The sequence below is a fragment of the Rhinopithecus roxellana genome, chromosome 10 (assembly GCF_007565055.1).
Source record: "Rhinopithecus roxellana isolate Shanxi Qingling chromosome 10, ASM756505v1, whole genome shotgun sequence".
In the NCBI taxonomy this organism is placed as follows: Eukaryota; Metazoa; Chordata; class Mammalia; order Primates; family Cercopithecidae; genus Rhinopithecus; species Rhinopithecus roxellana.
The window spans coordinates 53,232,090-53,475,882 of NC_044558.1; the positions used below are offsets into that span (position 1 = coordinate 53,232,090).

Genomic DNA, 243,793 nt, shown 5'->3' on the forward strand with positions numbered 1-243,793 from the left:
ACCAGGCATGGTGGTGCATGACTGTAATCCCAGCTGCTCAGGAGGCTGAGGCAGGAGAATGGCTTGAACCCTGGAGGCAGAGGTTGCAGTGAGCTCAGATCACACCACTGCACTCCAGCCTGGGCAACAGAGTAAGACTCCATCTCAAAAAGGAACAATAAAAAAAGAAGATGACTGGATCAAATGGTAAACTTACATGTAGTTTTCATAGATGTTGCCAAACTATGGGGATTATGTCATTCTGCATTCAATACCAGCAATCTATGAGAATGCCTGTTTTTCCACAGCCTACCTGACAAAGGTCACAGTGTTGTGTTTTTGATTTGTTTGTTTGTTTGTTTGTTTTGAGACAGGGTCTTACTCTGTTGCCTAAGCTGGAGTGCAGTGGTGCAATTATAGCTTGCTGCAATGTCAACCTCCATGTCTCAAGTGATCCTCCCATCTCAGCACCCCCAAGTAGGTGGGACTACAGGTATAAGCTACCACACCTGAATGATTTTTAAAAAAAGAAATTTGTAGATACAGTGTCTTACTATGTTGCTGGCTGGTCTCAAACTCCTGGGCTCAAGCAATCCGTGTGCCTCAGCCTTCCAAAGCGTGAGACACTGCACCCGGCCCACAGTGAGTTTTTTTGTTGTTTCTTTGTTTGTTTGTTTCTTTTTTGACACAGAGTCTCGCTCTGTCACCCAGGCTGGAGTGCAGTGGCGCGATCTCAGCTCACTGCAACCTCTGCCTCCCTGGTTCAAGCGATTCTCCTGCTTCAGCCTCCAGAGTAGCTGGGATTACAGGCACCCGCCACCACACCCAGCTAATTTTTGTATTTTTACTAGAGACGGGGTTTCACCATATTAGCCAGGCTGGTCTCAAACTCCCGACCTCTTGTGATCTGCCTGCGTCGGCTTCCCAAATTGCTGGGATTACAGGCATAAGCCACTGTGCCTGGCCACAGTGTTTTTTAAACTACTAGTAATACTCATTTAAAAAAAAAAATACAACTGGAATCATGATGTCTATCTATGTATCCTAAAATTGATAAATTTTCCAAAAGAATTTTAGGTAAAAGTCTGTGGAATCATGAGCAGCTTGCATCCATGAGTTTACATTACATGGGATTTAGAACCATGTTGATTCTCTATTTGGATTTTTTCCTTCTTTTTTTTTTTTTTTCCAGCTATACTTTGGAATAGTATGGGACCTAGAAGAACGCAAGCACCCAGCCCTTATCATGTAGTCAGTCTGGCTGCCACCCCAGCAGCAGGATATAGTGAAAATATTATGCCCTGGGGATAACCACCCAAATAGATACCCACAAACCCCTTATGCTTGTGTCTTGAGACTGGTATTGCATTGTGTTTGTCTTTCTTGCAAAATGTGTCTGTTTTATTCACATATTTTCATCATGTAAAAAAAAAATTTTCACTGTTTTGAAACTCTGGCACCAAGGAACAGGGAAAAATGGATGTGAAACTAAACATTATGGATGTGAAACTAAACATTATCAAGAACTATGTGCCAGGAGAAGACAGCTAACATCAAAGGTTGCTTGGATCTGACTGAATGCACATTGCAAATCTCAAGAAGCTCAAAGCTCTTGAGTGGCTGGAGTGGGCACATGCCTTTAACCCTCATTTTGTTCTTACCATCCTCAGTCAGAATCCCACACAGGAAAAGGCCCATCTGTCAATGTGCAATATTGTAGAATCAGCCAGGAGCCCCAACTCCTCTTTAAGGGAGTCAAGCACCTCACTCATGTCTTCTTCCTCAAAGTCCACCTGCCTAGCTGGCCTTCAAGCCATCAACCTGTGGAGGGTGGAGGAAACCACCCCCACTAACTACAGCCCTACATCCAACAGCTTTCCCTGCTTATGCCTCACCTCGACTTCCTTTCCTTGCTCTCTCTTTCTTACCCTGCACTTCTCCTACTCTTGGTCACTTCACCAATTACCCATTGGTACTTCAATAAGCCCATCTGGGTCCTCTCCTTCCCCAGCCTGATGGAGGCTGCATAGTATACCGGAAATAGCACAGGCTTTGGATAAAAACAGTAAGTTTGACTTTTGGCTCTGCTTTGATGAGTTTTCTTTGATGAGTTTTATGAGCTTGGTCATGTTATATAGCCCCTCTAAGTCTGTGTCTTCATCTGTTAAATAGGGGTAATAAGATTTACCTTGCAAGAATGAAATAATGTATTTCGCACAACTTGAATGGAGCTAGAGGTCATTATTCTAAGTGAAGTAACTCAGGAATGGAAACCCTAATATCATAGGTTCTCATAAGCGGGAGCTAGGCTGTGAAGATGCAAAGGCATAAGAAAATTCGTGGGTGACTGGGTGTGGTAGCGCACGCTTGTAATCCCAGCACTTTGGGAGGCTGAGGCAGGCAGATCACAAGGTCAGGAGATCGAGACCATCTTGGCTAACACAGTGAAACCCCGTCTCTACTAAAAATACAAAAAAATTAGCTGGGCAAGGTGGCGGGTGCCTGTAGTCCCAGCTACTCAGGAGGTTGAGGCAGGAGAATGGCATGAACCTGGGAGGCAGAGCTTGCAGTGAGCTGAGATCACGCCACTGCATTCCAGCCTGGGTGACACAGAGAGACTCTGTCTCAAAAAAAAAAAAAAAAGAAAATTCCTGGGAAGACTTTGGGGACTTATGGGAGATTGGGAGGGGTGAGAGATAAAAGACTCTACGTTGGGTATGGTGTACACTGCTCAAGTGATGGGTACACTAAATCTCAGATATCACCACTAAAGAACTTACCCATATAACCAAAAACCATCTATACCCCAAAAACAATTGAAATAAAAATAAAAAAATGTATAAGATCTTCCTTGCAGAGTTGTTGCAGGATTAATAAAGATGGTTTTAGTGTCTGACATATTAGTAGTGAAATAGGACAGTCCCCTGACCCACCTTGCAGGACATGTGACAGGGGTGTGGCTCATCTGTTTGGACACTGCCACTGCTCAAACCCGTTACAGGATGGGAAACACATAGATGGACAGGTGAAGGAGCCGGGGTGCTGGGCTCAGGCCCCATGGCAGCATCCAGGGTTGGGAGCCTGTGACTCTTGGAGCCCAACAGGCATGTGTTTCAGTGTGCACTTTTAGCCTTGCTAGTGTTAACCAGCTCAGTGGACTCTCTGCCTTTTTGCAAGGGCAGAGGGCCAGTGTGGCTGGTTTCTGTATCCTGAGCTCTTATCCAGTATCCCGGAAGTATCAGGTCACATATGGACTTGAAGGATGAATGCAGCGGTTTTATTGAATGGTGGAGATGGCACTCAGAGACATGGATGGGGAACTGAAAGGGGGATGGAGTGGGAAGATGATCTTCCCCTGGAGTTTGACCATCCAGCAGTCAGTCTCCCCTCCATTCATCCCCAGCCAAACTCCTCTTGGCGTTCAGATGCTCCTTCTCTTCTCTCCTTCTCCATCATTCATCCGCTTATCTCCTTGTCAGCTTCTGGAGCCTGGGGTTTGGGGCTCCAGGTCTACCCCAGGATAGGAGGATGGCAGGCCAAAAGGCAAATTTTCGGGTGCAAAAACAGGAATGCCTGTTCTCCTTTAGGGTGATGGGTATCTGTGCTTGAGGGTGGGACCTTTGCCAGGGAACTGCCCTCTTCTACCCAGTATTTCCCTGTCTCCTGTCGATATCATTAGCTCAGTAAGCAGTAACTGGTAGTGGTGATGGAAGGAGAGAAGGAACTTCAGGTTCCTATGCAAAAAAACACCACACGAGGAAGGCTGAAAGGTAACTTTATACTTTCTTTTTTTTCCATCTTCTAATCTGTACTTCCTCACTTAAAAAATAAATGATTTGTAAAGCCTTTCTGATACTAGAATTCTGTTTTTAATGTCAAAAAATGAACATCCATATTAAAGGCCTATTATGTACAGAGAAGTTCAAATAAATTGCTTTAGGTCAACCTGCTTAAGTTAAAATCTGCTAAAAAATAATCTTTAGATTTTTGTTTTTTTCTTTCTTCACACACTATTGCCACTAGTCTCACTACAATCTCAGAAATCATCACTAAGTTACCACTCTGAGGCCATTTTCATATATATGTATATATTATATACACATACATATGTGTATATAATACACACTCACATATATACATATATATATATGAAAATAGCCTCAGGGGCCAAAGTACTTATGTAGAGGAATGCTTGTCATTTGCTGCTCCCTTTGATCATATACACAGTGACATTAGTGGCAATAGTGTGTGAAGAAAGAAAAAAAAATCTACTAAGCTCATAAAATATGGATAATCATAACTGAGATGTGCTGTAAGTGCAGATTACACACTAGATACCAAATATTTACTTTGAAAAAATTGAATCTACTTCACTGACCAGCCTGGCCAACATGATAAAACCCCATCTCTACTAAAATACAAAAATTAGCTGGGCATGGTGGCACACGCCTGTAATCCTAGCTACTGGGGAGGCTGAGGCACAAGAATCACTTGAACCCAGGAGGCGGAGGTTGCAGTGAGCCAAGATCGCACCACTGCACTCCAGCCTGGGCAACAAGAGTGAGACTCCATTTCAAAAAAATAAATAAATTTCTCTTGCTTATTTTTACTTTTCTTAACGTGGCTACTAGAATTACCTAAGGGGTTCACATTATATTTCTATTGGACAGCACTGCTCTAAACAAATAGGAAATCTATATAACATCAATAATCCCCAAAACAGTTCTTGTCACAAACTTATAGTAAATGTAATTTACTAAAGAATACTATGTATGATTTCTTTTTCTCTGCATACTCTTCAGGGGAATAAAATCAATACCCTTCTTAGTAATTTTTACATTTTAATTTTTCAGAGTGATTCTTAAATCAGTAGACATCAGTAGCTATCTCATAAAGACTGGCTGTTCTACTCAATAGTGTGGTCTCATTCCAAGGAGTCCATCAGGAAAAGATCAGGCTGAGATGGTTGCCTTTCAGCTTCAGTGTCTAGAAATTCATTTTATTAAAATTGAATATGTTCATTGCAACCCAGCTAAGTGTTCTCCTGGGTACTATGAGAGTCTTTGGTGGGAGAGAATAATGCTATCCCTAGGAAGCCTGATTTTACCCGCTTGTCTCTTCTGAACATACCTTTTGCCTTTTTTTCATCTGCAAACATTTTTACCCTGGGTCCATGAGGTGTGCTCTGGTGAATTCATGAATCTCTCAAAGCTGTATTCAAAGTTTTGTGTGCATGTGAATTTTTCTAGATAGAAGATCCCCAGCTTTCACCAGGTTCTCAAAGGGGCCTATGACACTCAAAGAGTGAAGGACCATGGATGTAAGGAATTAAGTAGTGCTCTACTTTTTGTATTAGTTTTCTATTGCTGCACAAAGTACCACAAATTTAGCAACTTGAAACAAATTATCTTACGGTTCTATAGGTCAGAAGTCTGACGTGGTCTCATGGTCTCATCAGGCTAAATTTAAGGTATCAGCAGGGCGGCTTTTCCTTCCTGAGGTTCTAAGGGAGAACCCGTTTCCCTGCTCCTTCTGGTTTCGGGCAGAATTCACCTCCTCGTGGTTGTAAGACTGAAGTCCCATGTACTTGCTCACTGTAGTTGGCTGTCCCTAGCTTCTCGAGGCTGCCACGTTCCTGGACCCTGGCCCCTTCCTCCATCTTCAAAGCCAGACTGTAAGTACTTCTCACACTTCGAGTCTCTCCTGCCTCTTCTTCTGTCTCACCTCCCTAACTCATTCTTCTGCCTTTCTCTCCACTTTTAAAGGCTCTTATGATTCACATTACGACCATCTGGATAATCTAGGATAATCTCCCTATTTTCAGTTCATGATCTTAAATCCCTCTGCAAAGTCTCTTTTTTTTTTTTTTTTTTGAGACAGAGTCTCCCTCTGTCACCCAAGCTGGAATGCAGTGACGTGATCTCAGTTCACTGCAACCTCTGCCTCCCGGGTCCAAGCAATTCTCCTGCTTCAATTTCCTGAGTAGCTGGGATTAGAGATGTGCACCATCACGCCCGGCTAATTTTTGTATTTTTTGTAGAGACAGGGTTTCACCATGTTGGCCAGGCTTATCTCAAACACTTGACCTCAAGTGATCTACCTGTCTCAGCCTTCCAAAGTGCTGGGATTACAGGCGTGAGCCACTATGCCCGGCCCGCAAAGTCTCTTTTACCATGTGATTTAACATATTCACAGATTCCAGGGATTAGGGCGTGGACATCTTTGGAAGGGGCCACTCTTCTGCCTATCACATCTTTCTACCCATGTTTGTGCCATTTGCTCTCTTCCAAGCACAGGGTGGGTGAGGCCGATCACTAGCCCCCATGCAGGGAATCCCTCAGCAAACATCGTGAGGCAATGTTTGTCCTCAAAAGCTTCCTAAGTCTTCTTTTAATTACTCATTATTGAACTATCATCCAAGCCTCTCACCTAAAGATTCAATGCACTTGGGCCCCAGTCACACCCACTCCTTCTGCCCCTCAGGCCAGGCTGTGACCACCATATCTCCACCTTTCCTCCTAATTAAAAATAAAGTTCCTCAGTGACTGCCTGGTAGGGATCTAAAGAACAATTTACTCTAAATTGCTTGTAACTGTTTAGCAGTAACTCTTCCATAATAATCTTAGTGTAAAAAAGAAAATTGCAAAATGTATTAAACTGCAAAAGAAATGTGTTACTAAATTTCTGTGAATTGCAATTAAACTGTGTCCAGTGCTAATTAAATACTTCTACTTACCTCCATCCTCCTCTATTTTCTTCTTAGCAGCAGCAATTGACCCCACTTACTTCATTTTATCCTGGGGACTATCATTCATCCCTTTTGCTCCTAGGAGACTCACCTTCTGTGCTAGACCCACAGCCCCTGGTTCCACACACAGGTCTCCAGGAGAGCATTGCAGGGCTGCCTGTGATGAAGCTCACAGACAACCAAGGAAGGAGGCTGCATTACAGGAAGACGGCCCAGGCTTCTTGGCCTAGACATTCTTTAACTGTCTTCTTTATAAAGGAAATTTTTATAGACTTCCTAGCTAATTCCTTAAAGTATCCTAATTTTTTACAAAAATAGTCAAATGTAAAAAGATATTGGGAATACTTATATTCACCAGTAGAGATGATCTCTCTCTCTCTCACACACACACACACACGCACACACATGCAACTATTTCTGCTATGCGTAGTCGCAACAAATAAAAAAATTTTTGCTGATAGACTGTTTCATTTTTAAAACTCAAAGTTTCAGGTGTGCCTAACATTAAACCAATGCTTCCTTGACACCACAGACAAATGGCAGGCCTCTTCAGCACAATACTTGCTCACCTACTGGTGCTTGCCACAGTGGAAAGGGGAACATCACATTGTCATGAGGCTGTTTTGATGTGGGGCCATTTTTTCATAAGGTCTGAAAACCGACATCACTTCTTTTCTCCCTCTCTCTCCACAGCCCTTTCATTGTTCATCATCAGGTGGTGTGTGCAATGCACGTCCTCCTCTCAACCCTTCTCTCCCATCTCTGATCTCTGCCCCATTCCTCAGTCACCTCCAAGGGTGGACTCACAGTGAAGCTAATGAAACTTCAGCTTCAGGGCCCCTCACTTTCAAGGCCCCTACAAGTGTTGAGAGTTGCTGGGAGTTGTGAAGGGGTCTAGGTGGAGAGGGGAAGCCATGCTGCAATCACAAAGCATTTCTGCATGAGCAATTTTGGTAAATTGCCTGAAAGGCTATTAGGAAAAGGATTCTGGTTCCCCAAAGCATCAATAATTTTTCTGCGATTTATTGTCTCATCCTAAATAGGTACTTTTGTACCAAATTTAGCATGTTTTTTATTAAAGCACCCTCCCGCCAAATTGTAAAAGCTTCAGCCCCACGAAGCCTGGATCAGCCCCTGCTCACCTCATCACAGTTCCCCACAGCATCCGCAGGTGTCAACCCACTCATACTTCATTCCTAGCCCCATCCCCATCCAGCCTGCCTCAGCTGCAGGAGCCACAAGGGGGAGAAGTCAGTTGAAATACTATATCACTTATTAGCTCTGTGGCCCTGGGTGAGTTATCAAAGCTCACTGAACTTCATATTCCCACCTGTAGAAACTGGATAATAACAGTACCCATCCTGAAAGATTAAGGTTCAGAAAGAATGGATGAGAAGTACCCATCATCGCGCTTGACATGTAGGTGTTAAATTTATATAACCTAAGGCTTTCAATTAGTAGGGTGGATGGAGATGGGGAACACAGACTACACTCAAACCAGGTAAATTCCATGAATAGTTAAGTACTTAACATTTGCTTACCACAACTTGTATATCATCATGCTCTTAACAGAGGGTTGCTTTAGGTTTGACCCACATATTAACCATCTTCAGACCCAATCCTGGGTGTCTCGCCCTCTGGTAGCTGCAGAATCTACCTCTAGTCCTTTTCTGCAGTTCTGCAGGTACCCAAATTCTGCCTCAGACTCTGCCTCCTACTTCCCAATTCCTCCCAGTGCCTCTTCATATTATGTTTCTGCTTCAACCCTTTATTTCTAGTTTAGAAAAACATTAATTGCTGCTTCTCCCATTTATATTATTTCCTAAGGATTTCTCAGTAATCAAAATTTTTTTTATTTTTTGAGAGAGGGTCTTGCTCTGTTACCCAGGCTACAGTCCAGTGAAATAATTATAGTTCCCAGCAATGTCAACCTCCTGGGCTCAAGTAATCCTCCCACCTCAGCCTCCAGAGTAGCTGGGACTACAGGTACATGCCATCATACCTGGCTAATTTTTTTAACTTTTTGTGGAGACCAGGTCTCCCTATATTGTCCAGGCTGGTCTCAAACTCCTGGCCTCAAGGATCCTCCCACTTGGCCTCCCAAACTGCTGAGATTACAGGCATGAGCTACTGCACCTGACCCAATTGTTTTTCAATATTCATTGACTACCTGTATATGTGCTGGACATTTCGTTAGGCTCTTGAGAGAAAACAAGGAACATAATACAAGACCCTTTTACCTGAAGAGGGTTAGAGGAAATAAAATGGATTCTAAATTACTACAAAAGTATAGGGAATATGTTAAGTGTGGTAGAAGTTCAGAAAAGTGATTTTTTTTTTAATGGTTTGGGCTAAAAGAATCAGGGAAGGTTGAAAGGACTATTCGATCTTGACCTTAAAGGATGGAAGGAATTTGGGTGATGACACAGAGGTAGGGGAAGTGAGTTCCAGTATGCCTGAGGTTCTGGCTGGGTGGAAGTAAGTGGAGGAATTCTGAGCTAAAGCTGGAAGGAGAAGTTGGGATCAGATTTTAGGGGCTGAATGCCAGGCTTGAGAGCTTCTCTGTAGGCAGTGGGGATCCCTGGGAGAAGAAGACTAAGAAAGGGAGAATGAACGATTGTGATGGGGAAAAGTGATCAGAACTGCTCCTGAGCCAAGCTGGTGAGATCACAGCGGGAGAGAGGTTGCAAAGGAGAGGCCCAGGGGAAGGGAGCCCACTCCAACTCTAACTGTGGCCAGCTCCTGTCTATGCAACAGAAACTTAGGGCAGAGAGGGGTGCTTTTACAAGAAAAACCTTTTACTAAATGTGAAGACAAGCATTGAACAAATAAATAAGCAAACACATGGTGCAGAAAACACAAGAGCAATTCTGTCTGGACCAGGCTTCTGATCCTGTTAGGCAGACTCTAGCCCAGAGTTGGCTAGCCCTTTAAGGACATCTGCCTCGGCCAGTTTCCCCTTTGGTTCTCCTCCTCTCCTAGCTCCTCTTCTGCCCCTCCCCACCCATTCTTTGGTCACCAGAGTTCATCCTCTGCTCTCCCCACTGGTCACACACTCCACACACTCTCCGGGTTTCTTTCATTCAGTTTTGTGATCCTAAACCCAGACCCATGTATTCAGATGCCCTCTTGACATCGACCTGGAGGTGCCACAAACACCACCACTATGTTCTTTACTTCCCGTTCAAAATCTGCTCCAGGCAGGCCCCACGCCAAAACTCTGGGTGACATCCATCCTAGACCCTTCTCTCTCTTACATTGCCTCTACTGATTTCTGTATTCCCAACAGTACTCAAATCCATTCTTTCCTCAATGTTTCCATTTCACTGACTTAGGACTTCATCATCACTCACTGGGTTATTTCAGTAGGCTACTAATTAGTTCTCTGCCTCCTTCTCACTGATGCCAAAATTGTTTTTAAAACATAAATATGATCATTGTCACTCCTCTGCTTAAACCCTTCAAAGGCACTCCACCCACACCCTCTCTCACCTCTTCTAGCATGACGTTCAAATTCCTTAGTGTTATGACCTGCACCCCGCCCCCCATAACCTCTTCATCCTCCTCTCTCACCATTCCCACCGTCATCATTCATAGATGCAATCATTCAGCAAGGATTTATGCAGCATCTGCTACCTACCTCACACCATATGCTACAGCCCAATGCAATGTCCCACCTGTCTGCATGTGCTTCCCAACTGCCTGGGCCTCCCTCTCCGATCCCCACCCTCACCCACCTATCTGGAAAACTTATTCTCTGAGACACCAGTCAGGTGCTAACTCCTCTCTTTTAAGCCTTCACTGACCTCAGGTAGAGGGGCCCATTCTGACTTCTGTCCTCACAGTATGGTATGCTCTTCCATTGTTACTGCACCTATCACATTACATGGCATTTACTTGCTTTATTGTCTGACTTTTCTGCTACACTTTTAACTCTTTGAGGACAAGGCTTATTCATATCTAATTCAGCCTTAAGTCCCTAACAGCACGTAGTACAGAGGCACACAGTAAAAACTCAATAAAATTGTATTGACTCATTTCTAAGATCCTTTCCAGCTCTAAAATTCTATGATTCAAAAACAGGATAAAGATTTTTTTAATTGAGAATATGTCATAAAACTCCACCACCCCACTCCACCCAAAATTATGAATTGGGATTGTCATATTTGGGGTTTTTGTAAATCTCCTGTGGGCAGCAGGCAGCAACTGCAGATACCACACCAGCGTCGGTGCTGTCCTGGCTCCTCCCGGAGCCCCATCTGCTTTAGGGCATTAAGTAAACGTTAACTGTTAACTGCCTTCCTTCCTGATCTGTATCTTTTCTGTAATCCTGAACAAGGCAGGGCAAAGGATTCCTACCTAGGGCGTCATACCACCTCTTGCCACGAGAGGACAGCAGGGAGCCCTGGCCTGTGTTAAAATCTTTCTGGCCACCAGATGGTTCCCAACACCACTTTAATGGAGGCCAGGACTTAATTTAAATCAGGTGCACTCGACAATCGTTTTCCTTTATTCCCGCTCCCGGAAAAGTGAAATCTCTCCCACCGGTGAACACACAAATACCTGCCAATTGTCTAGAGTTTTTATGTTACTTTGCTTAGGAAGAGGAAATGTAGGAAGAAAGAGGAGCAACACTGACAGCTTTTTAAACATTGGCTAGAAAGAGAGGCTCTCTTTTTTTTTTTTTTTTTTTTTTTTTTTTTTTTTGTGACAGGGTCTCTGTCACCCAGGCGTTACCCACTGCACCTGGCCGCTAGTGGTGTTTTTATTAAGAAAATAAAAATATACATACCTAAAAGCAAAACAAACAAAAGCCATTCAAAAAGTCCTGGACAGGCCGGGCGCAGTGGCTCATGCCTGTATCCCAACCCTGGAAGTCCAAGGCGGGTAGATCACTTGAGGTCAGGAGTTCGAAACCAGCCTGGTCAACATGGTGAAACCCCCATCTTTACTAAAAATACAAAAAAAAATTAGCTGGGCATGGTGGGCGCCTGTAATCCCAGCTACTCAGGAGGCTGAGGCAGGAGAATCACTTGAACCAGGGAGGCGGACTTTGCAGTGAGCCAAAATCATGCCACTGCACTCCAGCCTGAGCAACAAAGCAAGACTTCAACTCAAAAAAAAAAAAAAAAGTCCTGGGCAGAGGGTGAATCCCTTGATCATCACATTATATTCCTGTAAGCCCAGCATTCTCACCATGGCTCAAACAACCAAAATGAGAAGAGAGGTGTTTGTGAACAAAATAAAAACCATGTAGGGGACAGTTTTGCTGTGCCTAGAAAAGTTTGTAGGCCAAGTACTGTCACCCAAGCCCTTGGGGACTGGCAGGTGCAGAGAGGAGGCGAGATGAGGAAGCAAATCCTTCAAACCTGCTTCAAGGAAGATGTTTTGCCTTGAAGGGCAGTGAATTCAAGAGAGGGGCTTTTCATGTTAGTTCTGGATAGACCTCTGGAATGTAGATTCTCTTTCAATGCTTTTGGGTCCTCCCATTAAATATGGGTGGTCATCTTTTACCTCAAGGAAGAAACTTCCGTGAAAAACCAAGACGCACATCCAGATTGAATGAAAAGACTGCACTTGGGTATCTGGTGTTTGCATTCAGCAAGAAAAAGCTATCCAGGGAGCCTCATGGCTATTTTCATTTTGTAGACCCCAGAAGAAAAAAGTGCATACCCTGCTTTTCTTCTTTGTATACTGGTGCTGTTTCTCCTCAGTTAAAAGAAAACTGTTTATATCAAAACTGATTATAGGAGGGTTTTGGGTTCTTTTTGCCATGTCATGAGGTGTTTTTTATTTTCAGTAATCGTACAAATAATGTTCTTTAATGAAAATTATTTGTATGATTAATACAAAATTATTTGTATTAATGTTATTACAGAAAATTATTTGTATTATTTTCATTATAGAAAATTATTTGTATGATTTTTCATTATAGAAAATTATTTGTATGATTTTTGAAAATAAAACACACCTCATGGCATGGCAAAAAAAAAAAAAGAAAGAAAAACCCTCGTATAATCAGCTTCCTCCACATGGCAGATGAAGTCCGGAAGATGATGGGGTAGGGAATCCTCCAGGCTCTTAGGAAGTCTCTCACCAGCTTCTCCTGCTCAGTAGTCTCTTGGGTTAGTTGGCAGGGTGTTCTGCATCCCCATTTTCCTCAGCTTGACCTTATGAAAGCTGGCGATTTCCTCCATGCCCAGTTCATCTGCCATTTTCTTAAAACAATCCGAGGCGTCCTGCTCTGAGCCCAGGCTCCTGATGCTCCTGCTGGTATGGTTGCAGCAAAAGACCTGTAGGAGGTATTTTTAATTCCAAAATAAATGTTAGTACCCAAACACCCACAGAATGTGTGTGACCTTCCCTGACCCGCCCACTAAAGTCAATCCCATAATATTCTCTGTCACAGCACGTGTGTATGTACCTCACAGCACTTACGACAGCTGTTAAGTATTTTATTTGTTTACTTGTTTATTGATTATCCCTCTCACTAGACTGTAGGCTCTGTGAGGGCAGGTCCTAGGTCTGTTCACCACTCTTTCAGCTCTTAACAAAGTGGCACAGAATGTGAATGTGGTAAGCAGTTGATGGATGAGTAAATGAGTGAAGAGAAAGCTTAATGTCATCCAAACTGTACTGAATGCAAGACAGGGAAAAATGGAATCTTGGCTGGTTTCTCCGTTGAACATTCTTTCAGGCATGAACAGGACTATTAAGTCTATTGCTGTTTTTCAATAGAGCCCAATTATAATTACTGTTAATTTACCTGTGTTCTCCAAGAGGGACTACTTAAGTCAATTATTGACATTAAAACATAGAAATATGAAATTTCACTGTTGAGATGGCAATCTATTTAAAATATGTTCTAATTTGACTCTTTTGTTATGAGGCTCTCCTGATCTCCTTACAGAAGCCAAGTCTTCCCCTAATTGAGACTAATCATGGTAGAACCATTAGTATGCTGCAAAGAACGGGGCTGAAGACTGAGCTAGTCCCAGAGTTGAATCCAAGCTTAGCCACTGACAGCCCTGTGACCTGGAGCAAATCAGCTTTCTTGAGCCTCCATCAGGGCTGCATGCCTGGTACAGGCCAGACCCTCAGAACTATTCCATTCCACCACTTTTACCACCAGCCAAGGGCAGCCAAGCTACACAAGGCACTTCAGAATTCCTCACCAGGGCATTAGTAACGTTTCACTTAAGAAATGAGAATTGGCCGGGCGCGGTGGCTCAAGCCTGTAATCCCAGCACTTTGGGAGGCCGAGACGGGCGGATCACGAGGTCAGGAGATCGAGACCATCCTGGCTAACACGGTGAAACCCCGTCTCTACTAAAAAAATACAAAAAACTAGCCTGGTGAGGTGGTGGGTGCCTGTAGTCCCAGCTACTCGGAAGGCTGAGGCAGGAGAATGGCGTAAACCCGGGAGGCGGAGCTTGCAGTGAGCTGAGATCCGGCCACCGCACTCCAGCCTGGGCGACAGAGCGAGACTCCGTCTCGGAAAAAAAAAAAAAAAAGAAATGAGAATCAAGGCCACATTCCTATTGCTCCAACTCAAACTTTCTCTCCCATCTCTGTTTGTTTTACCCTTTAATAGAAGATGGGCATCCACAGCGTGCACACTCCCTACCCTAGCTGCTCCTAGTTACACAGAACTACATTGCTCCTCCTGCGGCCTCCACAAAGACTCCAATTGCAGCTTTTTACATTCTTGTGCAACACAGGCTAGTGTTCAAGGGCCAAAGAGGGCAAATGTGGTACAGAGGCTCAGGTTTTCCTAGTTTCATCCTCAATGGCCTGCAGTGAGGAGGTACACATGCAGCATGTAGCCACACACACGGCAGAAACAGGGTATATTTCTTTAGTATTCAGAAAGCCTTCACAAATCAATTAGGAAAAAGCAAACTACTCAATAGAAAAATGAAGAAAACAGAAAAAGAAATGTAAAAGGCCAGTAGCCTGTGAAAATATGCTCAAGCTTACCCATAATTAAGACAGATCAAAACAGTGAGACACCATTTTCACCTATCAGATTTAAAAAATTAAAATCATTCAGGCCCAGTGTTGGCAGGAGTGTGGAAAACCAGGCACTTATACACTATTGGCAGAAGTACAAGCTGAGAAATTAACAATATCAAAAATTTAAATACAAAACTCAACTATATTACATCAACTTCTGTTCATCAAAAGTCCACTCATTTTAAAAGTGAAAAAATAGCCAAGCATGATGGTGCATGCCTGTATTCCCAGCTCAAGGCAGGAGGATCACCTGAGCCCAAGAGTTCGAGGCTACACTGAGCTGTGATCGCACCATTGCGCTACAGCCTGGGCAGCAGACTGAGACCCTGTCTCAGGGAAAAAAAAGTGAAAAGATAATCAACAGATGGGAAATATATTTGCAAAACATTTAACTGATAACAGACTAGTAAGCATAATATTTAATGGAATTCTATAATCAGTATGGAAAGGACAAGCACTCCAAAAGAAGAAAATGGGCAAAGGTAATTATCATAAGAGGAGATACGTATAGCAAAAAAAAAAAATGTGAAGAGATGCCTAACTTCACTAGTAATCAGAGAAATGTAAACCACAACAAGAAAGCATTTCACACCAATCAAATTCACAAAACTTGAAAGTTTGACAACAGTAAGTGATGGTAAGGAGGTGGAGTAACTGGCTGTGGATAAGACTGTAAATTACAATAACCACTTTGGAAAAGACTTCTTTTTTTTTTTTTTTTTTTTTTTTTGAGACAGAATCTCACTCTGTCACCCAGGCTGGAGTGCTGTGGTACAGTGTCGGCTCACTGCACCTCTGTCTCCTGGGTTCAAGCAATTCTCCTGCTTCAGCCTCCAAGTAGCTGGGATTACAGGCTCGTGCCACCACAGCCAGCTAATTTTTGGGTTTTTTTTTTTTTTTTTTTTTTTGAGACGGACTCTCGATCTGTCGCCCACGCTGGAGTGCAGTGGCGTGATCTCGGCTCGCTGCGAGCTCCGCCTCCCAGGTTCACGCCATTTTCCTGCCTTAGCCTCCTGAGTAGCTGGGACTACAGGCGCCCGCCACCACGCCCGGCTAATTTTTTTGTATTTTTAGTAGAGACAGGGTTTCACTGTGTTAGCCAGGATGGTCTTGATCTCCTGACCTCGTGAGCCACCCGCCTCGGCCTCCCAAAGTGCTGGGATTACAGGCGCAAGCCACTGCGCCCTGCCAAGTTTTATATTTTTTTAGTAGAGACAGGGTTTCACCATGTTGGGCAGGCTGGTCTCGAACTTCTGACCTCATGTGATCCGCCCACCTCAGCCTCCCAAAGTGCTGGAATTACAGATGTGAGCCACCGTGCCCGGCCTGGAGAATACTTCCAATATCATTGAAGATTCCCATAATCTATGAACCAGTCAGTAATTCCACTCCTAAGCAAATATACTAGAGAAACCCCCACACATATACAAGCAAGAGATGATGTATACAAGAATGTTCATAGAAGCACTGTTTGTAACAGAAAAAAAAAAAAAAAAAAAAAACTGGTACAACTTTAATGTTCAGTAACCAGAAAATGGATACATAATTGTAGTATATTCATACAATTTGAAGTTATACAGTGAAAATAAATTTGCTTTAAAAAGGTAGCAACATGGAAGAATCTCAGAAATATAATACTAAGGAAAAGGCAATGCAAGTTTCAGCCAGGAACAGTGGTGCATGCCTATGTAATCCCAGCTACCCGGGAGGATTGCTTGAGGCCCAGAGTTCAAGAAGAGCCTGCGCCACATAATGAGACTCAGTCGCCACAAAAAATTTGTTTTCGCCAGGCACAGTGGCTCACGCCTGTAATCCCAGCACTTTGGGAGGCCAAGGTGGGTGGATCACGAGGTCAGGAGTTCAAGACCAGCTTGGCCAAGATGATGAAACTCTACTAAAAACTACCAAAAAATTAGCCAGGTGCGGTGGCAGGCGCCTGTAATCCCAGCTACTCAGGAGGCTGAGGCAGGAGAATCACTTGAACCTGGGCAGCAAAGGTTGTAGTGAGCCGAGATCATGCCAGTGCACTCCAGCCTGGGCAACAGAACGAGACTCTGTATCCAAAAAAAAAAAAAAATTTTTGTTTTCATCAGCCAGGCATGGTGGCGCAAGCCTGTAGTCCTATCTACTCGGGAGGCTGTTGTAGCAGTTTGAGCCCAGGAGTTAGAGGTTATAATGAGCCATGTTCACACCACTACTCAGCATGGGCAACAGAACAACACCCTGAATCACAACAATGAAAGATGCAAGTTTCAGAAGAATACATACAGTAAAATATAATTTACGTAAAATGTGAAAACATTCAAAACATTGTACAGGAATGATAAACGCCAAATTCTAGATCCTGGTGTCCTCCAGGTAGAAGGGAAGCGATGGCAAGATCAGCGTTGTATAAAGCAGCATTCTGCTTGTGTTGACAGTGTCATTTTTTAAGCTGCTTTTTTTATGTCTATTCATATGCCTTAAATAGTGTATATTTTAAAATTTAATGTATATATACTTTCATCCAATTCCATTGCCAGGAGTTTATCTTATGTAAGCATTACTGTATGCGATAACTATCCGCAGAGCATTTTACCAATACTTGCCTTACTCAAATCACCATTCTAAAAACCACAAACTGTCTTTTCATCTAACAAGTTTTTTTTTTTTAAGAAACTCATTCAAAAAGGAAATTAGGACCCAAAGCATATTAGCAGGGTGGGTTAGCATGCCCCAGCCAGGGTGGTTCCCCGGCCGCCATGACTTCAGGTGCTGCTGTTCATCCTGCCTGACCAGAGACAGTGCACCTGGCCTTCTGCCTTGCCCCAAGCTCAGCTGGTTCACGCTCGTGCAGCTGAAAGCTGGGCAGAGCTGGGCTGTTGGCATCATCGCCAGAATCAACACTTGGCTCACACAGAGGGCACACCTAGGGGTCTGTGAAGCCTTCTTGGGCTGGGGCCTGGCTTTCACAGTCAGGAAGTTTGTGGCTAAAAAGAAAAAGAATGAAGCTTAGTGTAGAGGGAGAGGCTCTGGGTGCTGGGTTACCCCACAAGGAAAGCCCCACTTCTCAGCCTGGCCTGGGGCTGGGAGTGGGAGCACAGCCAAGCAGTCGTGACTCAGAACCTCCCCACTGCACTGAAACCAGAACTGGGTTGCCTATATCTATTTTATTTGACTACTGAGTAAAATTATTTCCAAAAATAAAGGGCTACAAATAGAAGTTTAGAAAGCTTTGAACTAGAGAGTACTGATTAGACATGTGGTTCTCAATAGAATAATAAAACTGTTTACAACCATTCTTCCATTTCTTCAGCTGTAGGGGGAGAAAAGGCCTGATAATACCTGCCTTCCCAAACCCTGCAGGGCTGCTGGAAGGATCCAGTGAGGTAATAGCCAGCTTCAGCTAAGAGGCCCTTAGGAAAAAAATTTATTATTTCCTTCCTTCGTAATGGAGGGTATTTCCAGTTCAAATAATTAGTCATGCAAACAAGACTGTGTGTCTACTAGAAAAAGAAGAAGGAGATGAAGCAGAGGAGGAGTAAGAAGAGAAACAACAATTTGAAAGGAGAGAAACTGTGTTCAGGTGCCTGCCATGAAAGGACATAGAGGGTGTGGCAGGAAGGGAAGTGCGGAAAGGAAGAACAGCTGGTGCTTGCCCTGCGCCAGACACTGTGCAGTGTGTGAGATGCTTCAGACATTTCACGTCATCATCACAGAAAGTAAGGCAAGTGCTGTTAGTGCCATTTTATAGATGAGAAAACTGAGGTGCAGACAGAATAAACAACTTGGCCAAGGTCAGGCAGAGACACTTCGCGCCCAGGTTGGTCTGTCCCTGGGGTATGAACATTCCTTCCACAGCCTTGCCAGCGGCACCTTCTCCTAAACATGGGTGTCCCCTAGCCCTACTTCTCTTTCTCCCTTTCTGTGATCTCCCTGTAATATCTGCAAGATCTCCTTTCATCCCTTGAGTTATTTCCTCTGACTTCCAGCCCACTGGACATTTCCCAGTTAAGAGCCCACTGTCTTCACAAACGCCATCTCCAAAAGGAGCTCCTCCCCTGGCCACTCGCAGCCCCACCACAAGGGCTGCCCTCTTCTCCATGTCACCCATGCTCAAAATCAACATCACTTCTGGTGATTTCTCCCCTTTTCTGTATACACAATCACTCAATTATCTCCATTCTTTCTTCAAAATCTCTTAGTTCTCACTGTTCATTTTCACCTTTTCTCTTAACACTCCAGCACTGTGACCTTATGTCAGTCTGGTTCCTTGCAGAAGCCTCCAACGGGTCTCCGTCAATGCTTCGAGTTTATCCTGCACACTGCTGCCAGACTTGTGGTCCTTGAAAACACCCCCTTCATCATACCATTCTCCTGCCCTCCCATCTCTGCAGGCTCACCCACTGCCTTCACCAGACCAAGTCCACACTCAGCCCTGCACTAAGGCCAACTGCACCTGGCCCCCCCACAGCTTCCCACCCTCATCCCCCACTCCCCCTCTCTCCAGTTCCTCAGTTTAGCAAAGGGATTACTCCAACATCATGCTCCTTTCTCCGCTCCTGACACATGCCGTCCCTCCTCCCCCAGCTGCCTGTCCCCCTCCTGCCTCTGGCCCACCTCTCAGTCAGGGCCTCCAGAGCCCTTCTCCCAAGGCCTGCAGGACTCATTATCTGTACTGTTGATCAAGCAAGTAATTATGCACGGCCTTGTAAGGCTCTTCTGTTTAGCCTGGAACAGGTATTGAAACTGACTAGTGCTATTTAATCTCTGTATCTCAGGTCTGCCTCTATGTCTGTATCTACATATCTCATCACCTAAATCCTATAAACCACTTGAAGGTGACGACTGTCTTAAAGGTCTTGGTTTCTCCCTACAGTGCCTAATAGGTAGATGATAGGTGCTGGATATATATGTTGAGCTCGTCTTTCTGCCCACATAACTTGGTCTCAAACAAATAACCAGGGCTGGTCAGAACAGTAAGCATCACCATTAGAAGTCTGCTCTTGGCCACCGCAAATCTGCCACAGACCAATTTCACTGTAACCCCTCAGCTCAGGGTCCCCCACAGGCATCGCTGGTCTCCAGAGTGATCGCTGACCAAGGCGAGGCGCTGGAGGCCGCCCCAGCTCGGCTCTGCCTGCTGATTTGGCGATCGGATTTCCATGCCCCTCCCTGGTCCCCAGCTAAAAGGAAACATCCCGGGGATGGGGGATGGGTGGGGGGATTCCTGAACCCTGAACCCTGACCCCTCCTTGGTGAAACCACTCCAGCCCAGCTCAGGGGTCGTCAAAAGCACTCTGGGGAACCTCTGCCCTTGGGAGAGAAAGAAGACACTGCACCTTTAAGTCTGCAGCCGGTTGAGAAAAACAAGCTGTGATTTATATAAGCGGGAAAATCATGTGATTTGCAGGAACGCTCCCTCCTCCCCCGACCCCCTCCTCGCGTCGCCTCCAAGCCCTTCCCAGAGGGGCCCGGGCGGCGGGCTGGGCCCGGCTGCCCATGAGGGCCGCGGGCGGGGGGCGCGCCGAGCCTCGGTTCACAAAGCCTCCTCCCCGAGCCTGCACTCCCGCAGCTCTTCCTTGTGGACCTCCGTCCGACTCGGAGACAGGCGGCGGCGGGCTCCGGGGCGCGGCAGTTTGGTCCCCACGTTGCCTCGCGGCGGGATGCAGTTCAGAGGGTCCTCGATGGGGCCCCGCGGACCTGGGCCTCCGAGGGCGCACGAGGCCCACTCCCCCGACTGGGTGGGCTGTTGCCCTCAAGCCAGGGTGTGCGGTGGAGAAACTGAGGCTCTCCTCCAGCTGCTCAGGGAGAAAAGAAAGCCGGGGACCCCACACACTGGCGTCTGTGTCCCAGAACACCCAGAAGCGGGGAGAGCAATTTAAGAAATAATCTGGTTGGCAAAGGGCATAATGAAAATCAGCCATTTCTAGAGCTGAGGGGCGGTCGTGTTTAGGCCAGAGGACCTAGCCAGCTTTCAGGAAAAAAACGGATGTGGCCTTTCAGGCAGAGCCCAGAAAAAAAGAGCTGTGATTAGGAGACCCTAAGAACCAGGAAAGATCTTTTAAATATTGGAGGGGAGGTGGTGTAGCTGCCAGGAGCCCACACCCACGCTTAGTTAGCTCTGACAGCTTCTAAAGGAAAGGGAGATGCTTACATCATCCTGAGAAACTGGAGGATCTCCTGAGTGACCTGAAAAGGTCATCTCATCCATCCCCCTGCTGCTGGAGGAATATACAGAGCCCATCCCAGAAGGACTCCCAATGGGAGAGGATGAACAATCACTTCTGAAACCGAGCTCAGGAGAAGTTGAGGAGCTTTCTCAAGGGAGAAGAGCTGCCAGGAGAAGCAAGGGTCTCTCTCAGTGGCACTTCCTTTCCATAAACCATATTGATGGGTTCTGAAATTGTCCAAGGAAGGAAACCTGCGGCTTCTCAGAGCAACCAGTACCAGGGGTTCAAGCTCATCAGAGAGCATGTTGAAGTTCTGTTTTATTTTCCTCCATTGGTCACCTGCTAGGGATGAGGCATAGGCCTAGGGTTGTCACCTGGAGGAAAGACATGATGCAATTAACAAAGCTGCTAATGCCTCCTCTCACCCTGAACTCTGCCCTCAGCCTCTGTCCCAGCCCACCCTCTGCATCCTGCACAGCCAGCTGGGCCCTGGGGGGTCCTCCTGGCCCTCCTCCCACCCGCCCTTTCCCTGTCAGATGGAGCGTCTTTATGCTGAGATCACTGAAGGAACAGAGCCTCAGTGTGCGCTGTCACACCAGCAATGAGAAAACCTTTCTAAAGGTGAAAGCTCATGGAAAGCAGATTCCTGGTTATTCCATAAATCCTGGAGAAGAAAAATATAGGTTAACATAAGGATTCAAGAGGATGGCACTCTGTGTGTTCAGGCATATGCTAACTTCACTCATTCCGTTATTTAGTGATTTTGTTATTTAGGGTGTGCCTGGCACTGAGTTAGGCACCAGGGCTACCACATGAATAAGACAGAGATGGTCCCTCCCCGAACCCTGCTGCGCACTCCTCCACTCTGCCTCCCAGGACAGGAGGCTATGATAGACTTTTCTCTCCTGCACCAGCATATGTCTGTCTCCTTCCCAGCCCACCCCTAGCAGGTGTTGCCCCCAGCCCCAGCTGCTTATGTCTCGTGTGTTCTGCCAAGAGCTGCTTCTGTCAGAAGGCACTAACTCTCTGGTGACTGGGTGGTGGATAGAAGAGGTAACCTAAAGGCCTGTCCAGAAAATGAGATCAAAGTTGGCAGCCTCCTGGGCCCCTCCCAAAAAAGGATATAACCACCACCATTTATAATTATTTCAGGCCCCGCTTCACTCTTTCGCACCCAGTTTCTGTCTCTCTCTCTCTTTTATTATTATTATTATGTTTTTAGTTCTTTTTCTGATATGCCTGGGTGCCCCAGTGCAAGTCTCCTCTTTCTGAAGCTTCCTGTGCCAGGGACCTGTCCACCTCAGAGCCCTCCCAGGTGCAGCTCAGCTGCATCCACAGGGGGTCCTGAGTCCCTAGGCCCTGCACAGATGTCTACCCAGGGTCTCTTGGTCTCTCCCCATTGAGGGTGCCCAAACACCATCCTTAATCACAAGTCTGCCAGCCTCCACCTTCTAACTCTCCTAGACCACATCAGCCCCTGCCTTATTCCAGTATTTTCCTGATTTCGCCTATTTCCAGCTTCCCTCAGCCATTCACAAGCACAGCCTGATGCTGTGCATAGGAAGAACTGGCAATAAGCCTGTGGTGAACAAATATTTCTAATGAAAAAACAGAAATTATGGCCCCAAACTGAAAACACACTGGAAGCCACAAACTCTGTTACCTTCAAAAGAAGTCATATCTGGACCACTGAGGTTTTAAAAAAAATGCAAAGAGTGAATTAGTGAAATCAGCTCATCACGGACACTGTCTCTTCCAGGAAATGAAGCCTAAGAAGAAAAAAGGCATCCCAGCCCCTGCCAAATTCCATTCTGTTTCACATTAGCCTTCCAGTAAAATGAGGGGCTGTCCTAACTGGTCTTTAAGGTCCTCCTAGTACCAGCGCTCTGAGGCCCTATATTTCCCCTGAACAACCTCTTGGAACTCTCCACATTCTCTTAACTGAGAAGAAAATGCATTTGTGCTCTGGGCTGAAGCTCAGAAGTGGGCTTTCACGACAGTCATTTCAGGCCTGTTTCCCTTTTTCTCCCTTCCCTGAAAGGGCCTCTGGTCTTTCCCAAGCTGCCTAAGTAGAAGGGAACACAGCTCCCCCAGAGCAGAGGGGCCCGCGAGAGGGAAAGCTGGCCCAGGCCCAGGGCAGGCTCGCCTCTGACTCTGCAGGGACATTCTTCCCTCCCAGCAGCAGGGAACTTCTGGAACTTCTAAACAGCACATCCTCGGGCCAGCCCAGGCCCCCACGGCATCCTGCACCCCAGGTTTACAAGCTTTTTAGTGGTAACTAACACATTTGGCAAACCTCCTCACGTGTGAGCCAAGCCAGGCCTTTTTCCCCAGGTCCCAAGTAACAAAGGGATACTGGGCTGGGCCAAAACAGGATCCATCTAGCCAGATGCGCCTAGAGCCTTGGTGCTCGGGGCCAAGGCTGGAGAGGACAAGAGGGAAATGTCCTCAGCCAGCCTCACTGTGGTCTCCATCACCATGCAGGCTGGTCCAGAGATTTCAGGATGCATCACTGATTCCAGGCAGGGCTCCATCCCCGGCCCACATTCAGCCCAGGACCTGGCCAAAGAATCACCAAGAATTCCCAGCAACACGACGCACGGCCCATTTTCCATGTCAGGCTCCTCCAGGGTCTCTGGGTAGGAGCAGCCCAGCCTTCTCACTGGGTTCCTATGTCTGGGGGGTACAAAAAGCATATGTTGGCCAGGCACAGTGGCTCATGTCTGTAATGCCAGCACTTTGGGAAGCCGAGGCAGGCAGATTGATTGAGGACAGGAGTTCAAGGCCAGCCTGGCCAACCCGGTGAAACCCTGTCTCTACTAAAAACACAAAAATTAGCCAGGTGTGGTGGCACATCCTATAGTCCCAGCTACTCGGGAGGCTGAGGCAGGAGAATCACTTGAACCAGGGAGGCGGAGGTTGCAGTGAGCTGAGATCACGCCACTGCACTCTAGCCTGGGCAACAGAGCAAGACCCTGTCTTAAAAATAAAAATAATGGCTCAAGCCTGTAATCCCAGCACTTTGGGAGGCCAAGACGGGCAGATCACGAGGTCAGGAGATCGAGACCATTCTGGCTAACACGGTGAAACCCCGTCTCTACTAAAAAATACAAAAAAAAACCTAGCCGGGCGAGGTGGCGGGCGCCTGTAGTCCCAGGTACTCGTGAGGCTGAGGCAGGAGAATGGTGTGAACCCGGGAGGCGGAGCTTGCAGCGAGCTGAGATCCGGCCACTGCACTCCAGCCTGGGCTACAGAGCGAGACTCCGTCTCAAAAAAATAAATAAATAAAAATAAAAATAATAAAAATAAATAAAAATAAATAAATAAATAAGGCATATGTCTCCATCAGAGATAGTCAACTGCTATATATCTCTGCTTTCAGATTATTTTAAAGAGAATGTTGTTTTGAAAGTTTGAGACATGTTCAGGGTTTGGCTTTGGTTCTACCTCCATCTCTGTTTTGAGAAACACAGTCCTCTTCTCTGTGTATCTGGAAATCTTGGAGGCAGTGAGCTGTGTTGCAGAGACTTCCTCATTACCCAGGCTGTGCCTTGTCCAAATGTTGCCGAAGGTCTCCAAGAAGAGAAATCCATCCACTCCTTCCTTCAGGCTGTCTAACTGGCGTGCCTGGCCTGTAATATCCAAGCAGTGACTCCAGCCCCATTCCCCTAAGTGTAGGGACTCCATCATTGTGTCCCCCCAACCTTGCAGTGCCTCTCAAATCTTGCCACAACCCCCCACCTTCTGAGTGCCAAGATTCTCAGGTTTGTGCTTCCTCTGGTGACCTCTGGCTGGGCTTCCCTGCTTCCCACCTCTCACCCTCTAACTGCACCTCTCCTCCCGCAGCTGCTCTCCTGTCCCACCCCCTGTTTATCACCCTCTGCTTAGCCCCATCCCTGCATTCCCCCAGCCACCCACAACTCACACAGCAGCAAACTTTTACTCAAGGTTAGGGGTCATAGAGAGGAAATGGCAGCAAGCAAATGAGAATCTACGAATAGATATTACCCTGAAAGTTCACCAACCATCTCCCACCTCAGAAAACTCACTGTCCCCTAAGTCCCAACTGTTTTAAACCATCTTCTCTCCAGCCTTCCTCTTCTCCTCTACACCCTTCTACCCAAACTCCAAGTTCCTGGGGATTCATCTTGCAAAACAATTTGTCTTGCCTTCTGCATGCACAGAAAGTCTCATTGTTCTCACCAGAACACTTCCCTATCGGGGTTCATCATAGCTTAATCCTCAAAACAGAGGCATGCTACCTCCAGGACAGATGCCAGCCCGCCCCTGGAATGATAAAGCACAGCATTTTGTTTTCTATGTAACACTTTCTTCCTATCCACCCCCCACCACCGCCCCCTTACATCTGGCACCCCTGACAGTCAAGAAATCCACCCCAAAATGTTCCTGTTTTCTTTTTCGTTTTTGCTCTTTCTTTTTTTCTTTCTTTACTCCTCTATAGGCACATCACTGATCTGCATTCCTGCTGCAGCTGAAATGGTGATCTAATGAAAAATAAGTCAGCATGAAACAGATACAAAAGCACAAAATATTGTATGATTCCCCTTACATAAGGTACCTAGAGTAGCCAAATTCCCAGAGACAGAAAGTAGATAGTGGTTACCAGGAGCTGGGGAGAGGGGAGAAGAGGGAGTTATTGTTTAGTGGGTGTGGAGTTTCAGTTTGGGAAGATAAAAAAGATGGAAAATGATAATGGTTGCACATAGTGTGAATGTACTTCGTGTCACTAAACTGTACACTTAAAAATTGTTAAAATGGTATATTTTATTTTATTTTGTTTATTTATTGAGACGGAGTCTCACTCTGTCATCCAGCCTGGAGTGCAGTGGCGCCATCTCGGCTCACTGCAACCTCTGCCTCCTGGGTTCCAGTGATTCGCCTGCCTCGGTCTCCTGAGTAGCTGGGACGACAGGCGCCCACCACCACGCCCTGGCTAATTTTTGTATTTTTGGCAGAGATGAGGTTTCACCATGTTGGCAGGCTGTTCTCAAACTCCTGACCTCAGGTGATGCGCCCACCTCAGTCTCCCAAAGTGCTGGGATTACAGGCGTGAGCCACCGTGCCCAGCCAAAATGGTACATTTTCCATTATGTATACCTTACCACAATACAAACAATAATGTCAATAACATTCATTCTGACCTCAAGAGAGACCTGCAGTTAATTCCACAAATAGGGGCTTTTCCCTCAGCAACTTTGGATCATATCACTTCTGTGAACTCCTATGCAGAGAGCCTGTGCTCAGGAGATCAGCCTCACCTGCCTCAGGCTTGGTGTTCAATCATCTTTCTGCTGACCCCACCCACGTGGCTGTAGACTTTAGGCTCCCCTTCCAAACTGATGGAAAACAGAAGAAGCACGCAGCAGCTGACACTGGAATAGGAGCCTTCAGAGTTGGTTTTAAGCCTAGCTCAGTCGTTAACTAGCTATGCGGCCTTGGGCAAGTTATTTAATCTCTTTCAATATCCTTATAAAGAAAATGGAGAAGATAATAGCCGGTCCCCAGTGAAATAATGGATGTGAACACACTTTGAGAAGTATGTGCAAGCTTCATCATCTCTTAAACACCTCAGACATTAGAAGGAAGTTGCTACCTGGAAATAAGGAGGTAGCCGGCAAATAGCTCAGTAAATACAACCTAAAAATACTACTTTGATCTTGGGCCAGTGTCCCTAAATCATCATCCTCCTCAAAGATGGAATGAAGCAAGGTCCTTCACAGTCTGGTCTCTACTAAGAAAACTCCATTTTACTGAGACACTGATTTTCCCCATGATTTGCTTTTATTCAGAACCAATATCCAGCTTTGTCCACAGGGTGCCCACTGCATTGCTTCACTGAGGTGAGGAGTGGGTTCTGAGCAGGAGCATCATCAGGGAGGAGTGGGAACGGGACAGAGGGAAGGGCTGATTGCCAGGAGCATGTGTTCCCAACAGCGCCCTCTCATAACGTTCACAGCACTCGGGAATGTTGACTGTCAAAAGACAAATGAAAAGGTGACAGCACGAGTAGGGTGGATACAAGACTAAAGTCTCATAAAAGATGGTGGCCTGATAGTGGCTTCAGACAGTGGCATTGGCTGCCCCTCAGTCTGGCTGCCAGCTGGTCCTGCTGCCCTGGCTCTGGTCCCTTAGGATGTAAGACGCAGCACTTCTTGTCAGGAAGTCTCTTTTTCCCTCAGGCCTTAGGAAGAAGTTCAGGTCCCCACAGCCCAGGTAAGTCCACACTCTTCCTCCCTCTGCCCTCCCCTGCCTCACCAAGACCCTCTCCGTCCTTCTCTTAGCTGTCCCCTCCCACCTCCAGGGAACGCCCAGAGGCAGAGGTCCCTGTACTCCATGTCTCTGGCCCCAGCCACACTCAGGCCCGTCTCACACACCTCACAGTGACCCGGCTTAGCCCAGATGGAAGTCATCTGGTTAGGGCTTCAGACTGATTTCACCAACAATGACGTTATGCTTGTCCACACCCATTCCCACATCACCTCCTTCCGAGTCCCCTTCCCACTCACTCAGGCAGTGCCAAGAAGTGAAAATGGAAGCAGACTCAAAGGAACCCAGGCTGGGGTTGTGTCTGGGGACACGACCAGGGCCCAGGGCTTGGACCACGGACAACTTCAGGCTCCAACCTTATCCAGCCCAACCTCCCAAGCCGCTGCCACACCACAGCTGCAGAATCTGCAACCTACAGGAGCTCGCTTTTCACTTAAAGCCAAGGGAGGGGAACGGAGAGATTTCCCGCAAAGCCGTTCTCTCATAGGGTAGCCTGTTTCCCCGCTTGCCTCTGGGCCTTGGGACACTCAGAGTGGACTGTCCTTGCTGCGGCCCCACAGCCTTCAATCCAAGCCAGTCAGGGGCATCTGCGTATCACCACACCCCAGGTCCGAGGACCCAGAGGGGCACAGGGTTGTTGTGGGCTCTGAGAATGTCACCGTGAGTTGCAAAATTTATGGGATTTTAACTTTACTTAGTACCCAGCCAGGACAGACCCAGAGGACCTTGATCCCACGGACGACCAATGGAATAAACTGTTCCTACAAATAGGACCTCATCCCAACCTCCTCTCCACCCCTCCTCTCAAAGGTGGCCTGTTTAAGAGCAAGCTGCTCTAACCTTACCACACCTTCCTGAGAGCTGGGTGGAGGGGAGGGGTAGGGGTGCTGAGCAATCACTGTGGCTGAGAGCTCCCTGGAAAGGGGGAGAGAATTCAAGAACTCCCCATTCTTGAAAGAGCCAGAGTGGCTCCTCACAAGAAACCATGGAGTGTCACTGGCCAGACCACTAGCACAGCCTGGAATGTATGAGCCACCAGCTTCTCCACCAGCGGCCCTCTCAGCTCCTCCATGGAGGCTGGGGGTGGAAAGGAATAATGTTTCTTCTGAGGCCCTCCGGGGCGTAGCCCACCCCAGCCTTCTCACAGGGTGCTTTGAGGGAGAAGCTGCAGCCCAGCCTCTCCAGCCTCTGCCCTCACAAAGGCACCCTCTGTCACAGCCTCCCACACGCTCCCCACTCCCCGCACTCCGCACCACACACATGCACTTCCTACAGGAGCAGATTCCAAGCCCAGTTAATGTCGGATGCTGTCTCCCGACAACATGCTGGAACAAAGGCTGCTCATGACTAAATGTGCCGGGGTGCTTGTCAGGGCTTAGGCAAACGTAATTACAGGGAGAGGCAAAGCCGCTCTTGCAGCCACACCTGGCCATACAGTAAACAGCACTTTTTCCTGTCGAGCTGGGGGGAGCTGAGAGACAGGGAGGCGACAAACCACAATTTGAATCATTTGGAGAGAAGCTATAAATATAATAATGAGTCATTTGTAAAATATAATTTCATCCAAAAGCCTGGAAAAAAATAGGAAAGAAGTTCTTATGCTATTTCAGGCTAAATTGTTCAAGGGTGTTCTGCCAGAACCTGGGGAGGGGACCCAGCTGCCCACCAAGAGCCAGGCTGGGATTCACATACGGGCCTTCCCGAGCTCCCCGCCTCCCACCGAGAGTGCTGCCTGGGACAGCGCCTTCCCCGGCCCTCGGAATATGCCGAGATGGGAATGCCCAAGACTCTAGTGCTCACTCTGTGGAGAGCTGATAAGAATCATGGACAAGCCAACCTGACGTCCAGGCTGTGCAGCCTCAGAACAGTTTAGGGCAGGCCCGCTGTTGTTTTTGGCAAATTCTGGCCCAGCCTTGAGGCTCTACCAGCCTTTCATGCTCAGGGTGGCTTTTCTAGTGGTGTTCCAAGGTCTCTTCTAGAACACTGGGAAGACAATTCCAGCCCTGGGCCCCAACTGCTCTGGGGGAAGAAGGTGGAGCCTTTCCAAAGCTCCTTCTGGGGGAGGGGGCTGAGGTCACACCAGGGTTGGCCCAGGTCACCGCCACCATTCTGGGTAGTTGTGAAGAGCACGCGCTGTGGAACTAGACTTTTCTTAGGTTCAATTACATCTGAGCCACTTAATATCTTTGTGACCTTAAGAAAGTTACTTAATCTCTCTGGGCGCAGTTACCTCACTTATTAGATGGGTTTAATAATAACTGTACCTTCCTCAAAGGATTCTTGACAAGATGAAATGAGTTAATATGGAAACACTTGGAATAGGGCTTGGCATAGTCAGTACTTAATAATGTTGACTAATAAGTATTATTATTTCTCACTGGGCATCTCTGTACAACAGAAAACTACAGGACAAAGGTACCATGGCATACATCGTTCACCATGGGTGGCTGTGGATACACGGGGTCAGGTCCTCTGGCTTGTCCTGTCAACACTGAGCAAACTCTTCAATCTGCAGCCAGAGGATCCCCTTTATCCCTCCTTACACCCCTACTTTGCCTCTGAACTGAACTGCAAGTAGGGAGAGGAGACAGGGTAGCATTCTACCTACTGGGGTTTGGTTTTAGTTTTGTCTTTTAGAGACAGGGTCTCACTCTATCACCTAGGCTGGAGTACAGTGGTGTGATCACAGCTTACAGCAGCCTCTAACTCTTGGGCTCAAGTAGCTGAGACTACAGGCCGCACCACCACACCCAGCGAATTTTAAAATTTTTTTGGAGATAGGGTCTTACTATGCTGCCCAGGCTGGTCTCAAACTCCTGGCCTCAAGCGATCCTCCTACCTCAGCCTCCTGAATCATGGGGATTACAAGTGCAACAAGCCACTATGCCCGTCTTCTACCTACTGTTTAGGGGCCCTAAGTCAGTTGCTACTTTAAAACAACTGAACACATCCTGAGCTCTAACTTCAGCCCCTCCTTCTCTTCCCTCTTCTCCTCCTCCTTTCTTCTCTTCACTTCCCTCCATACTTTCCTGTTCTTCATGCTATACCTCTCCTCCTTCCTTGTCTTCTAATCCCAGGGCAGAGCTGGGAGAGTGGGATGAGATCAATGTACTCAAAGCCTCTGTTCCACCCAAACCACCAGGTCCTTTTCTCTTGTTGCTAAGAGTGGCCTTGAAAACCCTCAATAACACTTCTCCCCTGCCCTTAGGTGCCTGCTACACCCAGGGAAGCCAGAAGTGGTGGACAGAAACAGTCTCCATGTCAATATGCTGCATTTTCCTTTCTCAGAAACCGGAGCACCACAGTCAGCTCTAGCCCAGAGAGAAAGTAAGAGGATGTTTTTGCAGCAGCTGTCCTTTCTCCTGTAACTACTAAACTGTCACCCCTCACTAAAGAGGATGTCTTTGCCCATGCTGTCCCCACCCCTGAGGTGAGCTTCCTCCTCTATTGGCATAGGTAACCATTTTCTCTTCAATAATTCTTTAATGTTATAAAATACTGCCAGTGTTCACATTTCCCTGAATGATTTTGAATTATTTTTCCTTTTTTAGTATGTTTGTTTGAAGTAGGAATCTAAACAAGATCTATATATTGTGATTAATTGATATGTCTCCAGAGTCTCTTGTTTATAATTCTCTTTGTAAATCTCTCTCCCCTTGCACTTTTTTTAATGAAAAAAAATTTTTGATTGTTTATCTTACAGAATTTCCCAAATCTGGATTTTTTTTAAAAAATCAAAACACAGTGATATCATTTAACATGTTTCTCTGTCTCTTATAAAGACAGTAAATTGATAGTTAGATCCAGTGGCCAGGGTCAGGTTTGATTATTATTATCTCTTTTTGTTCTTATTTTTTGACAATATTACTTCACATGGGTGGTATATAATACCTGATTGCCTCTCTTTTTGTCACATTGTCAGTCATTGTTGATCATTGCCTACATTCATTAATTCATTAGAGCATACAAAGTTTTGTTACTCTATTCTGTTATTACTTATTCATTTATTAAATAGAATTCCCCATTTCCAGGGCTCTTAAATTGCTTTCTATAGATTCAGATTTCTATCTAGTGTAATTTTCCTTCTGTTTGAAGGACTTCTGTCACTGTTTTTTTATAGTGCAAGTCTTCTGGTGATCCTTGACATTTTAAATGTCAAAAAAGTTTTTATTTCCCCTTCATTTTTGAAAACTACTCTTGTTGGGTACAGAATTCTAGGATGATAATTTTTTTCCTTCAGTATTCAAAAGATGTTACTCCACTGTCTTCTGGCTTTCATTGTTTTCAAAAAGAAGTCTGTGGCCAGGTGCAGTGGCTCACGCCTGTAATCCCAGCACTTTAGAAGGCCAAGAAGGGCAGATAACCTGAGGTCAGAAGTTCAAAACCAGCCTGGCCAACATGCCGAAACCCCATCTCTACTACAAATACAAAAAGTAGCTGGGTGTGGTGGCCCACGCCTATAATCCCAGCTACTCAGGAGGCTGAGGCAAGAGAATTGCCTGAACCCAGGAGGCAGAGAATGCAGTGAGCCAAGATCATGCCACTGCACTCCAGTCTAGGCCACAGAGTGAGACTCCATCTCAAAAAAAAAAAAAAAAAAGACAGCAGATTTCTTTTCGTTTTTCTTTTTCTTATTTTTCTTTTCTTTCCTTTTTTTTTTTTTTTTTTTGAGACAGAGTTTCATTCTGTCGCCCATGCTGGAGTGCAGTGGTGTGATCTCGGCTCACTGCAAGCTCCGCCTCCCAGGTTCACACCATTCTCCTGCCTCAGCCTCCAGAGTAGCTCAGACTACAGGCCCCTGCCACCACGCCTGGCTAACTTTTTGTATTTTTAGTAGAGACAGGGTCTCACTGTGTTAACCAGGATGATCTCAATCTCCTGACCTCATGATCCGCCCGCCTCGGCCTCCCAAAGTGCTGGGATTACAGGCATGAGCCACCGTGCCTGGCCTGCTGTCATTTTTAATGTTGTACCCTTGTACATAGTGTATCCTGTTTTCCTCTAGCTGCTTGTAAGACATTCTGCTTCACAATGGTTTTAAACAGTTTGGTTATGATGTGTCTTTGTGTAGTTCTCCAGTTTTTTGTGCTAAGGATTCATTGAGCTTCTTGGATTTGTAGACTTACAGTTTTCATCAAATTTGAAATATATTTGGCCATTATTTCTTCAAATTTTTTTTACCATCTCCCTTTTCTTGGGACCTCAGTTACATAAATATTAGGCCACTTGAAGTTTTCTTACAGATCACTGGTGCTCTGCTCTTTTTTGTTTTCCTCAATCTTTCTTCTCTGTGTTTCTTTTGGATAGTCTCTGACTATAGCTTCAGGTTCATTTGTCTTTGCCTCTGCAGTGTTTACTCTGCTATTGATTTCATCCAGTATGTTTTTTATTTCAGTATATTTTTCATTTCACATTATATTTTTCATTGCTAGAGGTTTAATTTGGATCTTTTTAATATCTTCTATGCCTTTATTTAACATACTTAATCTTTCTTTTATTTTTTTAAACATGTAATAACTGTTTTAATGTCCTTGTCTACTAATGTTCTTTTTCTAACATCTATGTCATTTCTGGGCCTGTTTCTATTAATTGGTTTATTTCCCTTGTTATTGGTCATATTTTCCTCATTATTTGTACACCTGTATCCAGTAATTTTTGACTGGATAGAATACATTGTGAATTTTACCTTGTTGGGTGTTGCATGTTTTTATATTTATGTAAATACTCTTGAACTTTGTTCTGAGACACAGTTATTTGGAAACAGATCTTTTCAAGTTTGATTGTGTTTAAACTTTGTTAGTTAGGACCATAATATCCACTAGTTTAGTGCTAACTTTGCCCCACTACTGAGATAATACCCTTCTGAGTACTCTGTCTGATGTCTTGTGATTTATGAGGTTTTTAAACTGGCTGATGAGAACAGACACTCCAGGGATTATTTCCTCTGCTCCTTTTGTGCAGTTGTTTCCCTAGACTCAGATACTTTCCTCACATACATGCTCTGATCAGTACTCAGCTGACGACTCAGTGGGACCTCTGCAGATTTCTGCCTCTCTCTCACGCTCTCTCTCTCCCCGCATCTCCTGCCCCCTACCCTTATTCTCCCCCTTCATCTCTCTGTAGCTCTCTCGTGTCTGGTACACTGCCCTTAAAACTATAGCTGCCTTGGCCTCCCTGAATTCCCTGTTCCATCTCCTCAGCTCAGAGAGACTATTGGACTCTGCCTGGGTTGCTCCTCTTTGCAGAGCAGCCTGGAAACTCTCTCAAGGCAATAGGATGGAGCAAATGTACAGCTCAGCTCACTTGTTTTCCCTCTCTCAGGGATCACTGTCCTGTGCTGTCTGATATCCAAAACGATTGCTTCATATATTTTATACAACATTTTAATTGCTCCAGGAAGGAGGGTAAAGTCCATCCCTGTTATTGCATCTTGACCAGAAACAAAAGTTGTTCTGGATAACTTCTGCTTAAATCTGTATATTCAGCTCAGGACCTTGCTTTCAGATTTCCCTATGCCCCACCATTATCTCCACCAGTGCAGGTTGGAAGCTCTTTTTCAGTGAGCTTATAATACCTTACCTGTGACTATGACTATTGCTCATGAGTCTCCCTGCAGGGGCACCAAGTTGCTTTCTAGTCTGTGAGTTAATCTGGGGTACAGTTATGTCTACACATCTTTGTATTATCTCTGGCGTCTTGCATATGGTAGGTGCTGAATTAAATGTTTAGGATATCTCAGTAAACATAAGATTCAGTTAAAAAAAAGAAATAGAAAGAAAAGAAAAAGCAAACAAGAAAGAAAAATAGAAAAGAAATAAATGTTTAGGAGAATGAGGCCAGGTGCAGTGGCTCATGCCTGTGATCCCAACACTTTGGAAGGCCAAGGCAGGAGGATCACTTGAGGCCAGGAGTTTGAGGTCAGCCTAGGCAACGAGAAAGACCTTGTCTCTACAAAAAAAAAAAATGAAAAAATTAACTGAGCATGGTGGCATGTGCCAGCAGTCCCAGCTACTCAGGAGGCTGAAGCAGGAGGATCACTTGAGCCAGGAGTTCAAGGCTGCAGTGAGCTGTTACCATGCCACTGTACTCCAGCCTCGGCAACAGAGCAAGACACTTTCTTTAAAAAACAAAAAAAGTTTAGGAGAATGAATGAAGAGAAACCCATAGTCACTTGGCCATCACCAGCTATAACTAAACAGTGATAAGACCATACCTATAACTGGCATTTACTATTAGACTCACCATAAACTATGGGCACTGACACTGACAGCTGTCTCTGGGCACCTCCCTCATCCTGAGCTGACCTTGCAATGTCCAGAGCACTCCCAAGAATGTGGCTTTAAATATCCTGACCTTGACAATCCCAAGGCCTTCAATGGAGGGTGTGTGTGGCACTGAGACATATGAGTCATTCAAGGTGCCAGAAAAGTGTAACTGCTTCACTAAGGCTTTCAGAATACTCCCTGTCCTAAGATGAGGTGGAGGAAAGAAAATAAACATGGAAAAGCCTAGTAAACACTCTCCCCAGGGTTTGTCACATTCTCTACCTCCCACAGATGTGTCCAGAACTCTCTGACTATACAAGGGACACTGACAGAGGATCCCAGGCACACTCACTGCCAGGTCAGTGTCTGGACAAAGCAATCCTAATAGAGCCAAGGTAGAATCAAACATAATCAAGGAGTAAGGGAGCAGGGACTCAGGGCAAATCAGTTCCTGAAATCATAGTCTGCAAACTTCCCAGACCCACCTTGGCTCTAGAAACCCATGCTTTTCAGGTCTAATAGACAAGGCTGTGCTGAGCTCTCACTCTGGACACTACACAGTGCACAGATACTATCAGGACAAAATGAGTCCTGCTGATCATCCCTAAAGAATTTAATACTAGGCCAGGCGCCGTGACTCACACCTATAATCTCAGCACTTTGGGAGGCCTAGGCTGGCAGATCACGAGGTCAGGAGTTCGAGACCAGCCTGACCAACATGGTGAAACCCCGTCTCTACTAAAACTAGAAAAATTTTAAAAAAGAAAAAAAAAATAAATATATATATAAACCAGGTGTGGTGGCACAGACCTGTAATCCCAGCTACTGGGGAGGCTGAGGCAGGAAAATCGCTTGAACCCAGGAGGCAGAGGTTGCAGTGAGCCAAGATCATGCCACTGCACTCCAGCCTGGGCAACAGAGAGAGACTCCGTCTCAAAAAAAAAAAAAAAGAAGGCTGGGTGCCGTGGCTCATGCCTGTAATCCCAGCATTTTGGGAGGCGGAGGCAGGCGGATCACGAGGTCAGGAGATCGAGACCATCCTGGCTAACACGGTGAAACCCCGTCTCTACTAAAAATACAAAAAATGAGCCGGGCGTGGTGGTGGGCGCCTGTAGTCCCAGCTACTCAGGAGGCTGAGGCAGGAGAATGGCGTGAACTTGGGAGGCAGAGCTTGCAGTGAGCCGAGATTGCACCTCTGCACTCCAGCCTGGGTGACAGAGCAAGACTCCGTCTCAAAAAAAAAAAAAGGTAATAATTTCCTTAAATGCAATGTTTCCCAAAGCAGGGCTCCCTAGCCACCCACATGTGATTCATCAAGGATATTTGTTAATAATGTAGATCCCTAAGCCCAGTCCCAGGTGGAAGGAATCAGATTCTTTGGGGATGAAGCCCAATAATTTATATTTTTAATAAACATCTTATGTACACAAAAGTGTGAGAACCACTGTTTTAATGTTCACAGAAGACATTAAAGCAGTGGTTCTGTGAAGACAGATTCGTTGTGCTTTGGGACCTGAGAATTATGTTAGGAGTTGAAAAGTCTCCAGCCATTGTCATCTGGGCTTGGAGCTTCTTTGTGGGCTTCATGTTTATTTGCTTCTGGTTGATTCTATCAGCTAGTATATGAAACAAGAGCTCTTTTTTTTTTTTTCCCTTGCGGCGGAGTTTCATTCTTGTTGCCCAGGCTGGAATGCAATGGCGTGATCTCGGCTCCCTGCAACTTCCACCTCCCAGGTTAAAGCAATTCTCCTGCCTCAGCCTCTCGAGTAGCTGGGATTACAGGCAGGTGGCACCAAGCTCAGCTAATTTTTGTATTTTTAGTAGAGATGGGCTTTCTCCATGTTGGTCAGGCTGGTCTCGAACTCTCAACCTCAGGCGATCTGCCCACCTTAGCCTCCCAAAGTGCTGAGACTGCAGATGTGAGCCACCGTGCCCAGCTGAAGCCAGAGCTCTTTGTGAAACTAGTCTTTGAGTCTGCAGTCTGGCCTGGATATTTCTTCACTCTAAATCTGGTCATTGCCTATAGGCTGTGTCCCACTTACATCTGTCATGGAAGTTATAGCCACCTTTGTTTTAGAAGGAGTAAAAACCAGGAGGTGCTTGGGAAGGGGCTAGGGATAAGCTTTCAACCATATCCCATATCCTATATTCCATATTCCATATCGCATATCCCACATCCATAGCCCATAGCCCATATCCCCTATCCCACATCCATATCCCACATCTCATATCCCACGGCCCATATCCCATGTCCCATATCCCACATCCATATCCCACTTCCATATCCCATAGCCCATAGCCCATATCCATATCCCACATCCATGTCCCATAGCCCATAGCCCATATCCATATCCCATATTCATATCCCACAGCCATATCCTATAGCCCTTAGCCCATATCCATATCCATACCCCATATCCCACAGCCATATCCCATATCCCACATCCATATCCCATAGCCCATATCCATATCCCACATCCATATCCCATAGCCCATATCTATATCCCATAGCCCATATCCTATATCCATATCCCATAGCCCATATCCATATCCCATAGACCATATCCATATCCCATGTCTCATGTCCCATGTTCCATATCCCATATCCCATACAATGCACTCCCCATCCCTGCTTCTGTTCATATTAGGTTAGTGCAAAAGTAATTACAGTTTTGCAATTCTTTTCAATGGCAAAAAACGCAATTACTTTTGCACTAACCTAATACTAACATACCTTGAGACAAAGTTTTTGGAGTTTTCCAGTACTTCTCAGTCATTTTTTTTTTTTTTTTTTTTTTTACCATAGGCACAAAGGGCTTCTCTTTTCAAAGCTGTATTTTCTTCCTTCTTTGTTTTGCGGTAGGCTAGTTTGAGTATAAGCTTAACTTTTTTTTTTTTTTGTGACGGAGTCTCGCTCTGTCACCCAGTCTAGAGGGTAGTGGCGCGATCTCAGCTCACTGCAGCCTCCGCCTCCTGGGTTCAAGAGGTTCTCCTGCCTCAGCCTCCTGAGTAGCTGGGATTACAGGCGTATGCCACCACGACCAGCTAATTTTTGTATTCTTAATGGAGACAGCGTTTCACCATGTTAGCCAGGCTGACCTCGAACTCCTGACCTCATGATCCATCCACCTTGGCCTTCCAACGTGCTGGATTACAGGCGTTGAGCCACTGCACCCGGCCAGCAGCTTACCTTTTTTTTTTTTTTTTTTTTTTTTTTTTTTTTTTTTTTTTTTTTTGAGACGGAGTCTCGCTCTGTCTCCCGGGCTGAGTGCAGTGGCCGGATCTCAGCTCACTGCAAGCTCCGCCTCCCGGGTTTACGCCATTCTCCTGCCTCAGCCTCCCGAGTAGCTGGGACTACAGGCGCCCGCCACCTCGCCCGGCTAGTTTTTTGTATTTTTTAGTAGAGACGGGGTTTCACCGGGTTAGCCAGGATGGTCTTGATCTCCTGACCTCGTGATCCGCCCGTCTCGGCCTCCCAAAGTGCTGGGATTACAGGCTTGAGCCACCGCGCCCGGCCAGCTTACCTTTTTATAGTACTTTACTAATAGTAACAAGAAAGAGCCAACGCAATCCAACACTCTACATTTTTCTACTAAGTAGTGTACCACTACAGCCGCATTAGGCACGTGATCTGCACATCAGGATCGTCACAACAGAAAACTGTAGAGCTAATTAGATGACCAGTTTCTCAGCCGAAAATGTAGGGGTTCTTTATCCTTCATCTTACCTCTTTGGTTGGACAATCCCATTTTTAGGGCCTGTCTCTTGAAACACCTTATGGAACTCATTTCTGTATCAGTTAGGAATCTTTAGGTTACAGTAAACCAATCTCCAATTCAACTGGTTTAAACAATACAGAGAATGTATTGGCTCACTTTACTGTAAAGTCTAGAGGAAGAGGTGGCTTTAAATAAGGCTTGAGGCCAGGCGTGGTGGTCATGCCAATAATCCCAGCAATTTGGGAGGCCAAGGTAGGTGGATTGCTTGAGCCCAGGAGTTTGAGACCAATCTGAGCAACATAAAGAGACCCCGTCTCTACAAAAAAAAAAAAATTTAATTAGCTGGGCACAGTGACATGCATCTGTGGCCCCAGCTACTCAGGAGGCTGAGGTGGGAGGATCACTTGAGCCTATGAGGTCAAGGCTGCAGTGACTGTAATCACACCACTGCGGTCCAGCCTGGGCAACAGAGCAAGACCCTATCTCAAAAAAAAAAAAAAAAAAAAAAAACCACTAAAAAGTAAATAAGGCTTGATCCAAAAGTTGATACAATGTTACCATGAAATCAGTTCCCCCCTTCTCTCTCCGCCTTTCACGGCATCATCATGTTTCATACAGTGGTCTTCCAACAGCTCCAGATTCTCCCAGCTGCAGCAATTCACACCTCACATCTTCATACTAGTAACTGCTATACAAGTCCTGAGACTCATATTCTCTCACTCACTTAAAATGGATCAAGTGCCCATCCCTGAACAAGCCACTGTGGTCAGTGCGCTAATTAACTTAGCAATGGTTGGGAAGAAGAGCTCATCACACTCCAATCAAATGGTTGAAGATGTGAAATCCTCTAAAGGAAAACCATGACTATGGCAGCAGGTGGGGAACAGACACTGGCCAGGCACCCAACAAGGGGTTTGTAGCCAAATAGCCCAAAATGAGTGTGATCTACTAATTTTTTCCCATACTTTGGTCAAAGTGATCTTACTAAAACTCAGATTCAATCCCATCACCCTCCTGTCTTAAATCTTCAGGCTTCCCATTGCCTTTTGAATAAAGTCAATATTTGTTCATAAGGTTAGCAGAATCCTGTATGATTTGGCCAATCTCTCTTCTCTTCCTCCATCACACTTCAGATAAACTGACAAGGGTCAGTTTAGTGTCTTAAATTTGCCATGCCCTTTTTGAGCTTTCACACATGGTCTTCCCTATAACTGAACTTTCATCATACTTCTTTTTCTTATTCCTACTCAGTCCTCAGATTTCAGTTTAGAAGTCACTTCTTCCTGGAAGCTTTCTCCGCGTCCCTAGTACTGAGTCATGTACCCCTCCATGGACTCCACATCACCTCTAACTTTTTTTTTTTTTTTTGACAGAGTCTCACTCCATCGCCCAGGCCGGAGAGCAATGATGTGATTTCGGCTCACTGCAACCTCTGCATCCCGGGTTCAAGCAATTCTCCTGCCTCAGCCTCCCAAGTAGCTGGGATTATAGACGTGTGCCACCACACTCAAATAATTTTTTTTTTTTTTTTTTTGTATTTTTAGTACAGACAGGATTTGCCATGTTGGCCAGCCTGGTCTCGAACTCCTGACCTCAGGTGATCCACCTGCCTCGGCCTCCCAAAGTGTTGGGATTACAGGCGTGAACTACTGTGCCCGGCCTCCAAAATCATTTTTTAGTGTCATTGGCATTTAATAAAAGATAAGGAGATCATTACCATGGTACTCAAGAAATGACCACCTGAACTAAAAGCATGGCTGCAGAGACAAACAAGGGAGAGAGGGTAATGAGGGAAGCATTTAGAATAACTCCCATGTTTCTGGCCTGGTTAATAGGAGAACACTGGTGTCATGAGAAGGAGGTTAGATCCTATCAAGCCGGTGATGGAGCTGCAGCAGACAACTTTAGGTGTCCTGTACTCTATACCCTCTCTCCCTGCTCAGATTCGGGTGCAGCTGTGGCAGACAGTCCCTCCAGGCACTCACAGCTTCCCTCCTTAATGGCCACCACATGGCTGGCTTTCTGCCTTGGACAGCCCAGAAATGCAAGGAGGCTAATATCCCCAGTACAGCGCTCAAGAAACAGGGCACGAGAGACCATTGAGGTGCCCTGGCCTCCTATGCTGCTGAGGGCCAAACTGAGATGCATTCTACCCAGTTCCTCACGAGCCCAGCCAGATAGGGCTTCATTCGCTCACAGTGGTAACCAGCTCAAAAACACACTCTTTGTGGCTTTTCCTTCTTCCCTGCCTTACTCTTTTTGCTCTCGCACCCTGCTTCCCCGGATCATCTCCCAAATAAACTCCCTGAGCTCAAGTCCAAGTCTCAGTCCCTGCCTTCATCCCAAACAGAAACTCTCGAAGACTCTTTGACAGAGAAAATAAGAGGAGAAGCAGGTTGAGGGGCAGCTGGCACCTTAACAGTCACATGTACTGTGTGAGAAGCCCATGGGACAACACAGGACCATGATGTCAGTAGGGATTTGACCTCTGCTCAACCTACAGAACATCTACCCTTTATTTGTCACTGTTGATCTCTCTCTTTGACGTGCTTCACTGACACAATCCTTACCTGGTCTTCCTCCTACATTCCTGGCTACTACTTTCAGTTTCCTTTGTAAAATAAAGTTGCTAGTGTTGAGGCTGGGTACATAGGAGGTTGTGACAGAATGTTACACTTTTGTGTGTCTTACTCTTTCCAAAATACTTTTTGTTTTATGTGTTTTTTTTTTGTTGGTGTTTTTTGTTTTTTGTTTTTTTTGAGACAGAGTCTCACTCTTGTTGCCCAGGCTGGAGTGTAGTGGCGCAATCTCCCTCACTGCAACCTCTGCCTCCTGGGTTCAAGCGATTCTCCTGCCTCAGCCTCCTGAGTAGCTGGGATTTACAGGCACTCACCACCATGCCTGGCTAATTTTTTTGTATTTTTAGTAGAGACGGGGTTTCACCATGTTGGCCAGGCTGTTCTCAAACTCCTGACCTCAGGTGATCCACCCGCCTTGGCTTCCCAAAGTGCTGAGATTACAGGTGTGAGCCACCACACCCAGCCTCCAACATGCTTTTAAGGAATAACTTTTAGGCCAGGAGTGGTGGCTCACGCCTGTAATCCCAGCACATTGGGAAGCCGAGGCGGGTGGATCACCTGAGGTCAGGAGTTCCAGACCAGCCTGGCCAACATGGTGAAACCCCATCTCTACTAAAAATACAAAAATTACCCAGGCGTGGTGGTGCATGCCTGTAACCCCAGCTACTTGGGAGGCTGAGGCAGGAGAATCACTTGAACCCGGGAGACAGAAGTTTCAGCGAGCCAAGATTATGCCACTGCACTCCAGCCTGGGCAACACAGTGAGACTCTTGTCTCAAAAAAAAAAAAAAGAGTAACTTTTAAATGGGGTTTCTCTTCTCATCTCTTCTTCATCTACCCTAATGGTTTTCAAATGTGTGCAGAAGCTTACATAAGTGTCACCTGGGGATCTTGTTCAATGCAGGCTCACCTTGCCCTACTTGAATGCTTGAATGGGCCCCTGCTATTTTTCTGACTTTATCTCCCACCACTCCCTTGTGCGTACATTGCTCCAGCCACACTGGCCTTCCTCCTTTTCCCCAAACACACTGATAAGTCCTCCATGCCTCTATGACCTTTGCACTTGCATAACCACAAACGACAGATACCACTACATGATCTCTGCTCAAATGTTACCTCCTCAAAGCAGTCATTCTAAAATAGTGTGCATGCACACACATGCATACACCCTCTATCACACTGACCTGTTTTATTGTCTGCATAAAACCTGTCACTATCTAAAAATATCTGGCTTACTTACTTGTTTACTTGGATTTTGGCCATTAGCTCCATATTGGCTAGCACTCCTAGAAGGTGAGTTCCTATTTACTGCCCTATCGCAACTCTGGGCATATTCAAACAGCTTCATAAATATGTGCTGTGTGGATAAGAGCTATATGCCTACAGGACTCGGGAGGGAGAGCTGGGGGCATAGACATAGGAGCTGGCGTCATCACAACAGTAACAGTGGAAACCATTTCGCAAAACGGTTTGCCCAGTAAGAGTGGGTAGAAGTGAGGAAGACCAGAATAGAATCCAGGAGATCAGCCACAGAGTGGAAAAAGGAAAAGGAGCCTGGGAAGGAAACCAAGAAGCAGCCAGAGAAGCCGGACAAGGCTGGAGGGAGAACTGCCATAGAAACCAGGATAGAGAGAGTTCAAAAAGAGGAAGTGGTGGACAGAGCAGGCCAAGATGAAACGCACCTAGTGGATTCTTGTCACTAGGAAGTCACAGGAAACATCCAGTTTTAGTAAAATGAGGGGCAACTGGCAGCCAATGAAAGTCTCTGGATAAATGCCCCAGCCTTCTGCCATTTGGAGGGACAGTTATAATAATAAGCTCAAAAGTACGCCCTTTGTTGGCTTCTGTTCCTTTCCTGTTTCATTCTCCCCACTCCCTTCTCCCTCCTCCCTTTTCCCTGCTCCCTAGAATCCCTTACCACGTAAACAATTAGCATTTTAATCCTGTCTCAGGCTTTGCAATCCAGGAAATCCAAACTAGAACAGACTAGCTACATTTCTCACCTGTTTCTGTTTTCCTAGGAGGGAACGAGACTTTCCCTTTACATTTCATCATCCAAAACTGGTTTGTGTACCCATGTCTAAACTAATTACAGCCACCAGGGAAAGGGATTATTAGGATTCACCTAGACCAACCATGCTTCATTCCCTGGAGCTGGGCATGCTGGGCATCGATATCAAGCCTAGTCCTGGTTCCATCTCCAAACCATCAAGATTCCCAAGACTGGCCGGGTGCGGTGGCTCATGTCTGTAATCCCAGCACTTTGGGAGGCCAAGGCAGGCGGATCACAAGGCCAGGAGATCAAGACCATCCTGGCTACGGTGAAACCCCATCTCTACTAAAAATGCAAAAAATCAGCTGGGTGTGGTGGTGGGCACCTGTAGTCCCAGCTACTCGGGAGGCTGAGGCAGAATGGCGTGAACCCAGGAGGCGAAGCTGAGATGGCGCCACTGCACTCCAGCCTGGGCAACAGAGCGAGATTCTGTCTAAAAAAAAAGAAAAAAAAAATCCCAAAGACTAATGAGTACCGGGGCCCCGGGAAAGGATGACACCTCCCAACCTCTGCATATACGCCCAACTGCATCCACCACAGTGAAGAACTGCTGCACATTCATCCCTCCCCTCTGCAGGGCACTATGCTGAGTGCTGCGGGCCAGAATGCTAAGATCGTAACATAGGATTTCTGACCTGCCGGGGTTGTCATCTGGACACATTACATACACACGATATAATGTGAAAACACAGAGGACAGCACAGCGGATTGCAACGCAGAGAAGGAAGACTTAGGGTAGACTCAGTTGTGCTGAAGAAACAAAAGGCCCCCTCAGATATACGTGTCTCCCACTACATAGCACCCACAGGTGGACAGGAGATTCTACTCCACGGCACCACACACACTCCAGAACCTCCAGCCTGAGAGAACAGCTTTTTTTTTTTTTTTTTTTTTTCAGAGTTTCACTCTTACGCCCAGGCTGGAATGAAGTGGCATGATCTTGGCTCACTGCAACTTCTGCCCCACCGGAGTTCAAGAAATTGTCCTGTCTCAGTCTCCTGAGTAGCTGGGATTACAGGCATGGGCCACCACACCTGGCTAATTTTTGTATTTTTAGTAGAGATGGGGTTTCACCATGTTGGCCAGGCTGGTCTCGAACTCCTGACCTCAGGTGATCCACCCGCCAAAGCCTCCCAAAGTGCTAGGATTACAAGTGTGAGCCACCACACCCAGCTTGAGAACAGCTTTTATCTGGATGTCACCCATCACTGAGCCAGAGGGAAAGACAGCTCAGAGGGTTTTGAATTAGCAATTGAATTCTGGAATTCTTGGCCCAGAAGCGAAATGTATGACTTCCACTCACAACCCATTGGCTAAAACTGGTCACATGGCCCCATCGAACTACAGGGAGCCAGGAAGAGAGATCCTACCATATGCCAGAAGGCAGAGAGGCACAGATATTTAGTGAGCATTGGAAAGACATCCAGAAACCACCAAGGAAGAATGACATTTGAACCGAGCTTTGAAAAATATTTTAGTCTTCAATAGATGAAGTTAAGGGCCAGGGAGAAGGACCTGCCAGGTAATTACATAAGAGAAGTCACGGAGGCATGAAATGGCCTGGCAGATACGACCAAAAGCCAGGTTGAATAAAGGGATAGGGATTGGCCTGGGATCCCCATCCCAGGGGATAGGGAAGGAAGGAAGGAGGAAGGCTGATCCTAACTGTGAAGAGCTTTGAATCACATAATAAGGATTTTGTACTCTACTAAATTATTGGCAATAGAGAGCTACCAAAGAATTTTTAAGCGGGAAAGCACCATGATATGATTTGTGTTTTAGGAAGATAACTTTGGCAGCAGAATGGGAAGAAGATTGGATGGGAGAGAGATCAAAAGCTGGGAGACTCTAAGAGGCTGTTGCAGTACAGTCCAGGTAGGTAGTAAGAAGAAACTGAAGTGAGGAAGGGGCTGGGAGAATATGGAGGAGGAGGTAGATGAGAGAGACAATTCTAATCTAAAAGGACCATTGCTTCTTTTTTTTTTACTTGTATGGAAATATTCAAACATGTACAAGAGTAGAGAGAATAGTTTAATGAACCCCCACATACCATCACCCAGCTTTGTTACCCACACATGGCTGATTTTGCTTCACTTCCACCCCTCACTTCACCCCACTAAATTACTGTCAAGCAAATCCCCATATCATATCATTTAATCTTTAATTTCTTCATTATGTGTTCCAAAAGATAAAAACTTCTTTGGAACATGACTACCATACCATTATCACCCTAAAAATTAACAATGACTACTTAATGTTATCAAATAACTAGTCAATATAAAAATGCCCCTCATGGCCTCTTTTATTTTTTTCCAGGTGGTTTGTTTGGATTGGGATCCGAACAAGGTCCTCACTCTTTTCTGTTCTGTTCTGTTCTGTTCTGTTCTGTTCTGTTCTGTTCTGTTCTGTTCTGTTCCGTTCCGTTCCGTTCCGTTCCGTTTCGTTCTGTTCTGTCTGTCTCTCTCTCTCTCTCTCTCACAGAGTCTCACTCTGTTACCCAGACCAGAGGGCGGTGGTGCAATCGACCTCCTGAGCACAAGCAATCCTCCTGCCTCAGCCTCTCAACAAGCTGGGACCACAGGTGCAAGCCATCACACTCAGCTAATTTTTAACCTTTTTGTAGAGACTGGGGTCTCGCCATGTTGCCCAGGCTGGTCCTGAACTCCTGGTCTCAAGCAATCCTCCCACCTCGGCCTTCCAAAATGCTGGGATTACAGGTGTTAGCCTCCGTGCCCGACTGGCCTTCACATTTCACTTGGCCCTCCCTCTTTTTCTCTTTTTCTCTCTCTTGTCATTTGTTCATGAGGATTCTAGGTCATTTGTCCTATAGAATTTCCCAAATTCTGGATTTTGCTGATGAAATCCCCCCGCCACCACCACCATTTACCATGCTTATCTTCCTCCTGCATTTCCTGTAAACTGGTGGCTGATTATAAAACTCTTCTCCTTTTTAACAGAAGCAGAGGGAAAAGGAAAGGGGGAAGGGAACCATTATTTATCAACACCTACTGTGTGCCAAGCACTATGTGGGTTCTTGTATAAACATGATCTCATTTAATCCTCACTGATACCTTTGAGGTGAATATTTATTATCACTATTCTTACGGATGAGGAAACTGGGACTCAGAAAATCTGAGTCTCACAAATTGATCTGACAAAACTGGAAAATGACAGAACCAGGGTTGGAACCTGGCTGTGTATGACTCCAGAGCCCCTTCTCACTGCACTACACAGCCCTGGAGTGAAAAGGGGCTTGGCACATGAGTGATGGTGCAGGAAGGTGATCCAGCTAGCCGAGTCCTGGGACTATTATTCATACTATTCAGTGTTAATAATACACATTGTGACTTCATATGTGCCAAGTACCTTACATGCATCATGAGGATCTGGACAATGATGGATGCTTTATTATCCCCATTTTACAGGTGGGGAAACTGAGACAGTGAGGTCCAGAAAGGGCAATTAGTTTGCCCTGGGCAATGCACCTGGTCTCACCAGGTTTTGCTCCCAGGTTTGTCTGCCAGTGGAGCCCATGTTTCCACCACTGTCCTACATGGCCTCTCCTCACGAATGGCTCCAACCTCCTGGATGCAATGGATGGAGCCGGGTGCAGAGATGGAAAGAGCAGCCCAACTTTCCTAACTGGAGGACTGGAGCAAGAGCTCTCACTGTCGGCCTAGTGTAGATCTACTCCTTTCCATCACATTCCCCAGCCAAGGACAGTCTAAACCAAGCTCACAGCACTGAGGCACTGGGGGAGGGCCAGCCCACACCTAGCCCCGTCAATCTTGATGGCATGGACTCCCTCCTAGGGTTTTCTCAGGAGACCCCATTTCCTACTGCAGCAGGGCAAGAATTCAGGAGGAGCCCACTCAAAGGGGAGACAGAGGCAGTGCTCCCTGTGAGCAGCTCTTCCTCCCCAGAGCTGTCATGGACAATTGGAGAGAAAAACCGGGACATTCTCCCCCACCAGGATATTTTGTATGCTTTGCACTTACTGCTGCGTTCCCTTCATCTGAAAGCTCTAAAATTTCAAATAAAAAGGTACAATGAAAGCAGCAGCAGGATAAATAGCCACAGTGATCTGAGCTGAAACCCTGGAAGCTTTATTCACATCTTTAGAAAAACTCTGAAGGCTCCTAGTAGCAGCTGCAGTACAAAGCCTCACACTTTAATTCTAAGGCTGCCAGAAATAGGTCTGTCAGGCCTGAAATATCACTGCATTTCATTACTCTTAAATGTGCATTACCATCTCCGCTTCATTACCAGCTGGGGGGTATTCTCCGGATCAACTCCGGAGAGCACCAGGGATCTGGGACATATGGGGAAGGGCAGAGGACAGAGTTGGGTCTAGAACACCCAGATGGGCGGGAAGACCTAGTGGACTTAAAAGATCACACTGAAGCCCCCAGGAGAGGAGGATCCATGTCCCCAGCAGAGGAAGGCGAGCTGCACTCTCCAAGTCTGATGTCACCCACTTGGGCAGTGAAGCCAGTAGGAGATGGGAGAGGCAGCCGCAGGACTGCTGGGGCGGTGGAGAGGACAGTTTTTAAGCACGGAATAGGGCTTGTGGAAGCAATGGGTAGAGGGCTGAGGCTTTCAAGTCCAGCAGCAGGTAGGAACTGGTCAAAGGGAAATTAGGCCATCAAGGCCTGGGGAAATCACAGGCACAAAGCAGTCACTGCAAAATCCTGGAGGGAGACGGTTGCTGGAGGTTTGGAAGTTTGGAGCCTGGAGCAATCTGCATGTTTATAATAAAACTGACACTCAGGGCAGCTCTGAATAATTCAGTAGGCACTGTGATCTCGTTACAGTGCATGTCCCTGGGGTACAAAGGGAGAGGGGCTGGCTCGGCCCAGGCTGGCTGCCGCCACCAGGCTCCCTGAAAGGGCGTGACAGATGGGCCGACACCAGCCACCACCCAGTCACGCTTCGCATGGTGATTGGTTTTCAAAGGAGGACAGGGTTTGTGAATGGAGCCAGCTTGTTGCTTGCAGCCTTCAAATGGATGCTGCTGGGTCGCGTGGCCGACCAGGCCCCCTTGTGAATGGAGCATCACCAGTGGGTGGTGAACAAGCCAGAGATGACTCCTGCTCCCCTCCCCTGTCGTTGCTGAAGCTGAAATGGAGGGAAAGGGGAGCAGAGCCCCTGACCCTTCTCTCTGCTGATGGGCTTAATCTTCCATTGGTCCTCCTCTGCTCTAACCCTGCATCAGTGAGAATAAAGTTCAGGCGCATATACCAAAAAACAACAACAAAAAGTTAAAACTAGATGGGAGTGTCTTTTTCTCTCATATAAACAAATCCAAAGATAACTAGTACAGACCTAGTTTGTGAGCTCCACCACCATCAGAGACCTAGGCCCCTTTCCCCTCACTGCCTGCCATCCATCCTCAGTCCTCAACATGCTAGTCCTGGTCCCACATGACTGCTCAAGCTCCAACATCATGTCCACATTCCAGCCATCAGGAAAAGAAGACGAGAAGAAGCTGCCCAGGGTGCATGCTAGTCATTGAAATTTCCCAGAAGCTGCCACACACGCAACACATAACAATTTAGTTACATGGCTACACTTAGCTGCAGGAGAGGTTGGGAAATGTATGCTTGTCTTATAGGGCCATTTGTTCATTGGGAGACAATGCTCCATGGTTCTATTCCATTTCTACACATCTTGCAAGTGAGGCACTGACTGTCCCTTGTTTCAGATTATCATTTTCAGGATATAGTGGACAGCCTTGGAAGATCTACAATGTCTCCCTCCCAAAGGGGCAGGCATGCTGCCCCTTACAAAATATTCATGGAACATTCTAAAAGATCTGGGTTCCCTAAGTTCAGGGTTCCTGTCTTGAAATGCAATCCACTGGGTGTGCAGGCATCACCAGGCCCTTTCTGCAAAATCCTGTGGGAATTAGGGCTGATACTCTTGTTACTGCTATTGCTGTGAATAATAAACTGTCCTTCATCTCTGACCCAGGAGTCTGGGCTTTTATCACAAGCTATGACACTGGTGGGCTAATTTGTTAGCTTGTAAGTAGGACAAAATCTCAGACCCTTTACAGTTCCTGGCAGTGTTCAGCTAAGAATCAGGGTTTCTGCAGGGGTGGTTACTAGAAATCTGCCATAGGCTTTTTCTAGCTACTTGAGTTGGCCATACAGGTGTTTCCAGGTATCTGGACCCCTCCCACAACCAAACAGAGGAGAGTGCCTTCAGGTCAAACTCCAGTCACCTCCAAAATTATAGCAGGTCTCAAAATGCCTAAAGACAGTAGGAGTCGGCCAGGCATGCTGGCTCACACCTATAATCCCAGCACTTTGGGAGGCCAAGATGGGAGGATCACTTGGGCCCAGGAGTTCAAGACCAGCCTGGGCAAAACAGGGAGACCCTGTCCCTACCAAACAAAAATAAAAGAAAAGAAAATTAGCCAGGCTTGGTGGCAGATGCCTATAGTCCTAGCTTCTCAGGAGGCTGAGGTAGGAGGATCACTTGAGCTCAGGAGGTTGAGGCTGCAGTGAGCCATGGTTATACCACTGCACTCCAGCCTGGGTGACAGGGTGAGATCCTATCTCAATTTAAAAATAAAAAGTAAAAAAAAGACAGGGAGCTCATGCACCTGCTTACCTCCTTAGCTCTGAGTGTTCTCTAAAGAACCCCATGGACTTCCTTGTCGCTATCCAGTAGGACCAGGTGCAGGCCTTGGGATCCGGATTTATACCAGGTGCTACCAGAACCAGCAGGCAGACCTAGCAGGAATCCCTTAATAGCATTCTCAGGATATCCAGGGCTCGAGGTGTTTCCTGGGCCATCAGGACAAGGACAGGGAGGTCAATCCAGTGCCAGGGACTCCGCTTCCTGCCTCATTGTCAAGGGGAGAGACTCTACACAATGAAATCTGGATTACATACTAAAAGGCTTCAAACCCCTAAATGCAAGGTGATGTCCCAGACTGAATTCTGAAAGAGAAGAAGGACATGAGTGGAAACACGTGAAATCCAAATAAAGTCTGTAGTTTTGTTAATAGCATTGTTCCAATGTTAATTCTTCATTTTGACAAACGTACCATAGTTATGTAAGATATTAATTTTGGGGGAAGCGGGGTGAAGAGTACATGGGAATCTCTACACTGTTGTTGTAACTTTTATGTACATCTAAAAATTTTCCAAAACAAAAAGTATACTAAAATAAAATAAAGCTAAAAAAATTCAAGACCTAACCTCAAGATTTAAGACGCAGGAAAAGAAAAAGACGAAGGGTGGGGCATGGTGGTGCATGCCTGTAATTCCAGCACTTTGGGAGGCCGAGGCAGGCAGATCACTTGAGTCCAGGGGTTCAGTACCAGCCTGGCCAACATGGTGAAACCCTGTCTCTACTAAAAATACAAAAATTAACCTGGCATGGCACGCATCTGTAGTCCTATCTACTCAAAGACTAAGGTGGGAGAATCGCTTGAACCCAGGAGGCAGATGTTGCAGTGAGCTGAGATTGTGCCACTGCACTCCAGGCTGGGGGACAGAGCAAGACTCTGTCTCAAATATGTATGTATATATGTGTGTGTGTATGTATATGTGTGTGTGTGTGTATATATACACACACATAGATGATTAAGTATTTAAATTCAAAGAACTGAGTTACGACCCCTCTTCTGGAGTTAACTATAAACTGTCCTCTTTTCATCGACAAAGAATCTCCAGGATTGGAGTAAAAATGGAAGCAAAGGCGCTCTCACTCAGTACAAGGCGTCAGAGTGGGCGGTCAATCCGGACCAACGCCAAAATCAAGGTCGGGTGAGGCCCGGCACCCGCTTGCTCTTTGGGCAATCCGGCCGGCGCTGCAGGAAAAGGGTAGGCTGGGACCCGGGCTCTGCGGCCCCGGTCTCCGGGCTCGGCTCCCCGGGGACGGCCTGGCAGCCGCGCTCCACTTACACCCGGGGCGCTGCCAGAGGCCCCGGACACTAGGGCCGCGCCCCGCGAGGGCCCCAGCGCTCGCGGCCCCGCCTTGCCTGGCCCGCCGCCCTCGGAGGAAAAGCTGTTGCTCAACCCGGAGGAATGCAGGGCCGGCGCTCCAGCGGGGGAAGCGCGGGAGACAGCACGGCCGGCGGCGGCCACAAACTTCGCCCCTCTGGACACTGCGGCTCCGGGCGGGAAGAGAGGGGCGGCCCCAGGCCCGGCCCGCAGCCCAAGGGTGGCCCAGCCAGAGCTCCCAACTTCGGGGCCGTTTAAAAACGGCGGCAGACGCAGGCCCGAGGGCCGAGGCAAGACCCTCCCACGGAAAGCTTCAAGGAGGAGGGGATTTCTGCCTCACTGTTGTGTTCGTGATTCATCTGCGGCGCCTGAAGAGTGCCTTGACCATAGTAGGCGCTCAGTAAACATTTTTGAAAGAATAACATAATCCCTCCCGGCCTCAGTTTCCTCCTGTGTACAGGAAGGGTTTGATCTCGGAGAGCCTTATCAACTCTGAAATTCTAGGATGTTGAGATTAAATCCCATGTGTACTGCTGTGGTTTTGCTTTTAGTTTTTCGGGGACATTTTTAGTGCTACCCTTTATGATGTGCCAGGAGTGAATTTGACACCAGATGGCTTTTTTTTTTTTTCTTAATAAGAAAGAAGACAAAGGGAGGGAGAAAAATATTTTCCAACTGGCAGTACTGACAGCATTTTGGAAAAGAATCCAGGGAGGAAAAGAGGAGCTGTTGCAGCCTATTCTGCCTCCTCCTGCACACTCTGCCACCCTGGCCTCCACCATAAACGAGGTAGATCTGAGTGGAGCTTTTTATGGATGAGGCAAAGGGAGCATCATTACAGGAGGCTCCACCCCGAGTTAGCACTTGCTTTGTCCTCTGTGGCAGTCACAGCGAACTGGCCCCTGAGCCGCAAGGTGATGGATTCCAGCTATAGGCAGGGCTCTGGCTATAGGCTGAGTCTGGTGTTAATTAGAAGAACAGAGAGACACCTGGCCCAATCAAAAGCTGGCACTCCCTGCCTGGGGAACATTCAGGAAAAATAGCCAAAGTGGCAGTGCCTCTTCTGGAATTCCTCTTCTCTGGGATCCCAACTCCCTCTCACGGAAAGGCGGAGTGGAGAAGGGTTCCTTGCTCAAAATGACCTCTAGCTGAGATTTTAATGTGTCATGGCGCAGGGAAGGGAAATTCCTGGAATAAGACAATTTGGCAGTGTGCACAGGGGTGCCAACCAGGGATGCTGCAGGCAGTCTGCTTGGGTTCAAATCGTGGCTCCACTACTTACTAGTTGTTTGATAAGGGTAAGTGACTTTATCTTTCTGTACCTTAGTTTCCCCAACTGTAAAATGGAATAATTAAAATTCCCACCAAAGGCAACTGTTGTGTGGATTGAATGAGATAATACAAGAAAAGTGTCATTGGTCTGCCTCTTTAAACGGACACTGGTACAAAGCAAGCACTCAATATTTTCTCATTTAAGCGTCAAGACCCCCAAAACTAGAACCTTGTGCTGGATAGGTCTCAAAATGACTGCCTGTGAAGAGCCCCACTGTAGTACTATCACCTTTGGGCAAAGAAGTCTCCATCTAGCTGACTGGTCTCTCCCTCCTCCTTCACATCCCCAGGAAACTGGAGGAAGGCCACACACGATGAGCAGAAATGGTATGTCAGGCTCCAACTTGATGGATCACCTCCAAAGGGATCTTGGAGGGAAGAAGGGAGTAGTGGACAAGAAGAAGAGGACTGTTGGTGCCAGTTTGGGAGGCTGGGACTAATGCAGTAGATGGTATATAAACCAATGCACTGTATACCATAGGTGGCTTGTGATGGCCACACATGGTCTACACCTCTGTTGGATGTCCTTTATTTTCTACTGATAAATTATTTTCTAATTATTTCAGATGCAGTGTTCTCGAATTTGACCAGCAAACTCCTTGAGGCCAAGTCTTGTCTTTCTGTCATAGTATCCACCCGACACAAACATGTCAAAGACACTACTCACAAAGTAAAGACTTCAGAGGCACGTATTGATTGGATGAGATGTGAAACAGGGGAGCAGATTGGAATGCCAGACTGCATAGGCAAGGGGAGACAGAGGCAGCTGGGCATGTAGGGATCAGAGGTGTGAGTCATCTGCTGGCCCCAAGTATCTTCCCTCCAACCCACAGTAGAAAATCAAGTAGCAAATCTATTTATCAGTAGAAAATCAAGGACATCCAACAGAGTTATAGACCATGGGTGGCCAGCACAAGCCACCTATGGTATATAATGCACTCCAAATATTCCACTCAGACCTCTCCAGCTTCCAGAAAGTCAGCAACACCAGGGTTCCCAGTCTGTCCTGCCATAGGGGAGGTGATATCCATGCCAGCCCTGGGAAAATATATCTCTCCAGCTGCTCGGTCACTCTTGGCCTGCAGGAACCTCCAAGGCAAACTTTGCTGCCATTTCTTTCCCTTTTCTGAATGGACATTGGACCTCCATTGCTGTAGTCAGGACAGAGCCCACTGTTGCCCTGAGATGTCTTCTGGAGTCCTCCTAAGTTTCTGCATGTGACTGGCCCATCCCTGTACCCCCAGGCTATGTAAACTGGGGCAGGTGCATTACATGAATGTTCAGTAAATATTAAAGTGAACTGAAGTCCCCCTCAGTGGCTCACGCCTGTAATCCCAGCACTTTGGGAGGCCGAGGTGGGCAGATCTCCTCTTCTTCAGAGGAGACTTTCTTGACTATCCTCTATCAAAATTAACTGCCCCCCGCCAAATTACTTCACATTATCTTTTCCTGTTTATTTTGTTACTTACAAGTTCATCGTCTCTCTGCCCCACCCAGACTGAAAGTTTCCCTGAGAGCAGGGACCTCATATTTCTGTCCATCACTGTATTCCACCCCCTTTCACAGTGCCTGGCATATGGCAAGTGTCTGCTTGATGAGTGATGGCCTCCTTCTCCCTAAGTTAGTCCCCTTCTCTCTAGCATTTTCAGTCAGTTCTTTTCTATTAGGTAATTCTTCTGCCTTCAAAAAATATATCAGCTCCTTTATTTTGCAAATTCTTTTCATTTCACCCTTTAGCCATCAGCTTATTTTCCCATCTTTTGCCCCACCTACTACCTAGGAAAAATAGCTAGCCTTCATGTGTCAGAAACTTTCAACTGAAAGCACAGAAGACCAACTAAAAGCACCTTAAACAATGGGCAAGTATATTATTTTTCAGAGGCAGAGAGCATTAATTCCACCTTTAATAAAGTCAGCTTCTCTGTGATTCTTTCCAAAAGCCCTGGCCTAGTGGGCTTCCCCTTGTGTGTCCTTGGCCAGGGCTGCATCACATGCCTAAACCTAAACCAATCACTGACACAGAGGCAGGAAGTGCCCTGGTTGGCTGAGACTCATCAACATTCATCCCGTGTGGCTGAGGAGGGGGTCTCCTTTCTTGGGTACAGGCAGGTAAATTTCAGGACAAAATCAAGCCTTTACCAGCACAGAAAAAGGGTAGAGAGTAGCTGTTGAATCTATGAGCTGCCCAATAACCTTCCAATAAATAGTTTTTCTGCTTAAGATAGCCAGAGTTGGTTTCTGTGGCCTGTAACCACAGAAGCCTGGCTGAGCTACACTCAGGGGCTGCCTGATGAGATGACAGGAGCAGCCTTCTCGGCCAGGAGGAGTGCTATCAGCACACATCTGTGAGGCAGCATAGAATGACCATATAGAAGCACGTGGAAAATAGTCCAAGGACGTCAGGAAAAGACTGTGGAGTCATGCATGAGAGCTGAGTTGTTACAGCTTAGAGTCAGAGGCTATGTATTTTAGGGGTCTCGTTGTGACTGTACCTCAAGCTATGTAACCTGGGGCAGGTGCATTACACAAATGTTCAGTAAGTATTAAAGTGAACTGAAGGCCCCTTTCGGTGGCTCATGCCTGTAATCCCAGCACTTTGGGAGGCTGAGGTGGGCAGATCAGTTGAGCTCAGGAGTTTGAGACTAGCCTGGGCAACAAGGGGAAAAACCCTGCCTCTACCAAAAATACAAAAATTAGCCGAGCTTGGTGGTGTGCACCTGTGCTCCCAGCTACTCAGGAGGCTGAGATGGGAGGATCCCTGAAGCCCAGGAAGTCAAGGCTGCAGTGAGCCGTGATCGTGCCACTGCACTCCAACCTGGGTGACACAGCAAGACCCAGTCTCAAAATATAAATAAATAAAATAAAGTGAACTGAAGTGATCACCCTTCCTTTTTAAAATTTTAAGCCAGGCGTGGTAGTCGGAACCTCTTGTTCCCACTACTCGGGAGGCTGAGGCAGAAGGATCATTTGAAGGCCGAGTGCAGTGGCTCACACCTGTAATCCGAACCCTTTGGGAGGCCATGGTGGGTGAAGTGAGTCCAGGAGTTTGAGACCAGTCTGGGCAACATAGCAAGACCCCATCTATACTAAAAATACAAAAAACTTAGCTGGGTATGATGGCATGTGCCTGTAGTCCCAGCTATTCAGGAGGCTGAGGTGGGAGGATGGCTTGAATCCAGGAGGCAGAGGCTACAGTGAGATTGCACCACTACACTCCAGCCTGGGCAATAGGGCCAGACCCTGTCTCAAAAAAAAAAAAAGAAGGATCACTTGAGCCCTGAAGTTCAAGGCTGCAGTGCCCTATGATTGTGCCTGTGAATAGCCACTGCACTCTAGCCTAGGCAACATAGTGAGACCTCATCTCTAAAAACTAAATAAAATAAAATAGTATCTTTCCTTGGTTCCTGAGAGGCCACCCATCTAAACAACTGGCCTCTCCCACCTGCTGCCATTCTTTCTGAAGACTTAACCATTATACCACTGCTTCTTCCTACCTCACCTCTTGCCCTCCTCAGGGACACCCTGCTTCATGGGTCTGCACGTGAGCAGTCTCTCACCTCTGGAGCAGGAGACTCCGTCATCACTCAGACCTGCCCCACTCCCACCTCCGGGACTCAGCCCTTCCTTCACTGACCTACACCGCCTTTCCTTTCTCCTCCTGGCTGCCCACTCCCACTGAGCCTGGTTTGAAGAACCTGGCCCAGTCCCTGGTACATCACCAACATCTAATCAGTGGTTGTCAATACTGTCTTGTCCTCTTCCGCTCCCTGGCCAACGGCCTGCCCCCAAGCCACTTCACTGCCCTCCTTCTGGCTCTAGAATGCCCCATCCCCTCACATCCTCCTCTGAGCTAGAAGCTGTTGCTCACTGCTCTCTGTCTCCATCCCTGTTCCCTGCTGAACTCACCATCGATTCTCATGGTCTCACCTCAACCAGGCCTCACTGGGGCCCAGTAACCTTTTTCCTCTTGGGCCCTCTTAGGAGGACGGGGGTCAGGGGTTCCAAATCAAGTTCCCACAGCAGCTTGTCTAAGCTCCGGAAGCTTCTCTCCTCTCCTCCTCACCTTCCTCCTAACAGATGGCCCACTTTCAGCCACTTTGTCAGCAAGAGTGTCTGGCACAAGCACCACCACTTCCACCTCAAGAAGACATCTCTGGCCGGGCGCGGTGGCTCACACCTGTAATCCCAGCACTTTGAGAGGCCAAGGCAGGCGGACCATGAGGTCAGGAGATTGAGACCATCCTGACCAACACGGTGAAACCCCGTCTCTACTAAAAATACAAAAAATGAGCCGGGCATGGTGGTGGGCGCCTGTAGTCCCAGCTACTCAGGAGGCTGAGGCAGGAGAATGGTGTGAACCCGGGAGGCGGAGCTTGCAGTGAGCCAAGATCATGCCACTGCACTCCAGCCTGGAAGACAGCGAGACTCCGTCTCAAAAAATATATATATATATAAGACATCTCTGCCTTCAGGTCACAAGATAGTGGAGTAAAGCCCCCTTCTCCTCTCAAAAATCACCCCCAAGATGATAAGGAAAATAAGAAACAGGAACCCAAAGTCCATCTTCAACAAAACAAGGATTTAGAATCCTGGCCCCCCATCACATGAAAACAGAAAATGGATAGAAGAATGGCAAACGACCCCACAGAGTCCAAGAAGGGCAGACCGAAAACATTTGGAGGCACAGACCCACAAGAAGCAAGCTGATTCTTCCCTCGGAAACCCAGGAAAGCTCGGGAATTGGAAGTAGCAAGTAAGTCAGAAGGATGGGCAGGGGTCTAAAACTGAAGCAAGGTCTAAAACTCCAGAGATTGCTTGAAGATCTCTTTAAAGAGCAGTTAGACTGTAAGGAACCCCAGCCATCCCCAGCACAATCAGGTAGCTTAATGTGTCCCCTCCTGATTCCTGCAGGAGACAGGAAGATGGATTCTAGAGATATTGAAGCAGAAAGATTCTGGACTTAGGGGCTGGGGAGATGCAGGAAAAGGAGTGGGATCAAAGACTGAGGGAAAGTCGGTGATATGGTTTGGCTGTATCCCCACCCAAATCTCATCTTCAGTTGTAGCTCCCATAATTCCCATGTGTTGTGGGAAGGACCCAGTGGGAGATAAATGAATCATGGGGGCAGTTTCCCCCATACTGTTCTCATGGTAGTGAATAAGTCTCACGAGATGGGATGGTTGGATAAGGGGTTTCCCCTTTTGCTTGATTCTCATTCTCTCTCTTGCCGACCACCATGTAAGAAGTCCCTTTTGCTATTCCTTCCTCTTCTGCCATGATTGTGAGGTCTTCCCAGCCATGTGGAACTATGAGTCCATTAAACCTCTTCCCTTTATAAATTGTCCAGACTTGGGTATGTCTTTATTAGTAGCATGAGAACAGACTAATACAGTCGGCATCTGAATGATAACACCCGGTCGCCCTGCCACACACTTCTCCCTAACTCCCACACTATAGCTGGCTCTAGAACTCTGGATAAGGGGCTTGTAACCTTCAAGCAGGAGATGAAACTAGATCATTCTTTTCTGGAAAAAACAAAATGTGCCAGAGAAAAAGCCTATTGACACTGACAGTTGATACCCTCCAATGAAGGAGTCCAGCCAGCCACTTGATTGCCCTATTGGGAGCCCACAGGGAGAGCTTCCAACTGGATCTCTAGAGCCTCCCTCTCAACAGGAGTGGACAGCCAAGGAATACCAAACCTCTGAGGAAAGCCTCCAGCATGATGCAAATCAAAAACACAGGGGGAAGAAAAATTCAAGTTAATATCCTCAGAGAGATAAGATACTTCATGTGTCCAAAGGACATGAAACTATTTCTTTAAAAAAAGGAAGAAAGAAAGAGGCCGGGCACAGTGGTTCACACCTGTAATCCCAGCACTTTGGGAGGCCCAGGCAGGAGGATCCCTTGAGGTCAGGAGTTCAAGACCAGCCTGGTCATCATGGTGAAACCCCATCTCTACTAAAAATACAAAAAAAAAAAAAAAAAGCCAGGCATGGTGCGGGTACCTGTAACCCCAGCTACTCGGGAGGCTGAAGCAGAAGAATCGCTTGAACCTGGGAGGTGGAGGTTGCAGTGAGCCGAGATCACACCACTGCACTCCAGCCTGGGTGACACAGCAAGCCTCCGTCTCAAAAAAAAAAAAAAAAAAAAAAAGAAAGAAAGAAAAGAAAAGAAGCCAGGCACCGTGGCTCACACTTACAATTCCAGCATTTTGGGAGGCTAAGGCGGGCAGATCACCTGAAGTCCCCACCCAAATCTCATCTTCAATTGTAGTTCCCATAATTCCCACATGTTGTGGGAAGGACCCAGTGGGAGATAAATGAATCATGGGGGCAGGCAGCTCAAGACCAGCCTGGCCAACATGGTGAAACCCTGTCTCTACTAAAAATAGAAAAATTAGCTGGGCACAGTGGCAGGCACCTGTAATCCCAGCTACTCAGGAGGCTGAAGAAAAGAAAAAGAAATGCTGGGCATAGTGGTACAGCAACTTCAGAGGCTGATGTGAAAACATCACTTGAGCCCAGTTCTGGGCTGTAATGTGCTATGCTAAGATCAGGGAATCACCAGCTTGCCTAAGAGGGAAGACGGAACCGGTTCAGGTCAAAAACAGAGCAGGTCAAAACTCCCATGCTGGCTGGGTGCGGTGGCTCATGCCTATAATCCCAGCACTTTGGGAGGCCAAGGTGGGCAAATCGCTTGAGGTCAGGAGTTCGAGACCAGCCTGGGCAACACAGTGAAACCTTGTCTCTACTAAAAATACAAAAATTAGCCAGGCGTGGTGGCACACATCTGTAGTCTCCTGCCTCAGCAGGAGAATTGCTTGAACCCAGGATTGCAGTGAGCCGAGATCACGCCACTGCACTCCAGCCTGGGCAACAGAGCAAGACTGTCTCAGGAAAAGAAAGAAAAACAAACCTCCCATGCTGACCAACAGTGTGATCATACCTGTGAATAGCCACTGCACTCTAGCCTGCACAATGCAGTGAGACCCTTTCTCTTTAAAAAAAAAAATTTATCTTAAAAGAAAGAAAAAATAGAGAACATGAAAGCACTCTTGAAAATTATATAAAGAAAAAAGAAAAAGAGTAATAACAATATACTTAGCAAATAGATTAGGATATAACATAGCAAATACCTACCAGAAAATAGAACAAAGATTTGGTTAATAAGAGAGAAATAATAAAAAAATTAGAGGATCAATCCAAGGAGCCTAGCATGCAAGTAATTAGAAATACAGAAGGAAAGAACAGGGAAAATGGAGGAAGAAATTTCAAAGAAATTATAAAGCAATTCCCAGAACTAAAGTACATAAATTATTTTGGGACAGAGGTTCTTAAGCTTTAGCATGCATCAGAACACCTGGTAGGCTTGTTAAAGGACAGACCGCTGGGCCCTATCACCAGAGTTACTGATTCAGTAGGTGTGAGGTGGGGCCCCAAGTTTGCATTGCTGACATGTTCCCACAGGTGATACTGATGCTGCTGGACTGGGGACTATACTTTAAGAACCGCTGTATTAGATTTAAAGAACCTGACAAGTACACAGAAAAATGAATAAAAAGCAACCCACAGCAATATACCGTGACATTTCAAAACAGCCGAGATAAAAGAAAACAATCCTAAAACTGGGGGTTGGGGGAAAGGGCAGAGGTGAATTCAAAGTCTCAGAAATCAAAATGGTAAGAACTTCTGAACCGCAAAATTAGAAGCTGAAAAATAAAGGAAAAATGTCTTCAAAATTATGAAGGAAAATGATTTTCAACTTAAAATTCCATACCCAGCCAAAACTATCAATCAAGTGTGAGGATGGAATAAAGCCATTTTAAGTAATGCAAATGTCTAAAATGTTACCTCCCAGGCACTCTTTCTCAGGAAGCTACTGGAGGATGTGCTTCATCAAAACAAGGGAGTAAACCAAGAAAGAAGAAAACACAGAGTCCAGGAAAGAGGAAAAGGGCAAAGGTGATGAGAAACCCAGGATGACAGGTATACCACGGCCCAGAGGACAACACGTCCAGAGGAATGTGCAAGGATGGAGCACCCCAGGACAAAAATCTCCAAGGGAAAAAGAGAACCAGTAAGATTATATGACAGGTTTGGCCATATGCAAAATTGTACTGAGAGGGCGTTTTACAGAACTGTTGAAGGGTGTGGGAAGACAGAGCCAGAGATTCAAAGAAAAAAACCAAGCAAATTAAAAATGAGGCAATTAACTCCAGAAAAAACAAAAAGGTTGTACAAGAAAGGAAATATAAACAGAGTATATGACAAAGTTATTTAGAAAAGGAAATGTAACCAGAATACTTGCCTTGAGAATAAACAATATTTACAAATTCAATAATGAAACCACTGAATATGGATTTAACTATAGATTATGATATAAACATAATGTGAGCGGGGGAGGGGAAGAAGCGAGTAGAGAATCAAAATCCTCCACTACCAAGACAAGAAGTCAACAAATTAGATGAATCCAGAATGGCAGTACATATACTATTTAGAAACAAGGGGCCAAGCATGGTGGTTTATGCCTGTAATCCTAGCACATTTGGAGGCTGAGGCGGGTGGATCACCAGAGGTCTTGAGTTTGAGACCAGCCTGGCCAACATGGCGAAACCCCGTTTCTACTAAAATTACAAAAATTAGCCGGGCATGGTGGTGTGCGCCTGTAATCCCAACTGTTTGGGAGGCTGAGGTAGGGAGAATTACTTGAACCTGGGAGGCAGAGGTTGCAGTGAGCTGAGATCGTGCCACTGCACTCCAGCCTGGGTGACAGAGCAAGGCTCTGTCTCAAAAAAAAAAAATTAAAAAAGCAGAAATAAGGAAGGAAGTACCAGGAAAAAAACAGCTGAGAATTGAAAGCAGTTGACCCTGGGGACTAGAATAAGGGCTGGGAGAAAAGCCAGGGGGACTTCTGTTTGCGTTACAAGCCTTTTAGCATGATTTGATTTTTCAGCTAGGTGTATATATTATCTTGATAAAATAAATAATGATTTTCTAAAGCAACTATAACTCTGGTGCCACAATCTCCACTACAGCACACCTGCAGGACTGTGTGGACCCAAAGGAGCAGGGATTTCTCCACGCTCGCCCCATCTGGACAGGTGTTATCCATCAGCTTAACCCTCTTCCACTCACTAAGGCAATTTCTCCATCTCCTCCTGTTCCTGTGGCAGCCATCAACTGAGTGGCTGTACTGAACTATAAGTTTCTAGAGATCAGGCACAGTGGCTCACACCTGTAATCCCAGCACTTTGGGAGGCCAAGGTGGGAGGATTGCTTGAGCTCAGGAGTTCGAGATCAGCCTGGGCAACGCAGAGAAACCCTGTCTCTACAAAAACATTTAAAAATTAGCCAGGTGTGTTGGTGTTCACCTGTGGTCCCAGCTACTTAGGAGAGTGAGGTAGGAGAATTGATTGAGCCCAGGAGGTTGAGGCAGCAGAGAGCTGTGATCACACCACTGCACTCCAGCCTAGGCAATGGAGCAAGATCCTATCTCAAAAATTAATTAATTAATTAAAAGTAAATGTCTATAACATGCTTTCAAGGCTTTACAGGTACTCACTGTGCCCCTCACTGGAAGACTAGTCTTCCCTCCTCTGCTCCCATCCAAATGCTGAACTCTAGTTTATACTTCAGATAACATTTCCTCCATAGCCGTTGCTCTCTCCACTTATCTGAGCTATCCCCACTTAGCCCTCCCCCCTCCCTCCTCGCACTCCTCCCCTTCTTCCTCCTTCCTCCCTTTCTGCTCCTTCCCTCTCCTCCTCCCCGCCCACTCCTCCTCTGCTTTCCCTGCTGAAGCCTTTAGCACATTGTACTGTAACCGCCCCTCACTGTTAGACTGTAAGCTCCATGAGGCCAGAAACTGTCTTGTTCACTGTAGCCTCAGAAGGGGGCCTGGTGCACTGTTAAGGAGTCAGTAATTATGCAAATAGATGAATGCATGACTCACTTTTAGTAAGAGCTCAAAAAGGATTTGAGCGAATTAATGAGTCACAAAAAATGCAGGCTCCCCTCAATATTTAAAGTCTGCCTCTCTCTGCCATCTCCGTTCTACCATCTACTCTCCCTCTTTCCTACAAGGTCACACCCTCTCAAACAAGTTGGCTGTCGCCAGTGCTCCACGTCCAATTCATTTACTCCTGCCTCAACCCCATAAAGAAGCCAGGGCCCATTCATGTGACCAGGGTCAGCTCCAGTACAGGGCTTATTTTTTTTAGAGATGGGTCTTGCTCTGTCCCATGGGCTGGAGTGCAGTTGCCCGATCATAGCTCACGGCAGCCTCGAATTCCTGGGTTCCAGCAATCCTCCTGCCTCAGCTATGGCGGCTGGCTTTCCCAGGGCTTTGCTAGCAATCTGAGTTTGTACTATACTGGAATGAGCTGCTTAGGGGATATCTGTCTACCCAGCTCTGATGGAAATCAATCCTCTCTCAGTTTCCCTTTCCCTAGGCCCAAAGTACAGCTCTCAGAGGTCTAGACCCAAGCTTGACACGGGTTACCCAGGTAGCTCTGGACTTTGGCCTGCCTGACAAGGATAGATCTTGGCCTAAACTAAGTGGCTGGCCCTTCCCAATCTTCTCACTTTCCCATCCATTTTGCAGGCCAAGAGTTGAGATTCTAGTCCTTTAAGTTCACCTGCCCCGGTGACTCCCGGCCAGTATCTCCGAGTAGGATAGCTATGCAGCCTGGGCTAGGGGTACAGAGAGGACTGGAGGACCGCTTAGCACGGCAGACGCTGGAGAGTGAAAACCTGCCTTGCGCAATTCCCCACTGAGTTCTTGAGGCCAGAACGAAGCTGGCCCCTGGGAGGTCTCGGGAGAAGGGCCCCCAATCTGTTGATAACTGAAAGACCTCAAGTACGCCCGCCCGGGTCAGGGCGGCCCCCTCCCCACCCCCACCACGCCACTTGACCTCAAAGAGCCACCCGGGCTTTAGAATACAGCGACCTAAACTGTGCCCCCAGAGGGGCCAGCAGGCGGCGGGGAAGGGAGGGAGGGAAGGGCGGAGAGCACCCGGGCTTGGAAGATTGGAGAGGTGGGGGTGGGGCGCAGGAGAGGCCCCTTCTTTCCTTTGCCCACCGCCGGAGTAGGGAGGAGCGTCGGAAGAGGGAGGTTTGGTCTGTAAATAGGGAACATGTAAATACCGGCCGAGAAACTCGATCGGGTCTCGTCGCTTCCCAATTTAGGAGAAGGGCTAGAGCCAGGCTTTCAGTGGCTGCTTGGGGCGCAGGTCACGTGGCCGCCCAGGACCGGAGGGTTGGGGGGAGACTAGAGGGGTGCTCCCGATGTGGGTAGAGGGGAGGCAGGAATCCTGGGAAACCTCGCCAGCTCTGGCCCCCAGTAATTATTTTTGTCCTTACGGCACACTCCCCCAACACTGACTGTGGGACTGGGAAGGTCGGGGAGCTACGCCGCTCCGGATTCATCCGCCCCAGGCGGTTTCTGAATGCTAAGGAAAGGTGTGTCTGTGGGTTTCTCCAAGCCTCAGTTGGCCTCGGTCTTGTTTCAGAAGACAGGTGTAGATCTGACTCCTGGGCGGCTGGCTGCTGCCTGGGGTGATGGGCAGGGTGCTGGCAGGCTCTGCCCTGAGTTGAAACTCCATCACTGACTGGCTTGTGGAGAAAGTGCCTAGGAGGCCGGCATCCCGCCTCCCAGCCTCGCTGGCTCAGTGCCCCAGGGAGCTCAGCAGTGCCCAGAAAGGAAGGTGCCCGCTGGGACTGGTTTCCAACAGAGCACTGTGTGCCAGGCTCTGTGAGAGGCATTAGGGGTGTGCAGAAAAAGAGACAGCGCCTGCCCTGAAGGAGCTTACACTGCAGTGGGGGAACAGGCAAGTAAACCAGAATGAAAATACAGGAGCTCCGAGAAGCTTCTAAGTCAAACGGGGACCTGGGAGGATTTGAGGAAGAGGTGGCACTTGAATTGTATCTTCAAGGATGAGGTTTAGCACACAAAGGAGGGGGAAAGGGCATTCAGGCAGAGAAAACTGCCTGTGCAAAGGTAGGGAGGCATAGGAGATGAGTAACAGGATCCCAGACACTTAGTTCCTCCTGACAGGAGCACAGGGGGCTGTGGGGGAAAGTGCTGGAGATGGGGTGGGCAGGCTGACAGGAGCCAGATCTTGGGGACCATGGGTGCCCAGCTAGGCATCTGAGCTTCCTTCTGGAAGTCTCAGGGAACTGCTGAATCATTCCATACAGACAGGATCAGGACAAGACAGAGTCAGATTTGCATTTTCTAGGAGTGCTGGGAATGGATTTGAATTTGGGATGTAGAGAATGAAAAAGGTTGATGAGAAGCCTGTTGCCAACCTCCCCTGAGACAGCAGCCAGCCATGCATTCGAATGGAAAGAAGGAAAAGGCCTGACAAATCTTTGGGAGTGGAGGAGCCATTGGTTTTCAGGACTGATTAGAGGTAGGCATGAGTTAGGTGGAAGAGAATTGGATGACCTCAGGTTTCTGGCTTGGGGAACTGGGCAGATGATGGATGCAGAAGGAACAGCTTTGGAGGAAAGGAGAATGATGATGATGAACTTAGTATCTATTAAGCACTCAGTTTCAGGCATAAATACTTCATATATCATCTCATTTAATCCTCACAATAACTTACAAAGTAGGTACTATTGTTGTCTCCATCTTAAGGGGAAACTGAGTCAAGAGGTTAAGTAACTAAGTGGTGGTGTTGGAGTGATGAGCATGCCTGCACCTTGCAGGCAGTGAGGTTTCCCAGGCTGTTGCACAGAAGAGCTATCCGCGCTACCACTAGCTCCTCCCTCTCCAGCCCTCAGCATCTGGCACCCCCACAGCAGTTCAGTCATTAGTCGCTGGGTCTCTCTCCCTCACCCCACCCCACCTCAGCCTCGAGACTGTGCCCTGGGAAGCCAGGACAGGACCATACCACACAAGCCTTGTGACAGGAGGGCACCAAGCTCTGGAATCTTGGCACTGACATCCACCTACCCATGAACAATACAAAGCAGAACTGAGACTGCAGGGACAATCAGAAAAACCAAGAAAATAAATGTGTTCCTTTCCTTTTTTTTTTTTTTTTTACGGTTTTAAGAAAAAAAGTGACATCTCAGTGACATCAGAGATAATCATGAAAGGTCAGTAGCCCAACCTTGTACTTATTTTCTGTGGGGAAAAGGGCAATTAGGTATCTCCCATGGAGGAAGCTCTTCCAGCTGTTTCCCTTTTGCCGGCCTTGGCTCAGGACACCCAGTCCGACTTCAGTAGCCATAGCAGGAGACAGACAAGGACAGCCACTCCATGTTTGCCCCACCTAGTCCCCCGTTCCAGCATTTGGGGGTAATGGGGACACCGCTGTTGTTTCCAAATTGCCTCTTTCCAACCATGCAGTCAGAGAGGACAGAGGAAAGGGGATAGAGCAGGTAGGGAACCAAGTGAGGGTCAGTGGACGTTCTCCTGGGAGAGTTGTTAGACCTGGCTTCAGCTATCTCCCTTGAACCACCTAAAATGAACCACCTAAAGTTACACAACCAGCAACTGGCCCAGGCCCTGTAGGCAGGATGTTATTTTTAAGGCTGTTTTAGGCAGAAGTTAGAAGGTCCACTTGCCTCCCACCACCCTCACCACTTTACAGGAAAGAGGCCCACCATGACCCTAGAGCTTTCCAGAATGCAGACCTTTTCTTAGTCATCTGTGGGCAGAGCAGTGAGAAACCTGTGGCATCAAGAGAGCAAGCCTCGCCTGTGTTTGGGGTTCCAGGCTCCTGTAGAGCCTCCACTGCTTTTGTAGTCTCTGGAAACATGGGGTCCTCACCAGGCCTCTTGGGAACTGTCCCTCCTCCCTCATTTACCTCTCCTTGCTGGGTTCTATTTGCATCCCTGTGCCTCTGGCCTTGGAAGGGGTTCTATCTGTTATACACAAACTTTTCTTTGACCTCAGAGCAAGAAAAGCTTGAGGACCATCTCCTCTGCATTTTTCAGGGACAGCCAGAGCCCTACACATGAAGGCATCCACTGTATCCAGGAGTGAAAGTAGCATTGTCTTAACACTGGGTCACAATCCAGTGGTGGTTTGTGAATTCGATTTAGAAGGTCATGGCTGGCGCCTTAAAACCATCAAATAGAATACAATATGTGCAATAGAAAATATGAGTGTGCACACATAGCCAGGGTAAGTATTGTCCATGAAATTTTTGTATCATTTATCCCACAACATAAAATGTATTTCTTGCTGTAGGTCACTGAACGAATCCCTGGACAAAAGAACACTGGTTAAGACATAAAGTCAAGGCCAGGCATGATGGCTCACACCAGTAATCCCAGCACTTTGGGAGGCCAAGGCAGGTGGATCACCTGAGGTCAGGAGTTTGAGACCAGCCTGGCCAACATGGTGAAACCCTGTCTCTACTAAAAATACAAAAATTAGCTGGGCGTGGTGGTGGGTGCCTATAATCCCAGCTACTCAAGAGGCTGAAGCAGAAGAATCGCTTGAAGCCAGGGGGCAGAGGTTGCAGTGAGCCAAGATCACACCACTTCACTCCAGCCTAGGCAACAGAGTGAGACTTCATCTCAACATGTACAGGTCACCTGTTCTATGCTAGGCACTCTGCTAGGCACAAGAAACCCAGTAAAGACATCCCCTAGTCTCAATCCACCTTCTGGTTGGGAAGCCAATAAGCACACAGTTGCAAGATATGATGCCAAGTGGTCTGAGAGAGTATGTATGAGGCTATGAAATCCTGATATGAGGGCGGGCATCTGGGAGGGCTTCCAGGAGAGGTGATGCAGTTGGAGCTCTCAGCAGGAAAAGAGAGCGATAGGTTCTAGTGTCTCCTCCATCCTATGGATAAGAAGGGAACTATGTTAAAGTGTCAAGGGTTCTAGTCTTAAAGTCCAAAGACATCCTGTCTCCTTAACAAGCCGTGAGGTCTCAGGTGAGTCAATTAACCTTCCCAGACCCTGATTCCTCATTTACAAAACAGGCATCTATAAAAATGGGCATAGTATCTGCTCTATCAACCTCAAAGAAGTGAGAGATCAAATGAGATAGATAATGTATGTGAAAGCACTTTGTAAATTACAAAAGGGGAGGTATGGTCTCTATGGATGAGGAAATGGAAGCATAATGAAGTGCCCTGCCCTACAGTGCTATGCGTAACAGGCCCCCCTCAATCCTCAGTCCTCAGCTCCTGCCTGCATTCCTCACACTGTAACTATTCTACCTTAAAAGAAGGCAGGGGCAGGGTCTAAAAGGCCCCCCTAGCAACCTGACTGTTGAAGATTTACCTTAAAGATCCTATTGTTTTAATGATGGGAGGTGGGTATGTCAGAACTCCTCCGTTTCCCTTTCTGTTAATGAATTAAGATCTACCCAAATTCAGTGTTTAAAGTTACATAAGCATCATTCAGATCTGTAACAGCCACTTTCATTTCGGAAAAACAGCATTTCCATTAAAATGGTGTTATATAAAAAGGTTTTGTATACGTGCGTAGGAACAGCAGAAAGAAACAGGCACACATGATCACTGTATGGCACACAGGCATATGCAGATCATGACCTCACCTGTCCTCATGAGGAAGGGATCATAGGGAGCAGGTGTCTGATAGTACCTGGCAAGTTTAGCTGTGACCTAGTTGTCTTCTAACCATCAATAAGACCTGATGCATGTTGGGCAGTGGGAACTGCAGCAGGAAGGAAGCCCCTTCCTTGGCAGGGTAAGTGCCATTGAATCACAGAATATTAAGGTTGGATTTAGCTCAGAAGTCACCCAGTGCAATCTCACTCTAAACCACTCTTGCTGGATTTGACTTGAACAGCTACCATTGTCCCAAGGCAGCCCGTGTCACCTGTGGACAGATGTAGATCACTGGAAAAGACCTGATTTTGACCTGAAACCAACCTTTCTGGAGCTACTGCCTCTGGGGAGCAAAAGCACCTACAACCTTGAGCAGAGACTCCAGGAGCCACAGCCAGCGGAGCATGCCCTGAGGCCTAAAGAGCAAGTGGGGAGGGCAGTCTGAGTCCACAAAGCTGAAGCTCCTCCCTGAGAGACCTCCATCCATCTAAAGGAAGCTGGGACGGTGGGGACAGAGAGAGGGGTAGGATGAGGAAAGTAGGGTGGAGGGGAGGAGTCGGGGCTGCCTAAATTGGAGTAAGTCGTTGGCTGTGAGGAAAGCCCAGCACCTCAGGTCTCATTTTCAGTGTTGGGGGTGACATAGTCCCGAGGTCAGTTGCAGCTCTTATACTCTGGACTCCTAGGTCCGCCCACACGCACACACCCCTTTCGAGATTGGAAGGTTGTACTTTTTTTTTTTTGAGACGGAGGCTCGCTCTGTCGTCCAGGCTGGAGTGCACTGGCACGATCTCGGCTAACTGCAATCTCCGCCTCCCGGGTTCAAGCAATTCTCTGCCTCAGCCTCCCAAGTAGCTGGGATTACAGGTGATCGCCACCACGCCCGGCTTTTTTTTTTTTTTTTTTTTTTTTTTTAAGTATTTTTAGTAGAGACGGGGTTTCACCATCTTGACCAGACTGGTCTTGAACTGCTGACCTCGTGATCCACCCACCTCGGCCTTCCAAAATGCTGGGATTACAGGCGTGAGCCACCGCGCCCGGCCTCGACGGTTGTACTTTTATGTGACTTGGTATGTCCTTGTTTCGAGGGCTAAGCAAGGGGTAAGGTAACTTCCGATCCGCCCCATCCCCTGCCGGAGTCCGGTTAGACTCAGCGGCTTGTCCTGGTCACCCCTGAAGGGCGGAACCATTCCGCCTTCCCGGAGTGCAGCCACCGAAACAACACCACCCCAGCACTGAGGGCAGAAACGTGAGCTTTGGAGTGGCCTTTTAAATAGTTGGGAAGGGGGTGTGGCCGAGGAGACTGGGAGGCCGCAGTCTGGCGATGGGGGAGTGGCCCGGGGGCGTGGCCGTGGCGCCTGGAATGTTGTTAGGTCCTCTCACCGCATAGTAAGGAGGGGCCACGCCCCTTTTCTCCAAGAGAGCCAATCGGAGCACCGGAGCGGTTTCAAGTCTCCCCCGCCAGCCCGCCCGCCCGCCACCCCACCCCCCTTGAGGATTCGCTTTTTCCGTAACAAAATAGCAAAGCTCGGGACTGTCCGAAGCCCCGGTCGCTCACTGGTGGAGGGTCCCGGGGCCTAGGACGCATCCTCGGAGCGGGAAGCTCCAGTGGGCCGTGAAGAGGCCGAGTCGAGATCCGGGAGGCGCGCGGGGGTGGGCGCTGCAGCCGCGGGTTGTTTATCTGGAGTACGGAGGGGAGGGGGGAGCCTGGAAACCGCCCCGTGTCCCATTTCCTCCTCTTGTTTTCGCTCCGGATTCTCCATGTTGGACCCAAACTGAGGAGCCCGGAGCTGCCGCCGGGGGATCGGGGCCGGGGGCACCCGGGGGAGCCGTTGCCCGGGCCGCCCGCCCTCTGTACAGGCCGCCTACCTTCCCGGCCCGGGGAGGAAACGAGAGGGGGGATGTGAACAGCTGTGGAAGTCGGAATCTCGGGAGCTGGAGCGGGCCCCCGCCCAGGCCCCCCAGCCCAGCCCAGCCCGCGCGCCCGCCCGTCCTCCCGCCCAGCCAGCCCGGGCCCGCGGGATTGTTAGATGGAACACGGCTCCATCATCACCCAGGCGCGGAGGGAAGACGCCCTGGTGCTCACCAAGCAAGGTAGGGGCAGCAACTTCCCAAAACTTTGCGTCGCCCCCGGGCGAGGAGGGGGCTAGCATAGCCCCGAACCCCAGGTCTCGGCCCTTGACCTCCTGGGCTCAGAGCCAGTGATCCCGACTGGACCCCTCGGGTCCATCCGCCCCCGCATCCCGGCTGGCACTCAGACCTCCGTGGGGGCTGCACGGGACCCGGGATCGCGGCGCCCGAGGGGAAGGGGCGTCTTCGGCGCAGCTGTCACCCTTTCCCGCAACCCCTCCCCTCGGGATTGAGAGACGGAGGGGTCGCTCTCGAAGCACTGGGCCACTCCGCGTCCGTCCCCTCCAGAGTTGGGGGGTAGGTTCGTCACTTTCCCTCACAGCCGCGCGCGGCTGCCCTGGGATCGCGGGGAGGGGTTAGGAAGGTGACGGAGGGACCCCCAGATGGAACGCAGCCGGGACTGGAGTCCAGTAGTTCCAGGCCCCCCAAGCCCGAGGTCGCTCCGGCAGCTAGCTGGCGGTGACGGCGTCCGGCGGGACTTGGGAGCAAGTTCACCTCTGGGAGGCGGGGGCGGTCGCGGTGGGGGAGGGGCCCGGGCCGTGGCAGACCAGACGTGGCGGGTCCCCGGCTCAGCGCGGGCCCCGGGACATTGGCGGCGCCGGGCTCCCTCCCGGCTGCCTCTGGCCAGTTTCGCTGAGCAAACAAGCCCGACTCCGAGGCCCGGCCAGAGCCCCTCCCTGCCCGGTGCGCTCCCCCGGGGCCGCCGCTGCACACACAGAGCCGCGTTTGTTTAGCTCGGGAGCGGTGTCCCTGGTTACATAATTCGCCGGATGGCATCAGACCCGGCGTGGTTCTGAATCGCGCAGCGAAAAAGTGCGAGTTCTCTGTGGGCAGGGGCTGGCGGCCCCCGCCTTCCAGAGTGTCTGGTGGAGGCGCGAGGGGGCCCGGAGGCCCTCGCCGGGATGAGGCTGCGGCCGAGGCCTCTCCCGGGGCGGGAGAAAGCTGGGGAGCGAGGGTGGAACCTCTTAGTTTGGTCACAGTGGGGGACTCGAAACTCTTTCCCCCTCCGCCACGTTCTTCTGGCCTTGAGGAATGTGTCCAAAATAGCGGCAGAATTTCCGCGGGGTGTAAGGACTAGTGTGGCATTTCTCTGGAGAGCCCCCGGACCCGGGCCACCTGGCCCCGGAGGCTGGGGCGGGAGCTGGCTCCTGGGGCGGAATCCGGAGCGCTCCCGCCCCTCCTCCAGAGAGCGCGAGGGGCCGGTGCTGCAGTTGAACACACTGAGGCCTAGAGCCTGGTGGGCGGCCAGCTTCGGGGCCTTGTGTGCCCCACGTCTACCCGTTTGGCAACATTAGTCAGCAGGTCACTAATTCCTGGGGTTCACGTTCCAAGGAGCTCTCCCAACTTCCCTAGGAGCAAAGACGCTGAGTTGGTGGTGTCAGCCTCTCCCAAATTTCCCAGTGGAAGGAGAGGAGCTGGGAGGGGGTTAGGGGTGGGGGGAGGGGGGCAGTGTGTTCCTCTTGCATCACTGGCCGGACTTTAAATAAGCCTGCCCTGAGGAGGAATGAGCCTGGCCTACACAGATCCCAACCCCCCAGAAGGCTCCGGCCTCCCTGACCTCGGTGTTGCCATGATTTCTGCTCTCCCGGCTGCATCACTAACCAGACTGTGACCCAGGCGGCAACTTCACCGCCTCTGCTGGCTGCTCAACTGTGCTGACGGCTGAAAAAGGGAGGGAGGCTGTGTGTGTTCATAGCTCACTCCTGACTCTTCCCACTCCCTTCCCAAACTCATCCCAGGAAAAGACCCTAAGAGCTAGCCAGAGGGGAAGAAATCCAGATGTGGGGAGATTCAAGAGGGGGCAGTGGTGATGAGTAGGGGGAGGAGCCCTGTGCTCTGGAGTGTGCCTTGGGCATCGTGAGACCACGCGAGCAGTTAAGGGATAGGTGGACTGCGCCGGGGCGTCGTAGAAATCAGAGCTGGAAGTTTCATCCACCAGGGTGAATGGCAGGCCACAGAATAGATAACAGCAGAAAGCAAAGCAACTGGCTTGGCAGTGTTAAGTTGCTGGTGTTGGATTTTCTTGGAGTTAATGTTTCTCTTTTTTTGTGTGTGTGGTTTAAGCCAGCAGCCACTGAGTCTCTCCCTCCCCGTGTAATTTTTTATTTTTATTTTTTAATTAAGACGGAGTCTCACTCTGTTGCCCAAGCTAGAGTGCAGTGGCGTGATCTCAGCTCACTGCAGCCTCCGCCTCCCAGATTCAAGCAGTTCTCCTGCCTCAGCCTCCCGAGTAGCTGGGATTACAGGCGCGCGCCATCACGCGTGGCTAATTTTTTTGTATTTTTAGTACAGACGGGTTTCGCCAATTGCCCGGGCTGGTCTCCACTCCTGAGGTGATCAGCCCGCTTCAGCCTCCCAAAGTGCTGGGATTGCAGGCCTGAGCCACTGCGCTGGGCCTCTCCCCAGCCCCTCCCCATGTAATTTGATTGCATTCCAGAGAAGGCATACTTTCTTCCTGGGCTGCTTAGGCACCCATCAACCACTAAACCAACTTTCTGAGTCCCACATCATTTACAAACAACCTACATCTTCAAAACAAAACAAAAAACAAAAGCTGGGGGACTGGAGAAGCACATGTTTTAATTAGCTCCTTTTGGAGTTCCTCCTTGTCCCCACTCCCTCCTGTCCATAACATCCCATCTCCATGCCTTGCCTTGCCTTTGGAAAAAGGGGAAGAAGGAGTGTGAGGTACTTATTATTAATAAGTAAATTTCTGGAAAGAAACAAATTGCTCCTAGCTTGGGTGGCTATTTAGTGAAGTTACTTGCCATTGCAGATTTTTTTTTCTTTTTTCGCATTCTGTTCTCTGAGGTTTAAGGCTGTCTGGGTGTGTTGATGATTCAAAAGTAATTACAGTAGGGGAAGTAGAACAAAGTTGCTGAAAGCATTGATGATAAAAGCACCAAAATTGGATCATCTTCCCAGACAGATGGGTGAAATGGCTTTCTGGTACAGCAAGGACAGGATTGTGTGTAACATCAAAAAGAAAAAAGAAATGTTAATATCAGCTTGGCAAGAATGGCTGTTTACTGCAGCTCTATATGAGATTGTCACCCCATTGCTTAGAGGTTGTGACCTTGGCTTTTGGATTAGATGGGGAAAAGCCAAGAAAACAAGACCCACCCTGTAACCTCCCAACATGAAATGAGAACTGGTGGAGGCAGCCTCTTCGGGAGCTCTCTGACCCACACGCCTTTTGGAGGAATCAGAGATTTTTTTGTTGTCCATGAATCCTGATGCCCCTTCTTCTCAATGATGCCTTGGATTACCTTCTCACATGCGGAACTGGACAGGTTCTGATAGCTAATCGCAAGGATTCTTCTGAGAGACTGACCATCTCTGAAAATTGGGATGTGGCAAGTTTTCAGGGTGGCTAGCTCTTTTGTTATCCACTTAAGGGGGAAATTCTGCCTTATTCCCTCAAGAAGTTGTTCAGGCACCCTTCATTGTAGATGTAGCCAAGACTAACTTGAAAAGCTTAGACATGAATCTTGCTGGAAGCTTCCTTCCATAGCTTGCTATGTGGGGGGCGGGAAGACTCCATGTTTATAGCTGACTCCTCTTCCTGCCCTGCTGGTGCCTGTCACCTTCCTTTGCCTACCCTGGGTCTTGGCCTCTTTGTGCTCTCACAGTGACTGCTGAGGCTCCCTCCTGCATCTCCTTTGGAGTTTTTCCCCCATCTTGGGGTAAGAGTTGGAGCCTGTGTGGTGACTTAAGCTTGTGTTTGCTCCTGCCCCCAAAATCGCAGAGGAGTGCTGATAAATCAGCAACAAAGTTTGTAAATGTCTAACCTCTAGGGCTGGGGGTTTGCAGTTGGCTTGCAGAACTTTCCACTGAGCAGCACTGGAATTGCTGTGAAAAATCCCTCAGAGGATGGCAGAGGTGGGGGTGTTTCTTTGTCCTCTCTTCTCAACCATAGAGGTCTTAAAGAAACTGGGTAACACAAAGGTGTCATTTCGTCCTCTCCGTGGGACCTTCCAAATCACTTATCATGGATTTTGTTAAAATGGTAAATACTAAAGAAGTCACATTTCTAGCCAACGTGAATTGATGCTCCCAACCTGTGGAGAATTAAAGTGTTTATAAATAAGTATGGGAGAGAAAAGCAATATGTAAATATATATGAGATTGTGTGTGTATGTGTGTACATATCAATACATAGCTTCCCTTCCTCTTCCTCCTCCATTTTTTTTTTCCTGCTAGTTTTTGGGTAATTTGGGGTATTGTCTTTTATTCCCATCATGGTCAGTTTGGTTCTTAGATTGGGTGTAGTGGGACCAGGGTCGGGGTTAAAGTTTTCATTGTTACTTCAAAGCATTGTTTCTGAAGCAAAATTGCTTCAGACCTGGGTTCAAATCCCTTCTTTTCCTATTCACAGTGAGACTTGATAAATCACTTGATAAATCACTTTAGTAACTTATCTATAAAATAGTAATAATGATATCTACCCTTCTATTATACCTAGTAGGTGCTTGACAAATATGAATGTCCTCCTTTTTTACATAGTGAGACTACTCTGTTTGCCTTCCTCCATTCCCCCAAGGACACAGTGTAAACAGCACGTAGTCTTGTGGGTTTTAGTTTTCAAGACAGGTGGCCAGGGGTCAGAGGGGACACTGACTGTGGGGGCTTGGGCCTTCTGGAAGGATCAACCTCTGAGGCTTACAAAGAGCCTTGCTGCACAGACCCCTTCTTTGTGTCATGTGACTTGGGATGTGATTTTATCTGCCTGGGCTTTGGGACTTTTGCCATTGTGTCTGGTGCCTGGGCATCTGGGGGTGGGAGAAGGCCAGGCATGTGCCCCCTCTGAGTCTCTAAATTCTAAACCTCCTTAGAGGTTCTCAAATATGGATATAACGAATATTCAAGACAACTGTATGCTACATTCTCTCACTGTTTGCTTTGAGAGTTAATGAATTCAGAGAAATTGAGGTTTCTTTTAGGTAATTTTAGTAAAAGGGGAAAAAGAAAATGGGGTTTGAAAAGAAATAGATGTTCTTAAGCTATTTGTTTGCTGCTGTGGTTTTGGGGTTCAACATTGAGAAAGTACAAAAGCAGCACTGATCTGCTTTTCATCTTGTCTTAGTCTAGCCAGCTCTGGGAAGCATGGAATTAACTTGCTTGTCTTGGGGACGTGGGATTGGGTGTGGCCCTGACATATTTCCCTCCCTCTTCTGAAATGGAGGAGTAGTTCTGAACTGGGATGCAGATGAGCACATTAACATGCAAATCTTACGAAGAAACTACTAGAAATTAAAGTGGATAAGTTGACTTCTTAAAACTGGAAGCATCTCTGGACCGGAGACCAAATAGAATGGAGTTTCTTTGTTTGGCAAAATGCCCAGCCCTTCAGGTCTGAGTATGCCTGCACCAGGATCTGTTATCACAGGGTACTCCAGTGAGTGCCACAGCCTCCCTCTAGGCAAAAGTGTGTATGCCCTGTTTTATGTTAGCTATTCTAGGAGTTAGCCTTGAACCTGATCTCTGAGTGGATCTGACCTTTCCATTTCCCTCCTAGGTGCTCTAGTCCTTCCCCAACCTCCATCCCCCCAAATCAGACTTTGCTCTTACTCTGTTTTTCTTCTGTACCTTCTTTTATTTCTTGCCATAGCTTTTTCCATCCTGTTGAATTTGCACTTTTTCCAGGGAAGAAGTATGGCCCCAGTCCCAGTGAGAGCCAAGCAGACTCATGGAAAGGCTCAAATTGCCTGTGGAAGGCTTCCTGGATAGTAGATCCCAGCTCTTCTGTTCCCACAGCAGAATAGAGCTAGGACCCCTCTTTCACAGGAACAGGGGCCTGCAGGTAGAGACAGCAGACCCAGGTTTTCTGTCTCACATCACATAGAACTATCCCTAGAGAAGAAAACCGGATCCTGGGCATGAGTTCTCCAAGGCTTACAGAAACACTGAGCCAGTCAGGTATGGTGGGGAGAGGGGCCAAGGGGACTTTGGCTGAATTGCCTTCTAGCCCTGGGTTAGTCAGAGACCCTGGCAACCTTTAGTTGTTGGCTCTCAGCCAGGGACACACATCAGAGTCTCCTGTGACACTTGCTAAAAATACAGACCCCCCACCTGGGATCTACTGAATCAGCTCACGGGCAGGTGGGTCAGGCATGCATGTGTTCCAAATGCTCCTTGTGGCTCTGACAGGTGCCCCTGGAGAAGAGCCAGGTAGGCACAGCAGTGGCCCCAGCTGCCTGTTTTGCCCCGAGCAGGAAAATTCCTCTTGGTGGTCCAGTTTTACTGTTTGTTAAAGATCTGTGGCTCTTCAAGAGGAGTCCTAAAGTTTTCAGAGTAAATGGACAGAGGAATGATCCATCCTTGTTTACCCAGTAAAGGTTATAGCCAGTATTTATAGAGTACTTGCCATAGGCAAGGTATTATTCCTAGCATTTTATATCTAGTATCTCACTTAGTTCTCCTGACAACTTTTCCTTTCCAATAAGAGGAATTAACCTCACTTAACAAATAAAGAAAACTTTCTCTTTTTTTGACAAGGAGTCTCGCTCTGTCGCCCAGGTTAGGGTGCAGTGGCGCAATCGGCTCACTGCAAACTCCACCTCCCGGGTTCATGCCATTCTCCTGCCTCAACCTCCGGAGTAGCTGGGACTACAGGCGCCCGCCACCACGTTTGGCTAATTTTTTTTATTTTTAGTAGAGATGGGGTTTCACTGTGTTAGCCAGGATGGTCTCGATCTCCTGACCTCGTGATCTGCCCGCCTTGGCCTCCCAAAGTGCGGGGATTACAGGCGTGAGCCACCTCACCCACCCGGCAGATAAGGAAAACTTTCACAGAGAGTGGGGAAGGACTTTGCCCAAGGGTACATGGCTAGTGTCAGCCAGACATTTGCATTGTCTGGCATTTCACTTTTTTGAGTGCCTTTGAGTTCATGCTTCAGGTGCATGCTTCAGGTAAAGCCACCTTTTAAGGGACCATGCAGGGGAAACATTTCCAGATTGACTTATGAGGAAACTGAACCCCAGAGAATTGTGCCCTAGCAAGGCCACAGAACTGTTGAGAAGCTGAACTGGAGCAAGAACTGGGTTTCCTGATGTCTAGATCAGTGCTTTCTCAAGTGAACTCACTATAAGACTTGGCTGGTCCTAGGTGAAGCTGAGGGGTGTGGGGGGAGAAGGCGAATGTCCCTGGAGATGGGTGCCTCCCTGGCAGACTCCTTCCAGTCCTGCAGAGGCCAGCCACATGAAGGAGGAACTGGTTGGCCAGCCTCAATGAGTGTGTATGTGTGTGTGCAAGTGATTGGTTTTCATGGAGTCCCGGAAAACATCATTTCCGGTTTGGCGCTGTTACTACCTCTGAAATGAGTTAGAAGAAATCTCTATGGTCCCTTTAATGTGAACATTTTGAAACAGGGACTGAGGTAGGAGTATGAAAGTGCTCTGTGCTTAATGAGTAGCAGTTGACGCTTACCAAGCTTTTGTTAGGACCAGGACTCTCACTGAGCTCCCCGTAATTCTGACACTGAGAAATAGGTAGTCTTCCCATTTTGCAGATGAAGAAACTGAGGCCTATGGCTGCATACCTTACACATGGCAGAGCCTAGATTCGAACTCAAGTCTGGGTGCCTTGTGTATTGTTCCCTGGTCAGAACAGATACCCTTGCTTTGTCCTGTGTCCTCACTACTTTCTCCAGCTCACGTTTGTATCAACCTAAAGCAGGCCTACATACCTGGAAGGGAAAGAAGCACTGGATTCTTCCTAGGCTTCATCTGTATCCAAGCATTCCAGGAGTCAAGGGCACAGCACCAAGGCAGGAACTTGAAATACTCACTGAGAGGGTGTCTGTGTGTAGCCCCTCCCACAGGGGCTTGTTCTACACCTCCTTAAGGGGAAGGAGGGGTTGAACTCCAGGTGGGCAAGTGTGGTTTCCAGTCCCTTACAATCTTTGCTCTGGCTGGTGCTACATAGGGCAGGGTCTTCTGCTGAGGCAGGGGCAGGATCCAGCCCTTTGAGTTTTCTTGGATGGCATCTCAGGCTTGTCCCTGCTCCCCTGTGGGCTTCTGTATCACTTCCTGACATCCCCCAAGAGCCCTCTGGAGTGGGGCTTGCAGGGCTGAGCCTGCAGCTGACTTGTCTATGAGGAAATGCCTCCTCTGTCTCTGGTCCAGGACCTACTACTTCTGGAGGCCCACCCCAACCCAGCATGTTTTTAAAGTATGTTAGAGCTGCCCAGGAGGGTGTTTTGGGAATAACTCCTTTAGAGGCTGATTCTGAAATCAGCATCCTTTAGAAGTTGCCAGAAGTCCCCTGCTCCCAAAACTGAGTCTTCTGACCTCTCTAGCTGAGGTCAGAGAACAGACTGCTGAAGGGGCAGAGACAAGAAAGTGTGTGACCTGTGACCCTCGCCCCACAGGTGGCATTAAGGACTCAGGTCTGAAAGAAGAGACAGCCATGTAGGGAGCTCTCCTGCCCAGGGAAAGGGAACTAATGGAGACACTGGCTTAGGTAGGAGTGCCCCAGTTGCTGGTGCCCTCCCTGCACCAGCGTACAACATGCTGGTATGAACCAAACAGCATGGCTAAAACTGCTTTTTAATTTCTTTTTAATTTAATTTTATTTTTTTTTGAGACAGTTTCACTCTGTCTCCCAGGCTGGAGTGCAATGGTTTGATCTCAGCTCACTGCAACCTCCACCTCTTGGGTTCAAGTGATTCTTGTGCGTCAGCCTCTAGAGTAGCCGGGATTACAGCAGCTTGCTACCACACCCGGCTAGTTGTTGCATTTTTAGTAGAGATGGGGTTTCTCGAACTCCTGATCTCAAGTGATCCCCACTGCCTTTGCTTCCCAAAGTGTAAAACTGCTTTTTTCAAAAAATGTCCATGCGGTTAGATTCACAGTTACTTTTTGGAACTTTGGGAGCCGGTGCTAAGCTGGGTCTGGCCCTGCCTTACTTGTTAGCGGTAGAGAACAGTGTCAGTGGCCGGGTGTGAAAGCAGTACACCCTCCCCATTGTTTGCAGTCTTTTGGGGGCTGTCTAGGCATCCCACCCTCTTTTGTTTCCTGCCGACTCACCTGCTGGTCCCAGGAGCTCTTCCGTCCACCTGGCACTTTAGGGTATGTCCATAGCCAAGGCACAGATGCCCCTTGCAGAGGACCTGGGAGGACTTCTGTCCATGGGGGAGTCCCAGTCAAATGTGTCTTGGCTGCAGGGTTCAGGCAGCCGGCCAAGAAGGGCCGGAAATGCTCCAAATACTCTCCTTCCTCCAATAGCTGAGAGGAAGGAGGCCCCTCAGAGGGGCCATTTTATAGTGATAGCCAGGCTAAGGCTAAGTCCTTTGCTGTGGGGGATGGGAGGTGGTGGGGAAGGAAGTATTTCTGGGGATGAACCAAAAAAGAAAGCAACTTTCTACGTGAATGGGCTTGTTGAAATCTGATTGCCTCAGAGGTTACCTTGTGCCAAATGCCAGGCAGATGTGTGAGGAGTTCCTTTGCTGGGACACAAAGCTGTGTTGTTGACAAAAGTGGTATCTGGACCTGACCTTCAGGAGAAGATTAAAAATACTGTTGCCCTGGTCACTCTGGTCTTCATTTGTGTGTATGTGTGCATGTGTTCACATGTTAGTACATGCACACGCCCTTTTTTTTTTTTTTTTTTTTTTTTTTTTTTTTTGAGACAAGGTCTCACTCTGTCACCCAGGCTGGAGTGCAGTGGTGCAATCACAGCTCACTACAGCCTCGCACTCCTGGGCTCAGGTGATTCTCCCACTTCAGCCTGCCAAACTGGGACTACAGGTGCACCTGGCTAATTTTTTTTTGTAGAACAGGATTTTGCCATGTTGCTCAGGTTGGTCTTGAACTCCTGGGCTCTAGTGATCCACCAGGCTCGGCCTCCCAAAGTGCTGAGATTACAGGCTTGAGCCACCTCCCCCGGCTCATACATATGCTTCTTAAGAGGCAGAGGCAAATAGTGTCCTCACCTGGTACTTCTTGAGGGTGGTGGGGGTGAATACCAGGGGTGATTTTTGTCTCAAGTGAAACAGTCTTACTTGCTTTTGTTTTTCACAGAATACCTAGTCAGGGAGTTTGTGAGCTGGAAAACAAATTTTGTTGTGGATTGGGGAGAAGGTATAGGGGCTGTTTTGACTTTCTGAAACCTGCTCATGATAGTTGTCAGGCACCTTTCCCTAGTCTTCTTGGGCTTCATCCACGTGATGATAGTGGGAGGGCTCCTGAGCTGTTGCCGGCCTCCTGGAGTGAGCCCCATGATGTTGTCAGTTAGTGGTCCTCTCCCCTTGGATAATTAATTAAAACAAGCACAGCATTTAGCTCTAGAGTTCGCACAGTGCCTTACTCTAACTTCGTTTATCCTTTCAGTCCTGAGTGAGGGCTTGCTGTTATCCCAGTTTATGGATGAGGAAACTAAGGCTCCAGAAGGCTGTGTGGCTGAGTCAGTAACTGGCAGAGACCGGACCCCAGCGGGGTCCCATCATCCCTGATGATCCCCAGTGGGGGCATACTCCTCACATCCCCTTTTCTCCTCACACCCCGCCTCAGTAGGAAGCCTCGCAACAGTGAGCTGGAGGGCTGGCCTGGCTTCCCTGTCTTCAGCCACCAGCTCACTTTCTTCTTAAGCCAGAGCTGCTTCCCTCATTGGGTCTGTGCTGGTCCTCTCAGACATCTAGCCCCAAACCAAATGTTTGGGGCAGGGAAGACAGAAGCACGTCTGCATCTGGGCAGGAGAGGAGGGCTGGATGTCCACAGAGGGTAGCAGGGAATGAAAGAGGGAAAGCAGCTTGTCCTGGGGCTACATGGCATCCGCTGGAGTCCTGCCCTCCCTGGTTGGGGAAACCATGTGCAATGAATTTCCTGTGCGGGCCAGGCATAATGGCTCACACCTGTAATCCTAGCACTTTGGGAGGATGAGGCAGGAGGATCGCTTGAGCCCAGGAGTTCAAGGCCCCATCCCTTTTTTTTTTTTTTTTTTGTAGATGGAGTTTTGCTCTTGTTGCCCAGGCTGGAGTGCAATGGCATGATCTTGGCTCACCACAACCTCCACCTCCTGGGTTCAAGCAATTCTCCTGCCTCAGCCTCCCTAGTAGCTAGGATTACAGGCATGCACCACCACGCCTGGCTAATTTTGTATTTTTAGTAGAAACAGGGTTTCTTTCTTGCTCTTTTTTTCTTTTTCTTTCTTTTTTTTTCTGTTTTTTTGTTTTGAGACGGAGTTTTGCTCTTGTTGCCCAGGCTGGAGTGCAGTGGTGCGATCTCTGACTCACTGCAACCTCCACCTCCCGGGTTCAAGCAATTCTCCTGCCTCAGCCTCCCGAGTAGCTGGGATTACAGGCATGCGCCACCACACCCAGCTAATTTTGTATTTTTAGTAGAGACCGGGTGTCTCCATGTTGGTCAGGGTGGTCTCGAACTCCCAATCCCAGGTGATCCGCCTGCCTTGGCCTCCCAAGGTGCTGGGATTACAGGCGTGAGCCACCACTCCAGGCTAAGACAGGGTTTCTCCATGTTGGTCAGGCTGGTATCGAACTCCCAACCTCAGGGATCTGCCTGCCTCGGCCTCCCAAAGTGCTGGGATTACAGGCGTGAGCCACCACACCCGGACTCTGTTTTTGTTTTTTTTTTTAAAGAAGGAAATCCCTGTGGGCCTGTAAATCCTCTTGTGCCCAGTGTTCCTCTCCTGGAAAGGCAGGCTGTGCCCCTTCCCATCACACACAGATGGGTAGGGGCTGGCCTGCACCTGGCTGTCAAGGACACAATGCTGAGTGCTGGCTGAAAGGAGCCATGTGAAAGGCTCTTTGACACAAGTTTCAGATCCCTCTCTGAACTCTCTGGTTCCCTCACCCTTAAACCCAAGAAACAATGCAGGTCTTGGACCAAAGCTCCTGGCTCCAGCCCCTCCTTCTTCCTCTTCCCCCATTGTTATCTTGATCTCCCAGAGGTATCTGCTGGTCATAGCAGGTGCAGGCAGGGGTGGGGGTGGATTCCCTGGAGTGGAATCCCAGAACCTTGCGCTGTTTTACCCCTTCCAACTTTGACAACCTGCCCAAGAAAACCTGGGGCAAGGGGCAGGGGCTAGACCCTAGACTGGTCCTTTACCAGCTCATCCTAGAGAGGCAGAGAGCAAAAGTTCCCAAGAAGACTGTAGTCCTAGCTACTTGAGAGGCTGAGGTAGGAGGATTGCTTGAGCCTGGGACATCGAGGCTGCAGTGAGCCATGATTCTACCACTGTACTTCAGCCTGGGCAACAGAATGAGACTTGTCTCAGAAAGAAAAAAAAAAAGTTATCCAGAAGAGACCTTGAGAGTGCCCCTACACCTCCCATTTGTTGCATGAGTAAATGTGTGTGAGACCCTATACAGGGTAATGGTTGAGAGCCTGGGCTCTGGGTTCAGGCAGATCTGGGTTCGAATCCTGGCTCTGCTGTCATACTACCTGCATGACCATCAGCCAGGTTACTTAACCTCTCTGTGCTTTAGTTTCCCTTCTGTAAAGTGGAGAACTAGTGCCTACCAAAGTGTTAATAGTAAGGATTAAATGAGGCTAATGATGTCAAGTGTCTAACGCAGGCCTGGCACATCCGTGATGCTCAGTAAACATGGTGGTGGCCTAGAAAGACTCAGTGGCTTGCCTCAGGGCCCCAGCTCCCTCAGCGTTCATCTTCCTCTCCTCACATAAAGGAGGCTTCTCTATCTACCTCTTCTGGGCTGTTGCAAACTAGTGGGGGCTTCCCCAGGTCCTGGCTCTGTAGACGTGACAGGCCCTGGAGGACCCTGGAGTCATTTACTCAGCCAAAGTTCCTAAGTGCCTGGTACGCAGAGGGTCACAGAGGCTGATGAATGCACTAAGTTGCGGCCATTGTGGGCCTTTCAGGGAGGCAGCCATGCTGGGAGAGGCTGATGCATTCTGATGAATTCTCTGGAGTAATATTTAGAAAGGTAGGGAGGACAGCCAGCCTGGAAAAGGATTGGAGGGAAGCAGGACCCTATCAGGGGAGTGGGGAATGACGGATACCTGAGGTGTTGACCTTGCTGTTGTGGGTCTGAGGTACTCTGCTTCAAGCTCCTGCCCCCAAGTTCAAGGCATTTGTGGGCTCAGAGGCCCAGGGGCAGCCGGCCACATTGTGTTTTTGAGAAGACCCTCATCTCCTGCAGAGTCCAAGCTCCCTCCCTGTTTAGGACTGAGGCATTTCTGCCTGTTGGGCTCCCTGCAGCGGGCACAAGCCAGGCCTTTCCATGCCCCCAGCCAGCTGCCCCTTTCACCGCCCCCCCAACCTCTCAGGATTACTCAGCCTTCACAGCGTCTGTCACTGAGATGCTGAGTGCATTCCTGACAGCCTCTCTTCAGGAAAAGCCCAGGCTGTGTGGCCTTTTAAAAAAGGCTCTGTGCCCGGGTTAAGCCTCTGATTGTGGTTCTGCATGAAGAAACCATAAACCAAAGGGAAAGCAATGGTTCAGCTTTGGTCTTGGAGCTTTGTGTCAGCGTCTGCTCTGAGTCCCTGGGCTTAGAATTTAATGTGAGCCATACAGGCAGGTGGGGAAGCTGTCCTTTCCCTCCAATTTCAGCATAGAAATAGGGAAAGTCCAAGGAACCTCTGTCTTGATGACTTTTCTTTTTCCTTTTTTTTTTTTTTTTTTTTTTTGAGCTGGAGTCTCACTCTGTTGCCCAGGCTAGAGTGCAGTGGCCCGATCTCAGCTCACTGCAACCTCTGCCTCCTGGGTTCACGCGATTCTTCTGCCTCAGCATCCCAAGTAGCTGGGACTACAGGTGTGCGCCACTACTCCCAGCTAATTTTTGTATTTTTAGTAGAGACGGGGTTTCACGATGTTGGCCAGGCTGGTCTCAAACCCCTGACCTCAGGCAATCTGCCCACTTCGGTCTCCCAAAGTGCTGGGATTACAGGTGTGAGCCACCATGCGCGACCTGTCTTTTTAAATTTGAGATGAGGTCTTACTATGTTGCCCAGGTTGGTCTTGAACTTGAGCCTGACCAGTCCTCCTATATGAGCCACCGTGCCCAGCTTATCCTGGTCTCTTTGAGCGCTGGGCTCTGCTCTGAATTTTTTCTCCTTGATAAAGGGCTCTGGGGGATGTCCCCAGCACAACTTCATGACAAAATCCCTGTCCCTGGAAATCTTGCTTCCTCTTCCAGAGCCAGGAGCTTGAAAGTGATGTCTAGGCTTTTAGGCTAATTGCTGGAAAGGCCCAGTCATTTTCTAAAAGGTTTCCAATGGCCATACCAATGTTAAGGAATCTGGCCTAACGCAGGGAGGAGAGAGCACGCGTGCGCAAGCTCTGGACCGGCCAGCAGGGGAGGCTGAGCCTGCACCTGCAGGAAGTCTTCTGCCTTTCTATTAAGGCAGAGCTGAGTCCCTTATCCTAAGGGGTGATGCTGACTGTACTTGTCCAACTGCTGTGTAAAGGCCATTTTCCCACCCTTGGTCCTGGGGAATAATTTGATCTTCCCCTGCTCCTCTCCAAGGGGCACTGGCAGCCCAGTAACTGGATGTTATATGGCCCTCCCATCATCCACTTCTGCAAGGGTCACCTTGGTGCATTTTCTGGGTGTGTTGCTCCTGGGTAGCCCCTACCACATTGTCTTCGTCTTCCCTTCATCTCTGTCCCAAGTAATAACACAGGGCAGTTTGTCCTTCGTGGTACATTCTGCTTTCGTTTTTTCCCCACAAAGACAGAGGCATTTCCGGCATCCATTTTTCTGCACAGTAGTTTGCCCTGTGCTTTAAACTGGAATGGCTTGGGTTTAATCATTAGGCCCATCTGCTCAGGCTCTGGGAAACTCAAGACCCTCTGGAGAAGAGACCTGGGACCAAGGACCATTCTATGAGTGGTTGTGCAGCGCCACCTCCTGGCCACAGTGCCCATTGTACTTTTCCACTCTTGCTCAACAGTCGTCAGAAAAGTTCATCTATAGCAGAAGGAACTTGCAAAATATCTTTTTTTTTTTTTTTTTTTTTTGAGACAGAGTCTTGCTGTGTCAGCCAGGCTGGAGTGCAGTGGCATTATCTCGGCTCACTGCAACCTCCACCTCCTGGGTTCAAACAGTTCTCCTGCTCAGCCTCCCAAGTAGCTGAGATTACAAGCACGTGCCACCACGCACAGCTGTTTTGTATTTTTAGTAGAGACGGGGGTTTCACCATGTGGGCCAGGCTGGTTTCGAACTCCTGACCTCTAGTGATCCGCCCACCTCGGCCTCCCAAAGTGCTGGGATTACAGGCGTGAGCCACCACACCCAGCGCAAAAGCTATTCTTAAGTCCATTTCTAGTTGATCCTGTAATGCTCATAGTTTTTTTCCGTATCTGCTTGGCCTTTCTGGGTACGTCTTGCCAAGTCTCCTATTAAAATGACTTTTGTTTCCACCGCCCAAATTATCAAGGTAGGACTAAGCAGCTGCAGTCCAGAAGCAAGGCTATCAGCCTAGAACCTGAGGCCGCAAATGTGTGTTCCAAGGGGCTAATCCATGGTATCTGTGTTTTACCAGTTAGGCTCCCCAACCTGGGGCGGGGGTGGGGGGGCCTTAAATAGAGCTGCTGGAGTGGAGGAGGAAGACAAGACTGTGAACAAAAAGTGTAGCTTCTTCCTTGGGGCTGGGGCTGCTCTGGAGTTCCTAGTCTCTTGTTTCTAGCCTTAAGGTTTTTTGTTGTTTTTTTTTTTTTTTGAGAGGGAGTCTCACTCTGTCACCCAGGCTGGAGTGCAGTGGCGCGATATGGGCTGACTGCAAGCTCCGCCTCCCGGGTTCCCACCATTCTCCTGCCTCAGCCTCCCGAGTAGCTGGGACTACAGGCACCTGCCACCTCGCCTGGCTAATTTTTTTGTATTTTTAGTAGAGATGGGGTTTCACTGTGTTAGCCAGCATGGTCTCGATCTCCTGACCTCGTGATCCGCCTGCCTCGGCCTCCCAAAGTGCTGGGATTACAGGTGTGAGCCACCGCGCCCGGCCTCTGGCCTGAAGTTTTTAGGCAAATTGGGCTCAGTTCTGCCCCCACTGACCCAGTATCTAGGGAAGCTGATGCTGAACAGAACTACAGCTCCACTAACTCGAAGGGGACCAGGTTACTCCATTGTCTGGAACCGATGGCCTTCCTGGGAATTGATGTTAGGGAAGATTTTTGTCTTCATGAATTAATTTTGAGTGTGCTGCAGCTGGAGCAGCAGAACACCTTGATTCTGTGCCTGGCCCCATCTTCCCCCATGGAATGAAGAACAAATGCTCTGTAGCTCAGGTCTCCCAAGCCAGAGAATGGAGATTCCTGACATTCCTGCTTTAAAGAGAAAAGGCTGGAATAAACATGTATGTTTTACTGTTAACTGTATGTGGTTGTTCACCAGCCGTATACTGTGTGCCCTAGTAGAGCTTACAAACTGGAAGAGCTATGGGCATGGTAGTATCTGTGGACAGAAACTGATGTCCCTAGAGCTAAGGCCTGTCATTCTCTCCACCCTAGGCCTGGTCTCCAAGTCCTCTCCTAAGAAGCCTCGTGGACGTAACATCTTCAAGGCCCTTTTCTGCTGTTTTCGCGCCCAGCATGTTGGCCAGTCAAGTTCCTCCACTGAGCTCGCCGCGTATAAGGAGGAAGCAAACACCATTGCTAAGGTAGGTGGGTTGGGGTGGTAAGATGCCAGCAAGGAAGGGACTGTTAGTGGGAGATCCCTGCCAACGATGGCAACCCGACAAGGAAGCCTTGCCTGAGGTTGCAAAGATTTCTGGCTGAGAGGGGCCCTTCCTCTATCCTTCCATAAGTAGTTCATTTCCTTTCTGTTCCTTCCCCTTGGCGGTATGGGCCATTCAGATGTCCCTGTGGTTTCTGACGGCCCCTGTGATCCTGATCCTTCTAGGTTCCAGGAACTAGGCAAGGTGCTTTGCATATATTGTCTCATGTGATCTAGCCAGCAGCCCTGTAAGGAGATCACAGGATTTACACTTTGCAGATATGGGTTTATGGAGAGGGTTTATGTGGCCCCTGAAGAGTTCATGGTTAATAAATAGTAGTGTCAGGATTTGAACTTAGATCTCTCTGGCTCTAAAGCCTGTGTTGTTGTTCTCAACTATGCAAAGCTAACTTCCAAGTTACCTGACTTACAGGGAACCAAGGAATTGAAACTACCATGCTATTAATAACTCCTGTCAGTAATTCTCTCCTGTACTCATGCAATGCATTTGGGATTTTGTGGGTATTTTTTATATGTCTAGTACTTCACAGGTGGGGCCAGCCCCAACCAACAAAAATTATTCTGCCCCAAAAGCCAGTGGTACTTCTCTGAAACACTGAGGTCTGGTTGTCCTTCCTTTTTCTCAAGACCAGGCTGAAGACATACATCAGTGAAAAATCACTGCATTTTGCAGTAGGGGAAATGGTTAAATAAAATACAACACGACAGTATTACTGAGTGATTAGCTTTTACAGAGTTCTCAATAACACGGAGAAGTATTGACTTGCAACATTAAGTAAAAAGGCAGAGTGTGTAATTATATAGCATTCTGAAAAAAGTCTGCTGACACAGATTTGAAGGCAGTACACTGAATGCCACATTGTTTATCTAAGTGCTAGGATTTTAATTTTTCTTCAAAGTTTTCATTAGGAACACTTAAAACCATAACCTTTCTTTTTTTTTGGAGACAGAGTTTCGCTCTCGTTGCCCAGGCTGGAGTGCAATGGCGTGATCTTGGCTCGCTGCAACCTCCACCTCCTGGGTTCAAGCGATTCTCCTGCCTCAGCCTCCTGAGTAGCTGGGATTACAGGCATGTGCCACCACGCCTGGCTAATTTTGTATTTTTAGTAGAGATGGAAAAGGTTTCTCCATGTTGATCAGGCTGGTCTCAAACTCTTGACCTCAGGTGATCCGCCCGCCTTGGCCTCCCAAAGTGCTAGGATTATAGGCATGAGCCACTGCGCCCAGCGGTCATAATATTTATATTAGCAAAAATTGGGGTGGGGGGGCTTGCTGATCTCTCTGCACTCCCTTCCCTCACATTTTGGATACCCACAGTGTGGCTTACTTGATGTTTTGTAGGGCTTGTTCCCCCATATAACCCCTAGGAGTGCATAGAAAATAACATGTTCTCAAAGAGAAGCTGAGTTTAAGGACTTAGCGAGAGTTTGCCACTGTGAGGAATTCAGACTTTGGTTCTGCCTCGACTCTGTGTCCCTGAATCAGTTACTTGAGTTCCCTGTTCCTCACTTTGTCCAATTGAGAGGCAGTGTCAACTGAGAACAGGGACACTTGTCTTCTCCATCCTTCACCAGGCCTAATGTGGAAAGGAAGCTCTAGCCTTTCCCTTTTCCTTCCCCACTCCTAGGAAAAATCACTTTTCACATGGTAGGAGCTTCCAGGTGGCTGGGTCGGGGGGAGAAAGTTGCCCTTCAGGCTTAAGACAGACGTAGTGGGTTTGAATGGGGTGGGAAGGGCGGTGAGATGGCGCTGACCGCCTCTTTCTCTTCCTCAGTCGGATCTGCTCCAGTGTCTCCAGTACCAATTCTACCAGGTACGTGACTCTGGCCTGGTAAGTACTCAGAAGCCAGGACCCTGTGATCCCTGCCAGCTCCATGGGCAGGGTGACGTGCATAGTCCTTGGTGCCTGGCCAGCCACCTCCCTGACCTGTGAAGCCATTTATTCCCCATATTTGTTGAGGGCCTGCTATGTGCAAGGCATTAGATTTTAGGGGACAGCTGGTGCTCCATGCCTTCTTCCCACAGCTGCTGTCCATCCCACACCAGCCCTGGGCACCATATCCAGTGTCCAGATCACTTAATAGTCCCATTGGGAGACTGAAAGCAATGAAACAACTCCACCTCCTCTCTTCCCGGCCTTTTAAGTGGTGCCTATCCTGGGTTGGTGATTGTCTCCACAAACAGCCCAGCTCTTCCCATAGTTACGCCAAGGGGTACAACTGGGCTTTCTTGGTGGGCAGATCTCAGCAACTTGGCTTGGTTTTAGATCCCAGGGACCTGCCTGCTCCCAGAGGTGACAGAGGAAGATCAAGGAAGGATCTGTGTGGTCATTGACCTCGATGAAACCCTTGTGCATAGCTCATTTAAGGTAACTCAACGTCTGGGGAACCCTTCCTACCTTTATCTTGGGCCCTCTTGTGAATCTGACAACAGATGTGTAAGGAAGCCTAAAGGTGAGGAAAGAAGAGTGATTAGAAGGGAAAAGGCCAGGCCTCTGGCATTTTGGCCACCCTGGTGTCACAGGTATCTAGAGGCCCCACTAAAGAATGTTGAGTAGGAACCCTGTGTGTTCCACCAGGGCTGCTATCTCCAATCACTCCCAACAGGCTGCATCTGCCCCTGAGCCACATAGCACAGCCAGCCACCAGGGCTCTGTACAGGGCAGGCCTAAAAGAGTGGTTGAATCACCTTTGGGCCTTGCCCCTGCTTGTCTCATCAGGAAACTCAGGCCCCAAAACTCTCAGCTCAGGTAGAATTTGTCAGAGTGGAGGTGCTAAGGAGTAGGGAAAACGAGAATGGGATATCATATCTTGAACTAGGGTGAGAACCCCTTAATGGGGCGGCCAGAGGCACTTCCAGGAGTCTCTAAGACCTGTTTCTCCCCACCCACCTAGGGTTATGGTGGGGGCCTCATGTTTCTTTGCCACCATGCTGACAGCATTAACTTTTCTGCCTTCCAGCCAATCAACAATGCTGACTTCATAGTGCCTATAGAGATTGAGGGGACCACTCACCAGGTGAGCTGCCAGCCCGACCACACCCAGCCCAGAGGGTGGGGGGTCTGCCTTCTGCCCCATGTGTACTGGGGTCCTCCACCCGTCTCAGGGCTTGGGTTCTGTCAGCTGATCCCTTTTCTATAACTCCAGCCTCCCCTTTTTATTGGTATCTTTCACACTCAAGGCTTTCTCATCTTAAAAAAAGAGTTTCAGCCCATATCCCCCCCAGCTGTCACCCTTGTTTTCTCTTTGCAACCAAGCTGTTTAAAAGAATAGTTTACATTTTATTTAATAATAGCTATCATTTGTTAACCACCATCCTCTCACGTGGCCAGCACTGTTAACATGATTTATTACAATTCTCTGTTCCTTAAGAAAGGTATCTATACCTGTTAAGATACCTTAACCAGGTATCTCTTTTCCTGTAACAGGCAAGGAAACCAGTAGTAACCATTTTCTCTGCCTGGAATGCCCTCTTGCCCATGCTCCTCCCTCCCCACACCCCCACTGTGAATAGCTAGTGACTTTCTTCCTCCCCAGCCCAGACATCTCCTCCTCTGTGAAGCCTTCTCTGACTGCCTTCCCTGGGGCCCTCCATTGGATTCTGCCTGAGGAAGTACTCAATGTATGTCTGTCAATGTAAAGAGCACTCAAATCTAAACGGACCAGGCTCCAGCCTGCAGCCCAGGCAGTCCCGGCTTAAGGATCATGTGACACTGCTAGTGAAAGACCATTTACTCAGCTTGCCTGCCCAGAAGACCTGCCAGGCCCCGCGCCAGGCCCAGACTTGGTCCAGCAGCCCTTTTACAGTCTAGCTGAGGGTATAGGGATGTGCTAAACCCTTGTAGAACAGAGGAAGGCATATTTTCAAACAGATACACACTGTGAACTCCTGGCTAACAAGGAAGGGTATCAATAATTTTTAAAAGGATGAGATTAAAATAAGGGAGCACTACCTGCCCAAGGTGGGTGAAAGGATGCCAGACTTGATGAATAGCTGGGATGAGGAAGAGGTTTGTTGGAGGTCAAAGGAATGGCAGGCTAACAGAAGCTAAGTTGTGGCTAGAACTTAGCTAGAAGAACCTAGAAGAGAGGTTTCCTGCAGAGCTCTTGAGGGGTCTGGTGAGTTGGTGGCCAGTTCAGGCCCACTCTAGGAGGGAGAGTCACGGCAGGCTGACTCTCATTGAGCTCGGGAATAATGTGGGTAAAGGAGCTTTGGGAGTCAGGCGCTGTGCCTTACACCTGTCATCCCAACACTCTGGGAGGCTGAGGCAGGAGGAATGCTTGAGCCCACAAGTTACAACCAGCCTGGCCTCACACAGCAAGACCCCATCTCTAAAACATAAGAAAAAGGACCTTTGTGGAAATGGTTCTGGTAGCACCTGTGTAGACTAGAGTCATGGAAGCAATAGAATGCAGACTGATGGGGGGTCAGGTAGCCAAAGGACTTGCCAAAATGTGCAAGATCGTAAAGGTGGACGCAGGTGTTAGGGGTGGCTGGCAGAAGCAAGCACAAAATCTGGTGCAGAGCAAGACTCGGCAGGGTGTCTGTCTAGAATGTGGTCATTGAGGGGAAAAAGTCACTGCTTCCTGGTGCAATTCATTACCTGATCGTGACCTGGACAGACTGTCCTGTTGGAGCCAAGGACAGAAAGCTCCCATAGAGGCTGTGGCTAGATTCAAGTAATCCAGGATAGGCTGTTTCCATCTGTGAGGCCTATTCTTGATTACTTGTTTCTGGAGGCAGCTGATGGTCCGCCGCCGGAAACAGAGATGGCTCCTGGGACAAGGTGTATGCACTTCCTCCTGCGCCAGGTTGAGGTTGGGACCATTGATCCATTGGAAGCCTGGTGAGGGGGTACAGCCAGTTCTCGGGGTCTGTGGAGACTCAGGGGGCCGCAGGCTTCCAGCCAGGTAGTCCAGGAGGCTGGGCTGCAGGGGTTGAGAGCTCCTTGCTGCTCTCTGTAACTGGTGAAGGTACCCGGTACTGCAAAGCTTCATCACAGGGAGGCTTCCAACAGGCTGCTCTGCTCTTCCTCAGGTGTATGTGCTCAAGAGGCCTTATGTGGATGAGTTCCTGAGACGTATGGGGGAACTCTTTGAATGTGTTCTCTTCACTGCCAGCCTGGCCAAGGTACCTAGGGGTGAGAGGGAAGAACCAGAAGTGGGTGTGGTGGCCACAGGGGTGGTCCAGCAGCTCCCTTTTGGTCCCTAGGGTGCCACAGGAGGACCAGGACTGCATCCATACTAAGGCATCTTCTCTCCTTCTAGTATGCCGACCCTGTGACAGACCTGCTGGACCGGTGTGGGGTGTTCCGGGCCCGCCTATTCCGTGAGTCCTGCGTGTTCCACCAGGGCTGCTACGTCAAGGACCTCAGCCGCCTGGGTAGGGACCTGAGGAAGACCCTCATCCTGGACAACTCGCCTGCTTCTTACATCTTCCACCCCGAGAATGCAGTGAGTGCTCCTGACACGTCTCCACGGTAGGGATTGGGAGAGGAAACAGATTGGAACTGTGGGCTCCACCAGAGAAGTACACCTCTCCAGGAAGACCCAGCCACCCTCTAGGGCTCTGGGGTGAGGGAGGAGGAAGTGGCAGTTGGGAGATTGACACCACATCTTCCCCCCACCAGGTGCCTGTGCAGTCCTGGTTTGATGACATGGCAGACACTGAGTTGCTGAACCTGATCCCAATCTTTGAGGAGCTGAGCGGAGCAGAGGATGTCTACACCAGCCTTGGGCAGCTGCGGGCCCCTTAGCCTGCCCTGCTTCCAAGCGACGGCCATCCCAGTAGGGGACTTTCCCACACTGTGCCTTTATGATCAGCGTGACAGAGTAGAAGCTGGAGTGCCTCACCACACGGCCCGTAAAGAGTGAGAAGTCATTGGAAAGAGCTTTAGGACAGCTTAGATGCCGAGTGGGCAAATGCCAGAGCAACGATACCCAGAGCTACCTGCTGCCACCTTGTTGAGATGTGTGTTTGAGAGAGAGTGTGTTTGTGTGTGTGTTTTGCCATGAATTGTGGCCCCAGCATATAGTGTTTCAGTGGGGGAGAAGCTGAAAGACCAAGACTCTTCCCAAGTTAGCTTGTCTCCTTTGTCACCCTAAGAGCCACTGAGTTCTATAGGGATGAAGACTATTGAAGGCTCCATTGCCAAACCATGGCCTTTCCTCAGTGTTGTAAGGCCTATGCCAAGGATAAAGGAAGGGTATGCCTTTGGGTTCTCCAGGCACACACCTTTCTGAAATCCTTCTCCAGCCAGCTGCTGCAGACAAAAGATCATATTTCTGGGAAGATGAGGACTTATTTCCAGACTAGCACCCAGTGGCCATCAAGTCTTGTGGCCCAAAGGCTGTGCTTGCCTCCAGCTGAGTGCCTGGGACGGGCCCTTTCTATGTTTCCCCAAGGCTGGGGTGCTGAGCCTGCCTTCCTCACCACCTAGCCATAGTCTCAAACATGTGGGGAAGGAGGTTTTCTCCCTGCCCGGGAAGAGGACAGATAACTGATTTCCGTTCTTTTGACTCTGTTTTAAAATTCTCTTTCTAAACATGGAGTGTCGGGCCTGGTTTGTTTCTGACAAAGTTACAATCCTGGGCCTGTGATGAATGTCGGCAGCGCTGGGGTTGCAGGGAAAAGATAAATCCTCAAAGCGTGGACATGTGTGTCCCCGTGACTTGTGGATCAGCTGAGCTCGGGATCATTTCCATAAGTCTGCTCTTCAGGGATTCTCTGCTGGTGCTGGTGCAAGGACTTTTGTTCCAAGGGCTGGGAAGAACTAAGCTGCCCCAGCCCCTCCCATTTCTTGGGCAGGGCTCTTTCCTGTTGTGTCTTCCCCCAGGGCCTATCCTCTACAGAGCTCTGTCTGTTCCAGCCTTCATCCTTCCTGGCTGTTGCTTTTCCTCCTGAGGGCCTCAGAACTTCTGCTGTTCCTGGGCTGAGGAGGAATGAGTGTTCTTGCCATTTGCCAGCCTAATGCACATGCTTTCTGCCTCTGGTAACAGGAGTGAGCGAGCCCCTCAGAACTGCACTCCGGGTGTCTCCTGCTTTCAAAGGTTCTTAATACTGAATGCTTTAAAATTAAAGTCATCACGAAATGGAAGTTTTCCCAGGGCGGAAAACGAGGAAGTGCTGCTGTAATTGGGCGCACAAGGGGCCTTCCAGAAAGGAGCCCCACCTCAGCATCACTGCCTTAATTGTGGCCTCCCTGGGTGGGTGGGGTTCTCTCCTCCCTCCCTCCCACCCTCCTGGGGTGGGAGGGAGCTCCTATTCCCATCTCTGTGTTCCCTGGAGGCAGGTATCACAAAGCATTTGTGAATTGCTTCAGGTGCAGGGACACCACCCACTCAGGACTGTTCCCCATCATCCCTTCCATTGCCACACCCTAGGTCCAGCTTCAGGAACTAATAAGTTCCGAGAAAAGCAGAGGGTAGAGCAGCAGCTTGGTGCTCTCAGCAGTAGCTGGCTGGCTGGCTGGCATCTTTCTCTAGTGTTGTGGTGCCACCTTCCCTCCTGTTACAAGGTTATAGGGCCTTGTCTTTCTCTTCGGAAGCATTAAGTGGAACAGAGTCCCCAGAACTCGTGGTCATTTCCGCCAGCATCATTCCTCTGGTGCCTGTAGGGTCCCAGTGTACCTAAAGGGAAAAGGGCCCCACATGCTAGCCAGGAATACCATCTCTTGAAGGAAAGCTGGAGCTCAGACTCTTAGAGCCAACTGTGGCTTTGGCCCCAAGGCCTGGCCTAGGCTGCTATCCTAATATTGCAGGAGGGGCCTCTCTTCCAAGCCCCACCCTAAGGGTTAGCCCTTGGCCAAATCTTTTTCTGTATGGGCCCAGCCAGGCTCTTCTGACTAAATAAGCAATAAGAGGCTCTAAGCTGACTTGAATTTCTAGGACCCTTTCCGCCCTCCCATGTTTTTCCAAATGAAAGAAGAGCGTGTGCCACCCCCTTTCCTAACAGACTTGTCCAAGTGCTTGGTGTGGGGCCCATGACCAAAGCCCAGGATGGCTTGATGGGAGTGTCCCTGCTGCATCTGCATGAAGCCCCTGCTTTCTAGGCCTCACTCCCATCAGAACCCTGCCTGCCCACCTGCAACTCCCCCACAGCAATGCCATTCCCACTTGCCCCAGAGAAGCTACTCAGCCAAACCTAGCCAGGGTCCATTCATGTGAACCAGAGCCAGCCTAGTCGTTATTCCTGTCGGGTTTCCAGTTTCACCGTGTGTTAGGGTGAGGGATGATTGTAAAATTTGCTCCTCAGAGGAATCAGGCCAGACTCAATTTTGGAGGGCAAGACAGGGAGGAAGCTGCTTCATCCCGGACTCTGCTCTAGGGCTTCCCACCATCAGCCCCTCCCATTTGAGACTGGTCTTTGGGAGGCAATAGGCCACCATGCCTGGTTCAGCACCAATTCAAGCCATGCCAGGAATCTGCCTACCTGCCAGGTTCAGTTCTTTTAAGGTGCCTCTTCAGGGACACAGTGTGTCTCTCTGATTGGGCTTCTAAATCAAAGCCTGATGTTCGTGTCCCTCTCATAGGGGGAGCTTTGGACACAGGACCAGTTTGGAAAAGGGTCAGGTAAGGGTTTCCACTCTGCACATTGTAGAGGGGACACTCTGTAGGCCCATGGGTCCCTTACTAGAGAGGTTGAGTGAATTTGCCTTCAGTTAACCTGGGACCTTCTGTTTAGCTTCCTTCTGCCTCCCAAAGATTTTAAGCATTTTGTAAATGTATAAACTCACCTCTGGTAACAGTGGCCCAGACGCTGCTTTGTGCTAAAAGCATGGGAAGTGTAAAGGCAGTCTTTCCCTGGGAAATGGATGTTACTCTATTCTGCTGCCCCTACCTGTTCCTGAGGCCTCATTTAGAAAGAAAGTCCCCTCAGAAGGCTGTCTGGCACCTAGTGTCCTAGCCAGGTCAAGTATATGAGAAAGGTAAGTCCATTTTCCCCTTCAGGTCCTCAGTGGATTACTTAACCACTGCTGTCCCTCGGTCCCTTTTTCCTAAACAGGGGTTTAGTTCTGTCTTTTTCTCCTTTTTTCTAAATGCCGGTAAATATCTACATTCAGCCAGGAAAGAGGAGGCCAGAGGTCGGGCCAGCTGCCCCCATTCTTTTAACGTTGTAGGGCCTGCCCCTGGAGCGGACCCTCCTCTTTGGGCCTCATGAGCTTTTTTGCTTATCATGTTCCATCTCGTGCCGCTTTCCCCCTTCAAGACACCACTTGGAGGGTAGGGGATCTGCTTCCCACTGTAACTGGGCTATGGGATGCTGACTACCTTGCTTACAGATTCATGGTTTGATAAATTTGTTGTATTCAAAAACTTGAAATGCAGGACGCCATTAAGTGTCTGTTTATATTTTTGGAATATTTGTATTACTTACAATTAATTAATAAAAGTGGGTTTAAAAAACCTATCCAGGAATGTGAGCTGCCACTGACCTTCATTGGCCCTTAAGTGTTCACTGAGCCCTTAGCAATCACCACCTTTCTTCTCGCAGCCCCTTCCATCGTGAAGCAGCTGCACCCCAGGCTGAGTGGGGTGTTGCACCCACCGGGAGGCCAGCTGCAGATGCCACATAGGGCTTCCACTCAAGGTTACACACGTTCTGCTGTGATCAACCCCATTGCAGTCAGGTGGTTAGCAAGCATATATGCTTGATGTCCTGTTGACTTCTGGGCATCAACCAGAAGCCCTAAGGGAATGGAGTCTTTTTTTTTTTTTTTTTTTTTTTTTTTGGAGATAGAGTCTTGCCCTGTTGCCCAGGCTAGAGTGCAGTGGCATGATCTCGGCTCACTGCAACCTCCACTTCCCGGGTTCAAGAGATTCCCCTGCCTCAGCCTCCTGAGTAGCTGGGATTATAGGCGCCCACCACCATGCGCGGTTAATTTTTGTATTTTTAGTAGAAATGGGGTTTCACCATCTTGGCCAGGCTGTTCTTGAACTCCTGACCTCGTGATCCACCCACCTCAGCCTCCTAAAGTGCTGGGATTACAGGCGTGAGCCACCACCGCACCCGGCCCTGGGAATGGAGTGGTTTTTTTTTTTTTTTTTTTTGGTTTTTTTTGAGACAGAGTCTCGCTCTGTCCCCAGGCTGGAGTGCAGTGGCACAATCTCCACCTCCCGGGCTCACACCATTCTCCTGCCTCAGCCTCCCAAGTAGCTGGGACTACACGCAGCCGCCACCACACCCAGCTAATTTTTTGTACTTTTAGTAGAGACGGGGTTTCACCATGTGAGCCAGGATGGTCTCGATCTCCTGACCTCGTGATCCGCCTACCTCGGCCCCGGAAAGTACTGGGATTACAGGCGTGAGCCACCGTGCCCAGCCTGGGAATGGAGTCTTGATTCTTCTCTGCCCGATTCTTCTAAACTGGGAACTCTGAAGCTGAGAGCCCAGCATGGTTCCTGGCAAACAGTAGGCACTCAAATATTGATTGGTTTACTGTATGACTAATAGAGACCCCAACAAGCAAAACTAATAAAATTCTCCTGGCTCCTCTCCCAGACTTCCCCTCCCTTTGAGAAATGCCAGAAGCTTCTTCAGAAGGCTCTTGCCAGCCTAGACATCACAGGCACACATGGGGCAGCTCCAGCCTCTGCCTCCTGTCATCACCATAATGCATCCATATCTACAATATGGCAAATTTCATATCCTTCCAACCTCTTTCCTGCATTATTGATGGGCTGTGTGCACTTTTTAAAAAATCAATTAGATCAGGGCGTGGAGCTGGAGTTAAAAGAAGCCTTTAAAAGTCTGCTCTTCTTGTTTTGCTGTTTTGAATAGGCACAGATAAAGCTTTCCCTCTGGTTTGAATAAGTCAAGCTCAGTGCTAGGTTGGCTCTGATTGGCCAGGACTAGGAAAACGCAGTTAAGATGCAAACACAAGCAAATATAACCCAGTGTCTCTGCGGCCATTACTAAGCTAAGGCAGCAGACCCAGAGCCTCCTGCTTTGGAGTAGTTCTTCAATACTGCTGCTGCTTACTCGCCGGGAAACTGGGAAAGCTGGTGAGCGAGAAGGCAAGGTAAGGTCTCTGATTTACGGGGGCATGCCAGTTAATCCTCCTGAATGAGGAATAAATGAAAGGAACAGGAGCTTGAGATTCCCTTGGCTTTGTCCTCTGAGATGAGACTTTTAAAATGAATCAAGAGTCTGGCCAGTTTTGCAAACTTCTTGTTGAGAAGCAGAAGCCCTTAGAGGCAGCTGAACATATAGGGCACATTTTCAAAAGCTGGGAAAGGCAGACCCCTTTCACCTATCTTGAGAGAAAAATGGTATGGAGCAAGGCAGGAGAAGTTAAAACCAGCTTCCTGGCCCAGAGAAGTGGCTCACACCTGTAATCCCAACACTCTGGGAAGCCAGGGCATGAGGATTGTTTAAGCCCAGGAATTTGTAACTTGTGACCATCCTAGGCAACATAGTGAGACCCCGTCTCAAAATAAATAAAAATAATAAAATAGCCAGGCATGGTGGTGCACACCTTGTGGTCTCAGCTTCTCAGGAGGCTGAGGCAGAAGGATCACTTAAGCCCAGGAGGTGGAGGTTGCAGTGAGATGCGATCGTACCACTGCACTCCAGCCTGGGTGACAGAGCAAGACCCTGTCTCAAAAACAACAACAAAAAACAGCTTCCTCTGCTCAGGGTCCATCCATAAGGGCATCTCTGAGAATTAAAGGCTTTTAACCTCAAAACTGTGCCCCCCACCCAAGGGGTTTCTGTAGTCCCCTCAAAGAACACTGAATTAGGATTTAGGGAGGAGAGAAGGAGAGACCCAGCTTTGGGAGACTTTGATGTTAGAACTGTGTTTTCTGTGTGTTCCAGTGTGGCAGGAAGTGCCTTCCTGGAGTTTATCCTCTTGCATTCCGGGTGCCTGGCCCAGTGAGCTTCTTGAATCCTAAATTCCTGCTGGGAAATGGGACAGGTTTCAGCCTCTGAGGCTCACAGTCCTAACTGCTGCTGGCTGGTTTGGCTTTTACCAGGGTGACAGTTCTGTCTCCAAGGAATAAATTCACTGGCCTTTGTCCCCTTCCCCCAATTGGCTCATGGCTTTTGTCTTTAATGACTGCTACGTAGGGTCTGAAGAAAACCCAAACACCATTATTTCCTGGCAATTCTGAGCAGCACAGGGTGGGGCAGCACAAGTTATCAAATTAAATTCTCAAACACTGGCTGCTCCGCACCATTGCCTTGCTTTAGTCCTGTTACAGCAGTAGACAAAGGGAGTTTGCTTTGTGCTTTATGGTTTTTTGCCAAAGTCCATACTAGATGGCGCATGTTCTCCAACTTGGCTTTGTCCATCAAGGTTCAAGAAAACAATGGTCAGACATGTTCCTCTTAACAAGCACAGTATGTCCCCAAATAGCAAAAATCCATACAGTCCTTTCTGGGTGAATTTTTAAATCTTATGTAAATCCATCAACCCCATCCTTTTTCCTTTGCCTGTCAGGAGAAATTAATCTAGATTTACATTAATTATGCATGTTATCAGATTTCAAGCTCCTTGAGAGCAGGTATTTTAATTCTATAAAGCCTCTACGTGACCTTGGACATGAGTAGGTGCTTAATTACTCAAGATGCTCCTTGAATACAGACGGTACACGACCCACACAGACTTAGATCTTTACCACTTCCTCCCTCTCCCCACCCTGACTTGCCCAATCCTGAAAGAACTGGAGACGTCCAAGTGTCTGAGGTTCATACTTCCACAGAGAAGCTTGGGTCTGTGTGGGAGGGAGAAAGGAAGCCATCTGTCCACAGGCCAGACCAGGCCACACCCTGCTGGCACCCAGAACCCTTTGTCCCAGGCCCAGCCCTGCCATTTTACTTTCCTTTGTATCTGGAAAGCACAGGAAATATAGTAGTCATATGACAAAAGAAGGAAGGGTTGTTTGAGTTTTAGAATAGTTTACTCAAAAAAAAAGATAAAAGCCAAAGAGAAGGTCAAAGTTGACTGTGGAGAAGGCCTTGCAAGCAGGGAACTTGGGAAGAATTAGAGGGAATGAGTGAGAGAAGGCAACTGAGTTTGGAAATATTTTTTCTGACTAGCTTTTCTTTCCAAATGCCACTGAACTTAGATTGGTTTAGAAAGGGTTGTAGTACATCAAAGTGGCTAGAAGCATAGGTTTGGGGATCAAATAAGGATTTCATTCTAGAGTGTGATCTTGTACAAGTTATTCAGCCTTTCTAAACCTCAAATTCACACAACGTAAGATGAAGAAAATCACCTTCTGAAAATTAGAGATAACATATGCAAAGTGAATCAATACAGGGCTTAACATATTTATCACCCCTTTGGTAAATAACCATGACGATTACCAGAGCTGTTAAGGGCAGTGGCAGGTGAGAAGCAGAACTCATAGGTGGTAATCCCTGGGCCAGCCAGGCTCACCATGTGCACTTGGACGGACAAGTCCTTGACCCCATCATTGTGAAATGGTGCAGGGATGCACCACAAGGGTGTGGCAAGATGGCTGACAACAGACTGGGAAGCCACTCGGCAGAAAAACTGGATTGATGCCCATTATGGCGAGAGGCATCATCTCCCCTGTGTTCTTTTCAGTCTTGGAAAGACAAGCACCATGTCTCTGACCAGTGCCTTCAGGGCTGTGGACAATGACCCTGGGATCATCGTCTGGAGAATAGAGGTGAGCTGGGCTGGAGGCACCTTACCTGTGACTACTGGAGTCTGGAAGCAGAGTCTGGCTGCCTGGGGCTGCTAGGCAACAGTCCGCCAGCACCCCTTAGCCTATGGTTTGAGGAGAATGAGAGGCAGCATCAAAGTACCTATTTCCCATCCTTTACCTCTCCTGGGTGCTCAAAGCAGGTGGCTGGCAGGTGGAGGAAATGTTCAGACCCGAAGAGCAGGGCTTCAGGCAAAAACAAGCTTGTCCTTTAGCCAGCCACCTGCTCAGTGAGTCTGCACTTGCAGGAAACACCCTGGAAAGACAGGTGGGACCTACTCAGCAGATTCCTGGCAGCTTCCATCAGAAAAATGGAACATGTCTTCCACAGGGCACCCTGGCTCCTACACAATATGGGGAGAGGTGAGGGGTCACTGCAGAGATGAGGCGCTGTTCAGCCCATCTCCTCTTGGGCTTGGGCCACTCTGTGTGGCTGTGAGCTCCAGCAATCCATAGCTAGGAACCACCCTGGTCTGGGCAGCTCCACCTGCCAGATACGAAGATTCCCCCTAACCCCCGCCCCGAGCCCAGTCAGTTGCTGCTGCATAAAACCCAGAGGTAATGCCTCACTTCACTATTCTCAACCAGGAGGGGGAGTCAGCTCTCCAGCAAGCCTCGCAGAGATTGTGAGGCCCAGGTCACTTCCATTGTTTTAAGGCTTCCAGTTTCCTTAAAAACTAACAGGTACTGGCCGGGTGCAGTGGTTTACGCCTGTAATCCCAGCACTTTGGGAGGCCGAGGCGGGCAGATCACGAGGTCAGGAGATGGAAACCATTCTGGCTAACATGGTGAAACCCCGCCTCTATTACAAATACAAAAACTTAGCTGGGCGTGGTGGCGGGCACCTGTAGTCCCAGCTACTTGGGAGGCTGAGGCAGGAGAATGGCATGAACCCGGGAAGTGGAGCTTGCAGTGAGCCGAGATAGTGCCACTGCACTCCAACCTGTGCGACAGAGAGAGACTCCGTCTCAAAACAAACAAACAAGCAAACAAAAATAACTAACAGGTACTAAAACACGGTTACCAGAATTGCAGTATATTTAACATTTAACACATTTTACACAGAACACACACAAGTATGGCTGCAAGTTTCCCTCACTTGGAGAGTGTGATGAAAAATCTACATGAAGGCTGTATGAACAGTCCTCCAGGGCCAAGCCATACATGCAGTGACAAATCAGGGCCCCGACCCAGACTCCAAATATAAGACACTTGGCACAGAGCCCTGCTGACCGCTGGCACTCTCCAAATGTTATCCTCCACCTCCCAAGGCCCCGCAGAATCCAAGTGTTCTTTCCTACATGGGTCTGGTCCAGCACCCTGTGGTCAGCATTGGGAAGAGCGTTGGAGGTTCTGGCACAACAGCTCAGAGAAGGGTTTGTACTTGGTTGTTTATATCCAGCAAAGGGCTGAAGGTGGCTCACAGGCTTCCCACAACAGTGCAAGATAAGACAGGGTGGGAAGTGGAGAGAATAGGGCAAGGGAAAGCAGGATAGGGACCAGATTCAGATCCGGGGTGACGCAAGCAGAGCTCACAGAAGCCAGAGAAGTGGCTACATTAACCCTGTGGCTGGCTGCCTCACGTCCTATAAGGTCACTGGGAACATCTCCCTTCCTTCTCCCCACCACCTGCGCCAAACAACAGAGAGGAGAGGGAGGCTCGTGGGGAAGGGAGGTGGGAGGGAATGTAGCCTATACCCTTGTCCTTCCAGAAAATGGAGCTGGCACTGGTGCCTGTGAGCACCCATGGCAACTTCTATGAGGGGGACTGCTACGTCATCCTCTCGGTGAGCACCCTCCTCCTCCTCCCCACTCCTGTGAGCTTCTCCCCTGGGGCCAGTTCTTGGACTCTACTGGGAGATGTGCTGGTGAGTGAAGATAGTCCCTGGTATCAGTCTCAGTGGTTCCTCAGTGCTATGCAGCAGACCTCCAGTCTATCAAAGGCCATCATTAGGCCTGGGTTTTTAATTCTGCATCAGAGGATGGGGGTATGACCCTCAGTCTGAACCTCAGTGAGCCACCCACAAGCAGCACTTCTCCCAGGCCTAGGTCCCACATTAAAGTGGTGTGAAAGAAGGCCAGATAAATGCAAGGCCTGTCTCTAGCCTCAAAGTGCTTATTCTCATGGAGGAGACTCACATGAACGGTGCTGACAGGGCTGTGTAGGTGTACAGATCAGCACTGTGCCAGCTGTGTGAGTGTAAGGGACCAAGGGGACCTGTGAGGTAAGCCTGCAACCTGGCTGGGAAAAGATCCCCATTGGTCTCTATTTATTTGGGGAACAACAAGCTGTCAACTTTACCCAGATGTGGGGAGGAATTTGGGCTGCCAAAGCTTATGCCATGATCGCAGGTCTGCTTGGGTGCCAGGGCAGCTCCTGCATCCACCGCAGGAGAGAGGGCCCTCAGTCTGCCAAGGGCAGACACATGTGCTGCATTCTCCCCATGACAGAGGGGCTACCAGCAAAGGGGGAGTGAGCTGCCCCCTGACCAGATCTCTCTGACTACATCCCAGACCCGGAGAGTGGCCAGTCTCCTATCCCAGGACATCCACTTCTGGATCGGGAAGGACTCCTCCCAGGATGAGCAGAGCTGTGCAGCCATCTACACCACACAGCTGGACGACTACCTGGGAGGCAGCCCTGTGCAGCACCGAGAGGTCCAGTACCATGAGTCAGACACCTTCCGTGGCTACTTCAAGCAGGGCATCATGTGAGTAGGGGTGCACAGAGTAAGGACAGAAACAGCAGTTTACAGAGGAGGAAACCCAAAAGGCCAACATGCATATCAAGAAAGTAATCAGAGAAATGCAAATCAAAACAAAGCTGTCACTTCCACCCACTAGAGTAGCAAATTAAACAGCTGGGAGGTGACAAGTGTTGGCAAGGCTATGGGGAAATAGGAGCCCTCGTGTCCTACTGATGGAAGTATGGACTAGTGCAGCATCCTGGAGAGTAGTCAGTGCCACTTGCAAATCGCACTTCTGCGTGTGTAACTCCCAGAAATCCTCATGTATCCATGTCCATAAGGACACATGGACCACACTGTTCATAGCAGCCTCATTAATGATGTTAGGAAGCTGCAGGCAACATAGATGTCCATAACTGGGAGACAGGACATGCACACCATGGAGTATTATGCAGTAACCAGAAGCAACAGATTAGATACACACCTAACACAAGGACAGAGCTCACAAACATGGTGCTTAGCACACAAAGTAAGAAACAGACTAAGACATATAACAGAATGCCAATTTCTGTTTTAAAAAGCACATGCATGGACGGGCGTGGTGGTTCATGCCTGTAATCCCAGCACTTTGGGAGGCCAAGGCAGGCAGATCACAAGGTCAGGAATTCAAGACCAGCCTGGTCAACATGGTGAAACTCCGTCTCTACTAAAAATACAAAAATTAGCCGGGTGTGGTGGCGCGTACCTGTAATGCCAGATACTCGAGAGGCTGAGGCAGGAGAATCACTTGAACCCAGGAGGCGGAGGTTGCAATGAGCTGAGATCGCGCCACTGCCCTCCAGTTCCATGACAGAGCAAGACATCATCTCAAACAAAACAAAACCATGCACACAAAACAACATGACAGGTTGGGCATGGTGGCTCACGCCTGTAATCCCAGCACTTTGGGAGGCTGAGGCAGGAGGATCGCTTAAGCCCAAGAGTTCAAGACCAGCCTAGGCAACATAGTGAGATCCCCATCTCTACAAAATAATACTTTGTAAAAAAGCTAGCCAGGCATGGTGGTGCACTCCTATAGTCCTAGCTACTCCATGGGCTGAGGGTATCGAGCCCTCAGTTATCGAGCCTGCAGTCCCTGATGAGCATCACTTAAGCCCAGGAGGTCAAGGCTGCAATGAGCCATGATTGCACTACTGAACTCTAGCCTGGGTGACAGAGTGAGACCCTGTCTTTAAAAAAAAAAAAGGAGGGGCGGGGCACAGTTTACTAGAATGAAAATGAAAAGGTCAACAGTTAGAATGGAAGCGTATGGGGAAAGGAATGGGAGTAGGGCAAGCAGGTAAAGGGAATGCACAGACACCTAACACAAGACAGGGAGTGAAGGCCGATGATAATGTTCCATCAACTGACAAGTTTAACTCAAAACTTTGCCCCTGATATTAAAACAAAAAGAGGAATTCCAATGAGCTTGAGAATTGTGAGGCCGGGCCAAGATCAGCTTCTTGCAGGTCAGCAGTCTGCACTGACTGAGGCCCTTCAGGGCACAGAGGACCACACTGAGCCAGTGGGGAACCCAAGGACAAAGCCCCTCTGCTCCAGGGCTACCTTCTGCATTCCTTTAAAGTGCAGGACGCCTGGCTTGGAGGTTGGGCTGGACTGAGTGCCAGGGCGGGCGAGCTGATTCCTAGAGTAGGTGGTCTTAAGGCTGTGGAGTCATTAATGCTTCTGCTGCGGCCCAACTTGTACCCCTCTGCTAGTGACACACTGGCATTCAGACAGTTCCTGGAACAAAACATGCCCTCTGTGCAGGGGGTCTTCATCACTGATGTCTCCTCTGCCTGGAGCACTATTCCTCTGGGTATCGGTTCATTTTCCTTGTAGTATCTCAGCTCAAATGTCACTTCTTCAGAGAAGACTGCCCCGACTCGCTACCAGAAAGTCATTCACCCAGTCTATTTGTGGGGCAGCAGCTGCCACCGTCTGTATTTACCTTGCTGATGTACTGTCAGCATCACACGAGTGAGGCTGCATCTGTGTAATTTACCACTGTCTCCCCAGAACCTAGCACATAGCAGGCACTCAAATAACTGAATGGATGTTCCCTTAGCTACAAGAAGGGGGGTGTCGCCTCTGGGATGAAGCATGTGGAGACCAACACCTACAATGTGAAGCGGCTGCTACATGTGAAGGGGAAAAGAAACATCAGGGCCACTGAGGTTAGTCCTGCACACTGTCTGCCCCGGGCCCAGGATTTCTCTACCTAAGAATTCTAAGAATTCCTCCTGAACAATGTTTACCTCTCATCGACAGGTGGAAATGAGCTGGGACAGTTTCAACCGAGGTGATGTCTTCTTGCTGGACCTTGGGAAAGTCATCATCCAATGGAATGGCCCAGAGAGCAACAGTGGGGAGCGCATGAAGGTATGGCTTCCTAGCCTTAGCACTCTCTCAAGTTCCTTTCTTCTTCCCTCCATGCTGGCTCTTCCCCAAGAATCAAGGTGGAGCCCTGCCTTTGAGTAGAATCTGTCTTGGAGACAGGCCAAGTGTGTGAGTTTGTGACTCACCCTGGACTCCTCAGCATCCGAGTAACTCCTGTGTCTGGGATCTAGGCTGTTCTCCCCAAAGACATCAGGCAGAAAGGGGTCCCAGAGGAGCTGAGGACTCCCTTGGGTTTCTCTGACAGGCTATGCTTCTGGCAAAGGATATTCGAGACAGGGAGAGAGGAGGCCGTGCTGAAATAGGAGTGATCGAGGGAGACAAGGAGGCAGCCAGCCCAGAGCTGATGAAGGTCCTTCAGGACACCCTTGGCCGACGCTCCATTATCAAGCCTGCAGTCCCTGATGAGATCATAGATCAGCAGCAGAAATCAAATATCATGTTGTATCAGTGAGTAACTAAACGTGGCTTTAGCTGGAAGCTGGGGTCAGGGGGAAGGTGTCCCCTAGAATATCAGCCACCTCTGCTTGGCTTCTTGTTTTGGGTGTAGTCATCTGGTTTTCTTCTTAGTCCTTTTCAAATGCAGCTCCTAGAAAGCCTAGAGATCCCCTGCTCAAGGAGGCAGTTGTTCTTGTTAGCAACTCTCCTGATCTCTTGAGGAGACCTTTCCTTTACTCTGGCCTACACACGCCCAGGGATGTGGAAGGGATAATGTTTGGGACAGAGATGAACAAAAGTCTCCACCAAAGAAAAGAGTCTGCACATTCCTGTCCTCACTCAAGTCATGGCTATCTTATTAGGAAGTCACACTCTACCCAGAAACTCCAAACTAAAACCAAACCAGAACAATATCTAGTTGACTACAAGATGCTTTACAGAGGAAAAGGCACAGGCTAATCTCTCCCCTTCTCCAGTGTCTCAGATTCACCTGGGCAGCTGGCAGTCACAGAGGTAGCAACGAGGCCTCTGGTCCAGGACTTACTGAACCATGATGTAAGTAGAGTTTGGGGAGCCTTAGCTTGGGGTAGCCAGACCTGCTTCAGAAGCAGACCCTGAGCAAAATCTTCCTTCTGGTCTTGAGCAACCATACCTATCTCTGGCTGCTTTAGGACTGCTACATCCTGGACCAAAGTGGAACCAAAATCTACGTGTGGAAAGGAAAAGGAGCCACAAAGGCTGAAAAACAGGCAGCCATGTCTAAAGCGCTGGTAGGAGCTACAGATGTGCAATACTGTTCAAATAATTCTGCTAAGAGCACTTCAGGTGTGTCACTTCACAAAGTCATGCTAGGTATGTGAGCATATAACACTGTGCTTACATACATGGACTGCAAAGTCAGGCAGACAAACTGGGATTCAAATCCAGGTTTTGCCTTTTCCAGCTGAGTGCTCTGGGAAAGACTACTTAACACCTCCGGGCCTCAGTTTCCCCATATCTAACATGGGATCATACCATCTCCTAGGGTTATTGTGAGGATTAAATATCATTTGTAAAGCACTCAGGGCTGGGCGCGATGGCTCATGCCTGTAATCCCAGCACTTTGGGAGGCCGAGGCAGGTGGATCCCCTGAGGTAAGGAGTTCGAGACCAGCCTGGCCAACATGGTGAAACCCTGTCTCTACTAAAGGTACAAAACAAAATTATCCAGGCATGGTGGCACATGCCAGTAGTCAGGGCTACCTGGCGGGGCTGAGACAGGAGAATCACTTGAACCCGGGAGGCAGAGGTTGCAGTGAGCCAAGATCATGCCACTGCATTCCAGCCTAGGTGAAAGTGAGACTCTGTCTCAAAAAAAAAAAAAAAAAAAAAAAAAGCACTCAGAACAGTTCTTGGCACACAGCACCTGCTGAATAAAAGGTGGCTGTTATTATTGAAGGAGACATCACATATCAAGGTTAACGGCCCTGTCCTCAAGGAGCTTATATTTGTGCAGATCCATGCAGATGAACCAAGCAAGATGCACTTACAAAGCAATAAATGAGCAAACGGATGTGATGCAAAGTCAGTAAGTACAAAAGTACTGAAAGAACACAGCATAATCTTCCAAAAAATTAACAATCATAATCACCACAAGTCAATACAGAGATCCAAAAATGTTCCACTCATTTTTTTTAGGCAGGTACCTTGGTCCTTAGATAGAAGTGAGTTAGAATTTGACTGACTCCCAGAGGGGAGACTCTTATCATGTGGCTTCAAAGAGGTGAATTACCAGACAAGCAAAGAACTCAGTGTAATCCACAACTGACCTGCCTTTGGGAATGGGTGGCTCTGCAGGGCTTCATCAAGATGAAGGGCTACCCCAGCAGCACCAATGTGGAGACTGTCAACGATGGTGCTGAGTCGGCCATGTTCAAGCAGCTGTTCCAGAAGTGGTCAGTCAAGGACCAGACCATGGGCCTGGGGAAAACATTCAGCATTGGTAAAATTGGTGAGATTGCCCCCAGATCATCCTCTCACTGCTGGGACCCTAGAAAGGCAGGCACAGATGCTTCTTACTCACTCGGCTTTTCCCAACCCTTTCTCCACAGCTAAAGTTTTTCAGGATAAATTTGACGTGACTCTGCTACACACCAAGCCAGAGGTAGCTGCCCAGGAAAGAATGGTTGATGATGGCAGCGGAAAAGTTGAGGTAAGCCCAATGATTCAAATATCAGGGCAGGCAGCACTGGCCTTCCTGGCTGTTGTGCTGGGGGCAGGGGTGCAGGTGATTCAGAGTCTGCTTTGTTTTCCCTTTACCCTCCGGCACCTCAGGAGTCTTCTCTAAGAGTCTTGCGGGTCTGTAGAGTTTTCAGGGGAAAGAGACACACATCCTCAAATGTGCTATCAATATCTCACTTGGAAGATCTATTCAAATCATCACTCAGCCTTACAAAGACTGAGCCATGATGGGATGCTCCTGACTAGGATGGCCCAGTTCATCTCAGGATTCAAATCATGCAAATGTGATGAGTCCTCAGCACTGGGACAGAACCAGAGGGAGAAAGAGAACATGGAGTAAATGTCAGCACCTTCCCCACTTGGATTCTCCCTTTAGCGTAGCCTAGCCCTTCCCAGCCCCCTATCTCTGGAAAACGGTGTCTCCCTCCATGCCCAGGTCTGGAGAATTGAGAACCTGGAGCTGGTCCCTGTGGAATATCAATGGTATGGCTTCTTTTATGGGGGAGACTGTTATCTGGTCCTCTACACATACGAGGTGAACTGGAAGCCACATCACATCTTATACATCTGGCAGGTAGGCCTGGCACAGGCTTCAGCTTTGGATCCTGATGCGTCCTCTGGCCACTGGGCTGGGGCGGGGAGCATGGGTCTTTCATGGCCTCTCACCACTGCAGGGCCGCCATGCCTCACAGGACGAGCTGGCAGCCTCAGCATACCAGGCAGTGGAGGTGGATCGGCAGTTTGACGGGGCCGCTGTGCAGGTTCGAGTCAGGATGGGGACGGAGCCACGCCACTTCATGGCCATCTTCAAAGGGAAGCTAGTTATCTTTGAGGTGAGGATGCTCTGATAAAATTACACCATGAGCTGGAACGTTCCAAATTAACAAACCAGCATGGGACTATTGGCAAGCAGAGGAGGGGTCGGGTAGGGAGTCAGGCTTGGATTAGACAGAGGAAGAAGGGGGTTAATCCCTCTAAGACAGTCAAGTGAATCCCAACTGCCTAGGGCTTCAAGTCTGAACCACTATCTAAATTATGTTCAAGGTATTTCATAACCTAACCCATATTACCTATGCAGGTGCACCACCCTCAGCTCCCTAACCTGCACCCTCCACTCCAGTCAGGTGGGTCTCCTCATTAGACCTCACGTGTGCCACACCATGCCCCTCCTGCTGCAGATGTGCCCTTTCAAATTCAAGTCCCACTTCTTCCATGAAGCCCTGGCTGAAGCACCACCAAGCAATGCATAATGTCACATGCTTGATATCACACAAGTTTGGGGTCAAGTCTTAACCTTGTATTTACTAGTCAAGTTTCCAAGTCTCAGTTTCCTCATCTATACTGTGGAATAATAACATCTACTTCATAGAGTTATGAGGATCAATGAAATGATGTAGGTAAGGCACCTGTCACAGAGCCTGGCATATGATAAAGTTCTCAGAATGAAAGCTGTTGTTATTGGTACCGTAACTCCAGCTCACCCTGACCCTTTCCAGTGAGCCTAGAAGCTCCTCAAGGGCAAACCTAGTATTACAACATTCACATTTCCCACAACAGCTCCTCTAGTGCTCTGCTCACATGCTGCTCCTTAGATCTGGACTCTGCTTTTCTTCTCTCTAGGGTGGGACTTCCAGGAAGGGAAATGCTGAGCCCGACCCTCCAGTAAGACTCTTCCAAATTCATGGAAATGACAAATCTAACACCAAAGCAGTGGAGGTTCCAGCCTTTGCTTCCTCCCTAAACTCCAACGATGTCTTTCTGCTGCGAACTCAGGCAGAGCACTACCTGTGGTATGGCAAGGTAGGATGGCTGGGCCCAGGGGTCAGACCAGCCCCTGGGAGCCCAGACCTGCAGTCCCCTCCTCCTGTCAGCAAGGTCAAAGGACCTAGAGTAGGTTAGAGTGCTAGCTTCGGCAGCACATAACTGAAATTGGAACGCTACAGAGAAGATTAGCATGGTCCCTGTGCAAGGATGGCATGCAAATTCGTGAAGCGTTCCATATTTAAAAAAAAAAAAAAAGCCGGGTGCAGTGGCTCATTCCTGTAATCCTAGCACTTTGGGAGGCTGAGGCAGACGGACCATGAGGTCAGGAGTTCAAGACCAGCCTGGCCAACATGGTGAAACCCCGTCTCTACTAAAAATACAAAAATTAGCCGGGTGCGGTGGCGCGCACCTATAGTCCCAGCTGCCCGGGAGGCTGAGGCAGAAGAATCTTGAACCGGTTGGGGGGCGGAGGTTGCAGTGAGCCGAGATTGTACCACTATACTCCAGCCTGGGCGACAGAATGAGACTCCACCTCAAAAAAAAAAAAAAAAAAAGAGTAGGCTGGAGCAGTCCTCAAAAAGAGAAGCCTTTTTCCTAAGGAATCTTCAAAGGGAACACCAACATTCTCCACAATCAGACTCCAATTAGAAACTCACTGAAGGCTGGGCACGGTGGCTCACGCCTATAAACCCAGCACTTTGGCAGGCCGACGTGGGCTGATCACCTCAGGTCGGGAGTTCAAGACTAGCCTGACCAACATGGAAAAACCCGTCTCTACTAAAAATACAAAATTAGCCGGGGTGGTGGCTCATGCCTATAATCCCAGCTACTCGGGAGGCTGAGGCAGGACGATCACTTGAACCCAGGCTGCGGTGAGCCGACATTGCGTCACTGCACCCCAGTCTGGGCAACAAGAATGAAACTCCATCTCGAAAAAAAAAAAAGAAAAAGAAAAAAAAAAGAAACTCACTGAAAACCCTGCTTACACGTAGCAAAAATCTCATAAATTTCTATGCAGATGGAGGCTGGATAAGTCAATCTTCCCATATGAGTTTGGTGGACTCTAACAGACAGGCACTAATACAGAACAAAAATACAAAATATTATGTCAATTCATATTGCAACAGTGGATTAAAATGCACTAAGGCCGGGCACGGTGGCTCACGCCTGTAATCCCAGCACTTTGGGAGGCTGAGGCAGGCAGATCACCTGAGGTCAGGAGTTTGAGACCAGCCTGGCCTGCATGGTGAAACCCCGCCTTTATTAAAAATACAAAACATTAGCTGGGCGTGGTGGTGTGTGCCTGTAGTCCCAGCTACTCCGGAGGCTGAAGCAGGAGAATTGCTCAAACCCAGCAGGTGGAGGTTGCAGTGAGCCAAGATCGCACCACTGTACTCCAGCCTGGCCAACAGAGCAAGACTCCCTCTCAAAATAAAATAAAATGCACTAAAATTATTTTACAAAAAAGAATTGAATAGGAAAAGATGCTTAACATCATTAGTCGCTAGGGAGATGCAAATCAAAATCACAATGAGATAACCACTACACATCTATTAGAATGGCTAAAAAAAACTGACAATATAAAATGTGAGCAAGGATGCAGAGCAACAGGAATTTTCATGCATCACTGGCAGGACTGCAAAATGGTACAGCTTTTGGAAAACATTTCGATAGTTTCAATTTTTTTTTTTTTAAGAGTCTCGTTCTGTCAGCCAGGCTGGAGTGCAGTGATGCAATCTCAGCTCACTGCAACCTCTGCCTCTTGGGTTCAAGTGATTCTCCTACCTCAGCCTCCCAAGTAGCTGGAATTACAGGCATGTGCCACCACACTCAGCTAATTGTTGTATTTTCAGTAGAGACAAGGTTTCGCCATGTTGCCCAGGCTGGTCTCGAACTCCTGACCTCAGGTGATCCACCTGCCTCAGCCTCCCAAAGTGCTGGAATTACAGTGGGGAGTCACCACGCCCAGCTGACAGTTTCTTACAAAGTTAAACATACATTTACCATATGATCCAGCAATCCTATTCCTGGGTATTTACTCAAGTAAAATAAAAAACTATCTTCACACAGAAACCTATGCACAAATGTTTATAGCACCTTTATTCATTATCAGAAAAAACCCAACTGGAAAATGGATAAACGAACAGTAGTACATCCACATGATGGAAAACTACTCAGCAATAAAAAGGGATGAGCCGCTGGTAAACACAACAGAGATCTCAAATGCATTCTGCTAAGAGAAAGAAGCCAGACTCAAAGGCTAAATATTGTATGACTCCACATATAGCATTCTGGAAAAGGCAAAACTATAGTGATGGAGAATAGATTCGTGGTTACCAGAGGTTAAGGATTCACAGAGGCTTTGACTCCAAAGGGGTCACGGCCCCAGATAATTTTGGGAGAGACTGAGGAAGAAACTGTTCTGTGCCTTTATTGTGGTGACAGTAACATGATTCTGTTTGTCAAAATTCTTAGAATTGTATGTCAAAAGAGTATATTTTACTGTATGTACTTTTAAAAATAAATTTAAATTTTTTCTCTAAAACAAAAAAAATCAAAAGTAGGTGCTTAAATTCCAACTGAAGCTGAAACGAAGGTAGCTTTTGCCAACACCCACTGTGGGTTTCAAAGCCTAGTCCTGCTTTTTGCCCCACACTGTTTTCCTCCCCACTCCCCAGCACTAGAACAAACTTGTCTGTCTTCCCAGGCTGAGGGACTGTGGCTTGGTAGCTGATCCTGGCACACAGAGTTATTAGTCTCAGATGCTTTCCTTTCCACGTCAAAGTGTCCCTGTGCAACTAACACTTGTGCTCTCCTCGCCCCACTCTCAGGGGTCTAGTGGGGATGAGCGGGCAATGGCTAAGGAGCTGGCCAGCCTTCTCTGTGATGGCAGCGAGAACACTGTGGCCGAGGGCCAGGAGTCCGCCGAGTTCTGGTACCTACTGGGAGGGAAAACTCCCTACGCCAGTGATAAAAGGTATGGGAACACAGCCTCCTCCTCTTCTGGGCTCCCCCTGCCTGCCAGGCTTATGAATTGCACAAAGGCCAAAACCTCAGTTTTAAAAACATTTCTAAGCAGCTTGGTGCGCTTAAATGGACTGTATTGCAGACTTCAGCAGGAAATTCTAGATGTCCAATCCCGTCTCTTTGAATGTTCCAATAAGACTGGCCAATTCATTGTCACTGAGATCACAGACTTTACCCAGGATGACCTGAACCCCGGTGACGTGATGCTCCTAGATACCTGGGACCAGGTAAGACACAGCTGCAGAACTCAGAACATGACAAAGACTCCCACAGTAAGGGTTGTTTTTGTGTAGTACCCCCACCCAGGGTAGCCCTGGACCATCCCCAGCTCAATCAAACCTCTGTCAGCAGTGACCAAAAGAAAGCCTCCGTTTTTTTGCAAGGGGTGATGTTTGAGAATGATGTTTGAAACTCACCATCCTGGGCATTTTCCCACCTTGCTTTGGAAAAATCAAGTCATCCTATCATCATGCACTTTTTAATCTTAGGATCAACAGCAACGGACTCCACATGCAGAGGATATATGGGCCTTTGGGGGAACAACAGCAGTCAGTAGCCTATTGTCATAGTCAAGTAAGAGCTACTGTGGGTCCACATAAGGGCAGTGGAGTAGGGATGGAGGGATGTTGACAGATTTGACAGATGCTTAGGAGGTAAAGTTGGTCAGCCTGGTGACTCATTGGATATGGGGGGTTTCTAGGAAACTCCCAGGTTTCTGCCTTAGGTGACTAGATGGATACCACCTATCAGAAGTGGAGACTCAGATACAAGTTTAGTAAAGAAGAGCTACATCTTGAGGGTGTTATTTTTAAGGTGCTTAGAGCAGTCAAGAGGAGGTGTTCTGCAAGAAGTTGGATTCAGGAAGCTGAAGTTCAGAGACAGCTCCGATTTGGAAAGGCAGATCTGGAAGATACACATAGCAATTAAAATGATAAACATCAAGCTGATTCTGGGAAATCCTTTCTCTGCTGAACAAATTAGGCTGAAAAAGTTTTCTGAGGCTGTGAATTGCTCACGAAAGAAAGGGGGAAGATAGGGTAGTGTGTATGATCTAGTACTTAGTATGAACACAGCAACATATATTACATCTCCACCATAACAGGTGTTCTTGTGGATTGGGGCTGAGGCCAATGCAACGGAGAAGAAGAGTGCCCTTGCCACAGCGCAGCAGTACCTGCACACTCACCCCAGTGGCCGAGATCCCGACACACCAATCCTGATCATTAAGCAGGGGTTTGAGCCTCCCATCTTCACAGGCTGGTTCCTAGCCTGGGACCCTAACATTTGGAGTGTAAGAAAAGAGAGTGGGGAAGCTCTTACTTCCTGCCAGGAACAGCTCACTGAGCTCAGAACAGCTCAGTGGGCAGGAAGGTGGGGTACTGATTCACGGCTCAATGAAACCAGGACTTCATTTCCCTACTCCTGTCCTGCTCCCTGCCTTTTTCTTTTCTCCTCTTTTTCACCTGCCACAGCAGGAAGTCCAGGTAGACAATTCACAGCAGGTCTCAGCAATAAGCAGTGTGAAGTATAAACAGTTTATAAAGAGTATCCATACACATCATCTTTTTGATCTGTACAATGATCCTGATAGCCAGTAGAAGTACTGTTCCCTATTTTATTGATAAGGAAGCTAAGAGAATGAGCTATTTGTCCAAAGTCACAGTTAATCAACAGAAAGCCAGGTTTCCTGACTCCTAATCAACACTTTTTTTTTTTTTTCCCCAAGACAGAATTTTGCTCTTGTCGCCCAGGCTAGAGTGTAATGGCACAATCTGGCTGGCTGCAACCTCCACCTCCTGGGGTCAAGCGATTCTCCTGCCTCAGCCTCCCAAGTAGCTGGGATTATAGGCATGCACCACCACGCCCAGCTAATTTTTGTATTTTTAGTAGAGATGGGGTTTCACCGTGTTAGTCAGGCTGGTCTTGAAGCCCTGACCTCAGGTGATCCACCTGCCTCGGCCTCCCAAAGTGCTGGGATTACAGGCATGAGCCACCGCGCCTGGCCTTCAACTGCTCTTTTTTTTTTTTTTTTTGAGACGGAGTCTCGCTCTGTCGCCCAGGCTGGAGTGCAGTGGCCGGATCTCAGCTCACTGCAAGCTCCGCCTCCCGGGTTTACGCCATTCTCCTGCCTCAGCCTCCCGAGTAGCTGGGACTACAGGCGCCCGCCACCTCGCCTGGCTAGTTTTTTGTATTTTTTAGTAGAGACGGGGTTTCACCATGTTAGCCAGGATGGTCTCGATCTCCTGACCTTGTGATCCGCCCGTCTCGGCCTCCCAAAGTGCTGGGATTACAGGCTTGAGCCACCGCGCCCGGCCTTGCTCTTTCTTAAATCTTATAGGGAGGACTGAGGGGTTACCATCAAAGAATGTGCATTATGTTTAAGCACCTTTCAAGCCTTCATGGACCCAAAAGGGGGGATTTTCGTTTTTACTTATACTTGAAATGTCTTCTGACTCCCTGGTTCTTTTGCTTTTCCTGAAGACACAGACCAGACCTAAGATGTCCCTCCCCTATAAGAAAGCCCTCATCTTGTGTTTTCTCTCCTTCTCAGGCAGGAAAATCATACGAACAATTAAAAGAAGAGCTGGGAGATGCTGCTGCTATCATGCGAATCACTGCTGTGAGTCAGGTTCGCTCTTGGGAGAAGCCAGCCACACAGGCAACCAGAGCCAAAGAGAACCCACAAACGCTACAGATGCTCATGGGCAAAACTCATGTCCTCCTTAGTATTACTAAGGAGTATTACTATAGTTGTCTGTTTTCATGTAAAAATTTTTTGTAATCAATAGACAAGCAGGTCTGACAGCCAAGTTCCTTATTTTCCTGACTTCCAGATTTTCAAACAGACTTGCTGTTTAAAAACAAAAATGGGGCTGGGCGTGGTGGTTCATGCCTGTAATCCCAGCATTTTGGGAGGCCAAGGCGGGTGGATCACCTAAGGTCAAGAGTTTGAGACCAGCCTAATATGGTGAAACCCCATCTCTACTAAAAATATGAAAATTAGCCGGGTGTGGTGGTGGGCGCCTGTAGTCCCAGCTACTCGGGAGGCTGAGACAGGAGAATTGCTTGAACCCAGGAGGCAGAGGTTGCTGTGAGCTGAGATGACGCCACTGCACTCCAGCCTGGACAACAGAGGGAGACTCCATCTCAAAAAAACAACAACAAAAAAAATGAAAACTTGTTTTATTATTCAACTCTGCCATTTAGGAGAGATTAAAGTCATTGGCAGTATTTTTCAGAAATAAGCTTCTAACCCAAATGACATTTTTATTCGTTTCTGACAGTGAAATCCACAGAAACTTAGACCATTTACACCTATTTTAATGGTTAAAAGACGTAGAGCCTCTGGCCAGGAATCCAGCAGTTCTTTAACCTCAGGAGGAGTGCATGGCACCAGGAATTCAAACCTGCAATTCTGTCCTTTGTGCTCTACAAACTCAGATTCTTTTTTTTTTTTTTTTTTTTTTTTTTTTTTTGAGACGGAGTCTCGCTCTGTCACCCAGGCTGGAGTGCAGTGGCCGGATCTCAGCTCACTGCAAGCTCCGCCTCCCGGGTTTGCGCCATTCTCCTGCCTCAGCCTCCCCAGTAGCTGGGACTACAGGCGCCCGCCACCTCGCCCGGCTAGTTTTTTGTGTATTTTAGTAGAGACGGGGTTTCACCGTGTTAGCCAGGATGGTCTCGATCTCCTGACCTCGTGATCCGCCCGTCTCGGCCTCCCAAAGTGCTGGGATTACAGGCTTGAGCCACCGCACCCGGCCTACAAACTCAGATTCTAAAGCTAATGTTGATATAGTATCTTTAAATTGTATTTAAGTAGAACTACAACCTGAAGTCATTTAAAGGCTGGAAATGCAAGGCTAAATAAAAGTACTAAGAGAAGGTATGTGATCCCAATATTCAAATGAGATTCCGGCACAACATGTATGCCAAACTGGCTATACAGGACTTGCTTTGGACTTACTGAATCACCTTTCCCAAGAATAACCCCAAAATCTGAATATTTTCTATTCCCAGATGATTCTGACATGCAGCCAGGTTTGGGGACCATTGCTCTGAAAGATGATTATAGAGGGTGAAGTGTCACAAGTCAAAATGTTAAATATTACACACATTTAGAACTGTAACCATACAGACACTGAGGAGTCTTCCCTGTGCCTACATTCTTATCTTATCTTACCTAGGACATGAAGAATGCAACCTTCTCTGTGAATTCTAATGACAGTGAGTCAAAATATTACCCTATAGCAGTTCTGCTGAAAAACCAGAATCAGGAGCTACCTGAGGATGTAAACCCTGCCAAAAAGGAGGTGAGTGGCTGAAGGAACTGTGTCTGTTGGAAGTGGAGCTCTCCATGAGTAAATGGCCTAGGACAGTTCTGGCACAGCATGCTATAGCCACTCAATGGACATCTGAGCTACCCAGGAGCTCAAACCAAAAAAAAACAGGGTTCTTTCTTGATTCTTTTCTCTCCACCTACATCAGTCTATCAGCTAGCTTCTGTCCACTGCTCTCCATCTCTCTGCTACTAGTCTAGTGCAGCCATCTTGGACTACATACTACAATCCAACTGGTTTCCACCTGTTCCTACAATCCGTTCCCCACGCAACAGCCAAAGGGATCTTTAAAACATATGGCACTGCCCTGTTTAAAACACCTCGAATAGCTTCCCACTACATTTTTAAAAAGAATGTGAAGGCCTATACAATCTGGACCCTGCCTAGCTCTCTGATTTCATCTCATATACCAATACCCTCATCACTCACCACCCTACAGCCAGTACAGCCGCTGCTTTGCTGTTCCTTAAACATGCTTATTCCAGCCTTTGAGCCTTTACACTTGCTAGTGCTCGTGTCTGAGAAAACATCCCTCTCCCAAATCACCACAGCGCCAGCACCTTCTCATGGTGTAGGTCTCAGCCCCAGTGTCACCCCCCGGGAGGAGGCAATTCCTGACCACCCTAATACTGCTTCCCGTATCTGCTCCAGTCCCTTTATACTTGTTCACTGCCTATTTCCCCCTCTAGTAATATCCTTAAAAGGAAGGACCTTTGTCTTGTTCACCATCATATTCTCAGCTTCTCAGCACCTACAACAGTGCCCAGCAGATAGCAAGCATTCTTAAGTTTCGCTTGAATGAATTAACATATCTGAGTTAAAAGAATAAATTTCTTGGCCGGGCGTGGTGGCTCACACCTGTAATCCCAGCACTTTGGGAGGCTGAGGCAGGAGGATCACAAGGTCAGGAGTTCAAGACCAGCCTGGCCAATATGGTGAAACCCCGTCTCTACTAAAAATACAAAAATTAGAGGGTGGCGGGTGCCTGTAGTCCCAGCTACTTGGAGGCTGAGGCAGGAGAACTGCTTGAACCCAGGAGGCAGAGGTTGCAGTGAGCCGAGATCGTTCCACTGCGCTGCAGCCTGGGCGACAAAGCAAGACTCTGTCTCAAAAAAAAAAAAAAAGAAAAAAAAGCCGGGCGCAGTGGCTCAAGCCTGTAATCCCAGCACTTTGGGAGGCCGAGACGGGCGGATCACGAGGTCAGGAGATCGAGACCATCCTGGCTAACACGGTGAAACCCCGTCTCTACTAAAAAATACAAAAAAAAAACTAGCCGGGCGAGGTGGCGGGCGCCTGTAGTCCCAGCTACTCGGGAGGCTGAGGCAGGAGAATGGCGTAAACCCGGGAGGCGGAAAAAAAAAAAAAAAAAAGAATAAATTTATTTTCCCCTTGAAGAAGTTGATTTGGGAATGGACTCTGGACTCTGGATTTCCCACAATACCTTATCTAACCAACTCAAGTATCTGGACTACAATTTTCTTGAAAGCAGAGCCCATATATTAATTATCTTTACTTAATTAATAATCTTTACTTGTATATAAATATTCAATAAATCATTAAGTAAATGTTTAGAAGAATTTTATGCTCAATAGGATCATGCATTTGAAAATTTCTGGGTAAAAATGGTAGTTACAGGCAGAAAACAAGGAAAACCATGGCTCAATTTAGTTCTTCATTCTGCCAAAATTTGATGTCTATAATTCATCCTTAATACATAACCCATTTATTGCCTTCTGGCAAGAAACTGGTGCTTGCTGGCACTGCGAGAGCAGTGAATCCAGTAAGCTTCTGTCACAGGCCAAAATGGGACTCCCTGAACTGAAGAACACCTCTCCAATGAATAATTTAAATCTCTAACAGCCTTTCTGAGAAAGTCATCCTACTTCCCTCTTCAAGGATCCACCTAGAACTCCCTCTTGCTCTGACTTTCCCAACTTCTGTTGGCACTGATGTCATGTCTTCCTTCTAACTAGAAACTTTGTTTTCTCTCTTAGAATTACCTCTCTGAACAGGACTTTGTGTCTGTGTTTGGCATCACAAGAGGGCAATTTGCAGCTCTGCCTGGCTGGAAACAGCTGCAAATGAAGAAAGAAAAGGGGCTTTTCTAAAGCAAGAAGGCCTATATCTATTGCAAAGCCACAGAAGAGAGCAGATAGTGCCAGTATCAGGAAATAATTTATCCACCAATTTCTGCCTGACATTCAGCTACTTAATTTAGATATAATAGAGTCTGAAAATCACTGTTCTCCATTTTTTCTCATCCTTGCATTCCTTCCTTGTTATATACCTAAAATGCTAACCACATAGTTTTTGGGTTTTGTGGCCCTCTAGCTAAAGCCTCAGCAGAAAGCACTAAAACTGCATAAATCTGGAGAAATCGAAAGAAAGAGAACCAAAAAACAATGCTCAAAATGTTTAATAACTTTGTTTAGTATTATACCAGGACCTACCTTTGTTTTCAATTTTAAGATCATTATTTCTAAAATCTATTTAACCTGTAAATCATTTCAAAGCATTTTTAACTTTTCAAATAAAGATACCTCTAATGAACAAATGCGGTTATTTTCAGTATTCTGGGTTTGCTTGTTATGGTAATTTTATGTTATGTTGGAAGAAATGTTTCAGTACTGGGGAAATAAAGAGGCAATGTTAAGTGACCTCTCTGGATAACCGGACTACTCTAATTTCTGTTTCTGGCACAAGAATGTCAAAATCTGCCTTACAGCTGGCCAGGAAACCTCAGTACTCACCCACCCACATATTATCCAAAAGAGAAACAGAGGCATGTGTTATTAATTTAATTAAATGAAGCCAGAACCAGCGTGCCTACCACTGCAGAGCACCTTCAAAGCACGCTACAGACAATCACAAAGAAGAGAACCCACAGTTTCCAGACAACTCTAGGTTTGAATCAGTAATCCCAAAGAATTTCATGTGGCAGAAGTAATATAACTAGGGAGGTTCCGAGGCAGAAGCATGGTCCACAGTATCGCAAAGCAAAAACAGAAAAGAATTCTATGTCATAAAAGGTGGAAGACAGAACATGTAAGTTAGAAATTTCAGAAACACCATAATAAATCTATGTTGAAGGGAGCAGCAGTATTGTTGATACCTGTTCTCCAAGACACTGTCAATCACGTCAATAAGGCCCGCCCGTTATTTTTGAAAGGCACAGAAAAGCTAAACCCAGTATTATGCAAACAAGGAAAAAATTATTTTTATTATATAACTATTTAATAATTTTACCCATGAAGTCTATAATCTCGTTGTAACTCAAATGAAAAATACATTCTCGGTCTGAAGAGGCTTGGGAAATACTTTTTGTAATGACGTCCAGAGCTAAAAATAAATATTCCTCCTGGGCCGAAAGTCTCTAGAACCTATTCAGTTTCTGCTGCCTCTTCACCTTCTCCACATTCAAACCGCACAAAGTCTACTACCGACACCCCCTGAGGCTGCACATACTGCCCCAAGGTAATGGAGGGATCCAGCAAGTATGGCTGGGACAACATCTTAGTCTCTGCCTCTCCCCCAGGCTCATCATCCAGGGAGCCAACAGAGAGGGGGGCCATGCCCACCACATGCTGCCCAAGGCGGCGGCCAATGTCTTCAAGGTTTGTTTTCTGTTCAGACGTCTCACAGATGACCAGGGCCCCATACTTCCCCAGCACCAGGTTGTGAAGTGAGGGACTCTGCATTGCTCCGTGGACATAAGAGCCAACGTAGAACCCAGATGGCACCTTCACCCATGCAGCTCGTTTAAGAGTCATGTTTTCTCCCAGTTTTCCTATTAAAAAAAGCAAAAACAAAAAACCAAACACACCAACAAATTGTGATGTCTGTGATGGTACCAAAACAAGAACAGAAGAGGCCCAGTTTGGAAGACAGTCCCTTTGCATTTACACAGGATATGCAGTAAGATGAAGAGACATCATTTTCAGTTTTTGTATAAAGAGGAAAAGGGGCATGGGGTGGGGCAGTGGGAGTGGGGGAAGTGAAGAATACCTTTATGAAGCATCAACTATGTACCAGGCACTCTGGTACTTAAAAACAGGTTGTGAGGCCGGGCGTGGTGGCTCACGTCTGTAATCCCAGCACTTTGGGAGGCTGAGGTGGGTGGATCACCTAAGGTCAGGAGTTCAAAACCAGCCTGGCCAATGTGGATGAAACCCCGTCTCTACTAAAAATACAAAAATCAGCTGGCCATGGTGGCATGCACTTGTAATCCCAGCTAATCAGGAGGCTGAGGCAGGAGAATCACTTGAACCCATGAGGCAGAGGTTGCAGTGAGCTGAGATCGTACCACTGCACTCCAGCCTGGGCAAAAGAACAAGACTCTCTCTCCAAAAAACAAACAAACAAACATAGGTTGTGGTGACACAAGTATGTGTGACTCAGGTCTCAGTTCTGCCTCTTTACTGACTATATGACCTCGGGCAAGTGACTCAATGACATAATCTCATTTACTAAATTTATCAAGCCTTTGTCTCCTCACCTTTAAAACAGAGATGAGACCACCTACCTTTCAGGGTTTTGGGGAGAAATAAATTACATATGTAAAAGCAGCCGGGCACAGTGGCTCACACCTGTAATCCCAGCACTTTGGGAGGCCAAGGCGAGCAGATCACCTGAGGTTGCGAGTTCGAGACCAGCCTGACCAACATGGAGAAACCCCATCTCTACTAAAAATACAAAAATTAGCCAGGCATGGTGGCACATGCCTGTAATCCCAGCTACTTGGGAGGCTGAGGCAGGGGAATCTCTTGAACCTTGGCGGCAGAGGTTGCACTGAGCGAGAGCATGCCATTGCACTCCAGCCTAGGCAACAAGAGCGAAACTCCGTCTCAGAAAAAAAAAAAAAAATATATATATATATATATATATAGAGAGAGAGAGAGAGAGAGAGCATTAACTATAGTATCTGGCACAGAGTGAGCACTCAAAAGCTAGCTATTGTTACAATAAGCTTAGGCTTAGAGAACTTAGGTAACCCACCCAGTAAGGCAGAGTTAGAATTAAAACTCAGATCTGACTCCAAAGCAATTAAGTACTTTTTCCCACCATCCTGAATGCTCCATAACTGACACAGATAAGTCCTGATCATCCCCTGTATCAGGAAAAAGTCCACAGCTCAAAGCCCTCATCAAAAATAGAAAAAATAATATTGTCAGTTATTTATGAGAACCATAAACAGAAAGTATGCCTGGATGAGCCACAGTAATATCTAAAAGTCATGGAAAAGGAGAATACAGAAACCAAAACGAATTTTAAAATAGCTCAAAGCATATACCCAATAGTTAATTCCCAGAAACCGACAAGGTTGAAAAACCCAGCTCTTCCAGAATTTCTTAATAAGTCCCATACACAGCTGTCTGCCTGGTTTCTCACCCATGACTCATTGAAACATCATAGATAATACAAGATGACCTGATAAAACGGAATTGATGCTTTGACTGGAAACTTCAGATCAGCAGTAAATTCCCAGCAAGCTCCAACCCTTCCCTATCACCCTCCCTATGTCAAGGACTTAGGCAGAAAGCAAGATCCCCGCTAGTCCCATCACAATGATCCAGATGTGGTTCCTATAGCCAACAGGCTCTAAAAGAATGTATCTTTACAAATTCACAACCAGATTTTTTGAAAAGATCAAATTCCTAAAAACAATGCTCCTCAATTGTCCTGCAACCTTTTATAAAGAAGAGGAAATAATCTTTAATGTACTATTTTCCCTATAGTGTATACTAAAGTACTTAGCTGGAAGTCAAAAGGCCATCTCTGCCTGAAGACACGCTTCGTTTTGTTGGCACAGTGATGAAAATAATTTTAATTAGTTGCAAACAGCCAAAACCCGTGAGATTTTGGACATAAATGTAAATCCTTTTAAGGAATTTAGAAATTCTGATAACCCCGGGACTCCGTTTCCCTAGATATAACAATTGGTTAGAGCTTGGTAATGACACTTCCTCCAGCAGCATATGAGCTCTTTAAGATGCCTAATGTTCCCTAACATCTAACACACAAACCACTTCTCATCGTATCATCTGACCCTTGTAGGTACATGATTCTTGACCTAGATTCGGAGGAATAAGATAACAAGAGATCCAGTCCCTAATTTCCAGTTTCCAGAACAGTATTTGTAAAAATACTCACCAATTGCTAAAGCCAACTGATCCTTGAGTGAGCCTTCTCTGTCAGGCCCAGCTGGAAGTCCAGAAAGCTCAGAGGAATTTAAGAAGCCCTAAGTACACAAAGAAAACAAACATGAACTGATTCTGTACTATTCAAATTATCAAAAGAATAGGCAAAAATAGTCTATTTCTAAGAAAATTATTGGCCAGGTATGGTGGCTCACACCTGTAATCACAACACTTTGGGAGGCCGAGGCGGGTAGATCACCTGAGTTCAGCAGTTTGAGACCAGCCTAGCAAAAATGGTGAAACCCTGTCTCTACTAAAATACAAAAATTAGCTGGGCATGGTGGCACACGCCTGTAATCCCAGCTACTGGGGAGCCTGAGACACGAGAATCGTTTGAACCTGGGAGGCGGAGGTTGCAGTGAGCTGAGATTGTGCCAATGCACTCCAGCCTGGGAAACAGAGTTGAAACTCCGTCTCAAAAAAAAATAATAAAAATTATTTTTATTTTTATTTTTTTTTTGAGATGGAGTCTCGCTCTGTCGCCCAGGCTGGAGTGCAGTGGCCGGATCTCAGCTCACTGCAAGCTCCACCCCCCAGGTTTACGCCATTCTCTGGCCTCAGCCTCCGGAGTAGCTGGGACTACAGGCGCCCGCCACCTCGCCTGGCTCGTTTTTTGTATTTTTTAGTAGAGACGGGGTTTCACCGTGTTAGCCAGGATGGTCTCAATCTCCTGACCTCGTGATCCGCCCGTCTCAGCCTCCCAAAGTGCTGGGATTACAGGCTTGAACCACCGTGCCCGGTCAATAAAAATTATTTAAGACAACTAAGTGTAGATAATATTTTCATTAAGCCAAGGATGTTAAAAATTGGTAACAGTTCCATCTTTATAAATATTTTATTCTATCACCGCACCACCCCCAATAACATTCCACTCTCATCCTCCAGTCTAACTTCTTAGAATGTAATTTCCTAGATATCAAGAACAATTATTTTCTTTTTATTTTAAATATAGAGATGGGGGTCTCCCTATGTTGCTCAGACTGGTCCTGAACTCCTAGCTTAAGAGATCCTCCTGCTTCAGCCTCCCAAAGTGCTGGGATTACAGGCGTAAGCCACTACACCTGGCCAAGAACAGTATTTCCTTTTTTTTGAGATGGAGTCTCGCTCTGCCGCCCAGGCTGGAGTGCAGTGGCATGATTTCAGCTCACTGCAACCTCCACCTCCCAGATTCAAGCCATCCTCCTGCCTCAGCCTCCCAAGTAGATGGGACTACAGGCATGCGCCACTATGCCTGGCAAATTTTTATACATATTTTTTAGTGGAGACAGGGTTTCACCATGTTGGCCAGGCTGGTCTTGAACTCCTGACCTCAAGTGATCCCCCTGCTTCAGCCTTCCAAAGTGCTAGGATTACAGACGTGAGCCACCGCACCTGGCCAAGAACAATATTTTCATAAAATCATAAAATGTTAGAGCTAGACTTGCACATTGTTGACGGGAATGCAAAATGGTACAAATCCAATGATGTGAAATTGTAGTATCTAATAAAACTACGTATGCATTTATCCTTTGACCCTGAAATCCTATTTCTAGGAATTCACCTTGATGATATACTTACAATAATACCACACAAGTTTATTCATTGAACAATTATTTCTAATCATAAAATTGTAAAAACAGCCTAAATGCCCAAACATAGGAGATTAAACAGAATTAATGCACATCCATACAACAGAATACTATGTAGTTGGAAAAAATAAAAAGGATGACCTTCATGAACTGCTATGGAGTATTTCCAGGATATATTATTAAGTGAAAAAAGCAAATTATAAGTGTATATGCATATTATACTACTATCTGTGCAACAAAGAACTATTTGTATAAATATGCTTATTTTTGCAAAAAGAAATACTGAAAATGGATAACCACAATCCAATGACACTGGTTATCTAAATAAACGGATGGATGGGAACGGGGTAGAAGGGACAGAAGCAGTAACACCTCTCCGAGTATAGCTTTTTTTTTTTTTTTTTTGACAGTTTCAACTTTGAGGACTTTGTTAATGTATTTTATATATTCAAAAATAAAACTAAATCTGGCCAGCCAGGCACGGTGGCCCACGCCTGTAATCTCAGCACTTTGGGAGACTGAGGTGGATGGATCACCTAAGGTCAGGAGTTCGAGACCAGCGTGGCCAACATGGTGAAACCCCATCTCTACTAAAAATACAGAAACTAGCCAGGTGTGGTGGGGGGTGCCTGTAATCTCAGCTACTCAGGAGGCTGAGGTAGGAGAATCACTTGAACCCAGGAGGTGGTGGTTGCGGTAAGCTAAGATCAAACCACTGCACTCCAGGCTGGCTAATGAGAGTGAAACTCCATCTTAAAAAAAAAAAAAAATCTGGCCCAGTGCCGTGGCTCATGCCCATAATCCCAGCACCCTGGGGAGGCCAAGTCAGGCAGATCACTTGAAGCCAGGAGTCTGAAACCAACCTGGCCAACATGGTGAAACCTCATCTCTATAACTATAAAAAATATTTAAAAAACAAACAAACAAAAAAAACCCAAAGTGCTGGGATTACAGGCATGAGCCACGGCACCCAGCCAAAACAAACAAACAAACAAACAAAAAAAAAACCCCACACATTTAAAAAATAAAATTAAATCAACACATATTTGGGGTAAAAATAAATATTGACTACTAAGAAATATAAAACTATATTTCAAACGAGTAACATAACCTCACAGAAGAAAAAAAAAATCCAAATAACTAAACAGAGTCATGTGACCACCTAACTTCAATGTAAAGACAAAAAGAACTACAAATAAATCTTGAACTCCTTAGTAGTTTTGTTATTTGCAGTGGTCAGGGGTAGCAATTCTGAAATAATTTTGTATATATGTTGTAACACTGAGTACATATGAGTACACAGGTAAGAACAGTAAACATATTGAAGTTGCTATGAAAAAGGAACCACACACACACAGCACATACACCTGCACTGTCTGCTGAAAGAACAAATGACATCTCAGTAGAAATCAGCACATCTGGCTGGGCGCAGTGGCTCATGCCTGTAATCCCAGCACTTCGGGAGGCTGAGGTGGGTGGATCACGAGGTCAGGAGTTCAAGACTAGCCTGGCCAACATGGTGAAAACCCGTCTCTACTGAAAATACAAAAATTAGATGGGTATGGCGGCACGTGCCTGTAATCCCAGCTACTCGGGAGGCTGAGGCAGAAGAATTGCTTGAACCGGGACCCGGGAGGCAGAGGTAGCAGTGAGCCAAGACTGCACCACTGCACTCCAGCCTGGGCTACAGAATGACACTCTGTCTCAAAAAAAAAAAAAAAAAAAGAAATCAGCACACCTAATACTCAAATCTTGATTTCTAAAAACCATTCCCCAACTAAAAAGGACCAGGACTCCTTGAAGAAGTGGCCCATTCCATAGTTGAGGAAAGGAAAGTATGACATAAACCCAAAAGACGAGAATAAACAAAAAAAGGGCTGGGCGCGGTGGCTCATGCCTGTAAACCCAGCACTTTGGGAGGCTCAGGTGGGCGGATCATCTGAGGTCAGGAGTTCAAGACCAGCCTGGCCAACGTGGTGAAACCCCCCGTCTCTACTAAAAATACAAAAAAATCAGCTGGGTGTGGTGGCAGGCACCTGTAACCCCAGCTACTTGGAAGGCTGAAGTGGAAGAATTCCTTGAACCGGGAGGGAGAGGTTGCAGTGAGTGAGATGGCACCATTGCACTCCAGCCTGGGTGACAGAGAGACTCCATCTCAAAGAAAAAAAAAAAAAGCGATGATAACATGTACATAAAAAATGACAGGGCCAGCTGTAGTTACTCAAGCCTGTAATCCCAACACTTTGGGAGGCCAAAGCAGGTGGATTTCTTGAGACCAGAGGTTTGAGACCAGCCTGGGCAAGATGGCAAGACTGTCTCTACAAAAAACTTTAAAAAGAGCCTAGCATGGTGATGTGCACACATAGTCCCAGCTACTCAGGAGTCTGAGGTGGGAAGACCACTTCAGCCCAGGAATTTGAGGCAGCAGTGAACAATGATTGTGCCACTGCACTCCAGGCTGGGCAAGAAAGCCAGATCTGTCTCTATTTAAAAGAAAAAAAGAAGTGATAAAGCAAATACAGTAAAATGTTAACAAATGGTGAATCTGGATAAAGAGTACACTGAGGCCAGGCATGGTGGCTCACGCCCGTAATCACAGCACTTTGGGAGGCGGAGGCAGGCAGATCACTTGAGGTCAGGAGTTCAAGACCAGCCTGGCCATCATGGTGAAACTCTGTCTCTATAAAATATACAAATACTAGGCGTGTGTGGTGGCACGTGCCTGTAGTCCCAGCTACTCGGGAGTCTGAGGCAGGAGAACTGCTTGAACCCAGGAGGTGGAGGTTGCAGTGAGCCAAGATTGAGCCACTGCACTGCAGCCTGAGCGACAGAGCAAGACTTCATCTCAAAAAACAAAAACGAAAACAAAAAAAAAAGAGTACACTGGTGTTTACTGGCAAAATCAGAGGTAAAATTTCTGGTTCAAGTGACTTATCTACTCAATACAATTTTAAAAAATAATCTCAACATCGTTTTCCATATAATATGACTATGTAATGCCAGTAATAATTAACATTTACCAAGACATCTCAAGAAAAGGATAAAGAAGATTAAAAAGTCAGTAATAAACTCAAAAAAATTACTGTGAGTGGTTCATTTTTGCCTTGGCAATAAAGCTGAGTCAAAGGTAGAATGACATAATTCCTTTCCTTGATCCCTCTATGGATAAGAATATGCTTATTTTCCTAAACTGTGTCTTTTCCAACCTCTCTCTTTTTTTTTTCTGAGACGGAGTTTCGCTCTTGTTGCCCAGGCTGAAGTACAACGGCTCACTGAAACCTCCACCTCCCGGGTTCAAGCAATTCTCCTGCTTCAACTGCCCGAGTAGCTGGGATTACAGGCATGCGCCACCACGCCCGGCTAATTTTGTATTTTTAGTAGAGATGGGTTTCTCCATGTTGGTCAGGCTGGTCTTGAACTCCCGACCTCAAGTGATCCGCCTGCCTCGGCCTCCCAAAGTGCTGGGATTACAGGCCTGAGCCACCACATCCGGCTCCAATCTCTTTATTTAGAAATCCTTCCCTAAGACCATTACAAATTTCTGAACACAAAGCCTAAAATGGCTTCACTTGATCTGGCTAACTCCATTTCACTGGCATGCATGCATTCATTCATTCATTCATCTGACAAAGATTTACTGAACTCCAACTAAGTAGCGGGCCCAATTCTCTTTCATCAGAGATGCAACAGTGAAAAGACAAATTCCCTGCCTCATAAAGCTTACATTCTATTGGGGAAGACAGACAACATACAGCTAAATTAAAATGTAATATATAAGCACCATAATAAAAAATGTTAAATGAAGCACGACATGGGGATATAGTAATAGGGGAAGGGTAATCCTATGCAAAGAGATAGCATTTAAGCAGAGATGTGAAGTAAGGGAATGAGACATGAGAATGTCTAAAACAGGAACAGCAAAGACCCAATGAGGACAGCAAATTCAGCACACTGAAGACAAACCCCAAACTTACTTTACTGTATGTAGAGAGTTGATCCTTTAGGCTCTGACAATGCATCATGGTTCCAAGGGCTACTTGCTGGACCAACTGTTGAAATTTTAAATTTCTAGAAACAAAATCCGTCTCACAGTTTACCTGTGGGAACAAATTGATATAGCTGTATAAGCTGTTTAATAATTTCCAAAAGTGCCTTAAGGCTGGAGAGTAAATCAAGATACTGACAGAACAAGCTACAGACTCAACAGAAGAAAAAATGACTCCAAAATTTTAAAGCTACAGTTCCTCTCCTAGCCTGAAACAGAATGAAGTGATTCATGTTGGGCCAGTGAGTTAGCAATAGCCTGCATATTCAGAAGATGGTTCAATAATGTCCTGAAGGACTCACTACAAGTTCACCACTTACCTGTGTCTGCACACCATCATCACCTCATTCTCCAGCCATCCCAACTCCAAACCACTTATGCTATTATCTTGTTTATTCCCATCTCTCACTCTAAACTAATCCACACCTGATTCTTCACCAATTATGGCCCCCAAACCTCCTCTAAAATAACTACTCTCTATTCAACAACAATTAATATAATTAATTTTGTAATCTAACTGTTCCAGGAAACAATCAGTGACAAGGGGTAAGGCTGCACCAGATTCACATTCAGGAGTAATATTCTAGACTGCTAGGCCATTTCTCATCAACACACCAGTACATTTCTATACTTAAATAAATTCATAACTAATACCCAAGGTTTCATGAGTTTAACTTCAACTACCCTTTATGGTTCTTAAACAGATCTCTTCCTCAAGAAGATAAAGGGCCTACTACAAGCTTTACACCCAAGGGACAGCTGTTCTTGGTATCTGGAATTTCCAACAACTCACCTCTACTAATACAGTTGTATTTCCTTCCTGCAACAGCCCAATCAGGCCTTCTTTGGTCTTTCTCCCTTGGAGCTTGGCAGCTTTGCTCCAGCCCTCCTTCTGGGCCTGCTTGTGGAGCCAGATCTCTGCCTATAAATTGAGAAGAAAAAAAGCAGACAACAAAGTCACAGAATTTAGAACTAAACGTAATTCTACGATACGCTCAGGTTTCCTGATTCTCTAACTTCTCTAACAGAAACTGAAGTAATCTATCATTTACTGGCAGTCTACCACTAAATGCCAAATACCCGGTATTATTATAACTGGTGCCTTGGATGAATTTAATCTTCACAACAACCCTATGGGGCACACAGTTGTATTTTCTTTATACAGTTATGCAGCACATAACGATATTTTGAACGATGGACTGCACATATGATGATGGTCCCTAAGATTATAAAGGAGCTGAAAAATTCCTATTGTCTAGCGACACTGTAGCCCTCCTAACATTGTAGGGCAACATATTACCTACATGTTTGTGGCAATGCTAGTGTAAAGAAAACTTCTGTGCTGCCAGTCCTATTAAAATATAGCATGTACAATTACACACAGTACATGATACCTGCAACAATAATGAACAACTATGTTACTGGTTTATGTATTTACTATAATATATATACTTTATTTTAGAGAATACTCCAACTGATAAACTACTCAGGAGGTTGCATCTCTTGAACCCAGGAGGTGGAGGTTGCAGTGAACCAAGATCAATCACGCCACTGCACTCCAACCTGGGTGACAAAGTGAGACTCCGTCACAAAAAAATAAAAAATGAAAAAATTTAACAGTAAAACAGCTTCAGGCAGGTCCTTTAAGAGGTATTCCAGAAAAAAACATTGTTATCATAGGAGACAACAGGTCCATGCCCGTTACTGCCCTTGAAGACCTTCCAGCAAGACAAGATGTGGAAGTGGAACACAGTGTTAATGATGATCCCACTCCTGTGTAGGCCTAGGCTAATGTATGTGTTTGTGTCTCAGTTTTTAACAAAACAATTTTTTAAGGTAAAAAAAATTTTGGCCAGGCACGGTGGTTCATGCCTGTAATCTCAGAACCTTGGGAGGCCGAGGTGGGCAGATCACGAGGTCAGGAGATAGAGACCATCCTGGCTAACACGGTGAAACCCCGTCTCTACTAAAAATACAAAATATTAGCCAGGCATGGTGGCAGGCATCTGTAGTCCCAGCTACTCGGGAGGCTGAGGCAGAAGAACGGTGTGAACCTGGGAGGCAGAGCCTGCAGTAAGCCAAGATCGTGCCACTGCACTCCAGCCTGGGGGAGAGAGTGAGACTCGTCTCAAAAAAAAAAAAAAAAGATATTTCAATTAAAAAAAAGTTTGAATTTTTTTTGAGACGGAGTTTCACTCTTGTTGCCCGGGCTAGAGTGCAATGGCGTGATCTTGGCTCACCACAACCTCCACTTCCTGGGTTCAAGCAATTCCCCTGCCTCAACCTCCCAAGTAGCTGGGATTACAGGCCCTCGCCACCACACCCGGCTAATTTTATACTTTTTTAGTAGAGACGGGGTTTCTCCATGTTGGTCAGGCTAGTCTTGAACTCCTGACCTCAGGTGATCTGCTCACCTTGGCCTCCCAAAGTGCTGAGATTACAGGCATGAGCCACCACGCCCAGTCAAAAAAGGTTCAAAATTTTAAAAACAGAAAAAAGCTCACAGAATAAGCACATAAAGAAAAATATTTTGGCACAGCTGTACAATATGTGTTTTACACTGTTATTACAAAAGAGTCCAAAAGTTTAAAACATGTTAAAAGTTTATAAAATAGTTACCTTAAACTAAGGTTAACTTATTATCGAAGAAAAAATTTCTTACGAATTTAATGTAGCATACGTGTACTGTTTTAATGTCCACTGTAGTGTACCGTAGTGTCCTAAGGCAGGCCTTCTTATTCACTAACCACTCACTGACTCACCCAGAGCAACTTCCAGTCCTGTAAGCTCCATGCATAAGTTCCCTATAAGTTCCTTATAGAGATGTATCATTTTTTATGTTTTATGCCTATTTACTGTACTTTTTCCATGTTTAGATACACAATACTTACCACTGTGTTACAATTGCCTATAGTATTCGGTCCAGTAACATTCTGTAAAGGTTTGCAGCCTAGGAGCAGCTAGCTATTCCATATAACCCAGGCTGCAGTACAATACACTATCTAGGTTTGTGTAAGTACTCTATGACGTGCGTAAGCCAAAATCTCCTAACGACGCCATTTCTCAGAATGTATCTTCCTGGTTAAGAGACGCATAGCTGCACAGACAAAAATTACACAACTCTGAAAGGTTAAGATGTCTAAAGTCAGCCCGGCGCGGTGGCTCATTCCTTTAATCCCATCACTCCGGGAGGCCGAGGCGGGCAGATCACCTGAGGCCAGGAGTTCGAGATCAGCCTAACCAACACGGTGAAACCCCATCTCTACTAAAAATACAAAAAAAAAAAAAAAAAAAAAAAAAAAACCATTGCCGGGTGTGGTGGCGCACGCCTGTAATCCCAACTACTAGGGAGGCTGGGGCAGCAGAATCGCTTGAACCCGGGAGGCGGAGGTTATAGTGAGCCGAAATCGCGCCATTGCACTCCAGCCTGGGCAACAAAGGCAAGACTCCGTCTAAAATATATATATATATATATACATATACATATATGCCTAAAGTCAGACTGCGGGGGGGGCACCACAATGTGACTCCTGATTGATCTGACTGTAAAGCTCACACAAACCCTTTCAGCTCCAGGCAACAAGAAACACCATAACAGTCTGGTTTGTTAATCCTGGGATACTCAATTGCTTCCAAATAAGACAAAGTGAAGGCCAAGGTTGTCATTTAAGCCGGATTTCCACTTAGGGCTGTGCCATTATGGTCACTGGAGAGCAGGTCTAACTTCACGCTCCCCAGCGTGACCGCTCCAAGAGTCTGAAGTCGAGCTCTAGTACTCTGCCCTGCACCCCTTCACACACACACCTGTTTGAGGTCCCCGCCACAAGTCTCCAGAGCTTTCTTGCAATTTACAAAGGAGTAGCCTGTATTCCGCCGCAGTTTCATGAGGAGCTCCTTGCTGGAGGCCGAGGCAGACAGACGGGGCCCAGCATGAAATGTGTGCCGTGGCTGGGGCGACTGACGCAGAAGAGACCCAACCTGGATGGGATAAGAAAGGGATGAGAGGCAGGAAGCAGCAAACTCCAGAGTGTGGAGGGTACACTGGCAGCGAGTGGACGGTGTGCAAACGGGGATGCACCGGGACTGGACTGGGCAGAGGAAATGCTGTCCGGGAAGGTGGGATGGAGTCAAACGGGGTTGGGAGGAAGGGAAAGGTACAGGCGCACAGGAGAGCTACAGGGAAAGCAGGTCGGTACCAGGACCAGGACTTCTCACCGGGTGGCTCCCGGTCCGCGCGACCAGGAACACACGCAGTGACCGCAGCAGCGACATCTCCCCGGCCGCAGTAAACTCCCTCCGGCGGGCGCAAAGGTGAGGCGACAAACCTACGGCGCGGCGGAAGGGCCACAATTCTCCAGCGGAACGCACCAAACGAGGATGGTGCCACCTGCTGGCCGGAGGAACACAATCCTCCTCTACTTGATTTCTTGAGACTACACATTTGTTTTTTGGTTTTCTTTTTTTGAGTCTCGCTCTGTCGCCCAGGCTGGAATGCAGCGGCCCGATCTCGGCTCACTGCAAGCTCCGCCTCCCGGGTTCACGCCATTCTCCTGCCTCAGCCTCCCGAGTAGCTGGCACTACAGGCGCCCGCCACCACACCCAGCTAACTTTTTGTATTTTTAGTAGAGACGGGGTTTCACCGTGTTAGCCAGGATGGTCTCGATCTCCTGACCTCGTGATCCGCCCACCTCGGCCTCCCAAATCCCGAGCTGGGATTACAGGCGTGAGCCACCACGCGCAGCCTGAGACTACCCATTTCATACGGGAATTACCCCCCACCTCCCACCCCAGGTAAAATAACAGAAACCAAGAAATAAAGTTGTCACAAAACAACAACACAAGAAATGTGGGTAACATTTTATGTTTATTTTCAATGCGCGTTTATATTCATTATCCATTTATGACTCACAACAAACTTGTGTAGTTGGTGAGTGGGTTCTGGAATTTGTCCAAGGTCACCTAGAAAGGCAGGGGTGGAATCCATTTAACAAAGCGAGTAAATATTTATTGAATGAGCACAATATCTGTGTGTGCCAGGAACTGTGTTAGGCTTCTGAGGATTAGACATGAGTAAATCACAGCCCTACCCTCCAAGGTAATTTAATGGTGAGAAAATGAAAATCAAAAATGTCCATGCAAGACAAATTAAGGTCCCATAAGACGAACAAACAGTTAAAGGGTCTCAGGGAGAAAGAAATCACATTCAAGCAAGGGGCTCAGGAAAGAGGCAAAGAATAATGAAGATTTTGACAGGTGGCAATAGCCTTTCAGGCAGAGGATTATCATAAAGAGTGAGAAAGAAGTCAGGACACTTTAGTGTGGTTTTAGAGAACAAAGAGTACATCTTTTGTAATTTGGCCAGAGGTCCAATACATGTAGCAAAGGAGTAGGAAATGCAATAGGAAGGTAATTTGGTATAACATGGACACAGACTAAGTACCAAGCAGAGGAGCTTGTTCTTGCTTCTATAGGCAGTGAAAGCTAATCAGAGCTAATTTTGGAAGATCCCAAGAGTTTGCAGAATGGACTGAAGGAGAAAGCATGGAGGCAGGGAGTCCAAAGAAGGTGACTATGTGCCTAAGCAGTAAGTAAAGAGAGCCCCAACCAGAAGTACCAATGTGGGAAGAGAAAAGAGGTGAAGGCAAAACACATTAGGAACTGTGTTAGGCTTCAGGGGATTACAGATTAGGAAGGAAGGACTGATGAAGCTAAAGAAAAATCAAAGATGAAAAGAACTTAGTACTGAGTCCAGTGTTCTGCACAGCATGACGTTCTGTGATCAAGGCTCTAACTCCGGAAAGCACGAAGAAACTACAGTCCAAAGGACAGCTCTGCAGCCTTAGCTTCGGAGCTAGGAGGACTTGACTCGGTTAGAGCCATGGTTCCACCAGATTCTATCTCTAAAAAGCAGGAAACAGGTGGTTTGAGGCTTCTTCCTTCTCAGCTCCTGAGCAAAAGCTGAGTTCTTGCACAACAGATTTTTAAGGCTTAATTCTTTCTTCAAAAACAAAAAACAAACACAAAAACAAAATCCTGGGCTAGCGCAGTGGCCCATACCTGTAATCCCAGCACTTTGGGAGGCAAGGCAGGTGGATCACTTGAGTCCAGGAGTTTGAGACCACCCTGGGCAACATGGTGAAACCCTTCTCTACTGAAAATACAAAAATTAGCTGGGTGTGATGGCTCATGCTTCTAGTCCCAGCTACTTGGGGAGCTGACGCAGGAAGATCATCTGGGCCTTGAGAGGTTAAGGCTGTAATGAGCTGTGATCATGTATCTGCACTCCAGCCTGGGTGACAGAGAGAGACCCTGTCTCAAAAAAAAGAAAAAAAAAATCCCATAGAATTTTTTTTTAAGTCCATTCTGTATAAACAGCAACAGGAATGGAAGTGATCAGTGACAGTCTCTCTACAACCACTGCTCTCATATCCCATATACCTGCCTTAGCCCCTAAAAATCCTAGATACCTTACCATCCTCCTCTTCTGAGAACAGGAGCCAGGAACCTCCTTAGTGTTCTAACACTAGTGCTGCCAGAGCTCTGGGATTCCTGGTAAGCAGGCCCCTCACTGCACCTGCCCAAGAGTATCTGGGGTAACAAAGAGGGAAGGAAGAAAGTGAGAGAGGCCAGGGAAATCCATCCTTTTTGGTCTTCGTGTTTGTGGCTCTGGAAATATGATTTTTGAGATACCCAGTTCCTTCATTAGGGCAAGAGACTGAGAAGAACAGCAGGGGTGATGTCAAGCAGGTCTTGGTTCCCTGTGCCTGGCCCTATAGATGTTGACATTTTCATCCTCATCCCGCTGAACCAGCTCCAGTTGGAAATGCTGGGGCAGGAGGTGCTGAAAGAAGCTCTCTGTCCCGTGCTCCTCTCTCATCTTGGAGGCCAGATAGATGGTGCCATGGGGCCTGCACAGGTGTTGGAGGGTCCCCAGCAGCAGAGGGAAGGTGGGTTCCAGGTACACGATATCAGCCCCCAGCACCAGGTCATAGTCTCCAGGGAAGACATGATGGTCAATCCCCCAGGACAAGGCACGCACCTGGGCCTGGCCTCCAGCTGGCACATTGGCCTGGACGTTGCCCTGGATCTGTTCTAGGGCCAGGGGCAGGTCAGTGATGGTAACATCCCCCCCTGAGAGAGAGGAAGGAGGAAAAATGCAAGTCAGAGGGACCAACCAAGGGTTCTTGGCTCCTGCGTGGAAGGTCCGGAGACCTCAGAGCATAGAGGACAATGTCTTGACAGCCTGGAGCCCACGCTGGCTTTTAGTTGCTTCAACCTCCATTTCACCCACTGCTATTCTTATTACCCTACATTCTACAACATCAACATTCTCTCTGAGCTAATCTTCAACCTCTCTGGCCAACACACAACAATCAGATGTCAGCAGAAGCCTGGGCAGGACTAAGCTGGAGATGGGTTCTGCACTCACCCCCACTGACACAAGCTCGCCTTAAGGGTCTGGAAAACTTCCCAGAAAATGTGACCTCAGCTGAGCCCTAAAGGACGAGTTAGTCAGGTGGAGCTTTCCAAGAAGAGAACAGTGAGTACAAAGGCCTGGGAGTGAGAGAGCATGGCATATTCAAGAAAGGCTGGATCTTAGAGGATATGGAAGGGGGAGAAAAGTGTCAAGACATGAGATAAGGGGAAAGTGATTATGACATGCTAAGGAGATTCAGGTTTGATACTGAGGGCAATAGGCTTTAAGGGCAGAAACAGGGGTGAAGATGGTCAGATTAGCATCTCAGAAATCTTCATTCATGCAGTACATATAATTTGGAGCACCTACTAAGTGCTGGGTGTATAAGGTGAGCAAGACAATAACGCAGCTTTCTTTGTTTCATTCTAGAGGTAGAGACACACTAGGTACTGCATCATAATCATGATGACTATGATAGAAAGAGAAGCAAGAAGTACTAGGAATCCATCCATTCATTTATTCATTCATTCGTATTTATTATGTGCCTATATGCCAAGTGCTGAGAACATAATGATGAACCAAGATAAGAATACCCCCTCACAGAGCTTATGGTCCAGTGGCAAGAAACAGATAACAACAGCCAAAATAAATAAAATAAAATACACTGTACATCAGATGATAATATATGCCATGGTGAAGCCCCAAGCAGGAAAGGGGGATAAGAATTGCTTGAGGGATGGGGAGAAATGCAAGTTAGAGTGGACCAACCAAGCGTTCTCAGCTCCTACCTGGAAGGTCCAGAGACCTCAGGGCATAGAGGACAAAGTCTTAGCAACTTTTAATTTTAAATTGTAATTTTAAATTGAGTGGTCAGACCAGCCTGACCAAAATGGTGAAACCCCGTCTCTACTGAAAATACAAAAAATTAGCCAGGTGTGGTGGCGGGCGCCTGTAATCCCAGCTACTTGGGAGGCTGGGGCAGGAGAATCGCTTGAATCCGGGAGGCAGAGGTTGCAGTGAGCAGGGATCACGCCATTGCACTCCAGCCTGGGCTACAAGAGCAAGACTCCGTTTCAAAAAAAAAAAAAAGAATGGCACGTGCTGGCATGCTTTAGGAGGAGCACACTGGCTGCTGTGATGAGAAGAGTACAGGAGGGCAAGGTCAGAAACTAGGAGACCAGTTAGGAGGTGATGGCAATGACCCAGGTGAGAGATGATGATGGTCTAAAGCAGGGCAGTAGCAGTTGCTAAGAAATGGTCAGATCCTGAATATATTTTGAAGGTAGAGTCAACAGGATTTACCAACAGATTGGATATGAAATATCAGAGAGACAGAAAAGCTTGGGATGGGCCAGGCACGGTGGCTCACACCTGTAATCCCTTTGGATTACACTTTGGGAGGCCAATACGAGATGATTGCTTGAGTCCAGGAGTTTGAGACCAGCCTGGGCAACAGGGCAAAACCTCGTCTCTACAAAAAATACAAAAATTAGCTGGGTGTGGTGGCATATGCCTGTAGTCCCTGCTACTTGGGAGGCTGAGGTGGGAGGATCGCTTGAGCCTTGGGAGGTTGAAAGGTCAGGGCCTTAGTGAGCCATGATTGTGCCACTTTCACTCCAGCCTGGGCAACAGAGCGAGACCCTGTCTCAAAAAAAAAAAAAAAAAAAAAAAAAAAGCTCAGGATTCTGGGTGTTTGGCCTGACCAACTAGAAGACCAAATTGCCACTCACTTAGATGAGGAAGGTTGCAGGAGGAGCAATTTGGACAGGAAGATCATGAGTTCATTTTCTGAGCACATTAAGTTTGACATAGACATCTATATCACATCAGGCAACCACATGAAGATACTGAGTAGGCACTAGGTTATGCAAGCAAGTCTGGAGATAGAAATGGGATAGTCTTAGAGTCATGATCACCAACAGGGCTTTTTTTTTTTTTTTCCGAAACGGAGTCTCACTCTTGTCGCCCAGGCTGGAGTGCAGTAGAACAATCTTGGTTGACTGCCGCCTCCGCCTCCACCTCCCAAGTTTAAGCGATTCTCCGACCTCAGTCGCGCAAGTAGCTGGGATTACAGGTGCCAGCCACCACGTCCAGCTAATTTTGTATTTTTAGTAGAGATGAGGTTTCACCATGTTGGTCAGGCTAGTCTCGAACTCCTGACCTCAGGCGATCCACCCATCTTAGCCTCCCAAAGTGCTGGGATTACAGGCATGAGCCATCGTGCCCGGCTTCAACAGGGCATTTAAAGGCATGACTGTGATGGGCTGCTCAGGAGTGAGGTAAACAAGAAAAGGAGGGGATCAAAGGACTGCCCCTGAGCCCTGGGGCACTCACATTTTCAGTTGTGAAGATGAAAAAGAACCAACAAGAGAGCATGGAAAGGGAGTGCCTGCCAGGTAAGCAGAAACCAGAAGTGTGGTCCCCTAGAAACCAAAGGATTGTTCCAAGGAGGAGGGAGTGTCAGCATCAAATACAAAGTCAACAAAGGTAGGCTGATAACTGACTCCTGCATTTAACAACCTGGAGTTGGAAATGAGGCTCATGACTTTAACTAAAACAAATGGATTGAAGGGGGCACAGTGGAGTGAAAATCTGATCAGAATGGTTTAAGGAAAGAATAGGAGGAGAGGAACTAGACACCGAATATTAACTCTTTTGAGTTTTTTTTTTTAAATGGAGCATAGAAATGGAGTGATAGCTGGAGAGAGATGTAGGATCAAGAGTTTTTTTCTGAAATAGGATAAATCATATCATATTTATATGCATTTTATATTCCATATATTGCTATATATGGAATGATCCAAAGAAAAGGAAAAACTGAGAATGCAGGAGAAATGGGGGTGGGTGTTACTGGAACAACGTCTTTGAGTAAGCAGAAAGGTTTGGGGTCTTGTGATAAGTGGGGGGCTTGACCTGAGCTAGCATAGTGTGTTCATCCATGGTAACAAGAGAGAAGGCACTGCACACAGATGCAGGTGTAGTTACATAAGTAGATGTTGTGATAGGAATATGCGGACATTTTCAGAGAAAACAGAAGCAATCATTAGAGATAGGAAACACCCAGGCACGGTGGCTCACATTTGTAATCCCAGCACTTTGGGAGGCCAAGGCAGGTGGATCACCTGAGGTTAGGAGTTCGTGACCAGCCTGGCCAACATGGTGAAACCCCATCTCTACTAAAAATACAAAAATTAGCCAGACATGATGGTGCGTGCCTGTAATCCCAGCTACTTGGGAGGCTCAGACAGGAGAATAGCTTGAACCTGGGAAGCAGAGGTTGCAGTGAACCAAGACTGCACTACTGCACTCCAGCCTGGGCAACAGAGTGAGACTCCATCTCAAAAAATAAAATAAAATAAAGGGATAGGAAGCAAAGTCATCAGGTATGGCAGATGGCAGAGGAGGCATTTGGAGGTTTGAGGAATAAGAAGGTAAGAAACAGTTGTTCAGGAGAATGGCAGAAAAAGTGAACAAGAGAATGTACCAGGCTAGCTGGGAAGCACTTAGGACCCAACTAAGGTCAATGTTAACAAAGTTAAAATTAGCCCAGTTAGCACAGTTGTGTATGTACTAGGAGGGTCTGGGTTAGCCTAGGAGTGGGAGTGCCAAGGACGCCTTCCCTTCGAAGTGATGTTTGAGCTGAGGAAGGAGGGATGCATATGCATTAAGAAAATGGTGAAAAGTTTCAGACAGAAAGTAAGCCTGGGTGAAGTTCCCAAGGAAGGGAACATCAGAGTAGGTTTGAGGAACTGATGGACGGGCAACAGGCAGCCCAAGAAAAACAAGAGAGAAAGAGGCACAGAAAGAAGGAGGCAGGACCTTGGAGGCCATGCCATAGATGTTGGTTCTATCCTGAAAGCAACATGAAGCCACTGAAAGTTTGGGGCGGGAATACACGATTACAGTTTTATTTTGAAAAGATCACTCTGACCCCTGGGTGGAAGAGCAGAGGTCTAGGAGAGGACAAGGAGTCAAAGCAGGAAGACCAGTGTGGCTGTTGTAGTAGTCCAGGCAAGTGATTGTGGTGGTTTGGACTGGGGAGCTGTCAGTGGAGATGGAAAAACATGAGAAGATTTAAGAGATTTTTAGGAGATAAATTGAATAATGGATATGTAGGTGAGAAAGAAGGTTGTGTCAAAAGTGATGTCTAGGTTTCCCACTGGGTGCACGGTGGTTTGATTCACTGACATAGGGAAGTCTGAGGGAGAAGTGGGTTAGGTGGGGGAAGGTCACAAGATCTAGTGGGGTATGTCACACTTTCCCAGAAGAAGCTTGAAGACTCTTGTGAAAATTCAGGCAAGAGATGCCAGTGGCCTGAACCAGAGATGACGAAAAGAGGAGCAGACAACTGGGGAAGTATAAAAAGCATATAACCTGGCTCAGTGCAGTGGCTCACACCTGTAATCCCAACACTTTGGGATGCTGAGGTAGCCAGATCACTTGAGGCCAGGAGTTCATGACCAGCCTGGCCAACATGGCGAAACTCCGTCTCTACTAAAAATACAAAAATTAGTGACGCATGGTGGCACATGACTATAATCCCAGCTACTCGGGAGGCTGAGGCAGGAGAATCGCTTGAACCAGGAGGCAGATGTTGTGGTGAGCCGAGATCATGCCCCTGCATTGCAGCTTGGGGGGCAGAGTGAGACTCTGCCTCAAAAAGAAAAAAAAAAAAGAGAGAGAGAACATTTAACTCATAGGACTGGATGATTGCTGGAATGTGAGGAGAGAAAGTGAGGGACAAGATGACATCCAGCTTTCTGACTTGACAGCAAAATAGGAGGCAAAGAAGGAGCAGCCAGTCTGGGAGCAAGTGAAGCTAGGTATTCCCATCCACACCGCATGCCTTTTCTCCCCTTTTTAGCGTAACTGCCTGCATCCACCCATGCTTCATGCAAAAACTGCTGTTGGCACCCTCCACTGTTTCTGAGCCTGCTGTGTTCACACTGTTCACCTCCTCCTCACCTGACAGAGCTTTCCTTGATGGATTCCCAGGGAGTCATGGTAGACATGGACAGAGCATGTCCACAGGCTCCATGCATACCTCACCAGAGTTCTTGTTATATGACATCATCCTCTGTCTCCCTCACTAGACCATAAGCTCCTTGGGGAGAGAAAATCTGTCTTACTCATTGTTGAATCCCCAATACCTAGCATGATTCTTGGTACATAGGGGACTTGAAATACATTTTGGTTGAATTAATAGAAGAATGAATGCCTGCCTCTGGAAAGACTTCCCTTTTTTATTTTTGAGACAGAGTTTCGCTCTTGTTGCCCAGGCTAGAGTACAATTGTGCGATCTCAGCTCACTGCAACCTCCACCTCCCGGGTTCAAGCGATTCTCCTGCCTCAGCCTCCCAAGTAGCTGGGATTACAGGCATATGCCATCACACCCAGCTAATTTTGTAGTTTTAGTAGAGACGGGGTTTCACCATGTTGGTCAGGCTGTTCTCAAACTCCTGACCTCAGGTGATCCACCCGCTTTGGCCTCCCAAAGTGCTGGGATTATAGGCATGAGCCACTGCACCCGGCTAGACTTCCCTTAATATGACCTAGTTCTGTCCCTATGAACAAATACATGTTAATTTACATTCCTAGAGAGATGACATTGTAAGAATTTTTAAATGAGTGCTTTCAGTTTGAGGTTTTGTCTGCCCATTAGATTATAATTTGTGAAACTGTTTCCTCTGTAGTTTTTGGTTCTTGACAAAAGAGAAGCAAATTTTTCCTTACCTTTTCCTTTTCCAAGTCTGCAGTGTCTAATTCTACCCCCGCTTCCTACAAAACACATCCTAACCCTTGGAAACTCATAAGCTTGTTTCTCTTAGCAATAAAAAACTAAGGAATCTGAAACATATTCATAATAAAGTTATAAAGCACTCACGAAGTTTAATGTCCGCAAGTCTCCCTACAGAGTACCCCCATATGTGCATCTTGACAGAAAACCATCTTCAAAGCCAAGGCGCTTTTAAGTGATAGCATTCTCCATAAAATCACAAAGAGCAACACAAGGCTGGGTGTCGTGGCTCATGCCTGTAATCCCAGGTGCCTCCCAAGGCAGTTGGATCACCTGAGGTCAGGAGTTCGAGACCAGCCTGGCCAACATGGTGAAACTTTGTCTTCTACTAAAAATACAAAAATTAGCCGGGTATGGTAGTGCAAGCCTGTAATCCCAACTACTTGGAAGGCTGAGGCATGAGAATTGCTTGAACCCGGGAGGCGGCGGTTGCAGCGAGTGGGGATAGCACCACTGCAGTCCAGTCTGGGCGACAGAGTGAGACTCCCTCTCAAAAAAATAAGAACTAAAAAAGAGAGCCACACGATAGAAACAACTCCTTCTTATAGGCCTGCCTGAGTTTTATTTCCTGCCCTTCCCAATCACCCACCCTAGGTGCTTTGACAGGCAATTCCCGCTGTCTGGCATACAGAAGTAGGCGCCAAAACAAAAACAAATAAAAAAAAGTTTGTTAAAAAGAAGGGGTTGGCCGGGGCCCAAAGTACTCCCCTCTCCCCCAAGGATCCACGATGTGACCATTTCTCTGCGCCCCTGGGTCCCCACTCTCTCCCGCCACAAAGCCAGCTCACGCACCCTGCAGCGCTGCCAAGATCCCCACGATGCCTGTCCCCGCACCCAGTTCGATCACCTTCTTGCCTCGGAAATCCACATTTTGACTCTCGAAATAATTGCACAGGCTCAGGGCCTACGGGAGAAAAGAGAGAGAAAGAGACAGTCGTGAGGATGGCTCCTTATGGGAGAGGCAGAGTCCGGGATCTGGACCTCCCACGGACCCTCACCCGGCGCAGCCCACTCCTCACCGCGTCCCACACGCGCGCCGCCACCCCGAGGCGGGACCCAAAGTTCTGCGTGATGGTCAGCACATGCCCACAGAAACAGAATTGGCTCTTCTCCGAGTAAGAGTCCGCAAAGAGCCCGACCTCCCGTGGGAACACCGATTCCGACTCAGATTCCGGATCTGGGCCAGGGTCCGCCATCCGGCCCGCCAAGGGAGTGCCCGGGCACCGCGGCCGGCGCTCAGATCCCGGCTTCGGAGCGGGGTAGAGGCTGGGGGCCGCGAGCCGTCTTGGTGTCCCTGTGGCACGAGCCCCGCCTCCCTGAGTTTGCCCTCCTTCCTCCAGTTCGACTTCCTGGAGGTGGAATGAGGGGCTGCCCCTCCCGCCCCGGCCCCGAGCGCACACGCGGCGAAACCCACACAGGACCACACGAGTCAGACCGGGCGGACTGGTCGGAGACCGGGAGTGAGGGGGGAGGAGCGAGGACTGATGCTACTGCAGGAGGCGAGGTCTCTAGACCCCCTTCACCTGTAGGGTGCACAGGTGCCTGCAACCAGGATGGTAACCCAGACGAGGCAGAAGCAAGCTAAGAGAAAATGTTGGGTCCCTGGGCCTGGCCTCACCCTCCCAGTTGAAGGCTAACGATGCGGAGGTTCCCTCCAGCACTCGCTCCTTACAGCCCTCCCGACCCAGCCCGGCCCAGCCCAGCCGAATTTGCTCTTGGGTCTTTAAGGGGCGGGAACTGCCCCTAACGCGCATGGCTGCGTCATTAACCTGCGCCTCTAGCCTGCGCCTCCACGTGGATTTGGTAGAGAAACCCCGGACTGGGATCATGGCAGCCGAGACTTGGAACGTGGCCGGAGCAGAGGCCCCGCCGCCCCAGAAGCGCTACTACCGGCAACGTGCTCACTCCAACCCCATGGCAGACCACACGCTGCGCTAGTGAGGAGTGGGCAGAGGGAGAGACAGGAGGGAGGGATTCTCAAAGCAGCCGGGAGAGCAGTTGTGCTGCGACTGCTGGGAGGATTTGGGATAGACCCGGGAGGATCAGATGGGTGACGTCAGTTTTAGGGGTGGGACTGGGAGATTCGACCGAGAGTGGAGTTGGCAGGTTGGGAGTGGGCGTGGCGTTCGGGCCTAAGACTGGGAAGCGGTGCTAAGTTTGGGAAGAGAAATAAATTGTTACAGAGACTGAAGTGATAGAGGCAGATAGAGGCAGAATGTCGTTTCCATCTTTTGCTTTTGTTTGTTGGATTTAATCAAAAGGCAAACATATACACAATCCTGCCCGCACCTTCTCTTCCCTCCCCGCAGAGCACAAACACAAAGTAGGATCCCAGTGCATTAGGCAGCCAGTCTCGGGATAAGGGGAACTTGTGGCCCAGAAAGGGCAGCTACCCGGCCAGGGTCACATAAACCGCCAGAAGTGGAGTTGAGCAGGTCAGCGTTTATGGGCCTCATGATGGGCCTATGATTCACACTGGGAGTTAAGGGTGGTTTCCATTATCCCTCTTAGAGGCCACAGGGCCCAGTGTTACAGAATTTTTGAGAAACCCTCCTCCCATTTACCTCCCACCCTCACCCACACACACACTTTCACAGTACCACTTCTGCAATAGTGTGACCAACCTTCTCATGCTTCTTATGTCTTCTTTCCAATAGCCCTGTGAAGCCAGAGGAGATGGACTGGTCTGAGCTATACCCAGAGTTCTTCGCTCCACTCACTCAAAATCAGAGCCACGATGACCCAAAGGATAAGAAAGAAAAGAGAGCTCAGGCCCAAGTGGAGTTTGCAGACATAGGCTGTGGCTATGGTGGCCTGTTAGGTAACACTTAGGTCCTCTTTCTGGGGTGAGAAGAGACCTAGTAGTTTCTGCTGCCTCAGCGGCTTTTGTGGGGGGTCATAATTGGCCTTTCCCCTTTCGTCCAGACATCTGCATGGATGACATGATGTCTGAAAGGCCTTTCCCCTTTCTGGTGACATCTGCATGGAGAGGCTCCACCTTCCCTCTACTCTGGGTCTGTGACCTTTGCCCTGGAGAGTGGAGGGGGCTGCCTTAAATGCTTCTTAAAACCTGTGTTGTCCTTTATGGTGTCAATCCCTACATGAGCCATTTCACCTGCCAGGTACCGGGTCAGTGAGCTGGTGAGCACAAGCATCAGAGATTAGCCATTGTGGCCAGTGATCCTGAACTGTCTTTCTCAGGGATTCTACCATCTCCCCTCCCCTTTACCCCTCCCTCGCCAGATCTCATTCCTTCTGCCCCACTCTCCTGTTTTTTTGGGTTCCTCTTGTTTTGTCTGTATTGTCGCACCCATGCATGCCAAGCCACTCCCTATTTTTAGATCGTCCCAAACAGATAACATTCTGATAGAGAGGAAGAGCATGGTACATAGAGGCAGAAAACCTTGGTTTAAGGTCCAATTCTGCCTGGACACAGTGGCTCACACCTGTAATCCCAACATTTTGGGAGGCTGAGGCAGGTGAACCACTTGAGGCCAGGAGTTAAAGACCAGCTATTCAGGAGGCTGAGGCACAAGAATTGCATGAACTTGAGAGGCAGGGATTGCAGTGAGCCAAGATTGTGCCACTGCACTCCAGCCTGGGCGACAGAGCAAGACTCCATCTCAAATAAATAAGTTCCAGTTCTCAGTTTCCTCATCTTCACAATTTACCACAGTGTTATAAGGATGAAATAACACAATGTGTGAAAACACTGTGGAAACTCTATAGCAATGGCAAATATACATGTATTCTCAGCCCTCCCATTCTGGTCCTGGTGACAATTTTCATTTCTCCCACAGCCTCTTTAGCATCAAACTATCCATATATGTATCTCTGTCCTCTCTTGCCGTTCTGGACTTTGGTAGTTGCAGATTGAGGCTTCCTTTCCTGTGTTGACCCCTTTGCACTTCCTACAAGTATATGGTTGATGATTCCATTGCTATTTCTATGTCCAGTGGAACTGTCACCGCTGTTCCCAGATACATTGATTCTGGGTCTGGAGATCCGGGTGAAGGTCTCAGACTATGTACAAGACCGGATTCGGGCCCTACGCGCAGCTCCCAGAGGTGGCTTCCAGAACATCGCCTGTCTCCGCAGCAATGCCATGAAGCACCTTCCTAACTTCTTCTACAAGGGCCAGGTGGGGAGGGGCCCTGGTGGGTTAGGCTGGTAGGCAGGTGGGGGCATGGAGGCCAGGCTCTCTCAACCCTGTTGGTGCGTGTCTGTCTCACAGCTGACAAAGATGTTCTTCCTCTTCCCCGACCCACATTTCAAACGGACAAAGCACAAGTGGCGAATCATCAGTCCCACCCTGCTAGCAGAATATGCCTACGTGCTGAGAGTTGGGGTGAGTCGGGATGGGAGGGAGGATGGGGTGAGTAGCCTATCCAGGGGCCCTTCACTAAGAATTCAGTGGTGGTGCATTTAGGGACTCACACCACCACTCCCATCATCTGGCTGCTGCTGATGTTGCATGCAGCCTCCTGTCTAGGGTGATTTTGCCTATGCAGGGGCTGGTATATACCATAACCGATGTGCTGGAGCTACACGACTGGATGTGCACTCATTTTGAAGAGCACCCGCTGTTTGAGCGTGTGCCTCTGGAGGACCTGGTGAGTAGGGAATCTACAGGATATGGAGGCCCTTTCCAGAGTGGTTCTATATTTGAACTTAGCTCAGTGCCAGGAGGATGGGATGGGTGTCTAAGGGCCAGGGGCAGTCTGAACAGTGGGCACTTATTGGACCCTTCCTTCTCCCAGAGTGAAGACCCCATTGTGGGACATCTAGGCACCTCAACTGAGGAGGGGAAGAAAGTTCTACGTAATGGAGGGAAGAATTTCCCAGCCATCTTCCGAAGAATACAAGATCCAGTCCTCCAGGCAGTGACCCCCCAAACCAGCCTGCCTGGTCACTGACTGCTTACTCTACTTTAGCTGGACCTCGTCTCCCAGGGACTAGAGAAAAGAGCAGGAGTCCTGGGTCTTCCCAGTTGAGACTGCTGGAGCTGAGACACAGTACTCTCTCAAAGAAGGTGGGGAGCTGCCCAGGGCAGAACCCGCTGGTGTTCATGACTACCCCTGGCTCCTCTCACCTTGTCCCTCCACTGCCAACAGAAAACAAAGCAGCTGACTGAGATGGTCAAAGGACTTTGGACCATAGGGAATCTTTGGAACGCTATGGGGTCTTGCTCTCCCTTCTCCTTGTGAGATCTCTCCTCAGCTAGAATGAGGAATGTAGTCTATCTAAACTGCTTGCTAGGCTCAATTACCACTTCTGTTTGCTTTGTGGATCCTGGGATAACATGTATATGTGTATACATGCCCATTCTGCCATTTCTCAGAAAATGGTGGAGTATGTATCATATGCCTTCTGCTATCCTCCTGTCCTCTCCCTGTTTAAGACTCGAGCTGGGGAATCTAGTCCCTAAATGTTGTCTCTGGAGAGTCCTTGGGAAGGTGTGGGGGTGGAGACCCTCTCCTTTTTCATGTTGACCTTCAATTCCAGAACTTTAGATCTGACTGACTGGCACAGAGCCTGACAGGGTTGGAGTAGGGAATGAGGGAATAAGGAGCAGAGAGGTAAACTGTAAGAGATTCTTTTATTTTAATTTTTTTTAGAGACAGGCCCTCTGTCTGTTGACTAGGCTGGAGTGCAGTGGCACAGTCATAACTCACTGCAGCCTTGACCTCCCGGGCTCCTGTAATCCACCTCAGCCTCTCAAGTAGCTGGGACTAGAGGCACGTGCCACCATGCCTGGCTAATTTTTGTATTTTTTGTAGAGACAGAGTTTCACTATATTGCCCAGGCTGGTCTCAGACTCCTGAGCACAAGCAGTCTGCCCACCTCAGCCTCCCAAAGTGTTGGAATTATAGTGATGAACTGCCATGCCCAGCCTAATTTTTAAACTTCTTTTGTAGAGACAGTCTTGCTGTGTTGCTCAAGCTTGTCTCAACCTCCTAGCCTCATGCCATCCTCCCGCCTCAGCCTCCCAAAGTGCTGGGATTATAGGCATGAGCCACCATGCCTGGCTCTGTGGAGGATTCCGAGGCTGAAAGTGGAAAGGGGCTGCTAACCAGGAAGCCCCCCAGAGGAGACCGAGTCAGCTGGGGAATTAGAACATCCACATCCATGTAGCTCCTCTAACAGCCCAGAGACAATCTTAGAACTTAACTAATGTACAAAAAGTTTCTTCATTTCTGCTTCTCAAGCCCCAAATTTCCATGTCTGGCAGGAGTGGGCTTGTACACCCAAGAGGCCCCCTTATCCTCAAGAAAGAAAAATGGAGGTTCTAGGAGCCATTTTAGCCCATTAACCCATCTGCCATCTGCCCAGTATATGTTAGGTACAGGAGGAGGGGGAGATGTGGCTAGTGCAGGAAAATAATGCAGAGAAGAGACAACCCACTGAGCCAAGAATGTGGGGACAGTTACAGCTGTGCCTCCCCTGCTTCCCTTCCCGGAGGAGCTGAAAGATGGGGAATTCCTGAGGATGGGCCTAAAGGGGCTGGACTCCCTGGTGGAAGTGGTGGGAATATCAGAGACTGACTAGTGTAGCTTGGTCACTTAGTCCGTACTAAAAAGCCTTATAACCTTTCCTAGGTTGAGACTTTTAGGCTCCTAGACTAGGGCACTCTCCCAGGAGGAAAATCTTAGGCCCTCCCTCCCATGAGGGTCATTGCAACATGAGACCCACGGGAATCGTGAAGTCAGCCCCAGCCCCGCCTACTGTTCCTGGGTGCTAATACCCAGCACAGACCACTCAGGAGGAGGGATTGGCTGAGGAGCTTGGAGAGGGGGCGTCATCACCTCACCCAAAGGTTAAATAAGAGTTCAGACTAGGTGCTCAGGAGAAGCGCTTTCTTTCGCGGGCACCCGGAACCAGACCATGACCCAGACCCTCAAGTACGCCTCCAGGGTGTTCCATCGCGTCCGCTGGGCTCCCGAGTTGGGCGCCTCCTTAGGCTACCGAGAGTACGACTCAGCACGCCGGAGCTTGGCAGACATCCCAGGCCCCTCTACGCCCAGCTTTCTGGCTGAACTTTTCTGCAAGGGGGGGCTGTCGAGGTTACACGAGCTGCAGGTAGGAAGGGACACCTTTCCCGAGACTTGAGTGCTGGGGAAACCGGCTTTGACAGCGTCAAAAAGGACTGACTAGTGCAGAGCAAATATGGGAGAGCCAGAGAGAACGGATGCCCATGAATGAAGGAAAAGGCGAGTTGAGGCTGGGGATGGTGTGGCTCGACCCGCATAGAGTCTGTCCCGACTCTTAGCAGAGGGCGCTGGGAAAGCGCTTTCTCGCTTGAGGTGTGGCGATCCTGCAGATACAGTACAAGTGCGCAGGAGGCGGGAGCACGCGGTACCCTCCGCCTGCGTGCGGCTTAAAGCTACAGGGGCTCGTTTTCGTTTACTGAGAACTCGTCCTGAGATGGACAATCTAGACATGGAACTTTTAGAGATTTCTCCTCGACCAAGATGATCAGAGAGGTCCTGAATGTCTGCCTTGCGCAAAGTTCCTGTTTTGCCCATCGCACTCAAACTTTCTAGGGATGGGAAGTGAGAGGAGGAGTTTGCAGTATCAAAGACATACAATAGCTGGGCACCCTAGAAGGAGCAGAAGCTCCCTCTTCCCAAGCCCAGTCAACACCCTTGGCGTGGGCACAGGTCGAGCTGAAAGTCCCCGCCCAGGTATCCAAGTGTCCGCTGCGCCCCCTCCCCCAGGTGCAGGGCGCCGCGCGCTTCGGGCCAGTGTGGCTAGCCAGCTTCGGGACAGTGCGCACCGTGTACGTGGCTGCTCCTGCACTCGTCGAGGAGCTGCTGCGACAGGAGGGACCCCGGCCCGAGCGCTGCAGCTTCTCGCCCTGGACGGAGCACCGCCGCCGCCGCCAGCGGGCTTGCGGACTTCTCACCGCGTGAGTCTTCTCTGCCCCCAGAAAGCCAAACATCCTGCAGCGGCCCTCTCCTGCTGCGGGTCCCGAAACTATCGAATTTAGGGGCATGGTGGGAGGTTGGCTGTCCTACTCTACCTTTGGTCATCTTGGGGTCCCCATCCCAGTCTGCTTCCCCCACACTCGGGTTGAGCCCCAACCTCACTCCCCGCCTACCTCCTTATCATTTGAGACCAGAATCCTGGGACCTGGGGGAGCCAGAGGAATTGGGTTAGGGTACCAGGATCTGGATGGAATGAATGTAAGGTTCTGTGATTCAAGTTACCCGGGAACCCCAGCCCCTGCGGGCAGGAAATGAGTAAAGAGGAAAGGGGTTGGAAGACAGGCGCAGGCCGGTGCAGGTTTCTGTACCCCAAGGGGGCAGACGCAATCCCTTTCCTGGCCACCGCAGCCGAATGCGCTTCTTCACTGCAACCAGTCCCGTCGAGCCGTCCCCACCTCCCCGATGCGCACTCTCTCCTCAACCCTGCAGGGAAGGCGAAGAATGGCAAAGGCTCCGCAGTCTCCTGGCCCCACTCCTCCTCCGGCCTCAAGCGGCCGCCCGCTACGCCGGAACCCTGGACCACGTAGTCCGCGACCTTGTGCGGCGTCTGAGGCGCCAGCGCGGACGTGGCACGGGGCCGCCTGCCCTGGTTCGGGACGTGGCGGGTGAATTTTACAAGTTCGGACTGGAAGGTGAGTCCCAGGACAGAGCTGGGCAGGCGTCGGGGGCGCCCTACCGGAGCCTCCCTGAGCCCTGACGGCGCCCCCTCCCGATAAGGCATCGCCGCAGTTCTGCTGGGCTCACGCTTGGGCTGCCTGGAAGCTCAAGTGCCGCCTGACACGGAGACCTTCATCCGCGCGGTGGGCTCCGTGTTTGTGTCCACGCTGTTGACCATGGCGATGCCCCACTGGCTGCGCCGCCTTGTGCCTGGGCCCTGGGGCCGCCTCTGCCGAGACTGGGACCAGATGTTTGCATTTGGTAAGGCACAGGATGAGGTGGGAATGGGGGAATGTAAAGCTGTCGAGGGGTAGCGAGGTATTCACGTGCCTTCTACCACGCAGCTCAGAGGCACGTGGAGCGGCGAGAGGCCGAGGCAGCCATGAGGAACCGAGGACAGCCCGATAAGGACCTGGAATCCGGGGCGCACCTGACCCACTTTCTGTTCCAGGAAGAGTTGCCTGCCCAGTCCATCCTGGGGAATGTGACGGAGTTGCTACTGGCGGGAGTGGACACGGTTAGATTCTCCCTCCGTGCTGTGAGCCTGTTCCAGGGCTTAGCCTCCCCAGACTCCGGGACCATTTTTCTGTTGCAGGGGATCCGTTATGGCCACGTAGATCAGCTTGGCTTAACACCCCGTAGCCCCAGACTGTTCCATAATCTGCACCCTCTGCTGGGTTCCCACACCCAACAGCTCTCTTGCTTTCACGTTTCTCAGGTGTCCAACACGCTCTCCTGGGCTCTGTATGAGCTCTCCCGGCATCCCGAGGTCCAGACAGCACTCCACTCCGAGATCACAGCTGCCCTGGGCCCTGGCTCCAGTGCCCACCCCCCAGCCACTGTTCTGTCCCAACTGCCCCTGCTGAAGGCAGTGGTCAAGGAAGTGCTAAGGTGAGGGGAGAGGAGAGGAGGAACAAGAGGAAATGCCAAGGAAGGCTGCGGAAGCAAATAGTGGATGGAAGCAGGGAGAGAGCAGAGAAAAATGGCACTCTACTACTGGTCAAAAAGGGTTTGGAAGTTGGAAACAATGAGAAGAGGGCTGCAGCCCCTAGCCTTACCTTGCTGTCTCCATTTTGTGCTTTGCAACCTAGACTGTACCCTGTGGTACCTGGAAATTCTCGTGTCCCGGACAAAGACATTCATGTGGGTGATTATATTATCCCCAAAAATGTGAGTAGAGCCTATGCACCCTTTCTACTGAGCCATTCCTCACTATCTTAGGCCCCAGCCCTGTTCTCAAGCACTCTCCTAAAAGCCCTTCAAACACTCCCCTTAACCTCTCTCTAGGATATGCCTTTCTGGGATATAATGGGACACTGGAGAGATCCTTCCAAAAGTAGCCCCAGAAAACTTCCCCATCACCCACTAGGACCTGCCTTTGTCCCTGTCTGAATATCCTATTCATGCCTGCCCCCATTCTGAGCACAAACTGACAAGTTTGTTTTTCTTCCCACCAGACGCTGGTCACTCTGTGTCACTATGCCACTTCAAGGGACCCTGCCCAGTTCCCAGAGCCAAATTCTTTTCGTCCAGCTCGCTGGCTGGGGGAGGGTCCCACCCCCCACCCATTTGCGTCTCTTCCCTTTGGCTTTGGCAAGCGCAGCTGCATGGGGAGACGCCTGGCAGAGCTTGAATTGCAAATGGCTTTGGCCCAGGTGAGTGCTCTAGATTTTATACCTTCCCCAGGCTGGAGAGACCCTAACCCTCTAAAGTTGTGAGATCTTTCCCCTGACAACCATAGGAAATCATGTAAGACCTGGTAGAATGAATCTTCTAAAATATGATAAGCCCATTATAGGCCTAGAGTGTAAGTGAGGGTATTCAAACTATTTTTTCCCTTCCACAATCCCTCACCCTTATTAACCAAGAAGTCCCCTACTGGCCACAGGTGCCACCCAATCATTGACCATTCTAACACTAATAATGCATGCCCTTTACCAATCAATCCCCCCACTATAGATATCTTTCATAGTAGTGCTCACCTTCTTCCCTTTCCAGATCCTGACACATTTTGAGGTGCAGCCTGAGCCAGGTGCGGCCCCAATCAGACCCATGACCCGGACTGTCCTGGTACCTGAGAGGAGCATCAACCTACAGTTTTTGGACAGATAGTCCTGTGGAAAGAGGCTGTCATCATCACCCTTTCGTTCATCGTAGGGATAATATTTTTTGTAGGCACAAGACCAAGAGATACATCTGCCCCTAAGGCCTATCTGACCAAACTAGATAGAATGACCATAGTGAAGTGTGAGGCAGCCCTGACCAATGTGTGAAGTATGCACTTGGCCTGACTCAGTAGGCCAAGTGAGAAAACCATTGTCTCTCTCTGTGCTTGGCCCTTCCGATCATGTATGCATCCCCCAAGGATGAGATCAGATTTTAACTAATAATGCTGGATAGCCTGAGGAAAGATTCAACCGCCGCTGTTTTTGGGCTTTCACAGTGTTCATTGATGCTGCTGGCTAAGCATTTATCAAAGCATAAGCTCAGTAACTGTGCATCTGCTCTGTACCTGGTTGGTCCTTCCTCTTTGCATGTAAGCACTTTGAGAGGAAGGGTGAAGCCTTATTTGTTTTTAATGTCCCCTGCCAGGGCCCATCTCTGACTGGGTGACACCATACATGTTCTTAGATTGAATCTGAACCATGTGGCGGAAGGGATAAGCAGCTTAGTAGACTCTGTCTACCCCCTTCCTTCTTTGTCTTGCCCATAGGAAGGTGAATCTGCCCTAGCCTGGTTTACAATTTCTTACAACTCTCCTTTGCTCTCTGGCCACAATTAAGTGGGTTTGCCCCATCACTTAGTTCTCAGGCAGAGACATCTTTGGGCCTGTCCCTGCCCAGGCCTCTGGCTTCTTTTTTATATTGAAAAGTTTTAAATATTCATAAATTTTAGAATAAAAAATCAAGGCCAGGCGAGGAGGCTCAAGCCTGTAATCCCAGCACTTTGGGAGGCCGAGGTGGGCGGATCATGAGGTCAGGAGATCAAGACCATCCTGGCTAACACGGTGAAACCGCATCTCTACTAAAAAATACAAAAAACTAGATGGGCAAGGTGGCGGGCGCCTGTAGTCCCAGCTACTCGGGAGGCTAAGGCAGGAGAATGGTGTAAACCCGGGAGGCGGAGCTTGCAGTGAGCGGAGATCCGGCCACTGCACTCCAGCCTGGGTGACAGAGCGAGACTCCGTCTCAAAAAAAAAAAAAGAATAAAAAATCAAATATTCCACTCTTGACTTTGACTTATTTCTCACATATTACCACTTCCTACAAGACCTGGAGGTAAGACCCTAACCCTCCCATCTCCCACCTTGGTTTCTCAGGTCCTGGGGGTGACCCCCATAACAATGGGAGGTCTGGATGCCTGGAAGAGTAGTTTGTAACACTAACCCAGACATGTTTCTGTCTGTAGTGGGAACAGCCAAGTCTAGTCTGGCTTCCTGGAAGAGATTAAGGGGGCGGGGGGTGAAAAGTAACTGCAGGGGCTAAGCTGTAAAATCGGCCGGGAGCTAGGGATTTGCAGAGATTGCTGACTCTGGTAAGGAAAGTGCTTTCGGACTGCCAGGATTGAAGGAAGTCCTAGATTGGTCACTCTGCCCTCTCTGGAACAGTTCTTCCAAGATAATTTCCTTCAGAGGAAGGGATACAAGCAGAGAAGTGGAATCAGACAGACAGAATGAAAGCTGAGTGTGGGGGTGGCCAGAAGCCCTGGGGCACTGAAGCAGGATAAGGGCAGTGGGCAGAGGGAGCCTGTTTCCCTGAGTCAGCATTCTCTGGCCCCCCAGAGGCTGGGCACAGCTCTCCTCTTGTGATGTATACAGATTAACTCATCTTCCATCCAAATAAATCTCTCAGCACACTGCACAGTTCCTTCTGCATCCCAGATTACCCTCCCCATGTCAAGACTTGCCCCACTTCCCCTACCCCTCACCCTATTCCAATTAGCTGGGTGTAAATGGAGATTTCACTTCACACTTCTTCCTCCTCCACACCTTGGTCTCCTGGCCTAGACATGGCTCCCTGACCACAGAAACTCCATTTAGCCACCAGGCCTTCTGCGGGGGCATCTAATTATGCAAGATCTACAGAGGGGCAGGGAGGACCCAAAGCCTCGTAAAAAGATCAAGCTTTCTGTGCAATTTTCTGACCTTCTCAACTCCTTCCCTACTGTATACTCAGTCTCCACCCCTATTCCTCTATTACTGAACTCAATTTGAACGTAAATGACCAAATTTTTAACAGATTTGAGCTTTGAGGGAGAATAAAGCCCAGCTTGTGGTCAGACCCTTTCCCCTGGAATCAGTGATGATAATTCTGCCCACTCGTACTCCCTGTTTTCCAGTGGGCAAGTAGGAATGCCCACTTGAGGAGGGCAGTAGTTTCCATGACCCCTTTCCTGGACAATGATCTTTTTAAGTTGGAAAAAGGGAAGAAGAGGAGACCATACTGATTGCTGGCCCCAACCCCCATACCAATACTTCCATTAGTGCTGAAGGAGAGGGGAAAGTGTCCCACTTCGCCTCATTTTAGGACCCAGAGTGTAAATGGATACAGTGTGTTTGTGTGTGAGTATGTCTATTTTCTTTGGTATGTCTAACCTTCCCTGCAGATCCATCACAGAGGACAGCTCAGGCTTGGTACAGGAAGCTCCACATGTGTCCTATATGCCTGAGCCCTACCTGCCAGTATAGATAATAGTAGTCACTCTGATTTGCAATCCCCCATTTGGTCCCCACCACCTCTTCTGTGAATGGCAAATCAGGAAAGTCTAGCCTTTCTGTCTCCCAACTTGGGGGGTATAGAGGGTTCTCTCTCTGGGGAAAGTTTCCTACTGAGCAGATGGAGGACTCAGTCTCAGCTCCCTCTCCACTCTACTCCCTCAGAAATTGGAAGTTATATACTTCCACACTTTGAAATTACTTGAACCCCAGTCCAGCTTTAGTTCCTACATCCCTAGGTTAGTCTGGATGCCAGCACCATGGACAGCGACAAAGACCCCCCCCCCCCCCACCCCCTCCCCCTTTTGGGAGAGGCGAGGGGATCAAGGTTTCCTGGGCAAGTATATGTGTAGGCCTTTACAAGAGAATCATTTTCTCCAACACATCCCCAGGGACGAAGGAGGCAGAGCAGAACCTTCCCTGAGAGAAGGATCAATAATAAGAAAGGCCTCCAGATCTAACTTTAGCTGTGAATGAAGGAATTACTTAATTGCTGATGAATGGTTTACTTAAAAAACAGCATCATTCATATAATACACAACCCCAAGGTCACAGAAGAAAGTGCCCAGCCTTCAGGCTGACCCACATTTTAACCAGTCTTTCCCAAATCTTTTCTCTATAAACAACAGTCCTCTATGCTGCTGCCTCCAAACATAATGCCATCCATTAATACCACTAGCTCGGCACACTGGGATCAAACCTGTGACCCTAAACTGCCATAGAAATAGCTTAAACTGGGGTTGGAGACTCATAACTGAGGAGGGGGGTTCCCTCCATCTCACTCCAGATGAGTCCAAATTCACTTCACACTGCTTTTCTGGGTGAGCACAGTACTTGCGAAGGGCTAAAAGAACCCAGATGATCTCCAGAAAAAGGCGGATGGCTCCAGCCTTCCCCAGCCCACAGGCCCAAATATTCAGTCAGAGGAGTTCTCATTCTTACAAATAATCACCATGCTTCACATTTGCAATGTCTATTTTCCCTCATATTTCCATACCTATTATGTCACTCAACACAAAATTCCAAGATTCTGTGCAACTTCAGATGAAAAACACATTTTAGAATTTGTTATACCAGCTACTATTTGAAATAAATGAACCATCAACTATTCTAGAAATCTCCCTATGTCATTGCTGATTCTCTTTGCAACGACATCCAACCTGTCCCTCATTTATCCTTATTCCAACCCTATGAGGTAGACAGGAAAACCATAGCCAAGAGATTTTTTTCTAAATCATACAACTCATAGGTGGCAGGTCCAGGTCTACCCCTAGATACCTCTGAGCACTGCCACCTAGCAGCCAACATGAATTATTCACCAGCAAATGGGAGTCACACCTACAACTCGGAACCCACTGCTGCATTTGGGATTTGCAACCTGTGCAGAGAAACCTCCCCACACCTCCCAACCCTCCAGAAAAGCCCCAGATGAGAAAGGAGTCTCCATGTGCATATAAATGATTCTTTATGCCCTTCCCCCATGCAATGGGGGATGGAGCAGGGGGAAGTCCCCCGCCCTCATGCAGGGAACGGGAGGTCAATGTATATTAGTCTTATTGCCAGATGCCCTGTGGCCATGGGGTGGGGAATAGGGGTCTACAGCCCCTTTCTTCTGGCATTGGTCCCCCTTCACCAAGTCACCATGGTGGAGCTGGGGGGCTGGAGGCCCTAGGAGCTGAGGTAAAGACGGTTCTCTCCAGGGAAAGAAAGCTGCTCTCCCCGCCTGCCCACCGGCCATCTCTGGATGAGTGTGAGGAGCTGCCAGTGGGTACTGAAATGTCATCCAGGTGTCTCTACCCAGTGGGCAGTGAGGCCAGACAATGTCTCCAGCTTGAGGCTGCCCACAGAGATCCTAGGTGATGGGGGCAGCATGCCCCAAACACCTTGTCCAGCTGGTACCTCCAGCAGTCATGAGAGCTCTTCTCTGACTGATGCATTGACTCAAGATCCCTGCTCCTGGAGTCCAGTTCAGACTGTAGTGACCCTCATGACAACCTCTCGGCCAGAATGGGAGCTGGAACGGGTATCTGGTGGCCGCAGCTGCCCAAGGAGGTGCAAGATTGTATAACCGCAGCGCTGAGGCAAGAGCGTCCGCATGCGCTGGGCAGCTGGGGGGCGGCTGGTGGCCCCAGAGGTGGGGCCCGTCCGTGAGGTCCTGGGGCCCGGCTTCCCTGCCGTCCCTCCCCCTGCATCTCCTCCTATGTCCTTGGTCTTGTCATAATTTAGGACCTTCCACTGCTGGTTCACTGCCTGCCAGCGCTTGAAGATGCGGTAGACAGAGGATCCTTCATGGATGATGAGGCCTGAGCAATAGGGATAAGAAATCCAGGGTTAACTGTGGCCTAGATCTAGGCCAGAGGTACTTAAGCAAGCATTTCTTCAGAGTGAGAAGATACAGTTGCAAAGGGCCCTGGAGAAGCAGGGAAGTGGGTTGAGGGGGCACCAGGATAGCACTAAAGGCCCCCAGTGGCAGAAAATAAAGCCATGAAACTGAGGGGATGGGCAGGGGAGTCAGGTGTGTAAGAGGAAGATACAGAGCAGGTAAAGGAGAGAGAGGTGCCCTCACCTATGCAGACGACATCCATGAAGCCATACATGCCGTAGCAGATCTGAAAGAGCAGATCCTGTCGTTGCCACTTGGCTGAAGGGCTGAGTGAGGACCAGATGAGCCAGGAGATGCTGGCAACCAGGAAGAGCGAGCCCAGGACTATGGCAGCAATCTGGACCTTCTCGATGACCGTCAGGGAGATGGCCTGCCACTGTGTGGGAGAAAGGGCTCCAAAGAGTCCCAGAAAGGGATGGAGGGCCAGGTGATGGGTGGCCCTGAAGAGCAGGGTGCTCCAGTAACCTTCCCTAAAACCTTCAGGCAGGATCAACATCTGTCTTCTCTGTGCCTTGATTAAATCTAGAACGTGGCACTTGTCTGACACCACTTGTCTGTCTTATTTTAAAAAGACAGGATTGGGCAAGTGCTCTGAAACCAAAACATCTAGATTTGAATCCCAAATCTTGACTCCATCACTTACTGGCTAAGTAACCTTGGGTAAGTTTTCAAATCTTTGTGCATCAGTATCCTCATTTGTAAAAGGGGATAACAACAGTATCTAACTAATAAGATTATTGTGAAGATTAAAAGAGTTAATACACACCAAAACTTGACACAGAAAATACTACACGTTTGCTATCATCATCAAAATCATTTTTTCTTTTCTTTTTTTTTTCCTTTGAGACAGAGTCTTGCTCTGTTGCCCAGGCTGGAGTGCAGTGGCTGTGATCTCGGCTCACTGCAACCTCTGCCTCCCGGGCTCAAGGATTCTCCTGCCTCAGCCTCACGAGCAGCTGGGATTACAGGCACACGCCACCACGCCCAGCTAATTTGTGTATTCTTAGTAGAGACGGCGTTTCACCATGTTGGCCAGGCTGGTCTCAAACTCTTGACCTTGTGATCCGTCCGCCTCGGCCTCCCAAAGTGCTGGGATTACAGGCGTGAGCCACGGCGCCCGGCATTTTTTCTGTTTTCTTTTTCTTTTCTCTCTCTGTGTGTGTGTGTGTGTGTGTGTGTGTGCGTGTGTGTGTGTGTGTCGGGTGGGGAGTGGTGGTTATTCCTGTGCCTAGAACAGTGCCTGGAATATAAGTGGCACCCTGTAAATGTTTTTGTGAATAAATTAAGGGAGGAAGGATATACAGACACACAGGCGACTGCAGTAATTGTTGGGGAAGGGTGGCTTTGGGAAAAGAGTCAATGAAATAGGCCTCCTGGAAGGTTCCTGATTCCAATAGCTAAAAAGTCCTCGCCCAGTCTCTGAGTCCTCTCCTTGCACCTCACCTGCAGTGGGTTCTTGGTGCTGATCGCCAGGACCTGGTACTTGAAGTAGCAGAGCTCACAGCTCCAGGAGCCCCTCTCGCTGATCCAGCGGATGAGGCAGGGCTGGTGCGTGCAGCGCACTGAGCCGTCGCAGCGGCAGGGGCTCAAGAGCTCCCCCTGGAGGAAGAGTGAGGAGGGACCGTGTCAGTCATCACCACCCCGACCCCACTCGGCCGCGCTCCCAGGCAGGGAAACCTCTTCAGGTCACTTGCCCACCTTAAAAAACTCAGGCCTTTCACCCAAGATAGGGCAAGAGGTTAAGTAAGGCTGCAACAGAAAATAAGTTTCCCTTGGAGATCAAGGGAAACTTCCCATACCAAAGAGATGAGGGATGGAAAGGGATGGGGGGATTAGAGGGGAGAAGGACTGGGTCTTCTCTTTTCCTAGAATTTGGGATGGGTGGTCTTTAAGACTTCTCAAAGGAAAGGCTTCCTCTTAGGATCTGGAGGGAGGAGAGGGTTAGAGCTTCTGAGCCATGCTTTCCTTCCCCCACCCCATCACTGTAAAGTTACTTCACAGATCTGGCGCAAACTGGGATGGGTTACGGTCCTCGGTTTCTACGTATTAAAAGGGAGAAATCGCGGAGGTGGGAGTGAAGGGTGTTTCCCTTTAATCAAGGAATAAATTCTCACTACACAGAGACACCCTCCTAGCACTATTTTGGGACAACTTTGCCCATAAAATTTTAACAAAGAATACTCTTTAGAATGAGATAGAAAGTTGCAGGATGGGAAGTGAAAGAAAGTACCCCATAGGGAGAAATACTGAGCTAAGCAAGGGCGCTGGCTGGGCCCCTCCCTTCTAGGTGGGCACAGAAGCACTCTCTTTTCTGCCCACCTGCAAGAGAACAGGTCCCCTCAGCTTACGGAGACCCTGGGGCGAGGCAAATAGGAGAGAACAGCAGTCCCTGTTAATGGGTGAGATGGATTTTGTGCTCTCCGGGGAGAAAGCCCCACCCCTTCCTGGGGACCCTTGACCCTCCAACACAAACAAGAGCTCCAGGAGTCCCCTGCCAGCCCCTCGGCCTCACCCCATTCCCACTCCGCCTCACCCCATTCCCACTCCGCCTCACCCCATTCCCACTCCGGGTCCTGGGGCCCGCCCAGCCTCCTTAGGCACCGCCTCTGCTCGCAGTCTCCGCTGACACCCCAGGTGCGCGCCCCCACCCCTCCGCGCCCGGCCAGGTGCCCAGGCCTGACCTGCTCCGGGCCCTGGAAGCAGATCCGGCACTGAGGGGTTCGGAGTCCGCTGTCCAGGCTGCTGCTGAGCGACAGGGCGTCCAGTGCGCCCGGGGGCGGCAGCGGCGGTGCGGGCGGCGGCAGGGGTCCGGCCCGCGGCTCCTTGTCGCCGGCCAGGCCCCGAGCCCGCGGCTCCGACCCGTAGTACTCCTCCTCGTCGCCGTCGCCGTCGCCGTCCCGGGTGGAGCAGCCAGCGAAGGGCGCCCAGCCGCAGCCGCCTCCCCCGCCCCCCCGGGGCTGCGGCTCGGCCCGGGGCCGCCCCCCGCCTGTCAGAACCAGCAGCTTCAGCTCGTTCAGAAACATGCGGAGCCGAGACTTGAGCATCGTCCGGGCGCTGGGGCGGGGGGCGGCGTGCAAGAGGGGCTCGCTGGCGGCTGGGGGAGGGGAGAGGACAAGGCCAGGAAGGGGGCGCGCGCTGGAGAGCTGAGCCGGACCAGGGTCTTCCGGGCCTGCGACCGCCGTTCACTGCTGCCACAGCCGGGGCTCCGGTGCTTACGGGGCCGAGTGGGCTGGCGGCCCGGGGGCGGCGGGGTGGGCGTCCATGGCCAGGGCAGGAGGCGGGGAGGGGGGCTCAGGGTGCCGCACCCCGCGGGTCTGGGTCCGGAGCGGGCCGGGCCCCCGGGGTTACGCGCCCGGGTCCTCCTGCGGCGGGGCCGCCCCCCATCGCCGTCCTCCCGGTCCCAGCCCCCCCGGCTCCGGGATCAGGCTTGGCTCGGCCCGTGCGCTCGGCGGTGGCAAATGGCGGCTCCTTCCGGCGGCGGCGGCGGCGGCGGCGGAGACCCCCCCGGAGCGGCGGGCGGGGCGGGCGGGGCGGGCGCCGGGGAGCGGGTGAAGGATGGAGGGAGGGGCGGGGCGGGGAGGGGGAGAGAAAGGGCCGCGGCTGCGCATCCCCGCCCTGCCCCGCAAGAGCAGGTGTCCCTAGGGGCGGGGGCAAGTGTGGGAGCCCGAGGAGGGTGGAGAAAGGGGAGTGGCCAAGGAAGGGGAGTGTGCACACGAATAGACTAGGTGTGTGTCTGGGAGTGGGAGATGAACGAGTGAGCATGGAAGGTGAGTGGTCAAAGGACGCAGGTGTACCGGGGAGGGAGAGGCTTGTGCAAAATGGGAATGTGCAAAGAAAGAGCTGTTCAAGGGTCGGAGGTGTGAAGGAGGTACATGGGCAACGGAGGGACTCAAGCAATATACACTTTACCCAAAAGGCTGAAAAGTGTGCTCTATGGGGACTGGGAAAGAGCGGTGTGTAAGGAATGGAGTCGGGTTGTCTGAGAAACAGAAGCCTGTGATTGTAATGTGTGAAGGAGGTGAGTGAGCAGGGGAGGCAGAAGTGCTAAAGGGATGGGAGTGTCTTTCCTGGTACTCTCCTGCCCTCACCTCCACTACATTGAAGTGAACAACACACACACTTAGCCCTTTGCTCTTATGGAGGCTTCACTCTGAGAAAAAGCTCTACCCCCATCACATTTTTTTCTGCCTTACACTTACATTCTCCCTCTCCTTCCCTTTGCAAAGCTGAGGGAAAAGGGATTCCAGGGGAGCTCATTGGGTCAAATGCACTGGGAAAAAAATTAATCAGTGAAAGAGTAATTAACAGAAGAAGGGAGGGGACAGAGCCTGGGACAGACTACCAAATTAAGGTTCCTCAATAGAAAGTGATGGAGAGACAGTAATGTTCCCATGAAGTATTCAAATGTTTTGGATGGACTAATGAATGAATCAGAAAAAGGGGCTGGGACCCAAGCAGACAGAGAAGACGGCTTCTGTTCTAAAGACAGTAAGGTGCGAAGGGCTTATGTGGAAGGTGAGGCTGAAGTGGGGAATGCTGGTGTGGGAAGGGAGTTTGAAAAACTCAGACACTTATCTTCACCTTCCAGAAGGCTTACAAAGCACCCACCCCTAGCAAGGTAGCCAATAAAACATTCACCTCTCGAGCCCCTTAGTCAGTTCAGTCCTTGAGATTTTTCTTACTAGTGTTCCAGATGCCCTTGCCAAGAGGGACCCAGGGCTACAAGTATCAGGATGGAAAGAGGCGGCATCTGTATTAACATGTATTCCATTTTGCTCTAAATCATGGTTTATATTCATCTTCTAATTTGAACTCTTATATTCTCAGCCAGATGGTTAAGGAAAAGAGAAGTTAGAGTGGAAGGAGTGGCAAATAGGGTAATAAAATGGCTTTAGATTTTACACGAATTCTCACAAATGAGACACTAACCGCTTTCCTCCTTTACTCCCATACCCTCAAAGGGCTGGGACATGAAGACCTTGGAGCCAATAAAACAAAGAAAGTAGGAGAAATCTACCTATGTCTACCTCGGTGTCTGTGGGCAGAGGCCATTTGGGAAAAAGTGTGTTCTGGACACCGTTAAGTGCTAAGAAAGCGGCACTAGGGAAAAAGAAGCACAATGCCCCAAATGAGCAGTCACAAGGTTTACAGAAGGAGTCATGTCATTTTCATTCATTGTGGTGGTCTGGAGGGTGCAGGGGGTGTGGTGGTAACTTTCTTGCACACGTACACTCCTGTATCCATCTTATATATTACATATAATAAATAATATATACATACATATATACATAGAAGTATATATACACATATATATCACATAATCATAGAACCGTCCTACTGGGAAAAAAAAAAAAACTTAAAGGTCAAGTATTCCTGTCTCCTGCTCATCAATAACTTCTCTGCCAGATGGCCTCAAGTCTTTGCATTAACACTCCCAGGGAGGTTTGGAAGTTGAGAAAAGAGGGGGCGTTACCTTGTCACTGAACCTGTTGGATTACCGTATTAATCTGCTTTCTGTCCGTCCTTTAATCGTAGTTTTGCCCTCAAATGGGCATTGTTTACTCCCTATTTTAGGAGACCCCATTGTTGGCTCCATCTTTCTAGATAGTCGTACCACTACTTTAAAGGGCCAGTGACAGACACCAGAAACAAAACAAAATAAAAACTCACATACACACTGGAAGCAAGCACTCAGTAAAATGTTGTAGAATTAATGAATGAATCAATGACACAAATGAGAGTATGTTTTATCATAGTGGAGCGAAAAGGTGACAGCATCACCTCTGGTACCCCAACTCCCATCCCCTCCCCAATATAGACAGGCTGAAAGACCGGTAGTGAGACTGGAGTTCAGCCTTCAGACCGGTAGTGAGACAATCCTTCAGCCGGGAGTTGGGCTCTGGGTGGCCTAGGTTGCCATGGCACCGCCTCGGGCTCCACCCTCTCTTGTCCCCCTACCGCGCCCCCCCGCGGCGGGGGTTGTGGCAGCCAGTCACGTGCCCGCCGCGTAACCACACCTCTGCTCCTCAAAGCAATGTCAAGCTGTCACGTGTGATAGCAACAGATCACGTGGCTGCCATCGCCCCTCCGCCCCCTTACACTCTTCGCCCTCCTCCCCGTCAAAGCGGCTCCTGGCCACCCCTCCGCGCATGGGTGGCGGTCACGTGCCCAGAACGTCCGGCGTTCGCCCCGCCCTCCCAGTTTCCGCGCGCCTCTTTGGCAGCTGGTCACATGGTGAGGGTGGGGGTGAGGGGGCCTCTCTAGCTTGCGGCCTGTGTCTATGGTCTGGCCCTCTGCGTCCAGCTGCACCGGACCGAGCTCGGGTGTATGGGGCCGTAGGAACCAGCTCCGGGGCCCCGATAACGGGCCGCCCCCGCAGCACCCCTGCCTGGCGTGAGGTAAGTGCAGTCCCTTCCCAGGAATGAGAACCAGTGCCCGCCCCCCTCACAGTTTTCTACGCGTTCGTTTCGCGAGCTGGTTATGGAAGGGTCGCTTAAGGGCGGGAAGTGGGGCCTTTGTGGTCATGGGAAAGTATAATTTTAGGGACTGAGGTGTAGGATCTTCGATGCAAGGCATGTGTCATGTGTGATCTTTGTGCAGGGCGCGATTGTCCCAAAGGAAAATGCGTTTTTTATTGCAGGGCCTCACGTGGCTGGAGGGGTTGGTATTGAGTCATTGTGTTATCTCTGGGGCCGGCCCCAAGGAAGACTGGGAGCGGGGGATGGGATGCTAGTGTTGCTCTTTGTGCTTTTTTTTTTGGGAATCCCTTTGTTGCTGCAGGCTCGTACCATCCTAATTCTGTAAGGGACTTTTGGTGATAGGAGTCTGTGATTGTAGGGTCGCCCTTGATCTGAGAATGGCTACCTCTCGATATGAGCCAGTGGCTGAAATTGGTGTCGGTGCCTATGGGACAGTGTACAAGGCCCGTGATCCCCACAGTGGCCACTTTGTGGCCCTCAAGAGTGTGAGAGTCCCCAATGGAGGAGGAGCTGGAGGAGGCCTTCCCATCAGCACAGTTCGGGAGGTGGCCTTACTGAGGCGACTGGAGGCTTTTGAACATCCCAATGTTGTCCGGTGAGAAGGTGGTGGAGGGGAGAGTGGGGAGTAAAGGGAAAAGACAGCCTATAGGTGGGGTGTGGTGATCTGTAGAGAAGTGGGGACCCTGAGGAAATAATGAGAGGCCATGTTGGGTTAAAGGGGATTGAAAAGTGAGCATTTACTCTGGGCAGGCTGATGGACGTCTGTGCCACATCCCGAACTGACCGGGAGATCAAGGTAACCCTGGTGTTTGAGCATGTAGACCAAGACCTAAGGACGTATCTGGACAAGGCACCCCCACCAGGCTTGCCAGCCGAGACCATCAAGGTGAGTGGGGTTGGTAGGCATTGAGAGGTGGATTGGGACCTTTGTAGTAGAACCTCCTGGGATTTCAGGTATGGTGCCTAGTTTCCAGTGCATCTGTACCTCCCCCTTCTAAACTAGGATTTGATGCGCCAGTTTCTAAGAGGCCTAGATTTCCTTCATGCAAATTGCATCGTTCACCGAGATCTGAAGCCAGAGAACATTCTGGTGACAAGTGGTGGAACAGTCAAGCTGGCTGACTTTGGCCTGGCCAGAATCTACAGCTACCAGATGGCACTTACACCCGTGGTCAGTAGAAAGATGGTACCAAAATGGGTTCTGGTTGGGAGTAGGAGAGTGATTGCCCGTAGCAATTGAGAAGTCATGTGCTTCATGTGTTCAGTCAAGCAAGTTGTGTTTTGTGGTAACCCATGGAGTCCCCATCCATTCTTCCTATTCTCTTTAGGTTGTTACGCTCTGGTACCGAGCTCCCGAAGTTCTTCTGCAGTCCACATATGCAACACCTGTGGACATGTGGAGTGTTGGCTGTATCTTTGCAGAGATGTTTCGTCGAAAGTATGGGACCCACATACCCTGGACCACCTTGAATTCCTCAAATTGCTTGTTCATAAACCACATCCACACCCTGCCCATTCTTCCTTTTTCTTTTTTTTTTTTTTTTTTTTTTGAGACCAGGGCTTGCTTTGTTGCCCAGGCTGGATTGCAATGGCATGATCACAGCTCACTGCAGCTTCAACCTCCTGGGCTTAAGTGATCCTCCCATCTCAGCCTCTCAAGTAGCTGACACTCCATGCCCGGCTAGTTTTTTAATATTTCTGTAGAGAGGGGGGTCTCAGTATATTGCCCAGGCTGGTCTTGAACTCTTGCACTCAAGCAGTCCTCCCACTGCTACCTCCCAAAGTGCTGGGATTACAAGCGTGAACTACTGGACCTGGCCCCATTCTGTTACTTGCATACTACTGACTACTTTGCCCATAGCAGAAAGCTCTGAAATGTTCTAAATTAGAAACTTCATATCCCTTTATTATCTTTATTTATTTATTTATTTATTTTTGCAATAAGGTTTCACTGTGTCACCCAGGCTGGAGTGCAATGGCCCAATTACGGCTCACTTTGGCCTCTAGCTCCTGGGCTCAAGCAATTCTCCCATCTCAGCCTCCTGAGTAGCAGAAACTATAGGTGCACGCCACCATGACTGGCCTTTTTTTCTTTTTGAGACGGAGTCTCGCCTTGTTGCCAGGCTGGAGTGCAGTGGTGCAATCTCAGCTCATTGCAACCTCCGCCTCCCAGGTTCAAGTGATTCTCCTGACTCAGCCTCCCAAGTAGCTGGGACTACAGGTGCGTGCCACCACGTCCAGCTAATTTTTGTATTTTTAGTAGAGACGGGTTTCACCATGTTGGCCAGGATGGTCTCAATCTCTTGACCTCATGATCTGCCTGCCTCAGCCTCCCAACGTGCTGGGATTACAGGCGTGAGCCACTGTGCCCGGCAATTTTTTTTTTTTTTTTAAGAGACAAGGTATTGCTTGCCCAGGCTGATCTGGAACTCCTGGGCTCAAGCAGTCCTCTCACCTCAGCATCCCAAAGTGCTGGAATTACTGACCTTTATTCCCTGTACTTTCTATTTTGGGCCACTAAGCAGTAACCATTCAACTAAGATACCTTTGAAAATGACTGCTACCTTATGTCCTTCTCACCTTAGGCCTCTCTTCTGTGGAAACTCTGAAGCTGACCAGTTGGGCAAAATCTTTGAGTAAGTGACCAACGTGGGAGAAAAAGATTTTCTATTCTGAGTCCTCTTTCTGCTGAGCCCAGGATGGCAACTGGCTCTGCCCATGGGGATGGGAACTGGAGGACCCTTCTGACCAGAGTTCTCCTGTCCCCCACAGCCTGATTGGGCTGCCTCCAGAGGATGACTGGCCTCGAGATGTATCCCTGCCCCGTGGAGCCTTTCCCCCCAGAGGGCCCCGCCCAGTACAGTCGGTGGTACCTGAGATGGAGGAGTCGGGAGCACAGCTGCTGCTGGTACTGGAGATGGCTGTGGGCATAGGGAGAGACTGGGGAAAGAAATAGAGCAGTGTGCAGGGCCCTGGCCACTGTGGTTAATGAAACTTGGTTGGTAGATGGGCTGTAGTTTTTATTATAGCTGCAGATGGCCACCCACAGAGAGGGATGTGGAAGAGAACCCATCCTGGCTGGGCGTGGTGGCTCACGCCTGTAATCCCAGCACTTTGGGAGGCCAAGGTGGGCAGATCACTTGAAGTCAGAAGTTGGAGATCAGCCTGGCCAACGTGTTGAAACCTTGTCTCTACTAAAAATACAAAAATAAGCCGGGTGTGGTGGTGCATGCCTGTAATCCCAGCTACTTGGGAGGCTGAGGCAGGAGAATCACTTGAACTCAGGAGGCAGAGGTTGCAGTGAGCTGAGATCATACCATTGCACTCCAGCCTGGGCAACAGAGCGAGACTCTTGTCTCAAAAAAAAAAAAAAAAGAAGAGAGCTCATCCCAGGTATTGTCATGGGTGGGTAGAAGTCTCTCAGTTTTCTTCATGGTTTTCTGACCTTTGCCTCTCCCCTCAGGAAATGCTGACTTTTAACCCACACAAGCGAATCTCTGCCTTTCGAGCTCTGCAGCACTCTTATCTACATAAGGATGAAGGTAATCCGGAGTGAGCAATGGAGTGGCTGCCACGGGAGGAAGAAAAGCTGCCATTTCCCTTCTGGACACTGAGAGGGCAATCTTTGCCTTTATCTCTGAGGCTGTGGAGGCTCCTCCTCCATCTTTCTACAGAGATTACTTTGCTGCCTTAACATTTCCCTCCTACCTCTCCTTTTGAGGCTTCTCCTTCTCCTGCCCCACTATTTCTCTACACTAAGGGGTATGTTCCCTCTTGTCCCTCTCCCTACCTTTATATTTGGGGTCCTTTTTTATACAGGAAAAACAAAACAAAGAAATAATGGTCTTTTTTTTTTTTTTTTTAATGTTTCTTCCTCTGTTTGGCTTTGCCATTGTGTGATTTGGAATAACCACTTGGAAGAAGGGACTTTCCTGCAAAACCTTAAAGACTGGTTAAGTTACAGGGCCTAGCAAGTCAGTGGAGCCCCTTGACTGACAAAGCTTAGAAAGGAACTGAAATTGCTTCTTTGAATATGGATTTTAGGGGGGACACGGTGGCTCACACCTATAATCTCAGCACTTTGGGAGGCCAACGCGGGTGGATCACCTGAGGTCAGGAGTTCGAGACCAGCCTGACTAACATGGTGAAACCCTGTCTCTACTAAAAATACAAAATTAGCCAGGTGTGGTGGTGCACACCTGTAATCCCAGCTACTTGGGAGATTGAGGCAGGAGAATCGCTTGAACCCGGGAGGCAGAGGTTGCAGTGCGCTGAGATCATGCCATTGCACTCCAGCCTGGGCGACAGAGCAAGACTCCATGTCAAAAAAAAAAAAAAGAATATAGATTTCTAAATTGCTTTTTTATATTCACTGAACTTTCTCAAACTGGGTCCTGCTTATTACAGGAAAGAGTTCTTGGTGGTTTTCTCCTTGGCTCTGTCCCTGATTTACCCTTAGAGCCACACCCCAGGGTATGTTGAGGCGATCTAGCATGTGGACGGAGGAGGGGAAACAGCTAAGAATGACTCCAGCCCATCCTTTGTACCCTCAGAAGCTTCCCATAGCCTCTTGGAGAGAGAGGGAGAAAGTTTTTCCTTTTATTCCTTATAGTCTGGCTCCCACTAAAATATGTCAAGGCATAAAGTCTTACTATTCCATCAATTTTAGAGGATTTGACAAGGGGCCTTTCCTTTTTCTGAAACCAAAACGGTTACAGACCCTAGATATTCCCTAAGGGAGGAAGAGAAAGCTTAGAGCAGAAGAGAAGTGAGAAGGATCCAAAGTCTCATAGAAAGGCACTGGGGTTGGCTCTAGGATCCTTCTGATTCCGAAATCTCATTGCTAGCCAAACACCAAGGATCTGTAGGAACAAAGGGAGAGAGAAGAATCAATCAATTCTCAGTCTCAAGTTAAAAAGGATATGCGTGAGGAAACTGGAGAATGTACCTCTGTAAAGCTAAAGAAGAGTCCAACACCCCCTAGGATTTTCAGGGCTTCATCTGAATGCTTAAGAAACTTTTCTCCACACATCTGGCATGTGCGGCTCTGGCTCTTGCAGATCTGAGGATAAAACGTGTGTGTGAAGAATGCAAAGTTGCTAATGTAAAGTTGCTAGTCACCAATACCTATGCCGAATGTCTCTAGAAACTTTACTGTTATCTGACCAGCGTCCTACAAACTAAAATCCGACTTGGCTAATTCCCCAGCCTCTTTATCCACCCCCATCCCCCACCAACACACAGCCCCAATACAAGAGGGCTTCTAGAGAGAAAAACAATGACATTCGAACTAAATTTGCCAACTTGGGCATTGTCCTTACCCAGTTGCCTACTTCCCCTGGCTGCTGCACCACCCCCAACACACTCACTGCAGTGCAGAAATCATAATCTTGTTGATACAGGGTTGTGAGGTTGAATAAGCCACAACAATCAAAACTTCTTTCCAGTTCATCCCGAGTCTTGTTGCTCATGACCCACCAAGAAGCATTGATGACATCTGTCTGGAGGATATGGGCAGAGAGTAAGTCTCCCTACATCCCGGTATCAGTTCAAGTGCCTCAATTTCCCTAGTCCAGCAAAGGAAGTGAACCAGAAGCATAACGGTGTGCCACAATTATAGACACGATAAATATCTACCTTTTCAGGTTCTCTAGATCATCCTCGTGAAAAATTAACCAGACATTCCAGAGGAAGCAAATAGCCCAAGGGGCCAGAAGCAGTGCACCTAAGGATGATCTCTGGGTAGCTCTGGGGCCAGACTAAGGAAGGAGTTCGAGGTTAAGAGGAAAATTTTAAAAAGCAAGTGAGTGCTTGAAAGGGTACTGTCTTACCTGTTTGCTTCGGTTAATAGCCAGACATGAGCAAGAGATTACAAATTGGAAGATGAAGACCAAACCAAGGATGATCATGTACTGAGAGGAAAGGTTACGGAAAAAAGTCCTAGATTCCTTTATGTTCCATCTATAACTGGTCTCATCTGTTCATAGAACTTATACTACCATGTCAAATTGAAAGCAATAAAATCAGCTCTTGTTTCATAGATTATGGGACAAGGCAGGGCAAGGAGACATGTCCAAGATCCCTGAGGTCCACTACCCTTTTAACATCTTCCATAGATGACAGCCCTCCCAAGAGCCCGGTTGCCCCCATCACTTCAGGTCAGGATACAAAGAACAGCAGGACTTGGTGGTGGCTGACAGCACCCACCAGTCCAGCCACTGCGATAAGGAGAAGGAAGACTCCCACAGCAATGACTCCGCCGATGATGTGGATGCTGGACACCAGACCCAGGCCCTTGCCCCAAGCAGCCACTCCAATGAGCAACAAGCTCACCAGCTACAAAGAAAGAGCAGGATACATCTCAAGAATTCTAGCATGAGCACGGCCCAAGGCCATTACAAGAGGACTTGGGGGGGGTGGTGGGAAGGAATAATGGAATGGTGTGTGAAGGGAGGGAGGGGGTGGGCGGGACGGGGGTGGTGCTATCGCCACCAGGAGCATCCCTGGGCATTCCCAAAGGTTAGAATGGCTGGGATGCGGTGTAGGGGGTGGCAGGGATGGTACTATGAATACAAAAGCTGAACCCTCAGGATCATCCTATCACTTCTACTTTGGGAGAAACTGAGGTTCCAAGGAGGGAGGGATGGAACTTATGCCCACGGCCTTAAGTTCATTCCCCCACCCCCAGACAAACCCCTTCATCAACCGGTAGTCTTCCCTCTCCCACGGAAGTCCCCAGGAATTCCCTCTTCGCCGGAAGTTCCTGGGAATCTTCCCGGAACCCCTATACACCCCTCTCCCCACCGGAAGTACCCTAGAGATTCTCCCCACGGGGCCTTTCCGCCCTAAAGCTTCCCCCACCTCCAAAACCTCACCATGTAGACCACGTTGAGAGCGCAAAGCGCATTCTTGGAGCAGGCAAAGCCACCGCAAACCATCTCCCCAGTTCTGGGGACCCAAGTGGTCCCAAGGACTTGGGGGGAGGGTATTGGGGACCGTCTTCCAGGACCCCGACAGCTTCTGTCTCTTTAAATCGAGGCCAGCCAAACCCAATTCTCTGCGCCTGCACCGTCCCTCCCCTGCCTCTGGATTGGCGAAATGCGTGGCTAATCCTGGACGTCCAAGGCCTGCATGCCAATCAACCTGCATTACGTCACTGACCCGCCCTCTGTCCTCCTCCTCTTGTTTTTTCATTGGGCGAAACTGAAAACTAGGGGCAGGGCTTCTAGAGATTGTCTCAGGGACAACAGTCTAAACTCCAAAAGCTTGAGTTGAAAGCTGAGCTTTCTGTGGTCGGAGTTAGGAGAGGGCTAATTCGAGGGAGACGGCTCTGGAGGAATTTAGGTGAAGGGGACACGGCGGGAGGGGCGGGTGGGGGGCCGCTCCGAGAGCTGGGCAGAAAGGGAGGGCCCTTCCGCCCTCCCTTCCCCCTGTGCTGCAGTGACTTCATGATGACGCCATTGTTTTGTTAATGCGTCACGCTCGGGAACACCCAAAGGAGCCACATATTGAGCTTATTGAGCCCGGCCACAGAGTCCGCGGGTTGGACACAGCAACACCCAGCAAATCATCATACGTTTGTGTGTCCGCCAGTACCCATGTCCTGTACGATATACCCTCCTAAAAGGGGTGTGAATATAGCAGAAATTCAGTGTGGAAATAGCGACCTCAGGCCAGCGCATTGTGTGTGGCATTGCCACAAGTGCACACACGGGTGTGCTCAGCATTTTCAGTGTACACGCCTGATCCACGGCTTGCAAAAAATGACAGGCAAGAGGATAAAGGGAAGGAGTCTCCACCTTTTCACTTACGGGTGGACTGATCAGTAACTTTATTACCTAGTAAGTGTTTTGACAAACCGTCCTTTTCACGGGGGTGGGGAAAGGCATAATCCTTCTCTCCCCAGGAGAAAGAAACAGTAGGAACAAAAAAAGAAAACCCTCTAATCAACTCAACAGAATGATTTACGTTTGTGTATACTTAGATTCTATAGTCTACTGCCACAGTCAGATTGCCACTTGGATTGCCACTTCTAGCTGTGTAACCTTTGGCCAGGCACTTAGAAATTGTCTGTGCCTGTTTCCTCATCTGTAAAATGGGGATAAATAACAACACACCTACCTCTTGGGTTGTGAGAATTAAATGAGTTAATATATGTAGAATACTTAGAACAGTACCTGGCACATAGTAAACAATCAATGTTAATTATTACTTTTCAGGTCATTTTACAGGTTCCTGTGGGCAATTCCAACTTTAATTCCCTTATGTCTAACGACACAGTATTGATATAAACTTTCAGAAATTAATATCAAAAAGGCATGCAGAAGAGATATTTGACAGGGCCAGAGAGGTGTTTGGGTCTTGAAACAGGGTAATTTATTATTATTATTATTTTGAGACAGAGTCTTCCTTTGTAATCCAGGATGGAGTGCAGTGGCGCGATCTCAGTTCACTGCAACCTCCACCTCCCGGATTCAAACAATTCTCCTGCCTGGCTCAGCCTCCTGAGTACCTGGGATTACAGGTGCCCACCACCACACCCAGCTATTTTTTTGTATTTTTAGTAGAGACAGGGTTTTGCCATGTTGGCCAGGATGGTGGCAAACTCCTGACCGTAGGTGATCTGCCTGCCTGGGCCTCCCCAAGTGCTAGGATTACAGGTGTCCAGTGTAAACAAAGTAATTAAGTCAAACTACCCACTACCTCCCACCTCCCACCCCCTCACTCCCCACCTACATCCCCTTCCTACTTCATTGTCTCCTTCAATTGTCTCCCATCTTCATTGTCTCCCATCTTCATTGTCTCCTTCAATTCCTCATCTACCTTCTTTTCTTTCAGGTCCTAAATCAAGGGCAAAACAATGGTATTAGAAGGGGAACTGGCTGACAAGCATTTTGGTTGTGTGGTGTAGTGAAAGGGGTATTAAAATTATAATCAATCTGGGCTTTATGTGCTTGGTAAAAAATAAAAATAAAAAAGTAAAAATAAAATAACATCAGAAGACCTAAATCCATGTCTTTGTTTCACCTCTTAATGGCTTCTCTGAGCCTTAGTTTCCTTTTATTCAGAATATGTATAAATAATCTTACCCCTCAGGGCTGTCATGAGGATAATATATATGAAAGTAGGTTGTAAACTATTAAGTGTTATAGACATGTTAATTATTATGAAACTGATTGAACATGGAACATAGTAGTTTTTGTCTTTTTATAGGTTACTTTCCTCCTTCATAACTCATTTTCCCCGTAATCACGTGGCCTATTTATTTATTTATTTATTTTTTGACATGGAGTCTCACTAAGTCACCCAGGCTGCAGTGCACTGCACTGTAACCTCCACCTCCTTGGCTCACTGCAACCTCCACCTCCTGGGTTCAAGTGATTCTCCTGCCTCAGCCTCCCAAGGTGCTGGAATAACAGGCATGAGCCACCACGCCTGGCCTCACTTGGCCCTTTTGAACAGGAGGTGGCCTCAGTGGGTAGCTGACTGAAAAAGGGTTACGTTTTAAGGCGTAAGGATACAGAGCTTATTGGGATATGTAGCGAGAGCGATGGGTACAAGTGTACACTAGAATGCAGGGCTGTGAAGGTAACAGACCAAGTGTGCATAAATTCCTGTGAGAGTTCGAAATCTGCAGGTCAAGGGTTTAGGATTGCACCTGGGACCTAGCTTGCCATATTCTCCCAGAACCAACACCCATTTTAATTAACCACCTCCCACAGGAGGCCCTGGGACACTTAAGATCTCTCCATCCACCTGGCTGGGAAATCATAGCAGGGGCTGGCTGGCAGGGCTGATGGGCCAACACTAGAGGGGGTGGGAGGTGCAGGAGTTAGTGCTGTCCCAGGCTGTGGGTTTGAAACTCACCAGTCAGGAAGTGAGGTCTATAGACGGAAGGGCGGGCAGGGGCGGGGAGTTCTGGGCACAGCAGAAGGGGCCTTCTGAGGTTTGGGGGCTGTAAGGCCATGGGCCTCAGGGCCAGAGGTGGTTGTTAGCCTGGAAAGACAGGTCTGGGCAACATGCATGCCCAGAGGCAGTTCGTTGTAGCTGCAGTGAGAGCAGAAGTCAAACGACATGAGGTGGCCAAGCAGGCTCTAAAACGCCTCAGGAAGCTGGCAGAGAGAGTGGACGACCCTGAACTTCAGGACAGCATCCAGGCCTCATTAGACAGCATTCAAGGTAAGAGAAAGGTCAGCCCTCAACTTGGGTGTATCGGGGACTAGCAGGTGCATAGACGGGTTAGCTGTATCATATATCACTTCCCAGTCAGCTACTTCCTAGTCCCCAAGATGGAGCTGGGACTCTGGGGAAGAATACATTTAGAGAGGATGGAAAAAGACATGGGAGGTATCATTCTGTCTCTTTCCCTGCTCTGATCCTTCTCCCAGGAGATCAAAATACAGGTCCCTGTTGAGCTGACCTTCTTGGCAATGAAGAAATGTGTGAGCATGGGGAAGATAGGCTGTGACAGACTCATGGTAGACTTGGTCCTTGCCTGGGGAGTCCAGAACAGGAAGCAGTCTGGAGCAGCAGGTTCTGGGACTGGATAATGATTTCATTCCCAGGACCCACTAAGGATCAGTGACCTCTTGTTCTCCAGCTGTAGAGAGACACATGCACACACGTACACACACACACGCATGCACATTGAAGTACACCATGCAGAGAATCTTAGGCTCCCAAGCGCGTACTAACTCTCACACACCATGCTCTGCAGAGCCAGAGTGCAGATAGGTCCCCAGACCTCTTCTTGGTTCCCTCTCCTCCCCTTGCTCCTGTTCCTGTCTTCCCCCCACACACCTTCCGCTCTACCTCCTTAGTGCCATTAGAGCAAGTGATGACAACACAGGGAGGAAGTGCTGCCATGGCAACACCATCCCCACATCCTCCTGCCCACCCCAGCCTTCAATCCTGTGGTGGAGCCCTGGCAGGAACAGCTTCTCTCCATCCACAAGGCCCTACCACTGACGAACTGGTGGAACTGGAGGTTGTTTCCAGCTCGCTCTCATTTCATTCACCTCTGATGTAGCAAAGAGCTAACAAAAGCAGCCTTCTTTGCTCATGAAAGATATCTGGTGGAAGCACTTCCTCCATCATATCCTGATCTCTTCCAGCCATTTCAGTCCTCTCCATTGTTACCTGCCTACCTGGGGGTTCAACAGATCATTCTTTCCCTCAAGGACACTTCCTGCCAGACCTCTCTGCTGGTACACCAGAGTATAACTTGGGGAAGGAACGGTTTGCTTTGGATGCCTAGTGGGACCAGCTGATGATCCCCTTCCTATTGCTCTTCAGAGGCTAGTGCCCCTCTCATCTCCTGTCCCACACCCTTTGCCAGGAACTACACCTGAAGTCTCCCCTGACAGCCTTAGTGTTTGGAAAGGCAGACCAAGGGGGAGTGGCCCATGGGGCCTCCTAGGGAGGAACTCTATGCCCCACCCCTGTCAAAAATAATAATGATAATAATAATAAAGGAGAAGAGTGGTTTAGGCCAGGGAGAAAAGCTGTGCTCCCTCTGGAGAGGGAGGGGGGTGAGGAGGGGTGGAGGCTGAAATCCCTGAGAAGGCTCCACTCCTCATAAGTGATTTGTTTTACTCCTCTTAAGAATTAGTATTCTGTTCCCATTGAACATAAAGGAAAACTGAGGCCATCAAAGGAGGGAAGTTTAAGCCAGAGCCAACAATTCTCCTTCACCATCTCCATCAAAAAACACTACTGAAGGGTCTCCTGTCCTGGGGATGGTATCATCCTGGTTCTGTAGGGAGGGAGGGAGAAGCTGCTGAGCCCCAGGACAGAACACTGGAGGGATTGGGTACAGGCCTCTGGGAGAACAAAGGGCTCGTGGCATCCTGGCTCAGCCCCCCCCCACCCTCAGCCCCCCACCAGGCCGAGCACGCTGCGGGCTCCTGCCTCCAAGAGCCGCCCACGGCAGCACTTATTATAGTCTCAGCTGCGTCAGGAGGGTGGGATGCCAAATCAGGGGACCGCTGTGACTCCCCAAGTCCCGGGAAGGGGTCTCCAAGGCTGCAGAGAGAACTTCCTTCCCTCATCTTACCCCACCGCCAAGGGGTCTCAACCACTTTTCCACTTTGGCTTAACCACTTCAGGATTCTCACCTGGCTGGAGGATAGACAGCCTTGAACTCCAAGACCCCTAGAGGTGTGGGGGACAAGGAGCAGACCGTTTCCATTCACTCATCTGCCTCCTCTTTAACCTTCCGTAAGAATCCCACTCAGCAAACCTCAGGAGACTGAAAGGGAACTCTGAAGAGGCTGGCTGTCACTGCCTCAACTGAAGGGTCCTTATACTTGGGGAGTGAAATCCCCCACCTTTGAGTAACCAGGTTTGAGGGCAGTGCCTCCACTAATTCATCATCCCCCGGTTGGTCTCCCACCCACCATACACACGGATCCCTCTCTGCTTCTGCCCGCTGTTTCTGAGGCACTCTTGGAGCTACGGTTGCTATGGAGACTGGATGCATTTTGGCATGGGGGGGTATCAGTCTAAGACACATCCTTCTCCCTCCTCCTAGAGCTGGAGCCTTTGACTTACCCTGTGGCCTGGGCTTCTCCAGCGCTCAGATCTCTCCCCTCTCTCCTACCCTGCTAAGTTTGTCCCCATCCCTGGGGAACATTTTCCAAGTTCACTTTGGGACAGTCGAGCTCAAGTCTTGGCCCCATCAAAGTATTAAGTGTGGGGGTGTGAGTGGGAAAGGGAGTTGGGTCATGAGAAAGGGAACGCGTCCAGGTACCTGGGGGAGACGAGATCCTGGGGGAAGGGATTTCAGGGCCCCCGCTTTCCCACTTCAGCTTCCCCAGAATTGACAGTGACCCTGGGTTTGCTCTGTTCACCGCGGCCTGTTCACCCAATAGATTGATTTTCACCCTTATCCCTAAATGCCATAGCTCGCAGTCGCGCTTCCTAACCTTGGTGTGCGAGAGGAGGGGGCTAGGTTGTTGGAGGAGGTGAGTCCAAGTCCCAGGAAATCCAGCCCAGGATTTGGGAGAGAAATCCAGTCCTGGATTTTGCACCGCCCTCGCAGACATCGGTGCTGGTGGAGAAAAGGTGGGGGGGAGATAGGGTGGGGGGGCCTGGGGGCCGCCTCCTCCTCAATGTGAGGGGAGCGCCCGGACACAGCGCGCATCCCGACCAAGCCGAACCCGGGCGAGGCCCCCGGACTCTTCGCCCGGATCTCACGCCCCTCCCCTCCCAGACCCCAGACCCGTGGGTTCCCACCCACCTCCCGTTCCCTCTTTCCTCCCCCGCCGCCTCCTGTATCTCCATCCCCAGCATCCTCCCCGCGCCCCTGCGAATCCCCCGCACGGCCAGCCCCACTAGCTTCCCACCCTCCTCAAGACCCTCTCTCCGATCGCATCCGCGGCCCCTGTCCCTTGAGTCCCAATTCCCCGCTCCTGCCTCCCCCGCACTGGTTCTTTTCCCCTAGCCTCCGGTCCCCTTTTCTGCCCCCTTTTCCTCTCTCTCCCCCATTTGCCCCCACTACTGTCCTCCCCGCCCTCCCCCACCCATCTCAGCGCCCCCACCCAGGCCGGGGTGGACGGTCCGGCGCGCCTCCCTGGAGCAGCACCAAGGTCCCAGGGCTCCAAGAGGGTGGGGGCGCAGGGCGGGGAGCATGGGGAGGGGGCGCCCCATGTGATGGGAGGGGGGCGCAAGCGGAGGCGGCGGAGGCGGCGGCGACAGCGGAGCCGGGCCGGGGGCTCAGCGGGGTCCAGGGGCTGGGGGCAGCGAGCAGGGCGGCCCCATGGCCGGGCCCCCCTGAGGCAGTTCGGGGGAGTCCCCTCCCCTCCCCAGCTCGGGGGTCTCCGGGCCCCATGAGCCGGGGCGCGGGCGCGCTTCAGCGCCGGACAACGACCTACCTCATCTCGCTGACCCTGGTTAAGCTCGAGTCGGTGCCTCCGCCGCCGCCTTCTCCGTCTGCGGCCGCGGCCGGCGCCGCCGGTGCCAGAGGCTCCGAGACTGGGGATCCTGGCAGCCCCCGAGGCGCGGAGGAGCCGGGCAAGAAGCGGCACGAACGTCTCTTCCACCGGCAGGATGCGCTGTGGATCAGCACCAGCAGCGCGGGCACCGGGGGCGCGGAGCCCCCAGCCCTGTCCCCGGCTCCAGCCAGTCCGGCCCGCCCAGTCTCCCCCGCTCCCGGCCGCCGCCTCTCCCTCTGGGCCGCTCCTCCGGGACCCCCGCTCTCCGGGGGGCTGAGCCCCGACCCCAAGCCTGGGGGCGCCCCCACCTCCTCCCGGCGCCCCCTACTCAGCAGCCCGAGCTGGGGCGGCCCGGAGCCCGAAGGCCGGGCGGGCGGCGGCGTCCCTGGCTCATCCTCTCCGCACCCTGGCACCGGCAGCCGGAGGCTCAAGGTGGCGCCTCCTCCGCCGGCTCCCAAGCCTTGCAAAACCGTGACCACGAGTGGAGCCAAAGCCAGCGGGGGCAAGGGCGCGGGTAGCCGCCTGTCATGGCCCGAAAGCGAGGGCAAGCCCAGGGTCAAGGGGTCAAAGAGCAGCGCAGGGACTGGAGCTTCTGCCTCTGCCGCCGCCACCGCCGCCGCCGCCGAGGGAGGGGGCGCTACAGCTGCGACCTCTGGTGGGGTTGGGGCTGGGGCCGGAGCCCGAGGGAAGTTGTCTCCTCGGAAAGGCAAGAGTAAGACCTTGGACAACAGTGACTTGCATCCGGGACAGCCTGCCGGTTCTCCTCCTCCGCTAACCCTCCCACCAACTCCGACTCCAGCCGCTGCTGTCACCGCCGCTTCCGCGCAGCCCCCTGGGCCTGCACCTCCAATCACTCTGGAGCCTCCAGCTCCAGGGCTGAAACGGGGCCGGGAGGGGGGCCGAGCGTCCACTCGTGATCGCAAGATGCTCAAGTTTATCAGCGGCATCTTCACCAAGAGCACAGGAGGGCCTCCTGGCTCCGGGCCCCTTCCCGGACCCCCCAGCCTGTCTTCTGGCAGCGGGTCCAGGGAGCTGCTGGGCGCCGAGCTCCGCGCTTCCCCTAGTGAGTTGAGTCAGGGCTTGAGAACACGAAGGGAAGGGTACCTGGAATGCTCAGCTTGGGGTGGAGGAGCGAGGTGCAGGAGACTAGGGAAGCTTTACTCTGGGGTGGGCGGATGAACCAAGCTCACTCCTCTGCCAAGGATTGGGGCAAAGAATAGGAGTCCTGAAGCGGGGTGAGTAGCTACATTGTGCGACATGAGAAATGACTTGATTTCGGAGGGACTAAGAGAGCCTCAGAGCTTTCTGGGAAAATAATGTCCTTGGTCAGAGCGACTAGAAAATTGCTCCCAGAGAAGCCCAGGACCCCACTTCCAGCCTCAGCTGAACTCTGGGAGCATGGAAACGGGGATTTGCCGTAATTAGAGGGACGTTGAAGGTGAAGGGGATGAGGAAGCCTCAGTTTCCCCTGAGCACTTGGGGCAGGTGGCATGACAGTGACCTTGCAGGCAGCTTCTAGCCAGGGACCAGTCGTCCCCTGGGCTGAGAGCAGGCTAGTGATGTTTTCCGTGCGGTGAAGGCGGATTGAGCGGTACGCGAGTGTGCGGGGGCTGGGACGTGCATAATATTTAAATGTGAAGTGAGGGGGGCGGATAGGAAGCCTCACTTCTCCCATTGCCAGCCCCCTCCCCAGAGCCGCACTGAAACCCACCCGGGGCTGACCCCGGAGTGAGTCAGTGGGAGCGGAACTGCTGCAAAGGCAATCCGTACCCTGGGAGACTTGGGAGGCGGTACGGGGAAGGTAGTGTTTTTTACGGGGGCAGGGTGTCTATTATTATTACTATTTTCTTACTGGAGGAGATAAGCAGGAGACTCTTGGTTCGGCTCACACTCCCGGGAGAGGAGGCGGGTCCGGGAGCGGAGGCGGCCCCCGGGGTTTGGCTCCAGAGCGGGTGGGAGCAGATGGCTCCGGATCCCAGAGTTCCCGCCGCAGCTGCGGCGCCCCGGGAACGTCCGGCCGGTGTCAGGCGCGGGGGCTGGACCCGGCGGGCGGAAGGAGCATCCTTTCCCCCAGGCCTGTGACTTCTCTTGGCCAGGCGATGGAGCCCTTCCCCACAGTTCTTTTGGAGGGCGTTTGTGGGGAGGGTGTGGGAGATGGAGGCATAGGAAAATCCTAGCTCTTTCCCTTGGGTTGTGGGGAGGGGTACAGGGCCACGGTGCCATTGACCTTGAAGAAGGGGAGGGAAACCCCTCACCTCAGTTTCTGTTCTGTGGAATGGAGGTTGGGGAAGACACACTCTCTTCTGTGTTTCAGCACCTCCTTTCAGGGTCTGCCCTCGGAACCAGTGGGTTAGGGAGGAGCTCCTCTTCTATTCTTTTTCCAGAGGGAAGAACCTGCCACTGTCAGAGCCCTGGTCTCCCTGTCTGGGGCCGGGACCCGCGTTTGGGGATGTGCTTTAAGGGAGATGCCAACTGAAGTATTTTTGTCTTGCTAGCTCCGTTGCTAAGCAACCACTGAGCGGCAGCAACAGCTGGGGGAGAGCGGCTGGGATGGGAGGCCTGGGGACCACCCTCAAACCTGTCTGTACCACACACCTCTCCAGTGCAGGCAGGGTTCAGGGGGTTTGGAAAGCTGCAGAGGGAGGAGGGGTGGCTCAGTGTTGGGGGTCCTCCTGAGCCAGGAGCCTCCCCTCTTACTGCCCTTCTCCCATTACAGAGGCTGTGATCAATAGCCAGGAATGGACTTTGAGCCGCTCCATTCCTGAACTGCGCCTGGTAGGTATCCCAGTCCCCTTGCCTATAGGGAAGGCTGACCTCCCACCCACTGCACTCTCAGCTCTCTCCCTTCACCTCTCCTTTTCTCTCTCTCTCTCTCTCTCTCTCTCTCTCTCTCTCTCTCTCTCTCTCTCTCTCTCTCTCTCTCAGAATAGGGGATCGTTTTCCAGTTCTTCTGAGAGTCTACCTTCATAGCACCAACCTGGGAATTTGCTACATCTTCCTCACAAGTTTTTCCTCTCTAGTCTTTACACAGCCATCCCCTTTTTCCTGTTTGTTCATGGTCCTCCTCCAGGCTTCTCACTTCTGGCATCTGCCCTTTGGCCTTCATGTTGTGTTGCCTAGAATTGGGTAAAGTTTTCCAACTAGTGCCTAGAGCTGTGACATGCTACAAACACACACACACAGACACACACACACACACACACGTCTAGTTTGTTTTCTAAACAACCCAACACACACGAAAAAACGTACTGAATTGCTGACATTCTTCAGCTTGTGCTCCACTTTGAGCTTGGGATCATTTCTTACCACACTCATGCCCTGATCCTCCCAACTGCTCCGATCCCCCCAGCTGCTCTGATACTCCCAACTGCTCCGATCCCTCCAGCTGCTCTGATCCTCCCAGCTGCTCCGATCCCCCCAGCTGCTCTGATCCTCCCAGCTGCTCTTTCTGGAATGACTGTCATCCAGGCGCTGTAGGGCCTGCTTGGATGATTTATCTCTCTGGGTTTTCTGGAGTGTCCAGACCCACGCATCCTGCCTTCTCTTACATCCCACAATTTCTGCTCCACATCCTTGCCCTCAGGGTGTGCTGGGCGACGCCAGGAGTGGGAAGTCATCGCTTATCCACCGATTCCTGACCGGTTCATACCAGGTGCTGGAGAAGACAGAGAGTGAGTTCTCAAGAGCCATAGTAAGCTAACGATTGGGGTTAGGGATCCAGGAGTGAGATCAATGATTAGGCAGGTATGGAGACCGGGGAGAGGAGGGAGGATGAGGCCATAATAGCAAAAGCACTGGGAGCATGGGGAGGTTTGGTGACCTGTCACCTCTGACCTATTACCCTTTCCAACTCTTCTGTACAGGTGAGCAGTACAAGAAAGAGATGTTGGTGGATGGGCAGACACATCTGGTGCTAATCCGAGAGGAAGCTGGGGCACCTGATGCCAAGGTGAGGGTGGAGGTGGTGGGGGACAGGCTGGCTGGGGTCAGCACTGGCCAAGGAAGAGGGCTCTGGTTTCCCAGGTCTCCATCTGGATTGGGTCCAGAAGAGTAGACCTGCCTGACTTTCCATTTGCTCCCTCACTCCCCGCAAGTTCTCAGGCTGGGCAGATGCTGTGATCTTCGTCTTCAGCCTGGAGGATGAGAACAGTTTCCAGGCTGTGAGCTGTCTCCATGGGCAGCTGAGTTCCCTTCGTGGGGAGGGACGAGGAGGCCTGGCCTTGGCACTGGTGGGGACACAAGGTAAGGAGGGGTTAGGAAAGCACTGCTTTCAAGGGAGGCCCTGAGGAGGCTACTGGGATATTGCTCAACATGGGCGAGAGCTTGGTAAGGTGTGGAAACGGCCACTTGGATTACAGTACTCTTCTGGAGGGAGCCTGGTCTCCAAATAAGGGAGTCATGAAACCAAACAATAACTTCCCAAGGTCTGAGCAGAGAAAAGGGAATCTCCAGGGAAGAAAGGACAGCTATAGTAGCCATCTCCTTGCCTCTCCTGAAATGTCACCTACCTTGTGTTCTGACATTGCCATTTCCCGGTGCCACCATCACAAGACACAGAAAATCTCAAGTCCTAGTGTGGATGGGAAACCTTTTCCGTCTTCCTTTTTGCAACAGCTGGATCAGACTGGCACCTTTTAAAGGAACTTATCCAAAAACAAAGCGAAAACACAAAGGAAATGATGAAAAGAAGAGAGCAGAAAACCTTTTAACTCTCAAAGAAGTGACTCAGAGGCTCCCAGACTCTGCCAGGGCCAGGAAATGCTTTTCCAGCACTCCCTTGTGTCGAGCTGGTGGGACTTGGTCTGGATGCCTGTTCTGCTGGTGCCTGCTTCCACCTGTTGCTTGCCTCCTGGTTTCTTGCTGCAGAGTGGGCAGTCCAGCCATGACCCATGGGTACCCAACATTTTCCTAGTTCACAAGCTGGTGTCCTCCCACCAGTTCAGGTTTCGATGGATTTGCAGGGCAGGGTGATTATTGCTCGCACCTGGGTCTCAGCTGTGTAGCCCTTGTCAGGAAGCACCACTCAGTATTCTTTGAGGACACACACACACACACACAGCTCACCCATCCTCTTCATACACAGCTAGGTGTGTGAACTGGGCCCAGTACTCAGAAAGGGCTTATGTACTCTCATTCCACCTGGTCACAGAAAAGATGATCTCTCACACCCCATCCCCAGTGGGCCCAGCCTGAGGGCCCAGCACAGGGATAAGGGAATCGTGAAAAATCGAACAAGGCGGGGCTCCTTCTTCAATCCTGCCCCTTTCCTATCCCATCAGACAGGATCAGTGCTTCCTCCCCTCGGGTGGTGGGAGATGCTCGTGCCAGAGCTCTGTGTGCGGACATGAAACGCTGCAGCTACTATGAGACCTGTGCAACCTACGGGCTTAATGTGGATCGGGTCTTCCAGGAGGGTGAGTGTGGTGATCTCCAGTATATGTGGGAAGCCAGAGCAAGGGGCCTGGCATCCAGGCCTCTCTCTGTGACTGACAGGAAATTAGCCTTTGTGGGAAGGAGGAGAGATCGGGGAGGCCAGAGGTTTGCTTAATAGTCACAAGGTCTTTCTGGGCTGGAGGAGCTGGCAAGGCCACAGGTGGCATGGAAGCCACAGTGACAAGGAAGTTGGGTCCTGTGTTGTCTACTGGGGATTTATCAAAGCTGGGCATGGAAGGGTGGTCTTGGGTATCTGGCCTGCTCACACCTCCTTCCCTCAACTCCCCTCAGTGGCCCAGAAGGTGGTGACCTTGCGCAAGCAGCAACAGCTTCTGGCTGCCTGCAAGTCCCTGCCCAGCTCCCCAAGCCACTCAGCTGCATCCACTCCGGTAGCTGGCCAGGTGAGTTGGGGTTTCAGAGTCTGCAGATGGGCTGGTAAGATGCAGAAGGGCTGGGGATCCTAGGACAGGTACAGAGTACCCAAGGAGGTTCAGGGAGTGGGGAAACAGATGGAAATGGCAATGAAACTATTGGCAGAAAGTGCATTGGACTGGAAGTCAACCAGATTTGAGACATCATTTGCAGTGTCCTTAAGCAACTCACCTAACCTCCCAAGGCTATCAGGAAGATTGTATGACATAATACTTGTGATTCAACCTTTGCAACATTTAAAGCACTGTCACAATGTTAGTGAGGATTTTAAAAATTATTAATGACAATATAAATAAATGGTGAGGTGATCAAGGAATGTCTCAAATTCCCCGTAACTAGATATGAGTGTAGCTTGGTAGGGTAGGGGGCATCTCAGCTCTGCTGACTCTTCCATATGCTCCCAGGCTAGTAACGGGGGCCACACTAGCGACTACTCTTCTTCTCTCCCATCCTCACCGAATGTTGGTCACCGGGAGCTCCGAGCCGAGGCAGCTGCAGTGGCTGGATTGAGCACCCCAGGGTCCCTGCACCGGGCAGCCAAGCGTAGGACCAGCCTTTTTGCGGTATTGGACATGGACATGCTGACCCTCATCCTCCTGTCCCCCATGACCTGCCCATCTTCCCTAGTCCCTAGACTCCTCTGTTGGGCCCTTCTTCATCTGTCTTCCTTATCCTCACATCAGTGTATCCCTCTATCCCTCCCCTCCTTAAACTGATTCCAATAACCATTCCAGAATCGTCGGGGTAGTGACTCCGAGAAACGGAGCTTGGATAGTCGGGGAGAGACAACAGGGAGTGGACGAGCCATCCCCATCAAACAGGTGAGTGGTCCAGGGGCTGGGGCAGGCTAGGGGCAGCTGGTCTTAGTTGGCTTTTTTCCCCCCATGTGTCTTTTCACTTTCTCCAGAGCTTCCTACTAAAACGAAGTGGCAATTCCTTGAACAAAGAATGGAAGAAGAAATATGTAACCCTGTCCAGTAATGGCTTTCTACTCTACCACCCCAGCATTAACGTGAGTGGCAGAAACTGGGCTACACTGGCCAGCTTTGGATTTCCCTCAAGCTCTACCTGTCTGTGCCTCTGACAAAGCACTAACGTCATTTCTAGGAAGTGCTAGTCCTGTTCACTTAAGTTTAGCAGGCATGTGTTAAGAGCCTGCCATGTGCCCATGCCAGGAATGTAAAGGTAAATGCATTGCCCCAGGAACTTGTAGTCTAGTGGGAGAGCACCCAGGAAGGGAATGCTTCCTGGAGGAGACAATGCTGGATCAAGTCTGATGGGCCCATCCCCTAGATGCTCATCACAACCCATTTGGCCCCCAAGGTCCCCTCTCCAGTCCCTCTCTATTCTGTAACATATTAACCACTTTCCAGCATACCAAGGACCCCAACCTTCCCTACACTCTCGGCCCTGTACCCCTCCAGGATTACATCCACAGTACTCACGGCAAGGAGATGGACTTGCTGCGAACAACAGTCAAAGTCCCGGGCAAGCGGCCCCCGAGGGCCATCTCTGCGTTTGGCCCCTCAGCCAGCATCAACGGACTGGTCAAGGACATGAGCACTGTCCAGATGGGCGAAGGCCTGGGTGAGTAGGGCTTATGACATAGGAGCAGGAGAGAGGCCAGGGCTGGGGAAAAGGAGGAGTAAGAGGGAATTGGGGGCTGGCACTGGGCGAGTAGGAAGCTGGGTGATAAAGAGGGACCATGTAAGGAATGGGGCCAGAGGTTTCATCTTTTTCTGACAGAAGTCACTACTCCCATGCCAAGCCCCAGCCCCAGCCCTAGTTCCCTGCAGCCACCACCAGATCAGACATCCAAGCACCTGCTGAAGCCAGACAGGAATTTGGCCCGAGCCCTCAGCACAGGTCAGTGGGGATGAAATTCCATCCGTTGTCTTCTACACCCAAATAGGGTGGGTGTGGGAAATGAATTTGGGGTGAAGGTTTGGAGGTTGGAATAAATGCATGAGTGAACACATGGAGCCCCACACGTGAACACCAAGCTCAGTCATACCATGTCTATCATAATGGTTAAGACAAGTGGACTCTAACGTCAATTGCCTGAGCTTGAATCCTGGCTTGCCACATGGGCAAGTTACTTGACCTCTCCATGCCTCAGTTTCCTCATCTGTAACGTGGAAATAATAGTTTCTACCTCAGAGGGTTGCTATGAGGTTTAAACAAACTGAGAATATTGTCTAGTACATAGTCAGCCATGTTTGACATGTTTGAAAATATATATATATAGTATGCAAATGACACATTGTAAACAGATGATCCTCACAACAGTTTTGTCAGGTCAAGATTATTATTCTTATTTCAGAGATAAAGAAACTGAGGCTCAGAAGATTAAGTGCCTTGCTCAAGGTCTTAAAGCCAGTAAGTAAGTGGTAGAACCAGGATCTGAGTGCAGGTCTGACTCTAAACCTCTCATCTGCCTGCCTCCCCAGGAATGATCAAGGGGGAACTCCTGGAGAGGAACAGTTGAGGAGGGGTGCCCTAAAATGCCAAAGTAGTTCAGGGAATGAGACAGGCTATCAAGAAATCAGGAAATATGTGGAGGGGGCTATTGAGGCAGCTGTGTCTTCCTCCCTAAGACTGTACCCCATCTGGAGACCTGAGCCCCCTGAGTCGAGAACCCCCTCCTTCTCCCATGGTGAAGAAACAGAGGAGGAAAAAATTGACAACACCATCCAAGACTGAAGGCTCGACTGGGCAGGCTGAAGGTGAGGCTCTGGCAGGCACTTCCACTCCCACCCAGAACCCTCATCCCCAACATCAGCTCCCCGGGCTAACTCCTGCAGCAGGAGGAAGTGCCTGAGCTGAGTGCTTGACAACCATTACCACTGCACACAACTTAGTGAAAGAGTGGGTGGACATCCCCCAGCCCCGTCCTTCTTTCCTTGTTCCCCAGCCAATTCCTTTCCCCAGCCCCTATTCTCAATGACGTCCATGTCTATAGCTCCTGCTCCCTCTCCTAAGGATGTTCTAGTTCCTCTTCCTTCCCTCAACTCCACTTACCACCCCAGCCCCTGCACCCAGAAGCCCCCCACCCATCCCCAGTGACTCAGCCCCTGATCTCTGCATCTCCCACTGATTTCCCAAATCCTGGATTCTGTGACCACCCAGTCCCTTCTCCCGATAACTTACTTTCTTTTTTTTTCTTTTTTCTTTTCTTTCCTTTCTTTTTTTTTTTTTTTTTCTGAGACGGAGTCTCGCTCTGTCACCCAGGCTGGAGTACAGTGGCGTGATCTCGGTTCGCTGCAATCTCCATCTCCGGGGTTCACGCCATTTCCCTGCCTCAGCCTTCCAAGTAGCTGGGACTACAGGTGCTCGCCACCACGCCTGGCTAATTTTTTTGTATTTTTTAGTAGAAATGGGGTTTCACTGTGTTAGCCAGGATGGTCTCGATCTCCTGACCTCGTAATCCGCCCGCCTCAGCCTCCCAAAGTCCTGGGATTACAGGTGGTGGGGATTACAGGCGTGAGCCACCGCACGCAGTCTTCTCTGAATAACTTTCTATTGCCAAGTGCTCCCCAACAGCCCTTGACCATAGTGATCCCCATTCTTGTCCCTCAGTGATTCCCCACACCCCCACCACCACCAGCCCCAGGGCCCTCTCATCTCAGCTCTGCGCCCCAGCTTCTTCCCTCTTCCCCCGTGTTCACTCAGATCCTGACCCTCCCTTCTCCTCCCAGAGGCCCAGCTCCTCGCTGGTCTTGATAACCCATCCCTGCTGCCCCTGCTCTCTGCCGGGTGATCAGACCCAGGTTCCAGATCTGCCTACTCTCATGGCTCTTGGCTTCTGCTCCACTCTGCTCTGGGGCCACTGACTTTAGTTCTGCTTTCTCTCCCCATCTGTCTGTCCTGCTTTGTCTCTGGCACTCTGTCACTCTCTCTCTCTCCATCTCTCCATCTACCTCTCTTTTTCTCCTTTCTTGGTCTCTCTTTCTCTGTTCTGCTCTCCATTCTATCTCTATCTCCTTCGCTTCGGGAAACCAGCCAAGCGCAAAATGTGGAAACTAAAATCCTTTGGTAGTTTAAGAAATATTTATAAAGCAGGTAACAAGTGGGGAGCCGGGAGGGGCGCTCAGCTGGGGTGCAGAAGGGTGGGGGTGCCCCCGCCTTCCCCTGCATGTGCTCGGGCTTCCTGCTGCCCCCCACCCTCTGCTTCCCCTACCCCCACTGCCCCATTCCCAGGGGCTCGGGATGGACATCAGGGAGGACGGGCTTGGGGAAGGCAGCCCCTGCTTGAACTCCGTCCCTTAATGACCCCATCCCATCCCCCACTCAGAGGAAAACTTTGAGTTCCTGATCGTGTCCAGCACGGGTCAGACGTGGCACTTTGAGGCAGCCAGTTTTGAGGAGCGGGATGCCTGGGTCCAGGCCATCGAGAGTCAGATCCTAGCCAGTCTACAATGCTGTGAGAGCAGCAAGGTCAAGGTAAGAGTTTGAGGTGGGGTGGAGGACTGACCGCAGGAGCTGACCCTGGTGCTGACGGCCATTGGCAACTACACGGCCGAAGTCGTGTGGGAGAAGAGCAGAGGTGTCTGAGGAGAAGGGGGTGGGGCTTGGAGGCAGAATCAGTGCCAACCCAAACCCTCTCTGCAGCTGCGCACAGACAGCCAAAGCGAGGCCGTGGCCATCCAGGCGATCCGGAACGCCAAGGGGAATTCAATCTGCGTGGACTGCGGGGCCCCCAGTGAGTGCCAGGAGGCAGCGGAGGGGCTAGGGAGTGTGTTTCACTGGAGGCAGTGAATGCCGGGGTGACTGCGCTGCCCGGCTGGAAGCTGACCTCTACGCTCTGTCCGCAGACCCCACGTGGGCCAGCTTGAACCTGGGCGCCCTCATCTGCATCGAGTGTTCTGGCATCCACCGCAACCTGGGCACTCACCTGTCCCGCGTCCGCTCGCTGGATTTGGACGACTGGCCACGGGAGCTGACCCTGGTGCTGACGGCTATTGGCAACGACACGGCCAACCACGTGTGGGAAAGCGACACGCGAGGCCGTGCCAAGCCCACGCGGGATTCTTCGCGGTAAGGGTGAGGGAACAGAGCGGGGGGAGGGTTGCTGATGGTGTGCGAGCCTGAGACGGTCCCTTGGGTAGGGGCAGAGGTCCTGGCTGGGGGTCCCTAGAGCCTTTTCAGTTGATCCCTGGTCTTGCAGGGAGGAGCGCGAGTCGTGGATTCGCGCCAAGTACGAGCAGCTGCTGTTCCTGGCGCCGCTGAGCACCACGGAGGAGCCGCTGGGCCGCCAGCTGTGGGCCGCCGTGCAGGCCCAGGACGTGGCTACCGTTCTTCTGCTTTTGGCCCATGCGCGACACGGGCCGCTCGACACCAGCGTAGAGGACCCACAACTCCGCTCCCCACTCCACCTGGCTGCCGAGCTCGCCCACGTCGTCATCACGCAATTGCTGCTGTGGGTACGTCAGCTGGGGGGAGGAAAGGGAGTCTTTGAGGCCTCATCTCGGAAAACGCCTGGCGCGGGAAAGCCCGATCTTCACAGAGGGACCCCGGAAGTAGGCTTGGCCATGTGGGGGAGGCGGTGCCGGGTGTGGGCTCCCTGGGGACGCGCGGTCACGCGGCCGTTTCCGCCCTCCAGTACGGCGCGGACGTGGCGGCCCGTGACGCCCAGGGCCGCACGGCGCTGTTCTACGCCCGCCAGGCTGGAAGCCAGCTGTGCGCCGACATCCTTCTCCAGCACGGTTGCCCGGGTGAGGGTGGCAGCGCGGCCACCACGCCCAGCGCGGCCACCACGCCCAGCATCACCGCCACGCCGAGCCCCCGCCGCCGGAGCAGCGCCGCTAGCGTGGGCCGCGCCGACGCCCCGGTTGCGCTGGTATAGTTGCCCAGCGGGAGAGACACCCCCGCCCCCACGCGGGCTGGGCACGACCACACCGCGCGGACCGCTGGACAGACGCACCCACTCACCTCTCCGATCCGCACCCAGCCCCACGGGAGCACTTCCTACCCCCACGAGGGCACAGCCCCCACGCCTCCCAGAAGACACAAACTCACCTCCCTCTCCCCAACGAGGCATGGAGACCCCAGTTCAACACGCCCCCTCTCCACTGTTTCCACACTCGGATTGCTCTGGGTCTACCCGCTCGGGTTTCGCGGAATGGGACGTTCCCCGCGGTACCGGCTCCTAGGCGCTTGGACATGCCCGCTTGTGCCCCCTAGGGGCGGGAAGAAGACCCGGTCCTGCCCGAACTCAACAATCCCAGGGCGGGAGCCCATACCCAGGCTGGCTCCTGGGGCGACGCCACGCCAGAGGGAGGGTTTAGTACGTGGGAGGGCTAGCCCTGGGACTTGGGGCCAATATGGAGACCCTACCCCTTCCATACTCATCTCACTGCCCAGTGAAGGGGGCAAGGGCAGCGAGGGGCAGGACCCCTGCTGCTCATGGGGGTGGGGGGTTCCCAACCCTTTCCGTGAAAGGGACCGTGAGTAGTGGAAACCAGGACGTCCCCTTACACCTACCCATGGGTGGAAGCTAAAGAGTCCGGGGGGAGCCAAGAGTCTGGGTCCCTCCCACTGCTATCTTGGGAGGGAGAAGGGATGTAGCAGGAGCGGGCTAAGGGGGCTAAGGGGGCCTTGTAATTTATTGCTTTGTTCCCCAACATGGGGGTGGGGGCGGGCAGGGGCGTGGGGAGGGCGTTTTGGGGTAGGGGAAGCCCAGGGTGGGCAGGGGGTGGGGTGGGGTGGGGGTGCTCTCGGGTTGTGAGTGTCTGTGACCGTGACTGCGTACCTGTGACTGTGCAGCGCCCGTGGTGATCTGGGGTAGGGGGCACCCCTAAAGTGGGACCCCTCCCCCATTATTCTTTCTGTCCAGCCCCTCCCTCCCACTGGAGCAGCTCCAGAGCCATTCGTCACCCCCGTGACCTTTCCCAGCCAGGGCTGAGAGGATTCCAGGTGGCTGGGAGGGTTTCCAGGCCCCCTGCCCCATCCCCGCAAAGTGGGTGGTAGGGCAGACTTGCCTGGCCCAGCCCTGCCTCCCTCAGCCAACCCAGCCCTTGGGCTGTCTGTGTCAGTGGTTTCCGGTCTTTTTTTTTTTTTTTTTTTTTTTCTGGCTAAAATAGTTTGCAAAGGACCAGGTAATTGGGAAGGGGAGAGAGGTGGGGGCAAGGGGGGAATGCCCCCCCATCTCCTTGGAGGCAGTGGTGTGAATCTTCTTCAACAGCAATTAAAGAGGAAGTGATTTTGTCTAGGGGGTGAGCTGCTGGTCTGTTCTTGGAGGCAGGTCAGGGCATGGCCTTGGTCAAGGTGGGGTACTGGGGTGGGACAGGGACAGGCAGAGGTGCCTCCCACTGGGGCTGGTGGCAGGACAGTACCCATGGGCATGGAGGTAGTTCCATTATGTACAACAGTTCCGGGTTCATGTAGTGGAGGACATGGCAGGTTGGAGTCAGTGGGGACCCTGGGAGCAGAGAAGGCACTGACTCTTAAGATGATGCCAGTCCTGGAAGAGTTGGGATATGGTACTTAGAGGCCATGGAGAGGGGTGAGAAGATGGGACAGCTTTGGTTAAGAGCAGGAACTTTGGAGACAGATCTGATTTTGAAACCTGCCCCTCCACTTCACAGCTAGATGACCTTGGTGGCATCTGTTTATCTGTATTCTGAACAATATCTGTTCAGAGGGCACCTGAAAGGTGCTCCAGCTCTGAGGAGGGCTGCCCCGGGCCAGCCTGCTCACCGTGAGCACTAGGTACCAGAGTAGAACATAGAGTAGGGGTTCCTCCCCTGGCCCCTCGGGGTGCTCCAGCGGGAAGGGGTGGGAGACCTCGGAAAGATTTCCCAGCTGGCTGCAGAGGTCCTTGGTGTCCACAAACTCAGTGTCAGCTGATGCAGGCATTTATCCACCTCCGTGCCATCAAAGGGACCACCAAGGCCACAGTGGCCTGAAGCCGGTGCTGCCTTGTGAGCTGCAGTGCCGCTAGGCTCAGCACATAGCCAATCCTACCATTTCTCCAGGGCAGCTGAAAGTGTTTTCTCAGGTAGAGGGGCTGGACAGGGTAGGGTTGGGTCAGCAGCCAGTGCAGGTTGGGCATAGCCATATGTTGTTATCTACTTTGAGGAGTTAGTTGGTAGCACCAGCATCTTTGGGTAGAATTGCTTCTGACCTTTGGTGCCCACCAGCCCCAAGATGTTCAGGTGCAAGTGTGCCACTGAACTGAGGACACAGCACCAGACCTGAATGCAGTTCACATGGAGGCTGCGGCTCTGCAGGGTCCTAGTCTGTGACCACCCAGCACAGTGGCATGACCCAGGAAAGGTGGATTCAGCAGTGCAGGTGCAGTGACAAGTACAGAGGCAGGTGTGTGGTCTGGGCAAAGCGAGGAGAGGGGGAGGTAGCAAAGAAAATTGGACTGGAGGACCTGGCCATTCCCCCTTCACCTCCAAGACCCTGGACTCTTAGTTCAGCTCCACTCCTTCCTCGTGGTCAAAGTTTGCTCCCTTCTTCAGAAGTTTGGGAGTGTGAGAGAATATGGGGAGGAAATAGGGACCCTGTAGAGAATGAAATTGCCTGCAAAGAGCAAGTGGGAAGTTCCTTTCATTTCCAGCCAGTGAAAAATGGTCAAGGTGTCAGCAAACCTCACAACAAATCCTAACACCAAATAATCCACTTGCCTCTTCTCTTAATGGGGAGTATCTTCGGTCTTGTGGGGAAGATGTAAAAGGTGGTAGTGGATGGAATGACAAAATATCAAGCCCTCCAGGTTATGACAAAATAGGAGCCCAGAAAGGGACTCCCTAGGTGGGTGAAGGAGAGCTGCTGCCCCTTTGTGCTCATGACCCCTTCACAGCTCGCCCTGGGCTGCCTTGCTTGGATGCCCTGCCATACAGGATGCCCTATTGCCATCCGCCAGCCCTCCCTGCAGCCCTGCTGGCTGCCATCTGCCACACCTTGCTCCCCTCCTTTTGTTCGTCTTAGCACAGCTGAGGCAGACCGACCTTCACCATGAGAGTGCTGCCAAAAGCCAAAGGAAAGGAAAAAGGAATTTTGATTGAAAAGTACAAAATGATTGACAGAGTGAGATTTCCAGAACTCTGCTTTCCGGCGATGCTGAGACTCCATCCCCAGCAAATCAAAGCACAGCCCTCCTGCCCCAGCCCCTTCCCATTCTGAGCTTCTGATCAGCTTTGGGGACTCCTTCTGAGACTCTTGCTTCCAAGTAACCCAGTCTTTTCAGAACTCAGGAGCTAGCTTATAATAGAAAGCTAGTGAGCACTTACTTCGGGCCAGGTTCTGTGTTAAAAGCACGACATACACTCTATGTCATTCAATCCTCGCAACCATCTTTTTTTTTTTTTTTTTTTTTTGAGACGGAGTCTCGCTCTGTCACCCAGGCTGGAGTGCAGTGGCCGGATCTCAGCTCACTGCAAGCTCTGCCTCCCGGGTTTACACCATTCTCCTGCCTCAGCCTCCCGAGTAGCTGGGACTACAGGCAACAGCCATCTTAAAAAGCCAGTACTGTTGTCTACAATTTAGCAACGAGGAAACAGCATTTAGAAAGTTAAGTGACTTGTTCAAGGCCCCGCTGGTGGGAGATGAAGGGTGTGGTCTGGGCACAGCATTCTGACTACTGCTGCCCTCAAGGCAGTGTCTAAGCTCTTGCCCAGCTAGAGCATCCCTCCCTCAGGGGGCACAGATGGACCAGGGGAAGCAGGGTTTTCAAAGTCTGCCAATTTACACTTCAAAACAAAACAACATAAGCATAGCATGCACAGTAAGCACTAGTCCACATTCAGCAAGAGCTTCCTTCAACAGTTGAATCCTTCACTCTCCATTTACAGACGTGGGAGTTCCGGGCCCTCTATCCCTTTTTTTTTTTTCTGAGAGTCTCACAGTGTCACCCAGGTTGGAGTGCAGTGGCATGATCTCAGCTCACCGCAGCCTCTGCCTCCCGGGTTCAAGCAATTCTCCTGCCTCAGCCTCCCGTGTAGCTGGGATTACGGGCACCCGCCACCACATTCAGTTAATTTTTTGTATTTTTGTTAGAGACGGGGTTTCACCATGTTGGCCAGGCTGGTCTCAAACTCCTGGCCTCAAGTGATCCTCCCGCCTCAGCCTCCCAAAGTACTAGGATTACAGGGGTGAGCCACCATGCCTGGCTCCTCTATCCCTTTTCTTATCCTGTGAGCCCGGGGGGAGCCTTCAGCAGAAAGGTCGTTCACCTCAGAGCAAAATTAGCAGAGCATGGTGGTGCATGCCTTTAATCCCAGTCACTGGGAGGCTGAGGCAGAATTGCTTGAATCTGGGAGGCAGAGGTTGCAGTGAGCTGAGATCGGGCCACTGCACTCCGGCCTGGGCAACAGAGCGAGACTCTTGTCTCAATAAAAGAAAGAAAAAAAAAAATCAAGAGTCCTCCGCACTGGGAGGAGGCATGTTGGGGGACCCATGCTTGCACTTGGTAGTGAAGAAGAAAGGGAGACACCAGGCCCACATACCCTTGGCACACTAAGAAACTGGCATGTGTGGGCAGCAGCCCTCTCTCTGGGCATGCCCAAAGGTGGAGGTCTTTTTGGGAAATGTTGAAAGGACAGGTGGGTAGGGGTGTGGGTGACAAATGGAATCTGGAGCATGCTGTGGGAGAGACCACAGCAGTAGGAAGATCCCCGCTGTGGGGAACTCCATGGTGTGCATTTTGGCTTTCAGGGTACAAAGGGGGAAATGATAGGGAAAGACTTGGTGCAAGAGAAGGGAAGGAACAGAAACAGACAGATGAGAAAAAGAAGATGACAGTACTGCAAGTGTTTCTTTCAATCCTTGCCAGGCCAGGCTTCATTTAGCCACTCTGGTCTCTTCCTGCATACCCCAGCCCCCGTACCTGGGGAGTGGGGAGCAAAGAACAGGATCAGAGCATGATCTGAAAAGAACACTGAGCCTCCTCCCTGCTGGAACCCCCACCCCACAAAAAAGGTTGACAGATTGATGGTCCAGTTCTTTATTTAGAAACCTGATTGTTCAAGAACATGGTGGATGCTTCACACCTTTTTCACTGGGATTGTGCTGGAGGTGATGGGCAGCATTCTCCCATTTCCTCAGCAACAGAGGTGAAGGCTCCTCAACTCAGAAGCACAAATTGTAGGGGACAGGGTGGGCAGGGAAAGGGAGAAGGAAATCTCAAGGCAAGTCAATAGAAGGGGGTAAAGCGACTCCAAACAGCAATAAGGGCAGGTGGAGGCCTGCTTGCTCAGTGCCTGCTAAGTGTCCTGCCCTCCTTGCTCTCTCTACCCACCTCCACTCAAAAGATCCTACCGAATCTCCAGGTAGGGAGCAGGGAATATCCTATTGTTAGGGTACAATAACAAGAAAAGCCACAGAGGAAAAGGAAGAGGATTGAGCGAAAGCTCAGGAGAGCAAACATCACAGGCCCGGTGAGCTCTCAAGGTGGCTGCCAGCTGGGGTGGCAGCATTCACCCAGGGCCCCCACACCCACAGAATTGCCTGAGAGGTCCACAGCTCAGCTCCACTCTGCTGTTTGGCCCTCAGGGGTCCCAGGGTGGGGAGGTGGGGAGGAGGCAGGCCAGTCCAGGAAGACTCTGGATTCTGTGAAGGGTCAAGTGCAGTGTTGGTCTCAGAAGTCAAATTCATCCAGGTCCCCTGTGCCCTCCCCACCTTGAGAGCCCCACACCCGGCGGTAATTGCTCTCCAGCTCTTTCTGCCGCTGGCGTTCCTTCTGGGCCTCTTCAGCTCCCGGCACCTGGTGGGAGAGGGTAGAGGTGGGCTGGAGCTACTCGCCGTTGAGCCCAGGGAAGTCCTGGGCCAGGCAGCTGGGGGAAGGTAGGGAATGAGGACACCCATGTCCTGAGAGGCTCTTCCTGCATGGCAGCACTCTGAGTCACCGGAACCCTCGCCTTGTCTTACAGATCAGGAAACGGAAGCTCAGCAATGACATGGCTGGGGCAGGCCCGCACCTCCACTCCAGGTGGGCTGGGGACAGGAGGCCTGGGGGCCAGGACTTGCAGGTAGAACCCTCTCACCAAGATATTGAAGAAGATCTCCTTGAGGTTTCTTGTGTCCTCATCAGTCAACCAACGTGCACCCTCTTCAGTGCCTTCAGCCCATGGGCGGACAATTTTGATCTCAATTTTCCCTGGAAAGGAGCAGTATGCAGTGAGAGGAGAGGATGGCTGGGAGCCTCAGGGCAGGCCCCCTGCCCCACTGGTCCCAGCCCCTCCACTTCCGGCAGCTTGCCCTTCCGACAGTGCTGGGTCCAGCCGCCCTCCAGGGCCCACCTGCAGCTGTGAGTCCCTCCCTCTCCAGCAGCTCCTTCACCAGCCCCTCGATTTGTTTCAGCTGTGGGTTTTCCCGTTTCATCTCGAGGACAGTCAGATCCTGATTAGGGCCTCCGAGACGGAGCTTGGTGACCCGGACCCGGACTCTGTGCTCAGGATCCTCCTCTTAGAGGGGGAGACACACAGGGAAACACAAAGCAGAGGCATGACTCCAGGGTTAGGGGTGTGGGGGTCATCTCCCCCTAAAACATCAATTGGTTTTGGCAGCTATTCCATCTCAACATGTGTATGAGCCAGGGCTCAAAAAAATGTGTGCCCCCGCTCCCAATTCAGCCTATAGAGCTCCCTCCACCAATTGCTGCCTTCCATCTTCCCACCCTACCCAATAATTCTGCCCATCACCTATAGGAAAACAAATGTTTTCTGAAGCCAAAATCAGGCCACCTGCACCAACAAAGTTTTGTTTGAAGCAGCAGGTTGGAAAAGTGTGGTCTCCTCCATATGTTAGGACTTTAAAGACATTTCAATGTTTATAGAGAGAATGGGATGGAGGGTTTGAAACTGGAACATTTCATTTGGAACATCTGATGTGCAGACCCATAGGACCCTATGAAATGGACACAAGGGGATGCAAGAAGATAGAATTTAAAGTCTATCCAGGCTATTGGCTCATGTGCAGCTGGGCTCTCCTATTCATGCCCTGACAGCTGGGGACTCTCTTGGTGCAAAGTCCTAAATGTTGACAGGTTGCATCCTTCATAGATGTGTGGTTTTCAGCATATAGACTCACAAGCATTCAATTACTACCTACTGATCATCCATTGTGTGCCAGGCAGAGTGCTAGGTACTGGGTGTACAGGAGCAAACCAGAAAACAAGCAGACATGCTCTAAAAGCTGCTTCCCAGAGGGATGAATAGGAGGTAAGCACATAAAGGGATGATGGTGATGGGAAGCAGGCGCAAGTGAGGACAGTGTTCCAGAAAGCAGGGAGAGAATGAGCACCCTCAGAAGGGAAGGAACAGGGTCCCCTCTGGGAATAGGACCAGCTGAGGGATGAAAACAACGGACTGGGCTACTCCTTCTTGTCTGACTGCTCTCACCTGTAGGTTGGGGTGATGGAGGAGGTTTTTTGGGGACAACCTTCTTTTTCTTGTGCTTCTTCACCAGCTCTGGACTCTGTTTTTCCTCCAGTCTTTTGATGAGTTTGTTGAGAGTGGATGTCAGAGCCAGCATTGCCCGATCCCGCTCTGACTCCTTCTTCAGTCCATCTGGGTCCAGCTCCTTCTCTGTCTGGAATACCCAAGAGAAGAGAGTGAGTCAAGGGTCTGGAGCGTGGAGGCAGCCAGCAGGCTAGGCTGTGTAGGAGAGTCCGATATTTTGAAATGGAGTTTTGCTCATCACCCAGGCTGGAGTACAGTGGTGCCATCTCGGCTCACTGCAACCTCTGTCTCCCGGGTTCAAGAGATTCTCTTGCCTCAGCCTTCCAAGGAGCTGGGATTACAGGTGCCCATTGCCATGCCTGGCTAAGTTTTTTGCATTTTTAGTAGAGAGAGTTTCACCATGTTGGCCAGGCTGGTCTTGAACTCCTGACCTCAGGTGATCCGCTCGCCTCAGCCTCCCAAAGTGCTGAGATTACAGCGTGAGCCACTGTGCCTGGCCAGGGAGTCTGATATTTAAGTCTTGTCCCTCTCTCTGGTCCCCCTTCCCCAATAGCCCCAATTAATTAGGGAAACAGCTACCATTTCCAAGTGCCCCGTCCTTGCCCTGTGCTGTGCTGTTTCTTTTAGTCCCTCAGCCTGTCCTGCTTCACAGGACCAGGCGGCTGTGGAATTAACAGGAGGAGGAGCTGGGCTTGCCTCCTGGATGATGTTCTCCAGTTCCCGCTCCATGCCAGCCTTCACCTCCGAACGGAGCCGGTCTCGGTCTGACGGAAGCAGGATCCCTTCCAGTTCCTTCTCAAATTCTCCCAGTAACTGCTGTTCATCCTCATCTTCATCCTCATCCTCATCCTCGTCCTCCTCTTCTTCCATTTCTCTCTGCCGTTCTGGATCACCCCTTTCCTTCTCCTCTGGTTCCCTCTGAGGGACTTCTGCAGCATCATCCACAGGCTGCTCTTGGCCTATATTTGGCTTCCCCTGGGTGGGTAGGGAGTAGGGAGAAAGAGGTAGACAGTTGGAGTTTCAACAGAGACACATGGTGGGGGGCAAATAGTAGCAGGTGTGTGGTACTGGGGGACCCAGGAGTTGAGTCCCAGGTCAGCGTAGTTTTTCAAATGCTCGCAGTTGGGAGGTGGGTTCTACCCATTCCCTAAGCGTGGCCTATACCTTTTTTGTTCCACCTTTCAGCTCCTCTATGAATCGAATCAAATCTGCAGGGCTTCGAATGACTTTGACCTGCACGTTGTTCTGAAAATCTGAGATGAAAGAGTAATAATCATGAACCAGTTCTGTTGTGTTTAAATTTTTTTTTCTTTTTTTTTTTTTCTTGAGATGGAGTCTTGCACTGTCACCCAAGTTGGAGCGCAGTGGTACAATCTCTGCTCACTGCAACCTCTGCCACCCGGGTTCAAGCGATTCTACTGCCTTAGCCTCCCAAGTAGCTGGGATTACAGGTGCCTGCCACCATGCCCAGCTAATTTTTGTATTTTTAGTGGAGATGGGGTTTCACTATGTTGGCCAGGTTTGTCTCGAACTCTTGACCTCAGGTGATCCACCTGCCTCAGCCTCTCAAAGTGCTGGGATTACAGGTATGAGCCACCGCACCGGGCTCTTTTTCGACATGGAGTGTTACCATGTTGCCCAAGCTAATCTTGAATTCCTGGGCTCAAGCAATCTTCCTGCATCAGCCTTCCAAGTAACTACGATTACAGGTGTGCGCTACTGCACTCCTAAATGCTCTTTGGATTCCTAAGGACAGGTAATGAGAGACCAAGGAAGGACATGGTCCCTGCCTCTAGGGTTTACCTGTTAAATAGTGAGACAAGGGCAAACATTCGTCTGCAGAGAGCACCATTCTAAGGTGGACACTCCAGTAGGAGAGATGGATGCTAACAAGCTGCTAAGTCCCCACTCTTCCATGCACTTCTGAGGCCCTTCTGGCAGTCACTCCAGGTTTTAGGACTACAGAGGAGATCCTGGGGCTAAGGACTTGTCTTCCCTGGAACCCTTCTCCTCTTTCCACAAATATTAACCATTTAGTTTATTCAGTTCCAGGCCTTCTACTATGAATTATGAATGCATTCTCATTTAATCCCGTGCAACTCTGTAGGGTAGGGGTTATTACCCTCATTTTATGGGTAAGAAAATTGAGGTTAAGTGAATTACAAAGTCACCAAGTGGTGGAGCTACTGTGTTCTGCCACCTTGCTAAAATAGCAGTGCTGTCTACAAAGAGTATTAACTCCTGTAAAAATGAATTTGCTGCTGGCCTGGCTACCCAACCTCCTGGCTACCCAACCTCCCTCCCAGTGCTTAGCTTTTCCCTCCATCTCTACCCCTGCCAATCCTAAAATATATATGGTAAAGGAGACATGGAAGGTTCACTCACCATTGGGAGCACCTGGAGCTGAATCTGTTGCCTCAGGGCTTGGGTCCTGCTCCTGACAAGGAGAAAAGGAAAGAGTCAAGTATGAAAGCCTGTTCATGCCCTCCATACTATGAAGGCAAAGGTTCTGGGGATATCCTTGCATCCCTAGGTAGATGTAGGTCACCTCACAATGACCCCAGCTACAGTGACCCTCCCCATTCCCATCCCGTTCCTCTGAGGCAGCTGGTCTCACCTCAGCCTGCATCTCCTCCCCTCCTGGGGCCTGGTCCTCTGGTTCATTAAGCATCTTCCAGAAATCCGAGTCCTTACTGTCATCCTTGGTCGGGCTCGCACCTAGGGTACAGAGAACAGGGAGACATTGATCTGACAGGAGGGGTGAGACAGAAAGGAGCAAATAGGATGAGGTCCCTTCCCCTCCTCTATCACCAAGGGATGAGGACCCATGGTACTCTTCCACTCCACCCCACCAGTCAGTCAGGACAGTAAGATCAGGGGAAGGGAAAAAATGGAAGCGAGTTTCATGGAACAGGTGAAACAAGGTCCTACCTGCCATCTTTTGGGGTGCCACCCCAGACTTGGTCTCACTCCACACTTGGGGGCCCAGATCTTGCAGCTCCTCTATGATTTTATCTCCATACTGCTTTGAGGCTACTGAGAAACAGCATGCAAGCAGGCCAGGAACACATTCCTCTGGCTATTCAATACTTGATCTTTTGCCGCCCCCTGCCCCCGTATCTCCCCTTCTTCTCCTTCTCTAATTACTCACCTGCTTGCCTCTGAACGTAGGCCATGTACTCCTCAGGCTGCAGGGAAGGGTGACACAGGATGGCCTGGGGTGCAGCACTGGGTGGGGGCCGGAGGAGAGGGTGGGGGCAGAGCCGAGGAGTGCGAATGGTCAGCACATAAGAGCAGGACAAGGGCTCATCCACACGATCGATGTAGTCCCCAGAAATACCTGCACCCTCGTCACAGAGGAACTGCCAGGACAGAAAGGGTGAATACACTTAATCACCAACAATAACTTGCTTTAGTTCTTAGAGCAGGTGTCTTTACTAAGCACTGATTATCTGTCAAGCATTGTGTATACACTGTGCATATGGCACTTTACATAAATTGGCTCACTTAATTATCACAAAGACCCAGTGAAGGAGTATTGGTATCTCAACTTCATGCCTCAAGAAACAGGTGTGATGCAGTTAAGGCACTTGTGCAGGTTGACCAGCTTTTAAGTGGTAAAAACAGGAACTGAACTCAGGCAGCTTAACTGTAGGTAACCAATTTGTGTTTCATAATCCTATTTTGTATAAATATTGTGTGTGTGTGTGTATATATATATACTTATATATGCTTTATATATGTATTATTATTATTATTATTATTTTTGAGATGGATTCTCGCTCTGTCACCCAGGCTGGAGTGCAATGGCATGATCTCGGCTCACTGCAACCTCTGCCTCCTGGATTCAAGCGATTCTCCAGCCTCAGCCTCCCAAGTAGCTGGGATTACAGGCACCTGCCATCATGCCTGGCTAATTTTTGTATTTTTGTAGAGATGGGGTTTCACTGTGTTGGCCCAGCTGGTCTTGAACTCCTGACCTCAGGTGATCCGCCCGCCTTAGCCTCCCAAAGTGCTGGGATTACAGACATGAGCCATGAGGCCCGGCCTGTATTATTTTTTAAAGTGTATATATATTTGTGTATAAATATGTATTTTTTATATATGTGTATATAGTTAAAAACTTCAAACAATTCTAAGATTCTTATATCATTCAGAAAGAGGGTAAGGATATTAATTGGCCTTTGATAAATTAAGCATGCAATATTCTAATTTCTAAAATAACTATTAAAAGTAAGACAGGCTGGTGGTTCACAACTGTAATCCCAACACTCTGGGAGGCCAAGGCAGGAGGATGGCTTGATGCCAAAAATTCAAGACCAGCCTTGGCAACATAGTGAGACTCATCGCCACAAAAAGTTTTAAAAAATTAGCCAGGTGTGGTGGTGTGCACCTGTAGTCTCAGTTATTTGGGAGACTGAGACTTAAGGGATCTTTGGGAAGATCCCTTAAGCCCAGGAGTTCAAAGTTACAGTGAGCCAAGATCATGCCACTGCACTCCAACCTGTGTGGAAAGCAAGACCTTGTCTCAAAAACAAACAAAAAGTGGGAGAGGTCCTACTTCTGAAATGGCAGCATGAGGGACTTCGCACACTCCATAGGGAAACTCCATAACTGATGAAAATTTAAAAACACAAAGCATGGCCAGGCGCAGTGGCTCACACCTGTAATCCCAGCACTTTGGGAGGCCGAGGCAGAGAGATCACCTGAGGTCAGGAATTTGAGACCAGCCTGACCAACATGGAGAAACCCCATCTCTACTAAAAGTACAAAATTAGCCAGCCTTGTGGCGCATGCCTGTAATCCCAGCTACTTGGGAGGCTGAGGCAGGAGAACTGCTTGAACCTGGGAGGCGGAGGTTGTGGTGAGCTGAGATCGTACCATTGCACTCCAGCCTGGGCAACAAGAGCAAAACTCTGTTTCAATACAAACAAACAAAAGAACACAAAGCATTTAAACTCTTTGGAAATTTTCCTAAGGACATATAATGAATGAGGAAATATTTACTCAAGAAAATCTACTAAATCTTTTTTTTTTTTCAGACAGGGTCTCACTGTGCCACCCAGGCTGGAGTGCAGTGGCACAATCACAGCTCACTGAATCCTCAACCTCCTAGGTTCAAGCAATCTTCCCACTTCAACCTCCCAAGGTAGGACTACAGGTGTGTGCCACCATATCCAACTAATTTTTAAAAATTTTTTGTAGAGACAGGGTCCCACTGTGTTGTCCAGGCTTTCTCAAACTCCTGGGCTCAAGCAATCCTCTCACCCAAAGTGTTGGGATTACAGGTGTTAGCCACCATGCCCAGCTACTAAATCTTGAATAGTGAGAATTCGCAGCACTTGAGCCATGACCTGCTCCCTCAACAAAAGCCATGGGGTGGAGGGCAGGAATTTCTATCTGGAGTTACTACAACCCCACCCAATAGCTCAGTTTGACAAAAGCTCCACTCCAGCAGGTGAGTGTAGTTAAAAAAAAAAAAAAAGGTGGGGCGGGGCAGTGGAGCGGGGGAGGGACTTTCTATTCTCTCAACATGCAGTCATGAGATATGGTATATGGTGTTTTACCAGGAGGGCCACGAGCTCCAAGGTACAGCAACTAAACTCCTAAAAAAGATCAAGGGCTCCCTTCCTCCACCCAGCCCCACCCACAGGGCAGAGGCTTTACTTCAAGTGCAGTGGGACAAGAGTATCAGGGTCCTGATTGTCCTCACTGAAGCTTGCTCAGAGAGTGGAGGGTTCACAAAAGGAGATGCAAACTTAGAGAGTAGGGGCTGTCATCCCTGCCTAGCTCCCTGCTCATAAAACAGGAATGTCCTTCCAAGGGAAGCAAGCCATTGTTCCTGACCCCAACTCCAGAGCAGGGCCTCGGAGATTTTGCCCAGGGGGAGAGGCAGTCCATAAGAACACAGAGCTCTAACATTCTCCAAAGGACCTAACTTAATATGACACAGAGTATGGGGAAATTCAAGCTTACAGGCACTTCAAAAATGTAGAGATTTTGGCAGGAGGCAATTAAAAGGAGGCTGATTGCTCCGTGATAGCAATAGGCTAAACCTTGGGACAGCTAGTTTAACAGAGAGAACCAGGGAAAGGGCAACTGAGAGCCGTCCTGGAGTCACAACAAACCTACATATTGCCCTCAAAAACTAGCCTGACAAAGGGCCCCACAATTAACTGGACTAAACTATGGAACAACTTATGCCCCACATGTCAAAAACAATAAAGCAATTAGTTGGCAATGAGTGGAGCCTAACAGCTGGGGGTGATACCAGCAGAGGCAGATGGCTTAACAAATTCATGAAAGAAACAGTCAGAAAGAGCCTGCTGAAACCACTGTCATCTAGTGTGGCTGTGTGCAGGGCCAAGACTGCCCTCTGAGAAGACACTAGAGGCTTCATGTTGTGAGGGAAAGAGACTCCACTCAAGTAGTTCAGCCAAGTCACTGAACAAATGAACAAACAAAAGCCATGGGGTGGAGGGCAGGAATTTCTATTTGGAGTTACTGCAACATACTATCTAAAATGGTTTTCAACAATTATGAAACATGCAGAAACAGTAAAGTATGAAACATATATAGGAAAAATATGCAGGCAACAGAAACCACCCATGAGAGGGCCCAGATGTTAGATCTCACAAAGACTTAAAAGTAGCCATTACATTAATAAATATGTTCAAAGAATTAAGAATTGAAGTCATACAAAGTGTGTTCTCTGACCACAATGGAATAAAATTAGAAATGAATAAGGAAAAAAATTTGGAAGTTCAGAAATATGTAGAAATTAAACAATAATCTCATAAGTAACCAATGAGTTAAAGGAAAAAAATCAAAAGAAAACTGTAAAATACCTCAAAAATGAATGAAACTGAAGACATAACATATCCAGACTTACAGGATGCAGCTGAAGTAGTGCTCAGAGGGAAATTCATAGCTATAAACATCAATTTTTTAAAAACAAAATCTTGACTCCATAATCTACCCTTCTACCTTAAGAAACTAGAAAAAGAAGAACACACTAAACCAAGAGCCAGCAGAAGGAAAGAATACAGACCAGAACAAAAATAAATAGAGAACAGGAATACCATCCTATGTGTCCAAAGACAGGGAACCACAGATACACCTTTGTAGGGAGTTTATATATGTTTTTAAGTTTCTGTAATAAAAGGTTTCAAAAAAGACAATCTTTAAATATCCATAACTTGCACCTGGCAATTATGCTTTTTTTTGCTTACTTTCTTTTCTTTTTTTATAGATGCAGGGTCTTGCTCTGTTGCCCAGGCTGGTCTCACACTCTTGGGCTCAAGTGATCCTCTCTCCTCAGTCTCCCAAAGTGCTGGGATTATTGGCATTAGCCACTGTGCCCAGCCCAATTATATATAAGATATATTTACACATGCATATATGTACAATGTAATAATCATTTGTGATAACAAAAGAATTGGGGGGGGAACTATTTCAACCAGTAGAATAATGGTGACAAAATGATGGAACACACAATGCAACTTTATGCGGCTATAAAAACTAAAAAGGGCCAGGTGTGGTGGCTCATGCCTGTAATCTCAATACTTTGGGAAGCCAAGGCAGGTGCATCACGAGGTCAAGAGACTGAGACCATCCTGGCCAACATAGTGAAACCCTGTCTCTACTAAAAATACAAAAATTAGCTGGGTGTGGTGGTGCACACCTGTAGTCCCAGCTACTCGGGAGGCTGAGGCAGGAGAATCCCTTGAACCCAGGGGGCGTAGGTTGCAATGAGCCAAGATCGCACCACTGCACCCCAGCCTGGGCAACAGAGCAAAAATCCGTCTCAAAAAAGAAAACAAAAAAAAAAAAAAAAAAAAAGATGTACCGCCTTTGAAAGATCTCTAAGGTTTACTGTCAAGGGAAATAAAAGCAAGGTATAGAACAGTGTGTTTAATTTACTATATATTGTTTATAAATAAAAAGCAAAGGAAATAAGAATATCCATTCATAATTGTTTGTAATCACACAAAAAAAGGCTGGAAGGATACATGCAAAAATAAGACCTGGGATAACCTGTGGAGCTGGAGAAGGGACGGTGGGGAGAGAATGGGAAATAAGCAGATGAGAGACAAGTATGGGAGGGAAATATTTCTTTTTTTTTTTTTTTTTTAAGACAGAGTCTTGCTCTGTCGCCCAGGCTGGAGCATAGTGGCGTGATCTTGGCTCAGCTCACTGCAACCTCTGCCTCCCGGGTTCAAGCGATTCTCCTGCCTCAGCCTCCTGAGTAGCTGGGACTACAGACATGCCCCACCACACCCCGTTAATTTTTGTATTTTTTTTTTTTTTTTTTTTTGAGACCAAGTCTTGCTCTGTCACCCAGGCTGGGGTGCAGTGGCCGGATCTCAACTCACTGCAAGCTCCACCTCCCGGGTTCACGCCATTCTCCTGCCTCAGCCTCCCAAGTAGCTGGGACTACAGGCGCCCACCACCTCACCCGGCTAGTTTTTTTTTTTGTATTTTTAGTAGAGACGGGGTTTCACTATGTTAGCCAGGATGGTCTCAATCTCCTGACCTCATGATCCGCCCGTCTTGGCCTCCCAAAGTGCTGGGATTACAGGCTTGAGCCACTGCGCCCGGCCAATTTTTGTATTTTTAGTAGAGACGGGGTTTCACCATGTTGGCCAGGCTGGTCTTGAACTCCTGACCTTAGGTGGTCCACCTGCCTCGGCCTCCTAAAGTGCTGGGATTACAGACATAAGCCACCGTGCCCAGCCGGGAAATATTTCATTACATGCCTTTTAAATAGTATTTTCTGGATTTTGTATCATGGGAAAGTATTATCTATTTAATAATTATATAAGGAATTTAAAATAGCCATTAAAAACTTGTGAGAGAGATATAGGTAGTTGGAGACAAATTTATGATATATAAAAGAGGAAAAGCTGAAAATGAATGAGCTAGGCATTCATTTCAAGAAGTTGAACAAACAGCAAAATAAACCCAGAAAAGTAGAAGGAAGGAAAAGAAAGATTAGAGTAGAAATTAATAGAAAACAAATACAATAGAGAAGCTCAACAGAGCCAAAAGTTGGTTCTTTGAAAAGACTAATAAAACTGACTAACCTCTGATGCAACTGACCAGTAACAAATGAGTGATGTAAAAATAAGCCATAAGGAATAAAAAGAGGAACCTAATTACAGATGCCACAGAGATTAAAAAGATAGAAGAATATAATGAACTTTATGCCAATAAATCTTAAGTCAGATGAAATGAACAAACTCCTGAAAAGAAAACTTAAACTGACCAAAGTAGAAATAGAAAACTTTGAATATTCCAAAAACTACTTCAGCAAATGAATCAGTAGTTAAAAATCTACCCTCAGCCAGGTGCGGGTGGCTCACGCCTGTAATCCCAGCACTTCAGGCGGTCAAGGCAAGCGGATTACTTGAGGTCAGGAGTTCGAGACTAGCCTGGCCAACATGGTGAAACGCCGTCTCTACTAAAAATACAAAAATTAGCTGGGCATGGTGGCGCACACCTGTAATTCCAGCTACTTGGGAGGCTGACGCACAAGAATCTCTTGAACCTGGGAGATGGAGGTTTCAGTGAGCTGAGATCATGCCACTGCACTCCAGCCTGGGTGACAAAGTACGACTCTGTCTCAAAAAAAAAAAAAAAAATTAAAAAAAAAAAAGGATAGTCAAGGATAATATATATGACCACATTCGGTCCATTTCAGGAATGCAAAGTTGGTTCAACATTAGAAAACCTATAAATTATTTAATTTCAAAATTAAACATAGCCTTCAAACATATAAATAAAAAATTAACAAAATTGCCAAATCCACCATCACAGTGGGAATATTAACAGAGTTCTTTCAATGATCACGAGTCAACTCAACATAAAGTTGCAGAAAATCTGAACAATACAATGAGCATCTTGAACTGCTTAAATGGAGAAAAGACATGCTTTCAAGCACAAACACACAATTTTTAAAAATTCATCAAAAAGAAAGTCTCAACAATCACCAAAAGAATCATTGACACAATGGCATAAAATTAGAAACCAATAGCAATCATATAAAAACAACAAAGCAAAATGCATTTGTTTAGAAATATATTAAGCTAATTCTAAATAAGTTCAGAAGCATGTAGAAACCATAATGAAAATGGAAACATCACATATTAAAATTTGAGGGATGCAACCAAAATAGTACTCAGAGTGAAATGTAGAGCTTTGAGTGTATAATTAAGAGAGAAGACAGACTGAAACTTAGTGAGGTAAGCATTTTGCTGAAGAAGTTGTAAAAATATTTGCAACTTATATCACAGACAAAAGGATAATATCTCTACTGTATACAGTTCTTATAAATTGACAAGAAAAAGACCAGTAAGCCATTAGGAAAACGAGCAAAGAATTTGGATAGCTGAAAGAAAAGAGTAAAGAAGGGAATAGAGACAACCCTTAAATGAGTAAAATTAGACATTTTTTTCTTAAGAGAAATGCAAATTAAAACCACACTAAGAAATCATTCTTTCTCTGATGCCTAGCTGATGATGGCCAAAATCCAAAAGTTTAAAAATATACCGGGTTGGCATGGCTATAGGGAAATCAGCATTCTCATACATTGTTAGAGGGAAAGTAATTTACCTAAGCAGAGTAATTTGGCAGTACATAGCAAAATTACACAAACTTACTTCCAGGAACCTAATTTACATATATTCTATAAGTACAAGATTATTCACTGCAGCACTCGTGTGTTAATAAAAGATTTAAAACAAGCTAAATGTCCACCAACAGGGAACTATTTAGATAAACAATGATACAGCTATATAACAGAATAACAGAAACTATACACAGGAATAAGGATGACTTTTTTTTTTTTTTTTTTTTTTGAGGCAGAGTGTCACTCTGTTGCTCAGGCTGGAGTGCAATGGTATGACAACAGCTCACTGCAACCTTGACCTCCTGGGCTGAAAAGATCCTCCCTTATCAGCCTCCTGAGCAGCTGGGACCACAGGCACACACTACCACACCTGACTAAATATTTTTTTGTAGAGATGGGATCTCACTACATTGGCCAGGCTGGTCTCAAACTACTGGCCTCAAGTGATCTTCCTGCCTCTACTTCCCAAAGTGCTAGGATTACAGGCATGAGCCACGACACCTGGCCCAAGTAAGGTTTTAGATATATATATTGATTTGGAAAGAGTGCGAAGATATATGCTTATATGTGCATTTAAAAAAATCTCCGAGTATATAAAGAAATTAACAATGGTTACCTTTCTTTAAGGATGGAAAGAGGCTAATGAGGGACAAGATGTGTTAATCTTTTTCTCTGTATACCTTTTAAGCATTTTTGTAGTTGAGTTATGTGGATGTGATGCCTATTCAGAAAATTTAATATAGAATTTTTTATTTAAAAAATTTGAGATGATGTCTTGCTCTGTCACCAAGGCTGGAGCGCAGTGGCGTGTTCATAGCTCACTGTAGCCTTGACCTCCTGGGTTGAAGAGATCCTCCCAACTCAGCCTCCCAAGTAGCTGGGACCACAGCACATGCCACCACACCGGCCTTTTTTTTTTTTTTTTTTCATAGAGACAGGGTCTCATTGTGTTACCTACACTGGTCTCAAACTCCTAGCCTCAAGTGATCCTCCCACCTTGACCTCCCAAAATGCTAGGATTATAGGGCATGAGCTACCATGCCTGGCCAGAATTTTTTAATGTTAAAAAAAATTCAAGTTGTGAGAAAAAAAGAAATCAGAATAACACAAAGAAAGGAGAAGGAAGGAAATAACAAAGATAAAATAATGAACATGTGGCGGGGCACAGTGGCTCACGCCTATAATCCCAGCACTTTGGGAGGCCGAGGCAGGTGGATCACCTGAGGTCAGGAGTTCGAGACCAGCCTGACCAACATGGAGAAACCCCGTCTCTACTAAAAATACAAAAATTAGCCAGGCATGGTGGCACATAAAGCACCATCCCCTTGGTGCTATCTCGTGATAGTGAGTGAGTTCTCAAGAGATCTGGTTGTGGCATGTCCCCCCTCTCTCTTTCGCTCCTGCTCCCGCCATGTGAGACTCTGGCTCCCCATTTGCCTTTCACCATGATTGAATCTTCCTAAATCCTCCCCGGAAGTAGAGGCTGCTATGCTTCCTGTATGGCCAGCACAACTGTGAGACAAACCTCTTTTCTTTGTAAATTGCCCAGTCACAGGTATTTCTTTATAACAATGTGGAATGGACTAATACAATGTTAGTGAAATACTAAATGGACAACCAGATAAACAAAACCAAAAGGTGGTTATTGGACTAATAAAGTAGACAAGCCTCTGGCAACACAGATCAAGAAAAAAGAGAAAAGGCAAAGTCAATTATTAGGAAAGCAAAAGAGAATATATCTATAAAAAGAGTTTATTTAAAAAACTGTAATTTTATGCTAATACATTTGAAAATTTAGACAAACGAATAATGGCCTATGAAACTATACTTTATTAAAGCTTCATGATGTAGCAAACCTAAAAAGCCTTACAATCTTTAAATAAATTAAATTAAATCAGTAGCAACAACCATCCCCACAATATACCAGTTTTGTAGCATATTGTGGGGATGAGGAGGATTCACTTTATCTAACCTTTTTTTTTTCTTTTTTTTTCTTTTTTTTTTTGAGATAGAGTCATGCTCTGTCACCCAGGCTGCAGTCCAGTGGCATAACAGCTCCTAACAGCTGCAACCTCTCCAACTCAAGCAATCCTCCCGCTTCAGCCTCCCAAGTAGCTGGGACTACAGGTGTACACCACCACAACACGCTAATTTAAAACTTTTTTTTGGAGAGACAGGAGTCTCACTATGTTGCTCAGGCTGGGTTCCTAGGCTCAAGCAATCTTCCTGCCTTGGCCTCCCAAAGTGCTGGGATTACAGGCATGAACCACCACACCCGACCCTATCTAACCTTTGAAGAATAATCTCTATCTTAGCAAACTGCTCCACAGAGCAGAAAAGGAGGGAAGCTCCTCAAGACATTTTATGAAGTGAATGTAACTTTATACAAAAACAAAGTAAGTACAAGAACAGAAAATTATAGACCAATCCACTTATGAAAATAGTTGTAAAAGTTAATTATACTATCAGGATATTGAATATAGCAATGTATAAAAAAATACTTCATGACCATGGATTATCCCAGAAATGAAAGAATAAAAAAAAAAAATTTAACATTTTTAATATTAAAAAAATCATATGACTATCTCAATAGACACAGAATAAACGTGTTAAAATTCCACACCTATACATGGTGAAAATATCCAGCAGTCTAGGTACAGAATGGAACTTCACATACCTGATAAAAGGTATCTGCAAAAAGCCTGCAGGAAAACATCATGCTAACAGTGAAACTTCAGGAGCATCCCCTTTAAAGTCAGAAACAAGTCAAGGATGCCCATCATTGCCACTCCTGTTGCACTTAAGGTATAAGAAAAATGAAATGTATAAGACTTAGAAAGGAAGAAACCAAAACAGTTTCTCTTGCAAATGACATAATTATCTATACAGAAAATCCACAAGAATTTGTGTACTAAAAATGAAAGAGTTCAAAAAAAGTTGCTGAATATAAGATCAATATGTAAAACCAATAATGTGACCATATGCCAGCAACAATCAGAAAACAGAATTTTTGGCCAGGCACGGTGGCTCATGCCTGTAATCCCAACACTTTAGTAGGCCAAGGGTGGATCACATGAGGCCAGGAGTTTGAGACTAGCCTTGCCAACATGGTGAAACCCGCTCTCTAAAAAAACACAATAATTAGCCAGGCATGGTGGTGCGCACCTGTAATCCCAGCTACTCAGGAGGCTGAGGCAGAGAATCATTTGAACCTGGGAGGCAGAGGTTGCAGTGAGCCAAGATCGCACCTCAGCCTTGATGACAGAATAAGACCCCATCTCAAATAATAATAACAATAAAGAAAATGAAATTTGTAAAAGATGCTATTTAAAATAGCATCAAAAACTATAAGGTCCTGTATGTTTGAAATATTTGTATACACAAACAATACAAAAATAAAAACTATAAGGTATCTAAGACTAATCTCACATAAGATGTACAAGAATTTTTAGAGAAAATTAGAACTTTACTAAAGTATAGGACAACAAGTAAACGGAAACAAACATGTTCATAGTGTGTGAAGGCTTCATATTATAAAGTATCAACTCTCTCCAAATCAGTCTAAAATTAAATTCCAACCAAAATCCCCAAAAGGAGTTTTAATAGAACTTGACCAATGATAGGCCTGACAGTTTTGAAGAATAAAGGCGAGCATATCCTACCAGATACCAAGATTTATGGAAAAGCTATAGTAATTAAAACAATGTGGTAATGACATAGGAATAGACAGACTATTGGAACAAAAGAGAAGCCAAGAAGAAAATGCACATATATTTGAGAACTTGGTAAATAACTGAGGAGGCATTACAAATCAGAGAGGAATGTATGGTGTATTCAATAAACAGTGCTGGGGCAACTGTGGAAAATAGGTGTATCTAGGTCCTAATCTTATAACATACATTAAGATAAAATTTTATTGAATTGTAGTCCAAAGTATGAGAAACTCTATTCACACGTTTCTACTTTTTTAGAAACCCGAAAAAATAAATGAATAGTAAATAGGAAAGGATTAAATAAAAGACATAATAAGATGTACAAGGTATAAAGAAAAAGACTAATAAGTTTGACTACATTGGAATTTAAATTTTTTTTAAATTAAAATTCATTTAAGACACTATAAACAAAAAGACAAAGTATAGATAGAATGCAGGTGACAAAATAATTAAATCTGAAATTTATAAAGAATGCCTTCCTAACTTATTCTGTGAGACTGGCATTGCCATAGTATCAAAGCTAGACAATACTACTACAAAACACTACAAGAAAACAATAGACTAATATCTTTTTTTTTTTTTTTTTGAGATGGAGTCTTGCTCTGTCACCCAGGCTGGAGTGCAGTGGCGCAATCCTGGCTCGCAGCAACCTCCGTCACCCAGGTTCAAGCGATTCTCCTGCCTCAGTTTCCTGAGTAGCTGGGATTACAGGTGCTCACCACCACACCCAGCTAATTTTTGTATTTTCAGTACAGACAGGGTTTCACTATGTTGGCCAGGCTGGTCTCGAACTCCTGACCTCAGATGATCCACCTGCCTTGGCCTTCCAAAGTGCTGGGATTACAGGTGTGAGCCACCACGCCTGGCAACTAATATCTTTTATACATACAGATGCAAAATTCCTCAACTAAATGGTAGCAAACAAATTCAGCAGCATATTAAAAGCATTATACATCATGATTTATGTTGGATTCACTCCAAGAATGCAAAAATGGTTCAACATAGGTAAATCAATGTCATACACTATATTAATAGAATGAAGGGGAAAAAACCCACATGATCATCTCAACTGATGCAGAAAATGTACCTGATAAATTCAATAACCTTTTCATGTAAAAAACAATCAACTAGGAATAGGAGGGAATGTCTTCAATTATTGATAAAGTCCATATAAGAAAAACCCACAGCTAACATCATACTCAATGGTGAAACACTGAAAGCTTCTCCCCTAAGATTAGGAACAAGACAAGGAAAGCCACTTTTTTCATTTCTATTCAACATAGTACTGGAAGTTTTAGAGTGATTAGGAGTGAAAAATAAATGAAAGGCATCCAATGGTGTTTTTTGTAGAAAAAAAAATCTTAAAATTCACATGGAATTTCCAGGGATCCCAAATATCCATAACAATCTTTAAAAAAAAAAGAACAAAGTTAGAGGACTCACATTTCCTGACTTAAATCTTAATACAAAGCTACTATAATCAAAACAGTGTGATCCTGGCATAAAGACAGACATATTTACCAATGGAATAGAATAGAGAGGCCAGAAATAAACCCTCACATATATTGTCAATTGATTTTTGGTAAGGATATCAAGAATATTCCATGGGGAAAGGACAGTCTTTCCAACAAATGGTGCCAGGAAAACTGGATATCCATATTCAAAACAATGAAGTTGTACCATATGCAAAAATTAACTCAAAATCAGCAGCTGGGCACAATGGCACACCCCTATAATCCCGGCTATTCAGAAGCTGAAGTAGGAAGCTTACCTGAGCCCAGGAGTTTGAGGCTAGTCTGGGCAACATAACGAGACCCCCATCTCTAAGAAAAAAAAATTAACCTCAAATGAATCAAAGACCTAAATTTAAGAGCTAAAACTATAAAACTCTTGGAAATCAAAATTAAAAGCTTTTGTGCGCCAAAGGACACTGCTGAGGCAGGAGAATCACTTGAACCTGGGAGGCGGAGGTCACAGTGAGCTGAGATTGTGCCATTGCACTCCAGCCCGGGCAACAAGAGTGAAACCCTGTCTCAAAAAAACAAAGCAAAACAAAAGATAGTAAAAAGGCAACCACAGGATGGGAGAAAAGATTTACAAAGCATAGATCTGATAAGGGATTAATATCCAGAATATATTACATAAAGAACTCTCACAACTCACCAAGAAAAACTAACTCAATTCAAAAATGGGCAGAGGATTTGAATAGACATTTCTCCAAAAAAGATATACAAATGGTCACCAAGCACATGAAAGATGTTCAACATCATTAGTTATTAGGGAAATGCAAATCAAAAACCACTATGAGGTACTACTTCACACCCATTAAGATGGCTATTACTGAAAAAAAAAAAGAAAAAGAAAACAAAAGAAAGGAAAATAAGTGATGGAGATAGCGTGGAGAAACTGCAACCCTGTGCACTGCCACTAGGAATGTAAAATGATGCAGCTGCTATGGAAAAACAGTTCAGCAGTTCCTCAAAAAATTAAACCTAGAATTACCATAAGGCACATTCTACTCCTAGGTACAGACCCAAAAGAACTGAAAACAGGACTCAAACAGATACTTGAACACCAATGTTCATCACAGCATTATTCACAATAACCAAAAGAAGAAAACAACCCAAGTGTCCATCCATCAACAAATAGGTAAACAAAATGTATGTACAGACAATGGAACATGATTAAGCCATAAAAAGGAATACAATTCTGATATATGCTACAACATGGATGAACCTTGAAAACACCATGCTAACTGAAATAAGCCAGACACAAAAGGACAAATCTTGTATGATTCCACTCATATAAAGTACCTCAAACAGGAAACTCATACAGACAGAAAGTAGAATGGAGTCTGGGAGAGGGAGAAATAGTTATTTTTATTTGGGGTGATGAAAAAAGTTTTAGAAATAGTAGTGATGGTGACAGAACATTGTGAGTGTTTCCACTGAATTGTACACTTAAAGACTGTTAGAATGAACTTTTAGGTTATATATTTTTTCAATCATTAAAAAAATTGAGGGCAGGCATGGTGGCTCACGCCTGTCATCCCAGCACTTTGGGAGGCCAAGGCGGACGGATCACAAGGTCAGGAGTTTGAGACCAGCCTGGCCAACATGGTGAAACCCCGTCCCCACTAAAAATACAAAAATTAGCTGGGCGTGGTGGTGGGTGCCTGTAGTCCCAGCTAGTCTGGAGGCTGAGGCAGGAGAATTGCTTGAACCTGGGAGGCAGAGGTTGCAGTGAGCCAAGGTCACGCCATTTCACTCCAGCCTGGGCAACAAGAGTGAAACTCTGTCTCAGAAAAACAAAACAAAACAAACAAACAAAAAATTGAATTCACCAATAACATACACTCCTGTAACCCAGTGATTCTACTTTCTAGGTATTTTCCTGGAGAAATTCTTGTACACTCACAATAAGACCTCCATTGCAAAACTGTGTATAAGGGCATTAAGAGTTGAAACCCAACTGTTTTATCAACAGAGGAATGGGTAAGTAAGCAATGAAACACAATATAGACATTAAAACCACTCAACCAGGCTGGGCATGGTGGCTCGCACCTATAATCCCAGCACTTCGGGAGGCCGAGGCAGGTGGATCACTTGAGGTCAGGAGTTCAAAACCAGCCTGGCCAACATGGTGAAACCCCTTCCCTACTAAAAATACAAAAATTAGCTGGGCATGGTGGCGGGTGCCTATAGTCCCAGCTACTCAGGAGGCTGAGGCAGCAGAATCGCTTGAACCCAGGAGGCAGAGGTTGCAGTGAGCCTAGATTGTGCTACTATACTCCAGCCTGGGTGACCAAGTGAGACTTTGTCTCCAAAAAAAAAAAAAAAAAATCACTCAACCAGAGCTCCATGTCATGCCATGGAATGGCAAGCATACTGATCAGTGAAAAAAACAAGTTGATACTCCTGATGTATAATTTTAAAACACAAAACACTATCTATTGTTTGTAATACATATATACCATTAATAAAAATACAAAACAAGCATAGTGAGGGTTGTGGTTGTTTCTGGTGAGGAGGGAGAGTGATTAAATATGAAGGTGGGCTTTAGCTATTAGCATAAGTATTTTATTCCTTTTTTAAAACCAGAGATCTGAAGCAAATCAGGCAAAACATTAACATCTGTTCAACTTGGCAGTGAATTTATGGGTCTCTATGACTTTTTTTTTGTATATTGTATGTTTTATAACTTAAAACTTTGATATCTCTAGAATTTTACTTTATAAGAATTGAATTGGCCTACTACCCTAGATCTTCCTTTTGAGGCAAATTGCTCTCCCAGGGTTCTGCATCCCAGCCCTGTCCACATTTTTTTCTCATTCTTTCTACTATACCTTGATCTCCCTCTCCTCCTCTTCACTAACATCCCCCCAACAGCCTTCAAAATATTCTAGTCTGTTGCATCTTAAAACACACACCAATAAATAGAAATTTATTTAATTCCACATAGCTAACCAGTTGTTCCCTAGCCCCACAGAGACTGCGCTTTCAACAAACAACATGCACGCTGTTCCTACTGAGGAGGCATCAGGCCAGCAACATGTCACAGTGCCTGCCCTGGAGTAGGGGCTTTACTTGATCACCTAGGCAAGTGGCATAAGAACTGAAAACCAGAAGCAACCAGATAGGAATGGCCTCAACTTTCTGCCACCAAAACCTCCAGACTCATTAGCAAATACACTTCCAGTTACGACCCTAGACCTTCCTTTTTTTTTTTTTTTTTGAGACGGAGTCTCGCTCTGTCGCTCAGGCTGGAGTGCAGTGGCCAGATCTCAGCTCACTGCAAGCTCCGCCTCCCGGGTTTACGCCATTCTCCTGCCTCAGCCTCCCGAGTAGCTGGGACTACAGGTGCCCGCCACCTCGTCTGGCTAGTGTTTTGTATTTTTTTTTTTAGTAGAGACTGTGTTAGCCAGGATGGTCTCGATCTCCTGACCTCGTGATCCGCCCGTCTCGGCCTCCCAAAGTGCTGGGATTACAGGCTTGAGCCACCGTGCCCGGCCTAGACCTTCCTTTTGAGGCAAATTGCTCTCCCAGGATTCTGCATCCCAGCCCTGTCCATATTCTTTTCTCATTCTCTCTACTGTATCTTCACCTCCCTCTCCTCCTCTCCACTAACATCCACCCAACAGCCTTCAACATGTTCTAATCTGTTCCATCTTAAAACACACACCAACCACAGAATGCCCCCTCTGTCAATCCCCCAGCACCTCTCACTAATGCTTACCTTTTATCTGTCCTTCATAGCCAAACTTCTTCAAAGATTTCCATTCTTTTCCTTTAAGACAGAGACTCACTCTGTCATCCAGGCTTGAGCACAATGGCGTGATCTCAGCTCACTGCGACCTCTGCCTCCTAGGTTCAAGCAATTCTCCTGCCTCAGCCTCCCAAGTAGCTGGCATTACAGGCACCCACCACCACACCCAGCTAATTTTGTATTTTTACTAGACATGGTGCTTCACCATATTGGCCAGGCTGTTCTCGAATTCCTGACCTCAAGTGATTTGCCTACCTTGGTCTCCCAAAGTGCTAGGATTACAGGCATGAGCCACCATGCCCTGCTGAGTTCCACTTTTTCACCACTTTTCTCAACACCTCATCTTCACCACTCTGCTCAAATTGCCCCAGCAAAGATCACCAATGACCTCTATCATTAAGTCCAACCAAAGGACTGGTCAGGAGTGCCTGGGAGTAGAGGATTTATACTTTCCATCTGGCTCTCTTCTCTACTGTCTGAATTTTTTATTTCCATGTATATGTTTTGCCTTTATTAAAATAATAATGACTATGATTGCCTACAAGCAGTTTTTAAACCTCCTCTTCCTTGAAGGTTCAGGCACAGCCAACACCATGGACCAATTTCCCCTTGAGATATGTCCTTCCTCATTTCCATGTCACCATAGCCTCCTCTCTGGCTGCTTCTTCTGGCAAAACCCTCTTCTTCCCATGCTCTCAATATTGGCTTCCTTGAAGTTGTCCCATTTTTCTCATTAGATACTGTTTCCTTGGGGGATTTCATCCATACTTTGGCTTCAGTTATAGCTGATATGATGACTCCCCACCTCTGGGTTCAATTCAGATCTCTCTGCTGAACTCCAGACCCAGAGATCCACAGCCTCCTTGGAAATCTCTACCTGATCGCCTCACCATTTTCCTTCATCACACCTACTCCTGTTCCCATTATACCTATCTCAGTAACACGAATCACCATCTATCTAACTGCACAAGCCAGAAGCCTGGAAATCATTCTTGACTCCTTTTTACTCTATTGATTTTGCCCCCTAAATCTCTCTCCAAATATTCACATTTCTTCATCCCCTGGCCACTTTTATTTCATACCTGGATTACTGCAGCTGCCTAAGTGAGCTCTCAATCTTTGCTATACTCCAGCTAGAGTGGGCCTTCAAATCCAAACCTGAATATGTCATCATTCTGCTTCAAATACCTCATTGCCTCCCCCAACCACTGTCTCTTGGATTGTCTAAACTCCTCATCATAGCTACAGAGCCCTTCGTGACCTGTCCCCTACCAACTGCCCAGACTCATCTCCTATACTCCTCTTCCCATGATTATCCCCATCAGTCCCTGTGAATATCTGTCAGTTCCTGGGATAGGCCATTGCCTCTCATCTCCAGGCCTTTTGCACTTAGCACACCTTCCATTTGGAATGCCCTCTTCTTCCCCATGCCATCCTCTCCATCTGCTAGTCTAACTCCTCATCCTCCAACGTCAGTTCAAAGGTCACTTTTCCCAAGAGGCCTCCTTTTTACCCTGGACTCCGTCCCGACTGTGTGCTCCCCTGCAGGCTGCACTTCACTGCTCATGGCATTTATCCTGCTTGTTGTGGCTGTTCATTTAACATGTCTCCTGAAAGCAAGACTACGTCTCATCCACCTTTTTGTTCCTAGTTTCTATTAGTACTTGGCACAGAGCATATGTTCACCAGATATGAGGAAGCTATGCAGTCTTGACTTCAGTTCTTGGCCAACTGAAGATACAAACACCCAAAGGAATAACTAGAATACAATGAAGTAAGTGCTATAACGGATTATATATGTGTTTGGATGCTTGTGGGTATATAGGAATGTGGATGCTTGTATTATTAAGTGCTGAAGGAACACAACTAACTAATTTTCTGCATTAATCAAGAAAGGTGACATTAGCACTGTCTTGTCATTCATTTCATTCATTCATTGAATAATTTCTAGGTATCTATTTGAGCAAAGCACTGTTCCAGTAGCTGTGGATACAGCAGAAAACAAGACAGACATCATCCCTGCCTTCCCAGAGCTTATCTTAGTGGGGGAAGACAGAAATTACACTTAAACAAATACAGTAATTTCAAGTAATGATACATGCTTTGAAGAATGCAAAACACTGTGGATGCTTACCCGGACAGCAGCAATAGGTGCATGTGTGTGTATGTGTGTCTGTTTGCTTATGTTAGGTTCCCTGGGAGTTGTCACTTGAATATAACCTGAATGAGGGGATGGGGCCGATCATTCAAACATCTGCAGGAGACTGCTCTAGGCAGAGGGAACAATGAGACCCACTGGTTTGAAGGACAGAAAAAGGCCAGTGTGGCAGAAATACAATGAGTACTTATATCTCTATCCCAGAACTTGTCCCTGAATTCCAGAATCACAGAGCCAAGTGTCAACTGGACATCACCACTAGAATGTCTAAAGGCATCTCAACCTTCAATATCCAAAACCAACCTAATTTCCTCCCCCAAACCTCTTCCTTCACACTTCAGTAAATTACAATTCCATCATTCCAGTTGCTCAAGCCAAAAATCTTGAAGTAATCCATGATTCTATCCCACATCCAAACCATCAACAAATCTCATTGGCTCTACCTTCAAAATATATCCAGAATCCAACTACTTCCCATCACCTCCACTGCTACCACCCTGGTCTGTGCTGAAACATTTGGATCTTAGCCTTTGTGCAAGGCAGAATCACTGAAGGTTTTTCAGGACTGAACGAAGAAGTGATGCAGACTTACAGGTGTGTTGGAGCCAACTGGTAAGTTTTGGAGAATGTTGCAAGACAGTTAACATCATTTGACTTGGGTATCACGGGAGTATTTTTACCACAGATATTGGCAAACATTACAAATCAGGGCTTGCCTCCCACACCCACAGAGATCTGGGTGTCCAACACTTACCAGCACACAACTGCAGGTACAAATCTGCATTATGGAAAGATAACTCTGACAGGTGTCATGTAATTCTTTACAGGTGTGTATATTTATGAATACATGAGAATGACCCAAGGAACTTTTTGCATTCTATATTTGCCTGCCTCCACTCAGCTAAGGACCACTAGATGAGAGGCACTTGTAAAGAAGCTGTTCACAGGGATGCAGGCAAGAATGAAGGTACTGACCACACGAAAGCATAGGAGAGTTTTGAGAGATATCTAGAAGTAGGAAAAACGGGCTTTATTTACTCTGAGAGAGCTAGATAGATTCCTTTCCTTCATCTCACTTCTTAGTTGATAATCATAGACTAATTTCTGTGATTCTGTCTTCCCCTCTAATGCAGCCTGTGAGGGCAGGGGCTGCACATTTGCTCACCATGGTATCCCCAGAGCCCAGCCTAATCCCTGCATATACAGCAAGATCTCACTGAAGAGCCATTAAATAAATAAAAAGGAGGGACAATGCAGAGGAGAAGAAAGAGTCAAGGATGGCACTCAGGTTTATTGCTGAGGCGACAAAAAGGAGAAATGTGGGAAAAAGATTAAGTGTGGTTGGGGGTATGGAGAAGAGGATCTGGGAAATGTTGACTTGAAGTGCCTCTGAATATCCAGGTAATGATGTCCAGATGGCAGCTGGAAACACGTTTTATTTTATTTTATTTTGAGACAGAGTTGCGCTCTAGTCACCTAGGCTAGAGTGCAATGGCGCGATCTCACCTCACTGCAACCTCCGCCTCCCAGGTTTAAGTTATTCTCCTGTCTCAGCCTCCCAAGTAGCTGGGATTACAGGGTGCCCACAGCCATGGCCGGCTTATTTTTATATTTTTAGTAGAGACAGGGCTTTGCCATGTTTGCCAGGCTGCTCCTGAACTCCTGACCTCAGGTGATCCACCTGCCTTGGCCTCCCAAAGTGCTGGGATTACAGGCATAAGCCACTGCGCCCGGCCTGGAAATAATGTGTTTTTGCTATTTTTTTTCTTTTCTGAGACAGAGTCTCGCTCTGTCACCCAGGTTGGAGCACAGTGGCACAACCTCGGCTCACTGCAACATCTGCCTCCCTGGTTTAAGCAATTCTCCTGTCTCAGCATCCCGAGTAGCTGGGACTACAAGCACCTGCTACTACACCCAGCTAATTTTTGTATTTTTAGAAGAGATGGGGTTTCCACCATATTGGTCAGGCTGGTCTTGAACTCGACCTCAGGTGATCTGCCCACCTCAGCCTCCCAAAGTGCTGGTGGCATGAGCCACCGTGCCCTGCTGGAAATATGTTTTAAATCTGGGAGGGAGCCCCCTGACTATAAGATGCAATTCTCTTCCCTTAGAATCTGAACTGTCCCTATGGGAGTGTCAACTTCCCTCTCTCAAGACTCACCCGAACCTCGGCCTCTCGGGGCCTCCCATTGAGGTCGCACTTGGACCCATTGCCATAGGTCTGGCTGTGGTAGCGTTTCAGACGATGCTGCTTGGAGGCCTGGAGAAGACATGAGGCAGGAGTGGGGGACATAAGAAAGACAGCAAAGAGGAAGGATGGCACTGCGTCCCCAAAGAGACAAAAGAATGGCCTGTGCCCCCAGGCCCCAGGAAACTTTGTCTTAATGGCCACCAAGCCCCAAGAAACAGATCAGCTAATCTTGACCCTCCCCTTCGTGTCAGGGCTTTCAGCCGGTGGCCAGAACCCCTTCTCCCTGAATCCCACACTCTTGCCACCTTGGCTGTTTCATCATCCCAGTCGAAGGCCGATTGGTAGTAGCCAAGATAGAGGACTTCACCTTTGATCTCTGAATCTGCAAGAGAAGCCACAGAGAAGCACTGTTACTCCTAAGAGGAGTAGGAGGGAACTGGGGAGGCAGGTTACCTTCAATGATATGATGCTGAGGGCTTAAGGAAAACATAGGAGGGAGTTACCTTCCATGTGGTATTGCTGGATGTGGCGTCCATAACAGAATTCATATGTCCACCAGTCCTTTGTCTGACAATTAAAAATTAAACAATCAGGGGGATGGGGTGCAGACATCTTTTATTGGAATCAGAGTCTCCTGGCTCCAAGACACATAGCCTCTCATCTACTCTCACACTCAATTCTCTTCCCTTCACTTCCACTCTCAATTCTCCAGACTTTCAGTAAGGAGGGAGGGCTGCTTTCCTTCTGTGACGTAGAGAGTTATCTCTAAAGTCTGTTTTCCACTTGTGGTCTTTCCATTCCTCCCTCTTAAAATATTTTTTAAATCCTTATTTCCCCTCCATAAAGATAAGAAATTATGGTATCCCTGAAGCAATCATATTAGGGAAACATAGAAGAACCCAAAATTAAATATTAATTGAACTTCTTGGACATTCCTTGCACTGTTCTAGCCACTGGGAATACAACTATGAACAAGATAAATTATTTGACCTCATGGAGTTTACATTCTAATGCTGGGATTCCGACCGAAAATAAACAAACTGATTCAGTTAATATGATTTCAGATCATGAAAAGTGCTACGACAAAAATAAAATTGGATACTGGAGCGGAGTGATAGGGCAGGGGGTGACTTCAGCAGGTAGACTTAAGGAAGTACTCCTCCTACCCGACGCAGACCCTCAGTCTTGCTTTAGCCCTTTTCTGTGATCTTCTTTTTTGTTTTTTGGGTTTTTTCTTTTCTTTTTTTGAGAGAGTTTCACTCTGTCGCCCAGGCTGGAGTGCAGTAGCGCGATCTCAGGCTCACTGCAAGCTCCGCCTCCTGCGTTCACGCCATTCTCCTGCCTCAGCCTCCCGAGTAGCTGGGATTACAGGCGCCCGCCACCACGCCCAGCTAATTTTTATTTTTGTATTTTTAGTAGAGACGGAGTTTCACCGTGGTCTCGATCTCCTGACCTCGTGATCCGCTCGCCTTGGCCTCCCAAAGTGCTGGGATTACAGGTGTGAGCCACCGTGCCCGGCCTTTTCTGAGATCTTCTATCCTAACCTGCTCCTACATTCAGCAAAGTGTCATCAATGGTTGCAGGATTCTTTGCTTCTTTCCTGTCCGTGTAATCTGTCTACTCCTCCAGTGGTCTCCTTAACCACTACAGGTCCCCTAGATCCTGCCTCATTCACTGGACTCCAGTTCTCGGATGAACTGCTAGGTCCCAAGCCCTCATTCTATCTAACCCAGTCCCTTTCACCTTCAGCAAGCAAGGAGCATCTCTCATTGGGCTCAACAACTCAGGGATCCCAGGCCCTTGGTAAGCAGGTGTTTCCTCCTCCCTTTCACGCTGGAAGTGAATAGCTCCAGCTGGCAGGCGACACTCATAGCGCTGTTTGTACTTAGAGGAGACAATCACCACGTCCGAAGATTGGCTCTGGGAAAGAATGGAGGGTCGGGGGGCAAGGAAGCAAAGAAAGGCTGCGATCAGGGAAAACAACGAAATCCCTCTTCAGACCCTGGGGAAGAGCTCAGTCGAAGACAGAATAAGCCACAAGCTCTCCAGCTGTATTTAGTGGGTGAGGCGAGAGGGCGCTCCCATTTCTCCACGGGAACGGAGTCCGGGTGTTTCGATAGTAAACTGAGACCTGAACGTTGACAGCGGGAAGCCCCACCTCTCCCAATTCCTGGCCCCTAGAGAATGGGTCTCAGTCTGCGATCCCCAGGGGTCACAGTAAAAGCAATACCTACTCTTCCCGATTTCCCGTAGGCTCCAGCCCCAGACTTGGGAGCTGCCCTCCTTCCTCTATCTCTTACCCGCTTCCTCTTCTGCCCGGACCCTCGCCCCTTATACGCCTCTCACCTGCCCTCCCATGACAGGCAACGGCAGGATCTCGATCCCATAACGCATCTCACTCAGCTCCTCCAGGTTCAGGCTCCCAACACCGCCAGTCAGACTTGCGGGTAACAGGAGTCCCAGAAGCAGCAGTCCTAACACACTGGACAGCACCGTTTCCGCCGCCATCTTTCGTTCCCCTTCTTAGCCGAAGAATCTGTTTCCGCCCTAAGCCTGGCAGCGGCCTCAACACGCCCATCGGCGCCACATGATTTTATTGGCTGTACGTTCTATCCCTCCCACGTACCCTATTCCTATTTGTAAACGTGGCTTCAAGGCCCCGGGGAGGTGGATTACGACGATTAGAAAAATCAATTGCTGCCCGTGATTGGTCAGAGACCAGCCAATCATCGACAAGATCAAACCCTTCTCGCCTACCCCAATTTCAGAGGCGTGGTCTATGCGCTTGGCCCTTTTATGTTTGCCCTCTGTCTTCGCCCAAATGTCATGCGCATCTCATTGCTTTTTCAGATGTTTCTACCTGCCCACCGCTGGGCGGAGTATTGAGGCAGATAGATAGCTTGCGCAGTGCCCGTGAAAGTTATTCAATGCTTGTTGCAAAACAAATAATTATTATACAGAAGCTTACCTCTTTTCATATATACATAAGAAAATTTGTGTCAAAATCTTCCTATACGATCCTGCAGTTGACCTCCAAAAAAACTATCCTAGAGAAATAATGCGGGCAGTCAGACGCGGTGGCACGCACCTGTGGTATCAGCTACTCCGGAAGCTGAGGCAGGAGGATCTCCCGAGCCCGGGAGTTCAAGTGCAGCCTGCACAACACAGCGAAACCCGGTCTCAAATAAGTGAGAACATACATACATACATACATACATACATACATGGGATTCCAGTTAAAGGTGGAATTATGTATTACTCTCCAGGCCGTAAGAAAGGGAAAGGAGAGAACAACAGCAATTTTGGAAGCTGGAAATCAAACCGAAGAATGGTAACTTTTAACAAACTTGAGAATATTGATTACGAAACAAAGGTAAACAAGAACCTGATTATACCGTTGGAAAATCCTCTCTGGGGAATCTCACCAGCTCCAAAGAAAAATCCCAAAGATACCCTCATCAGAATTCTCTTAATGATATAGATAATTATAATGAATTCCACATGTAAGACTTTGGCCTAGGTGCCCCAGCCCTCATTTCACTGTCCAATCAGCGTTTTAGTGTTCTTACTCTTCAAAATAAATAGCCAGAGATCATTAGACGTTTAAGGAAGGACTTTAATATACAAGTAAGAAACAAAAACAAACAAGAAGGGAAAAGCAAATGAGAGGAAACATAAATTGCAACGGAGTGGGGGGAAGAAAAACCACCAAAAATAAAACATTTAAAAATTGGCCTGGCACGGTGGCTCACGCCTGTGATCCCAAAACTTTGGGAGGCCGAGGTGGGCGGATCACTTGAGGTCAGGAGTTCAAGACCAGCCTGGCTAACGTGGTGAGACCCTCCCCCCCCCCGTATTTACTAAAAATACGAAAATTAGCTGGGCATGGTGGCACGCGCCTGTAGCTACTCAGGAGGCTGAGGCCGAAGAATTGATTCAACCTGGGAGGCGGAAGTTGCCTTCAGCTTAGATTGCGGCACTGCATTCCAGCCTGGGCCATAGAGCTAGACTCCATCTAAAACAACAAAACATTAAAAATAATCCATCATCAGACTTCTCAAAGAGATATTATAGTGCATTCATAAAATAACAACAGGAAACTACTTGAGAGTAACTACTATTTGGATAAGCAAAAAGAGCTCTTGGAAACTAAAACCATGTTACAGAAATAAAAATTCTGTACAAAGACTGGAGGATAAAGTTGAAGAAGATGAAATTTGTTCTACTTTAGGAGAAAACATAAAAATTAAAGGATCAGTCCAGAAGGTCTGGATGAAATAAGAGTTCTAAATTAGAGTTCCAGAAAGAGAACAGAGAATCAGAAGCGAAGAAATCATCAAAAAAATTATTTAAAAGGACTAACCCAAACTGAAGAACAGAGTCTCCAAATTGAACGGGCACCCTAAGTATCCAGAACAACAAATCAAACCCACACCAAGACACATCATTATAGAATCTCAGAGTACTGGACACAGAGAAACAATTCTAAAAGCTTCCAGAAAGAAAGAACAAGTTCCATACACAGACAAAAAATCAGAACATGTGACTTCATGTTGTTGCTTTGTTAATAAATTTTTTAAAAATCAGAACAGCATGAGGATTAAGAATCAGAGCACCATTACTACCCAAAGCAATCTATAGATTCATTGCAATCCCTATCAAAATACCAATGACATTCTTAACAGAAATAGAAAAAACAACCCTAAAAGACCTAGAATGGAACCACAAAAGACCTAGAATAGCCAAAGCTATCCCGAGAAAAAAGAACAAAACTGGAGGAATCACATTACCTGACTTCAAATTATACTACAGAGCTATAATAACCAAAACAGCATGGTACTGGCATAAAAACAGACACAGACCAATGGAATGGAATACAGAATCCAGAAACAAGTCCATATATCTGTAGTGAACTCATTTTTGACAAAGGTGCCAAGAACAGACACTAAAGGAAAGACAGTTCTTCAATAAATGGTACAGGGAAGACTAGAGATCCGTATGCAGAATAAAACTTGACCCCTATCTCTTGCCATTCATAAAAATCAAATCAAAATGGCTTAAAGACTTACATCTATGATCTGAAACTATTAAACTACTGTAAGAAAACATTGAGGAGCCTCTCTGGGACATTGGCCTGGGCAAAAATTTCTTGAGATACCCTACAAGCACAGGTAACCAAAACAAAAATGGACAAATAGAATCACATCAAGTTAAAAAGCTTCTGCACAGCAAAGAAAACAATCAACAAAGTGAAGAGACAACCCACAGAATGGGAGAAAATACTTGCAAACTACTCATCTGACAAGGGAGTAATAACCAGAATATATAAGGAGCACAAACAAAAGAAAAAAAAATCTAATAATCTGATTTTAAAATGGGCAAAAGATCTGAATAGACATTTCTCGAAAGAAGACATACAAATGGCAAACAGGTGTATGAAAAGGTACTCAACATGATTGATCATCAGAGAAATGCAAATCAGAACTACAATGAGATATCATCTCACTCCAGTTTAAATGGCTTTTACCCAAAAGATAGGCAATAACACATATTTGAGAGGACATGGAGAAAAGGGAACCCTTGTACACTGTTGGTGTGAATGTAAATTAGTACAACCACTATGGAAAACAGTTTGGAGTTTCCTCAAAAAACTAAAAATAGAGCTACCATAAAATTCAGCAATCCCACTGATGGGTATATACCCAACAGAAAGGAAATCAGTATATGGAAATGATATCTGTACTCCCATTTTTGTTGCAGCACCATTCACAATAGCTAAGATTTGGAGGTAACCTAAGTGTCCATCAACAGATGGATTTTAAAAATATAGTGCGTATACACATAGGAGTACTTACTATTCAGCCATGAAAAAGAATGAGATCCTGTCACTTGCAACAACATGGATGGATCTGGAGGTCATTATGTCAAGTGAAATAAGCCAGGCACAGAAAGACAAACTTCACATGTTCTGCCTTATTTTTGAGAGCTAATTTCAAAGCAGTTGAATTCACAGAGATAGAGAGTAGAAGGATGGTTACCAAATGCTGGGAAGGGTAGTGTGGGGTTGGGGAGAAGTGGGGATGACTAATGGGTACAAAACATAGAAATAATGAAAAACACCTAGTATTTGATAGCATAACAGGATTACTATAGTCAATAATAATTGTACATTTTAAAATAAAGAGTATAATTGGATTGTTTGTAACACAAAGGATAAATTCTTGAGGGGATGGATACTCCAATTTTCTTTTTTTTCTTTTTCTTTTTTTTTTTTTTGAGACAGAGTCTCGCTCTATTGCCTAGGCTGGAGTGCAGTGGCATGATCTCAGCTCACTGCAAGCTCCACCTCCTGGGTTCATGCCATTCTCCTGCCTCAGCCTCCTGAGTAGCTGGGACTACAGGTGCCCACGCCCAGCTAATTTTTTGTATTTTTAGTAGAGACGGAGTTTCACCGTGTTAGCCAGGATGGTCTCCATCTCCTGACCTCATGATCCGCCCGTCTCGGCCTCCTGAAGTGCCGGGATTACAGGCATGAGCCACCGCACCTGGCCGGATACTCCATTTTTCATGATGTGATTATTACTTATTGTATGTCTGTATCAAAGTATCTCATGTACCCCATAAATATATACATATATACACCACTGTGTGCCCACACAAATTTAAAATACCATTTTTTAAATTTAAAAAAAAAAGGAATTAGAACAGCATTGGGCTTACAAACTCATCAACATTGGGAGGGCTGGGTGTGGTGCCTCACTCCTGTAATCCCAGCACTTTGGGAGGCCGAGATGGGAGGATCACTTGAGCCCAAGAGTTTGAGATCAGCCAGGACAACATAGGGAGACTCCATCTTTACAAAAAAATAAAAATAAAAAAATAGCAGGGCATGATAGCGAGTGCCTGTGATCCCAGCTGCTTGGGAGGCTGAGGTAGGAGTATTACTTGAGCCCAGGAGGTCAAGGTTGCAGTCAGCCATGAACACACCACGGTACACAACCAGCCTGGGTGACAGAGTGAGACCTTGTCTCTTAAAAAAGAAAAAACACAAGCCGGGCGCGGTGGCTCAAGCCTGTAATCCCAGCACTTTGGGAGGCCGAGACGGGCGGATCACGAGGTCAGGAGATCAAGACCATCCTGGCTAACACGGTGAAACCCCGTCTCTACTAAAAAATACAAAAAACTAGCCGGGCGAGGTGGCGGGCGCCTGTAGTCCCAGCTACCCGGGAGGCTGAGGCAGGAGAATGGCGTAAACCCGGGAGGCGGAGCTTGCAGTGAGCTGAGATCCGGCCACTGCACTCCAGCCTGGGCGACAGAGCGAGACTCCGTCTCAAAAAAAAAAAAAGAAAAGAAAAAATACATTGGGAGCTAGAAAATAATATAAAATACCTTCAAATTTTTTAGGGAAATTATTTCCAACCTATAATTCTATACTCCACCAAACTAAAATGTTTGTTGATTCAACATTATTTTTATATGAATTTGTGGAATACAAGTGCAATTTTGTTACATGCATAGATTGTGTAGTGGTGAAGTCAGGGCTTTTAGGGTATCCATTACCCAGACAATGTGTATTGTACCCATTAAGTAATTTCTCATCATCTAGCCCCCTCAAACTCCATCATCCTTCTGAGTCTCCATTGTCTAATATTCTACACTCTATGTCCATGTGTACACATTGTTTAGCTCCCACTTATAAGTGAGAACATGCAACGTTTGTCTTTCTGTGTCTGACTTGTTTCACTTAAGATAATGGTCTCCCATTCCATCCATGTTTATGCAAAAGACAGATTTCATTCTTTTTTATGGCTGAACAGTATTTCATTGTATATATAGATACCACATTTCCTTTAACCAGTCATCCATTGATATACACTTAGGTTGATTCCATATCTTTGCTATTGTGAATAGTGTTGCAGTAAACATACAAATACCAGTATCTTTTTGATATAATAATTTCTTTTCTTAATGGGATTGCGGGATCAAGTAGTAATTCTATTTTTTAGTTCTTTGAGAAACCTCCATTCTTTTCCATAGAAGTTGTACTAAATTTACATTCCCACCAACAGTGTTTAAGTGTTCTCTTTTCTTCATATCCTCACCAACATGTTATTTTTTGACTTTTCCGTAATAGTCATTCTGACTGTTGTAAGATGGTATCTCATTGTGGTTTTAATTTGCATTTCTCTGATGATTAGTGATATTGAGCGTTTTTTCATACATTTCTTGGTCATTTGTATGTCTTTTTGGAAAAAAATGTCTATTCATAACCTTTGCTCACTTTTAATGGAGTTATTTCAGATTTTTGTCGAGTTTTAGTTCCTTTTATATTCTGATATTAGACCTTGTTAGATGTATATTTTGCAAATAGTTTCTCCCATTCTGCAGGTTGTCTGTTCATTCTGTCGACTATTTCTTTTGCTAGGCAGAAGCTTTGTAGTTTAATTAAGTCCCATTTGCCTATTTTTGTTTTTTGTTGCCTGTGCTTTTGAGGTCTTAGTTATGAATTATTTTCCTAAGCCAATGTCCAGAAGAGTTTTCCCTAGGTTTTTGGCTAGTATTTTTAAAGTTTCAGGTCTTACATTTAAGTCTTTAGTCCATTGTGCGTTAATTTTTGCATGTAGTAAAAGATAGGGGTCCAGTTGCATTCTTCTGCACATGGCAATCCAATTTCCCCAGCACCGTTTATACCATTTGTTGAAAAGGATATTCTTTCCCATGTATGTATGCCTGTGTGTATTTATTTATTTTGTTTATGTCACCTACAATTTCTTTCGTCAGTGTTTTGTAGTTTTTCTTATAGAATTCTTTTACCTCTTTGGTTAATATATTCCTAGATATTTTATTTTTTGGTAGCTATTGTAAATGAGATCGCCTTCTTGATTTCATTCGCAGCTAGAACATTGTTAGTGATTAGAAACACTCTTGACTTTTGTACATTTATTTTGTATCCTGAAACTTTACTGAATTAATTGATCAAATCTAAGAGTTTTTTTGGTGGAGTCTTCAGGATTTTGTAGATATAAGATCATATTGCTGGGCGCGGTGGCTCACGCCTGTAATCCCAGCACTTTGGGAGGCCAAGGTGGGCAGATCACCTGAGGTTGGGAGTTCAAGATCAGCCTGACCAACATGGAGAAACTCCATCTCTACTAAAAATACAAAACTAGCCGGGCATGGTGGCACATGCCTACAATCCCAGCTACTTGGGAGGCTGAGGCAGGAGAATCGCTTGAACCCGGGAGGCAGAGGTTGTGGTGAGCCAAGATGGCGCCCCATTGCACACCAGTCTGGGCAACAAGAGCGAAACTCAATCTCAAAAAAAAAAAAAAAAAAAAAATCATATTATCAGTGAACAGGGATAATTTGACTTCCTCTTTTCTAGTTTGGATGCCTTTTATTTCTTTCTCTCTTGCCTGATTGCTCTGGCTAGAACTTCTACTATGTTGAATCAAACTATAATTTAATTGTGAATCCAGAATAAAAACGATTTCAGACATGCAAGTTCTCAAAGTATTGCTATTCCATGCACTGCTTTTCAAAAGATAGAGGATTTATTATGCCAAGACAAATTAGTCAGTTGAAAAAAAAAAAAGAAGAGAGAGAGAGAGAAATGCATGAAGTCCAAGAAATGAGATCCAGCACAAAAGAGACCCAAGGAATCTCCAGGACAATGGTGAAGGGAGATGCCAAGTTGTATGACAGGACTAGAGATCAATTCATCAAAATTAGAGCAGTTCAGAAGGGTTTGAGAGTGATTTCTTTAAGATATACAAAGACTACCTAATGCATTTGAACTTAGGGAGAAGAGATTTGCATGAGAAGAGTTTGCAGATATATTAGTGGCAAGTTGGTAGAAAGCTAAGGAGGATAAAAAACAATTATTAATTCTATAAAAATAAAAGGTTGTATTGGAAAAGCTAAACAGATTTCTGTTTTCTTCAATATAGTAGGTTAGGTATTCAGTTGATACTCCCACAAAAAAACAACTAAAAAATGCTGGGGAAAATGGAAATACCTTCTTAAAAGCATGGTAGAGCCAAGAAGACAGTAAAGAATCAACAGGCCAAAATATAAAGGGGGTCAGAAACCTAAAGAAGTATTCAAAACAGCAGTCACATTTGCTTGGAGGGCATCTACCACATATGCAGACTTGAGCTTCATTTTCTAGAGAAAGGGACAGAAGATTCACCAGGGTGAAGAGTCTGAGAGGAGATTCCCTCCATAGTGAATCTTCCCTTACCTCCCCATTCTCAGGGAACCACAGCAAAAGCTACCTTGGTATCAGAGCAGAGGAATTTGTGACCACAAATGGGCCCTTAAAGAAATTTTCAGTGTAATTTCAGATTCAGGTAGTTTAAAAACAGACAAACAAAAAAATCTACTTAATTTGTACGTTTAGTTTGAAGTGGTTTTGAAGAGGTGAGTATAATGTGCCCAGGCATGTGGCAGAAACAAATCCAAATACACACTAGAAAAATGTCTTTTCATCCTACCACCAAAGAACTCCTAGAAGTCATTTTCCAAGGAAAATTAGTAGTTCATACACACACACACACACCCACAAACACACGAGGAGACCTCATAAATAAGAACGAGAAGAAATAACAACAGCAAAAACTGAGCCCGAAAGACTTTAGATATTGTAATTATCTGATACAGATTCTAAAATAATTACACTTACTCTGTTTAAAGAAATAAAAGAGAAACAAGAATATATTGAAAAACAGAAAACTAAAGAAATAAGGAATAAATAAATAATAACATAGCACATTTAAAGATAGAGGCTCCAGAAATAAAAGGTGTAAAATTTTAAATTAAAAATAAGACTTTACTGAATTCATTTATCAGATCTAGGAGCTTTCTGGATGAGTCTTTAGGGTTTTCTAGGTATATGATCCTATCCATACACCACACCAACAACCAAGCTGAGAATCAAATCAAGAACTCAATCCCTTTACAACAGCTGCAAAAAAAATAAAATACTTAGGAATATATTTAACCAAAGAGGTGAGAGATCTCTACAAGGAAAGCTACGAAATACAGCTGAAAGAAATCAAAATCATAGATGACACAAACAAATGAAACTATATCCCATGCTCACAGATAGGTAGATTCAACTGTGAAAATGACCACACTGTCCAAAACAATGTACAGATTCAATGCAATTCCCATCAAAATACCATCGTCATTCTTCACAGAACTAGAAAAAACAATCCTAAAATTCATGTGGAACCAAAAAAGAGCCCACATAGCCAAAGCAAGACTAAGCAAAAAGAACAAATCTAGAAGCATCACATTACCTGACTTCAAACTATACTACAAGGCTATAATTACCAAAACAGCATGGTAGTGGTATAAAAATAGGCATGTAGACCAATGGAACAGAATAGAGAATCCAGAAATAAAGCCAAATACTTGCAGTCAACTGATCTTTGACAAAGCAAACAAAAACATAAATCAGGGAAAGGACACCCTATTCAATAAATGGTGCTGAGAAAACTGGCATGCCACATGTAGAAGAATGAAACAGAATCCTCATATCTCACCTTATACAAAAATCAACTCAAGATGGGTCAAAGACTTAAATCTAAGACTTGAAACTATAAAAATTCTAGAAGATAGCATCGGAAAAACTCTTGTAGACATTGGCTTAGGCAAAGAATTCATGACTAAGACCCCAAAAATAAATGCAACAACAAAGAGACCTAATTAAACTAAAAAGCTTCTGCACAGCAATATAAATAAACAGGCAATCCATAGAGTGGGAGAAAATATTCACAAACTATGCATCCCCCAAAGGACTAATATCTAGAATCTACTAGGAACTCAGACAAACCAGCAAGAATAAAAGCAAATAATCCCATCAAAAAGTTGGCAAAGGACAAGAATATACAAACAACCAACAAACATCTGAAAAAATGCTCAACATCACTAATTATCAGGGAAATGCAAAAATCACAATGATATACCACCTTACTTCTGCAAGAATGGCCATAATAAAAAAGTGAAAAAATAATAGAGGTTGGTGTGGATGTGGTAAAAAGGGAACACTTTTACACTGCTGGTGGGAATGTAAACTAGTACAACCACTATGGAAAACAGTATGGAGATCCTTTAAAAACTAAAAGTAGAACTACCATCCAATCCAACAATCCCATTACTGGGTATCTACCCAAAGGAAAAAGAAGTCTTTATAAGCTTATAGCAGTACAATTTGCAGTTGCAAAAATATGAAACCAACCTAAGTACCCATCAACCAGTTAGTGGATAAAGAAAATGTGGTATATATATACACACAGAATACTATTCAGCCATTAAAAAAAAGAATAAAATAATGTCTTTTACAGCAATTTGAATGGAGCTAGAGGCCATTATTCTAAGTGAAGTAACTCAGGAATGGAAAACCAAATACTGTATGTTCTCACTTATAAGTGGGAGCTAAGCTGTGAGGATGCAAAGGCATAAAAATGATATAATGGACTTTGGGGACTTGGAGGTGGAATGGGAGAGGGGGATGAGGGATAAAAGACTGTATGTTGGGTACAGTGTACACTGCTTGGGTGACAGGTACACCAAAATTTCAGAAATTACCACTAAAGAACTTATCCCTGTAACCCCAGACCACCTGTACTCCAAAAACTATTGAAATAAAAAATAAAAATAGGTGAGCAAGGTGGTTCATGCCTGTAGTACCAGCACTTTGGGAGGCTGAGGCAGGAGGATCACTTGAGGTTAGAAGTTTGAGACCAGCCTGGCCAACATGGTGAAACCCCTTCTCTACTAAAAATACAAAAATTAGCTGGGCATGATAGCATGTGCCTGTAGTCCAGGCTACTCTGGAGGCTGAGGCAGGTGAATCGCTTGAACCCGGCGGGTGGAGGTTGCAGTTAGCCGAGATCATGCCATTGCACTCCAGCCTGAGCAACAAGAGTGAGACTCCATCTCAAATAAATAAATAAATAAATAAATTTAAAAATAAAAATTAAATTTTAAAATGAATGGATAAAGTAATTAAATAACTTAAGAATTCTTCTTTATAGAAGAATTTCAGCTAATAAGTGTAGAAGGAATGATATGCTGCCATATTTTTACAGTCCTAATGAAATAAATAATCTAGTCAACTGTCCCGACCTGCAGGACAGTCGAACGGGCCCTGGAAGGGGGAGTGGGAATGGAGGAGACAAGAAAACACGAGAAATGGAGACAAGACAGTATCCTGATCAAGTCTCGTTTAATGGCGGCGGTGCAATGCCTTATATAGGCTGGCAGGGAAGAGGAAGGGTTCAGAGCAGGCGGGGAGGAGAATAATGAGAGACGTCACCAGGCGCATGCTCGGTAGACTTAGTCTTTCCCGGGCGCGGGAGGTTGTCTACGCAGGGGCGGGAAAAGTTAGCGCGCGCCGGAAAAGTTGATGATGAAGAACCAGGAAGTGCGCCATCTTGTCTCCACAATGCGGAGCTTAAGCAACAGAGGCCGCGGCAATTTCCGGGCCTCACGGCTCCGGACAGTCAACTGTCACCAATGACCTCCAAAAACATTAGTTACGTGGCTTGTGGGTGAATCAAACAGACACCAAGTGAATACACTGACAAAATCTAACATCACGAAAGGAGGAACAACCAGGGCTTCTTGATGTGATACAATAGGAAACACAGAGCATTATCTATGAAGGATTCTTGCTCTCCAAAGAAGAATTTTTTTGTTTTGTTTTTTGTTTTAAAACAGAGTGTGGCTCTGTCGCCCAGGCTAGAGTGCAGTGGCACGATCTTGGTTCACTGCAACCTCTGCCTCCCGGGTTCAAGCGATTCTCCTGCCTCAGCCTCCTGAGTAGCTGGGATTACAGGTGCGTGCCACCATGCTTGGCTAATTTTTGTATTTTTAGTAGAGATGGGGTTTCACCATGTTGGCCAGGCTGATCTTGAACTCCTGACCTTAGATGGTCCACCCGCCTTGGCCTCCCAAAGTGTTGGGATTACAGGCATGAGCCACCGTGCCCAGCCCAAAGAAGATTCTAAATATAACCAACAGTTTACAGGAAGTATGAGACATCTGAGAATATGTTAAATGACGTCGTAGAAATGTAATCAGGAACAAACAGAATAAAAGCTCCAGTTTCTTCAACAAAGTACACTGCAAGGGGGAAAAGGTGGGAAAGGAGAACTGTTAGAGAATAAAAGAGATCTAGGAGACATAGCAGCCAAATGTAATGCATAGATCTTATTTGGATCCTGAATCAAACTATCTATAAAAAAACTTTTATTAGTCAATTATGGACTCTGGATATTATGTGATATTAAGAAACTGTTGGCTGAGTGCAGTGACTCAGGCCTGTAATCCCAGCATTTTGGGAGGCCAAGGAGGGCAAATTACTTGAGGTCAGGAGTTCAAGACCAGTTTGGCCAACATGGCAAAACCCCATCTCTACTAAAAACACAAAAAAATTGACCAGGCATGCTGGCTCACACCTGTAATCCCAGCACTTTGGGAGGCCAAGGCGGGTGGATCACTTGAGGTCAGAAGTTTGAGACCAGCTGAGGCAGGAGAATTGCTTGAACCTGGGAGGTGGAGGTGGCAGTGAGCTGAGATCACGCCATTGCACTCCAGCCTGGGCAATAAGAGTGAAACTCTGTCTCAAAAAAAAAGAGTAATAATAAAAATACAAAAAATAAAAAATACCATAAAATTAGTAGGCGTAGTGGCAGCCGCCTGTAATCCCAGCTACTTGGGAGGCTGAGGCATGAGAATCTTTTGTACTGGGTAGGCGGAGGTTGCAGTGAGCCGAGATCTTGCCTCTGCACTCCACCTCTGCCTCAAAAAAAAAAAAAAAAAAAAAGAATTTGTTAATTTTGTTAGACGTAGTTGTGGTATTTTGGTATGGTTTTTAAAATGGTCCTTAACTCTTAGAGTTACATACGCATGTATTTATTAATGGAATGGCATAATGTCTGGGATTTGCATTAAAATAATCCTGTGGGAGTCCAGGGGAAATTAGTGGAATATAGATGAAACAAAATTAAACTTATTTTGTAATTGTTGCAGCAAGATGATAGGTACAGAGGGATTCATTGTACTTTTGATTGTGTTTGAAATTTTCCATTTAAAATTTAAGTAACCCAAAGACCAGTTTAGATTTAGCTGAAGATAGGATTAATGAACTGGAAGATAGATTAGAATAAATTATCCAGAATAAAATACAGAACAACAAAGAGGAGAGTTTAAAAGAGAAAGATATATGAAGAGCAGAGTAAAAATCTAACTAGGCTGGGCACTGTGGCTCATGCCTGTAATCCCAGCACTTTGGGAGGCCAAGACAGGTGGATCACGAGGTCAAGAGATCGATACCATCCTGGCCAACATAATGAAATCCTGTCTCTACTAAAAATACAAAAATTAGCTGGGTATGGTGGTGCATGCCTAGTCTCAGCTACTCAGGGGCCTGAGGCAGGAGAATCACTTGAACCTGGGAGATGGAGTTTGCAGTGAGCCGAGATCACACCATTGCACTCCAGCCTGGCAACAGAGGGAAACTCCATCTTAAAAAAAAAAAACGGGAGGCTGAGGCAGGAGAATGGCGTGAACCCGGGAGGCGGAGCTTGCAGTGAGCTGAGATCCGGCCACCGCACTCCAGCCTGGGTGACAGAGCAAGACTCCGTCTCAAAAAAAAAAAAAAAAAAAAAAAAAAAAAAAAAAATCTAACTAATTGGAGTTCTGAAATGAGAAGAGAGCATGGTAGCAAAGCTATTGATTGGGCATTTTTCAGAACTAATGAAAGATACAAATCAACACAGATTCAAGAGGCCCAACAAGTTTCAGGCAGGGTAGATAAAAAGAAGTCCACACATAAACGTAGTATGGTGAAACCAAATAACATTAAAGGAAAACAGCAGATCTTAAAAGCAACCAGACTGTGGGACATATGGGTGTACACATTTGTCAAAATTCACTGTCCTTATACAGGTAAGGTCTGTGCACTTCACTGCATGCAACTTTTACCAGAGTAAAAAACTAAATTAAAAGCAGCTAGAGAAACAGCTTCCCTTCAGAGGAGCAGCAGTTTAGACTGAAAACTGACTTCTTACGGCAACAATGAAAGACAGAAGACAATAGTTGATATCTTTAATGTGATGAAAGAAAACAACTTCCACTAGAAATTTTATGACTAGTGTAAATACATTTCCATAATGAGGATAGCCAGGTGTGGTGGCTCATGCCGTAATCCCAGAACGTTGGGAGGCCAAGAGGAGAGGATCATTTGAGACCAGGAATTCAAGACCAGCCTGGGCTACATAGGGAGACCCTGGCTCTACAAAAAAAAAAAAAAAAGAATAAAGAATAAAACAACAACATTAATGTCTTCCGGAATTTAAGTAAAAATATAGAATTAAAACACATTAAAACAATAACATAGACATTCGGAGGTGAACCAACAAAGTTAAATTGTTCTAGGCTTCTCTTACATTGTCTGCAAGGATAGTATGCTGATTATCAAACTATGTCCTTCAACTTCAAATCCACCCTTTTATACACCATGATGCTGGGGGTGGTATTCTGCAAATTACATTTTGTTTTCTTTCTTAAATTGACTTATTTTTTCAAACAACAGATTTAGGTTCACAGTGAAACTGATCAGAAAATATGAGCGTTTTCATATACCCTTTGTCCCCACACATGCACAGCCCCCCGCACTGTCAACATCCTGCCGCAGAGAGGCACTCTTGTTATAGCTGATCAGCCTATATTGATACATCATTATCACCCAAGGTCCACGGTTTACACATGGGTTCACTGTGGTGAACACAACTCTGTGCTGTACATTCTCTGGGTTTGGATAAATGTATAATGACCTGTATCCATCATATAAGTATCATACAGAATGGTCTTACGCCCTAAAAATCCTCTGTGGTCCACCCCTTTATACCTTCCCCTACCCTAGTCCCTGGCAACCACTGATCTTTTCACTATCTCCATAGTTTTGCCTTTTTCAGAATGTCACATAGTTGGAATCACAGTATTTAGCCTTTTCAGCTGGTTTCTTTTACTTAATAATATGCACTTAATGCATGTTCCTCCATGTCTTCTTATGGCTTAGTAGCTCATTTCTTTATAGCACTGAATAATATTTCATGTCTGGATGTACCATGGTTTAATTTTCCATTCACCTACAGAAAGACATCTTGGTTGCTTACAAGTTTTGACAATTAAGGATAAAGCTGCTATAAACACCCATGTGTAAGTTTGTGTGAACATAAGTTTTCAACTAATTTAAGCTTATACCAAAAAGCACGAATGCTGGATAATATTGTAAGAGTATATTTAGTATTGTAAGAAATTGCCAAACTACCTTCCAAAGTAGCTGTACCATTTGGCATTCCCATCAACAAAGAACGAGAGCTCCTGTTGGTCCACATCCTTGACAGCATTTGGTGTTTTCAGTGTTCTAGATTTTGGCCATTCTAATAAGTGTGTAGTGGTATCTCATTTTTGTTTTAATTTGCAGTTTCCTAAAGACATATGATATGGAACGTCTTTACATATGTTACATATGTTTATTTTCTTTTTTTTTTTTTTTTTTGGAGACAGAGTCTCACTCTGTTATATAGGCTGGAATGCAGTGGCATAATCATGGCTCACTGCAAACTGAACCTCCCAAGTTCAATCAATCCTCCTGCCTCAGCCTCCCAAGTAGCTGGGATTATAGGCACATGACACCACACCCGGCTAATTTTTGTATTTTTAGTAGAGACGGGGTTTCACCATGTTGGCCAGGCTGGTCTCAAACTCCTGACCTCAAGTGATACGCCTGCCTCGGCCTCCCAAATTATAGGTGTGAGCCACTGCACCTGGCCTTAGTTCTTAGGCCTTTGGACTCAGACTGAGACTTAACACCATTAGCCCCCTGATTCACAGGTGTTAGGTTTGGACCAGAGCTACAACACTGGCTTTCCTGGCCTCCAGCTTGCAGATGACAGATTGTGGGACTTAATCATTGTGTAAGCCAATATCTCATAATAAATATCTCTCTCTCTCTATCTATCTATCTACCTTTCTACCTACCTTCTATTTACTTATCTATCTCTCCTATTGATTCTGTTTCTCTGGAGAACCTGACTAAATACATTTAATGTTGAATTTTAAGAGTTCTTTGATATTTTGGAAACTAGTCCTTTATCAAAAACACCTTTTGTAAATATATATATTCTTGCTCTGTCACCTAGGCTGGAGTGCAGTGACATAATCATGGCTCACTGTAGCCTTGAGCTCTCCCACCTCAGCCTCCTGAATAGCTGAGACTACAGGTGCATGCCACCACATCTGGGTAACTTTTCATTTTGTTTGTTTGTTTTCAGATGGAGTCTCGCTCTGTCACCAGGGTGGAGTGCAGTGGCACAGTCTCGACTCACTGCAACCTCTGCCTCCCAGGTTCAAGCGATTCTCCTGCCTCAGTCTCCCGAGTAGCTGGGACTACAGGTGCGTGCCACTACACCCAGGTAATTTTTTGTATTTTTAGTAGAGATGGGGTTTCACCATATTGGCCAGGCTGGTCTTACACTCCTGACCTTGTGATCTGCCTGCCTCAGCCTCCCAAAGTGCTGGGATTACAGGCGTGAGCCACCACACCCAGCCAAATTTTGTCTAGAGACAGAGTCTTGCTATGTTGCCCAGGCTGGTCTTGAACACCTGTGTTCAAGTGATCTTCCCACCTTGGCATCCCAAAGTGGCGAATATTTTCTCCTAGTCTGCGTCTTGTCCTCTCATTTCTTTTTATAGTGTCTTTCACAGAGCAAGTTTTTAGTTTTAATGAAATCCAGCTTATCAATTATTTCATGGATCATGCTTTTGGTATTGTATCTAAAAAGTTATGGCCATACCCAAGTTCGTCTAGATTTTCTCCTATGTTATATGCTAAGACTTTTATAGTTTGCATTTTACATTTAGGTCTATGATCCATTTTGAGTTAATTTTGTTGAGGGTATAAGGTTTGTGTCTAGATTCTTTTTTTTTTTTTTTTTTTTTTGGCATGTGGATGCCCAGTTGTTTGAGTACCATTCATTGACAAGGTTATCTTTTCTCCATTGTATTGGCTTTTCTCCTCTTCTTTGTCAAATATCAGTTGACTGCATTATGTGGGTCTATTTCTGGGTTCCATTGGTCCATTTGTCTATTACTTTGCCAATACCTCACTGTCTTGATTATTGTAGCTTTATACTAAGTCTTGAAGTTAGGTACTATCAGTCCTCCAACTTTGGTCTCCTATGTCATTGTGTTGGCTATTTCAGATCTTTTGCCTCTCCATAGAAACTTTCGAATCAGTTTGTTGACATTCACAAAACAACTTGCTAGGATTTTTATTGAGATTGCATTGTATCAGTCAAGTTGGGGAGAATTGACATCTTGATAATATCAAGTCTTTCTTTCCGGGAACACGGACTATCTCTCCTTTTATTTAGTTCTTATTTGATTTCTTCCATCAGAGTTTTATACTTTTCCTCACATAGATCATGTACATATTTTGTTACATTTAAACCTAAGTAGTTTATTTTGGGGGAGTATTATGTTTTTAATTTCAAATTCCACTTGCTCATTGCTGGTATAAAGAAAAGCAATTTACTTTTTTATATTAATCTGTATCCTACAAACTTGCTATAGTCATTATTAGTTTCAGAAATTTTTCGTTAATTCTTTTGGAATTTCTACATAGACAGTCATGTCATCTGTGAACAAAGACAGTTTTATTCACATTTCTTTCTTGTCAACTGGCTCCCTCTTAGTTTCTATCAATAGGAGTGCTAAGGGAGACTGGAAAACTGAAAGAAAAGTGACTTTCATTTTCCTCTTTGCTTGCTATGCCTGTCAGTGTTGGCCTGCATCAGTCCAGCCTCAAGCTTCTTTCAGCTCTCCCAGAACCAGACTCATTGTGCCCCCTTAAACATCCAGCACCAATCAGGAAACATCCCATCCTCAGAGGTCTGAGCCTCAGCTCTGTTAGGGCCTTTCTCTGAACTTTTGGTCTAGATAACCCCAACCTCTTCCCTTTGTTTCCCCAGATCCAAAGGTGGTAGCTACTCCTTGCAGATTTTATCTCTATGTTACCTCAATGTTTCCCTTTGCTTTTTAATTCCTCTGACACTTATTTAATCAACTCCCTGCATTACGTTCTAGTGTTACTTTTGTTTTCCTGAATGAACTCTTTTTTTTTTTTTTTGAGACGGAGTCTCGCTCTGTGGCCCAGGCTGGAGTACAGTGGCGCTATCTCGGCTCACTGCAAGCTCCGCCTCCCGAGTTTACGCCATTCTCCTGCCTCAGCCTCCTGAGTAGCTGGGACTACAGATGCCCGCCACCTCGCCCAGCTAGTTTTTTGTATTTTTTAGTAGAGACGGGGTTTCACCGTGTTCGCCAGGATGGTCTCGATCTCCTGACCTCGTGATCCGCCCGTCTCGGCCTCCCTCCTGAATGAACTCTTATTGATACAAGTAATACTGATTAACTTGATTTTTTGATAAATGAAAGGTTTGTGTTGTAGGTAATCAGTAAAAGTGTGGAAATAGAATTATGTAACTTCAAATTGATCAAGGGAAAAATGAAATGAGAAATAAATACCAGTTATGATGCCACAAGTATTTCAGGAAATACTTGTATCTGTCATCAAAAAGAATATTGGCTGGGCGCGGTGGCTCACGCCTGTAATCCCAGCACTTTGGGAGGCCGAGGCAGGCAGATCACGAGGTCAGGAGATCGAGAGCATCCTGGCTAACATGGTGAAACCCTGTCTCTACTAAAAATAAAAATAGCTGGGCATGGTGGTGGGCACCTCTAGTCCCAGCTACTTGGGAGGCTGAGGCAGGAGAATGGCGTGAACCCGGGAGGCGGATCTTGCAGTGAGCCGAGATGCACCACTGCACTCCAGCCTGGGCGACAGAGTGAGACTCCGTCTCAAGAAAAAAAAAAGAATAAAAGTAATTTATTTGATTCTGGTCACAAAATACAGGCAAGAAGCATGGGCAATGCCTGTAACCCCTTGATCATACATCTTCCCAGTCTGTGCTTTTATAGATACCCTTTGTACAACAGCAAGCTCATGCTGCTGTCCCCAAGCGCTTGTTCACATTCTAACAGCTGCATAGTATAGTATATGACCAGTTGGGAATTAAACAGATGCATGCTCACAAGATAGGGCCCCTCCAATTAGTGTTCCAGCTCCCTTTTGCTGTTATTGAAACTGAAGTAACTGGTTGCTCTGTTGGTCACAGATGAATTATGCCTGCACAATTCTTTGAGTGCTTTAAGTAACCTTATTGAAACGCAATGACTAAGACCCTTTCCTTGCTCCCAAGCTTCCTAAATCCCAGGCTGCCTGTGGCACCTGGACTGCTGCCCCTGGGTCCCCACATTCCAGGTCCACGATGGAGGAAGGGCAGGACAGGCCAAGCATGAGGAATAAACAGTCTTTACTGGACTCAGGCCAGGAGTCCATGGGCCTTGAGGACCTCTCTGTATTTGTCAGTTTTCTTCTCCACATTCTTTTCGGCCTGTCTCCGTAGCTTCAGGAGTTGTTTCTTCTGGTCGTGGATCTTGGTTTTCTCCTTCCCCTTCTCCTCCAGGGTGGCTGTCATGGTCTGGTACTTTCAGCCAGTCTCGTGAGCCAGGCACCCCAGGTAGACAAACTTTCTCACAGGCTTCAGACACACAACCTCGAGGGCAACAGAAAGCACCATCTACTTTTTCCTGTCACAGGGCGGTGGGATGCTACCGAGCACCTAGCGGCTGGTCCTAGGCGGCCTGGCTGGCTGCTGTTGTGGGGCAGCCCGCCTGGCAAGCTCTGCCAGAAGACGTGGGGCTTCGGCAAGGGCTGATGTTCATCCACTTGTGGAGGAAAGCCAGGTACTTCAACTTTTTTCTGTAGAAATTTCCAGAAATGTTGATGCCCTCGCAGTGCACGACCACTACCTTCTGGCCCAGCAGTACCTGCTTAGCCACGATGGCTGCCAGGTGGCCCCAGAGTGACCTTGGCCAGCAAGCAGCAGAAACTGCCCCTCCGCCATCTTCAGCAGCCGCCTAGAAGAGATTGAATTATAAATCAGAAATTTCCGATGAAAAAATATCAATTAATATTATTTCTTCACAAGTTTTTCCAAAAACAGAAGAAAATGAAGCTCTTCCAAGCCCATTCAATGATGTAGTACTACTCAGATACCAAATCAGACAAACACAATACAAGAAAACTAGACTATTTCTTATGAATATAGATCCAGAAATTCTCCACAAATTACCATGAATTCAACAACAAATAAAAAGGATTGTATACCATGACCAAGTGGGATTTATCCCAGGAAGGCAAGATTGAGTTAATATAAGAAATAAAATTAATGTAGTACATCCTATCCATAA

The 243,793-nt window shown here is 47.8% G+C and overlaps 11 protein-coding genes, 1 long non-coding RNA gene, 1 other non-coding gene and 1 pseudogene across 25 annotated transcripts; 7 read left to right on the forward strand and 7 right to left on the reverse strand.

The window, feature by feature from the left end:
• The first annotated feature begins 69,132 nt into the window (after window positions 1-69,132).
• CTDSP2 (CTD small phosphatase 2) lies at window positions 69,133-95,832 on the forward strand. 2 transcript variants are annotated; one of them, XM_030938643.1, is made up of 8 exons: window positions 69,133-69,724; window positions 86,191-86,339; window positions 88,191-88,247; window positions 88,683-88,784; window positions 89,377-89,433; window positions 91,454-91,546; window positions 91,684-91,869; window positions 92,046-95,832. In XM_030938643.1, exons 1-8 carry the CDS (start codon window positions 69,661-69,663, stop codon window positions 92,169-92,171), a joined length of 834 nt encoding a protein of 277 aa, XP_030794503.1. In that variant the 5' UTR covers window positions 69,133-69,660; the 3' UTR covers window positions 92,172-95,832. The 2 variants fall into 2 exon arrangements, with proteins under 2 accessions (XP_030794503.1, XP_010387214.1); XM_010388912.2 differs by having other exon boundaries at window positions 88,191-88,229.
• A 2,074-nt stretch (window positions 95,833-97,906) lies between these two features.
• Window positions 97,907-119,547, forward strand: AVIL (advillin). 2 transcript variants are annotated; one of them, XM_010388916.2, is made up of 19 exons: window positions 97,907-100,056; window positions 101,805-101,879; window positions 102,607-102,803; window positions 104,887-104,995; window positions 105,090-105,200; window positions 105,463-105,665; window positions 106,130-106,208; window positions 106,325-106,423; window positions 107,489-107,642; window positions 107,743-107,843; window positions 108,309-108,446; window positions 108,547-108,705; window positions 109,493-109,672; window positions 112,468-112,613; window positions 112,746-112,890; window positions 113,766-113,954; window positions 115,215-115,283; window positions 116,845-116,970; window positions 118,992-119,547. In XM_010388916.2, the coding sequence occupies exons 1-19, from the start codon at window positions 99,856-99,858 to the stop codon at window positions 119,103-119,105; spliced, it is 2,595 nt and encodes an 864-aa protein (XP_010387218.1). In that variant the 5' UTR covers window positions 97,907-99,855; the 3' UTR covers window positions 119,106-119,547. The 2 variants fall into 2 exon arrangements, with proteins under 2 accessions (XP_010387218.1, XP_030794721.1); XM_030938861.1 differs by having other exon boundaries at window positions 112,468-112,890; window positions 115,215-115,292.
• Window positions 107,479-133,130, reverse strand: TSFM (Ts translation elongation factor, mitochondrial). Of its 3 annotated transcripts, none has more exons than XM_010388915.2 (6): window positions 133,023-133,130; window positions 132,612-132,785; window positions 129,601-129,729; window positions 128,737-128,859; window positions 123,148-123,235; window positions 107,479-107,611 (listed from the first exon to the last, which is right to left on the reverse strand). In XM_010388915.2, exons 1-6 carry the CDS (start codon window positions 133,077-133,079, stop codon window positions 107,592-107,594), a joined length of 591 nt encoding a protein of 196 aa, XP_010387217.1. In that variant the 5' UTR covers window positions 133,080-133,130; the 3' UTR covers window positions 107,479-107,591. The 3 variants fall into 3 exon arrangements, with proteins under 3 accessions (XP_010387217.1, XP_010387216.1, XP_010387215.1); XM_010388914.2 differs by lacking the exon at window positions 107,479-107,611 and adding an exon at window positions 113,490-113,566; XM_010388913.2 differs by lacking the exon at window positions 107,479-107,611 and adding an exon at window positions 119,399-120,784.
• LOC115900102 lies at window positions 109,774-109,878 on the forward strand. The gene has a single exon (XR_004059782.1). It is a non-coding gene; the product is annotated as a U6 spliceosomal RNA (small nuclear RNA).
• Window positions 133,131-133,652: 522 nt separating the features above from the next.
• On the reverse strand, window positions 133,653-143,508 carry EEF1AKMT3 (EEF1A lysine methyltransferase 3). 2 transcript variants are annotated; one of them, XM_010388918.2, is made up of 3 exons: window positions 143,041-143,508; window positions 142,814-142,925; window positions 133,653-135,938 (listed from the first exon to the last, which is right to left on the reverse strand). In XM_010388918.2, exons 1-3 carry the CDS (start codon window positions 143,215-143,217, stop codon window positions 135,547-135,549), a joined length of 681 nt encoding a protein of 226 aa, XP_010387220.1. In that variant the 5' UTR covers window positions 143,218-143,508; the 3' UTR covers window positions 133,653-135,546. The 2 variants fall into 2 exon arrangements, with proteins under 2 accessions (XP_010387220.1, XP_030794723.1); XM_030938863.1 differs by having other exon boundaries at window positions 143,161-143,441.
• METTL1 (methyltransferase like 1) lies at window positions 143,395-147,440 on the forward strand. 2 transcript variants are annotated; one of them, XM_010388919.2, is made up of 6 exons: window positions 143,395-143,958; window positions 144,679-144,842; window positions 145,978-146,162; window positions 146,256-146,369; window positions 146,533-146,634; window positions 146,782-147,440. In XM_010388919.2, exons 1-6 carry the CDS (start codon window positions 143,774-143,776, stop codon window positions 146,935-146,937), a joined length of 906 nt encoding a protein of 301 aa, XP_010387221.2. In that variant the 5' UTR covers window positions 143,395-143,773; the 3' UTR covers window positions 146,938-147,440. The 2 variants fall into 2 exon arrangements, with proteins under 2 accessions (XP_010387221.2, XP_030794722.1); XM_030938862.1 differs by lacking the exon at window positions 146,533-146,634 and having other exon boundaries at window positions 146,782-147,340.
• Window positions 147,441-148,875: 1,435 nt separating this feature from the next.
• On the forward strand, window positions 148,876-153,072 carry LOC104682342 (25-hydroxyvitamin D-1 alpha hydroxylase, mitochondrial). The gene is made up of 9 exons (XM_010388921.2): window positions 148,876-149,101; window positions 149,740-149,930; window positions 150,439-150,641; window positions 150,727-150,927; window positions 151,011-151,183; window positions 151,385-151,557; window positions 151,758-151,836; window positions 152,124-152,321; window positions 152,665-153,072. The coding sequence occupies exons 1-9, from the start codon at window positions 148,907-148,909 to the stop codon at window positions 152,776-152,778; spliced, it is 1,527 nt and encodes a 508-aa protein (XP_010387223.1). The 5' UTR covers window positions 148,876-148,906; the 3' UTR covers window positions 152,779-153,072.
• A 2,798-nt stretch (window positions 153,073-155,870) lies between these two features.
• Window positions 155,871-161,230, reverse strand: MARCHF9 (membrane associated ring-CH-type finger 9). The gene is made up of 4 exons (XM_010389010.2): window positions 160,445-161,230; window positions 159,207-159,362; window positions 157,947-158,139; window positions 155,871-157,683 (listed from the first exon to the last, which is right to left on the reverse strand). The coding sequence occupies exons 1-4, from the start codon at window positions 160,805-160,807 to the stop codon at window positions 157,349-157,351; spliced, it is 1,047 nt and encodes a 348-aa protein (XP_010387312.2). The 5' UTR covers window positions 160,808-161,230; the 3' UTR covers window positions 155,871-157,348.
• A 2,661-nt stretch (window positions 161,231-163,891) lies between these two features.
• CDK4 (cyclin dependent kinase 4) lies at window positions 163,892-168,101 on the forward strand. Its single transcript, XM_010388923.2, has 8 exons — window positions 163,892-164,161; window positions 164,601-164,837; window positions 164,993-165,128; window positions 165,246-165,413; window positions 165,571-165,680; window positions 166,828-166,878; window positions 167,015-167,150; window positions 167,706-168,101. The coding sequence occupies exons 2-8, from the start codon at window positions 164,620-164,622 to the stop codon at window positions 167,796-167,798; spliced, it is 912 nt and encodes a 303-aa protein (XP_010387225.1). The 5' UTR covers window positions 163,892-164,161; window positions 164,601-164,619; the 3' UTR covers window positions 167,799-168,101.
• TSPAN31 (tetraspanin 31) lies at window positions 168,081-171,454 on the reverse strand. Its single transcript, XM_010388922.2, has 6 exons — window positions 171,118-171,454; window positions 170,411-170,578; window positions 170,074-170,154; window positions 169,612-169,743; window positions 169,191-169,304; window positions 168,081-169,104 (listed from the first exon to the last, which is right to left on the reverse strand). Exons 1-6 carry the CDS (start codon window positions 171,178-171,180, stop codon window positions 169,030-169,032), a joined length of 633 nt encoding a protein of 210 aa, XP_010387224.1. The 5' UTR covers window positions 171,181-171,454; the 3' UTR covers window positions 168,081-169,029.
• A 2,677-nt stretch (window positions 171,455-174,131) lies between these two features.
• Window positions 174,132-192,661, forward strand: AGAP2 (ArfGAP with GTPase domain, ankyrin repeat and PH domain 2). 3 transcript variants are annotated; one of them, XM_010388926.2, is made up of 18 exons: window positions 174,132-174,421; window positions 180,893-180,951; window positions 181,760-181,847; window positions 182,040-182,125; window positions 182,271-182,418; window positions 183,456-183,590; window positions 183,901-184,010; window positions 184,446-184,604; window positions 184,776-184,862; window positions 184,949-185,053; window positions 185,466-185,628; window positions 185,788-185,907; window positions 186,639-186,767; window positions 188,336-188,484; window positions 188,653-188,743; window positions 188,856-189,078; window positions 189,209-189,464; window positions 189,644-192,661. In XM_010388926.2, exons 1-18 carry the CDS (start codon window positions 174,262-174,264, stop codon window positions 189,884-189,886), a joined length of 2,511 nt encoding a protein of 836 aa, XP_010387228.1. In that variant the 5' UTR covers window positions 174,132-174,261; the 3' UTR covers window positions 189,887-192,661. The 3 variants fall into 3 exon arrangements, with proteins under 3 accessions (XP_010387228.1, XP_030794583.1, XP_030794584.1); XM_030938723.1 differs by having other exon boundaries at window positions 185,791-185,907; XM_030938724.1 differs by lacking the exon at window positions 174,132-174,421 and adding an exon at window positions 177,935-179,239.
• Window positions 188,065-190,161, reverse strand: LOC115899929. Its single transcript, XR_004059547.1, has 2 exons — window positions 190,060-190,161; window positions 188,065-189,473 (listed from the first exon to the last, which is right to left on the reverse strand). It is a non-coding gene; the product is annotated as an uncharacterized LOC115899929 (long non-coding RNA).
• A 2,315-nt stretch (window positions 192,662-194,976) lies between the features above and the next one.
• OS9 (OS9 endoplasmic reticulum lectin) lies at window positions 194,977-224,119 on the reverse strand. 5 transcript variants are annotated; one of them, XM_010388929.2, is made up of 15 exons: window positions 223,751-224,083; window positions 223,148-223,324; window positions 221,908-221,971; window positions 221,710-221,786; window positions 221,375-221,473; window positions 200,599-200,809; window positions 200,379-200,480; window positions 200,065-200,165; window positions 199,833-199,884; window positions 198,612-198,700; window positions 198,144-198,422; window positions 197,388-197,577; window positions 196,287-196,451; window positions 196,032-196,144; window positions 194,977-195,751 (listed from the first exon to the last, which is right to left on the reverse strand). In XM_010388929.2, exons 1-15 carry the CDS (start codon window positions 223,910-223,912, stop codon window positions 195,626-195,628), a joined length of 2,007 nt encoding a protein of 668 aa, XP_010387231.1. In that variant the 5' UTR covers window positions 223,913-224,083; the 3' UTR covers window positions 194,977-195,625. The 5 variants fall into 5 exon arrangements, with proteins under 5 accessions (XP_010387231.1, XP_010387230.1, XP_010387235.1 ...); XM_010388928.2 differs by having other exon boundaries at window positions 200,379-200,483; XM_010388933.1 differs by lacking the exon at window positions 196,287-196,451 and having other exon boundaries at window positions 223,751-224,119.
• Window positions 224,120-242,862: 18,743 nt separating this feature from the next.
• On the reverse strand, window positions 242,863-243,447 carry LOC104682384 (annotated as a pseudogene).
• Window positions 243,448-243,793: the final 346 nt, after the last annotated feature.

Coding starts and splice junctions, on each gene's coding strand:
- EEF1AKMT3 (XM_010388918.2), bottom strand. CDS start 143,217: ATGGCGGACCCTGGCCCAGATCCGGAATCTGAGTCGGAATCGGTGTTC. Junction 142,926..143,040: donor CGGCGCGCGTGTGGGACGCG/GTGAGGAGTGGG, acceptor TTTCTCCCGTAG/GCCCTGAGCCTGTGCAATTA. Junction 135,939..142,813: donor GATCTTGGCAGCGCTGCAGG/GTGCGTGAGCTG, acceptor CCTCTCTCTCAG/GGGGGGATGTTACCATCACT.
- TSPAN31 (XM_010388922.2), bottom strand. CDS start 171,180: ATGGTTTGCGGTGGCTTTGCCTGCTCCAAGAATGCGCTTTGCGCTCTC. Junction 170,155..170,410: donor ACCAAGTCCTGCTGTTCTTT/GTATCCTGACCT, acceptor CTTTCCTCTCAG/TACATGATCATCCTTGGTTT. Junction 169,305..169,611: donor ATTATGATTTCTGCACTGCA/GTGAGTGTGTTG, acceptor TTTTATCCTCAG/ATCTGCAAGAGCCAGAGCCG.
- AGAP2 (XM_030938724.1), top strand. CDS start 178,072: ATGAGCCGGGGCGCGGGCGCGCTTCAGCGCCGGACAACGACCTACCTC. Junction 185,908..186,638: donor GGCCCGAGCCCTCAGCACAG/GTCAGTGGGGAT, acceptor TTCCTCCCTAAG/ACTGTACCCCATCTGGAGAC. Junction 188,485..188,652: donor GTGAGAGCAGCAAGGTCAAG/GTAAGAGTTTGA, acceptor CCCTCTCTGCAG/CTGCGCACAGACAGCCAAAG.
- METTL1 (XM_010388919.2), top strand. CDS start 143,774: ATGGCTGCGTCATTAACCTGCGCCTCTAGCCTGCGCCTCCACGTGGAT. Junction 146,163..146,255: donor ACTTCTTCTACAAGGGCCAG/GTGGGGAGGGGC, acceptor TCTGTCTCACAG/CTGACAAAGATGTTCTTCCT. Junction 146,370..146,532: donor CCTACGTGCTGAGAGTTGGG/GTGAGTCGGGAT, acceptor TTGCCTATGCAG/GGGCTGGTATATACCATAAC.
- MARCHF9 (XM_010389010.2), bottom strand. CDS start 160,807: ATGCTCAAGTCTCGGCTCCGCATGTTTCTGAACGAGCTGAAGCTGCTG. Junction 158,140..159,206: donor GCACCAAGAACCCACTGCAG/GTGAGGTGCAAG, acceptor TCTCCCACACAG/TGGCAGGCCATCTCCCTGAC. Junction 157,684..157,946: donor CATGGATGTCGTCTGCATAG/GTGAGGGCACCT, acceptor CCTATTGCTCAG/GCCTCATCATCCATGAAGGA.
- CDK4 (XM_010388923.2), top strand. CDS start 164,620: ATGGCTACCTCTCGATATGAGCCAGTGGCTGAAATTGGTGTCGGTGCC. Junction 165,681..166,827: donor GCAGAGATGTTTCGTCGAAA/GTATGGGACCCA, acceptor TTCTCACCTTAG/GCCTCTCTTCTGTGGAAACT. Junction 166,879..167,014: donor CAGTTGGGCAAAATCTTTGA/GTAAGTGACCAA, acceptor TGTCCCCCACAG/CCTGATTGGGCTGCCTCCAG.
- LOC104682342 (XM_010388921.2), top strand. CDS start 148,907: ATGACCCAGACCCTCAAGTACGCCTCCAGGGTGTTCCATCGCGTCCGC. Junction 149,931..150,438: donor GCTTGCGGACTTCTCACCGC/GTGAGTCTTCTC, acceptor TCAACCCTGCAG/GGAAGGCGAAGAATGGCAAA. Junction 150,928..151,010: donor GGACCAGATGTTTGCATTTG/GTAAGGCACAGG, acceptor TCTACCACGCAG/CTCAGAGGCACGTGGAGCGG.
- OS9 (XM_010388927.2), bottom strand. CDS start 223,912: ATGGCGGCGGAAACGGTGCTGTCCAGTGTGTTAGGACTGCTGCTTCTG. Junction 221,972..223,147: donor ATGCTCCTTGCTTGCTGAAG/GTGAAAGGGACT, acceptor TTTAATTGTCAG/ACAAAGGACTGGTGGACATA. Junction 196,452..197,387: donor TCCATCACCCCAACCTACAG/GTGAGAGCAGTC, acceptor TCCCCCTCTAAG/AGGAGGATCCTGAGCACAGA.
- CTDSP2 (XM_030938643.1), top strand. CDS start 69,661: ATGGAACACGGCTCCATCATCACCCAGGCGCGGAGGGAAGACGCCCTG. Junction 88,785..89,376: donor TTGTGCATAGCTCATTTAAG/GTAACTCAACGT, acceptor TCTGCCTTCCAG/CCAATCAACAATGCTGACTT. Junction 89,434..91,453: donor TTGAGGGGACCACTCACCAG/GTGAGCTGCCAG, acceptor GCTCTTCCTCAG/GTGTATGTGCTCAAGAGGCC.
- AVIL (XM_030938861.1), top strand. CDS start 99,856: ATGCACCACAAGGGTGTGGCAAGATGGCTGACAACAGACTGGGAAGCC. Junction 108,447..108,546: donor ACATCTTATACATCTGGCAG/GTAGGCCTGGCA, acceptor TCACCACTGCAG/GGCCGCCATGCCTCACAGGA. Junction 113,955..115,214: donor GGGACCCTAACATTTGGAGT/GTAAGAAAAGAG, acceptor TCTCCTTCTCAG/GCAGGAAAATCATACGAACA.
- TSFM (XM_010388913.2), bottom strand. CDS start 133,079: ATGTCGCTGCTGCGGTCACTGCGTGTGTTCCTGGTCGCGCGGACCGGG. Junction 129,730..132,611: donor GTGGCGGGGACCTCAAACAG/GTGTGTGTGTGA, acceptor CTCAATTTATAG/GCAGAGATCTGGCTCCACAA. Junction 120,785..123,147: donor TCAGTTGGCTTTAGCAATTG/GTGAGTATTTTT, acceptor TTTTTTTAATAG/GAAAACTGGGAGAAAACATG.